Source organism: Triturus cristatus, chromosome 2_1, assembly GCF_964204655.1.
Source record: "Triturus cristatus chromosome 2_1, aTriCri1.1, whole genome shotgun sequence".
Classification (NCBI taxonomy): Eukaryota; Metazoa; Chordata; class Amphibia; order Caudata; family Salamandridae; genus Triturus; species Triturus cristatus.
The window spans coordinates 666,967,433-667,255,790 of NC_140581.1; the positions used below are offsets into that span (position 1 = coordinate 666,967,433).

The 288,358-nt window shown below is 44.9% G+C and overlaps 1 long non-coding RNA gene across 3 annotated transcripts; it reads left to right on the forward strand.

Moving 5' to 3' along the window:
- Positions 1 to 46,286: 46,286 nt before the first annotated feature.
- On the forward strand, positions 46,287 to 154,851 carry LOC146865730 (uncharacterized). 3 transcript variants are annotated; one of them, XR_014976688.1, is made up of 5 exons: positions 46,287 to 46,350; positions 153,334 to 153,398; positions 153,940 to 154,004; positions 154,350 to 154,479; positions 154,803 to 154,851. It is a non-coding gene; the product is annotated as an uncharacterized LOC146865730 (long non-coding RNA). The 3 variants fall into 3 exon arrangements; XR_014976686.1 differs by lacking the exon at positions 46,287 to 46,350 and adding an exon at positions 101,144 to 101,264; XR_014976687.1 differs by lacking the exons at positions 46,287 to 46,350; positions 153,334 to 153,398 and having other exon boundaries at positions 153,879 to 154,004.
- Positions 154,852 to 288,358: the final 133,507 nt, after the last annotated feature.

Below are 288,358 nucleotides of genomic sequence, written 5' to 3' on the forward strand. Positions count from 1 at the left end.
ATTTAACAATTGGCGTCCCAAACGTGGGGCCCATCAGCGACACGTGGATCCAGTGGGAGAGGTCCCGACGACAGAGTGAACGACTGCAACGATCGGGAGAGCTCCTGCCCAATAGACCCTCGTCTGGCAGCCGATCATCCGAACTTCACTGGTTCCGAGCAGACCTCTCTCGAGTGATCTACGGTCCTGACTGGGAACCATCAGGAGTGCCGCGGCAAATACGGAGAATAGAGGACGATCGGGCGCTGGAGGCGGAAGACGAGAAACTGTCCATGCGGTCCGGGTAAGGTCGTGAAACACGACAAAAGTGCGAAATAATTGATTGATTGTTTGAATACTAGTATTGCTCATTGATTGTTCTTTTTGAGATATTCGCTGTCTACAAACGGGGAGGAGTAGAAATACTCTCTCTCTCTCTCCCTTTGCAGATAGTGAAGGGTAGGTAACGCAGACTTTTGTCCCCATTGAAACCCGTCGTGCCTATCTTTATCTCCCCATTGATTGATTGTCCGAACATTGATTGTTTTGAAGAATAGTGCTTTTTGAGATATTCTCTGTTTGCAAATAACGTAGAATAGGAATATTCTGTCTAGTCTTTGCAAATAGTGAAGGGTAGGTAACGCAGACTTTTGTCCCCATTGAAACCCGTCGTGCCTATCTTTATCTCCCCATTGATTGATTGATTGATTGTCCGAACACTAGTTGTTCGATATTGGTTCTTTGGAGGTATTCTCTGCTTACAAATAACGAGGAATAGAGATATTCTGTCTAGTCTTTGCAAGCAGTGAAAAGATAGGTAGTGCTGACTTTTGTCCCCGTTGAAACCCGTCATGCCTATCTTCTCCCCACTGATTGGTAGTTGGTTCTGCCCGGACCGCTTATTAGAGGTGAACCACCCGGCTCCACTGGAAGGCACCCCTAATAAGGACATGTTCACTAAATATGGACTAGTCGCCGTGGCTTATAGCAAGCTGTGGCATAAATATACCAAGAAGGAGCCCGAAAGTCAGTGGCCACTGATGGGATCCTTCGACGACCATAAGATAGAAGCGCTAGAAATAGCTCTGCGTAGCAATAAGACGACGCCTACTATGCTTGACAGTATCGGGATGTGGCGCAAAGAAGCAACGCAACGGAAAAAGAGGGAAGAAGTAAAAGCAGAAAAGGAATTACGAAAGGCAGCTCACCTTGCCGCTAAAAAGTTAGAAGAAGACATAAAAGAGAGAAGGGAAACTAAACTAAGACAGGAGCCCGAAACCTCAGGCCAGTACGCTGTTAGGACCCCTTCTTTGCTCTACCCTGTGTTGTCCTCCAAGCAGCAAACGAATGACGAATTACTGTTAGGTCCCCCGACCATTTACATGCCCCCTCCGTATGCACCCTCCCAATCAATAGTACAACACCCCCGAACACGAGCAAAAGCAGTACAAGGGCCTCGGCCCTCACGGCCTCCGCGCCGGCTGAGCCTCTTGTGCCGAACCCAACGTCGACTACAACGCTAGACGACCATGAGATAGGAAAGAAAGAGTCCACCAGAATGAATCGATTAGCTAAGGATGAACGAACAGGAATCGACAAGATAGTAAAGGCACTGGTAGGATCCTTTTTGACCTTACAAAAACTAAAATAACGCTAGGAGTTAGCCCTTTGTGGGACATATGAAACCAAGGGAAGGAGTCAAGCTCACGGTCGAGCCGACCACGAGGTAGCCCGACCCCATTACTCTCGCCACCTAAACATGTCTGCCCTACTGCCCACCCCGCCCAATAAGCATGACAAAATCCCGCACAAACGGAAGCCTGCTGACACCCACCATCGACGTCACCGAACTAGGGCTAGCTCGCGCACAATTGGGCTATGTTATTTTTCCGATTGCACAGTCACCTCCTGGTGCTCGTCATCTGACTACAAATATGTACAAACACTCCAACGAAGTAATGTAGTTATAACATTTTAATAACTTATAGGATATAACAAACACACCAACAGGGTAAACAGGTTAAAACACGTTTTAAAACCACTATTTACATGACGGTCTGCTGCAACCTCCATCCCAAAGCCTTAACGTCCACGTGACACTGTCCTCGCCTCTCCTTCCTCGAAATTGCAACATTGGCCTGTTTTGGGCGGTCCCTCTTAGTTGACTTTGGGCTATAAAAACCATGCAAAAATCCATTGACATCAGTGGCGAGCGATTGTGCGAATAGGCCGGAGGCTATACGGAGCGCCGAAGTTCTGGCAACACCAAGGCGGAGCCCGCCACGCTGTGCGGACCTTCCCGTTTTCTTTCTTCTTTCTTCAATTATGGCTGCTGCCCTGGCGGGGGGAGGCGACGCGGACGGACCTCCCCCACCTCCCCAGGTGGAGGCTTGCCAGGCACCCCAACCGTCTTTCACTCACCGGCCAGCTAAGCTGCACCTAGCCATCTTTTTCATCGGCCTGCTGAATTTCACCCTGGCACGCTGTACGGGTCTTCCCAGTCACTTCTTCCTTCAATAACGGAGGGTGCCCTGGCGGGGGGAGGCGACGCGGACGGACCTCCCCCACCTCCCCAGGTGGAGGCTCGCCAGCAGATGAGGGCACCCCAAACCACACCTTTCACACGTCGGCCAGCTGGGTTGCGCCCTGCCACTTCATTCGCCGTTCGGCTGAGCCGGCACCCCTGCACGCGGCCGCCAGGCAACCACCCAAGGACAGGGTTCACCAGGACTGCCGCTAGCACCCGACGCGGGGAGTGGGCCCCCGCAGCCAAGTAAGTAGGGGCCCACTCCGATGATGATGTCCTCCGGACTGCTGTTGTCGCTGCAACTGATGCCACTCCGGTGGCAGCACCACCCGAACTGCTGCTGTTACTGCTGCTGGCTCCTCTCCGGTGACTGTACCGAAGAGCTGCTGCTACTGCTGCCCTTGAACTCCGGCGGTCGACCCCTCCGGTTCCAGGCCTGGCCCACCGTGAGACAATTCTGGACTCGAAAGCTTGTTTGCTAGGGCATGGGCCCCACCCTTGACAGAACGCTCCCCTCAGCCTTGCAGAATTGGTTGGAGTCATTTGACGTTCGACTCCTGCGGACTTCCGGTAAGGACAAAACCACCACCATTGCCCTTTTTGCCCCCGGGCGGCAGCCACCTTGCCTCCGCTTGATACAGTGAGACAGTAAAGCGTCGGCGGAAGAACCCGCCTGCTGCCCCGCCCTAAGAACAAACCGTGGCATTGCTACAAGGTTGCAGTGACGCAAAGTTGACGCTAACGAAAGTTCTCGAACTACCGAAAGGGATTCTGGTTCAACTGCTAATTCATGGAAAGACTTAGACTGTGCACTAGCCCGACCCCGCCCTAAGATGGCGCTGATGTAGGAGTGGCCTACAACTCCTTGTGGCGTTCCAGTCACGTGACCTTCGTGTTAAAAAGAGATATATATACATGTATGCGATGCTTCCACACATGGCGGTGGGGGAGAGGGGGGGGGGAACCGATTTTTATGTTAATCCAGTGTTGCTCATGTTGCTCGACGCCTCTCACACTGTGGCCGGTCTATGGCGGCTGTAGGCCCGCATTTCCATACTGACATTGTTTTAAATAAAGGGCTTCTTAAAAAGGAATTACGAACTCAGTGTCATGACTAATCATCTAGGTTGTTGAAGGTTTTTCTTTTGAATAAATGATCGTTACTCCTAAGCGAAAGCATACGGATAATACAGACACAATTTGCCTAAAAATCTTTTTGTTTAACGGAATTTGTACCCATCACGCCTGCCCTTTTTCCAAGAATTGTCAAATCAATAATGAACTATAACTTAAGGTATATGTCGCATGCAAGGTATGGTATCCTGCACCATAATACACGACCAATTGAGAAATACATGCACGACCAGGGAACGCGAATTTAGGAGATGAATGAACTAGAGCATCTTTGCCTCAAACTAAAGAATAATGGGTCCGTGGTATTACCCAACCCTGCGGCTAGCCTGGTACATGGTAGGTAGAACCTTTCGTGTCTGCGCGCGCTGGGGTATTTTGAATACTGCACCTCCCCTCCCCTCTTATTTCCCCTCTATAGGTCACGACGAAGTTCCGACTGAAGAGTGGAGTGGACATGGACCGCACCAAGTTCAACATCAGGGAAAACATAGACAAACGTTGTGAGATAGTGTGTAAAATTACAGACCACCATTGAGAACATGAAAAACTGTATGATATGATTGTGCGTGTGTACTACGATTATACGATATGAATGTGTATGCATTTCATGTTCGGATCACTTGAAGAGAGCGTCATTGTATGATTGAAGTGTGCGTCCACCGATCAAAGGGAAGGAGAGGTCCCCGTGCTCGACGCAGCCCTGAGTCTCCGTCTTGACGCATGTACTGTCACACCCTATCCGGCATTTGTGTGTACGTGATCATCGAATTTATGTCTTTTCCCCGCTTGTGTTTTCTTACATGGAACAGACCCATGCTACTCCATGTTGTGTGTGCACCAAGTGACCTATTATCTCTCTCTCTCTCTCTCTCTCTCTCTCTCTCTCTCTCTCTCTCTCTCTCTCTCTCCCCCTCCCTCGCAAAAGGCTCTTTCTTGCCCTCTTTCTTCTTGAATAAATTAACGACATACACCTCTTTGGTAAGTGTATAATTGGCCTGAACACAGTGGTGTTCGAACAAATTGATAGAAACAAAAACGACCATACTTTACCACGTTACTACCTCTCCTTTTTACAAACATTAAGCCTAATCGGCTGAGAAGGAAAGGACAGGTAAGACGACTGATGTCTCCCAATCTGACCCACAACACGGGGACTATATGTCAGTGGTTTTTGTTCTTAACGGACACCATCTCCACCACCCAGAATTACCCCTGACCAATTGGCCCGGAATAAAATGTCTAAAGCACCCTGTTCTCCCAAAGATAACTCCAGCCCTATACTAGCCGTCTCAGAAGTATCCCGAATAAAACAGCTGATGGCCCCTGTTTTAAACTGATAAAGGGTCACCTACTGTATGAAAAGGATGCTCGTGAACGCATGACCATAGCACCTCGCACTTACAGGTATTACCAAACCTTGCATTATAGGGCGCAGAAACTGACACCTAGAAGGCCAGACGATGGACAGGGACACCCACAGAACCCTGCACCACAGCAGTAATTAATAGATTAGTAACACGCACCTTAACATCAGAGTTAATAGACACCAATCATATAGTAACAGATAAGAGCATTTCCGCAACTACTCGGTGGTTGGGAGAGAGAATGAAGTATGTAAATGTCTTCCCTGCCAAGATCTCTAAGACTTTCGTTTCTTATAACCTATTCAAGGATAACCTGCAGCCATCGGAAGAGAGGGGTCGGATGTGACGCACAGTCTGGCTGCGGATCATAAAACATCTATGACATCGACCAAGGGGGAAGCGACGAAGCAACAAGAGCGTGAGACGAGGCACCATTATCAGAACGATGAGCGCGAAGGGCTACATCGAGGCCCCTGCTCACTGACCAGCGTGCCTGAAGTCTTAACCCGTCGGGCCCGATTGATGGGCCCAGTGCTGAAAAGATTCTGCTCTCCTTGGTCCGCATTTTTGATCTGATCCCATGCCACCCCATTCTCTCTTCCTCTTTCATTTGGACTATGACTTTGACCTACTACCGAGGAACAAAAGGCCGGCACCCTGTCTCAAAAGTACCTGTGGTGAACTGTGTTAAGGAACAGGACTGTGATCAAAGAACAGTGAGTGGTCACACCCTGCCACGTGAAGAAATCGGATTTGAGCTGGACCTTAGTTCCACCGCCGGTGCTCAACAGTGCCAACGAAAGAAGAACAACAATGAGAGCTTACCAGTGATAGCTCTTTATAAACAAGGACACTGGAAAGAAGAACCCATGTCAAAGTTGAAAATCCTCTCCCAACCACCTTATTATATTAACTATCTTCTTATCAAGTTTTCATGATGTTGCATCAATCACTTCCGACTGTACACTGAGAAGTTAAGAAAATGTAACTTTGTATAGTAACATTCATACAACACCAGCCATGTACACAACTATACTGTAACTTTGAATGTACTTCCTCCTCGCCTGCTTCATCAAACTGTATGAGACAATGTACAAATGTGTCAGATTACTCCTGCCTACCCTAAAGACTCTGTATCTTTAAATGTGTGACGAACATTGACGATACTGTAACTGAAAGGCTAACAAAGGCGAATATTGGCCGGACAAGCTGGCGAGATATGTTAAAAGGGAGGACTGTGGAAATTTAGCTCGCAAACTGAACATTATCTGCGCCATCTTGCCCCTCCCCAGCACCACGCGCAACGAATGCACGGCCGCCATTTTAGGCACCCCGCTCTCTCCGCTCACTCTCGACCGCCAGCGTTTTCCCTTGGCGCTGCAAGCATCCCCCGCGCGCCGGCCACCCCCGCTCTCTCATACAGGCCATAAACCCTCTCCTTCTGCGCGACCCTGCTACGGAACCACTTCCAACCGACAACCCATACATGGTCATGCCTCTCCTTTGATAACCCCCTTCCTCTGCGCCCCATTGTCTGAACTGGTCCCAGGCCATCACCTAGCCCTGCGGATGCAGTTTACTGCCCCTACTGTAAGGGAAACACCCCACATCAAAGGGATTACAGTAGATCAAAGCCCCTACCCCCTGAGACCCGGCCAGTTGCACACACCCCGGGAATTAGCGGAATTCCCTGCTGCGCGATAGCCATCTCCCACTGCGGGTAGGGTGGGAACTTCTACTGTATCTATGTGTGGGATCGGATCTGAACCGGGGCTCCAGGGGATATTCCCCCGTACTTCAAAAGAATCTCAAGAATGTACTATGTGTAATAAAGCAATAAACCAGTGTATAAGAGACCAGGTCTCAGAGATGCGGTTAGAGCACCTCGTGACGATACCTTGCTGTCTGATCTGATGTGTTCTGCTCCGACGGAATAAAACCTTGTTTCCTGCCTTCCAGTCTCCGGCGCCTGCCTCTTTTATTGGTAAATTATCGAGTGGTATGAGAGGCGATTATCGCCGGGCAAATACTTGGAAGGTTATCGACTGAAACTGCCGCTACCATTTAACAATGTGACCATACAGCACCCTTCCGTGAGGCGAAGGGTGCCACAATTAAAGGCCTGTTGTGTTCCAAAGCTCTAAAAACATTGATTGCTGCATTGTTAGTTCCACTGTCCAGGTTGAGAGTGCAAGAAGCCTGGTGAGCCGTTAACTGTTGCCTATACCCTAGGAATTTTTCTCCTTAGTGTCTAGGTCCCCACCTGCTAGAATGGAATTCCGGTTAGCTGACCTCGAGGGGTACACTGTGAAGCAACTAAGGGAGTTCGGGCAGGGGATGGGGGTGCCTGGGATGCGGAAGGCCAAAGGACCGGAACTCCGCACCGCCATTAGGGCATGGGTAGAAGCCCACCCAGAAGGGAGAGGGGATGAGGGGCAGGAGGCGCCAGATGCACCTCAAGAGGAGAGCGCCCAGGAGGTGGTTGACCTCTTGAACGTGGATATGTCTGAAAATGTGCCCCCAGGGAGACGTTCTGGGGCCAGTAGTAGGACAGGGTCTAGTAGGAGCGCGTCTCCCAAGGAGTATGAGGACAGGAGGGAGGAGAGGCAGTTAAAGTGGGAGCTAGCCAAACTGGAACAGGAAAGAGAGAATAAGAAATGGGCAAGGGAGGAAATGAAGATGGCGCACGAGCTTCGGATGAAGGCGTTGGAGCTGCGTGCCCTCCAGATGAATGTGTCCAGTGAGGACACTGGTGGCAGCATACCGGAAGCTCCACAGGAGCTAGAAGTTTATTTACCCCAGGATGACATCACCAGGGTGTCTGAGGAGGCATTGGGGTGTGAACCTGAAGGGGGTGGTGCAGGGAGCTCCCAACCCAGCGAGGTGGGAGAAGTGGCAGATAGCCCAGCTAGGTCCCAGGGAGAGAGGGTTGTAGGGCCTCACGACCTATCTGTAGGAAGGCGTGAGACGGGGAGGTGTCCCGAGGTGCCCCAACCGAAGTCTCAGGGCCTGGAGAGTTCCGCAAGGGAGCCCCAGGTTGGGAGCCTAGGCTGTCCCGATGTGCCATCCAGTGCAGGGGAGCCCCTAGTGTCAGGAGGACCCAGGGCGACTGTTACCAGCGCGCCTGAGGTTCTGGGGTTGGCCCAGTTGCAGGGTTTAGATCCTGGGCTGGGATGCCTGGTTCAGGGGTTGCCTGACCTGGCGGGTGGGACATCTGTTAACAGTGTCCCCCCAGAATTGACTTCCAGAGGTACTTCTCCAGGTGGGAGGGTGCGGAACTCTGGAAGGGGGTGCAGAGGGAGGAAGGTCTCACCTCGGGCACCGGCTCAGCCACAGGGCTTAGATCCTGGGTTGGGAGGCCAGGGATGGGTACTGCCTGACCTGGCGGGTGGGACATCTGTTAGCAGTGTCCCCCCAGAATTGTCTTCCAGGGGTGCTACTCCCGTTGGGAGGATGCGGAACTCTGGGAGGGGGTGCAGAGGGAGGAAGGTCTCGCCTCGGGCACCGACTCAGCCTAAGGGTTTAGACCCTAGGTTGAGGGATCAGTTGAGGAGTCAAGGCCCTAGACTGAGGTGGAAGTGGTGGTCTGAGGGTGCCTCGCAGGGTAGGGTGAGGAACCCCAGAAGGAGAGTTAGGGGGAGGAGAGCCTCGCCCCTGAAGGCTGGTCAGCCTAAGGGTGTGGACTCCAGGTGGAAGGACCAGAGGCAGTTTAGGACTGCAAGGAGGAGGACCGGAGTGGTCAACGGGCACTACAGGCCTGGGGCTACTGCCCCCCACTCCGCGAGATCACCCTGGCCAGAGACATCTGGACGGCCCAGGGGCCGGTCCTGGCCGCAACTAGCTAGGGAGCCCCAGTGGGGTGGTTTCGTTGGTCCAGGGAGGTTTGTTAGGGAACCATTGGGTTCCAGAGCGGCGGAGAACCTGCGGGTGCTCCTGCCGTTGCGGGCCTGCGTCCACCTTTTCTCGCCCCAAGCAGGGAAGACCATCAAGGCATTGATCGGTCTACCCTGGCTTTCGGCTGGAAGGGGGTTATGTTGGACTTGGCCCTTTTTCCCTCATTTTTTTCGTTTTTGTAAGGTTAAGGTGCAGGTGCTTACTTCGCCCAAGATGGCTGCCACAGACCCCTGCTACTGCAGGGTGGTCGTTTTTCATAGTAGCACCCTAGCTGCCAGGAGCTGGCTGGGACCCACAACAATGTTGCGATACCAGCCCGCCTTTTTGTCCCATAGTTAGAGTGGGGAAGCTCCTGGAAGAAGCTGGAACCTTCTAGAAGGGAGGTGGGGTTTTACTTTTGCCGCCTTGGCTAGAGGTCACCTGACCTAGGGCTACTTAAGAGTGGGAGGGAAACTTTTGGAGTGAGTTGGCCATTGGGGTGAAGCAGAGCTGGAAGAATCCACCAGGAGTGTAGGCGGTAGGGCCTAGCCAGAGACTTATGCCTCTGAGAGTGACAGGATTTAGGTACTGCCTCTTAAGTGAGTGAGGTGCCCTGTGAATCCCACTGATCTTGCCCAGTAGTAGGAGGACCCAGAGACTCTCTGCCAGCCTGACTAGGAAGGACCTAGTCGCCCTCTCCATCCCTACCCCTGTAACAGAACCCCTTAAGGGCGCCAGATACATCTGCGCCAAAAGACTTCATCGGTGATCTGAGAACTGAAACCTAACTTTAAGAACTGAGACTGCATGACAAGAGCGAGCTGTAAGCCTTGAATGCCAGAGCTGAGACTGCGTGTCCAAGCTACCCTAGTGAACAAAATACTAAGCCGATTGCCAAGCCACCGGGGATCGACCAGGTACTAGCGCTGTGACCCCCGCGCTCCCTGCCCTGGTCTGGGACCCCCGGCAGCGTGCTCCGCTGAGCACTTTACCCCCATCCTTAATTTGAGCCCCCCCCCCTGCGACGACGAAGCCAGCGCGCTCACCGCCGCGGCCTGGAGGCCTGGAGGAGTGCCCTGCTGTGTCGCGAGGCCCAGGCGAAGTCCGGGGCCCCGTCGCTGCCGTCGCAGCCGTGTGAGGAGAAGCGCAAGGTCGGGGCCGAGTTCCCCCAACGTCGTGAGGACGGACGCCTGCTGACGCCGAGACGGAGGTAAGCCCGGAGGCCGAGATCCCCCCTGGTGCGCCCCCTGCTGGTCTGGAAACCACACCGCACTTGGCCCGGGTTGTCCCCTCCGTGGGAATCCCCTCCCCTGCCTGCGCGACAGAGAGACCCCGCCGAGGGATCCTGTCCGTGTCCCCCCTCCTGTGTTACTGAGCGCGGTGCTCTATGAACTGCACCGGAGCATAGGGACTCGCTCCTCAAGTCCAGTAATCTTCCCCGCTGGAAGCCGTTCAAAGTACTGACAGACATTACTCTCGTGTGGCGCTTCACGCCACCGACTCTGCTTCCTCAGCCGGAGGGACCGGGACGGCGAGTAACCCCATGTGGTATATGCACTGCTCGAAAGTAACTATATGCCAAGGAATGCGAGTAGCGCATTGTGTTATATGCTCTGCTCGAAAGTAATTACATGCCAAGGAATGCGAGTAGCGCATTGTGTTATATGCTCTGCTCGAAAGTAATTACATGCCAAGGAATGCGAGTAGCGCATTGTGTTATATGCTCTGCTCGAAAGTAATTACATGCCAAGGAATGCGAGTAGCGCACTGTGTTACATGTTCTGCTCGAAAGTAATTACATGCCAAGGAATGGGAGTAGCGCATTTTGTTATATGCTCTGCTCGAAAGTAGTTACCTGCCCAGGAATGCGAGTAGCGCACTGTGTTATATGCTCTGCTCAAAGGTAATGACATGCGACTGATTACGAGTCACGCGATGTATTAAATGTTCTACGCAAACGTATCCACATGCAACTGATTGCGCGTAGCGCTATGTTTATATGCCTTGCTTCACAGTACTAGGGGCCCTTGATCACGAGGAGCGCTCAGTTCTACAGGCGCCATGTTAGTGAACCCAATGTGTCCCCTTTCAGGTATTACGCTTAGTTAGACGGCCGGTTCAGGGAAAGACTTTACGTAAGCGCGCACGGCGCTAGAACAAGGTTAGGCACTGCATAGATATCACCCAGAGTGTCGAATGTAATGTCACAATGGTATTATGATTCATGTATTACCTTGTTATTTCCTGAACTGCATCTGACCGGCTATACTTGGATAAACTTGAAGTATTTGCATAATTTAAACGGTGTGGCGTCCCTTATTGTGTGTGACTCTAGTCCATGAGAAGCGTGTGGTGTATGGTTGCTTAACACATAGCCCTCTGGTTGCCCGACCGGCTCGCGCCACGCTACCGCCTATAGGGCCTGGTGACCCCAGGTTCCTACAGGGTTGGAGCCATGAACACGCTAAACACAGCCATGCTACAGCAGTGGCAACAAAAAGCGGGTACAGAAATTTATACATAGGTTTCCCTAGCTCAAGATCCTCACCAACCCCTAGCAACATCATAGAAGCCGATATCTTAACAACCACCCCCGAAATCACCGTAAGAAACTTCTCTATATGTTCTATATATGGGGCCACTTTAAAGCAAACATAGAAAATATGGAGAGTGTCAGCGTTATCTGTACCACACTGGAAACATTTGCCATCGTTCCCCCTCCCCCATTTCATCATCTTGGCTGGAGTGTGATATAGATTGAATATGATTTTATAAAACTGGGCTTTAAGATTCGCTGACAAGCAGATTTCTTTAGCAATAGCAATCGCCTTTTCCAAGCAAACACTAGGCTCTCCCACTTTGAGTGCTCATTTAAGATTATGTTTGTCCAGATCATCCCTCCTTGAAGCTATCAGGATATTATATAAAAGCCCTATTCTTCCCTGACTTCTAATAGCTTCAAATAATTTAAGAGGTCCCATGGTTATAGAGTGTTTGCTCAGAAAATCACGAATTTGTAAAAATTTAATAAACTGATTTTTATGAAGGAGAAATGTATTTGCTAAATCTGTAAAAGATACATAAAGTCCCCCAGCTTCATAGAAATCCCCAATTTAGGTAATGCCATTAAGTCTGCAGCTACTGGCCACGGGGTCTTGGAAAACTGAAGATAATATACCTACGGCCGTAGTAGGGGTATAAAAAGTTAATCCCTGAATTTGAAGATTCTTTCGTACCATGCTCCAGATCTTAAAGGCTGCCCCCAATACTTTGAATCGCGCTCTTTTATAGTAACTCAAATCCAGCCTCTTGAAGAGGCAGTTTTTGACCTCTTCACCTAACACCATCTGATAGATTAAGGGAGCCTCTGCAGCATTGCTTACACTTTCTCCAGTTAGCATTATCCACATATTTGATAGAAGACACGAATAGTAATAAAGTGTAAAATCAGGGACCGACTACCCCCCTCTCCCTGGGAAGCGTCATGAAATGCATAGCCCTTCGAGGTTTCCCTGGAGCCCATAAGAATTTAGAGCAAAGTGCGTGCAGATGTTGTAGCTGGCTGCGAGCTACCTCTAAGGGTACAGATCTAAAAAAGTATAAAATCTTAGGGAGTATGTTCATTTTAAGGATATTGGCTCTGCCTACCAAAGATAAATGTAGACACTCCCATCTGTCTAACGAATGCTTTACCTTGGTGATGATATCCCCCCAGGTAACATCCACCAGATCTTTCAAGTTTTCTCGGATCTTAATTCCGAGATACGTGACCTCCTTAACCACCCTAGGATCGCTAGCCATAATTTCCTTCGGACAGAGGATCTGGGTTTTAGAGATATTTATCTTATAGCCCGAGATTGCGCCGTACTCAGCTGCAAGCCGTTCTACCTCGGATATAGCCGTGAGAGGATCCGATGTTGTTATGGCGATATTGTCGGCATATGCAAAAACAAGAAAATTATATTCAAAAACGCGAAAGGGTTTAATCTGGGAGCTACTTTCAAGCATTCGTAAAAAGGGATTAATATATAGGGCAAACAGCAGGGGGGAGCACGGACACCCCTGCTGTGTGCCTCTTGAGATTTTGATAGGGTCTGAGACAAGTCCCATGGAGCAGATCCTAGCAGTAGGTGACCGGTAAAGTACTCTTATAGCCTGAATAAAACCCTGACCAAGCCCCATCTGATGCATAACCTTCCAGAGGAAATCCCAATCTACGCGATCGAATGCATTCTCGGCATCCAATAAGACCAATCCTAGGTCCCTGGATTCAGCCTGAGCGATATCGAAAAGGGTCACGATTTTGTTAATATGGTTCACGGTACCCCGCTTGGGGATAAAACCATGTTGTTTTGGGGATACTAGAGGAGAAATAATTTTTGCCAATCGATTCGCCAAAATTTTGACGTAGATCTTCCCATCGCAGCTGACAAGAGAAATTGGGCGATATGACCCTGGCTGATCCGGTGGCTCATATTTTTTCTTGAATATGACAATATTGGCCTCGTCCCACGATTGTGGTGGTCCCCCCCGCTGGGCTGCTTGGCAGACGGCCAACAAGTCTATTTTGATATCTTGAAAAAAGGCCATATAGACCTCAGAGGGAAGCTTGTCGGGGCCCGCTGCCTTACCAATCGCCATACTATTTATGGCTAGCTCTAGCTCTTTCATAGTGATAGGACTCCCCAATATCTCTGCCTCCTCCTGACCGACCTGTTCCACTAATTGTTGTATCCCAGGATCGGCCATATGCAACTCTGGCTCTTTTCCCAGATACAGATCTTCGTAATATTTATAGAAAATCCCAAGAATTTCTTGAGGATCATACACCATATCAGCAAATAGATTTGTCATACCAGCTATTCTATGTGCCGCTTCATTAGATCGTAGCCTGTTAGCCAGGCAGCGTCCTACCGCTTTGCCGTACTCGTAGCATTCCTTTTTGTGTACCAGATATTTAGCTGCGATCTCCTTACTTCAGGATAAGTTGATATTAGCTTTGCACCTAGCGAAATTAGTTTGGAGTTCGGCGATATTATTCTTGACTAATATCCCTTGAGCTATCTTTTCTTCCACAGATTTGAGTTTAGTATACAATTCCTGCATTAGAGATTTGGCTTTCTTATGCTGGTACAAACCATAACTCAGAATCTCCCCTCTGAGACAGGCCTTAAAAGCATCCCATAGAACCCCAACAGATGTGGAATGTCGAATATCTTGGAAGAACTCCTTGATCCAGCTCTTAATATGATCTAAAAAATTGTCATCAAGAAGGAGATTCCTTTCAAAAGTTAAAGTTCGTGGGTTAATACAGGAGCTTAATGCGGGAATGTCTAGGACCACTGGAGCATGATCTGATGTAATTCTTGGGAAGGCTCGCATTTTGACATCTGTAAATAGCAGAGGTGAAGCGAAAAAGTAATCAAGACAAACCAATTTTTGATGGGCGTGAGAATAAAATGAAAAGACAGGGTCATCCATGCAGAGGTGATCCCACACATCAACCAACCCGTGGTCCATCAATAAATGAAAAAGTGCCTTAAAAACCCTTGGTTTCCTACCCTTATAATGTTGTGGGCCCAGTTGAAGTTCCTTATTAATCAAGTTAATATTAAAATCACCACATAGCACTAGAGGGGTAGGCCAAAGTGCGAGTTCCACATTCAGATGCTCCAAAACCATAGCCTCATCGAGATTGAAGCCATAGACAGTACAGAGTGTAAATCTTTTCTCCCCATCACACATTCCACGATAACCCAACACCCCAGTTTATCAGCTAATACCCGTCCTGAGGTTTGTATAGCAGGTTTGGCAAGCAGAGCCAACCCCCGGATCATTGAGGATTGTAAAGTGGCCGCTAAGAGCACAAAGCCCATTTCAGATAAGATTTTCCGCTTCCCTCCGGGTACATGGGTCTCTTGTAAACAGATCAAGTCTGGTTGAATCATGCGAAGTTCAGCAGCTACCCTTTATCTCTTGTTATAGCTATTTAAGCCACAGACATTTAGGGAACATATTCGCAGTCCTGATCTAGCCATTAGGGAAATAGGAGGACAAGCCAATTCTCATTACGCTTAAAGAAAACATTAGATCCGTTAGACTGAAAATTTTACCGATACTGTGGATTATTTTCCTTATTTTATCCCCCCACAACTACCCTCGCCCTCCCAACCCCCCCAACCCCTACACCCCCAATCCCCCAAACCCCTCCCCCCACCACTACCCTTCGACAAGGCTTCAGTACCCATGGTCCCTGTGATGACAAGCTCCCACCACCCAGGTGCTCACCACCACAACAGACCCCTCACCCTATACAACAGTCATGACAATATAAGAAAAAGGTTAGAATTCACAGAATTTAAAAAAAACATATACATATTGGCAATATTGATTAACCTATCTGGATTACCCAATCAAGTATAGGGCGAGGTGATACGAGAATTAAAGAGAGAAAGGAACAAAGAAAGCGAACAGAGAGAGAAAAAAAAGGAAGGGGCATAGAATCAATAAGATAAAAGACAGATAGAAATAGTAACACGGCTATAACTTAAATCAAACCCTAGCATTGATTTTAACACCCGTAACAAAGCTAGACAGCTTTTATAAAGATTGCACAAATTCTTTCGCAAGTATCTCAGAGGAGAAAAATCTAGTTTGATCTTTAACCATGATTTTAAGTTTAGCTGGATTTAGTAGAAAAACCTGAGCCCCCTTGGCCTGAAATGGTGCGATGAGCTTGCGTAAACGCCAGCACCTTTCCCCAGTTAGATAGCAAAAGTCAGGCCTGACAAAAAACTCCAGCCCTTTCCCTGCCTGCTTTTTATCAGGACGTGCCAGGGAGTACACATCTTCCCGAGCCAAAAAGCTGTTGAGAGATATCAAAATCGCTCTAGGTCTATCTAAAGCTTGACCAGATCTGGGGTGGAGGTTAAATGGAAAGAGGTGTGCTCTTTCTACTTCTCTTGCCCAATCCCAATAATTCAGCTCAGGGAAGGCTTCCATGACCAAATCAACAATTAATTTGCGAGAATCCTGTCCTTCGACCCCCTATGGAATTTGCAAAACCCTAAGATTGTTCCTGCGAGAGCGATTTTCCATGTCGGCAAGTTTCCACTGTGTATCGTCTTTTAAAGAGTGTAGAGAATCAGTCAGAGCCTTCTGTGCAACTAGTTCATCTTCAAGACATGAGATTCTTGCTTCTGCTTCATTAAATCTAGTTGTGAACTCTGTACAAGCATTAGCAATCCGGTGCACAGAATTCTGCAATTTGCGGCAAGACCCCTGAACTCTCTGATTCTCAACTCGTGCCTCCTCTCTATGGGTGACCTTGGTCTGATAAATCAGGGCCAGTGATATATCCTCAGATGGATTGGTTGGAATATCAGTAGCAATCCCCGGGCTATGACCATTCTCAATGCTTAAGTCAGTTGAGCAGGAATAGTCCCATTGTTAAGCATTGCTCCCTACACCATCGTCTGTCAGTTTGACACTGCCTTTCACCTCTTGAGGACTGTGGGGATGTAGCCAACACCCTAAGAACACTTTTGTGTATTTCCTTAGCCCTGTAGAAGTCGCAGGGTGCTCCCATGTAACAGCGATTAAACATGTGTTGGCTAAGAAACAGACTACGTGAAGTACAGAACGGACTTCACTTTCAGAAGAACTCGAATAAATTACTTTGAGAAACATAAGACAAACCTACTGTGATTTATAAATGCAATTTTATGTGTTAATGATCTAAATGTGTGCAGAGGATTGCAACTTACAGTGAAGTGGCCTTGTGACCACAGATTTGGGGATGTGGTGGTTTTTCTCTACCTAATGCACCGTACCAGATTTTTATGCGATAAACTGATTATATATGTGATAAGCCCTGAGAGCGCAATTGACCTATTATCTACCACCAGCTCTGTATATTTAACGTAGAACAAGAATACACCCCAGAAGGCCTTGAAAACCACTCTCCCATCACCATGAGATGGATGTATGTTAGAATAACAAGGAAAAAACCATCTTTCTGCCAAAATATTGAGGCCAAAACATTAATTATCATAGTATTTTACTGATAAGTAGACAATGATAAATATAAATGTACTATTCTTAACACATGTATGTACCTGAAAGATTTTCATGTATATATATGCAGTTAATAATAGTAAATTCATACTTTTGACTATACATACCGAAATTATGTTGGTTAATATGTTGGCGTCAATACTTCGGCAATATGATATTCTGGTACCATACCCCGCAAGATGGAGGTGTGCTGCTGAAAAATGTATATCAACAGCAGCAGATGTTTGCGTACATCAGCTGAATTCCTCAAAGTCATACCTAGAGCCTGAGGTTCTAGGCCTGACATATTGATTGCTTCATCTGCAGTCGACACTGCCTGGTGAGCACACGGTTTCAACTGTTTTTATACTATCCTTTGTTCTGTTGACCAAAAGTTGAAAACCACAGGCACTTCACCAACTTAGCAGGCGAGTCTGTGAGGCCTGGAAATAGAAGCATTGGTCAGCTAGAGAAAAGTAAACTGACCAACAACTAACCACAAAATCGCTAGAAATAAGGACACAATCAGTGTGTCCAAAAAGAATATGTGGAGGCTGTGCAGCTCTGATGGAGATTGTGGTTTCATTTTGAAAAAAACTTAGGGTCCAATTATGAGTCTGGCCATCTAGGACATCCAGACTCGTTGTGGTCCAACCACTGCCACACGGGGGTCCGACTGCCAATTTACGAGTTGGGTGGTTGGACCGCCATGGGACTGCAGCCAGGGAACCACATTCCCTGGAGGTGTCCAAGTAGTCCTGAGGCTTCAATATGCTTAGCAGGACTTCTGTTGTCTCGGAAAGAATATTACGAGTTTCCTCTCGTGTCATAGAGCAACTAAAGGTGCCCCTACAGGGCCCCCAGGTGCCCACGCCATTTATATGCACACAGTGGGGCAAAACACGTGCCCTCCTGTGTGCATGCACACCAGTTCCTGCGCGGCATGGATGTTACAGTCCATGCCGTGCAAGAACCTTATGTGGCGTTCCTTTTGTGAAAAGGCACCGCCGCCTTTGGAAGAGGCACCACCGCGTGAACCACCAAGCCGGCCGCCTGCAAGACAGCTTTTTAGTTGTAATCTGGTGGGCAGACACCAGCAAATTTTGGTGGTGCAGGGGCGTTGTGGTGGCATGCCACCAACCCCCACACCACCAAAAGTTATAATCAGGCCCATAGTGTTTATTCTTATCCAGCTATGAGCATAAGTTACAAGAGTGTGCATTTGTGAATCAAGATAGGTTGGCATTGATGCAAGGCTATGAATGCTTTTCCCACTTCATGGTGTTATGCAGTAAACTTCAAAATGTGTGTCAGTTTCAGCAAGCAATGCTATCCATCAGTGCCAGCCATAGCAAATCATCAGATTGACTCGGGAGGAGGTGCAGTGGGAATCCTGAGTACCTGAATAGTCAGGCTAATACAGGACCAGAGAGAAAAAGGATCTCCAACAAAGAGCCTTAGTTTCTGGGAACACGCTGGGTACTGCAGAGCCCACCCAACGAGGACCTAGCCCGATGATGAAGAATGCTACCTAGGTGGGTGAGGGCTATTACATTCTTAAACTAAGGATTCCACTAGATCTGTGGATATTAGTATTCCAGAAGTCAAGTTGACCTTTCTGGTGGAACAGTAGAATGGCACAACATTTTTTCGTCTAGTCTGTCAGTCCAGGGAGTTTGTGTGCTGGACCGAGGTACACATTTCCTCTCCATCCCCCTCTATTGTGGTCAATTTGTTAGACTGCTCAACAAGTTCAAGACTTACCTACTTAACCTTCAAACCTGAACCAAACTATCTTTAAAAAAAGGCATAAAAAAAGTGTTTTATCATGTTCATTTTTTACTATACATACCAAGGGAGTATCAAGGAAGAGGCATGTGTTCTAATGAGTGCCTTTGTATAAATGTATAAATGTATTTAATTAAGCATGTGCTGCCTGATGACTGAAAAAAGACAAGCTCTGAAAATTGAGGTACATTGTTTTATAGTTCATGGTGAGGGATGGTGAGTGGTGAGGAAGACTGACTCAAACATACCCTACACGAACTATGTTACATATAATATGGAGAAGATGTGGAAGGACTTATGATTAGCTTAGCACCAGAGAGATGGTTGTGGCATGAGTTTGATAAAGCAGACTGCCAGTTGCAACAGTGCCTAATTTGTGCAGATGGTTGCAGGTGATGGACACAGGCAATCATCTTTGGGTTCCAGGACCTAATTATTCATCATGAGACTGATGAAGAACAAGAGAGCGAAAGGCAATTAACGGAGAAAGAAAGAGGAAGAATAAGACAGGAAACAGTGTCAAAAGGAGAAAAGAAACAAACAAGTATGAGATGAAGAGATAGGAAGTAGAGGGTGGAAGGAAAAGAGGCATGAAGCGGAAGCAGGCAAGGCAGCCTTTGCATCTCGCAGCCTTAGCATTAGTTATAGCTGGTGATGGACTCATGAGAATATGTTTGGGCCCCTGCATTTATTTATTTGTTTTTTTATTTTCACTAAAAACACCTTCTCCTTCTCAGTAGGGAGGAGATTAGCTTATAGACAGTTTGTGAATGTGGGGCAGGAGTGAACAACTACATTTTCAGTGTGGTAAATGATGAAGGTTAATGCTTTAAATTGGAAAGGGGTGCAGGTTGGTGTGAGAGGCTATGAGAATATCAACAATGGATGTGCAGTGATGGCATATAGGGCTACAGGTGGGAGTGCAGTGGGTGAAGGTTTAGGAGAGGTAGAGTGGGAAAGTGCCATAAATGGCCTTAGATGCCAGAGCGAGGATTATATCGATGGCCTCATATTACCGATGGCTACACATCTTGAAGTAACGTTCATTCCTTTCAGTGCAAAGAAAATAAAACTAAAGTTTTGACTATTATTGAAAAAGCTGACTACTCCCAAAACGGCCTTCATGGGTTAATGATGAGTCAATAGCAGGGGTGGCTCCTAAGGCGGAGGAGTGTCGCCCCACTGCTCTGAGAGCAGGAGAAAGGAAAAATAAAATGATAATGATAATAAGCCTGTTATTTAATTTTTTTTCACCACGGGGCTAGGTTAGGGCGGGGCTGGGGTCACAGGGGGCGGACTCCTTAAGTGTGCATGACTGTTTGGCCGAACTTCATGGGCTGACCAAACAGTCTTGCGCAATTTGCATGCTCCCCACCATGCTGCATTACACAGCCTGGTGAGGAACATGACCAGGCTCCAATTTCCCATCTAAGCACCAAACTACGGCGCTCAGACCCATCACAACCCTGCGTTGTGATTGGCCTAAGGGAGGGAGCATGTGTGCTTCCTGCTCTCGCCAAAGCTGAGGAGAAGGCAGCGTGAGAAGGGACCGAAGCGGAGGAGAGACGGCGACCGTCAAAAGGTAAGTGTTTGTTTTTGTCCGTCGTTTCCCACCCTGGCGCACCACCCCCGTTCCCTGTCAGCCACCACTGGTCTATAGGAGTAGGTGAGAATATATATATGGGGAGATTAAAGAGGGTTCCTGAGGCAAGCAAACTGCAAGGCGAGGTATAATACAGTTAATGGGATAAAAACTGAAACAAAAAACGTTTTAGAATATGATCCACAAGACTTTGAATATGTTAATATTTACAGCTTGAGAGTCAGATAGGAGTTCTCCCTTTGCATGATTTTTAGAATTCTCTTTCCGTTTATATTTTCTACGTAAATCTCACAGACATATTCTTCCATTTTTCTCACCTTGTTTTAGTAAGTTAGGTTGCTCAATATCTTCCTTCAATATTGCATTCCTTTTGTTTTGTTTCAGTTCTTTGTTCACAATGGAGCATACTACCTTTCAAATGAAGGGGTTATGGGCTTAGCTTCCAAAGGCTCAGTCACTGAGGGCCTGATTCACTAAGGTACATTTACGGTAAACGTACACAGTTGTGTAAATTTACACTTTTTTCAGTACTCACAAAACTGCATTTTAATAGTAAGTTTACCAGTGCTGAGACTGTGGTCAGAAACCTGCACACAAAATGATAGCACAGCCTATCTTTATCTCCGCCCCAACTGTGGAGTCTCCGCGCTTTTAAACATACTATTAAAATGCATTTTGTGAATCCTGAAAAAAGCGTGAACTTACACAAACGGGTGATTTATTTCCTTGGTGAATCAAGCCCCAAATGCATTTGGAAACTGCGGGGAAGAAAGTGATAACAAGCATTGTCGCTGCCACTATCTCTGGGCTATTGAATGTGAATGTGTTTTTCTTTGTAATGATGTACGTTGTATGACGTGTCAGTGAAAGCTAGATTCATGGTTTTTTGTCTACACAACATGAGGTATCAGGCGAGGAGACATATACAAAGAGGTATCAGGCGAGGAGATATATACAAAGAGGTATCAGGCGAGGAGACACTGCAAAGAGGTATCAGGCAAGGAGACATATACAAAGAGTTATCAGGCGACTAGACATATACAAAGAGTTATCAGGCGAGGAGATATATACAAAGAGGTATTAGGCGAGGAGATATATACGAAGAGGTATCAGGCGAGGAGACATATACGAAGAGGTATCAGGCGAGGAGACATATTCAACTCCACATCACCTCCTTAAGAGGATTGGGTGCATATTCAGTTTTTACGATTGCAAGTAGTACACCATGAAGGTCAGCATCAAGCAACATTACTGACCACAATATGCGTGATTCCTCACACTGCAACAGCAGGCAGGCTCGGAATATTTTTCGGCTGCTTGTTTTCTCTCTAAAAACAAAAAGGAATAATACGCCCAGCACATTATGCATAACACCATGAAATACTTAGGGAAACAGGCGAGATACATGCGGTCCACACATGGTACCAGTATTAAAAAATAATTTAATATACAGTGACGAAGAAAACTCTATACATTATGATTGACAGCTGCAACAAAACTTCATAGTAGAAGCCAAAAGATATGGTAGCAATTCCAACTCCCGTCCCTATGGATTTTATTTGTAAATTCAAATAAGGAATGCATCATACTGTTCACGTGGTATTAATTATTTGATACGTTATTCATCTATTAGGATACATTCTAAATAACTGAACAAATAACATGTATTTTGCTTCTGAACTTTTTCAAGAATCATAATTGACACTCGCTGGAGAGAGGGCACGAGGGAGCGTTTCACGTCTCTAGCAACAACTCATACCACAGCACGTGGAAGCTGTAAGACGTAATATCATAATATGGAACAAACATGATGACGCTTTGCAGAACGCTGAGCCCAATTGCCACAGACACCTCCCTGCCGTGAGGGGAACGGTACGCAGAGGGGTCGCTGGGCTGCATTTGCCAGAATTTTCCATCGCCGTGAGGGGAACGGCCCGTGTGGACTTCAATCCCCAGCATTCCCGACGAACAGCGCTCGCTGATGACGACGCCACCCAGCGCCGGAACTCCTTAAATCCAATCAAGCGCTCAAGCAGCGCTGGACGCTTTGCAGAACGCTGAGCCCAATTGCCACAGCGTTCACCTACCTGCCGTGAGGGGAACGGTACGCAGAGGGGTCGCTGGGCTGCATTTGCCAGAACTTTCCATCGCCGTGAGGGGAACGGCCCGTGTGGACTTCACTCCCCAGCATTCCCGGCGAACAGCGCTCGCTGATGACGACGCCACCCAGCGCCGGAACTCCTTAAATCCAATCAAGCGCTCACGCAGCGCGGGACGCTTTGCAGAACGCTGAGCCCAATTGCCACAGACACCTACCTGCTGTGAGGGGAACGGTACGCAGAGGGGTCGCTGGGCTGCATTTGCCAGAACTTTCCATCGCCGTGAGGGGAACGGCCCGTGTGGACTTTACTCCCCAGCATTCCCGGCGAACAGCGCTCGCTGATGACGACGCCACTCAGCGCCGGAACTCCGTAAATCCAATCAAGCGCTCACGCAGCCGGGCCGGGCCACATCTCTTGGTCAGTACTCTCTGTACCTGAGTGTCTCTTGTTGGACTATATGATTTACTGCATAGTGTGTGAGTTAGTCACATATTTTAATTAGTACATTGTATTGGCACCCACGATTAGCACTGAGTCTATCTATTTCCCTTGGTGACATTATTTAGCTTACTCTTTGTTAGTGCTAGATCTGCCATCAGCTTGTTCTGTATTAATAGCGCACAGTACTTAAGGAAATGATGAAACGGGGTAAGAAAGCTAACACTAAATCTCCTGTCACACGGTCACACACCAGATTACTGACCGTCGAACCCCAGCCTCTACCAACTTTGACTGCCATAGATAAAATGTTACAGCAGACCATTGGGGTTGTGGCTACCGCTATTGAGAACACAGAGAGAAGGCTCTCTATTACCCCATCCTTATGTATCCCAGTACAGGAAATAGATACTTCTATCACTATGAATGAAGCGTTGGAAGCTAGTTCATGCATGACATCTTCATACATAGACTTGCCTTGTAGTCAGTTGCCTGCAGAAAATGTCAAAGAGCTTCACAGTGGACCTACTTCTACAACCCTTTCCACTGTTGTAGAGAAAAAGTTAGATACACGCAAACCTTGTCCCAGAAACAAGAAAAAATACACCACAAGCAAGTTGAGTAAACTCAACCATGCAAACCATGATTTGGTGACCCCATTTAATAATTCCTCCGATTCTATGCCAGGGATACCTTGCTGGGTTGCTAACATGGTCACGGATTTACAAACGTCCCTAGAGAGGATCATAATTACACAACTAAAGCCCCTGGTGTCAAAACTCGACAAACTCATTTCGGTGATGAATACCAGAGGGGGAGGTAAAGCTGAGGTAGCTAACCTCCAAAAAAGTACGGGACCACTCACTGTGGAAGTCGAATTATGTAAAACCTCCTGTAACTCTAATGCTGGAAGTAATAATTGCCCAAGTACAGACACTCAAAGACTAACTCTTGTCTCATCCCAAGCTTTACCAATTTTTGGTTCCCAGAGTAAGAGCACCCACCCCACAACAAATTTGTCAAATATAGCTGATAAAGCTGCGACTAAGATGAAGGAAGTTAGCCAGGGGCCCAAAACTATTGTACCCACGGAAAATGACACGATGCCAAGAACTAGCTCATACCAGCTGCCAACAATAAATTTACCCCCAGAAGCCCAGCCATTTGTTGTAGTACTTGTGGGAGTACCACCCTTAAGCGAGGGAAAAAGAGAAAGGGAGGACGAGCTGAAAAATAAGTGTATCCAATGGCTCACGGTTAACAGGCCCCTACCAGCTAATATCTCAGGCGAAATCCTTCTCGCCAGAAGAGTGGGCTGGATCGGGAGGAATCCAAAGACTATAGCTGGGGATGCGATAATCCTAAATTTCAGGGATGCTAGAGCTGTGCAACATATATGCAGCACTGATACTTACAGACAAAATACCCAAATATCTGCACTACACCTTTCACACTTTTATCCTACTCCTAGTCTGGAACCACACTGGCAAAGATTTAGGCCTGCAAATAGGGGGTATTACCGTCTACCCTACACCCCGGAAAATGGAGGGTCACATAGGGAAAGTAGGCCCACCCGCCCTTTTCTTTTCCCGATACAACCACACTGGAATAGATTCAGTGTATTGGAGGAGGTGGATTGACTTAGCCCAGATGTAAACCCAAACTCCCACACTAATACCGAGACTCCTAGTGGGGGAGAAGCTCTAGTAGGGAAAATCTTGCCAGGAGACCCTGTAGCCAATTTACCATCTGAACAGAGATCTAAGGAGAGGGCAAATAATGCTACTATTGGGGCTACCAAGGGTTCTGATGGTTCGAAACAATGCTGCATAAAATTGGTCTCATGGAACATAGCCGGCATTAAAAACAAATTGCCCACCCCAGAGTGGGCTGCATTTATGGCTAAATTTGACATCTGCCTAATGCAGGAGACCTGGGCATTAGAAAATAGTGTTAGTACGACCTTTGCCACTTACGATATCTTGGCGTTATCCACAGGCAAAGGCCGGCCCTATGGTGGATTATCAATTTGGATAGCCACGCATTTGGGAATTCAGGCCACTCAAATACCAACAAAATCCCTGGATCTCCAGTGCGTTTTACTAAAACCCCCAGGTAATCCCCCAGTAGCAATAATAAATGTATACTCGAGACCCACTAAAAGCGGAAAAGAATCAACCGTATTTGGTGACCTTGTGGAAATATGGATTTTTCTGGTCAGTTATGTCCCCTATCTTGGACCCCAACGGTTCTATGTGCATGTCACAAGTACATGTATGTTCCCTCCAGTTCCAGTTATGAAGACGCAAATACATGTGCGTCCACCGTCAACATGTCCTCTGTCAGATCCGCCATGAATAGGCCGGATATTCCATTCCTAAGTACAAAAGGCCACCGGCTTTATATGGCTCACTTATGCCATTTTACAGTCCAGGCAAGTAGGCCCTGATTCTGTCATCAAAACTCTCCTTGCCTTCTGCCTCTGAAAGTTCCAGTCTGAGCCTGCATCTGTGACCATGAACTCTGTCTCATTCTCTGCGCGGCTCACGAAGCCTGACATCAGCTTATTCTCTGCCAAGAACTGTATTTCACCTTCGAGTTATCTGCTTCCCCCTCAGCCGATGCATTCCTGCCTAGTAATTTAAGTAAACATTCTTCCAGTTACCAAGCAAAGGGCCCGGCTTCTCTGTCTTAAGACAAGTAATTCATAGTCCTGTTACTATGGAAGATTCCTGCCCTCGCATTTAGTGTAGACACTTAGACGCTTGTACACGCACGCACAGTCAGTATAGAATAGATTCTGTTCGAGAGTCCTTCTTTATGGATAACATAGTTCTTTAAACATAGGATGTTAGATATGATTTGGGATTAGGTTGACTTGACCCCTCAGACTTCTTGTCTCCACATGTAGAGCTAAATGTCAAGTCCCCTTCACCCCCTAGTTACACGTCAATTACACGTCATGCTGCTGCGCGCGCATCTATGCCAAGTATTATCTTATAGATCCACCTATAGGTGACATCACAACCAATTATGTTCCTTTTTACTCCTTGTTCCACCCATTTTCGGTTACGCAGACAACTCGTCATTTTTCTTATCAATTGTTACGCCTATTGCATTCGCTTCATTGTAATGTATGTATTATAAAAGTCATTTCATATCAATAATGTGTGTGCTTCACTTCCTGAACCTTCGTGGTGACGGAACATTGGAGCAACCGATTATAATCGAGTATTGGAATAAAGCCCATTCCGAACCTCTAATACCACGGATTCTGCCTCTCATTTTACTGAGCTATTTTATTATGTTTCTGTATCAAATTCAGTCCCGGTAAAGGAAAATTATTTACCACATGAATGGCGCCCGAACAGGGACACTTTCTCATCTCACGCGCCGGCGGTGAGTTGCAGGCCCGGTCTCCTGCCACAGCTGGACGGACAATAACGCGTACCAGCAGGATTTCCTGTATCTCCCTCCGGTCAAGCGGGGGCGACTGAGACTGCGATCAACACCCAGACGAGGCGGTGAGAAGTGCGAAGTATCCCGACCAGAGCCTAGCTGAGAGAGCAAGATCCGAGGTATACAGAGACCCACCAGTCCGAAGTCAAGCCCAGTGTCCGACGAGTCGAGTCGAGTCCAGTCCGGTTCAAGTTCAAGTTACTGAGGCCTTCCGTTTCCGAAGCTACCCGGTGAGTACCATTGCTGGGGAGGCTTTTTCTGACGTGCACATAGGTTGTGCCGGTCAAGACGGGTTTGGGTACACAAATCCGGTCTGCACTGTTTTAGCAGTGTATCTGTACTGTTTAGCAGTATATCAAGTATTCCGAAGTGTCTAGTTATTGTCGAGAATTAAGCTTGGTGATTAGTTATGCAGATGATCATCATTGTTGTTTCAGTTAAAGGTTTAATGTTTAATGTTTAATGTGTTTAAATACGTTCTGTATATTGTGGTATGAATGACTGTTCATTATCGTGTTTATTGTATTAAGTCTGTTCAAAATCAAGTATCAGGTCAGTTGGTCAAAATCAAGTATAAAGTCAGTTCTCAATATGCCGCTCTTTTCGAAATTAAGACAGATCACTACCAGAAAAGGGGTTCTCGAAGAAGCCGTTCCTATTCCTCCTAGGGACACTCCAGGGCACTTTATGTATCACAAACATGGCTTAGACGCTATATTATTTCTTGATTTATGGGTAGACTACACCAAGGGATTACCAGAAAGTCAGAGGTGGCCCACAGCGGGAACCTGGGATGCAGAGTGCATCATGAAAGTAGAAGAAGAGTTATGGAAAAGGAAAGTCAGACAGTCACAGAAAGATGCCATTGAATTATGGCGTAAAGAATCACATAGACGAACAGAAAAAGCACGTAGACAGGAAGAGAAGAGTAAAGAGAATTCCAATAAAGTTCGAGAAAATCTATTAATTGAGGAAGGTATCCGAGTGAAATCAGAACAAGTGGACAGACAATGAAATGCCCTTATGAATGGTATGTATCCCCTTCTGGCCGAAGGATTACCTAAGGCTACCCCAGAAATACCGAAAGACTTGCCACCCCCATTGTTCCCAATAAAGGTACATCCTAAGGGGCATCCTAGAACAGCAGAAGACGTTTTTCTTTCCTCATATTTAGATGACGCAGCTCCCGAGTATGCTAATTCCGCCCCACATAGACCGCATACCAGGGAGGTCCAACGCCCAGATCCAGCACCCGTATCCCTACAGCAACAAATCGAGTCACAAGTTCTGGCAAGCACATCTGTTTCTGCATCCGCTCCTACAGCTACTTCTATAGCTGTGTCCACACCTGTAGTTGCTGTGTCACGTTCGACGAATCCTTTCACACCCGACACCCCAGATGGGGCTACGGGAGGTGCTACCAATATTTTTTCTACGCCACCCAGAATAAATAAACTTACTTTTCAAGAATCAGCACATTCACGTACACCCAAACTCATAAGTGCCCGTACGCTGAAGGAACTTCTTATAGATTGCAGATATGATCCGGTGCCCGGTAAAGAGGACGAAATGACCCTAGCATCATTACGTATCAGACGAGCCGCAGTGTATTTAGGGAAGTTACCAGGAATGACTGCGCATCTAGATAATATATACCATTTTGTCCAAACAGGGCGAGATCCAGAATGTATTAACAGAGCTATGGAATACCAGAAAGTAGAGATACAGGGGGAACTGTTACGTTTCCTCATAAACTGTGTGATCAGAAATCAAGACCGACCGGGGGTAGACCCGGAAGCAATGCAAATTCTTACAAGATGGAGCCAGAATATATCAGAAGGGAGACATGATAAACAAAATTGTATAATAGCCATGTGCCGAAAGATCCGTAAAGAAATAGAACGCCTACACGAAGAGAGATTAGAGGTAGACCAGTTCGAACAAAGCGAGGAAGAAGGGTCAGGACCGCCCACAGGACAGTCAGAAACTATAGCCTATGTAGGTAAAAGAAGATCTTATAATAGTACGAGATGTCTTATTGACCCGATACGCCCGATATGTTCAGACAATAACAGGGGTTTCCCAACACCCATAGTCCATATAAGGTCTAACGAGCATTCGTTCCAAACAGCTGACAAGTTACTCCGAGAACGAAGGGGTTATCATTTCCTCGATTCTATGGATGAACAAGATTTAGCCAGGGCAGCTGTCCATTGGGTGGACAGTCCCGGAAAATATAGTGATGATACAGTAGTACGCACATTTTTGAATCTCACCCCAGATGAACAGAGGTTAGCTGGGATTTATATGATTCAACAACTCATTATACTATATCGAAGTCAACATTCAGATCCTGGTCCCTTACCTGACATACTGACTGAATTACTTATGAATAAATGGAGGGGTGCAGGTACTAAATTAATTAAAGAAATTCTAGAATCAAGAAAGCAATATATTCTTTTTGTATGTTCAGAACATGTTCCATTGCCCGTCAAGGAAAGAACTACGTATCACATGGATAGACAGAATCCCTTACGAGAAGTGCACCCAATAAAGGGCGAGGACAACGAGTTCAAACGCGTATTTGTATATACGCCCATATCGAAAATAGAATTGTTACAAATGAAGAAAGTGGTACCCAGTCATGACAAAGACCCAGCGGGTTTTCACCGAGAAATTAAAGACATGTTACTCATGGGAGAGTACACCTATCCCGACATTATGACAATATTAAAGGTATTGATGCCTGCTGGCATTTATGAGAAACTCAAGGAAAAAGAGTGGGAGGTAGGAGACCAAAAGATAGAATGGTCAGTATTAGAAGCAGAAGAAAAGGCCCGAACTGCAGGAGCAGGACTTGGGGATAAAACTAGGGCATTACCAGGATTACTAGTACAGGTACTGCCGCGTTTATTAACTACGAAAAAGGAAGATTGGGGTACAATTTCTGCCTGTAAACAGAAGAAGATGAAGACACTAGTGATTACTATGCCCGATTTGAAAAATGTTTTGGTATAAATAGTGGCATAAAAGCAAGTAGCGAATCATACCCACATCTGTTTGTAACAAAATTAGTAGAAAATGCTCTGCCCCCAGTAAAGAATAGAGTATTAAAATTCGAGAGTACCTGGCAAGGTAACACTCCATCACAAATGTTACAAATGTTACAGTACCATCACAATAGAATTAGAGAGGAACAAGAACATGAACACAGACGCATGAAAGACACGAAAATGAAAATGTTAGTTTCCCAGACAGTTCCAGCTGAAGGACATAAAAGGGGTATGACACATTCCGATTCAGCAGGACCTGTAAAAGGGACATGCAATTACTGTAAAAAGCCAGGTCATTACGTACACGATTGTCCAGTTTTAAAACATAATATCGCCATAGGTAAAACACAAGAAAGATCACGGCCACTCAGACAAGATCAGAATGAACAAGGAGCTCTGCAGCATGCCCAGGCCATGCCAGCCGCACAACAGCCAATACAGTTTGTGCCAGCTGCACCACCATTGCCTGTTGCTGCCACACAGACAACAACACGACAAATGTATCAGACCGCACAGTATGAATACCCTGAGTATCAGCGTTACGCATGAACTAGCCTAGAGAGGGAAATTGACTTACCCCTTATCGAGATACATGTAGATCAAGAAGGACCTTATGTACACAGTGAATTATTAGGTCAAGATAGAAAATTTTTACTCGATACAGGGGCAAGTCGAACAACAATAAAACGTAGTGAAGTTCCACGGGCACCCCTCTCAGGCTCACAGAATATTTCCCTGGGTTTTTCAGGAAAGCCTATTGTTAATGAAGTGTCACAGCCTCTTCCACTTACGATAGGACCTCTGACCCGAACTACAGATTTATTGCTTACTAAATCATGTCCAGAAAACCTGTTAGGAATAAAAACATTAAAAGCTCTAGGAGCTATAATATGTTGTTCTCCGGAAGGAGTAAGATTGTTTTTACGTGATTTTAAAGGTCACTATGTATCTAGAGACATGGATCCCCGATTACAGACTTTACCCACACGTCTATGGGCACAAGGCCCTACTGATGTTGGTTGCATGAATATTACACCATATCGAGTCACATTAAAGGCAGGAGTGGTGCTACCACGAATGCGACAATACAAGTTACCCCCAGATGCTGTAGTGGCTTTACTACAAATCATTGACGAGCTCATTACCCAAGGAGTAGTTGTAGAAACAGACTCCAATGTATGTAATTCCCCAATAATTCCGATTCTTAAACGAACAGATCCAAAGGCCCCGCCAGTGTATCGATTGGTTATTGATCTGCGCGAATTAAACAAATGCATTGTGCCACAATTCCCTGTGGTCCCAGATATCTCGTCATTACTGACAGCTATTGATTCCGAAGCGACATTCTTTACTGTAATCGATCTCAAGAATGCCTTTTTCAGCGTCCCAATAGATCCGGAAAGCCAATATTTATTCGGATTTAGTTTAAATGGGCGTAGCTTTAAATTCTCACGCGCACCTCAAGGATTTACAGAAAGCCCCAGCATCTATAGCCAAGCACTGAAACGAGAACTTGACAGTATCCACATGCCAGTTAACACTGCTCTGCTTCAATACGTCGATGATCTGCTGATCACCGCCCGAAGCGAACATGAATGTGAAAAAGCATCACTGGCAGTTTTACAATTTCTAGCCGAAAAGGGGCACAAGGTGTCCCCTTCTAAGCTGCAATTCTGTGTCCAGCGAGTTATTTATCTTGGACACTCGCTGTCCAAGGAGGGAAGGCAGCTTACACCAGACCGCATTCAGTTAATAGCTAACATGCCAATACCCAAGACACAAAAGGAGGTGCGGGCTTTCATAGGCCTCACTTCATACTGTAGACAGTGGATACCGCAATATGCATTTCTAGCAAAACCACTCATTCAGTTGACAACCCAGGAGGCAGCCACATCGACTATTCTCCCTTGGACTCAGGAACATACTCAAGCTTTTGAAAGCCTAAAGAAAGCTTTATGTCAAGCACCTGTTTTAGCAACGCCATGTTACAGAAAACAGTTTACACTCTTTGTTACAGAACGCGAAGGTACTGCTTTGTCAGTACTCACACAGGAACAAGCAGGAGCACACAAACCATGTGCTTATTTTTCTAGTACATTAGATCCCGTAGCTCAGGCTTTGCCTGCATGCCTGAAATCAGTAGCAGCGACAGCTTTAGCAATCAGACAAAGCGATGCCATAGTGTTAGGACATCCATTGACAGTTCAAGTACCACACACAGTAGAAGTCCTTGTGAATAGAACGCAAACACAACACTTGACTATAGCACGACTTACAGGGTATGAACTTACATTGTTTCAGCCACATATAGAAATCAGACGCTGTAACACATTGAATCCTGCCACACTTTTGCCAGTAACCGGAACAGACCCACTAGCTCATGACTGTATTGAAGTTATTACTATAACGACAAAACCCAGACAAGACTTGACAGATGTCCCATTGTCAGATCCAGACCTGACGTTGTATGTAGATGGTTCATGTATGAGAACAAGTACAGGAGAGTTAGTGGCTGCTTATGCAGTCACAACAGATACTGAAGTCATTGAAACTAATCGTATCAATACTTTGTCAGCTCAAGCCGCAGAGCTCATCGCTCTGACACAAGCCTGTATTCAAGCCACAAGTAAAAAAGTCAACATATACACTGATTCACGTTATGCATTCGGAGTCGTACATGACTTCGGCGTGCTGTGGCGAGAGAGAGGTTATTTAACTTCCCATGGTGCCCACATTCAGCACGGACCCCTCATTCATGCCTTATTAGATGCAATACATCTACCTACTGCAATATCAATTATGAAATGTAAAGCTCATACGAAAGTTACTGATATCATTTCTCAAGGCAATGATTTAGCCGACAGAACAGCTAAACAGACTGCTCAAACTCAAACATCCGACATGACAAAGACAATAGTCCCGATGCCGACACATTGTATGACAGTTAAAGATCCTACTCTTGACGTAATTGACATACAGACACATGCTACACCAGACGAAATAAAGAAATGGACTGAATTAGGAGGGATCCAAACGGACCAAGGATGGATGATGAAAGAAAAGTCTGTATGGTTCCTTCCTGATTCAATGGTCCAAGTCATAGTTAACACTATACATAGTCCAGCACATCTAGGAGAAAAAGCTATGCTAGACAGCATTCAACACATTTGGTTCAATAAACATTTACGAGCAGCAGCCAAACAAAAAGTCCGTACCTGTATGATCTGTTGCCAGTTCAACCCAGGAAAAAGTGTTCCCGTAGAACAGGGTGGATTTCATCCTCCTGATCACCCTTTTGAAGTGCTCCAGATGGATTATATCCAGATGGAACGATGTCGAGGATTCAAATATGTTCTCGTAGTTGTCTGCGCTCTGTCCCGTTGGACGGAGGCATACCCGGTTTCAGATTACACTGCCCCGACTACTGCCAAACAGTTAGTTCGAGAATTCTTCCCACGATACGGTTTACCACGTGTTGTCTACTCAGATAACGGCCAGCCGTTCTCATCCGAATTAATGAAACATGTTTCACTTCTGCTAGGATATCAGTGGAAATTCCACTGTGTTCGACACCCCGAGGCAGCAGGTCTCGTAGAAAGACATAATCAGATACTGAAAATAAGACTGTCCAAAATATGCAGAGAGAAAGGGGTCGACTGGATAGTAGCATTACCAGTTGCACTTTTTTACATGAGAATGGTAGCGCACTCTAGAACAGGGCTATCCCCGTATGAGGTGATCTTCGGCAGACCACCAAATATGTGGGGGACGCCTGTACCACGCAAAATAACTGATATTGACTGTAATATGCTGACAGATTACTTGGCTTCCTTGATGTCTGCACTACAATCTTGTCGTTCACAGGTAGCTGCAACATTTCCCGACAACACTGAGGTGAAACCCCATGACGTAGTTCCGGGTGATATCGTGTTTGTAAAAAATTTCGACCGAAAGACTCAGCTGGAGCCCAGGTGGAAGACACCCAAGTTGGTTCTGCTGACCACAAGAACAGCCGTGAAGATCGAGGGCCGCAAGGGCTGGATTCATTCAAGTCATATCAAGAAATTTCATGGACTATCCACGGATATAGACATTGTGCCCTGCACTCCCTCACAGACTGATTCAAAACTTCCTTTGGTGGAAAAAACTGAAAGCGAACTCTACAAAGTTAAGTTGAGGCCTAGAACGTCAGACGGTTTGATTGTTTAAGTCCTCTCCTAGGTGAAGCGGTTGAATCTGTCTCTGACATGTATCCTCTAGACCTGAATCATGGACAGTCGCGAAAAATGATGAAACGACAGGCGTATTGTAAATCACTGCGTAGCCATTGTATAGTGACATTATTAATTTTGTTTTCCTTAAGTCTTTTAATAATTACTACAAGTATGTTGTTGCACATATATTACCCTATTGCCAGAAATGTTCACAATGTTATTGCAGAACATTCTTTTAGTGACTTACCCCCGCATGAATTGTCCTATAGACTTGCGCTGCGCAATAATACTTTCATTAGTATGTTACATCATTCCCATCAGACTAGTAATGCAACTAATTGTTGGGTGTGTGGCCGACTCCCTCCCTATCAGAATTATGAAGGAGTCTTGCCTTTCTTTCCACACCCATTTACACATAATGGCTCCTGTGGAGCATGGTTTAGTTTAATCAATTCCATAGACTCAGACACAGCAGTTTACCAAGATCAGTGGGTATGGGGAAACCTGAACCTAGTTTTACTCAAGGTCTGCTATCCTGACAAGGAGGGTCGTCCCAAAAGAACAGGAACTGATCTAGAAAATGAAGTATATGGATTAGGTAATTTTACACCTAATCTCATGATTCTAAATGTCGTATCCGAAGTTGAACTAGTCTTACCCACCATGTCAGTATTCCCAGCAAAAGGTGAATTGTGTGTAAGAAAGGTTGGTTCCATACATATGGGCCATAGTAAATGCACTACTACAGTAGAATTCAGTGATCAAGGCAAATCCTCATTCAGAGCTTATCGCCACTCCTACTTTATATGTGGTCAGACTGCATATATGCGTCTACCTCTAGATTGGGATGGTACCTGCTACATTGCATTCCTTTTGCCACCTGTTTTCCTAGCTCCTCCTGATTATTATAGAAATATTCATTTAGTACACAATAGAGAGCGGAGAGATCTCCCAATTGTCGATTATACTGAGACGGCATGGGACAAGTATGTAGATTTCAATAAAGGCATCTTTCCCTATATAGGTACAGTTACCAATAGTAAGCTGATACACAGATTAACTAGAACCCTTGAAGCAGTAGTGAATGAAACTATTTCCGCCTTAGGCAATTTAACAGAAGAGCAGTCTGCTATGCGGATTGTTGTGCTTCAAAATCGTCTTGTCCTTGACGTCATCCTGGCTGATAGGGGCGGAGCTTGTAGGGTCATCGGATCAAGCTGCTGCGTATTCATACCAGAGAATTCGCCATCTGTATATAAAGCTATAACTCGCCTTCACAAGATAGTAAGCCAGATACACCAGAATCCAGGCACCTGGACTTGGTCCAGTTGGTTTTGGAGTGTGATATCAGCCTGGGGATGGAGAGTTCTATCCTTCCTAGGTATTGGCCTTCTCATACTATTCAGTTGCTGTCTATGTCTACAATGTGGACCAGCGATTTGTGGTCTGTGTGCCACATCGTGTATTCCACCACCAAGATTTCATTCAAGATCCCGGAAGAAGAAAGAAGAACAAATGATGCTATATGAACAGATCAATGGATTAATGAAGATTGATATCTCTTAACGGGCAAGTAGGGGACAAGGAGGGAATGTGGAAATATGGATTTTTCTGGTCAGTTATGTCCCCTATCTTGGACCCCAACGGTTCTATGTGCATGTCACAAGTACATGTATGTTCCCTCCAGTTCCAGTTATGAAGACGCAAATACATGTGCGTCCACCGTCAACATGTCCTCTGTCAGATCCGCCATGAATAGGCCGGATATTCCATTCCTAAGTACAAAAGGCCACCGGCTTTATATGGCTCACTTATGCCATTTTACAGTCCAGGCAAGTAGGCCCTGATTCTGTCATCAAAACTCTCCTTGCCTTCTGCCTCTGAAAGTTCCAGTCTGAGCCTGCATCTGTGACCATGAACTCTGTCTCATTCTCTGCGCGGCTCACGAAGCCTGACATCAGCTTATTCTCTGCCAAGAACTGTATTTCACCTTCGAGTTATCTGCTTCCCCCTCAGCCGATGCATTCCTGCCTAGTAATTTAAGTAAACATTCTTCCAGTTACCAAGCAAAGGGCCCGGCTTCTCTGTCTTAAGACAAGTAATTCATAGTCCTGTTACTATGGAAGATTCCTGCCCTCGCATTTAGTGTAGACACTTAGACGCTTGTACACGCACGCACAGTCAGTATAGAATAGATTCTGTTCGAGAGTCCTTCTTTATGGATAACATAGTTCTTTAAACATAGGATGTTAGATATGATTTGGGATTAGGTTGACTTGACCCCTCAGACTTCTTGTCTCCACATGTAGAGCTAAATGTCAAGTCCCCTTCACCCCCTAGTTACACGTCAATTACACGTCATGCTGCTGCGCGCGCATCTATGCCAAGTATTATCTTATAGATCCACCTATAGGTGACATCACAACCAATTATGTTCCTTTTTACTCCTTGTTCCACCCATTTTCGGTTACGCAGACAACTCGTCATTTTTCTTATCAATTGTTACGCCTATTGCATTCGCTTCATTGTAATGTATGTATTATAAAAGTCATTTCATATCAATAATGTGTGTGCTTCACTTCCTGAACCTTCGTGGTGACGGAACATTGGAGCAACCGATTATAATCGAGTATTGGAATAAAGCCCATTCCGAACCTCTAATACCACGGATTCTGCCTCTCATTTTACTGAGCTATTTTATTATGTTTCTGTATCAAATTCAGTCCCGGTAAAGGAAAATTATTTACCACAACCTGGCCTCATTTATTTCAGGGCTTGACTCCTCTATTGCCATAGTCATTGGAGGGGATTTCAATTGCCAGTTTGAACCGCTGGGTGAAGCTGAGTTGGGTGACCAGGATGAAGTAGATGAGCTGTGGCATATCCCAGCTCCTGACACTGTTCCTGTAAGAGCCTGGACACCTCTGGCACTACAAATAAAATCCTTCTCCCTTGCAATGTCTCTGCGGGCATGTAATGGAAGACTGGATTCCGATCGCCCAGCAACTGGAACATTTAATCGATCTAATAGGGTCTCTATCATTGACTATGTAATGATTGAGGCTAAAAATTGGGACAAGCTGCTGGACTTCAGAATAGAGAAAAGACAGGACAGTGATCACAATGCACTGATCCTAACCCTGAAGCCAGAGTCTTTTGGCCTGAAAAATAGTGAGACCAAACTAACTTTAGTAACTCCCCCCCTCGTCCTAACTAATAATAGAAGGCGGGTGAAATGGCCACACCTGGCAAAGTCACCCCTACAACTTGCAAAAATTTACCAAATAGCGACACCTTTTATAGCCCAGATGGCTGAAGGAAATGAGCACGCACAAATACTGGATATACATAAACAGTTAGTTATGGTACTGGCTGATGTTTTCCACCCCGTAATTCGTGCCAAGAGGCGTGTACCGAAAAGTCACCCCTGGTATAATACCGTCTGTAGGAAATTACGAAAGGAACTTCTAACAGCAATCAAGCTAAAAAATAAGCTGAATATTAGAGTCCTTAGGAAGGAATATAAGGAGGAACTATATAGGAGTCGGATGGAATGGGAAGAGGACACATGGGAAAAACTGAGGGATGCCCTGATGCTAAAGGACGCCAAACTTTTTTGGGCTCTAGTGAACAGCACCACGAGAGATAGCGAGGAACCTTTTTTGCCAAACATTGCTCCCTCAGTGTGGGAAGCACATTTTGCGACCCTGTATAGTTCTCCCTTGGGGGTAACTTTGGTATACCCAGATGGTGAGAAGGTACCCCAAATGGATGGTTCTTTTTGTACGACACCGGATTTGGATTACCCACGTGAGTCCACAATACGAGGGCCCACGAGACCCGGCGATCACATAGACCACTTAGGTATCAGGGCTTGGCCGGCTTTTGAAAGCACTGTTAGGATATCAATCAAGGAAGTAGAGCACGCCATCGCCAGGCAGCCCCATAATAAAGCACCTGGTTTGGATAAAGTACCCGGTGATCTTTTCCACTCCCAACCTAGAATCTGGGCACCCTATTTAGCTGCACTGTTTAATGCAGTGTTATTGGGAACTAATATCCCAGACACATGGGCCGGGGCCGAAATTGTCCCTATTTTTAAAAAAGGTTCCCCCTTAGCTCCTTCAAACTACAGACCGATAAGCCTTCTGGATACCTCACAGAAACTTATGGGTCGGATTATCCTGGATAGAATACTAGGATGGGCAGAAGAAAACAAAATATTAACCACCTTTCAAGCTGGGTTCAGAGCTGGGATCTCGACCCTAGACCAGCTTTTTAGATTACAGGTTTTGTTCTGGAAGACGGTAACATTGGAGGGTGGTAGCTTATACCTGGTATTCGTAGATCTACGGGCCGCCTTTGATCTTGTGCCCAGAGAAAATCTATGGAGGGTATTGGAAGATCTAAAGCTCCCACCATACCTACTTGAAGTTTTAAAGCGTTTCCATAAAGGGAACTATGCCCAGGTACGCTGCGGGAAGAACGGCGATTTATCGGACCCCTTCCCCGTTACCAGCGGAGTACGCCAGGGTTGCGCCCTTGCGCCCACGCTCTTCAGCCTTTATATAAATGGCTTGGTGGGTGACCTGGATGCGGTCAGAAATAACGATGTCCCTCGGCTGTCATCTGGGCGGGTGCCTGCTCTGATGTTCGCGGATGACACTTTGTTGTTATCGCGAACATCAACAGGCATCCAGAGGATCCTGGATGGTTTTGTAACATTCTGCGCTTTGAGGGGACTCGAGATCAACTTAGATAAGACAAAGTACATGATCTTCGGCCCACCAAAACGCACCCGTCCCTGCCCATCTTTGAATGGCATCCCACTGGAAAGGGTTAGAACTTTTGTTTACCTGGGTGTTACCCTGACCGAAGATTTCGGCTGGGGCCCCCAGGTGGTCAAATCTGCCCTAAGGCTTACCCAGATAGCGGGTGGCATTAATAAGTTCCACAGGAAAACACAATTTAAACCAGTCTCTCCAGCACTTGAAATGTATAGGGTCCAAGCTAGACCTGCCGCTACATACGGCGCAGAACTTTGGGGCCATACTCGTGTATTATCCCTTTCAAAGGCCGAACACACATTCACTAGAAACCTGCTAGGGCTTCCCCAGAGTACACCTCTCATACCTATGAGACTAGACCTAGACCTGGAACCTATCTCCGAACTTTTATCAAACCGACCCCTTCTGTATTGGAGAAGGCTGTGGACAGTGCCCGAGCTCAATGACTATGGAGCTGAATTTTCAGCAATTTGGGACCAATTGAAGGCTAAAAACATACCCTGGCTATCTCATATCAAAGCCCTAACATATCAGATAGGCCTGCCACAACTCTGGGAGACTCCAGGGGTAAGCTGTGTAGCGGTACAGAAAAAGGAGTTGCTAGCCTTATTTAGACAGCATAAACTAGCTTTGTTATATCGCTCACAGTCTGTGGGCAGGTTGACCACAGACTTTTTGCAAGTCAAGCTGGTACCCAGCAGGGAGAAGTTTTTAGACCTGATTCAGCCCCCTATTGCAAAAAAGTTATATATTCAGTTAAGGTATGGTTGCCTTCCAATTGGGGAACTGACCTGCAAATGGGCAGGGAGAGGTGAGGGAGTTTGCCCTGGTTGCAATTAATCTAAAGAAGATCTAGCCCACATTTTATTTTTTTGTCCCGCTTACAAGGAAATACGTAGATCTCGGCTTGTGCCACTATGCAGAAATTTGGGTTTAAAACATTGTGCGCAAGCATGCAGGATATTACGTTATGATACCTCACCTCCTATTGTGTTCACTGTGTCCCGCTTTTTACATAGTATGTGGCGAAGGAGGTCCGCCCTCATCAATTAATTAGATATAAAATTGCTAGTTTTTAACAATGATGTGTAAATTTCACCTTTGATAACTGTTGTTTAATAACTTTTTACCTAGTATGTATAATTATTTATGTTTTATCTTGTATGTACATATTTTATCGGTGCTTTTATGGTCATCGACTGAAATAAAGCTATCGAAAGGTAAAGATAATTGACTAAAATATTGGTGTTCTTAATATTGCATAGCTTCACCGTTCCTGTATCAGTGAGTAACAGACGAGTTTTAAAGTTTCCAGACATGAAACTAAGAACCGGGTGGTTGCTTGTAGGTCGGAGTGAAAGGTAAATTACATCAGTGTATTTTGCTTAATTTAGGGAATTTCATGTTACGTTTGTTATGCAAATTACCCAAACTACACCATTATGCTATGTTGTATAATTATACTGCCATTTGAAGCAAAATGAATGCAAACAACCAGAATGCAAGCTGATGTTTTTCGCTGTCCTAGTTTTTTCATGCTTGCAGTGCGAAATACATCCTTGCATCAAACATTGATGCAAGGATGCATTTTACACTAAAACATAGCGCTCAATGACGGTTTGCATTTTGCTTAATTATGAAAAAGCAACTTATGCAAATTGCACACATTCCTATTTGCAAGGAACTTGTCTATCATCAATATTCCTAAACACTGGGAGGCTCTACTTCTTGCTTACTTACTTATGCCTACTACACCTTCTGAGGTATGGGATATCAACCATGACCCTCTAGGCAACTCTGTCCTGGGCTTTTCTTTCAATCTGACTCAAGGTGTAACCTTGCAGTCAGCCTCGTGGCCTCGGCAATAGGTGCTTCTTGGCCTTCCTCTTTTCCCTTGTAGGTTCCAAGTCAGGGCTTGCCTGATGGTGTTTGATGCAGGCTTGCGGAGGGTATAACCTATCCAGCCACAGACTATTTTCTGGAATTCTTTATGAGCATGGCGTTGGGAAGTCTGCTGCCATGGGTTGTTGTTACTGATGGTGTTTGGCCAACTGATTTGTTGGATTTTCCTTAGACAGCTGTTGATGAAGGTCTGGACTTTGTTGGTGAGGTCACTGTTGTCTTCCAAGTTTCTGCACCATACAGAAGGATTGATTTTGCATTGGTGTTGAAAAGCCTAGTGTTGGTTGCAGCTTTAGGTCCTTAGAGCTCCATATTTTCTTTAGCTGAGTGAAGACAGTCCTTGCTTTGCCGATTCTTGCCGTGACATCAGCATCTGTGCTGCCCCGCTTGTCTATGACACTTCCCAGGCAGGTGAAGGCCTCAACCTCTTCCAGTTCATCGCCTGCCAGAGTGACTGCAGTTGTGCTGGCTGTATAAGCCTTCAGAATCTTGTTTTTTCTCCTGTAGATGTTGAAGCCAAGTTGTGCTGATGTGGCTGCCACATTGTCCATTTTCTCTTGCATCTGCAGATTGGTATGGGAGAGTAGGGCCAAGACGTCTCAAAGTCCAGGTCATTGAACTGTGTCCAGTGTCTATTGGATCCCATTTCTTCTTCTTGCTCCAGCAAGGAGACTTTACACTAGCTTTTAATTTCTGCTTCTGATAGCTAGCTCAGGATTATTAGACTGATTCTCAATACTAAAGCAATGGTAGTAGGAGACACGCATGACAATGCATTGGGCCATTATAGACTACAAAACTGCATTTTGTATTATATAAAGTAGCACTCCACTACTGCTACTTCTTACTGCAAAGTGCAAGTGCTCCACCTCTCCTAAAAATATCTTGTCAGTGAGAATATCTCCGTCCCGATCGAGGCAAATATAGGATACCAGGGGTAGTTGTGGGAAAATAGAGAATAACTACTAAATAATGGGTAGCGGTTACGGGAAATTGAGGGAGGAGTGTGGAAGGGACATCCTAATATAAAACTCACATCCAAAAAAGAGTGAGACATTTGTAATACACATATTACACTTCTAAAGTTACTACAGCCCTAATGGTATCAAAACAGGCTTAAATGTACTCCAGCTCAGCACTAAAGTAAGACAAGGATCACACATGGACAACAAATGGTAATGAGACACAACAGAGGGAGGGAATTTAAACACCCTAAAGGAATGAATATTAGATTAGTTCTTGATTTGAATTAAATATATATGAAAAATAAGCATAAGTTTTGATTAATTGTATTTTTAGTTGTTTTAATTTAGTATCAATTATAAGAAATAAACTTCTAACTTATTTTAAAAAGTGTAAAAAGTATTTACATTAATTAAATAAATAACCTTTAACTAAGTTTACTACAAATGACATTTTAAAAAAAATGTTAGTGAGAGTGTGTGATTTTATTATTTGAATTATTTAAAATTATATTTATAAATGAAATTAATGTATTTAAATTATGTCAGAATTGATGACACATTTAATTTGAGGTGTTACTGTAACTTTCTATTTTGTTTGTTTCAACTTGATATTCTCTATTTGAAATTATTTTCTATTGACATTTTACAACAAAATATACCTGAATATATTTTTAAAGGAAAACAATGTATTCCATTTTCCTGTAGTTTTTCATAATGATATCTCCACCCCAGTGGCGGAGATCTGCACCAACGGGTGAAAATTACTTATTAGTTTACAATTGTCAATTAATTCATAGTAGATTCCGCCTCCTCGTTAGAAGTGGTTGGAAGTGGTTGGGACATGTATTCTACACTTAGGTGTAGATTTCCACCAGCAAAAGGTGAATGACACAAAAAAGTGGAGAATTACAACTACATTTAGGAGTAGATCTACACATGCCACCTCAGTCTGGACCTAGCCATATGCAAATCAGTCTTGACCCTGCTCAATGGGAACAGTCCAGCCCGAACTCCCAGACCAGGTCCTCCCTGGATTGGAACACAAGCACCGTTGGACCAGTTTCACTTTAGATCGGGCTCATGAGCCATGCCTGAGCTTACCCGTCCCACACTAGAGTATACAAAAAGTGATGGACGGAATGCTTGAATTATTCTCATTCACTGGTAATTACTCAGGCCTCATCCCCGTCCATCATTAGTATGCATACCATGCCACCTAAATTTTGACCAAATTTTTTAGGGGGTGGAAGGAGTTTGGGGTAGATTTCAAGGGGTAGGGGGATTTGTGTTCATTTTTATGGGGTGTGGGGTTTGCATTAGTGTTTAGGGGTTTGGGGAGGTTGTTATCGTTTTTAGGGGATGGGAGGGGTTTGTGTTAGTTTTTAGGGGGTGTGGAAGTTTCAGTTACTTTTAAGGGGGTGGGGAGGTCGTATTTGTTTTTAGGGGTTGGGGGTTTGTGTATGTTTTTAGGGGTGAGACGGGTTGGAGTTAGTTTTAAGGAAGTGTGGAGTTTTGTATTCATTTTTAGGAGTTGGGGGATTCTTGATTTTTTCTAGTTTCTAGGGGGTGGGAGGGGTTTGAGTTAGATTTTAGGGGTGGGAGGAGTTAGTGTTAGTTTTTAGGGGGTAGGAGGGGTTAGTGTTAGTTATTAGGAGGTTGGGGGCTCGTGTATGATTTTAGGGGGTGGGAGGTGGGGGAGAAGGGGTAGATTTTAGGGAGTGGGAGGGGTTTCGAATAGATTTTAGGGGGTGGTTTACCATGCATTCCTTTATCACGAAAATGCGTGGTAAAAGATGCATGCTAAAAACAAATCGTTATTGAGACGTGGTCATAGTACAGACCACATGGTATAGGGAGTCTTTGTTGAGGAACTCGTTGTCCCAACATACAACCCATCTCTGCCTAGCTCATAATGCCATACGGATTAACGCCAATTTTCTGATTACCCTCCCTTTTTAAAGGGACATGCACACCTCACCCACTGCCTCCCTTGGTAGGCTGGTGCAGTGTAGCTACCTCTATGTTTTAGTTCCACACTTCCCTTCACTGTACTAACTATAGCATAAACCCTCCAGGTAGATTCCTGCTCCTTTCTACTACCTCTAGTGTAACAGAAACCAGGAACCACAATACGAGTCCCGCAGAGCAAATTATAATCCATCAGGTTTTCACAATTTCAGTCCCTATCTCCCACATCTTCTCATGCTGCTAGGTGCTGCAACTCTACCTCTCACACCTCCTCTTCCTGGTAGGCCTGTGTATTCTCACTCCTTCCGGTCTCATTACTAGGCCCTAAACTTTTTAAGCATGACTCTACTCACCCTCGGTTTATATGACAAATGGACATCAAAGGGTACTACTGCTGTAGTGCATTGAAAGGCCCTCCCATTTTAACGCAGTCATGCACCTATTCCAAGTATTAGTCAATTTCACAACTGGATTCTCCGCTAGCTTTATCACTTCCTCCAGAAGTAAGAACATTTTTAATTACCACCTGACCTAAAGTCAGGAGGCTTGCAATTTAGAAAGCAGTATTTTAGAAAAAAAGGAGGAAGCTAATGTTGAATCGAAATTGCAAATTGTATGTTTTTAGCATATAAGTACCCAGGTCTCGGGTCCAGTACCCATGTTGGATGCTTTTGTTTGCTTCATAATCAAACCCTCAGTTAGTATTTTTCAGTCAGGAGATTTGAACTGCACTTGTAATATCCTCTATAGGTTGCTTTGTGCACTGGAAAATTAGAGAACCATTGCGTGTCTCATTCCCACGCACTTTCGAAAAAGGTCATAAAACCCACACTAATAATAAATACATTTAATCAGCTAAATAAAAAAGTGAAACGGGCCTCATCAATCACTGTATCTGGGTATTTTACATTTTTAACTCTGAGTCGGCAATGGCAATGGATCGATTAATGTGCTAGTAAAGCAGAAGGCACTACTGTTGGAGGCGGTGCTCTAAACGGAACAAGTAGGCGCAGGTACTCACCACAAGCAGCTGTGGGCTGGGGTGGAGTTTAGGGTGAGCGCAAGGGCGGCGCTAAAGGCATAACTAAGGGCAGAGATAGGTCTTTGACCTTGCCAAGGTTTTATGCAAGAAATCTGCATGCATTGTTAGAATGTTCGATGTAGCTGTCCATTAGTTATTCCACTTAGAACCATTTGCATAACACTTACTAATACGTATTTATTACTACCCAAAGTAATCCTTTGTTGGCAACCTTAAAACAAGAAAAGATTGAGAAAAAAACAGCCAGGATCTAAATTTAAGCCTTGTTGTTTATATGCAGGTCGTTGCTGCGAGGTCATAACTCACTAAGCTATATAACATGGATGTTTTTAACCTGAAGAAAACATAAGGCTCTATGCAAAAAAAAAAGTAGTCAACTGAGCTACCTACATAAAAAATACAAATCTGTGATTTACATTTTGCTTGCTGTGCTTTCCAGCGGACACAATGATCCTCTATGCCGATGTATGGTGAGTTGAACCTTTGATTAGAATGTACGCAGATCTTTCTAGCAAGTGCATTAACCACAAAAGTATCCACTTTATTGCTACTTATGATGCCCAAGGCCTACCTACTTAAGAGAAAAGTCTCAGCTTCCTGTTTCTCACGATTACTGAATACGCAGTTGCAAAAAGCCAGCAATTCATCAGGCACCCTTTTAAGGTCGAGCCTGGTATCAGAGCTCAAGCACTGCTCTGGTGAAGATCTGCTGTAGTTTAGTATGTGAATGAAGCCCCGCCCACTCCCCCACCCATATTTTTCATTGGCTTGTGTCTTTGTCCTTCCTAAATGCTGCCTTCGGATTTGTTTATAGGCTTGTTATCCCCTCCTTATTTCGGCCATGTCGTCATTTGTATCTTCCCATGGCTGCTGGCCCCTTTACTTTGAGTGTTACACTGTACGTGTTATTTAGACTGTGAGTACTATTTTCTTTAATGAGGTTCTCCTACTGTCTTCTCTACTCCCCCTTCCCTCCCGTTGTCCTTGCCTTCTCACCCTGTCCCCCTGCACTCCTGTTGTCCGTGCCATCTGATCCCCTTCTCCCCCCGCTCGCACTCCCATTGTCCGTGCCTTCGCCCCTTCTCCCCCCGCCTGCACTCCCATTGTCTGTGTCTTCCCCCATCCCTCCCGTTGTCCGTGACGACTCCCGTTTGCAATGCAATAGGTCTTGTGTAAATGCAAGTCCTGTTGCAGTGGCAAATGCTTGTTCTCCTTTATTTTACATTTAGTGACTATCTTGAGGCTGTCTGTTCAAATAGTCAGAGGTTGCGGCAGAATAAACAAATGAAACAGTTAAGTTATTTATTGACACCCTTTTTGGATGTCCCAGTAAGTGCTAAGCGGAGACATGTGTGCATTACTGACCGCTGCTCTGCTCGGTGCGCTCCTGCTTCTGCCTGCTAAAGCCCAGGCTCACCTCTCTGGAGGTGGGCAGGGCTGCTGTGGGCCCGTCCAAGCTGTCCAATAAGCAAGACCTGCAGAGTCTGCCGAAGCCAGAGGGTACACAATCCTCAGGGGATACCAAATATTACACAACACAGGCCCTGACTGTAACTGGAGCTCGCTGTAACCCATGTATCCAGCAACTGTTGTAAAGCGCTAATGCCTTCGGGCCATGTCCGCGCTATATAAAACTGCAAAAATAAGACCAAGGACTGTTTTAATGTAAACCAGTTAGAGTGGACATTTCATTTAGGTGAAAAAAGCTTGTAAGAGAGCAATTTGGTAGTGTAGAGATTGAGATGAACTTTCCAAAACTGCTGAGAATAGGGATTTCTAAAATGTTTGATTGTACGGGCAATAAGTATGCATTAACAGATGTGAACAGTGTGAAAACATATGCCCGAACTAAACTTCCAAACCAAACCTTTGGCCGCACAGGTGTTTTTCGCTGTTATATCAACATGGTCGCTAGGTTGGCACTACTGATGTACGAGTTCAAGCATCGACGTCCGTTTTCTCTTTTGTTGGCAAAACACAGTTGTCAGCGTCATAGGAGATGAGGAAGGTGGAAGTGCTTGTGTTGCTTGATGGTTCATTATTGATGGGACGATGCCTTGAGGCTGATTGGCCAACTCTTTGAGCGACAATATGGAGGTGAGAGAGAAGTTGTACCAACTTGATAAATGAAACATTCTATAGATAAAGCCCGGAGAATGCAGGAGGTAGTCTAACGGCACTTCTCTTGGAAGCAGAGTATAGTACCATCGAGCAGGCGTAAGCCACCACCTGATGCAAGGTGGCTGCACCAACCAGCAGTCAAATGATTTCCAACACGGAGATACACCCACATGCAGGACTTCAGGCCACAAGCAGCTAGCACCCTGTAGGCAAGCATACAGCATGCTTTTGGAAGGCAGTGAACATCGTTATATGCACCGGTACCCCTAATGAACCAAAACCAAAAGCACGAACCTTTAGGAAGGCAACGCACGCACATTGAGGCAGGGGACAACACGGATGTCCAGTGGAGTGCTAGAAAGTAGGAAGCGGCACCCCATGTAGCTACTGAAAACAATCACTCACTCACGGGCAACCAACATGCAAGCAAACTTCTCCCTGCAGAGGCAGTATGCATAATGTTAGCTTTTTTTCCTGGGTCCGTGTACATTTGTGGTGACTGGACAGTTTCCAGTGTGTTTGCTGTTGTTTACGAATGCTGCTCCAAGGCCGCAGTATTATTACGCTCTGATTGGGTACCCAGATACTCCCTCAGTACTCTTGACTCTCCAAAGGCAGGCAGCTAAGTGTGCGGTCACAACTCAAGCCAGAAGGTGGGAGGGTTGGAACTAACCTTCTATTTTACACCAGTATTCAATAAAACTCAAGGCCCAGTCTGGGCTGTATTTGCAAATAGTAATATTGTATTTATTCATTTGCATTGTGCTACTTTTGTTTAGCCGCTAACACAGCAAGGCAAGTACTTCCATGAGGTTGTAAAATGAACGGGGGACAATGTGGGTTCGGGAAGGGGTCGAAGAAGGGGGGCGTACAGAAGTCTTAATCTAGAACAAGAGCAAATGCTTGGCAAAAGAGGCGTATTTTCAAATGTTTTTGGAATACTTTAAAGCCTATCTTGAGCCAGAGAGATGTATTCTTTTGTTTACAGGGAAAGCAATTAAAGTAAGAAACAGCATGCGACACAGAATGCCCTGGCACCATAGGCTGTGATATTATCTCTATGTCTATCCGTCCTCGACATCAGAAGAAACAGAAAATAAACAAAGTTGCACCCACCCTGCAAAAGTAGTGACTGTGACAAATACTTTAAGACTACCGATAAAGAAGAGTACCAGTAAGTAAATGGACAGGAAATCAAACAGTTTTTATAACAGTTACATATTATAGCATTAACATTAAATTAGTGTGATGCACTTTTCCAATGTTGTCCTTTGTTGAGTGGTTCTGGTGCACTCACCTATCTTTCCAAAACTATAGGTATTGCATCTTTTACTTCAGCACTGGTTACATGATCTAGTAAATGGCTCAAAGTTTCTCAGCAGAATGCTCTAATCCATACATTAGGCTGTGCTACATCTGGCCTGTGACTTGGTTTCTTAATGCTTCCCTGTGTGTGCCCAGAGAGACAACTCTGGGTTCAAGCCTTGATGGCTGATAATTTTAGAACATGCTCTAAAAAACAACGCGAAAAATCCAACCACCAAAAATGAACTTTACATCCACCCAAGACATTTATTTATTTATTTAAGAAGTTTTTTATAGCGCTGGCCTGACCCTAGGGTATCGGAGCGCTTTACAGCAGGAAACATTGCATAGATTCAACAACACAAAACAGTAGAGTGACACAATAACAGTGCAAGACAGACTAAGTTTTTGTAGTCCTTCGGAGCCTTGGCGTTGGAGCAGAGCGCAGTGTCTGCTGGCTGCTCCGATTGATCCTATCCACTCCCTAGGGAGCGGTTGAGGAACAAGATTTTGAGTTGGCTTTTGAATTTTGCAAAGGAGGGAATCGTTCTGATGTGGGGGGGAATAGAGTTCCAGATTTTTGGAGCGCTACCGGCGAAGGACCGATCTGCAGTTTTTTGTTTTCGAGTTTTTGGTGGGATGAGTAGAAGGGAGTTTGAGCTTCTGAGATTCCTAGCCTGACTGGCTTTTTTGAGTTTTTTTGCCAGATAATCGGGTTTGCCGGTCTGTAGTGCTTTATGAGTGAGGCAGGCTGTTCTGAAGCTAATCCGCATTTCGACCGGAGGCCACTTAAGTTCCCTGAGTGCAGGAGAAATGTGGTCAAATTTCTTGATACCGGTGATCATTCTGGCTGCCGCCATTGATGAAGCTTCTTTTTTAGTTCCTTTCAGTGATGATCTACCAGTGTCTGGTATGAGCATTTCTTATCAGTCACATCTAAGGCTGTAAGAACAAGACAGGTATCCTTATGTCTGCATCTCCCTTAAAATGTCTCCACTGATAGATTTCTGCGACTCATCCACATGTGGCACATAATATTAAACTTCAGATTCCGTGTAAAGGCAGCATTCACTGTGACATAAAACCCAATGCACTAAAAACACAAGGCAAAGTATTGTGGTAAATATTTCATTACCGGTACTATTTTTTATGCGGTAAAGTCTAGTAAGAATAACTCAGTAAAAATAAGAGGCAGAATCCGTGGTATTAGAGGTTCTGAAAGGCTTTATTCCTCTACAAAGGAATTACGGTTCGAACCGTAGGCTTCAAATTCCATCACCACGAAGGTTCAGGAAGGGAAGGCAATACATTATTGACAAGTAATGATATTTATATGAAAAGTATTACATTAAGACAGATGCAGGAGGCGTAACAGCTGATAATACAGATAATGATACACATACGTAATGGAAAAAGGCGTACATATAGGCGTAACTAGATACGTCATTAAACATGATGTCACAAGTGGGTGGATCCATAAGAGAATCCTGCAATGTCAGCAGAAAATATTTGGCAGAGATGCGCGCGCAGCCATATGACGTGTGATTGACGTGCAACTAGAGGGTGAAGGGGACTTGACATTTAGCTCTACATGTGGAGACAGAAGTCTGAGGGGTCATGTCAACCTAATCCCAAATCATATCTAATATCTTATGTTTAAAGAACTGTATTATCCAAAAGGAAAAGTCTCTCGGGCGGAATCTATTCTATACTGACTGTTAGTGCGTGTACAAGCGTCTAAGTGTCTACATGAGATGCGAGGGGGCAGGAATCTTCCATGGTAACAGGGGCTATGAATTACTCGCATGAGGACAGTGAGGCCTGGCCCTTTGCTCGGTAGCTGGAAGAATGTTTACCTAAACTACTAGACAGGAATGCATCGGATGAGGAGCGGAGCAGATAATCTTGAAGGTGAAATACAGTTTTTGGCAGGCAACAGGCTGGATCAGGCACCGTTAGCCGCGCAGGGAGTAGGACAAAGTTCATGGGTACAGATGCGGGCTCGGACTGGAGCTTTCAGAGGCAGAAGGCAGGAAAAGGCTTGATGGCAGAATTCAGGGCCTACTCGCCTGAATCTGTAAAATGTGGAAAGTGAACCACATAAAGTCGGTGGCCTTTCATACTTAGGAATGGAATATCTGACCCATTCATGGCGGATCTGAAAGAGGACATGTTGACGGTGGACGCACATGTATTTGCGTCTTCATAACTGGAACTGGAGGGAACATACATGTACTTGTAGCATGCACATGGAGCCGTTGGGGTCTACGATAGGGGACATAACTGATCACAAAATTCATATTTCCTCATTCCCTCCTTGTCCCCTACGGACCCTCAGGAGATATCGATCTTCATCAATCCATCGATCTGTTCATATAGCATCATTTGTTCTTCTTTCTTCTTCCGGGATCTTGAACGAAAACTTGGATGCGGGATACACGATGTGGCACACAGACCACAAATCGCTGGCCCACATTGTAGACATAAGCAGCAACTGAATAGTATGAGAAAGCCAATACCTAGGAAGGATAGGATCCTCCATCCCCAGGCTGACAACACGCTCCAGAACCAACCGGACCAAGTCCAGGTGCCTGGACTCTGGTGTATCTGGCTTATAATCTTATGAAGGCGAGTTATGGCTTTATATACTGACGGCGAATTTTCTGGTATGAAAACACAGCAACTTGATCCGATGACCCTACAAGCTCCGCCCCTATCGGCCAGAATGACGTCAAGGACAAGACGATTTTGAAGCACAACAATCCGCATAGCAGACTGCTCTTCTGTTAAATTGCCTAAGGCGGAAGTAGTCTCGTTCACTACTGCTTCAAGGGTTCTAGTTAATCTACGTATCAGCTTACTATTAGTGACTGTACCTATATAGGGAAAGAAACCTTTATTGAAATCTGTGTATTGCTCCCATGCCGTTTCAGTGTAATCGACAATCGGGAGATCTCTCTGCTGTCTATTGTGTACTAAATGGGTATTTCTGTGATAGTCAGGAGGGGCTAGGAAAACAGGTGGCAGAAGGAATGCTATGTAACAGGTACCATCCCAATCTAGAGGCAAACGTATATATGCGGTCTGGCCACATATGAAGTAGGAATGATGGGAAGCTCTAAATGTAGACTTGCCTTGATCACTGAATTTTATTACAGTGGTGCATTTACTATGGCCCATGTGTATGGAACCATTCTTTCTTACACATAATTCACCTTTAACTGGAAATACTGACATAGCGGGCAAGATTGGTGTAGCTTCAGATTCAACATTCAGAATCATGAGGTTAAGTGTAAAGTTACCTAATCCATATACTTCATTTTCTAGATCAGTTCCTGTTCTTTTGGGAAGTCCCTCCTTGTTAGGATAGCAGACTTTAAGCAAAACTAGGTTCAGGTTTCCCCATACCCAGTTGTCTTGATAAACTACTGAATTTGAATCTAGGGAATTGATCAAACTAAACCATGCTCCACAGGAGCCATTGTGTGTGAACGGATACGGAAAGAGGGGCAAAACTCCCTTATAGTTCTGATAGGGAGGGAGTCGGCCACATATCCAACAATTGGTAGCATTGCTGGTCTGATGGGAATGATGTAACATACTAATAAAAGTGTTGTTGCGCAGCGCAAATCTATAGGACAACTCATGCGGAGGTAATTCGCTAAAAGAATGTTCAGCAGTAACATTGTAAGCACGCTTAGAAATAGGGTAATACATATGTAGCAATACACTAGAAATGATGATCAGAAGACTTAGAAAAAACAAAATTAATAATGTCACTATGCAATGACTACGAAGTGATTTACAGTACGCATGTTTTCTAAGCTGTATCTGTCTATTTGTCTCTCTATTACGGTCTAGAGGATACATGTCAGAGACAAATTCAACCGATTCACCTTGGAGAGGACTTAAACAATCAAATTGTCTGACTTGCTAGACCTTAGTTTCAGTTTATAGAGTTCGTTTTTTGTTTGTTCAACCAAGGGGAGCTTTGAGTCTGTCTGTGAGGGAATGCTGGGCTGAGTGTTCACATCGGACGGTAGTCCATAAAATTTCTTGATATGACTCGAGTGCAACCACCCTTTACGTCCCTCAACCTTCACGGCTGTCCTTGTTGTCAGCAAGACGAGTTTGGGCGACTTCCACCTGGGCTCCAGCTGGGTCTTCCGGTCGAAATTCCTCACAAGAACCAGATCCCCTGGAACCACGTCATGGGGCTTCACCTCAGTGTTATCGGGAAAAGCTGCAGCTACCTGTGAACGACAAGATTGTAGTGCAGACATCAAGGAAGCCAGGTAATCTGTCAGCATATTACAGTCAACATCAGTGATTTTGCGAGGTATAGGCGTCCCCCACATATTTGGTGGTCTACCGAAGATCACCTCATACGGGGATAGCCCTGTTCGAGAATGTGCTACCATTCTCATGTAAAAGAGCGCAACTGGTAAGGCTACTATCCAATCGACACCTTTTTCCCTACATATTTTGGACAATCTGATTTTCAGAGTTTGATTATGACGTTCCACAAGACCTGCTGCCTCGGGATGTCGAACACAGTGGAATTTCCATTGGTAACCTAACAGAAGTGAAACGTGTTTCATTAGTTCGGATGAGAATGGCTGGCCGTTATCTGAGTATACAACACGTGGCAAACCGTACCGTGGGAAGAATTCTCGAACTAACTGTTTGGCAGTAGTCGGGGCAGTGTAATCTGAAACCGGGTAGGCTTCTGTCCAACGGGAAAGAGCACAAACAACTACGAGAACATATTTGAATCCTCGACATCGTTCCATCTGGATATAATCCATCTGGAGGACTTCAAAAGCGTGATCGGGAGGTTGGAATCCACCCTGCTCTACGGGAATGCTTTTACCTGGATTAAACTGACAACATATCATACAGGTACGTACTTTCTGTTTGGCTGCTGCTCGCAAGTGTTTGTTGAACCAAATGTGTTGAATACTGTCTAGCATAGCTTTTTCTCCTAGGTGCGCTGGACTATGTATTGTGTTAATGATGACTTGAACCAGGGAGTCGGGAAGAAACCATATAGATTTTTCCTTCGTCATCCATCCTTGATCCGTTTGGATCCCTCCTAATTCAGTCCATTTCTTTATTTCTTCTGGTGTAGCATGTGTCTGTATGTCAATTACATCAAGGGCGGGATCCTTAACTGTCATGCAATGTGTTGGTGTCAGAACTATTGTCTTTGTCGTGTCAGTTGTATGAGTCTGGTTCTGAGCAGTCTGTTTAGCTGTTCTGTCAGCTAGGTCGTTACCCTGAGAAATGATGTCGGAAACTTTTGTATGAGCTTTGCATTTCATAATCGATATTGCAGTAGGTAGATGAATCGCGTCTAATAGAGCTTGAATGAGGGGTCCGTGTTGGATGTGGGCACCGTGGGAAGTTAAATAACCTCTCTCTCGCCACAGTACGCCGAAGTCATGGACGACTCCGAATGCATAACGTGAATCTGTGTATATGTTGACTTTCTTATTTTTGGCTTGAATACAGGCTTGTGTCAGAGCGATGAGCTCTGCTGCTTGAGCTGACAAAGTGTTAATACAATTTGTTTCAACGATTTCAGTGTCTGTTGTGACTGCGTAAGCGGCCACTAACTCTCCTGTACTTGTTCTCATACATGAACCATCTACATACAATGTCAGGTCCGGATCTGATAAAGGGATATCTGTCAAGTCTTGTCTGGGTTTCGTCGTGATAGTAATGACTTCAATACAATCATGTGCTAATGGATCTGTTCCGTTTACTGGCAAAAGTGTGGCAGGATTTAATGTATTACAACGTCTGATTTCTATGTGTGGCTGAAACAATGTTAATTCATAACCGGTGAGTCTTGCTATAGTCAAGTGTTGTGTTTGTGTGCGGTTCAAGAGAACCTCTACTGCGTGTGGTACTTGTACTGTCAATTGATGTCCTAACACTATGGCATCGCTTTGTCTGATTGCTAAAGCTGTTGCTGCCACTGATTTCAGGCACGCAGGAAGAGCCTGAGCTACTGGATCTAATGTACTAGAGAAATAAGCACATGGTTTGTGTGATCCGGCTTGTTCCTGAGTGAGTACTGACAAGGCAGTACCTTCGCGTTCTGTAACAAAGAGTGTAAACTGTTTACTGTAACATGGTGTTGCTAAAACAGGTGCTTGGCATAAAGCTTTCTTTAAGCTTTCAAAGGCATGTGTATGTTCTTGAGTCCAAGGGAGGACAGTCGATGTAGCTGCCTCCTGTGTTGTCAACTGAATGAGTGGTTTTGCTAGAAATGCATATTGAGGGATCCACTGCCTACAGTATGAAGTGAGACCTATAAAAGCCCGCACCTCCTTTTGTGTCTTGGGTGGTGACATGTTAGCAATTAACTGGATGCGGTCGGGTGTAAGCTGTCTTCCCTCCTTGGACAGCGAGTGCCCAAGGTAAACAACTTGCTGGACACAGAATTGCAGCTTAGAAGGGGACACCTTGTGCCCCTTGTCGGCCAGAAATTGTAAAACCGTCAGTGACGCTTTTTCACATTCAGGTTCGCTTCGGGCGGTGATCAGCAGATCATCGACATATTGAAGCAAGGCAGTGTTAACTGGCATGTGGATACTGTCAAGTTCTCGTTTCAGTGCTTGGCTATAGATGCTGGGGCTTTCTGTGAATCCTTGAGGAGCGCGTGTGAATTTAAAACTTCGTCCATTTAAACTGAATCCGAACAAATATTGACTTTCCGGATCTATTGGGACGCTAAAGAAAGCATTCTTGAGATCAATTACAGTGAAGAACGTTGCTTCTGAGTCAATAGCTGTTAGTAATGAAGAGATATCTGGGACCACAGGGTATTGTGGTACAATACATTTATTTAATTCGCGCAGATCAATAACTAATCGATATACTGGTGGTGCTTTTGGATCCGTTCTTTTAAGAATCGGAATTATCGGGGAATTACATACATTGGAGTCGGTTTCCACAACCACTCCTTGTGAAATGAGCTCGTCAATGATTTGCAGTAAAGCCACAACAGCATCTGGTGGTAACTTGTATTGTCGCATTCGTGGTAGTACTACTCCTGTTTTTAGTGTGACTCGATATGGTGTAATGTCCATGCAACCAACATCAGTCGGGCCTTGTGCCCATAAATGTGTAGGTAAATTCTGCAGCCGGTGATCCATGTCTCTGGACACGTAGTGACCTTTGAAGTCACGTAGAAATAGTCGTACTCCTTCCGGAGAACAACATATTATGGCTCCTAGAGCTTTCAATGTTTTTATACCTAACAAGTTTTCTGGACATGATTTAGTAAGCAATAAATCTGTAGTTCGTGTCAATGGACCAACCGTAAGTGGAAGGGGTTGCGTTACTTCATTAATGATAGGCTTTCCTGAGAATCCAAGGGAAATATTCTGTGAGCCTGAGAGGGGTGCCCCTGGAACTTCACTGCGTCGTATAGTTGTTCTGCTTGCCCCTGTATCAAGTAAAAACTTTCTGTCTTCCCCTAATAATTCACTATGTACATAAGGTCCCTCTTGATCTACAGGAACCTCGATAAGGGGTAAGCCAACTTCCCTCTCTAGGCTATTTCATGTGTATCGCTGATAATCGGGATAATCAGTTTGTGCATACTGGTACATCTGTTGTGTCGTTGCTTGTGTTGCAGCAATAGGCTGCGCTTGTGGTGGTGCTACGGTCTGTTGTGGAGCTGCCTGTTGCGGAGCTGGCCTAGATTGTGCGTGCTGAGGGATTTGTTGTTGGTTCTGATCCTGTCTAGGTGGACGTGGTCTTTCCTGGGTTCTACCCGTGGCGATATTATGTTTCAGAACTGGACAATCGTGTATATAATGACCTTGTTGTTTACAATAGTTGCATGTCCCTTTCACCGGACCTGCGGAATCACCCTTTTTATGACCATCAGCTGGAACTGACTGAGCCACAAGCATTTTCATTTTCGTGTCTTTCATACGTCTTTGTTCATGTTCTTGTTCTTCTCTAATTCTATTGTGGTGATATTGTAACATCTGTAACATCTGTGACGGGGTGTTACCTTGCCAGGTACTCTCAAATTTCAATACTCTATTCTTAACTTGTGGTAGGGAATTTTCAACTAATTTTGTCACAAACAGATGTGGATATGACTCACTACTTGCTTTTATGCCACTATTTATACCAAAACATTTTTCAAATCGGGAATAAAAATCACTAGTGTCTTCATCTTGCTTTTGTTTACAGGCTGAGATTGCACCCCAGTCCTCCTTTTTCGTAGTTAATAAACGTGGCAGTACCTGCACTAATAATCCTGGTAATGCTGTAGTCTTTTCCCCAAGCCCTGATCCTGCAGCTCGAGCCTTTTCTTCGTTTTCTAATGCTGTCCAATCTATCTTTTGGTCTCCCACCTCCCATTCCTTTTCTTTGAGTTTCTCGTAAACACCGGCAGGCATTAATCCTTTTAATATTTTCATAATGTCGGGGTAGGTATACTCTCCCATGAGTAACATGTCCTTTATCTCACGGTGGAAACCTGCTGGATCCTTGTCATGGCTGGGTACTACTTTCTTCATTTCTAATAATTCAATTTTAGTTATAGGCGTGTACACAAACACGCGAGTAAAGTTATTGTCTTCACCTCTTATTGGGTGTACTTCGCGTAAGGGATTCTGTCTATCTATGTGAAACATTTTTCTTCCCATAGTGGGAACTGGAACATGTTCTGGGCATACGAAAACTATATACTGGTTTCGAAATTCTAGAATTTCTTTAATTAAATCAGTACCTGACCCTCTCCATTTATTCGTGAGTAATTCGGTCAATATGTCAGGTAAGGGTCCAGGATCGGAGTGTTGGCTTTTATATAATATAAGGAGGTGTTGAATCATGTATATACCAGCTAAATGCTGTTCGTCTGGGGCAAGATTCAGAAACGTGTGTGCTAGTGCATCTTCACTGTATTTGTCGGGACAGTCAGCCCATTGTACTGCTGACCTGGCCAATTCTTGTTCATCCATGGAATCGAGCATATGGTACCCCCTTCGGTCTCGGAGTAATTTATCAGCGGCTTGGAATAGGTGCTCAGGAGACCTTGTATTTAACATAGGGGCTTGGAAATGTCTGTTACATTCTGGACGTATCGGACGTATCGGATCATTAAAGCATCTGGTTTTATTAAAAGATCTTCCTTTACCTACATAAGCCATCGTTTCTAATTGTCCTGTAGGCATTTCGTCCTCCTCTCCCTCTGGTTCATGTAGATCTGACTCTAATCTTTCTGTATGTATTCGTTCTACTTCTTTGCGAATCTTACGGCACATAACTACTATACATGTCTGTTTATCATGTTTCCCTTCTGATATATTCTGACCCCATTTGGTAAGTACTTGCATTTCCTCCTGATCTACCCCAGGCCTATCTCTGTTTCTGATCACACAGTTTATGAAGAAGCGTAACAGTTGTCTCTGTACATCCACTTTCTGGTATTCCATAGCTTCGTCAATACTTTCAGGGCCTCGCCCTGATTGGACAAAGTGATATATATTGTCTAAATGTGCCACCATTCCTGGTAGCGTCGCTAAATATCTTGAAGCTCGTCGTATACGTAGTGATGACAGCAGCATACCGTCCCGTCTACCGGGCACAGGATCATATCTACAATCCACTAGATGCTCTTTAAACAAGTCGGAAGTTGCTAGTTGGGGTGTACGTTCGTATGCTAAATCTCTAAGGGATAATTTATTTCCTCGAGGTGGCGTGGCAAAAATTTCTGTCGTACCTCCTGTCGCACCGTCTGAGGTGCTAGGCACGAAAGGATTTGTCGGATGTAAGATAGAAACTGTAGATGTAGGAAAAGCGGTAGAAGCAGATGGACCTGTGGGAATGTGCGTAGGAGTTTGTTGTTGCGGTGATACAGACGGATGATCTTGGCGTTGAGCACCAACGATGGGCGGTGTGTGTGGCAGAGCATTAGCATATTCAGGAGCTACATCATCTAAATAGGAAGAAAGGAAAATATCTTTTGCTGTTTTGGGATGTGCTTTTATCGGGAGCAATGGGGGTGTCAAGTTTTTCGGTATTTCCGGGGTGGCCTGAGGTAACCCTTCGGCCAGAAGAGGATACATACCATTCATAAGAGTGTTTCGTTGTCTGTCTACTTGTTCTGCTTTTACTCGGGTACCTTCCTCAATTAATAAATTTTCTCGGGTTTTATTCGAATTCTCCCTACCTTTCTCTTCCTGTCTGAGTGCTTTTTCTGTACGTCTATATGATTCTTTACGCCATAATTCAATGGCATCTTTCTGTGACTGTCTGGCTTTCTTTTTCCATAATTCTTCTTCTACTCTCATGATGCAATCTGCATCCCAGGTCCCCGCTGCGGGCCATCTCTGACTCTCTGGTAAATCCTTGGTGTAGTCCACCCATAGATCAAGAAATAATACGGCATCTAGGCCATGCTTATGATACATAAAGTACCCTGGAGTGTCCCTAGGTGGAATGGGAACAGCTTCTTCGAGTACCCCTTTTCTGGTTTTGATCTGTCTTAATTTTGAAAAGAGCGGCATTTTTAGACCTTATTATTTGAACACACTTAATACAATAAACACAATAATGAACAATCATTCACACCACAATATGTAGAACGTATTAAAACATTTAACATTTAACAGTTAACGAACGATGATAACTAATAGAAAACTAGTTACTGACATAATACTGACACTAGATAATACTGAATTATATGCAAGACATACTAGATATACTGCTAAACAGTACAGATACACTGCTGAAACAGTGCAGACCGGATTTGTTACCCAAACCCGTCTTGACCGGCACAACCTATGTGCACGTCTAAATGCCTCCCCGGCAATGGTACTCACCGGGTAGCGCGGAACGGAAGGCCTCGGAACTGAACTGGACTGGACCGGACTGGACTCGACTCGACTGGACTCGGAACTTCGGAACCTGGTGGGCCTCTGTATACCTCGGATCTTGCTCTCTCAGCTAGGCTCTGGTCGGGATACTTCGCACTTCTCACCGCCTCGTCTGGGTGTTGATCGCAGCCTCAGTCACCCCCGCTTGGCCGGAGGGAGATACAGGAAATCCTGCAGGTACGCGTTTTTGTCCGTTCAGCTGTGGCAGGAGACCGGGCCTGCAACGCACCTCCGGCGCGTGAGATGAGAAAGTGTCCCTGTTCGGGCGCCAATTTATGTGGTAAATATTTCATTACCGGTACTATTTTTTATGCGGTAAAGTCTAGTAAGAATAACTCAGTAAAAATAAGAGGCAGAATCCGTGGTATTAGAGGTTCTGAAAGGCTTTATTCCTCTACAAAGGAATTACGGTTCGAACCGTAGGCTTCAAATTCCATCACCACGAAGGTTCAGGAAGGGAAGGCAATACATTATTGACAAGTAATGATATTTATATGAAAAGTATTACATTAAGACAGATGCAGGAGGCGTAACAGCTGATAATACAGATAATGATACACATACGTAATGGAAAAAGGCGTACATATAGGCGTAACTAGATACGTCATTAAACATGATGTCACAAGTGGGTGGATCCATAAGAGAATCCTGCAATGTCAGCAGAAAATATTTGGCAGAGATGCGCGCGCAGCCATATGACGTGTGATTGACGTGCAACTAGAGGGTGAAGGGGACTTGACATTTAGCTCTACATGTGGAGACAGAAGTCTGAGGGGTCATGTCAACCTAATCCCAAATCATATCTAATATCTTATGTTTAAAGAACTGTATTATCCAAAAGGAAAAGTCTCTCGGGCGGAATCTATTCTATACTGACTGTTAGTGCGTGTACAAGCGTCTAAGTGTCTACATGAGATGCGAGGGGGCAGGAATCTTCCATGGTAACAGGGGCTATGAATTACTCGAATGAGGACAGTGAGGCCTGGCCCTTTGCTCGGTAGCTGGAAGAATGTTTACCTAAACTACTAGACAGGAATGCATCGGATGAGGAGCGGAGCAGATAATCTTGAAGGTGAAATACAGTTTTTGGCAGGCAACAGGCTGGATCAGGCACCGTTAGCCGCGCAGGGAGTAGGACAAAGTTCATGGGTACAGATGCGGGCTCGGACTGGAGCTTTCAGAGGCAGAAGGCAGGAAAAGGCTTGATGGCAGAATTCAGGGCCTACTCGCCTGAATCTGTAAAATGTGGAAAGTGAACCACATAAAGTCGGTGGCCTTTCATACTTAGGAATGGAATATCTGACCCATTCATGGCGGATCTGAAAGAGGACATGTTGACGGTGGACGCACATGTATTTGCGTCTTCATAACTGGAACTGGAGGGAACATACATGTACTTGTAGCATGCACATGGAGCCGTTGGGGTCTACGATAGGGGACATAACTGATCACAAAATTCATATTTCCTCAGTATAACACATCCCTAAGACAAGGCCCTCTTTTGAAGTTTGACAGATGCAGGACATTCATTTAAAAAAGGCAGATACATCCTCCGTTCTGTTAAAGTGTATACACACCAATACACTTTAAATAGAGTGGACAGAACACCTGTCGCGTTTTGGCAGGTGTTCTGCTCCTACCAGAATCAAAGGCCAGCAGTAAGTGTCAGTGGCGTAACAATAATTGAGGGGGCCCCCCTGCAAGGTACGTGGAGGGGCCCCCTCCGGTGGCCTGTGTTACGCCCCTGGTAAGTGTCTAAAAGTCTCCAGCGGTGCAAGGGGCTTGTAAATAAGCCCCTTAATGTATAATTGCCTGAGGTCGCTGTGGCTCAGTGGTCAGTGTCTAGGGCACCGGCTTCAATTGCGAGAAGAGACCAGTTATTCTTCCAACTGATATCAGACATTAATGTTCATTTGGGGAACTTCTGGTGCTATAGTTGGGCAAGCACCCGAAAAAGTGTGCCCCTGAAGGTATAAACTTTGTGGATTTGTATCTTTAAATCCACCACTCTCAGAACTATCTTCAAAACCGTATATGCTAACAATTGTTGTAGAAACAGAGTGCCTGGCATCTGTCATCGAGACACCACCCAGCAAGGGCAGTCAGTGGTTTATAGGAGGTATCCTGAGTGAGTGTAGTCCTTTGTCAGGAATGGGCCTGGAATTTAATACCTTTTTTAGGAACCCAGAGAAAATTGTTTAAAATGATAATACACCAGAGGCACTAGTTTGGACTTGTGCCAAATAAGTGCCATGATTAGCCCCGACCCTACCAGATACAGGCACTGAGCTGAAGATGCTGAGGGGAGGAGTAGACTATTGCCAAGGAGGAGTGGTCAACACATTGACAGCAGTCCCTTGAGCGCATTATGAATGAAGGTGAGGATGAATACCTTCAGGAAGGCACTGTGAAGCGAGGCGAGGGAAGCAAGGGAAGAATGGACAAGCTTGTCTGCTGAAACAGGGAACCGAGAAGGAAAAAAATTAAGTGCGGTGATGCAAGGCAGGTTAACGAATTAGTGATAAGTAGAGTGGGCCCAAACAACGCAAAACATTGCCAGACACCTTCCCAGTGCCTATGTGAAATTGATATAGCAGCAGTACCCCTATCGCCCCGGACGTCTCACCCCTCATCCGTAAGTGAGAATCACATGGATTTTGTCCTAGTTTCCATCTCCCCATCCTTAATGCCTGACCTCTTCTTCTGTTCTTAAACGATGGTCGGGACTGCGATTATTGAACTATACTTACTATAGCCTCCCAATGTTTCCAGCCTGTTCCTGACAAAATCTATCACTGGTTTCCCAGGGCCCAAATACTAAGCACTCCGATTAGCTAGCCAAAGTACTCCTTTTTGGCACTTGACTCACTCATAGCATAGGCAAGGAGCCTATGCTTACTCAAGGAGGGATGATGCTTTGAAACTCAGATTTAATAAAGCACAAGAAATAACACCCAATAACATCAACTTGTAGTCAATGATTGATCTGTGAAAAAGAAATATGCTTTATTAAAAAGGAGAGGCATGAAACAGGCCAGGACAAGAAATACACAGAAAACCAAAATGTGATTGGGCCTGCTGGACTAAATTGCCGCTCTAGCTCCTTACTGACAGGCTGTCTATGGGGCATGGTTCATGCTGAATCTGAGTATTTCTGTGGCACTCTGGATCTCTAGCCTTTTGCAATAGTTTTTCTCGTACAAAAGGACTTAGCATGTGAGCAAGGAAGGGCTTCAATTGCCACTAGGCCAAGCGGTCAAGTGAAATTAAGTTACTAGACCCACAAGGTCTCTGCATAACTATGTTTTCATAAAGTAGAATTACAACAAATTATTTTAGGTTATCAAGTACTCCGATAGTTTTGGGGGGAGGGTGTCAGTCAGATGCATGTTGATGAGAGGGATGACTACTGTTCTTTGCAAGACTGAAAAGTGACTGATTCTCACTTGTCTGACATGTACCTGAATCCGAACAAGCCTTCAGAGGCAAATCTGTCATGTAGCTAATTCATGCTAAGACCTTTTGGCATCCGAGAAGCAATCCCTGCCTGTGCCCGATAATTCGGTAGTCTTGCCATCCTGCCACTTCTGATCTGACAGATTTTACTCTGCTCCAAATGTGCTCGTTTTTCAGAATTTATCTTGACAGATAACAGCAATGCTGCCCGGTTGGTCTATGTCATGTGATACCATTATCCCACCCTGGTCATTTAGCCAGCAGCAGTATGCTCTTTGGCACCTGAAGTTTTGCTTTTTTCTAATAGAAGTGTGGGCTCCAGTGTGTCTAGATGTGAAGTGCTGTTGGCCGATAAGACTGTCCTGTCAACGATGAGCTCACTTGACATGGGAACACTGATCAGATATGCGACTAGCTATGTCATAGCCCTGCCAGACTTTCAGAAGCAGATTAGGGTGAGTCAGTTATACATGCAATAAAATACAGATAGAAAATATGATTATTTTATTAGCAATAAAAGCCAGACATATATTATCTAAGTAAGAGCAGTGATTGTTAAAAAAGAAACACCAATGATCACCTTTAACCATTTACTGTTTATCCATGAACTGATTTAATTCCTTAGCAGTGCATAGAATATTAGCACACACCAAAGGTTAGAATAATGCCACTGACAACAGTGCTGTCACAGTTTCAGGACTTCCGAGTGTCTAGACGTTCAGTGCATACTGTCACTGGCAGTTACTTACTTGCTGTTCATAATGAGGTTAATCAACTCAACTTTGATATCATTCTTGCCAACAAAGTAAGAGGGTGAGGATAAGATTTGAGGCCTGCAATGCTATCAGATGTATGGGCCTAAACCTGGAAAACTCAGTGATCTAAAGCCTCAGCAGCTGAGATTCTAGCACCAAAGGTAAAAAATTAAGTAATTGTTCCCACCCAGTGACGTAATTGTTGCTGTATCAAGATCTCGTAAGAGTTAATGTTGACTTTCGCTTTCAGGTCAAGCAAATAGTCTAAAAGATATTGGAGTTTAGGGACCACTTAATGACCCAACTTATCCATTATTTTTTCGGTACAACTAATGGAAAGCATTTACCAGTTCCCAATACTGAGTTCCAGTGGGCCTTTTTAGGTCGAGCCTAGCAGCAGCGCACATGCGCTGCTTGCTCCACGAGACTGCTGTAGTAGCGTATGGGAGAGAGGCCGTCCCCACTCTTTTCCCATATTTTTCATTGGCTTATGTCATTGTCTTCCGTAAATGCTGCCTTCGGATTCATTAATAGGCTTGTTAGTCCCTCCTTAGGACAGCCTTGTCTTCATTTGTACCCTCCCATGGCGACTAGCCCCTTCCCTTTGGTTGTTACACGGGACCTGTTATTTAGTCTGTACGCATTATTTTCTTTATTGATTTTCTCTAACTGCAGGCCGGACATGCACTGCTTCACCTGAAACCACTTGTGTTTTATATACAGCACGGCCGCCCCCATAACACGGGTGACTGCTTTCAATCAACCACAGCACTCATCCTGCTGGACCTCTCTGCCACATTCGATACGGTATGCCAACACACCCTCCGCACACGACTCCACAACGCCGAAATCCGCGACAAGGCTCTCAACTGGATCTCATCATTTCTCACCGGCAGAACCCAGAGAGTCCGCCTTCCGCCATTCCTGTCTGAGGCCTCCAAGATCATCTGTGGCGTCCCTCAAGGATCCTCCCTCAGCCCAACGCTCTTCAATGTCTACATGGCTCCTCTCGCCAACATCGCTCGGACACACCACATCAACATAGTATCATACGCAGATGACACCCAGCTGATCCTAACTGAATGGAATCAAGCCTCTTCAAGCTAAACACCGATAAAACAGAGATCGTCATCTTCGGCTCCAACCCCTCAGCATGGAACGACTCCTGGTGGTCCAACTCCCTAGGCACCGCACCCTCACCCACCACCCACGTTGGATACCTGGGCTTCATCTTGGACTCCACTCTCAGCATGACTCAGCAGGTCAACACAATCTCCTCCTCCTGCTACAACATTCTCAGCATGCTCCACAAGATCTTCAAGTGGATCCCCGTCGAGACCAGGAAAACCGTCACCCACGCCCTGGTCAGCAGCAGATTGGATTACAGCAACGCCCTATATGCAGGAACAACAGCCAAGCTACAAACCAAGCTACAACGTATCCAGAATGCATCCGCCCGCCTCATCCTTGACGTCCCACGCCGCAACCACATCTCCCCCCACCTCAGAGACCTACACTGGCTACCCGTACCGAAAAGGATCACCTTCAAGCTCCTGACCCACGCACACAAAGCTCTCTACAACACCGGTCCAGCCTACCTCAACGACAGACTTTCCTTCCACGCTCACACACGCCATCTCCGCTCCGCCAACCATGCTCTCGCCACCATCCCCCGCATCCGCCGCACCACCGCCGGAGGAAGATCCTTCTAACACCTCGCCGCCAAAACCTGGAACTCTCTACCACTCCAGCTACGCCAGACCCAGGACCTCCTAACTTTCAGGAAACGCCTCAAAACATGGCTTTTCGACCAGTAGCATCCCCTCTCCCCAGCGCCTCGAGACCCTAACGGGTGAGTAGTGCGCTTTATAAGTATATTGATTGATTGATTGATTGATTGAACCCAGCATTATCTTGTGTCTGTTTCAACCTCCCAAGTAAAATGCATTTACCACGTAAAATGGATTCAGAAATGATTAGCTAATTAAGCAGCGTGAATTCCCGGCAGCATATAATCGTGTGCTAATGAGCTGAAGCTGACAACAACACACCTGGGTTACAAGTCCTCTGTACTAAAGCCACCTGACGGGTTGTTTTTAAAAGCCTGTTTTATTAACAATACCACCACCAATACCACCGTCACCACCAATACCACCATCTCCACCACTACCACCACCTTCACCACCACCACCACCACCAATATCACCACCAATACCACCACCACCAGCACCAATACCACCACCAATACCAATACCAATACCACTGCCAATACCAATACCACCGCCAATACCAATACCACCACCACCAATACCACCACCAATACCACCACCAATACTACCACCACCAATACCACCACCAATACCACCACTAATGCCACCACCACCACCAATACCACCACTGATACCACCAATACCACCACCAATACCACCACCACCACAATACCACCACCAATACCACCACCCCAATACCAGTACCACCACCAATACCACCACTACCAATACCAGTACCACCACCACCACCACCACCAATACCACCACCACCAATACCAATACCAATACCACCACCACCAATACCAACACCACCATCAATACCACAGCCACAAATACCACCAGCACCACCAATACCAGCACCACCAATACCACTAATACCAATACCACCACCACCAATACCACCACCTCAGCACCTCTCACTCACTAGTAATAGCAGGGGCACTGTACAAGAGCAGAGCTGCAGGCGAGACCATCCCTCCCTCCCTCCATGCCTGCCATAAAGCACATCCCGCCCTGCACCAGGAGGTGAAGCTAGGGCCCTACTACAGCTGGAGTGTTTTTTATTAGGCCAAAGATAGCAATGACATTATGCAATGCCACACTGCACACTGAAATCACGGAGAGGGTAGGAAATAGCCCCCCGCACTTCTCTCTGAGCTGTGACAGTGTAATCACAGAACAAAAAGTATTAGGATGCTTTGTTAGTGTTTATAGCTCGGATCATAGGTAACTCTCACTTCACACTTTGTGTCTGTGTAATTTACAACACTTACGTATCTTCTTCACTACACTATCACTGCTTTGAATACGTCGCAGGCCGGTCTCTTCCTCTAATATTTACAGTCTAACAAGCGGTCGAAAAGGCCCTTTATTGCAATGCATTAGGTCTCGCTTTTGCGAGAGTTTAAACTATTAGAATTTTAAATAACAATGCCTTTTATTTATGTTTTAAAACCCAAAACATAAATAAAAGCCATTGTCACTTGCAATGCCAATAGCTCAAACTTGCGTAAATGCGAGACCTATTGCATTGCAAATGCTTGTTATTCTAGGGCACTGGTGGGTGTTTCTGTCAAACCTGAAAACCAGAGTTGCTTTCCCAAAGACATACTTTGTATAACTTTAGAGAGCAGTATATTACCTCTCTCTTTCACGCTGCCACTGGATGAGAAGTGTTGACACAGAGACACTGGCAATATTGCTGTTGGTGGCTCAGCCTTTCAACATTCCATTATATGTGGTTGAAAAGGAGGAGTGGATGTGATTTAAGAAAGAATACATTATTTACTGTGCGGACCTGACTGCACTCTATGTAATAAAAATACACACCATGATCCCACGTGTGTTAAGTCAGCTAATATAATAATTCATATTATATGGCTCATATACTTACTATACTAAACATCAAATGTATTCTTGCATTTGCAATTGTCGATGAAATAAATATTAAGAAGAAAAGAAACACACTTTCAAGTCACGTCACAAATGGTAAGATGGTCTTTTTGAATCAAAATATGGCCAATTACATGAAGTCCCAGTCAAGAGTTGGGCGTATTACAAATTGAATATGATTTCTGTTCTTATACCAAAATAACTTGTGCAGACGACCACCTGGGAGTGCAAAATAAATAAAAAATGTTTGTTTTCCTGCCTTTGGCATTCGATCACAGTGTGCAAGAAAATGCAACAATGAGTGTGAATAACAGGCAAATACCTAACCATGCAACACATTTATTGGCTTTTAATAAAAATATAACTGCGTACATTAATCCATGTGGTACGTAAGCCTTAGTGGTTTGGCGCTTGCTTCACACATCTCTGTTCAGAGAGCATATCGCATTTAGTCACTGGACTTACTGTCTCTTCTGTCCAAGGTTGATAAAATACGGATCAGCAAGTTTGGTAACAAGATCCCTTATCATTTAAACATGCAAGTAGGCAATTAAGTTGCGTAGCGATGGTTAGAGATGGTGAAAGCAATAGCAAAGGTTATTTTGTTCAGTCCACGGCATATTCTATCCTGAACAGTGAGTCCCACAGCTGGGCCCATTAGATTTTACAGCCCCCTCTCAGCCCCACTGTGAAAGATCAAAGGATACGCTAAATCACCCTGCAGCCACACCCATGCTCTGATGACTTCAAGAGCAGCTCACGCTTTGTCCTGGTGACAAGAACTGCTGTGGTTAATCTGTGCAGTGCCTGTTAAAGGTGCTGCCGAGGTATCAGGTGATTGATGAAGGGGGTGCAGCCAGGGTTGAAGTCAGGCCTCCATTAGTACTGGTACTCTCTTTGTTCTAAGATAAGTGCCGGTACTCAAGGGGAGAAAATGAAAAAGGGCCGGTACTCAGTACCGACCCATTTAAAGCACTGGTTAGAGTTAACATATAATCTTAATTAATCCATCAACTGGAGCCATTTGCGCTAGCCAAACAATTTGATTGGAGGAATAGCACAGACATTTCTATAGGGCAGCTCTAGAACTGATTTCCGGGTATGTGGGGTATGTATTATGTACAGCATGATCTTCAGCTCAGTGCAGGTGTTGATGTTTTTGTAGTCCTGATAGTGATTTCTACTCTTGAATTTCATGCATACTGAGTATTTTTTCCATTTGTTCCACTTTCAAATAGTATCACTGTCTGTCACATCCCTGCTTCAATTTACAGCGTAATATCTGTTTATTTATGTATTTATTTATTGATTGTGAAATAGAAGCCCAGGAGAGGGAAAAACACAAAACTCAAACAGCAATTATCAAAACAGATGGGCCTTGCGATCTTTGCAGAACTGAATATGATGAAAGAAACAATGGAAGTCCTGTGAAGTTGAAGCCCTAAGACCCAGAATCTTGATCCCTCACCAGATGTGCTTAAAGTATTGTCAGAATTGTCAGAACTTGCATAACACCACGTCTTATGTGCTGCACTTGGATATGAGGGACCACTCGACTTTAGAGTGGTTGCCTTGCGAAAGGCTTAACGAACAAGGCACAAGCATTGAGTTGAATGTGTTGTTAGGTCTCGCCTAGCTACGCAGCGCATGCGCTGGTCACCTTGGCGAGATCTATTGTTGTGGGTTTTGCGTCCGAAGGGGGACAGGAGATGTGACGCGTATGGACAGGAGATGTGTATGCGTACAGGTCATGTGTACGCGTGCACATCTCCTGTCCCGTACGGGTCATGTGTACGCGTGCACATCTTCTGTCTCTCCCTGTCTCCTGGTCGCTGTGCCTGCGCGGACAGGAGATGTACATGCACATCTCCTGTTCCTCCCTGTCTCCTGCTCGCTGTGCCTGCGCGGACAGGAGATGTGCACGCACATCTCCTGTCCCTCCCTGTCTCCTGCTCGCTGTGCCTGGCCGGACAGGAGATGTGCACGCGGAGACAGCTTGTTTTTCCAGGCTCGTTGTCAATTTTGGAGACTGTTGAGAAGTAAACAGGCCAGTCTCTGTATGTTTACTGATGGCGTCTTCCAACCCATGGGACCCGGGGCAGCCGTCGGCCGCTGCATTAATGCTGACCCAGTGTATCAGCTCAGGAGTCCTGAGTCAGGTGAGCAACTGCCGTGATAACCGACCTTCGTCCAATCAGTGTAATGTAACATACAGAATGAAATTGGGGAATCCTCATCAACCCAGAGGATGAGCTACGCTAACGTCCGACACTGCTTTCTTTGGATGTGGAGAACAAGGTTCTATTCCTGGCGTCCTTCAACATCCTGTGATTCTGGGCAAATCACTAATCTTTCAGTGCGGAGAGCAACATGAGTCAGATCTTGTGGAAAGTGGTCACGTAAATCGCCACAATGCTTTTGGGTTGAGTTTGTGCCATCTAAAACTTCAAAAAGTGAAGAAAAAAAAATATATTGTTTTTTGACGGCTCCCTTACAATTCCATTCTGTGCACTACTGTTTACAAATCAATTGTTAACATTTATTTTCCTGATGTAGATCACTAACTGGCAGCCTGCATTGCCCCCTCATCTAACATGCCGCATCCTGTCAACCAAATTTTTACATTTTTGTGTTTTAGTTTACTCATTCTATGGATAGCACAAACATTGGAAGTTGTATGTCGTCAAAGTCAAGATGCTTAATGCATGTATCGTTAATGGTAACGTAGAAAAAGGAAACATTTCTTCTTGAGGTATGGCTTTCCCCTGCACAGAAAGGATGAGGAATTTTATTAAAGATCTACATGTCCCAGTGACGACATGCTCAAGGAAGCATTGTTAAAGCCAATAGGCCTCGTCTATGGGTACTATTGGTTCTGCAAAGGGTTCAAGCCATGCTGAACAGCATAACTAATACTGTGCCGCATGGCTTGTAAAAAAGAAGACAGATGGTATATTTTATTGTGAAGCAGGCAGTAATGTCATTATTCTGGAAAGCAGTTCATATTACAGGCAATATTAAATAATGCATCTGTAAGTAACAGAATTATGGGCAGGAACTGAAGGAAGGGGGTTAACCTGATGTCATGTAAATAACGGTGAGAGAATGTTTTGCTCACTTCTATAGTGATTGTTTATACAGTGCACATCACAAAAGGATTTGTACATTGGTGCTTAAAAAGTGTAATTATTAGCAAATGAGGCAGTATTCATTGTGGTCTACTCTGAAAAGATGAAAGGCTAAGTCAGCCGTGCTGTGAGGCGAGCCTGTAACATGCAGGTTACTTACAGATATCTTTCAGCGCACAAATCACTGCTTAATGTGGCTAGTTTTAGAAGGCAGCTGAAGGAAATAACGTTCTCAAGTCACCCAGAGCATTAAACAAGCATTTACAATGCAATAGGTCTCGCATTGACGCGAGTTTGAGCTATTGGCATTGCAAATAACAATGCCCTTTATTTTTGTTTTCTTTTTAAAAACATAAATAAAGGCATTGTAATTTACAATGCCAATAGCTTAAACTCGTGTAACTGCGAGACCTATTGCATTGCAAATGCTTGTTTTTCAGTAAGCCAGTAGAGAAAGCTTCGGGAGGCACAAACATGATCTACTTGCAGAGTCCGTGCAGAAGCCTAACAACCATGTTCTGCAGCACTAAGTAGCAGACTGCCCAAATGTATAGGAGATTGCAATAGTCCAGGCTGCTTCAAGGCAGGGAGAGGAGGAATATTCTTATGCAACATAGGTAATTGCAAGAAAGAAGAACACATCTTATGCAAATGGGCCATTCTTTGTCAAAGAAGACATCCAGATCCTTAGCTTTAGAAACCGCAGTGGCTACAGCACCTAGTGGGTCTTGCCAGTATCTGTTTGTCCAGCAGGAAAGATCCCCTCCTATCACCAGAATGACTGTCCAACCATCATCCATTTATCGACTGCATGTAGTCATCCAATCATGAATAGCCCCAAAGCAATTCCAGAGCCTACAAATTGAATCGATGACTGATGTTCAAAACTTAAAAAGAGCTGAATGTGGTTTCCATTCTGGTCAGATGATGGTTCTGTTCTGACAATTCGGAGACCTATTTTGGGACCTAATCTACGAAGAGTCTTTTTGTGAGCTGTCGTTGATTTTGCGATTAGAGAGCGGCTCCCTTTAACTCCCCCTAAATAAATCGGTTGCTACCTCCTTTGTAACTGACCAATGGTTTGTGAGAGCAGTTGCAGTCACAAATGATTAACACATGCCTTTCACGACCCCTCCTAACTACAATTGGGACTGGATCTCAAAACCTTCTTTTCAAGTCATAAAGTCTTTTCTGACTCACCTAATGGGTTTAGTATATTGAACATTACACGTTTGAGTTTGTAAGCCCTATAATTTTGCAAATCCGAAGGTTCCCAAATGCAAAAGTGTTTTGTACACTGGGCCCTAAGTCTCAGTCAACCTTTACACAGAGCACATCCATCTCCAAAATGGCATAGTCCAGCTATCATTTTGTCTTATGGTTTGTGCACAGAGCAATATGCTGGAATCACTCAAAGGTCTTAGGCATTTTATGATGTCCCGTACATAATTCACAGTGATCAAACCTTATTGCACGGGAAACATGCACATTAAATGTCACCGCACAGCCAGCTCCTGTGTTCTGTAGTGTTTGTGCCCTGTAGTATCCTCATGTGAGCATCCTGGGATGGATCTCCCCCACTATCATGCACCGCAATAGCTCCTGACTCACCTTTCTGCCTCCACTCCATGAAATACCTACCCTGCGCTGAAAGCCAGGCGTCCACAATATACATTGCCAACCGCAGCAATTATTAAAAGAAAGGTTCGGGATTATTTCATCCTAACCAAATGGACTTGCCACAGCAAAATCAGATATTCATGCCCGGAGAGGGTCTCAAGCCACCCAAATAGGAAATGTCACCAAACCCCTGTCAAGACGGAGTATAGAAAGTAGGAGTCTGTTGCAAAACTGGCAACATTTCCAGCAAGAAAATCTAGGCAGAGTATATTTTCGTACATTTAATTTTGAAATCAGATCTTCTGTATGGCCTGACTACAGGTAAGAAAGGGTTCTGACCCAGAAGGATGATGCTTCAATTTTTTTTAACAGTAATATCAATAGATGTACTTAGGTCATTACTTTATGCCCATTAAAAACCTTCCACTCTCTATCCCTTTGTTAGACTAAACAGCAATGTATTTCTGTGAATCGACCAGGTCATAGAGCCTCAGCATGATGAGGGGCCTGGTTCTTCTCTGTGTAGCCTATGTACAGAGGAATCCTGGAGAAGAGAAAGCAGAGCCCATCAGTTTGAATGCTGCAGCTGCTTCGACGTCATCTCCCTTCCCTATTCGCCAACCACCCTTTTTATAGCATGAGATCTCTAGCGCCGCCCTGACTGATTTCCCTGGAGAACGGCCAATAGAGCCCATCAGTACCCTTGCTGCTGCTTCGCTGTTTCCTGCTGACAATCAATCAGCATAAGTTTATGTAGGATTCACAAGGGAAGTCCACGCCCATGGCATTACAGCCACCATCTATTTAGTGGTTATCCTATTTGGAAGGATCTGAGTTGAGTGTCCAGGAAGCTGGTAATGAGATTTGACCTGTCACTCTTACCTTGACAGTGGGCCATGCTGCCTTTAAGTAACACATCAGCCAACAAATGTAAAAAAAGGCTATTTACATGTATCAAACCCTATTTTGCAATTCGGTAATTTGTTAGTGAATCGTAAAATGGGCTAGCTATTTGGAAGGGGTGTTTTTAGGGTGTTCCTTCCAAATAGCGAATCGCAGCAGTATGTATGAATGTTTTCTGACCATAAATGCAGTCGCAAAACATTCGCAATTTGCCACCAACTTCAAGTTGGTGGTAACCCATTCACAATTCGGAAGGGATCCCCAAGGGACCCCTTCCCCTTTGGGAATGGTGGAAAAAACATTTTTTAAGAGCAGGCAGTGGTCCCATGGACTACTGCCTGCAGTTAAAAAATTAAAACAAATATTTTCATTTTTATTTTTTAAACACAACCCGTTTCCCTTTAAGATAAACAGGCTGCCTTTAAAAAAAAAAATGATTTCTTTATTCACAAGCAATCACGGATACGGTGGTCTGCTGACCCCAGCAGGTCACCATCCCCATAATTTTAGCGATTCCTAGGGGGTCGCAAATTGGCAGCTACCTCATTTATATTAATGAAGTAGGTCGATTTGCGAGTCCCTATTTATCGCTACATGAAACTCTTGGAATTTCACACATTTGGAATAGCGATTACCAAATTGCGATTTGCTTAAAATCGCAATTAGGTAATCGCTATTCCAAATCTTGATACATGTGACCCTAAGCGCTTCCTTTGATGGAACAAGTTTTTAGAGGACCATGGTCATGGTGCCTGTAAAGCTTGCTGTCTCCGTTCCCTGGGGTCCTTCAGGTGATGGGGCTTCTCCGGTCAGTGACGTCCCCATTGCCTCCTGTTCATGGGTTGCTTTATAAATTTCTCTGTGAAAGCGTGACCAGATCCCTGAGCCGCCTTTGTGCACAGCTGCTACAAATGCAGTAGACGATGGTACTGATATCAAGGGACTGGCCACAGGAGAGCCCTTCTTGCAGTCACGCCGGCATAAATCACGAGTCGGGGGGCAGGGGGTCACGCGGGGAGTGGTAAATGTAATAATACATTTTTTAAACGTACCTGTCCGTCAGCTGGCCGGTCCCGCCTTTTCTCGGCTCCTGCTCCTGCTCTCCTGCCTTTGGCAGGAACAGGAAGCAGACAGCCTCCCTCCCCTCCGCTAAGCCAATCACAATGCTGCCATGGCAGCGTTGTTATTGGTCGGGATTGCGCCCAGTCAGGCGCTTATAGGGAGGCCATTTTCTCCATGTAGCCTGCATAGAAAAAGGGTAGAGTGCCATGACTGGTTTTGGCAGCCCCAGAGGGCCGACCAAACCAGTCATGCTCACTCAGGAGTGGGCACACCACTCCTCCCCTGCCCTGCTTGTAGAGCAGACCCACCTACCCGCCTGCCAGCAACCAAACACATCGGCTTTCTCGCAGTGCGAGAAGCAGAAACATAAAATGATAGTTTTTTACCATGTTATGTTTCTGCTTCTCGCACTGTGAGAAAGCAGTGGGGCGACGCTCCTCCCCCCTAGTGGAGGGGCCGCCCCTGCTTTCTTGGTGTTGCCTTTTTGTGATATAAAAATTATGATCATGAAATAAAGTATTTCAATGGTTGGTTTCCAGGAGGATGTTCTGTTGGTGCTATTTCATTTTCAGGGCTTATTTGTCACTTTTGTTAGATTTTCAGCTGTTTGGAATGAAACCCACTAAATTTCCCCATCTTCCTTCCAGGGCAACAGAGGAGTTAGGACAAAGGGTCGGCCAATCATAGCATCGCAATAGCCTCTCTGACACCCTTTTGCTCCCTTGACTGTCAACAGTTAACAAAACCGACAGAAAGGGAACTGAAATCCAAAGGTTATAGCGATGACAGTCAGTAACTCACAAACCTGCCGCAGGATATTTTTATTTATAGCGACCCATGCTAGCTGAATGTTCTTGAATTGAAGGCTCATGTTCTTTACACTATAAACCTACAGGAGGTCATAAATCAGTCCTTGAAGACCACAGAATCTCCTGGGTGTTGTGCCTCACTCTAACCTTCCCTGCATTTTTTATTTAGAAAGAAATACCTAATCTTGTAGGTCTAACAACTATTACTTTGAAGAGGCATTATGTTTATTTTCTGTAAATGCTGTTCATATAATTCGTGAGTTCCAAATCTATTGCCACATTCTAGAGGATGCCTCGGATGCTCGGCCAACCGTTCATTGTAGAGTTAATTGTAGAGTGCGACTAACTTGGTGTTTCAGCTGGTGTGCACTAGCTCCCCAGGGCTTGTACAATAAATAGTGCAGCTGTCAATGCTCTCCTGAGACACTGCCCTCTAATTAAAGACAGCTCCTGCACTCAGAGAAGAGACCTCACCGAGGTCTTTAATGCGAGAAATTATGTCACACTGGGTTTTCATGTGATTGCTCTGTGACTGCCCATAATATCTGAGTGAGTACCGCTTTCTAGTGAGGGGCTACTGATGGAATGTGAAACCTTCCAAGGAACTTTATGTGAATATTGTTTATGGCCCAAATTGTCCTCATGCTGTTTTTTTACTATTGTAATGCCCTTGATGATGGTGATTGAGATGTACTGTCGAATATTGCTTAGCATGATATTGTCAAGGATTAGATGTAAAGGCCAACCTCACACTCTCATAAATGCACCATCACAAAAGAATCATGGTGCACAGATGGTTTTCCCTTGTAAAATAATGATAAACGACCTGAAGTAAAAAGCTGAAGCATAAAGCACTATAGGTAGCTAGCACTGGCAAAGCCAATAGGTCTGGCTTAAATTTGATTCCTAGCTAAAATAATAAAATCACTGCTGCAGTAAAAAACGAGAAAATGCTTTATGTGATCAGTGCATCTATGAGATATTGAATTTTATTTGTGATGATTCTGGGTACATTTGAAATCTAAAATAGTCCCTTATTACTTTGCAGTGCAAACAATCAATAGCGGAATTAACCGCCAAGCAGCCAATAGCATGAGATGAGAGGGTAAAACCTTTCTGGATGTCTTCATAGCTGCTGTGTCAAGTCGGATCTAAAAAGTCACAAATACATAAACATAATTTTGAGTGATACTCTCTTTCAATGAACCAGTCTTCTTCATAGTAACTTTACACTTGTACTTGTATATATTAGAATGGATTGGCAGGGAGAGCACTGATCTTCATGCTTATTCAAGTTGAACCATAGTAGCAATCATGCCCTAGGAGTGGTGGATTGGAGGAGCACAATGGATGAGAGCAAGATTTAATCACCAGGATCCAAACAAATAAGTTAGGGGTGATTAAGAAAAACCCTGGGTATAATATGCAGATCTCTCAGAGGAGCAAACTGAAAGGTTTTCACTGAAGTAAATAAAGGTAATCACTTTTTTCTAAACACTTTGAAAGTCAATCCAAAGTATTAAAAAGTCTCAATAAGAATCGTTCTATGACCATAAAAAAATATCATTACATTTCTACTAAAATCATTATAAAATACTGGCATCACGCATATAAAGCCTAACTAAGAACAACTGCATAAAACAATAACTAACCAAAAAAATAGAACAAGAGGCCTTAGGGCATTTACTCAAAGTCCATTACAGCCAAAAACAAACAAAGGAGTTTACCTAATAAGAGCCGCATCAATGTTTGTGTCAACATTTCGGTCCCCTATAGGCCATTCATGAGGACCATCACCAGGGCGTTGTTTGGGTACCAGATTATGAAGGATTCTTAAAACCTCATATGGGCTAAGAAAAGCATAAGAACAGTAAAATAGGAATTCTACTTTAATTTATAAACTACATCATTTTCAAAGTAAGATGAAAAAACAAGTCGCAAGGGAGAACACCAAAAGTGTGCCTTATGTAGCTATTCTTGGTAGAATAGATCACAATCTCTTAAGTCATAGTAGTCCCAAGTCAAATAGGATATGTAAGCACCAAAAGCACTCAGTCACAATGATACCAGTTTCCCAAGTTCAAACTTGAGAAACCAGCATCATTGTTGGCTTTGTATGCCGTGACTTTCTCTTGATCTTTTTTATTCTTTGGGGAATTTGGATGAAAACTTCTGCTGATTATTTGAACCTGAAAGCTAATTTTGATTTTGTCACACTAGGTGACTTGCCTCTCTCCACTCCTCCTTCTTACCTTTCATTGCCTCCGTGTTACCCCCCAATCTCCATGCCTCTACTCATGCTTTTCCTTTCACCAAACATTCCCTTCTCCCTACTCTCCCTTACTTTCTCTCCCTTGCTCATCTTTAGTTCAAGACCTGTGTCGTGGTTAATGAACTTTGTGAAGTGTGTCTATAACTTTTCGGTGTCAATGCACTAAATAAAAACAGTATCATAAATAAATAAAATAATCAATATTGGCAACACCAGCCAATGGAAATAGAAAAGCATGCTTTAAAAAGACCAACACAAATGCAACTATCTTACTCTGATATTCAATAGACGTACATTGTCCTAATACATATTCATCTTGAAAACCTCGATGGATTTCATTATTTGATGATTTAGTGGGCTCAGCCTTAATTTGTGGTTCTATGAGATTGTTAATTGAATAATAGTCCCTAATTTCCTTGGGGACTCCACTCTCCCAGACACTGTATGGCTTATTAACATGATTTAGAGGTTGATGGATTGCTTTGATGTTTGGTTGACCGTTGAGATTCCCATTGACTTTCAGTGAATGTGCCAATGTATGTGTAGCTTAGTCCACCTACCTTGCTCTGCACATGGGGATTTACTGTGTGGATCACTGTGTGCCTGTTATCTCACAGGGTAGGTTTATTTACAGGTTGGTCTGTATATAGTAGTGAATATATACTGCTAACAGCAGTGCTAATCATAGTGGTGAGCGGTATTCAACCTGAAACATGTGTTTACATCTGTACACAATGGTACTGGGAGTGTGAGTAGCTTTTAGTTGGTTGATTGCAAACACGAGAATGCCACCCTTTTTTGCTGACCTGCCCTTGAATTTATCAGTCATATCCTGACTAAAGTCATAAGCATATGTACATTTTTTTTAAAAGATTTTATTTTTTCCCATTGTGAACAAGAGCAGGTTACAGCAATACAAGAGATTGTCATAGCCATAATTACAAAAATTAAAAATTTGCAAGCTTCACATAAAAATACAGCCATAGTAATTCATCATCCTATAAAAGGCAACAGCTAGAGGTAAAACACAAGGTCATAGATACAGTGCAAAAGTATAGGCAATTTCATTTAGTAAAAACAGTCACAGAAAACAGATCATAAAACATAGCCGCTTCAATTCTGGTAGGACTGATTAAAAAGTTCCCAGCAAGCTAATCTTTTTTAAAATTAATGAACTACTTGCTCATTCTGCAGGGAGATCTAGGCTGAGAGTGCCCCCCGGATCCTATTCCCCTTAATCTTTCCCTTCCTGCCTCTTTGTTCATACAATGCTGTCTCCAATTTATAAATATGTAGGAACCGCCCTTTCCATTGCTGGAAGGTCGGTGGTGACTGATCCAGCCAAGCTGAGGAAACACATAACCTGAAGACTGATATAGCTACAAAAATTAGCTCCTTCCCAATTCTCCTATCATGCTCGGCTATTCCTAATAACATAATCTGAGGTGATAGAGGGATATCCGCCTTCAGTATATCACATAGAAAACCAGTCATTTCCCTGGCTGTTAGTTCTATACTAGGGCAGGTGGAAAATATGTGAACCAAGTCCGCTCCTTCAGCCCTGCATCTAAAACACCAAGTCCCCTCTGCTTCACCCCATTTTGCGATTTTTGCAGGTGTTATACATAAATCAAACAGGGTTTTAAAATTCTGCGACTGTAGATTAGCAGAGCATAATGTAGAGCCCCCCATTGCTAGGGATTCCGCAAAGAAGGGATCTGGAAGCCCTAGCCTGTTCTGCTTTAGGCTATGTTTATCCAGATCATACAGGGCCTCCTCCCACAGACATCTATATATCTGTGAAATTGAGGGGCTTTCGTCCTTTATAAATAATGCCTTTAGGGGGACCTGTGCAAAACCTGCTGCTCCTCCAGCTTTCTTGAATAAAAAGACCCTTAATTGCAGAAATTTCGGGGACCAATGTTGAATCTTTCCCTGATCACCTCGAAGGACTCAATATAATCTCCAGCCAATCCTGCCCAGGCCAGCCGTTTCCCACCTTGTCACCTTGCAGGGCCCTAGGTACCTAGTCGTTCTTGAGAAGGGGAGTGTATCTACTAAATCTGCCTACCCCAAGACGTTTCTGAATCCCTGCCCAGTTCCGGAAAGCTGTGATTAAGATATTAAACTTAGTTTTTTTGTAATAGCTTGCTTCATAGAATTTTGCTAAGCAGCCGTTGGCCCTTGCCCCTATCAAAATCTCGAATATCGATGGAACATAGCTAGTGTCAGGCCCTGCCATTACCTTGTTACTGAATAGAGGGCTATAGTACTGCAGCACTGCTGCCACATAATATAACTGAGGGAGCCCCCACCCCCCTCTATGCATGGGTAGACATAGGAATGCATTGCCTCTCCTTGTTTTCCCGTAGGACCAGATGAACCTAGCGGCCTCCCTCTCTATTAACATCAACCAAACATGTATAGCAAGAGCTATTGTTCGGAAAATGTAAAGTAGTTTTGGCAGGAACATAATTTTTACTAGGTTGCACCTTCCCATTATTGAGAGTCTCAGGTTATTCCAGCAGCAGAAATCCTTCTTAATTTTCCCCATTATGGGGGAGAGATTTAAATCCACTATTGCCTCGACATTTGCTATGATAGTTATTCCGAGATAACCCGCTTCGTTGACAATTCTGCTATCAGAGGTGGGGTGAATCTATTTATAAGGACCTGCGTTTTAATCCTATTCAATAAAAAACCAGATTGGATCCTAAAATTATCAGCTATATTTTCAACCGCCTGTAACGCTCTGTTAGGGTTAGTGGTAATTATACCCACATCATCAGCATATGCCAATATCTTAGTATCCCAGTCCTGCAGGCTGACAGGAATAATATATTTGGAAGCTTCCAGTAGTCGAAAGAGCGGATCTAGGTATAGTGCAAACAGCAGAGGAGAGGAGGGGCACCCCTGCCTTGTTCCTCTTTCAATTAGGAATGGTTTAATCTCTTCTCCCATTATTCGGGCAGTAGGTTTATTATACATAGCCCGCATTGCCTTGATAAAAGATGTTCTGAGGCCATTAGCTTCCATGACCTTCCAAAGATAGCACCATGACATCCTGTCAAAGGCCTTCTCGGCATCTAAAAATAATACCCCCATTGGTTTTGCAAGAACCTCCGCAGCATCCAATAATGTAAATACCCGCCAAATGTGATCCACCATTCCCCTCCCCTGAATAAAGCAATGTTACCAAGCTGAGACAAGGAGTGGCATTACTTTATTCAGTCGCTTGGCGAAGATTTTAGAATACATCTTGATGTTGCTGTTTAAGAGTGTGATAGGTCTATAGGATCCCAGCGAGATAGGGTCCTTCCCTTTCTTTAAAAGAATAACAATTTTGGCTGAACAGCCCCATCCCTGACCCCTTTGAATAGCTTGAGCATATCCTTACAGACCTCTTCTCTAAAGATTTTATAAAACTCGAGAAGTATGTTGTCTGTTCCTGTAGCTTTGCTTGTGGAGAGAGCCTGGAAAGCTGCCTGAAATTCTTCCAAAGATATATCCGCTGCCAGGAGAAAGCGCTCATCCTGGGGGAGCCTCATCGATGGTGCAAAATCCCTCTGTTTGCCTATGCTCCAAGAGTCCCCTGCCCGTGGAGCTTTGTACAGATCTTCATACAATTCCCTAATGGCTTCCCTGATCTCGTCTGGGTCTAAGACTACTACACCCTGCATATTCCTGACCTACCTTAAGTGTCCTATAGCTTCCTGTTGTCTGGCCCTTACAGCTAGGTATCTGCCCATGCTCTCACTATACTCATAACACTCCCGTCTCCTTGCCAGATACTTCCCCGTGGACTTCTCTGTATGAAAATCGTCGAGGGATTATTTTGTGATGGTGATTAGATTCAGGGTTGGATAAATGGCACCTCCCGAGGCTGCCCTACTGATTAACTCAGTGTCTAGACACCCAAGCCTTTAATATAACTCTTTTATCCATCCTGCCTCCTTCATTTGTTGCCTAGACTATACTGCAGGGTCTCCCCCTCACTTACATGCGTCCCAGATCATCCCTAAGGGGGCACTACCCCTATTGATATTAAGAAATTCTGCAATCCAGCCCTTCATGTACTTCACATATTCCAGATCAGATAAAAGTGCCCTCTCAAATGTCCATCTCCTAGATCCCCTTGTTAACCCCACAAATGGGACTTCCAGCACAACAGGGTTATGATCTTACATGACCCTACAGAAACCTTCCACCTAAGCTTCCTTAAGTAGACGTGGTGACACCAGATAATAATCTAGTCTTTCAAACTTGCAGTTTGGAGCGGAATAATAAGAATAACCAGGATCATGGGCTTTCAGACTTGGCCAAACGTCCACCAGACCTATATATTTTAGTAGATTATTCAGGGAGAGCATAGTTTGTGATTTATGACCCGTGCTAAATACTCTGATCCCCTCAGTAACTGTTCTAGATCCATCTATCTTTAGATCCCTACAAACTACATACGTTTCTGGCAAGGAGGTAGTTCGATAGCCATCCCCCACTCTACATTCCAATATTGCCCACCTGCCGTTCTTATCTACTAATTTTCTCCCTGGTATGACGGTGTCTCCTTTCACCAATATCACTACTCCTAGTCTTAACTTCCTGTGTTGTATAGCAGGCAACCTTTAAGCCAAGTGCATTCAGCAGATTGCTATCGTTCCGGGCTATGTGAGTTTCCTGTAAGCATTACACGTCTGCTCGCAAGATATTTAAGTTTTCTTGTACTTTTCTCCTCTTAGCATTATCGCTCAGCCCACAAATATTAATAGTGGCAATATGAAGTTTAGCCATTATCTTGCATCAGATGTTGCCATCCAGAATTCCCAGCCATGATAGAAGGTATCCCCCAGCTATTTTCATATGCATACTGGATTCTATAACCCAATGTTGCCAAACTTTCCAAACAGAAATCAAAATTTTGATTACCAATACCAAGAAAGTGGAGGTTATTTCTACTTAAGAGATTTTCCATATCCTCCAATTTCCACATAACATTGGTTAGTTGGGATTCGTGAGCGCTTGTCTGCACTGTCACAGCAGACAGATCGGTCTCCACAGCAGTTTTTCTTTCCTCCATATTGATAAGTTGCTCACTGATCTTGGTACAAGCTTTCCCAACCTTCCGCACCCCACCTTCCAGTTTTTTGGTGCCCTGTCTAGCTCTTTTCCCGTCCACCCGAGTCTCTGCGCGATGTTCCGTGATTGACTCTTATGTCATGCCCAGTGCAGGCTCCATGTTATCTGCCCCCTCATCCTGCTGGCTACGTTGGGGATTTCCTGGCTGAGCAGTTCCCCTCTCCAGTGATCCCAGTATCCTGGTGTGGTAATAGTCACATTTCAGACCGGTACCTGTATTACTCCTCCCTCTATTTGGAGGATCAGTATGTCCTTTTGATCCCTTCAAACTCCTCCAATGTAAGTGAAGTTTAAGAGTGGTCTCGGGTGCTTCCAGTGTGCTTGAGCCAGACGTCGTCGCGTAATCTTCTATTCCACTGTTGCCGGAGCTGGTGTCACCTGAGTAGGAATCCTCTATGAGGGATAAAAATGTATCTGTCCCATCTGATGTGGCATCCGTGGCAGGCAGCACCTCACTCCCTGCTATAAAGCCACTAGCTAAAGCAGGTTGATAATTCAGCTGAGAGTAGGGTAAGTTATTATGTCCCTCCTGAGAGGACTCTCTAGGAATCTCATCCCTTCCTTCATGAGCGTGGGTTGAGAAAGATCCAGCATCTGTCACCATGATCCCTGGCTGTTGTTTATCCATAGATGCTACGGTGGGCTCCTGAGCTTGGATGACACTTGTTTAGTTTTTTCTGGGTCAGGTTCTGGTTCGCACAGTGATTTGATTTGAAGATTTATGAAGTGCAGCAGTCACCCGAGGGTATCAAGGCACTAGAGATCAGCCGTCCATACCCAGGAACCAAGAATGATCCAGAGGCTCTCGCTAAATGCTAGGCCCTGAAAAGCCAGGTTTTAAGAGCCTTTCTAAAGGGGAGCAGAAGGGGGATGGATCTAAGAGCAAGGGACAGGCAGTTCCAGAGCTTACTAGCTGCCACTTAGAAGCCTCTGTCCCCCCACTTCTTCTTCTTAGTTCTTGGTACAACCAGTTGCATTTGAAGCAAAGAGCGCAATGGTCTAATAGAAGAATGCCACTTGAACATAGTCTCCAACCTATACGGATAGGAAGCATGCAACAATTTATGGACCATACAGAGTGATCTGAAGCTAATGCGTTGTTCAATGGGGAGCCAGTGCAGGACCTCCAGTCCCTTCCTGGCAGATTGTTTTCTGGCAATGTCCAAAATGAGCCTTGCCAATGCATTCTGCATTACCTGGAGTTTGTGCTGCAAGTTCTTCTTAGCGGCCAGGTATAATGCATTACAATTATCAAGTCTGGACATTACCAAGGCCAGTTCAACCTGGATTCGAGCTGGTCGTTGGATAAAATTAAATATTTTTTTTAACACCATTATAAGCCAGGAGCATGTCGAGACAGTGTGATTCATTTGGATATTAAAGTTAAGTTTAATATCCAACAGGACTCCAAGGTTTTTAGCCCTTCTGCTCTGGGTAGGACAGCACCTCAGGGACTGAGGCCAGCAGCTGCTATTCCACTTGGATGACCTTGATCCAAATATCATCACTTCGGTTTTATCCCCATTAAGCATCAAAAAGTTACTCGACATCCATTCTGCCACTCTGGTCATGCATCCAAGAATATTTTCTGACAACGCGCTTGCCCCTTTAGGGATAGTACCCATAATCTGTGTGTCATCTGCATATGACACCACCTCCAATCCAAATGAGTGGATCACAGAGGCTAGGGGTGCCACATACCGATTAAAAAGAGTGGGACTCAGAGAAGATCCTTGCAGGACTCCACTCGGCAGAACATAGGAGTCTGAATGGAAAGATTTTAAATTCACCCTTTGGGATCTCCCTATCAGAAATGAGGACAGGAGGCGGAGTGCTTGATGTGAGATCCCAAGACTAGTCTTTCCAGCAGCAGAGTAGGTGAAATGGTGTCAAATGCTGCTGACAGATCCAAAAGGATCAGCACCATCTCCCGTCCTTCATCCACTGTGCGCCTGATGTAATCAGTGGCTGATATTAATGCCATTTCTGTTCCATGATGCCTCCTAAATCCAAACTGAGAATCATCGAGCCATGCTTGATGTTCTGCAGTTTCTATGAGCTGTTTATTAAGATGCAGCTCCAGGATTTTTACTGGGACAGGAAGTAGGGAAATGGGACGGTAGTTTTTGCAGTCCCCAGTGTCTAGGTTAGGTTTTTTCAGAAGAGGTCTTATAATGGCCTGTTTCCAGGTTTGGGGATAGATTCCAGAATGAATGATATTATTCATTAATTTGCAGAGGGGTTCTGCTATGGTATCAGCAGCCATATGGAAGATTGCAGGTGGACATGCTTCCATAGGAGAGCCTGCATGCGTTCTCAAAAGATAGTGTACGAGAAGGAGTGGCATGAGGTCAGGAAATATAGCAAGACCTCTATTTTCACTACCAGATACCAGAGGAGCATTTTCGACATGACTGTTGCCGGTGTTAAGATAGGTATTTCAGGTAGTGAGTCAAGGCCGGTGTATATGTCTGTGATTTTAGTTTGAAAGAAGGCAGCAAATTGATTGCAGAATGTTTGTGATGTTTCTGGTTCTGCTATGGGTTGGGAAGATAAGAGCTGTTGTACCAGGTTGAATAACACTTTTGTGGACGTAGAGTGTTCAATTGTGTGAGTGCAGTATATGGATTTTTCTTCCACTACTGCGCATTTATATTCCTTAACACTAGCTTTGTATAGTGTACTGTTCCGCTCCTCTAGGGTTAGTCTCCAAGCTCGCTCAGTACGACGACAAGCTTGTTTTAATCGTCTAAGTCTGTCGTTGTACCAGGGGGCCGAGGGGCGGCATCTTTTCTGGATATGTGCTCTTGGGATGTATGGTTCCCCCCTCCTTCCTTGATTTTGAAAAAATCAGTGATGGGTGCCTGAGAAGGGACGGTGGAGTTGACTAGATTAGGTGGTGTGGGTAGTGGGGCTATGCTGTCGCCCTCAGGGGGCAGAGTCACTTCCTCTCCTGACTTGGTCACCACAGTTTTCCTCGACCCACCTTGCAGCCTCTCAATCAAATGTCTCCTCTTCCCTATGCCTGTGCTTTCAAGCTGATTTTTGCAGTGCGAGAGTCGCTAGGCACCTGCACTCTCATTATTAGTGCCTGGGGAGGCTTCTGTCTCACCCCCTGTAAGTGCGCTGCCGTCCTTGCAGCCAGCTCCCTAGCTTGCTTAAATGCTTTGGGAGGCATCTCAGCAATGTCTTTTCTCAGCAGAGGACTAGATCCTGCTTTCCTCTCCTTCCTTTTTTATTTTTTTTATTGAAAATACATTAGTCAGTTGATTCCAAATAGTCAATATACAACATAATATACAGATAAACCATAAATATAAAATCATTAATAAACAAATAGCGTATATAATGACTGCATAATATGTGCTTAACGTGAATGCCAGCACTTCCTAAACAAGAAAACAAAAAAAATACCTCAACGTGATTATAGACACTAAACGGAATTTATATTCAGAGATCCGAAGACAAATATTGCTTAACTGAACCCCAAATTTGACATCCCAACTTCTTTTTACGATGGCCTTTAATAGCATATAGACTATACTCCATATTATAAACCTGATAAAACTGTGCACGCCATGCCTCGAATGTGGGCGGTTCTTTCTCGAGCCAATACGAGGCTATACTTAACCTGAAAACTGCAGTAGCAAGAAATATTAGAAAAATCTGCTTCTTTGGTATCCCTTCTGCCACAATTCCCATTTCCACCCCCAACAAAATCTGAACAGCTGTTAATTGTATAGAAACACCCACCATTTTTGTTAAAAGCTGCTGCACCTGATGCAAAAGTCTAGCCAAAGTAGAACAAGAGAAAAAAATATGTATATCATCTGCGGGAGAATGCCCACATCGGAAGCATTCCCCTGTATGAACCCCACTCCATTTTGAGGTTTTATCTGGAGTATAGTATAAATTGAAAAGTGACTTAAAATGTTGAGCCGACAGTTTGGCAGATAGAAATAGTTGGATTGCCAATTTAATAGAAACTACTAAATTTATATCGGATCTTCCCAATCTGATCCCCCATTTACGATTCTGCTCTACTAAATCATCCGACTTAGTGCTAAGCATTAAGCTATATAAAGTGCCTATTCTTGCAGATTTCCGATTTGCTTCCACCAAAGGGTTAGGCAAAATATTACCACGCAGCTGCATTAAATACTGTCTGATTTGTAGGTACTTGTAGAAGTCTTCCCTAGGTAACTGATAATTCTCACAAAGTTGATCGAATGATTTCAGACCCTCTATAGAATATAGGTCCCCCACCACCCGTATGCCTTTTATTCTCCAATTATAAACCACCCGGTCCCAAAACACCGTTGGGAAAAAAGTTGTAACAGTTAATGGTGTATACCAAGAAATTTTCCCAAACTGATACATTTTCCTAACGGCTTTCCACACTTTATAAGCTGCCCCTAGAACCTTAAATCTAGTACGCTTGTAATAGCTCCAATCCAAATTCAAAAACAGGCAGTTTTTTGCTTTAACACCCATTAGCATCTCATAGATAGATGGACACTCCGCCATATCTAAAGATCCCACACCTGTAAGTAGTATATTCATTCTTTGTATCATACATGCATAATAGTACAAGGTAAAATCCGGTACCGACCAGCCTCCTACCAACCGAGGTAAGACCATATATCTCATAGCACGGCGGGCCTTTCCCCTAGACCATAAAAAACGCATACAGATGGATTGTAATTGCATTAAACTTGTATGAGAAATTTCTAAAGGAAAGCATCTAAAAAGATACAGAATTTTAGGCAGAATCATCATTTTAAGTAAATTACATCTCCCTACAAGGGAGAGGTGTAAACATTCGGCTCAATCTAATTGTTTCTGTACACCAGCCATAATACCATCCCAGTTTGTCTTAACGAGATCTGTTACTGAAGCTCTAATCTTGACACCCAAGTAGGTAACCTCTTCATAAACCCTCGGGTCAGAGTAGTTCGGTAAATTAGTACACAAGATCTGAGTCTTGGCTGCATTCAACTTGTATCCGGATGCTGCACCAAATTCAGAAGCTAAGTATTCTATTTCCTGCATTGCGGCCAACGGTCTTGGCGAAACAATAGCTACATCGTCCGCATACGCAAGAACCTTAAACTGATACTTCTGAATGTTTACTGGCTGTATCTTAAGACTTGACTCAAGCATCTTTAAAAATGGGTTGATGTATAAAGAAAAAAGTAAAGGGGAGCATGGGCACCCCTGCCTAGTACCGCGTTGAATCTGTACTACCTCCGACTCGAGTCCCATGGTGTTGATTCGGGCCACAGGTTGACGATATAAAGTCTGCAGCGAGGCTATGAACTCCTGGCCAAAGCCCCGTAACTTCAATACTTCCCATAAAAAACTCCATGAGACTCGGTCGAAGGCCTTCTCAGCATCTAATAAAATTAAAGATAGCGCTTCCCCTGATACATTAGCATAGTCAAAGAGTGTAATTACCCGATTAACATGATTAGTCGTGCCCCGATGCAGAATAAATCCATGTTGAATATTAGACACTAATGGAGTAATGACTGATGACAGCCGAGCGGCCAATATCTTCGAGTAAATTTTCCCATCTGCATTTAAAAGTGATATGGGGCGATAAGAGCCAGGCAGATTTTTCGGCTTATCCTTTTTATGGAACACAACAATTGCGGCTTCGTCCCAAGACTTAGGGGCACCCTGCTTCTGGGCCGCTGTGATTGTAGCTAGGAAATCGGATTTCAATACACTAAAAAAACTTTTATACACTTCCAGTGGTATTTTATCTGGGCCTGCCGCCTTGCCATTAGCCAACCCATTCACTGCTGTTTCTAATTCCTCAAGTGTAACTGGGGCATCTAATCTTGCTGCCTCCTCATGAGAAAGCTCTGATATACAATATTGCCGGAGGAGATTGCAAGCTTTGTCATCATCATGAGCCTCGCCTTGGTAAAGGCTACTATAAAATTGTCTAAACACTTCTAAAATACCACTTGCACCCTCAACCAAGGTTCCATTCTGATCTATAATATTCTCAATTTTTTGAGCGGCTGTTCTTGCTCTAAGTTTTAGGGCAAGGCACCTGCCACTTGCCTCCCCATACTCATATTGCAATTGTCGTTTAATCAAGAACTTTTTCGCAGCTTCCTGAGACCAATGGAAATTAATTTTTGCTTTATGACGAGCTACCTCCGCTGTAAATTCACTTGTATCGATCCCAGTATGTACCCCCTGCATTAACAATTCCTCAGCCACAATCAGGGCCTTATAAAGCACTTGAAATTTCGCCGCCTGCTGCTTTTGATTGTATAACCCGTAGCTCAAGACTTCTCCCCTAAAGGCGGCCTTAAAAGCATCCCAAACAAACCCAGGTTGAGTGCTTTCTCGATTCCATCTAAAGAAATTGGTAATCCATTCCTTCATTTGTTCTACAAATTGCTGATCAAATAATAACTTCCGATCAAAAGAAAACAGCCTATGCTTCCTGACAGATAAAGAGCAATTTATGGATATAACAACTGGACCATGATCTGATGTGATTCGTGGATATACATGAATGTATGCTTGGTACAAAATAGATTGGGGAACAGTCTAACTAACTTCTGATGAGGAGATGAGTAAAAAGTATATCCAGGCTCTGCCCCCCTGCAGAAAGGATCAAGCATCTACTAAACCATGTGCCTGCACTACTGATTGTATAGCTTTAAAAACACGAGGTTTTCTACCCCTATACTGAATAGTCTCTTTGAAATCATTTGATGTCAAATTTATATTAAAATCCCCACAAAGAATCAAGGGCATAGACCAAGTCGATAGCTCAACATTCAAGAAGTCCAAAACAGAATCCTCATCAATATTAGACCCATATACTCCACAAATCGTACAAGTCATACCACCTACGACACATTCTGCAATAGCCCACCGACCCAATGCATCAGTTAAAATCCTACCAGTAGTACTTATATGATTTTTAGCCAGTATTGCAACCCCTCTGACTGTACAAGTGTATTTAGTATAAGCAATTAAAGCAAATCCCAACTCTTCCAACAATCGCCGCTTAGCCCATACTATATGGGTCTCCTGGAGACATATTATATCACAACATAGCAGCCTCAACTCCTGTGCCACCCGACGTCTTTTATCTAAAGAATTTAGGCCCCTAACATTCAACGTACCAATCCTAAGACCCCTATCTGCCATTAAATAGGACATACGCTTCTATTACTTGCCATAGACACTGAGTTAAACTTAAAAAAGAATCAAACAAAAAGCCTGTGTCTATACTGCACTCATGTATTATTTTCAATTTTCTCCCCCAAAACCCCCCTCTAAACAACCCACCCAGCACCCAAAGAGCCCCCCCCCTTCCCACCCAACCCCCACCACCAACCACGGGAACTGAGGATCCTGTCCTCTGTGATGGAAGAAATGGTTGCAGGGAACCCACCCCCGACACCCCCCCTAAACAGCACTCATTACAAGACACTTTTTTGTGATTACACCAGCTCTTTTTTTTTTTCCTTTTTCCTTCCTTCTCCCTTCCTTTTCTTCCTTTTTTTTTCCTCCCCTTTTCTCTCATTTTTTTTTTCCTTCTCCTTCCCCCTTCCCATTATTATTTCCTCCCATTTTTCCCCTTTTAGCTGTCTCAGAATAAAAAATAAAAAAATAAAGCATAGGTCAGAGGTACTTTTCCATCCAATAATAATTATGAAGGCAGCTAAGCCAGTGCTAAGTACCTTCAGCCCATAAACAAATATCCCTTAGCATCCATTACCCTTTGATCTTAATTTATAGCATAACTATGCCATATTAGACAATACCCCCTTACACTGGAAAGCCTATCATTACACTTTCATATCCTGCACTCAAATCAATAGTGTTCCTACATAAAAGATCACAGGTTCTATTACCTTACTACACATACAAAATGAGGAGTAGGACCACACAAACAAAAAAAAGAGAAAAGAAAAAAAAAGGGGAGAGGATTACTTCAGCCAATCCTAAAAGAAGGAGAAACTGTCTGATACTACATTGATACTACATTGACTCTTATTAATTCTGCTCTTCTTCTTTTCTTCCATCATATTTCAAATGACCATTTGAATAGTGTAGTATAATGTAGTATAGAAAATTAATTATGCTTTATCAAACGATTTCAAAAACTCTTGTGCCATAGTCTCGGAAGTGAAATACCGGGTATGTTCATTATGTACTACTTTTAACTTGGCAGGATTGAGGAGAAAAGCCATCGCCCCCTTAGACTGAAATAATGGAATCGTTTGGCGTAATCGCCATCTTAACTGAACAGTATCTGGACTGAAATCGGGGCGTACGAAAAACTCACATCCGATACCTTTTTGTCTCCTATCCGGGCGAGCTAGGTCGTATACTACTTCACGAAGTAGATAGTTATTGATGCAAATAAGAATGGCCCTAGGGAATTTGTTAGCATCTGATCGTGAATCGCCTTTCCTTTTACGTAATCCAAAAGGATATCTATGTGCTCGCACTATCTCTTTGTCCCAATTCCAATCCTGAAGCTCCGGGAAAGCCTCCTTGAATATAGCCACAATGAATTTTCGTGGATCCTGCCCTTCTTTTGATTCTTCCACACCCAACACTCAGAGATTATTACGTCTGGATCGGTTTTCTAAATCCGACAATTTCCAATCCTGTTAGACTTGGGGGTCTCTGGTTGGCGCAAGGTTGCCCTTGTGTCAAGCAGGAACCCTCTCCTCTACGTCAGGGCGCAGGATAAGCCCTTGTGAATGACCCTTGCTCACCCTCTAGGTGCGTGGCGTGAGCAGCCAAGGCGATTCCTCAGGCGTTGTTGGTTAAGCACTTACAATCACACACACAGTAAATACATCAATCCCCCCAGAAACGGACACCAGACTTGGATATGTAGAAAAATACGCTTCTTTATGTAAAAATAGGTATATATATCTCAGCAGACTTATCACAAGACCAATAACGTTTTCGCTATGCCACCAGGTTGTAAAGCAGGCAAATGTTCTTTGTTCGTAGTTTCAAATGGATACTTTGTAGTCTCTTGCAAATGTTACTTGTGGTTCCAGTACTTACAGAGATCGGCTCCTGCGAACGGGGAAATAAGGCGTTGCGGGCCCCGAGCCCGATACTGGAACTTCTTTCGTGACGTGGAGAGTCGACACAGGTCGGTGCGACTCTCAGCTTGGGAAGTGGTCTTGGGTCCTCGATCAGCGGGTGTGGGCAGGTAGGCAGGCGCGGCCAGCGACCCTCAGCACGGCGGTGCAGGGGGGTCTCCACAACGGGGGCGGCGCGGCCTGAGATGTCCGGGGATAGCGAAGCGGGGTCACAGGGCACAGTCAGTGCAGCTGGATGACCCGGCGTAGATCACAGTCGTCGGACGGTTTCCGGCCGGAGGGGGGATAGCGCGTTCAGCGCGCTCCAGTGGCAGGCGGTGACAGGGGTGCAGGCACCCTAGCCCGGGGACAGAGAGCGGCTCCGGACGGAGCGAGGCTCTCACAGGGTTGAGGCAGGCAAGCTCCTGAGTGTCACGGCCCTAGGAGGGGCGATGAGGGGCGCAGTCTCTTTCCAGTGGGATGCACACACGGCTCAAATTGGAGGACGAGCAAAAGCACAGAGAACCCACTGGTCCTGGGGTTCAGTTCAGGGGGCAAGCTCAGATCAAGCCCTTGGAGAATGTTCAAGCACAAAGTAGCAAAGTCTTTTCAGTAAGTCTCTTCCTCTCCTTTCTCAGCAAGGCAAGCAGCAGGCCAGCTCCTCCAGCGTCTTCTTCTCCTTCTAGTCGGGCAGAGGTTCTTTGTGGTAAACAGGATTCTGATTTCTTAGGAGCCAGGCTCCTACTTTTATACCATGATTCTTTTGTTCTTTAGCGCCAGGGGGCCTAGGCCTGGCTCAGTCCAGTTCTGGAGCACTTTGTTATGGTAACTCTGCTCTTTCCTTTCAGCAGCAGGGCAGAGACATCAGCCGCCCCACAGGGGGTGGCGCCGGCTTTGTGGTGGCAGAGCACAGGTCTATTCAAGAGTCAAGGTGTACTCCTCCCACCCATCCAGGTGTCACCTCTCTACCCACCACCTGGCAGCCAACCTGTCTCTGGGGATTCCCCAACCCTGCTCCTTACTGTTGCCAGGCAGAACACATACACACAGCAGAGGCGGACTGAGATGGTCAGGTCAGTAAATACTAACTTTCTAAAAGTAGTATTTACAAACCCAGGATATTAAAATAAATTTGACTACAAGAAGTATTTTATTATTCTGAGTTCAGGCATACTAAACTTGACATCCTACCATGCTCTCTGAGTCCACTGGGGTCACAGCGTTGGCGTGATCCCGGCAGCCCATTCTGGCCTATGGAGAGCAGGTGGCCTTCAATAGTGAAGAACGAAAATGGCTGTAATTCACTACTAAGACATGCCACACACATCAGGGCATGTCCTACCTTATGCCTACAATGCACCCTGCCCGTGGGCCTACCAGAGGGGTGGCTAATATGTAGGTAAGGGAAGGTTTAGGGACTGGCAAGTGGGGGCACTTGCGCAGTCAGCGCGACGTCCCAGACCGCGCACAGGGTCTGCGGTGGCAGACCCTAGACACATTTTACAAGGCCGCTTTCTGTGGGTGGCGCAACCAGCGCTGCAAGCCCACCAGCAGCATTGGCATTCACAAGCCCTGGCACCCCTGGTGCACTTTACTGGGGACTGACAATGAATCCAATAAACCAATCATGAACATCAATTACAGGTACACTTTACCTAGGGAGCACTTGCACTGCGGCACGGATTAGCCGTGGCGCAGTGCCCTGAGCGGACAACACCAGCAAAACAATCGAGGCACACCATCAAAAAGTGGGAGGGAAACTCACGCCAAGGTGCCAGGTCTAACACGTGTCCCCTCCAGCTGAAATGTGGGGAGAACTACCCTTGCCCAGGGGGTTCCTCGTCACTAAGGCGGAAATACCTGGACAGACCGTCAGCGTTGGCGTGATCTGTACCAGGACGGTGTTCCAAAGTAAAGTCCATACCCTGTAGGGAGATGGACCACCTCAACAGCTTCGGGTTCTCACCCCTCATTTGCATCAACCATCTGAGGGGCCTGTGGTCCGTCTGAACCCGGAAGTGAGACCCAAACAAGTAGGGTCTTAGCTTCTTCAGCGCCCAGACCACAGCAAATGCTTCTCGCTCAATTGCACTCCACCTACTTTCCCGTGGAAGTAACCTCCTACTGATGAAGGCTACGGGTTGGTCCCAGCCCTCCTCAGTCATCTGTGAGAGAACAGCCCCTACACCATGCTCTGAAGCGTCTGTCTGTACTAGGAATTCCTTGGAGAAGTCAGGGGCCAAGAGCACGGGCGCCGTGCACATGGCAGTCTTCAGGGTGTCGAAAGCTTTCTGACAGGTGTCAGTCCAAATCACGTTCCTGGGCTGCTTCTTGGAAGTCAGCTCTGTCAAGGGGGCAACAATCGTTCCATAGCCCTTGACAAACCTCCTGTAGTACCCAGTGAGCCCCAGGAAGGCCCTCACTGCGGTCTGCGTCTTGGGGGGTTCCCAAGCCAGGATGGTCTCAATTTTGGGTTGCAAGGGTGCCACCTTGCCACTCCCCACTTGGTGTCCCAAGTACACCACGGAACCCTGCCCGATCTGGCACTTGCTTGCCTTGATCGTGAGGCCTGCTCGGCGCAGAGCCATCAACACTTCCCAGAGGTGGCGCAGGTGTTCGGGCCAGGTGGCACTGAACACTGCGATGTCATCCAGGTAGGCGGCACTGAACGCATCCAGCCCAACCAGTACCTGGTTGACCAACCTCTGAAAGGTGGCAGGGGCATTCTTCATTCCAAATGGCATGACTCGGAACTGGAAGTGCCCATCTGGAGTAGAGAATGCTGACCTCTCTTTGGCCCCATCGGTCAAGGCGATCTGCCAGTACCCAGACGTTAAATCAAACGTGCTGAGGAACCGGGCAGCCCCCAGCCGATCAATGAGCTCATCAGCTCTGGGGATGGGGTGCGCGTCAGTCTTCGTTACTGAATTGAGTCCTCTGTAGTCCACACAGAACCGGAGTTCAGGTGTGGCTCCCGGCGCAGCAGCTTTGGGGACCAAGACCACGGGGCTGGACCAAGGACTGCTGGAGGACTCAACCACCCCTAGCGCAAGCATTTTGGAGACCTCCTCCTTGATGCAAGCTCTGACCCTGTCAGTTACCCTGTAAGCCTTGTGCTTCACAGGTAAGCTGTCTCCTGTGTCCACATCATGGACGCACCAATCTGTGACACCAGGAACCAGGGAGAATCTATCGGAGAACTGCCCCAGCAAGTGGCGGCAATCTTCCTGTTGTTCGGGCGTCAGGGTGGGTGAGAGGTTAACTCCATCCACTGACCCATCTTTCTCAGAGGCTACTAAGAGGTCAGGAAGAGGCTCGGTCTCCTCTTCCATTCCATCATCAGTGGCCAGCAGCATGCCCACTTCGGTCCTCTCTAAGTGGGGCTTAAGGCGGTTAACATGTAGGACCCTCAAAGGGTTCCTGGGAGACCGCATGTCCACCAAGTAGGTGATAGGACTTTTGCGCTCCACAACCTCAAATGGACCTGTCCACTTATCCTGAAGTGCACAAGGCTCCACTGGGGCCAAGACCCACACCTTTTGTCCAGGTTGAAGCTCTACCAGAGTGGCATTCCAGTCGTACCACCGCTTCATCTCCTCCTGGCTGGCTTCCAGATTTGCCTCAGCAAGTTGCCTGAAACGCCTAGTCTGGTTTCGGAAGGCCAGCATGTAACTGTATACATTCTGGGGAGGTTTCCTGGGAGATTGCTCCCAGCCTTCCTTTACCAAACTCAGAGGTCCTCTTACCGGGTGACCATACAGAAGCTCAAAGGGGCTGAACCCTAGAGACTTCTGTGGCACCTCTCGGTAAGCGAAGAGCAGGCATGGCAAGAGGACGTCCCACTTACGCCTCATTGGACCGTCCAGGCCCATGATCATGCCTTTGAGGGTTCGGTTGAATCTCTCAACCAACCCATTTCCTTGGGGGTGGTAAGGAGTGGTGAACTTGTAAGTTACCCCACACTCCTTCCACAGGGATTTCATATATGTGGATATGAAATTGGTCCCCCTGTCGCTCACCACCTCTAGAGGGAATCCCACTCGGGAGAAAATTCCCATCAGTGCTCGTCCCACCACGGGGGCCGCCACTGTCCTCAGAGGGATGGCTTCAGGGTACCGGGTGGCATGGTCCACCAAGACCAGGATGAACGTGTTGCCCAGGGCTGTCTTGGGGTCCAGAGGCCCCACAATATCAATACTCACTCGTTGGAATGGCGTACCGACCACAGGAAAAGGTTGCAGAGGAGCCTTGTGCTTCCCTCCGCTCTTACCACTTGCCTGGCAAGTCTGACAGGTTCTGCAGTAGGAATCTGAATTCTTATGCATTTGGGGCCAGTAAAAGTGGGTGACAAGCCTGTCATAGGTCTTGTCCATCCCCAAATGTCCTGCTAACGGCACATCGTGAGCCAGCCCCAGTAGGAAGGTTCTGAACTTCTGGGGTACCACCAGCACACGGGCTGACCCAGGTTCAGCAGCCTTAGGCTCGGAATACAGGAGGTCACTCTCCCAGTACACGTAGTGTGTTTTGGCCTGAACACCATTGGCCTGGTCTGCAGCCTGCTGCCGCATACCCACGAGAGAAGGGCATTCTTTCTGCTCCCTGCAGAATTCCTCCCTGGAGGGACCTCCTTCTTGCTGCTAATGGGTCAGCTCAGGCAAGTCTCCCAGTTCGGCGATCTGTTCCCCGGTAGGCTCCAGAGCATCCCCCTCCGGGTCTGCTTCCTCCTGGGCCGGGGGAACTTCGGGGGCCGGCTTCCCGCGCCTCCTGCGCCTTCTCCCTAAGGCCGGTTCCTGGACCTCTCCCTCAGGCTCCAGGACCCTCTCAACACCCCTACTGGCTGCCATGGACCGGGTGGTCACGCACGCCCAGTCGGGTAGACCCACCATCCTCAGATGCGTGGTCTTCTCCACCTTTTCCCAAGGGGAGCTCTCCAGGTCGTTCCCTAGCAGACAGTCTACAGGCATGTCAGTTCTCACAGCGACTTGTAGAGTACCCGAGACCTCCCCCCACTCAAAGGGAACTTGAGCCATTGGACAGCGACTCTCTATGTTGTCAGCATTGACAACCCTACAGTAGGCATTGGGTACAATCTGCTCTTGAGACACCAGGTGTTGCCTCACCGAGGTCACGCTGGCTCCTGTATCTCTAAGAGCCTCAACCTTCTTTCCATTGATGGTCACTACTTGCCCATATTTCTTAGTGTTAGAGGGCAAGTAAGTTTCGGGGACCATCTCACTGTCTCCTAGCGAGACTAGGGTCATCTGCCCGGGACCCCCACCCTCCTGGACTGCTACCTCCTCCCCAAAGTTAACACTAGCTACTTGCCGGGGTGGAGCACCAGTGGGTGCGGTCTTACCAAACAGGCGACACTTAGGATCAGAGGCAATGTGACCCGGGTCACCACACCTGTAACAATTGAAGGGCCCCTTTGGAACAGGCCTACCTGTCGGGGCCCCGTTCTGCTGCGGGGGTGGGGGAGGCTGAGAACCCTTCTGCTGGTTCCCTTGGGGATTACTTTGGGGGCCTTTTTGGAACCATTTCTGTTTACCCTTGTCCCCCCCACTCTTCTGCTGGGGACCCTGCCCACCTTTGGCGGAGTCTCCCACTTGACCCTTGTGGACCCTGGTGCTGAGCCAGCGGTCCGCCTCCTCAGCAAGCTTCCTCGGGTTGGACAGCTTGCTATCAATCAGGTGCTGGCGTAGCTCAGGAAAACATTGACTGGACAAGTGCTCCCATGCAATTAAATCAACCAGCCCTTGATAATCATTCACTTTGCTACCCTTCACCCAACCATCCAGTGCTCTGCAGAAAAAAGTTACATACTCCACATACGTACTCTCAGGGATCTTGTTAGTCTCCCTGAACCTCTGTCTATATAGCTCCGGAGTTAACCCATACCTTGTCATTAAAGCTTCCTTCATATGGGGGTATGAGGTCTGGACTTCTAGGGGCAAATCTAACAGTGTGTCACGCCCTTCAGCAAGGAACCTTCCCCACAACCCCGCTCCCCAGTCTTTCTGAGGGACCCGGTGTGAAGACATGGCCACCTCATAGGCTCTAAACCACTGCCCTATGTCATCCTTTCTAAAATACTCCTTTACTACATCTTTGGGGATGTACACCTTGGACTCTACCTGCACCGGTGGAGTGCTGCCACCAGAAGGAGCGGTGTCCAAACTTTTCGCCTTCAGCTCCAACTCCTTCAATCTTATATCATGATCCATTTGGTGTAGTTGTGCCTCCAGGGCCAACTTCTGCTTTTCCATTTCCATTTGTCCTGCCAACTTTGCCATCTCCATTGCATGCGCCCTGTCGGCTGCCCTGTCTGCCAGCTCCTCTGGCGACCGGACTCTGCTGGGCTCCTCAAGGTTGTCGGGTGGAACGATGTCCCCCGCATTCCGTGGGTCTCGTGACTCCTTCCAGGCTCTCAACGCTTTGGTGTACTGGTTCTTCTTCCTGAATCCAGCACGGGGAACTCGGAATTTTACACTGTAGCCTTTCAATTGCTCCGCTGTGTAACCTTCCAGTCTCTCCCAATCCACCTCATCCATTCCAGAAATCACAGAGAGTGCTCTTCCAGTAGAGAGTGAGCCAGGCATGGTTGCAGTAATGGCAGATGTCTCAACAAAGTTCAACAAATAAAAACCTGTGGCTGCGTTACTTGGTCTGCTCTCACTATCTGGTGATTAATAATTCACTGTATGCAAATTACAAATGCAAATCCGAAATCCCAGCCGCTGCCAACAATGTTAGACTTGGGGGTCTCTGGTTGGCGCAAGGTTGCCCTTGTGTCAAGCAGGAACCCTCTCCTCTACGTCAGGGCGCAGGATAAGCCCTTGTGAATGACCCTTGCTCACCCTCTAGGTGCGTGGCGTGAGCAGCCAAGGCGATTCCTCAGGCGTTGTTGGTTAAGCACTTACAATCACACACACAGTAAATACATCAATCCCCCCAGAAACGGACACCAGACTTGGATATGTAGAAAAATACGCTTCTTTATGTAAAAATAGGTATATATATCTCAGCAGACTTATCACAAGACCAATAACGTTTTCGCTATGCCACCAGGTTGTAAAGCAGGCAAATGTTCTTTGTTCGTAGTTTCTCTTGCAAATGTTACTTGTGGTTCCAGTACTTACAGAGATCGGCTCCTGCGAACGGGGAAATAAGGCGTTGCGGGCCCCGAGCCCGATACTGGAACTTCTTTCGTGACGTGGAGAGTCGACACAGGTCGGTGCGACTCTCAGCTTGGGAAGTGGTCTTGGGTCCTCGATCAGCGGGTGTGGGCAGGTAGGCAGGCGCGGCCAGCGACCCTCAGCACGGCGGTGCAGGGGGGTCTCCACAACGGGGGTGGCGCGGCCTGAGATGTCCGGGGATAGCGAAGCGGGGTCACAGGGCACAGTCAGTGCAGCTGGATGACCCGGCGTAGATCACAGTCGTCGGACGGTTTCCGGCCGGAGGGGGGATAGCGCGTTCAGCGCGCTCCAGTGGCAGGCGGTGACAGGGGTGCAGGCACCCTAGCCCGGGGACAGAGAGCGGCTCCGGGCGGAGCGAGGCTCTCACAGGGTTGAGGCAGGCAAGCTCCTGAGTGTCACGGCCCTAGGAGGGGCGATGAGGGGCGCAGTCTCTTTCCAGCGGGATGCACACACGGCTCGAATTGGAGGACGAGCAAAAGCACAGAGAACCCACTGGTCCTGGGGTTCAGTTCAGGGGGCAAGCTCAGATCAAGCCCTTGGAGAATGTTCAAGCACAAAGTAGCAAAGTCTTTTCAGTAAGTCTCTTCCTCTCCTTTCTCAGCAAGGCAAGCAGCAGGCCAGCTCCTCCAGCGTCTTCTTCTCCTTCTAGTCGGGCAGAGGTTCTTTGTGGTAAACAGGATTCTGATTTCTTAGGAGCCAGGCTCCTACTTTTATACCATGATTCTTTTGTTCTTTAGCGCCAGGGGGCCTAGGCCTGGCTCAGTCCAGTTCTGGAGCACTTTGTTATGGTAACTCTGCTCTTTCCTTTCAGCAGCAGGGCAGAGACATCAGCCGCCCCACAGGGGGTGGCGCCGGCTTTGTGGTGGCAGAGCACAGGTCTATTCAAGAGTCAAGGTGTACTCCTCCCACCCATCCAGGTGTCACCTCTCTACCCACCACCTGGCAGCCAACCTGTCTCTGGGGATTCCCCAACCCTGCTCCTTACTGTTGCCAGGCAGAACACATACACACAGCAGAGGCGGACTGAGATGGTCAGGTCAGTAAATACTAACTTTCTAAAAGTAGTATTTACAAACCCAGGATATTAAAATAAATTTGACTACAAGAAGTATTTTATTATTCTGAGTTCAGGCATACTAAACTTGACATCCTACCATGCTCTCTGAGTCCACTGGGGTCACAGCGTTGGCGTGATCCCGGCAGCCCATTCTGGCCTATGGAGAGCAGGTAGCCTTCAATAGTGAAGAACGAAAATGGCTGTAATTCACTACTAAGACATGCCACACACATCAGGGCATGTCCTACCTTATGCCTACAATGCACCCTGCCCGTGGGCCTACCAGAGGGGTGGCTAATATGTAGGTAAGGGAAGGTTTAGGGACTGGCAAGTGGGGGCACTTGCGCAGTCAGCGCGACGTCCCAGACCGCGCACAGGGTCTGTGGTGGCAGACCCTAGACACATTTTACAAGGCCGCTTTCTGTGGGTGGCGCAACCAGCGCTGCAAGCCCACCAGCAGCATTGGCATTCACAAGCCCTGGCACCCCTGGTGCACTTTACTGGGGACTGACAATGAATCCAATAAACCAATCATGAACATCAATTACAGGTACACTTTACCTAGGGAGCACTTGCACTGCGGCACGGATTAGCCGTGGCGCAGTGCCCTGAGCGGACAACACCAGCAAAACAATCGAGGCACACCATCAAAAAGTGGGAGGGAAACTCACGCCAAGGTGCCAGGTCTAACAAATCCACATCTAGTTTTGTTTTTACCAACAACCCAATGTCTGATTGTTGTCTAATCAAGGTATCTTCAGTTCCAGAGATCTGCTCCTCTACCAATGCAACTCTTGTATTGATTTCTGTTGATGTTTTCACCAGTCTTCTTACTGAATTTTGCAATTTGCGAACTGCCCCCTGCATGCGAAGGTTCTCAGACTTTGTCTCAGCACGGTGATCCATTATGCTCTTATAGATTAATTCCAAAGTTACAGGAGAGCGTTGAACACCTGTATTCATGCCATCGGCTACATCCATATTAACTGATAATAACAATTCTTCAGATACAGATACAGAAGCAGAATCCTTACTGGCAGAAATCTCCCATCTGGGTTGAGTGATCCCACCAGACAATACATTGGAAGGGTGTTCAACAGGATCTTGTAGCTTTTTCACCGTTTCATGATTAAATGACTGCTCTATCCCAAATTCCTCCTCATTGGCCCAGTCACCTGTAGTGCTGAGCCCCTCTATTTCATCATCAGTTTCCGTTTCCTTATCACTTTCATCATTGTCCAGTTCCGATACTGCAGACAGGTCCGACATGGAGTAAAACTTGCCATCTGATCCAACATCAACCTCAGCGCATTTATCTGCCGATATTACCGAATTCGGAGCTGGACCTAAAGCTGAATCATCGGCCTCATGAGTTTGAGTTTGGGTATCAGGCAGCTTATGCTGCACAGGACTTACATTCTGCACCAAGCATTGAGTCTGTAGTGTTGTCCGATCGATATTTGTATTGCCTTTATTTGTTAAACGCTTACTGAAAATAGCTGGGACCACTCGATCTTTCACACTCTGATTGCTTTTGATTCTTCTTCGGCGTCTGAGAAGTAGGATCAGCGCTTGTTGGAGCTCCACCTCTACACACTGCCGCCTGTATAGAATTAGACCCCTCAATAGCGCTATCTAAATCAGCAACATTAACAGAATCACTGGCGAGTCTCACAGTAGTGGTATCCGCTGTAGTCGCCGTGGTCGCCACCACAGCTCCCCCACGAGTTTTTGTACCTCTACCTCTTGCCATACTGATATAAATCACAGTTAGATAACTCTGCAGCGGAAGGTGGACTCTTCAACGCCAAACCACACTACCTCTTGTTGCAGATTTGATGATATCTTTGCACGCTTCCTTTTTTTCTTTTTTGCAATTGCCGTTTTTTTTTTAATTATCCAGCTTTATCGCTCCAGCCGCAACAAACAGTGATCGTGCCTCGTAGATATCTAAATATATCTCCCCGTATGGAACAAGTTGTGTCTCAGCTGTGTCTCAGCAGCGTTACCCGCTAATCAAGAAATGCACCAAGCAGCCAGAAAAAGCCGATATCAGCTAATCTCCGTATCTTTGTTTTCTCAGCAAGTCAATATGCTGCTACGGTGTTTATCGTTGATCCATATGTTGTTGCAGCATCACTCAGAATCACCTGTGCAAGCGCCCTCTCTGCAGCTTTACAGGTAGGTGCCAACAGGGGAGAGTCACCGGGAGTGAGGAAGCAACCACTCACACAGCCACGCTAGCGGCCGCCATCTTGCCCTCTAGCACTCTCTTTCTCTTACTGCCTCTCCTCGCTCTCTCTGCCTCTTTCCTCTCCTTCCTGCTGTTTCTGAATCTCGTAGCAGCGTGGCCCACTCACTCTTGCAGGACGTCACTAACTGACCAGGCAAGCCTCGAGATCAGCCCATAGAGTTCTGCAGAGCTGCTCCTCCTCCGTGCTCCCTTCGTTCTCAAGCAAGCGCCGCCGCCAGGGGCCTCCTCCTCACCCAGCGGGGTCCTCGTCCGTACCACAAGCTGTAGAAGCATCCGTCGGTAAGCAGATACCCAGCTATCATCAGCCCCTAGCGTAGATGTCGGGAGAGATAACCACTGATTTTGGCACAGGTAAGCCAAATCGGGGGCTTAGGGCAGGAGCCCTGGTACGGTGGTCCTAAGTGATCGCCATCTTGCTTTCCCAGTCAATGTAAATCTTAATGACGCCGCACAGGTTAAAAAATACGTTTTCCAGCTTTGCTAATTGGCAACCTGATGAAGTATAGAAAAAGGCAAAAAAGCGGCTCTGCACTGCACAAGAACTTCTCTGCTGCTGCACATGGGGGAAACAACACTTTGGTAAAGTAGTGCAGTCAGGGGCGTAACTAGACCCAAATTTGGGGAGATGGAGGTGAGACTAACACTTCCAACGATGGGGCAGAGTTATCTATAGTGCCAATAGAAGAAAAAAGTGATAAATTGTGCAGTTTAAGAATATTGGTCAAACCATTATGATTACAACAAACATATTTTAGTGAATTTAACGGTGTTTATAGGCTCCTGAAAGAGTTTTAAAATGGGGAGTAAGTTATTTGACAACTAAAAAGCATCTTCTTTAGATATCAGTACAAGTCACTTGAGAACCAGTTTTAGTGAAGTTATTTCAAAACGATGAACCAATATTCCAGTTTTCCAAATATTTCTTTTCTTCTGTGAAATGCCAATGAGCTCATTGAATATGTTTAAGTGCATCTTTAGAAAGACGCTTGTATACTACTGTTGACCTAAAGTCCGTTTTCAGTCTGCGCATCAGGAAACATATGCTTGTTTGAGGCAGCACACATGTATAGGTCTCAGAATTATGAGCATAGTAGGCTACCACACCTGTTTTCGAGGTTTGTAACTGTCATGTCATGGGTTTGGTCTCTAATGCATCTTCCTATCCTGCTGTGATTGAATACGTGAGGGCCAATCAAGTGGCAGTATTACCCCTTGCTTATTACTCTGCCAGGAGTCTGGGCTATCCCAAATAAAAAAAAACGTTTGAGCAGTTATGATATGGGATGACTGAGTTGTATCCGCGAAAGAAGGCACAAGGCCAAAGACCTGGCTAAAAAGGTAATCGCCTTGCAACAAATGGTGTTCCAGCATGTAGAAAATAGAAGTATTCCTTCGGGAACCTGAACACATAGGGGCAGATTTATGACGTCTGGCGCATCTCTGCTAATCAGCAGAGATGCGCCAGAAGAGTTGCGACGCATCCACCCATCCGTTTGCCACCATTGATGCGCTGCATTTACAATGCGGCGCACCGTGGCACTCGGATGGACAGATGCGTGACGCATCTCCTGTCGGAAAGGCGGCGCATTGCTGGAGTTTGACGCAGCTTGGCCTTAAAAGTGACTGAGTGAAATCTTGTAGATTTCACTGCGTCACTTTTCCGAGGCTTTTTCCGATGGAACGCCCACCCTGCATACATTAAACCTGACGCAGGTTTAATGTGGCGCAGGGCTTTACACCGTGACGCATCTCCATAGATGCGTCACGAGGTAAATAGGGCGCAACGTGGCGCAGGGTTCACGCCGCCGCTGCGTCACAAAAGTGACGCAACAACAGCGTAAAAGTGTCGCAAGTCTAACCTAAATCTGCCACAGAGAGTGTGGTTGATGGGCAATGTCCTGCAAAGAGGTCATTCTACCAGGAAGAGAAATTATGCCTCTTAATAGCATATGTTGTAATAACAAACACCATGCTGGCACTTCTGTTCTGAAGCCCCCTGGAACATGAAGTGACGTAAAGTGCCAAATCAATGTCGTTTTTAAATCCTGCAGGGGTAATGTGTATTATAAAATGCAACATCTGTTACAAATTTCCCCAAAATTCCTTAGAGAAGAATGACCATATTCTCCATTAGTGTCTAATAAGCTTGTACACTAATTATAGCTGTGAGCTTGGCCTCGACAGAGAAAGGGAGACTCTTAAATGGGACACAAAATGGAGACCAAATACACAATATGGTTACCAGTTTGTCAGTGTAACACTAGCACAAAGAGTGGGCAAATTAGTATATTCATTGTGCAGTGATTTTTCATTGGCAATATATTAAGTATAATATTAGAGCTAGGCTGCCTACGACACCCCCAGGTTTATTTTGACAACAGAATACGGTGTCTTGAGTTGCTGCCAAACTGCACTAGTTTGAAGGGGCAGGTCACAGTGATGCAATGCCTTCAGAAGGAGAGTGCTGGTATGCTGCCTCTGCATAGACACCATCCCAGAGAAAAAACATAAAAGCGCTATATTGAAGCTAATTCTACATCTGTCTTACAATGTACTCTAAGAAAATGATAAAAGCAGTATTAGCTTCAGGTGAAATATGTGTGCCTTTAGTTAGACATACATTATATGTTCAGGCTTCACATGCTGAACTGTGTCTCAGTCTACCCATAGGTCAGGCGGAAGACACCAGAGCTATCCCTCTAATGGCAATGCTCCATCGCCAAAGGATTGAGGCACAGTCCATTGTTTCAGCTCAATTTCTTCTAAAATTGCCACAGACCCCACATTCATAGCTTGGGGGTAGTCACTAGGTACACTTAAAACCTGCAAGATATGTGTTGAGTTGCTACTTATAAAGTTCATCAAACGTCATAAGGCATCTTTTTTCTGAGCTAACAACATCAGACAAGATATGAAGATAATCAATGAACTAATTGAATTTTAAAAGTCATCTTAAAAATAAAATTGTCCTCTGTGTTATGAACAGGTCAAGACAGAGTGCATTCCAAATTGAGGAAGCAACAATATAGAAGGAACAACTTCCCCTGCACCACCTATGCCAAGCACTTCTAATTTGGGGGCGTGAGAGCAGGAGTGAAGTGCCAAAATGAAGGGATAGTGATGTAAGTAAACACAGGAATGAACGCAGGAACCTCTTCTGTATAAAGTAGGATCTTTATTTGCAGAGCACAAACAAAGCGTACACCACAACCGCAGACCGGACACCAACTGCCAACAGCTGGAATCCCCACAACAGTAACATGCTAGTACTAAGAACACTACAAGCGTTCTAGGATCTAAACTGGGAAAGGACATAAAGGAAGGCTTTACACACACACCAGAAACAGAGTAAGTACAAGCAAGGCTAATACGTAAATAAGTATTTACAACACATCTTCTTCCCTAAACCAAAACAAAGAAATGATGTACCCCAAGAAGCGATCACATTACTTGTGACACACATAATCAACCAAATAAGCTGGAGGTCTGCGAGACCTCACAACTCTGGTCTCCTCGCAGTGAACAGAATCATTGTTAACACGGGCTTGACTCTGTACATCAGAAGAACTACAAGCATCACCACCACCATCCTCCCTACAGCGGCTTGAACTCATACCCAAAGTAACATCTTCCGGAGTGGAAAACAAATAACCGCTACTGGTTGCACCTGAAACAACAGGTGTAAGAAAATCCTTAACCACAGCAGACTTGCTATACAAAGCCACCCTTCGAAGGTTCCACTTTTCCCCATTGTCAAGCACCACATAATGCTGAAAAACCTTCTTCACCACATGTGGACCCCTAAACTTCGAAAGACCCTTGGCCACTCTCCCCGATTTGACTTTGACCAAGTCACCCACAGAAATTGTACTCCCCATTTTAACAATTGACTCTTGCTGAGTGCAACCAAGAGCTGAATTTTTAATCCAAGAGGGAGCAAGTTTAGTGCCAGGACGTCTCCCTCGCATGAGTTCAAAAGGCGATTTAAAGTCTGCCTTATGAACAGTGGTCCTATAGGCCCACACCATGTCCCTGACCATCTCATGTGCAAACCCCCCAGAAACACACGACATTTGAATAATCCCCTTGACCACTCTATTAGCCCTCTCACACACACCATTCGCTTGCGGGTTATAAAGCGAGGTACGGTGATGCGTCACACCACACCCACTCAGAAACACACGCATCTTCTGAGAAGTTAGTTGGGTACCATTATCTGTGATTAAAATTGAAGGATACCCCTCATCCAGAAAAATCCCTTTTAAAAACTGAATGGTGCAAACCGTGGTTATGTCCTTAACAAACTCCACCACAAGCCACTTCGAGTACACATCCACTATCACAATGGCAAACCGTTGAGCAAAAGGCAATTCGTCCATAGGACCTATAAAATCCAAGCACACAGTATGCCATGGTATACCCGGACAAACAATGTGGCTGGGTGTAGAACTAGACCCAATCTTGAGTCTCTTTTCACTGTTCTTACACACTGAACAATTCTCCACCCACGAGGTCACCTGTGAGTCCATGGCAGGCCACCAAAAGTCTATTTTCAACCTACGCTGTGTAAGAGTTTGCCCTAAATGACCCTCATGAGCCAACTTAACAATTTTCAATCTCAAACCATACGGTGGAATAAATCTATCGCCTCTCATTAAGACCCCAGCACCATACACTGACAACTCATCCAACACCTTAATGAAAGGCCGCACCGGTGGTTGAACACAGCTTTCACGCCGGGAGCCTAGTTTCACCAAATCAATCACCTTCTGCAAAACTGTGTCTTTTTCCATGGCATCCAACCATTCCTCCTTAGTGAAAGTACCCTCACTCAAGGCGACCACATCTAGAATGACGGCAACAGCCTCATCACCATGCGTATCAGACAATTCCTTCACCGTAGCATCCTCTCTAAGAGGAAGCCTTGATAAACAATCCGCCTGTACATTACGCCACCCTTGAACATATGAGATATCATACTGATACTCCTGAAGTCTTGAAGCTAATCTTGCCAACCTTGGTGAACCCTTCCCCGCTCCCCCTGGGGACAAAACCTTTAACAATGGCTTGTGATCTGTTTTGAGCTGGAACTTTGTTCCCCACAAATATGTCCTGAAGTACTGGACACCCCAGGCAGCAGCCAATGCCTCTTTTTCTATAACTGAATAATTCTGTTCAGATGAGGAAAGGGTGCGAGAAGCAAAAGCAATGGTCTTTTCACCTTCCTGCCATCTTTGCAACAAAATCGCACCTATTCCTATGGCACTGGCATCCACCATCAAAATGGAAATACGCCTAATGTCAAAGGGGGTTAACACTTTTGCCTGACACAACTCTTCCTTAATCAGGTTAAAACACTCCTCATGACAAGCACTCCAACAAAATTTCACACCCTTCTTGAGTAAGGATCTCAGAGTCATGGTTTTGCTAGAAAAATTCTCCACAAACTTCGAGTAAAATTCGATGAGGCCCATGAAAGACCTGAGTTGCTCCTTATCCATGGGACGCGGAGCTAACTTTATAGCCTCAAGTAAGTCCTTCTTCGGCTTGACCCCCTGAGCAGAAATCTCATAACCCAAATACTCTATGTTTTGGACAAGAAACCGACACTTCTCTTTACGTAGAGTCAACCCAGCATCTTGGATTCTCCCCAAAACACTTTTAAGAACTACATTATGTTCTGTAATGGTGTCTCCAAAGACTAAAATGTCGTCCTGAAAGAACACCGCTTTCTCAATACCTTTAAAAATCTCAGATACCATGCGTTGAAACACACTAGCCGCAGAACTTAAACCAAATGGGAGTCTAGTAAACTGAAACGTGCCCTCGGTGGTAATAAAAGCTGTGAGTCCCTTAGACTCATCATGAAGGCGGATTTGGTGATAAGCACTCTTTAAGTCTAACTTCGTGAAGAATTTTGCCCCTTGTAAGGTTGAGACAAGTTCGCCTATGTTTGGAAGAGGAAAAGTATCAGCCACAACATACCTATTCAATGACCTCAAGTCCACACAGAACCTAATTTTGCCATCAGCCTTCTGCGTGATAACGACCGGAGATACCCACGAAGATGCCTCCACCGGTTCAATAACACCCCCCTGTAACATTTCCTCAATCACCTTCTTGACTTCATCCTTCACTGAAAGAGGGACCCTCCTCACCTTATGCTGCACAGGAACAGAGTCATGTTTCATGATTATCTTGTGGACATAACCCTTCAACTCTCCCAACTCATCTCTAAAAACACTCCCTGCTTCACTGAGAATGTCACTAAGGGTGTGTTCATCCACTACCATGACCTGATTAGGTGCTCTAGGGTTCACTATTATGTGCAAATCATATTGATGGATCCAACCCAAAATTGGTGGACCATCAACTGCAACATAAACTTTCCCTGTGATTGATCTTCCTTCAAAGTGAATATCCGCGTCGAAATAGCCCAAAAGATCTATCCTCTCTCCTTGGTAACCTGTTGGTGAGATGTCACTCTCCTTTAAAGGTTGATTACCCCACTCACCCCTGAATAAAGGCTCGGGAATAATTGTGTGTCTTGAACCCGTATCAACCATCAGAGTTATATTATGTTCATTAATCACAAACTGTGCCTTAGGTCTCACTTCTCTCTTCTCATTACAATCACTCACACACACATCCTCAACACACAAAATTTTGTCTTTATCACGCTTTAACCCTTTGGATTCATCTTCGACGAAAGCTACACTAGAATTTCCTTTCGTCCTACACATCCTAGAGAAATGCCCCAATCTCCCACACTTGAGACACTCTTTATTGTTAGCAAAACAGAACTTCGCGTCTGATTTGTGGTTAAAGCTACCACATCTAGAACAACACCCTCTATCGTTCGAATTTTTCCCAAAATTGCTTTTCTTTAAGGGATTCTTCTTGTAACCCAACACAGCTACGTTCTCATCATGACCTGACTCACACTCACTGTGAGATTTGTCGGCAACTACAGAAATCGAACCCTGTAGTGAATTACAACCTTCTAGCTCTTTTATACATTTTTCTGACTCTTCTACTACTTTGGCTAAATCTATCGCTACTTTCAGTGACGGATTCTTAGCCGCCCACAATCTCTCCTTAATCTTCTTATTGTTGCACTGCACTATGAGTTGATCACGTATCAACTCGTCATTCATTACCCCAAAGTTGCACTTAACCGACAGTTCCCTGAGGCGTGCTACAAAGTCATCTATCGACTCCTCCATGCGCTGTTTGTGAGTGTAGAATTTGTATCTGTTCATCACGAGGTTCTCCTCTTTACCAAACCTCACTTCCAGTCTCGTAACAGCTTCTTTATATTCGTTAGGAATAGGCTGACCACTAGCTTGTAAAGCTTGAGGAAGGTATTGAAATTCTCGTTGCCCCTCTTTGCCCAGGGCAGTCAGAAGTAATGCTTTCTTCCGTTTAGCAGGAAATTCTTGACCATCTAATGCATCCAAATAGTTCTCGAACATACGTATCCAATCTTCCCAAGAGATTGATGGGGCACCTGGTTCGCTGAGAAATTGAGGTGGAAGCGTCACATTGACTTGTTGGTTATTTTGCTGTGCCATGCTGGCCTCCGTTAGCACTGAAGTTGAAATATGACAATATTCTGAAGGTAACTCTTAGCGAACACAGGTTGTGGTTGTAAACAGGATTAAAAAACAAAAAAAAAAAAAAAATGGATACTATTCCCTGCGCTTGTGAGAAGAAACACTTGTTCCTTTACGACCCTTAATCCGCACTTGCGGTGGATTTCGCACTAGAACTGTACTTAAATTCACGAACCAGCACTACGACGGCAGCTCAATAGCGCGAGCTCGCGGAAACGAGTTGTTGTATACAGACAGTCCTGCTGCTAGGCAACACTCGCGCTCTACTGCCCCATACGCGCATTAGATTTGTTGCTTAGTAACGCGCTGTGTGATTGCGCACACACGCTGTTACGCTCACGCCTGGCTGCGCTTCCCTTCGTAGCCGCTCGTAAGGTTCGAAAGACTCACAGTTCACGGCGTGACGTCACTTTCTCTCCGAGACGTCGCTAAAGTGCCTTTTCTTTTCAACCGCGTCGTGGAAGACCTGGATTGAGGAAACAAACACTACCGGCAGCACGTCGTGGCTTCTCCCTGGTTGTTGTCGCTCGTTGTCTGTCTGCTCGCTGTCTGCTCGGCTACTCCCAATTCCTGTGATCCCACGTCCGGTCTGTTTCTCCAATCGTCGCCAAAATGATGTAAGTAAACACAGGAATGAACGCAGGAACCTCTTCTGTATAAAGTAGGATCTTTATTTGCAGAGCACAAACAAAGCGTACACCACAACCGCAGACCGGACACCAACTGCCAACAGCTGGAATCCCCACAACAGTAACATGCTAGTACTAAGAACACTACAAGCGTTCTAGGATCTAAACTGGGAAAGGACATAAAGGAAGGCTTTACACACACACCAGAAACAGAGTAAGTACAAGCAAGGCTAATACGTAAATAAGTATTTACAACAGATAGCTTAGACTTTAAAACAAGTAAAAAATGATGGACTGGAATGGGGCTCCAAACATTTACCAGTGGCTGAGAATAATTCAAACACCCATCCATCACTTTTCTGTATTATTCATTGTAATGCCTAAAGTACGAATGGAGGGGCAGATTTACAAGCCCCTTGCACCTCTTTTATGCCGCCGTTGCGTCACTTTTGTGACGCAGCGGCGGTGCAAAGCCAGCGCCATGGTGCGGGGTACTTACAACGTGACGCATCTGGGACGTTGTAAAGCCCTGCGCCACATGTAGGCATTCCGGCGCAGGGGGGGGGGGGGCGTTCCGGCGCAGGAACGCCTCCTAAAAGTGGCTGTGTGAAATCTACAAGATTTTACTCAGCCACTTTTAAAGGCCATGCTGCGTCAAAACCCTGCGCCTGCTTGGAGCTGGCATAAGGATTGACGCAGCCTTTTAAAGATAGGGCACCCCCGAGCCTTGCTGGAGCTGCGTCGCGCATGCGACGCAACTCCAGCAATGTGCCACCTTTACGGCAGCAGATGCGTCACGCATCTGTCCATTTTTGCCTCATGGTGCGCCGCATTGTAAATGCGGCGCATCCATGGTGGCGGAGCCGTGACGCACAATAACTGGCGCATCCCTGCTGATATGCAGGGATGCGCCTGTTATTTTAAATCTGCCCCGGTATGTCCAGACGTGGGTCCATTGCTTACTGTGCCACTGGAGACAGGCAGGACACGACTGAAGAGGCCCAAATATGCTGAAACTGACCTTGTGTTGCATGTGTTCCTAATCAGAGAAGACCTGGCTTGGCAGTTCAAGCTGGACAGTTGCTACCATCAGGATTAAGGCTGATAAACGTCTGGTTGAGTCTCATCTGAGGTAGCATAGTGAACATAACAATGGTGGACTGGGATGCAGACCAAATAATTACCAGTGGCTGAAATTAATTCCATCCATCACTTTAAAAAAAAATTCACTTAGACTTGGAAGCAAACGAATACGCAGCATGGGGCCTATTTCATAATAGGCTCTGTGGGCAAAGCAGAGCGCATTACAATGAATCCTTCCAAAAATGGGCAATCAGTGCAGCTTACGTTTAGCCTTCTAGAACCTAATCAAATGTCCTATAGAAAGGCTGCTATATTTTGAAAGCCTAGGAGCTTGTAAATAGCTGTCTTAAGAAGGACAATGTAGAAAATATTGGCACAGTTCAATGTAGAAATAATGGTAACATTAAAAAAAAGGATTTGTTTTTCAAGTTCCTATTTTGAAAGTAAAAGGAAGGCACAGTAGAATGAGACAGACGGAAGCGTCCTCATTGTAATCTTTCCTGACATCATACTTCAAAGACACAAGTGCAATATCAGTGCCTAAACTAGGCCTTAAACTCATCTGGTTAGCATCCGGTAACTAGCACTGTTCCAAATATTTAGAAATCCGGTGAGCCAGAAAATCTCGCCAATTTTAGTGACTGTTGGCGTAAGAAAGATGAGCCTGCAGTTAGCTTCTGCCCTGGGGTCCAAGTTTGACGTTTTTGAAAGGGTTTGACTGCCCCTGTCTTCCATTCACTAGGGACAGTGACAGATAAAAACAGGTGTTAAGGCTGAAGGTAAAAGCAGTTTTAATGGTTTTATAGCCCTGACTACAAATATGTCATCATGGGAGCCCAACTTTGGAGGTTAGAAAGGAGGAAACCTCTCTGCTTCCTTGATCATTTGGAGAACTGTGAGGAGATTGATAAAAATAGGAAAAGCTTGTAATTATGCCGCAGGGCAATACAATTATCAATGTCCTTGATCTTTGTTTTAAATGACCACCTTTTACATGGTATTCAACCCAGAAGTTTGCCTGATCTGTCTTCGTTTGCTTTAGAAGCCTGCACACTTCACTCCTGCTAGTCAGTAGTAAAGAGCTGTGTTCTTCTTTAAAATGCACTGAAATTGGCATTCACCTGATGGGCACATTTAAGTTACTTAAAAGTCACTAATATATGTTCCTACGGGTATCCAGGGCCTGTCAATGAACTGCTACTAGTGGACTGCAGAACTAATTGAGCCACTCACTACAGTAGCATTGCAAAGCATGTCTCCAGGCCTGCCACTTCAGCCTGGCTGTGCAGTTTTTAAACTGCCAATCTGACCTCTCAAGATCATACTTTTAACAGCATATACCTTCCTTTTAAAATATTTTCAAGACACCACTGTGGAAGGCCTTATTGCCAAATAAATCAGAGTGCATGGTATTTAAAAGTAGGGCATGTAGAAGTTAATGTTACACATGTACTGACAGTGAAAAGGCGCCAAAGGCCCTTTTCACAGTGGAAAGGTAAGTTTCCTCATAGGAAAACACTGGATTACATTATAACACCTCATGATAATAATTTTCGGTGGGAATCAGCTAAAAACAGAATTCAAGGACTCATTAATAGTTAATAGTAATTAAAATTCCAATTTATTGGTAAAATCTAATTTTTACTATGTTGGAAAAGGTACTTTTAGAAAAGTTACCCTTTCCTTCCTAAACCTTTAGGGGTCTTTCTGCAGTTATTCAACTGTCACCTGACTGAGGATGGTTTCCCTGTGGTGGGATGTGGACTGCTCTCAGATAGAGAACAAAGGGTGTGGGAGATGTTGGCCTTCCTGTTGACAGGCTGTGCCGAAGGACTGGTTTCACTTCACATAAACCTACCCTGTCACAAGCAGATTAACCTGACACCAGGCCTGCCCCTTCATTTGTACCACTAGTTCACTTGGCTCCTAGAGCAGTCGGATGGGGAGCTGCCCCAGAACTGGTTTGGAACGACCACATGGGAGGGTTTGCCCATTAGCAATAACCCTGCCTCTGGGTGTGTCCAGGGAGTTCTGACTAAGGGAAGCAAGGTCCTGGATCCTTGGTTTTATGTAGGGAGAGCACTGTGGAATAGTATATAGTTAAACTCACTGGAAGCGCTGTAAAATTGGGCAGGGTCACCTCTGGGAACTCTTACCTCATTGGTTATGGTGTGGCCAGCGCTTGCCCCTAAACACAGGCTGGCATTGGGCTAAATGTGGCATCCCCAGTACCTTTTTTAGACAACTTTGGACCTGATAAAAATCTGAAGAGGGCCTGCCCTTTGTCTGAAGAACCTGACGGAAGACTGGTCCTAAATGCCTTGAATCTAGGATCCTGGAAGTAACTCCAACGGTCAGTTGGCAGACCGCCTGTTTGAGCTACGGTGCTTGAACAAGCTTCTAGAGGCCTCTTTCCGTTTTCTATCTGACTAGTCCCAACTGAATCTGACCTGATCCCTTCTGCTGGTCTCTGGAAGTGAGTCCTGGCCCCAGGTACTGTTCCCAAGATCTTGGGCCCTTGTATGCGCTCAGACTATACTTCTCTGTGCATAACTGTAAGCTTCACCAGACTTGATGTCGAGCATCGGTTTGCTAAACTTCATTGATGGTTTCACCGTATTCAATACCGAGCAGCAACCGATCAATGGCTTCCCCGAACTCGGTGATGAGCAGTACTAGATTGACAGTGTTAATTCCTATTCTTCCAAGATAAATGTGCACAAACTTCTAGTTTAATAGTAGGCTTTATTACCTCTACCAAAACGGCGGGCTTGAAGGCGCTTCCATTCTAAAGGTGAACTAAGGACTTCTCACTGTTGCCCAGGATACCATGACATATCCAACATTCCTTCCCAGACATTCCACTCCACCCCTGATGACATAGGTGTAATAAACATCACAGGAAGAAACCATAACACATTTCCACCCTTATGAAGAATAATGAAGAACAATATATACAGGGAAAAAAAATGGCATCAGACATACACAAAAAAGGAAAAAAAACTCACACTATAATTATTCTGTTTTTTTTCTCTCCGTCTTAACCTGAGCATACAATTTCACTAATCTATTCATTCATTCCACAAGTCCAGTGGTTTGGGGTGCATAAAGTGCTGTGTGTTGATGCTCATTAGACTAATCACCCAGAAAAAATCTTCTTCTCATCAGACACAAATTGAACTCCATTGTCTAAATTTACAGGCTAGTGAACGCATTAACATTCAAAAACATCCTTGAGAAATTCCAAAACACTTATAGTCATTATTGAACTTACACAACAAGCGGTCACCCATTTAGATATGTAGTCAAACCACACTAATACAAACCTTTCTCCTACAGACAACAATTCAAAAGGTCCTACCATGTCGAAGCCCAACTTGCACCAAGGCACTGCAGGTATTTAAACAAGTGAAAGTGGAGTTTCTCCAACTAACTCAGATTTATCACTCCTAGCATACTGTAAGTAATCCCTTACTGCAACTTCAGTCTGCATTTCAAGACCAGGCCAATAATACTTTACACATATTCTGCTTTTGGTTTGATTCCTACCCAAATGCCTTTACAGCCCAAATGCACAACCTTACTCCTAAGGCCTGCCGGAGGTACTAGCCGGTCTCCTGAATGCAAATTTCCATCCATAATGTTCAACTCATATTTGAACAATTCCCTTCAGTCATCAATGCAGAATAGTTTGGCTAACCTGTCACGTTATAATCTAATACACATTGTCTCTCAGTATCTTTCTCAGCTTCCCTAGTCCATTCCTCTTCTGAAAACTTTCCAATGGCAGCCTGAAAAGTCAATCTGCAACAGAGTTCCTGATACCAGGAACATCATCACTTTGAAATTGAATTTCCTGACTCTTTCTATCCATTTTTTATTCTAGGAATTGCTCGTTCTGACCCTTTACATGTAAACAGCTGTGTCAATGGTTTGCAGCCAGTCCTTGAAATGAAAGATAAACCGCAAAGGATAAACTCAAAAAGATGTATTGCCCAACTACATGCAAGTGCCTCCCTTTCTGTAACAGAATATCTCTCCTCTGCACCTTTGAGAGATCGTGATGCAAAGGCTATTACCTTCTCTTTGCCATCCTCTTCCTGAGTCAGCAATGCACCCTGCCCTTTTAAACTGGCATCAGTAGTCAGAAATGTTCTCTCGTGGTGTAAAAATGTCCCACCATGGGCATTTTGCCAATTTCAGATTTCATCTCAGTGAAAGCAGTCTAACAATACTCAGTCCAGACAAATTTAACTCCCTTATACAGTAATGATCACAAAGTAAACACTTTATTTTGCAAAATTTGGCACAAACATAAAGTAATACTCCGCTAAGCCTAGGAATGATCCAACTTGATTCTTGTCTACAGGGGGTGGTGCCTTACAATAGACTCAGCTAAGTCTAATTTTAGACTACCTCCCTCACCAGATATTGTGTGATCAAAGTATGGCACTGTCCCAATCCTAAAGTGACAATTTCCTCTCCTCAAAGTAAGTCCCTTATTTCTTAACCTAGTTAACACTTCCTTCAGTGTGAAATCATGAGTTGCCTTATCCATGCCATAAACAAGCATGTCATCCTGAAGGAATAAAACATTGTTGATACCTTTCAGGACTTCTATCATCAGTCTTTGAAAACATGCAGCCACCGAAAATAAGCCAAACAGAGTCCTACCAAACCAGTAAGCTCCAAGTGGAGTATCAAAGATAAGCGAGGTCTTGAATCTTCATGGAGTACCTGATGATTCCCTGCAAAGAGATCCTAGACACTGAAAATATTGCCCCCCCCCCATGCATCAATAGTGATTCGGCAATGTTCTGTAATAGTTGGCGGTCCATATGTATGGAAAAAACAGAAATGCACCAGGCTAAGTGCGTAAATATAATAACACAAAGCGCAGTAACTCCAGAGACACAACAATAGTCAATACAAGTGTATTACAAGAATTGTTGAGAATTAATATTTTTATTTGATATTCTATTTTTTGTTTTTATTATTTTCTTAGTATGCACAATAAATTACTTTTGTGTACATAACTATTGATAATCAGTCAAGTAATACATTTTGTTGTGGAAAACACATACATGAAATAATCATTAATCAATAGTTAGAAACATCACATAAATGAATGACTAAAACAATTAGTAAGAAATCTATTCAATAGCAAGAAAACACTGAACAAGTACACGTAAATATGAAAATATGACGTGTTTCGGCAAAGCCTTCTTCAGAATATTCTTGTCAGTGGTTACTATAGCATAGTGAGTTATCCATTCAGTAGACAGTGAATTACTTGATCATGAGACCAACGAATTGTTAGTATTCATAACTGAGATGAATTACAACAATGCTCGAAGGGTAGTATAAATCGGAGTACGCTAGCATATACTTCTCGTTCAGTTGGCATAAAGTTCCATTATCCAAGCAATTGTTACTTGATTATGGGTGGATCCTCTGCTACAATCAATTAAAAGTCCACCACGATCTCAAGTATAGATGGCACAGCCAATCTCGCCTCCTGAAGCTATTAATGCGCGTAGGGTCATAACTCCCACTAGGGAACACTAGAAATGCGCCTTATGCCTCTATCGATATCATGGAGTTCAGATGGCAATCACGGTCACCTAAAAAATCAGGCGAGGATACGCAGATCTACTTCTCTTGTACCACTATACGGTCCACCCATATGCACCGGCTTAGATCCCTAAGATCCACTCACATCCTGATCTTCGTACCTTTGTCTTTGAGTGCCAACATAACAGGTGACAACCACTCTGAGGCCTCAATTTTCTCTACTATACCCAACTTCAACAGCCTGTCTAACTCTTCTCTCAAGGGTTCACGCATGAGATTGGGTACTTTCATCACTTTATGGACAACTGGTTTTGCGTTATTCTTTAAAATGATTTTTTGCTAGAAATTCTCCGATAAAGCCTACATTTTCCCTGAATACTTCAGGTAATTCTCTTTAAAACCTTCATCTTCACTAAGATTTGCCACTCATAAAACTTGATCTGGGGAACTGGGATTAAGTGTGATGCCTAGATCCCTCTGTTGATGCCATCCTATTAGGGTGCCCCACCCTTTTGCCATATACACTTTGCCTACTCTCTCAATGCCCTTAAAATTGATACTCCTTGTATTGTAAGCAATTAAGTTAATTTTAATACCCCCATACCAACCAGGTTTTATATCAGGAAGTAACTTTCAATTTTCCTTGCCAAAGATGGCCTCCCAGATTTTATCATCAAGAAGTGTGTAAGGGGAGCCAGAATCAGCCAAAACTGGTACCTTCTTACCTCCAACTGTTTTCTCACACTCATGCATGATTATAGGACCATCATGCACAGGTTTGTTGACAGCACCAGCTGGTAGAAAGTGCAAAAATTACCTGCTGGCTGTTTTTCACAGCACCAGCTGGTGAATGTGCAAAATGCGCAAAAACAGGAAGAGGGAGAGAGAAGCAAAGATTCATTCAGCTTCCCGAACCAGTACTTAAATAATTAAGATGAATGAATCACTTAGGCCGTTTTCCAGAGGCTCTTGGAATTTTTTGATGAAGACCCTCAACTACAATGTCACGGCAGTTGTATATCTTGGTTTTCCGCTTATTTGATTAAGTGGGATTAATCATCATGAGGTCTTAGCATCTGAGTGTCCCATTCTCCAGGTGTTATTCAGCCTCCAACAGGTGCTTGTTTGGTGCGGGACAGTTGTGAATGGGAAGACTGTTCGAATAAAAAATTATTAAAATTATCTTCTCTCCTGTGTAGTTTATTTTTATTTTCATAGGGGAGGGATATGATTAAAAAAGGGGGTCAGGCTTTATTGGAGGATTATAGGTCCAATGCCCCTGGTGACTGGTCAGTCGACATGTTTTAGCCTTAGTTGCCCATATGGGTCAGATGGCTTTCTTCAGGACAGAGTATTCAGCCGTATCAAATATTGAGATACTATGTATGTGCTATGTAGGGTAAGAGTATTTGCTCACCCTATTAGGTCCACAGGTTATATTTAATGCCTGTTGTGGACATATGGTAATAGGCCTTCATTTGGTCTTTTGCTGGAATCTATGCGGGCGTCTTAGTTCCATGAAGCCAGCACTATGGCTTGTAATCCTGTCATGTGGGATTCCCAAAAAGATGTGCAAAATGACCTGTTGGATGTTTTCAAAGTCATCAACAACATTATATATTTGGTATTTTTACAGACTCTTGCCAAATGGCCCCTTTGCCCACAATTTCTGCACATCAAGTTGTGAGCATAGCAAATTGGACAATTAGAAAGATGCCCAGGACTAGTTGTGTTATTTTTACTAGTACCACCACCACACTTCTGCTTATCATTACCCACAGGATATTTGCTAGTGATTACTCTTTCAACAGTATCCAATGTTTTAATACATATTTATTTACCCAACCTGAGGTACCCTCTGTTCTTTCCATAATGTCTCTATCATCTTCTAATGTTAGTTTTTTTATTGAGAATTTCTCCTGCACTCTAGGGTTGTTGGTACAATGCACTGTTTCAATTCAAACATATCTCTAGGTTCACCTTCACCATTGCAAATAACAACAGCATCCAAACTTTTGTAAATATTGCGGCTTTCAGTGCCCAAGTTATGTAATGGTACCCCTTGCTTCCTTGCCGGAGAAAACTTCTTACCTTTGATTTACCATCAGTTATTAATCAAACAGCTTCTTCCATGTTTTCCAAAGCAATATTGATTTGCTAGGGTCAGAGAGAAATTGAGGAGGTTGTGACATATTAGTTGCTGCCATGCTCCTTTAAGTAATTCCAACAAAATAAATATTTAAAATAACCAACTTATCCAGCTAATGAAGATAAAAGGTTGAAAAAAACAAGCTAGTAATCTGATTGGTATGTAGTTCCTCAGGGAAATGGGGGGATAGTGTGTAAAGGAGTTCTAACAGGTCAGGGTGCTCGTGGATCCATTCTAGATGAGTGTCATGCTTCATCATAGAGCTTTTGCTCCTCGTCAAGCTGGCATTGGAATGCTTGACGGTCACCCTTTAGGGGGCTCTTTGGTGGAGATCCTTTTTCCAAAGCGGTATGTGAAATGCCTGTGTAGGGCCCTAAGTGTAGATATGTATAAAAAGTTTGGGGCATATCTATGTTGGAGTTGCGCCACTTTTACGCCGCCGTTGCGTCACTTTTGTGACGCAGCGGCAGCGAAAACCCTGCGCCACTTTGCACCCTATGTACATCGTGATGCATCTCCATAGATGCGTCACGGTGTAAAGCCCTGCGCCACATGAAAGCTGCGTCAGGTTTCATGTGGGCGTTTCCACGCAGGGGGGGCGTTCCGTCGCAGGAACGCCCCTGAAAAGTGACTCAGTGAAATCTATAAGATTTATGTGAAAATCTATAAGATTTCACTGAATCACTTTCCCAACGCTGTTGCGTCAAAACCCTGTGCCTGCTTGAAGCAGGCGTAAGGCTTGATGCACCATGTTAGGTATGGGGTAGGTTGGAACAGTGCTGAAGTTGCGTCGCACTTGCGACACAACTTCAGCACTGCGCCAACCTTACGCCTGCAGATACGTCACGCATCTGCTTGTCCTTGCGCCACGATGCACCGCATTGTAAATGCGGCGCATCTGCGGTGGCGCAAGGGCAAACTTGTGTGACGCATCTTCCCTGGCGCATCCAAGCTGATTTGCAGGGATGCGACAGGGAACTTAAATCTGCCCCTTTATGTTTAAAATGGTGAGGGTAAGTGACTAAAAAAGATCAGGTAGAACTCAAGACTTAAGACTTTTCATTCTGTGAGCTTTCCTGTAAAAGTGTGGGCGCCACCGGCGGAGGTAATGATCTCTGGTAGCCTATTAATATCATAAGGTCGACATGTTTCTTGCCTTATCTTGTCAATAAATGATCTATGACAATTATTCAGGACCAAAAGGGAAAACTAATTATTAAATGCATCTAACACAGTGCTTGGACCCAGAATTGTCGTCAGCGTGGTTCAAGTGCTAAGGAAATAAAAAAAACATTTTGTTACTTTGAAACCCTGCTAATGCTTTCCAATTTAGTGTATAACGAGGTTGACCTGTTGGAACAACAGAACACAAATAGACAAATGGCCTATAAACGATAATGACTGAGTAGCCTTGGTAAAAGTTATGCAATCTGTAATCCATTGAGTGTGCACATTTGGCATGCTTACCACTGTGGAAATCACTTGAAGTGGTAAGTTGGCTAACAGTAGTGAGATGGCACACCAACCATATTACACAGTGTACAAGTACACTGTGAGAATTTAAAATATGGTTTGCTAAAATTCAGAGGAAAACATTGGAAAAACCACTTATTTAATTCGGGTTATGTGTATTTATCCTTGATGGCATCTGGAGTGGTACACTGAACTGCAGTATACTAAGGCAAAAGAGAATAGAACAAAGGGAGCCCTCTGTTGCAAGAGGACGTGGTGGAAGGTGTCCTTGTCCCTTTTGGGGTTAGTTGCAAAGGTAAATTCCTACTTACATCATTGAAGCAATATTCACACGGCGACCTACCCCATCTCTGACACCTTGATAGTGAGGACTGCAGGCGGTCAGCCGCATTTGTTCTAAAAGTCTGGGTAATCGCACTCTGCTGCATTGTCTGAAGTCGCAGTTACCTCGAAACGGGCATCACCGTTGGGTGTGCAATTTAGTACTATCTTAGAATGGAGTGGTAGAGTTTTAGTTAGATTGGGTTGGAGTGACATTCTGACAGTTGTGGGTTATTTAACACACTGATATTGAGAACAAAGCTCAAGCTTGCAGAGTCTAGACGGGTGGCTAATCGTACTTTGGTGCTTCGCACAAGATTGCGGTTGCCTAGATACGGATATCACCGGCGGGTGCAAAATTGCTCGCCATCTTGGAAATAAAGTGCTAGATTAGTTATCAGACTGGGTGCAAGTGAAAAAGGGGCTATTTTTCACAGTAATAGTGGAGACAGAGCACTGACGTGCAGAATCTATGTGGGAGATGGTAGGGGGTATTCTCTTTTTTAAGAAGGAAACATTCAGTGGTCCATACATTTGAATGGATACGATGTGGATTAATTAGAGATAATTACCACTGCTGAAAAAATATGCTAGACCAAGCTAATTGGTCAAGTAATACAGATTCAAGGTTCACTGTATGTAAGTAAGAATGACATGGTGTATGACCCAGGTTGGAATCGATACCCTAATCATTGGCTCTGGATGGGTGTGGAACTAGATATGAATCAATATAGTGTGGCCCTAGTCTACAAGGAACAAGGGCTCAAGGGGGGCAGATCCCAGTGATGTACATCATCGGCATGGAAACCTTTAACTGTATTGATCACATGTCAATTTCCCCTCCAGGAGATGTAATCGCTCAAACCATGTATAGATAAGTGGAAAACCCAGTTCTGTTCTCTTTTAAAGAGGACCCCCTTCATCAAGTTCAGAAGTGATTCAATGATAGTCCAACGTAGATCACCTACAGAGTGTCTGAGGTTAAAAAATGGGCACACATCTTGGTGCTGGTTCTCTGACATTTCACGTTACTGTGATGCAGGTTTTTACTGGGCAAGTTGTCATCCCTATACATAATTTTTTATATGGTCATGCCACTGTGTAGATGCAATTCTTTGTGTTACAATGTTATGTGACTGTTGTCTCTAAGTGAAGGTTCATGAGAGTATAATTTCATTCGTGGCTGTGGTAAGATGGCATACTGAACATGATCCATAAGGGAAATGACCTTTCATAAGAGGTAAAGACCATAAGGTACTCTGGTTGATGGCAACAGCTCTCTGGGGTCTTGTGTGTACATATCCTGAACTCAAAATGTTCCAGTGTTTGCGTATTATTTTACACATTCTGTTTTACTCAGGAGAGTATGTGGTGATGCACGTCAGTATGTCAGTGGGCGCTTTCTCAGTATGCTCTAGGAGGGCCTCTCTGTTGTTGCTCCTAGCTAATTTTTTGCTCTTTCAACAGTATGTGGGGGAAACTCTCAGGCCTCAAGGTTTGTTGTTAGTTCTTGTTCCTGGGTGTCATAATCAGTGATGGAACTGCAGTTGCGGCTCAATCAGAGGAATTGGCCGTAAGGGAGATTTTCTCACAGTGTTCTCAGGTGGTTGCTCCAAAAGAGTAAGAGACTACTACAGTTTGTGTGTTTTTTTAAGGCGGCGGTGGTTAGTTTACCATCTGCCCCCAAGTGTATCATCAAATCCAATGTCCCTCTCTGAAATATTACGGGTGAAATAGAGAAATGGGTTGAGTGAATTGACCCATTCTAATAAAGCTTCAAAAGTAGTTCTGCCCCCATTCCAAAGGATGAGGATATAATCAATGTACCTGGACCAGAGTGAAATTTCACTTGAATATGGGTTGGTGTTGGAGTATGTGTTTTCATCCTTAAAGTCTGCCATGTATAGACAGGCAAAGCTTGGCGCAAATGTGCTACCCATGGACCCCTGGGTCTGATGCCATATTTACTCTCCATATTGAAAGAAATTCTCAGTCAATGCAAGTGTGATGCGCTCCATAATGAAACTTACTGGTGTTTTGGCCATTAACGTTTCTGCATGTAGGGCCTTTTCTACCATTTCCAAGATGGCAGACTAGAGGATATTGGTATAGAGAGCCTCCACGTCCAATGAGACCAGCAGGTCTGTATGGTATGTGTGTGTGGAGCCTTCTATATGTCTGAGCACATCCAGGGTAATTTGCAAAAAAGATGGATTTTTTTCCACCAGGGGTTGTAGGTAATGATCACAGAACATAGAAAGGGATTCCAGTAGGTACGTGTCTGGATTTTGGGGAGGTCATAAAAATAAGGAGTCCTCAGTTCAGTATTGATTAGAAATTCTGCCTTGTATTTGTTGATCCAGTCATTGGTCTCTGCTGTTGAGACGTTTTGTGGGTTCTTTAGCCACTGGTGTAGTATTGACTGTTGGCTAGCTGACAGACACATTCCACATCATAATCAGTGGTCGACAAGATCACGCTAGCACCACCCTTGTCTGCCTGTTTAAGGTGATCTGCCTGTTGTCAGGCATTTAATTGCTGATAGTTCATCTTTTGAGAGATTTTGAAAAAATCAACCTTTGCTATTCTTGGAAACCTCTTTCAGGACTGATTTCTCAAAGTTCAAGACCTTGTTCGGTGTCATGTTACTTGTCGGGGGGAACCTTGAGGGGTTCCTTAAGCCTGAGTCTGACTGATGAAGGGTAGGTTTGTCCTGGAAGAAGGCCTTAAGTCTGATTGTACGGAAAAAATAGTGAAGTTCACAGTTCTCCTGAAATTTGTCGTTTTCTGGTGTAGGGACAACCCCTAAGCATTTCTGCAGAACCATGCGCTTTGTCATGGTTAGGGGTCTTTCAGATAGGTTGACATTGACAACTAGTTTGTCTTTCCCGTCCGACTTCTTGTTTGTTCCTGTGGTTGAAGAGGTTCCTGCCACTGGACCTGTTTCTGTCCTCTTCTTCGTCCTCCTCCTCTGCCCCATTTTCTGCCTGAAAAAGGTTGGTTGTATGGTTGAGGGAAGAGTGGTTGCCCTTCTGGGAACATGGAGACCTGCCAAAATGGAGGTGCCTGGAGTGTCAGTACCCCAAAATTGTGGAAGAAGCCAGGGTTTCCCCTTCTGCGACCCTCCCCTAAGTTTGTTGCCCCAGCTTTCGGTGCTAGAGTTGCTATTGGACGAGGACACATTTCTTCTACGCGAGGTCTTACTCTTCTCTGACATTCAATTGGAGTTCAATAAAGTAAAATGTAGGTGCTTCCACTGGTTTCTAATTTCTAATTTGCCCAGCCTACATTACAAGTACATCGTTCATGAAATTGGCTAATTTACTTTCTCTTACTCCTTGCACCCAAAATTCAGTCAAACCAGCACCAATAATTTCCTTTAATCCATGTAAAAACAGGTTTGCGTACTATGCATCGCATCACAAGTTGCGTTGCTCGCAATGTTGCATGAATGCGTCGGGTGCCACATGGCCACGTGGTCTTGTGAAGTGCTTTGATTGCAATGGAGACATTTCTGCTGGTGCTCATGCAGTAATCAGAGAATGCTGTTACCACGCGTGTCATCTATTGAGCCACTGGTGAGCATGCGCGAAACCAATGAAGTTTCCAATGTGCTTTATAATATATAATAATAAGAAAAAACAAGTAACAATTCTCAAATATCACCTTACCTAAGTGGGCATCGTTTCATAACTTCTTCTGTTCTCACTTTAACCATCACAAGCACTTTTTATGTCTTCGTACAAGTCACCTGTGAATTTGTTAGACTTTGGTTGGCAGGGTGATCCTGCTCCTGCAAGGACTACTCCTCGTCACCATTGTTAAGTCCCCTACTGGTAAGAAAAACATACAGAGACTTCCAGTTTAACAGTAAGCTTTATTACCTCCACTAGACAGGCACTAGCCAGGCAGGATGTGTAGCACTTTCGATCTAAGGGTGCACTCAGGACTCCTCACTGTTGTCCAGGATACCATGACATATTCAATATTCCTTCCTAGATATTCCATCCCTCAGATATTATAGCTGTAATGAACATCACAGGAACAAACCATAACAGACAGCTTCAACAGACTCGACGCCAAGCAGCACCCGAGCACTGCCGACAGCCTTTGTCGACAGCTCTACCAGGTCTGATGCCGAGCAGTCTCCAAACCACTCTGAGGCCTTGTGCAGCACCTAACTGTCCTCATTCAGCCTTTTCTAGGGTCCATTCAACTACCTGGCCCCACTGAAGACTTTCTACCTTATAAAAGTTTCTAACTGAGAAGATAACTTTGTGACCTGGACAAATCAGATCCTTGTATCCGAAATGTGCTATTGTGGTCAGCCTTAAATTTTACTCTTGTTCCAGTACAGGATAACCAGCTGCCCACAGTTGGCGCTTATTGCTTTTTGGAACTATTTTTAAATGCAAACTTTAAAAATTTATAACACCGGTTCTACTAATTGGATTTCTTTCATTTTGTTTTTAAATTATTAGTGTTTGAGTACTGCATAAATGCTTTGTACACTGCCTCTTTGCTTTGTGTCGTAGCTACCTGGGGGTTATGCTCAGGTATATTTAGCGACTTTTGGGATTCACCCCGAAAAGAATTGTGATTATTTTTTGAGGTGGCTTCTCACCCCCAACTAATACTCCAATTTCTTTCAATCTTCTCATAAAAAAGAGGCCACATTGTCACAGACAATTTAGTAAGGGTGATAGCCATTTTGACACATAGTAGGCTGGTGAGGTTGGAAACTGCATGATGAATAGTTTTTGAGGAGTTGGATGCCTGTGATGCAGTATTTCACATCTTAGTAGAAGTAAGAAACTATTTCTACTGCCTATGTTGTTTATGCCATGTTTTCAAAGTCTGATGTATATGGGTGTATACATACAAGTTTGTGTTTTGCTACTTGCCAAACTGTATGTTTTTAGTTACAACAGTGGGGGATTGCAGCCATATTTCTCTTCCTCTGACCTAAGCAGAACATGCCTAAACTACATCCAGCCGCAGCCTGTCCTACTCTCTCAAGAACAATGCTTGACACTTTATCAGATAATCTTTGGTGTTTTCTTTAGCACTATGTACCACATGCTGTCAGTTACAACACACCAGGAGCAAAGACAAAAGTCAAAAGTAAGGGCGTCATTCAGAGTTTAGCAGAGCGGAGCATCATCTTAACTCTGTGGTGCTTCTGCCCTGCTAATCTCACCATTCCTCAGCACTCTTTAGAGTTGGTAGAATGACCATGCTTACACTGTTGGAGCCTCCACTGCTGTAAACCTCTGACATCGCTGCCCTTCTGCCTAGGCGATGTCAAGTCACAATGATAGTAAATTTCACTCCCTTAAGGGCGGAGCTACCATTACCAATTTTCCCTGCCCAAGCCATGGTGGTTACAGACAGAGAAGTTGTAAAATGACCCCCATACATAGGAAGTAAAAATCTAATGCCTCAGGCCATCTGAATTTTCTATTTAGAAAACAAAATCCCACTTATTGAGTTTATTTTCTCAATACAAATAAGTTTGCAGTGGATGCTTTAAAACGCTGCCCTCTCGGTGAACCCCTCAGTGTGTCAAGGGGGTGTGGCTGCTGCCCTCACAGCACATAAATCCCAGACGTATGGGAATCGCTAAGTAGCATGGATAGTCCTCTAGTTGAGTGGGTGAGGCAATAAGCTTATCACCTCCTGGCAGATCTACCAACTGTATAGCAGTCTCTAAATGTCAACCCTAAGCATGGTCTTGAAGATCATAATAGGCAGGGCATTTGACATATTAGGCGTGTTAGGCAGACTTTGTGTATCATAGATATCTATGCATGATCTTGACTATTTACCTATCTACTGTGATCTTATCATAGTGCAGGAGCATAGGCAGAGCTGGTGTGTGCAGAACAATGGAGAGAATAGATGGGTCCCATCACTCACCCCACATTCACATGTACATCCACACACAAACAAAACCACAGCTCACATCTCTGTTTGTTATATGTATTTTGTCATTAGGTTACAGGATGGAAAATTGGGCAAACTAGGTGGGCTTGGTGTCCCCAAATTGAGACGAATATATTGTAAGCTATTTACCTATATGGATATCGTCATAACAGAAGTACAAAGACAGATTTGGGGCCAGATGTACAACCATAGCATTTTGTGACTCGCAAATTGCTACAAATTATGAGTCGCAATTTGCGAGTCGCAAAATTCTATCTACAACACTGATTGCCATTCCCAATGGGGTTGCAAATTGCATGCCTCATGAATAATAATGAGGCTGTCGTAATTTACGACTCCATTGGGAATGGCTAGCACTCCCAGGGATGGTGGCAGCTGGCCAGCATGTCTGGGACTGCTTTTAAATAAAGCAGGTTTTTTTTTAAAATGCAGCCCATTTTCCTTAAAGGAAAACGGGATGCATTTAAAAATTAACATTTTCAAGGGCAGGCTGGGACCACTGCCTGCCCTTATAAAATAATTGTGCATGCATTCCCAAAGGGTGAGGTTCTGTAGCAATCCGAACCCGTGTATTCGGTATCGTAGTACTGACACGATTTTGGTACCAATGAACCGTAAATGATCCATTATATGCATGACAGTGTTTTCGCTGCGCAACTAGCATGAATTCACTGAGAAATAGGGCATTGTGTTGTTAAGTCATGGCATCCATTTTAGTTACGGCATCCATTTTGTTTCTTGCCCTCACATAGTCAATGAACGGGCGATGACCCCGGCAGAATCACCTTGTTAAGGATACGTAAGCTCGAGCCCCGAGAAAGGCTGACGCTGCATGACTAGGCAGAATCAAGCTGCCTCCCTTGCCTAAGGCCAGTCCTGCTATACTGGTTCTCGTGTCCATTGTCCTGACTGAAAGGCCGAAGACGGTAGCCATGCCCGTTTATGATCCATAAACACCTCTTATCCTACTTTTCAATCCTTTGCACCTGGCTCTGCTCCTCTCCTTCTGGGCTTTTACAATGGGGAGGTTACGATTTTTATGATGGGGAGGATCGGGGAAAGAATGGAAAACTGACAAGGGGACCTGATCGAAGACCGAAAACCTACGACTAGTTATTGTTTGATGTCTATTTACTGTTTGTTTGGGATACCGGGTTGGGCATGAGAAATATTCGTGTAATGTTGCCTAAAGACATTTTTCGTGTATTTAAGGAACAACCCACTTAATGCAATTTGAACAGTCTCGTAGATTCTGCCTCTGTGTGGTTCCTATGACTTCTGTGTCCCTGCAGTGAATAAATCTTGGTCTCTGACGCCACCATCGAGAAACCCGCGTCTCTGTTTATTTGTGCACCGAGACAGGAAGGAACTCAGGGGTCTTCGGGTGTTGTTTCCCTGACACCTCTGGACTCTTAAAAGTCCAGAACCTCAAATTGGCGCCCAATGTGGGGCGACGTCATCCGGTACCGGTCCAAAGCCTGAAAAGTTCGAGGAGTTTCGTGTGAAGATTCCGGAGGGAGGTACCCCGCTTCATCGATCCCTGCATGTCGTAAAAGTGGCCCGACGATCTCTTCCACGAGGGTTCCCGTTCCCAGACGGCTACAGAGGACCGCTGCCCTGACTGTCGCCCTGTCTTGGACCCGAGGTGCAGAACGGCGAGACGTAGACGGGTTCTCCTTGGTGACGTCTTCCACATTTCAGTTAAGTATTAAGTGGGTTACGCTCAGTTTGGTTGTTCTTTGTTGCTCTGGTTTAATTCGTAGATTATCATTGGTTGCTCTTGTTTAGATAATCTTTGTTTTGGTATTGGTTCATTTTGGTAGGCCTAAGTTCCCTGCGCATTTTGGTTGAAATTTGTCTTTGTTTGTCATGACTAACAGTAGTAATTGTTTCCTGTCCTGGTTACGTTGCAACGGGGATTCCCGGATGGAGGATTCGTGTTCGGTTCCTCCGATTGGAACTCCTACATATGAGCTCTATTGTAAACACGGTGTAGGTCCTATTGCGTATAATGAAGTATGGGTCCGTTATACCAGAAAAGATGGTGTCCTTAGTTGGCCACCGCATGGTTGCTTTGAAGTTGAAATTCTAGACAATCTAGAAATGAAGTTGTTTAAAAAGAAAGCCCGGCCGGCAATGTTTGATTCTTTTCGCATATGGCGTAAAGAAGCCAAACAGAGAGAAATTAGGAAGACGAAGAAAGAATAGAAAGAGAAAGGGTTGACTTTAATGGAGTCTGCTAGGCAGCTGCATGTCAACGAGACTGAGAAAGCAATGGAGATGGCGAATAGAAAATATAATTTGGCCATTGATAAATGTTACCCTGTATTGCCATCTTGTCCTACTAAGCCGATAGAGGACCATGAAAAGGATCCTCTGTTGTCTTACCTGTTGAATTCACCTCCACCGTATGCACAGGGTATTAGAACACCACAGTTACTACCTGTTGTACAGCCAGCTGCTGGTCAGCCTGGACTAGTTGCTCCACTTCCTTTGATTCCAGCTCCTGTCCTTCCCGTGGTTAATGTTCCTTCGGCACCCCCTCTTCCTGGGTCGCCTGTTCCGCCTTTGCCTGTCGTTTCGCAAACTGCTTTACCTGCTACTCCCACCCTTACTATTTCATCTGCTCCAGCTGCCCTGTCCCCGAACCCTGTGGACATTCTGACTCCGCTTTCCGTTCGTCGGAAAATAACCGACTCTGTAACTAATATCTTAACTCCTCTCTACAGGTCTTTAATTGGGACCCCCGTTTCTGACTCTATACAGAGACGTAGCCAGCTTCCTGGTCCCCAGGAACGAGAAATGTTAGATTCGACAGCTCTTAGGTGGATGTCGAAAGCTGCGAAGTATGATGCACGAAGAGTGTTAGATACCTTTATGCAATGGAATGAACCAACTCAACGTTATGTTTTTGACGTGATGTGTTCTCTTGTGCGGGAGGAATGGGAAGATGATGACTTAGATTCCGTCCCCTCTGATCTGATAAATGTTCAGCAGAAATTTGCCGCAGGAATGGTGATAGGTTCAGAAGTAAGGGAAGCGATAGAACTGATTTTAGCTTATAGGGATGATTTCCCTCTTCGAGCGCCAAGGGACCCTGATGTTTCACCGATTACTAGGAAAAGACGAGGTCAATATCCGATGAGGGAAGTTCCACCGATATGGCGTGATGCAGTTCAAGCTGATGGGGCTCATGGTATTGCAGCTGCTCCGGCACATTTCCAGAGAGTATGGATACACATCCCTTGGAAGCGGGCCGAAGTATTAGCAGTAAAACAAGCGCTGCCGGACCCGCGTAAAAACCCTGCTGGTTATTATAAAGAGTTAACACAGACAGTTCAAGCGTGTGTCATGAATTTGGCAGACATTGAAATGCTATTTGGCAATGTAGTGCCACAGCCTATATGGGCCAAGATTCGGCAAGAGAACCATCCAGTCGCCCTAGGAGGTGATTGGCCAGCTATTGTAGCAGCAGATGCGCAACAAGTTGGCGGTGCTAAACCTGAACCTCTGATTGCTGCCTTACCTGGCAGAATAATTAATCTGATGAAAACGCTGATGCCAGCGTTACGAGTTAATTGGGATAAACTATCGGCATGCAAGCAGAAGAAGGATGAGAGCGTCTCTGACTTCTTCACTAGATTTGAAGAGACCTTTGTAGACCACAGTGGGCAAGATATGAGTACTGAGGGAGGTCAGAGGCTGTTTGTCGACAAGTTCGTGTTTAACTTACTACCTGAGCTTAGTAACAAGTTAAAGGATTCTGAAAGTGCATGGGCAGTGTCGACGACAGCACAGATACTTGCAACTGCTCAGTATTACGAGAATAGAGAGAAAGAAGAGAAGGAAAAGTCAGAAAAGAAGACAAAAGATTTGAAGACTAAAGTACTATTGCAACAAGCGTATCCGCCTCGCCCGAATCAGTCAGATTCACAGCAGCGACCCCAGTTTCAGCAACAGCCACAATTCCAGCAAGGGACGTCCCAAAGATTTAATTATGGTTTTTCCCGACAACAGTTAGCATGGAATCAGTGTGCCTATTGTAAAAAGGAGGGTCATTATAAGAATGAGTGTCCGGTACTGCACGCACAGACTAGTGGTGTCCCAGCTCAGAGAGGTAATGTTGGGTTTATGCAAGCTCCTAGAGGTAGAGGACGTGGTACAATGACACCACAGGCCGATCGCCCATCAAATTATTTCGATCAGCGAAATGTACAACCTGCGCAACTAGGTAGATCTCCACAGTATCATGTTGAAGATTACTATGATCATAATGAAGAGATTCAGAGAAGCGAGTACTAGGACAGCCACAGGCAAAGAGAGGGAGTAGTATCAGTTCCAGTTGATCAGAGTGGACCTTATGTCGCAGTAGTTACATCAGGCATGGTCGAACCGTTTCTGTTGGATACTGGTGCGGCAAAAAGTTCAATTATGCATGCAAAACTCCCTGGCGCACCTTTGTCTGGCTTAACGAACACTTCAGTAGGTTTCTCAGGCGCCCCTGTTCACAATCCTGTTTCTAGTCCTTTATCAATTTCTGTTGGGCCATGCGAACTAGAAGCACCCCTTATCCTAACAACCGGTTGTAATGAGAATCTGCTTGGTTTAGATCTGTTGAAACGCCTGCATGCGACACTGTACTGTTTTCCTTCAGGAGTACAGCTCACATTAGGCAAAAGAGTCATCTCTCCAATGTATATGTCGATGGATAAGCTCCCACCGGAGCTGCGTTCTCTCCCTGATACTCTTTGGGCGACTGGTCCTAACGATGTAGGCCTCTTGGAAATCCCCCCTTATGTGGTAAGTCTGAAAGCGAATGTTAGATTCCCACGAATCCCACAGTATCGGATTTCGAATGAAGGTGAACGTGCACTCTTGCTGATTGTGAAAGACTTAATACAGAAAGATGTGATAGAGGAAACTAGAGGAAATGTCTGCAATAGTCCTGTTCTGCCGATTTTAAAACGCACTGACCCGTCTAAACCTCCAATCTACAGATTTGTGATTGACCTCAGAGAGGTTAACAAAATAGTGATTCCGCAGTTTCCTGTGGTACCAGATATCACTGCATTATTGACGTTGATTCCTGCCTCAGCCTCATGGTTTACAGTGATCGACTTGAAGAATGCCTTCTTCAGCATTCCGATAGCCGAGGAAAGTAGAGACATTTTTGGTTTCTCCTTAGGAGGTCGCAGTTTCAGATTCAAACGCGCTCCACAAGGTTATTGTGAGAGCCCTTCAATTTACAGCCAAGCATTGAAGAGTCAATTAGATGCTTTTGTACTTCCTCCTGGTGTTGCTCTGATCCAATATGTAGATGATCTTTTACTGGCTGCTGATGACAAGGGAACTTGCAAAATAGCTACAATTTCTTTATTACGTCATTTGTCAGACTTACATCACAAGGTATCACCTTCTAAACTGCAATATTGTTGCCAAGAAGTGACCTAATTAGGTCATCTTTTGTCAAAGGAGGGAAGAAGGTTGACCCCGGAGAGAATCAAAGCAATTTCGCAGATGACTGTACCAAGCACACAGAGAGAAGTACGTGCGTTTTTGGGTATTACGTCATACTGCAGGCAATGGATCCCAAATTTTTCTCTCATGGCAAAACCATTGGTAGCCCTGACTGGAAAAGGTGTTCCGAGCCCTTTGCCATGGTCTGATGAATGTCAACAGAGCTTCTCCGACTTACGTGATGCACTGTGTTCAGCTCCTGTGTTGGGTACTCCTGACTACAGTAAGCCGTTTACTTTATATGTCCATGAAAGAGAAGGTTGTGCGTTGAGTGTATTAACACAACAATTTGGTGACAAACAGCGGCCTTGTGCATATTTCTCATCCACATTAGACCCGGTAGCCAGAGCATTGCCAAGTTGTTTGAGAGCTACAGCAGCAGCTGCAGTGTCTATTCGACAGTCTGCTGGACTAGTCATGAACAACATGTTAGTAGTCATGGTTCCACATGCTGTGGATACACTCATGAATCGAACAAAAACTCAGCACCTCACCAGTGCTAGACTATCAGGCTAAGAGCTGACGCTTTTGGCAAGTCACATTCAGATCAAGCGATGCAACATATTGAATCCAGCAACGCTGTTGCCGACTACCCAAGAGTCGAGTGATTCAGAGCCTCATGATTGTTGTTTTAGAACTGAGGAAGAGACAAAAGGTAGGATTGACTTAAAAGATACTCCGTTACTAGATCCAGATGGCACTTTGTACGTCGATGGGTCATGCTTTAAACTACAGAATGGTGATGTGACGGCCGCGAATGCAGTTACGACTTTGAGTACGATTGTGGAGACCGCAAGAGTGAGTCAGAATTCTGCTCAGGCTGCAGAATTAATTGCATTAACAAGAGCGTGTGTTTTAGCTGAGGGAAAGAGAGTGAATGTGTTTACTGATAGCCAATACGCCTTCGGCGTAGCACATAGTTTTGGACGTCTGTGGAAAGAAAGAGGTTTTCTCACGTCCCATGGGACTAAGATCCAACATGGACAGTTAGTCAGCGATCTATTGGAATCTCTGACCCTACCGAATGAAGTTGCGATTGTGAAGTGCAGTGCACATCGAAAGATTACGGATGATGTTGGCCGTGGGAATGCGTTCGCTGATGAGGTCGCCAAAGAGACGGCCAGGAACATGACGAGCCGAATGTACGTTGCAACGTCTGCAAGATGGATTGCTGAATCAGGAATGCGTGAGAATACGATTGAAAGTGTGAAGGCAATCCAGAATGAAGCAACTGAAAATTAGAAGAATGAATGGAAGGAGAAAACGGGTAAAATGGATTCAAGTGGATGTTGGGTTGATTTGTCTGAACAGCAGCGTTGGATGTTACCTGATGCATATGTGCTCGCAGTAGTCACGATGGCGCATGGAGCGGCGCACATCAGTTCGAAAGGGATCTGTAAAATGTTAGCTCCAGTATGGAAGAATGATGGAATTACTAAGTGTGCGGAAAGAGTGGTGAAAAACTGCATGATATGCCTGATGCATAATCCTGACAAGGGAACCCCAACTGGTCATTTTGCTTCCCCTTCTTGTCCCTTTGAAGTGATTCAGTTGGATTTTATCCACATGGACAGGTGTAACAATCTTAAATATGTCCTAGTGGTAGTCTGTGCCTTTTCAAGATGGATTGAGGCATATCCATTAAAGGATAACACTGCTATGTCCACTGCCAAAATCCTCCTCAAAGAGTACTTCCCCAGATATGGTATGCCACGGATTGTTTGGTCGGACAATGGAAGTGAGTTCGTAGGGAAAGTTATGAAGAGTGTGTGTGCAGGTCTGGGAATCGTCCAGAAATTCCACAGTGCGAATCACCGTCAATCAGCAGGTTTGGTTGAAGGGTACAATGGTACCCTGAAGCTGAAACTTGCTAAAATTCAAGCTTCCACTGGTCTATCTTGGCCAGATGCACTGCCTTTAGCTCTACTGTCCACCAGAGCGACTGTACACTCTCGAGTAGGGCTTAGCCCATATGAGATTGTGTTCGGTCGTCCTGCTAATGTTTGGGGAGTCCCTAGGCCAAAGGAATTCAAACAGATCGAATATCCAATGTTGATTGATTATCTTTATGACCTGACTGCTAAACTAAGCCTTATTCATCAACAGGTATTCGAATCCTTGCCTAAACTGCCAGAGAGTCCAGGCCACACGTTGAAACCAGGTGACCAAGTGGTGGTGCGGAATTTTGAGCGAACCCGGAACCTCCAGCCAAGATTTGTGGGCCCGTTCCAAGTGCTCCTAACAACGAGAACTGCTGTACGCCTAGCTGGAAGGAAGAATTGGGTGCACGCTAGCCATACGAAGCGTGTCCCTCTCCCACTCCCCTATGACAACTGGGTTAGACAGGGATTTGGTGTATCCGAAACAGAACCTGTTCCTAGGCTCATCCCTTTCAGTGATGCAGAGTACATAACGGACCCACGAACTGAAACGCAGAACTCTGACACCTCAGCAGGAACCGCTCCTTTGAACTTTGGACAGAGTGTTGTACAAAGTGAACATTTGTCACCTGTGGAGTCGAACATTTCTGCACCTGTAGACCAGCTATTCCAAGATCAGACAAGACCCGGGAAGTACAGATATAATCTACGTTCTCATGCTATGAACTAATGACATTGCATAATTACCTTTCTGTTTGAAAACTGTTTTGATCTTATCGCATTCCATTCAGTCAAGAAGTTTGCTCTAAATTTTTATCTTTTTGTTCTTGTTGTTCTCTCACCTTGCCATCTGGGTTACCGTAGAGTCGTAACGTGTGCCTTGTTTTAATTTGCAGGGAACCAGACACAAGGTCGGTTTCTTCTGTTTACTTTGGGAACTCCCAGGGTGGACAGAGGCAATTTTTTAACATATACAAACCATCCGTTGCGAACGGTTGTAGAAGATGGAGCTTCCTGAACTGCGACGGGTTAACGTCATAAATGTGCACAAGACAAAACTATATGACATATTGTATAGCAAATGTTTTCTAATGCAATGTGCTCTGACACTTCTGATTGTTTTAATAAATTTGGTAGGCGGAATTATTTTTGGTATTCAGTTGATCTTTACACCTGTTACATCTACAGTATCTCCCCGTGTTCCTGTTTCTCCGACTGTTGTTTCTCTTCATTCTTTCCATCCTTTTCCTGCCCACGAGCAAGCTCGACGCTCTGAGTTTATAAATAACACTTTCATTCAGCTCTTGCACCAACATCAACTAGTGGTTAACACAACGAACTGCTGGGTGTGTGGCTTGATACCACATACCATGGACAAGGGCATCCCTTATCTGGTTCTGCCCTTTAGTTATAATGGATCATTCTGGGCATTTCAGACCATGTTCGCTTATGCCCTAGAGACCTATCCTCCACGACCTCCGCGTTCCACTAGGTATAACTCCGCTAATAGAGCCTTGGTAAAAGGAATCACTGACATGGTTAGAGACGTCAATAACACTCTGTTCATTCCCAAGGATGAATTGCGAGTTTACATGGGTTGGAATGTTACGGAATATGGCATTACTTTGGGTGAGAACAAACGTAAAAGCTCGACTCCGATCTGGGTCGTACCCCACCAGGGTCAGGTCTGTTTGAAAGGAAATGGGAGGAATCCGAAAGCTCGACTAGGGAAGAGTGACTGTATCGAAACATACGTTTTCCCGTCACAGTCTTCCCCTGCATTTTTACCTGCTAAAGGCACCTATTTTGTTTGCAAAGACAGAGCATACACATGGCTGCCTGCTGACTTCTCAGGCTCATGTTATATCGCTCAACTGTTACCTCCGACATACACTGCTGCACCGGACTATCACAAAACTAGAGTTGTGAGAGGTGTTTTCAGTAAAGAAGATACTGCTGGCCAAGAAGCAGGAGACTTCTTCAAAGGTTTCCTTCCATTCTGGGGGCCTATGGCCAACAGTAGAAACTTACGTCAACTAACACGGGTAGTTGAATCCACTATCACCGAAACTGCGGGTGCCCTTAGTAACCTGACAGCTGAGCTTCAAGCGGATCGCCTCATGACGTTACAGAACCGTATGGTCCTTGATGTGTTACTTGCAGATCGAGGTGGGGTATGTAAGATGATCCAGTCGAGTTGCTGTGTTTTTATCCCAGATAATGCGCCAACGGTATATAAGGCCATTTCTAAGTTACACAAAATCTCTGACTCTATTCATGTAGAGGAAGGTGACTGGTCATTAATGGGATGGTTCTGGAGTCTGTTATCTGCGTGGGGATGAAAGGTTCTGATAGTCACTGGTGTTGCGTTGGTATTTTTATTTTTGTGCTGTCTCATTGTTCAGTGTGGTCCTGCCTTATGTAGCCTTTGTGTTTCGACATGCGTAAGAAGACCACCTGTTTTTAGAGATACGCCACGGGATAGAGTAATGCTTCAGCAACATATCAGTGACCTGATGAACATAGAAATGGACTCTGACATAGAGTAAGTTATTGCCTATGTAAGGGCAAAAGGACGGTCTGAGGTTCTGTAGCGATCTGAACCCGTGTATTCGGTATCGTAGTACTGACACGATTTTGGTACCAATGAACCGTAAATGATCCATTATATGCATGACAGTGTTTTCGCTGCGCAACTAGCATGAATTCACTGAGAAATAGGGCATTCTGTTGTTAAGTCATGGCATCCATTTTAGTTACGGCATCCATTTTGTTTCTTGCCCTCACATAGTCAATGAACGGGCGATGACCCCGGCAGAATCACCTTGTTAAGGATACGTAAGCTCGAGCCCCGAGAAAGGCTGACGCTGCATGACTAGGCAGAATCAAGCTGCCTCCCTTGCCTAAGGCCAGTCCTGCTATACTGGTTCTCGTGTCCATTGTCCTGACTGAAAGGCCGAAGACGGTAGCCATGCCCGTTTATGATCCATAAACACCTCTTATCCTACTTTTCAATCCTTTGCACCTGGCTCTGCTCCTCTCCTTCTGGGCTTTTACAATGGGGAGGTTACGATTTTTATGATGGGGAGGATCGGGCAAAGAATGGAAAACTGACAAGGGGACCTGATCGAAGACCGAAAACCTACGACTAGTTATTGTTTGATGTCTATTTACTGTTTGTTTGGGATACCGGGTTGGGCATGAGAAATATTCGTGTAATGTTGCCTAAAGATATTTTTCGTGTATTTAAGGAACAACCCACTTAATGCAATTTGAACAGTCTCGTAGATTCTGCCTCTGTGTGGTTCCTATGACTTCTGTGTCCCTGCAGTGAATAAACCTTGGTCTCTGACGCCACCATCGAGAAACCCGCGTCTCTGTTTATTTGTGCACCGAGACAGGAAGGAACTCAGGGGTCTTCGGGTGTTGTTTCCCTGACACCTCTGGACTCTTAAAAGTCCAGAACCTCAAGGGGAAGGGGTCCCCTTCCCATTTCCAAGTGCCTTACCACCCTTTTGAATAGGGTGGTTAACTGCGAGTGTTTTGCGACCTCAATTGCGGTCGCAAAACATTCATACATAGGTATTGGAGTCGCTATTAGGGAGGGACTCCCTTTCCTAATAGCGAGTCGCTAACCCTATTTTGCGAGTTGCTAATTGATTAGCAACTCGCAAAATAGGGTTGGTACATGGGCCACATGTTTTTTGCGGTCTCAAACGGGTCTAAACCACCTTTTCGACCGCAAAAAAAGTTTGTAAGGACATAGTTCCAAGTTATGTAGAACTGTTGTGATAATTAGTTCATACAGTCATTAGAGCTACCCTGTATGGGTATTTCATGGGTATCATGATTAACTTATTCTGAGCTCCTCACCTTTGAATGAAGTCTAAAATGTGAAGTTGGGGTTTAATACACCAATTACTGCACATTTTGCAGTTGGGTCTGAAACTATTATCCTGATTTCCTCAGAGTGTTTTAATTGATGCACAACATAGAATTCCAACTCTTGTGTAAACATCAATTTACACATAGATTAAAATTTAAAACACAACTTTGAATCTGGTTCTGGGTACATTCTGTATCTTTACATATGGCAGGGATAGGTTTTGTCGATAAAGGCTTACCTAGCTGTCTATTTCTATTATTATGGCTTCACATTGCCATAGATTTTACTAATTGTATATTGCACTGTTGTTGTATTTATAGAGTCGTTCATACTGCTAACGAATCACCAAAGTACATTTGTGGAGGGGTAGCCCACTTCTCCGTGGAATAACATAGATGGAACAGTGCATGTTTGCTGCTTGTCCTAAATGAGAGTTTTTTTATGTCATGGATCAGGGCTGTAGTTTTGTTTTTAATACATTTTGTTGCTATGCCCCTGTGTGGAATTGAAGAGAAAATGAGTGAACGATATTTTGCTTAAGCATTTAATTCTAATTGATGAACAGAAGTGTTTGAGTGCTGTCTGGCCTAAGTCTGAAGTGTTTTGGTGTGTGGATATGGCTGAAACCGCTGAAATTGTTCAACTGTGTCAGAAACAAATTTGCAGCTGTGCTCACTCATGGGTGTAGAAGAGACGAGTGAGAATAGATGCAGCTGCGCTAGTCAATACACAGCATCTGTCTGGTAATACAGTGTTCCAACCACAGAGAATACAGAGCTAGGAAAATGCATAGGCATGAAGGGAAGTACCCTTGAGAGGTGAAAACACAGGGATTCCAGCAGTTACAAGGTGCTAGAGAGCATCCACTCAGCCCTAGAGGACCCTCGATGGAAGTAAAAAGCATATACATTTCACAGTACAACAGGGCCTACGGGACCCACAATTCACTTTGTTTAAAGCAACAATTACCTGGGATCAGGAAATCAGACAGGGTTTGTAGGCTGTGGCATTAATTAGAATCATTGCTAAATGTGGGAGCATAAGGAAAGCAAAGGAAGAAGTGTAGGGAATTGGTTTCTCTAAGGTTTTGGGGAGGGGTTATTGAAGTGGTCCGAGCTACAATGCAACCTTTTCACCTCAGTGATTTTCTCTGTTGCATTTCCCAGCTGGTGAAATTGAGTTAATTGTTCCCATACCAAGTAAATCAGAGTGCAGAAACACCAGACCTCTTAAAATGTTGTGAAATGGAACTCCACACTGGAATTACACTCTGCATAGATTCCAGTTGGAGCCCATGTCTTTAATGGGCATCTTGCCAATGGGCCAATCGGGCAGAGGGAGGGTTATACCATGAGTCATGAGAAGCAATGAAAAAACAAACAAAAAGCCCACTCTAACTGTTATTGGATTTTGGATTACCTCAGTGGTAAAATTAGTCAGGATCTATTGAGAATTATGCTCTAAATCTTTTTTCATTTTACAATAATGCTCTCATACTTTTTGTTAAAAGGCAGCCAGAATGGATAATGTGGAACTTCCATTGCCTAAGGCTGCGCTAAGGGTGGTTCCTGAGGTGCAGCCTCAGGGCTGTAACAATTGGGGAAATTTCTGTGTCGCTCGTTGTGCCAATAGGCCCCGCCCACTGGTGCGGCTGCTTCAAGTGCTTCCCTGTTACCAACCACCTGTGGAGTACCCCAGGGGTCATCCCTCAGCCCTACGCTCTTCAACGTCTACATGGCTCCGCTCACCCCCATCATCAGAACCTACGGACTCAACATTTTGTCATATGCAGAGACACCCAACTCATCCTCTCCCTATCCAACGAACCCAACACTGCCAGACACAGTTTTTGAGAAGGCATGGAAGCCATCGCCAAATGGATGAAGAACAGCTGCCTTCAACTAAACACCAACAAAACAGAAGTACTCATCATGGGCCCGCACCCCGACACCTAGAACGACACCTGGTGGCCCCCCACCCTCGGAAGTCTGCCCACCCTCACGGACCACGCACGCAACCTGGGAATCATCCTGGACCCCGAACTCAAAATGGACGGCCAGACCGCATCCTCCTGCTTCCACACCCTCCACCTCCTGCACAAGACCTTCAAATGAATCCCCCTCGAACACAGAAAGACTGTCACTCATGCCCTGGTCACCAGCAGACTCAACTACGGCAACTCATTCTATGCCGGAATAAACAAAAACCTCACATGCAAGCTGCAGAACATCCAGAACACCGCCGCAAGATTGGTCCTCAACCTGCCTAGACACTGCCACATCTTCCAGCATCTGAGCACACTCCACTGGCTCCCCATCAAAGCTAGAGTCACTTTCAGGATGCTCATCCACACTCACAAGGCCCTCCACGACACCGGACCAGCATACTTGAACAGCTGACTCAAATTCCACACACCCCAAAGGACCCTACTAGCAGCCCAGCTCTCCTACGCCATGGTCCCTCGCACCAGAAAGACCAGATTAGGCGGCTGCTCCTTCTCCTTCCTCGCAGCCAGAGCCTGGAACGCCCTTCCTCTCCACCTCAGACAGACAACATCTCTCCCCATCTTCACAAGAAACCTCAAAACTTGGCTCTTTGACAGACCCCCTCCTTGATGGACTGGATCCTGCGAAACCCCCCTCCACCAGCTCCTTGAGACCATCATTGGTGAGTAGTAGCGCTTAACAAACTCGTGATTGATTGATTGATTAGTGCGTGCAGCAGCTGGCACGGTTGTCCCTGATGCCCCTCAGCTAAACACCACGCTCCTGAAAAGAGGAGTACCTTCTCTGCAGAATGGGGCAGGGAATGCACCTCAAGCATCATGGGAAATCAGGTGCGGCCACCCTCAGCAAGATTGAGGAAGAATAAGAGCACTTGTCCACGTGCTGGAAAGTGACCTCTTCAACACTATACCTCTGATTCGATTTTGGGGCAGAAACATAGCACCTCACTCGTGCTGACTGAAAAGAGAAGCACTCACTACGTGCAGTCCCCTGGAATACAGTGATCACCATAAGCAGTTTTTCAAAGTTGGAAAGAACAGTCCAGTCCTTTCTTTGCACCAGTCAGAACCAGCAGCTGTAGGCCATTCCACCCCATACACATCAAGGGGCAGCGCTCCTCACACAGCTCTTTAGTTCTTCTTCCAGGCAGGTTCCGTTTGATCCTGCAAGTCTCCTTTGAAGTTTTTGATTTCCCTGTGACTTCCAACAGGAGGCAAGCACACACAAGCCCTTGGAGATCTTCTCAAATAGTGTGCCCCCAGATAGAAGCAGCAACTGAGGCCAGCCCTCCCCTCACATAACAGAATGGGTAGCACTCCTCACACAGCTTTTCTTGGCTGGGTCCTCTTGTTTCCAGAAGTAATCTAAAGTTCTTGTGTTTTAGTTCCAATACTTATACCCTATTTTTTCACTGTAGTCTTTGTTTCAGAGTCCCTGAGCTCAGTACAAACCATTTCTATCCTTCCCTGTTCCAGCCAGACCACATGCCGTGGAGACAGCAGTGTGCAGAGGAGACATAGCCTATTCAGGTGCAAGTGAAAACTCTTACAACCACTCTAAATACAGAAAGGTCTATTTAGCCTATGAGTCCCCCAGGACATATGTCAACCTCCCTTGTGACTGTCTAAAGTGAATGAACATCCCCAGCTCCTGTCTCTACAAAACCAGACATTGAATACACAAACAGGCAGAGGCACGCAGAATGGTGAAGCAAGAAAATACCCATTTTCTAAAAGTAGGTAGCAAGGGGAGTTAGGCTCAACGGGCAAGGTTCTGGCTGGGCCGTATATATATCTGTAACAGGGAAAAATTGGCCAGGACCTGTATAATTCTTAGCGTTTTTAAATAACCGCTAGACCAAACTATATTATTTACATTTGATCTATTTACATACTACTTGATGTTACACAATTCATCATTTCAATTAAGAAATAACTAGTTCTTTCTTAATTGAAATTATGTATTATATAACATCAAGTAGTATGTGAATATGAAATAATTTGGTTGTGATACTAAAAGGCCACACAAGAAAATTATGATAGTAGGATGTTTTGTTTATTATTTTATCACTAATGTTTGTTCATATTGTGTATTATATACTCAATATTGTTGTCAAATGTCTTGTGAATCACTGCACAAAAGCATTTCCTGTATATAGCCTCTAATGTCTGTTCCGCTTTGAATATACTAAAAAGAGTAAAAAAGTTGAAGAATATTTACTAATAAAGTACCGATCAAATGAAAATACTATAGTTTGTTCTAGTGGTTATTTAAAAACGCTAAGAATTATACAGGTCCTGGCCAATTTTTCCCTGTTACAGACATTTTCTAAAAGTGGCATTTTCAAACACACAATTTAAAAACCACCTTCACTAAAAGGTGTGTTTTTAAATTCTGAGTTCAGCGGGCCTAAACTCAATTTCTCCATCTTGTCCCAATGGAAAGTTAATATGTTACAAAGCAGCTCCAATGTTATCCTATGGGACAGACAACCTTTCAACAGTGAAAAACGAAATGCACAGTATTTCACTATCAGGACATGTTCAACACACCAGTACATGTTCAACCTTTCACATACACTGCACCCTGCCCATTGAGGTAGCTTAGGTCTACCTGAGGTGTGCCTTACATGCAGGAAAAGGGAAGGTTACGGCCTGGCAATTGGGAGCACTTGCAAGGTCGACAGGGCAGTTTAAAACTGTGCATGCAGACACTGCAGTGACAGGTCAGAGACACATATACAGGGCTACTCGTGTGAGTGGCACAAGCAGTACTGCAAGCGCACTAGTAGCATTTGATTTACAGACCCTGGCACTTTACTAGGGAGTTACCAATAAATCAAATATACCAATCCAGGATAACCAACCATAATCACAATTTACACAGAAAGCATATACACTTTAGCGCTGATCAGCATTGGTAAAGTGCCCCGAGTCCTATGGCCAACAAAAACAGGGTCAGAAAAATAGGAGGTAAAATATTTGGGGAGAAACCTGCCAAAGGGGTCAGGTCTAACAGTATAACTTTATTTATTGGGGTATTTTGAGGTTTCATGATATTGAAGATGTATTCTTATGGAAAGGTAAGGTAAAGGTGTTATCTGCTAAGTTCTAGAGTGTGTCCTTCTAATGTAAAAGTTTGCATTAGGTACAGTCTGATTGAGAATTACTGAAAATTTATATTGTAGTAATACCCATTGCTAAACAATATATCGCTGCACATTTTGCAGATGCCTATTTTATATTGTGTGCAATACACTTCTTAAATAATGACTTGCATATTCACAGCGCTTTCAGTCACAGGCTGGGACTTTGTAGCATTATAAATACATGTCTCTGTTCCCCAGCGCACCAACCAGGATTCAGGATTTAGTTCAATGGGGGTTGAGTGTCTGAGTGCAACCCTCCTTCTGTGCTCCCAGATCCCAAAAGTCCCAGGGCATAACTTTCTGGATTGGGTAACATTGATAACGCAGTTGAACTGTGACCAATGTTTTTCTGTTGTGACAGTGAGGTAGCAAAACGATAATGGCTCGTACCCTTCGTCTTATTCCCGCAGTTTTCTGACTTTTGGGATCAGTGAATACAGGAGGAACATGGTAACCCATAAACAAAAACTTGCATCCTTATTGCCTATCTCTGTGGACAATTAAGCTACTGGGATTGGGTGAATATTTACCGCCATCGAGGGTAAATTCAGACAATTTAGGGGCATATCAGTAAGTCGGGGCAATAGAATTATTATCGCCGCTTTTGCGGCCGTTTTCGTCCGAAAAGCGGCGATAATTTTATCGCCTAATTAGCAAGCTCAGGCATTACGTGAAAATTTGTGTTAGGTTAGGAATTCCTAACGCCCAGCTTTGCATCTCTAATGAGAGGCAAAGTGGGCGTTCCTGACCTGACATGACAGGAGAAATGTCGCTAAGCGACATTTCTCCTATCATGAAGCCCCACGCTATGAAGCATAGCGGCAGGAAAAGTAGCGATAACCTCTGTTATCGCTACTTTCCTTACACCTGCTTCAGGACTGACTTAGCCATGATATCCTTTGGAAGGTGAATATCATGGCTAAGTTTGTGAGTCCCTATAATCAAGCTAACGCCACATTGCGTGAGATTATCGCTGGGTTTCCAGCGATAATCTCACGTTAGGCAGTTAGCGTGAGGATTTTTATCGCTTTTGAGATAAGTGTTGCTAATAGCACGCTATCTCAACGATAAAAATCCACGCTAGCCGGCGATAATTATCCTAGCGCTAAGTGCGCTTAGCGATAATTATCGCCGGTTGTTGCTGATATGCCCCTCTGGACTTGTTCCTGAAGTGAGAAAGAATACAAATGTAACCAACTACACGGGCGAAATTAAACATTTACCCATCTCTCCAGACTTTAATATAAACATTTTACCCTTAAGTTTCCGTGTTCATATCAATATTGCTTTCAAAGAACTATTGTACGGCTTCCCCAGTGTTTAACATGCCAATAAGTTACTAGTCTGTAAATGTTTTATTTTGTGACAGACTTCTACAACGTTACCCAGTTTCAGCATTATTGTACCTAAATCCAGAGCTGTGCTCAGCTCAGTGAAGAGGCGACATGTACCCTTCGTCGGTACACCTCATGTCAAAATGTTTTGTGAAACAAGAAAAGCAGACAGTGGAAAGGGAACATTTTCTTTCGGGAAAGTTCATACAATACTGTTAATATGTAAATAAATGCAGAAAAAAATGCATCGCTCCAAATATTATTTTTTTGTCGCACCACAACATTTATTTGAGTGTAAAAAATGAATTATTTAATGCTCACTACGGCTTTTTCAGTGTTACCAGAGCAGTTTCATACAGGGCTTTTAAAATCGAGCCTTATTATTTCCAGTAAATTGGTCCACTACAGCACCTTGTTGAACCTGCAGTTCAGAGGGAGAAGGATGCCTCCAAGTATGGCAATTAATTGTCTGGGAACTGAGACCGGGGACAGCCTTTATTCGTCCTCCCACTTAGCTGAAATGGAGATAAAGCAGGACTGTGTCAGAGTGAACAGAGTTTACAAATACACGGCAAGAATCTTTTAATCACATCTGTCCCTGCCTCCCACACACAGCTCAATTATTCCGAGATGCTTTGCCACTCCTGCTTCTGAGGGCTGCTGGAGAATGAAAGGATGTTTCTTTACTCTGGCGGTCTTAAGCCCTCAGGAGCCACGCGGAAAGTCGCACAGCCCGGAATGCGCTTTAAAAGAGAGGTCGTATCAGTAGGGAAAACTGCAATGTGGCTATAATTAAGCTGCGGTGCTTATCGGAGGTCAAGTTCAGCTACCGGGGGAAGTGCTGGCTCTTTAGAAATATTGCTGGAGTTGAAGGTTGGAGTTACTTTTGCCAGAAAGAAAACACTTTTTTATTTTAGCTCGTTAGTCTGATAATTCCACTGATTGCAGAACCATTATAAAATACCCAAATGACCCACTCAGCCTTCTACCCTTCTGAAGTTGGTAAATCAACACTGTTCAATTGCCTAATACTAACACCTGCTATAATTTGGAGTGCTTAGAAACCAGCAAAAGTTTGAAGAGCTAGACAAAAATATGAATTTATTGTATCCTAGAATCAAGAAGTCAGTCAGGTGTCCTCAGCCTTCAAGAACCCTTTTCCCAGTCAAACCCAGAAAAGCAGTACTTTCTAGCACTTCCCCACTTTTAATGACAAGTAGCTATCACTGGACTTTTTTTACCCACATAAGAAGGTTTTAATATCTATCTGCCAAAATATTATTATACATATTATTTCTATTATATATTTATTACAGAATTGTGTGCTTTTATTGTACAAACGTAGTGGTATAATAACGCTATTTTACTGGGTACCACAAAATATAGGCAATAGTTCATGTTTGCCTGTGCAAAATGGATTTCCTTATCATAATAGCATCTTCTGAAAAGCTGTGAGGATGCAGAAAGCTAATCTAAATAATGCAGCTAAAAATGCAATTTTTGCAGCTTCATTTATCCATTTGCGATAGAAATAACATTGCTGGTGAAATCTGCTTATTTTACATATTATCAATCCATAACTATTTGGTAAACGCTGCAACTACAGAATTACCTTAAAACACTGACTCTCACCATTGTCCACTGTGTTTTATTAACAGTTTATTCAAAAAGGCATACTAATTCCATTCAGTGCCCATTGTTAGCTGCACTTTAAATAAAACAGCTTTTTCAATTAAACTGCTCAGAAATAAACATCCAATATAAAAATAAACATAATGGATACCATGTATACTATGATCATATATTGCCATTTCAAGATTCTGGTAACATGTACAAACACTTGGCCTTCGGCCTTGTGGTTTATGATGTCACCAGAAAAATCCCTAAGTGGTAACACTATACCATATTACACAGTTACCGGTAATATATTCTCTCCCTGTATACAATATATATGTATGTCGATATATATTCACTAAAAAACCAAAGGTTACAGGGACGTTATAGTTAGGAAATAGAATTTAAAAACCTTAGAAATTCACAGAACAAACCAAAGGTTTCAGGGACGTTATAGTTAGGCTCGTATGAAACCAGTAAAATTCAGCAATGACATGAGCTAAGTATAACTTATGGCTCTGCAACGCACTGCTTAGATTACATGACTCATGACATTACCAGTGACATCACTAATGACATCACTGATGACATCTCAAATGACATCACTAATGACATCCACAGAACAACTCACATATCCAGTCACTCACCCACACAACCACTCACACACCTATATGACCAGACACACTCACCCAGACAACCACTCACACACCCATAGCTGTACTCACAAACCCAGTCACTCACCCATATACCCTTTTAACAGAACCACTCACACACACAACCCATTCACACATCCATACAAGCACTGACACGTCTACTCACTTACCCATACAGCCACTCACTCATCCACTCTCTCAACAGTACAGCTATTCACAAAGCCACTTATTCACACATACAACACCCACTTATTCGCCCAAACGGCTGCTTACTCACCCACTTATTCACCCATACAGCCACTCACACACTCACCCACCATACAGCCAATCAAACAGCCACTCATTAACCCATACAACTACATACACTCACTTACAGACCTAAACGGCTACTCATAAACCCCCTTATTAACCCATGCAGCTTCTAACAGACCAATGTATTCACCCAGACAGTCACTCACACAACCACTCACCCACCCAACCAGTCATTCATTCATCCACTCACACATGGATAGACATAACCACACAGCCACTCACATAATATATGTTAAAAAACGGAATCACTCATTAGTAGTACACAAAGTAATCAACTGTAACTTTAGTGGTACCTAAGCATATATGTTTAACACTCAGAAACATTTAGAAAACACTCACATTAACTAAATGATGTAATCAGGGATGTCATTTGAGATGTCATGAGTGATATCACTGACCATGTCATAAGTCATGTAATATGTGGGGTCATAAGCAGTGCATTGCGGGGAGTGCCAGTTTTGGTTAGTTCAGGAACTATAACTGCAGAATGTTACTGGCTTTGAACGAGTGAAATATGAGCCTTACTATAACACCCATGTAACCTTTGTTTTTTTCAGTGACTTTCTATAGTTTATTTAAAATTCCATTTCCTAACTATAACATCCCTGTTACATTTGATTTTTAAGTGAATTCCTATGGTTCTTTAATGGTATTTCCTAAGTACAATTTCCCTATAAATTATGTATTTTTTATGAATTTCAAAGTTTTTTTCATTTTGTTTTCCAATTGTAACCTGTAACCTTCGAAAGTGGGCCTGTGAGTGGCTTTGAAGGTGTGTGATTGGGTGTGTGAGTTGCTTAATAGGTCACTGAGTGGATGTGTGTGGGCTGTATGGGATTGTGAGTGGGTGTGTGAGTGTTTCTATGGGTCTGTGAGTGGGTGTGTGAGTAGCTGCATGGGTCTCTGCCTGGGTGTGTGAGTGGATGTATGGGTCTGTGAGTGGGTGTATGAGTAGCTATATGGGTCAGTGACTGGGTGTGTGAGTGGCTGTGTGGGTCTGTGAGTTGGTATGTGATTGGCTGTATGAGTCTGTGAGTGAGTGTGTGAGTGGGTGTATGGGTCTGTGGGTTAGTGTGTGAGTAGGTGTATATGTCTGTGAGCGGCTGTATGGGTATGTGATTGATTGTTTGATTGGCTATGTGAGTTATGAGTGGGTGTGTGAGTAGCTGAATGGGTCTGTCAGTGGGTGCATGTATGGCTGTGTGGGTCTGTGAGTGGGTGTGAGAATGTCTGTATGGGTATGTGAGTGAGTGTGTGAGTGTCTGTAGGAGTGTCAGAGTGTGTTTGAGAGTGTCTATATGGTTGTGTTCATGGGTGTAAGAGTGTCTGTGTGGCTGTGCGAGTGGGTGTGAAAGTGTATGGGTATGTGAGTGGGTGTTAGAGTATCTGTCTGGGTATATGAGTGGGTGTCAGACTGTTTGCATGAATGTGTGAGTGGGTGTGAGAGTGTCTGTTTGGGTGTGCGAATGGGTGTGAGAGTGTCTTTATAGGTATGTAAGTGGGTGTGAGAGTGTATGGGTATGCGAGTGAGTGTGAGAGAATATAAATACATATTTTTATTTCCACAAGATCTGCAGATCCATTGTGAATTTACACAGGGGGCTGCACTGGGCCTCGCAACAGGTTCTGGGATTTTGCACATGGTAAAACAACATAATCAGTTTCTGGCATTTAACTGCCCATTAATCATACTTTTCTCTCATTTATACCATACACAAGGGGTCAGGAAAGCTCTCGCTTGACTCCTTCACTTAGTATACAACCAACCTTTGAAACCCAGAGAACATTTCCTGAGATGTAAAATGGCAGTTGCAACATTTCTGTGAAGGTGCGTCCAGCCAATATAAAACTCTGCTTTGGCGCGTGAATCCGTGGATTCACCGCCGATAAATCCGCAGAGGATACATGTTGCTAAATATACAAATTTGTTTTTCAATTATTATGTCTAAAACTATTGAACAGATTTACATCACAAAAAGTACGCTTTCTAGACCAAGAGCTAACTTTCTGCCAAATTTGGTGTAACAGTGGTTCGGGCTGTAGTTGTGTCTAAAATCCCTATGAAAAATTGCATGGGAAAATGCATTTTGGGACGCCCCGTTTTTACTCAGGCCCGCTTGATTAATGACCCAGAAACCTTCAAGACAGCAGCTGAAGTGACTTACAAACTAATTTAGAACATTTTGTGAAATTTGCCAAGCGGCATCAAAGTTTTTGGCAAAACAAAATACACTTTTCCTATGGAAACTACACCCTAACTATGACTACCTGCTGATGACTAACAGTACTATCTATCTATCTATCTATCTATCTATCTATCTATCTATCTATCTATCTATCTATCTATCTATCTATCTATCTATCTATCTATCTATCTATCTATCTATCTATCTATCTATCTATCTATCTATCTATCTATCTATCTATCTATCTATCTATCTATCTATCTATCTATCTGTCCGTCTGTCTGTCTATACACATAAAGAGAGATATAGATATATCTATATGTGTGTACATATATATATTCACTGAAAAAAACATAGGTTTCAGGGACGTTATAGTTAGTTGGTCATTTCACTCATACAAAAACAGAGAAATTCGAACGTTATAGTTAGTAGAGCTAACTATAAATCGCGCCCCCGCAATGCACTGCTGATAACGTCCCATATTATATCCCTCATGACATGGTCAGTGACATCACTCATGACATCACTGATGAAATCTCAGATGACATCACTGATGACATCATCCAGTGAATGTGTGTTTTTGTAAAGTTTAAATGTATTTTATATATGTTAATCCCAAGGTGTATTGAAGAATGAGTTGTTGTATAAGTGTCTGGGTTGATGATTTAATAGGTGTGTGACTGACTGTATAAGTTAGTGATTAAATGTCTTTTACTGAATGCATGGGTTAGTGACTAAACTGTATGGATGTCTGTATCAGTCTCTCAGTTGTTGTATAAGCTGCTGCATGGGTTGATGACTAGGTACATGACTGTCTATATGGGTTACTTATTGGTAGCATAAGTATTACTATGGGCGGCTCAGTGTTTGTGTGTGTAGGTGGGTGGGCGGTATATGACTTTCTGCCAACATGTGTGAGTGGCTAATGTACTGGTTGTATGGGTTCAATAGTGCATGTGGAAATAGCTGTTATGGTGAGTGAGTGTGTGTATCAGTGTGTTGGTGAGTGAATGTATATCTCACTGGTATATGTGTGAGTAACTACATATGTCAAAGGCAGTATATGTGAGTGTTGGAGTATATAAATGAGTGTGTGCTTGTGTCAGTGATTGTATAAGAGAGTAAGTATATGTTAGTATCTGTATGAATAGGTTAGATAGTGAATGTATAACTGTATAGGTGTGTAAACGGCAGAGTTATAGATTCTTTACATGACTAGCTAGGTGTGTCAATAACTCTATGGATGAGTGACGGTGTATGAGTGTTTGTATAGGTGTATGAGTACATATAATAGTGCTGTATTGATGAGTGACTGCAAGTATGAGTTACTGTATGGGTGAATGAATTAATGTGTGTGTATAACTCGGAAGTAGTCAGTGGGTATATAGTAACTTCTATTGATTTGTCTATGGTTTAGAAAATGGTAGTCAATATTTTAGAGTGGGTGTATCAAAGATTATATTAGGGTGTGAAGAGGTGCATTAGATTATCACGTGGATGATGTCATCAGTGATTTCATCAGTGATGTCATTTGAGATGTCATCAGTGATGTCCCTGACCATGTCATGAGTGATGTAATATGTGATGTTATCAGCAGTGCATTGTGGGGGCGCGAGTTATAGTTAGCTCTACTAACTATAACGTTCGAATTTCTCTGTTTTTGTATGCTTGAACTGACCAACTAACTGTAACGTCCCTGAAACCTATGGTTTTTTCAGAGAATTTCAAAGGTTTTGTAAATGCTCATTTCTAACTATAACTTCTGTAAAACCTATGTTTTTTTAGGGGAATTTCAAAGGTTTTTTAAAGGTTAATTTCTAATTATAATGTTCATTAAACCTAAAGTTTTTTCAGTGATTTTAAATTATCATTCCATTCTCAACCTGGTTAAAACAGCCGATATTGCCAGTTTTCCAGCAATAGTTCCCACCCCAAAAAATTGTCTCAAATGATAGCAACAACTTATGCAAATAATATGCAGAGTAGGCTTATCACTTCCTGATATTTTCAACAAATCTGCGGTGCGTTCCAAAAACAGGCGCTGAGCTGCGTTAACAGTAGAAATGTAACATCTGCCTTTTACTGGTGTAAAGTAGGATGACTACCTACAGTGTGAAAGGGAGCCCAGCCCAGAATCACATCTGAAGACCAACACGTGTCATAGAGCTACTGATCATGCCCCTCCGACACCCTAGAAGGCCATAAAACCCACTGCCACCACCCTCAGGACGTCCCCCAGACCACCCCCCCACTACCACCGAGGCAGCGCACAACAGGACAGCGGACCTTCCAAAAACGGCATGGCCCCTCAGCCACACAATAGCTGAATGTAGCGAGATGTGGCAACCAAACATGTATGAAGAACACAAGTAATCTACCAATAATAATACACACAATACCAAGAGTACAGGGTGACACATTGGTGCTTGCGGCCCGGGTGGCGGCAGCACTACAACAGGGACACCCGCATCAATTGATTGCCCATGACGGAACCACCACCAGAGCTCCGGAGTCATTGTTCACAGCCTCACGCAGAACTGGCATATGCCAGGCTAGCCCAATCTGTTTACACATACAGGGAGGGACAACAACGCTACATGGCCCAGCTTTTCATTGTAGTGATCTGCTGCTCACAGGTCTAGTTGTCAGTACGCAACAGCCACTCCCTGACAGCTGGTTTACTCCACACCACACCCATCAAGCACAGGCGTCACAGGACACGTGACCCTGCCAATAAAAACGACCGGACGCACGTGCTCCATGCCATTTCCATTTCAGACTTGGTGCACCGGATGCACTTTGGCCGGCACAGCCACACCGCCACGGGACGTTGAATTTTGGTCCACTGAGGTAGGGGCATTGTAAGTGCTGAGCAGGTGTGCAGCCTGTGATAATGCCCCATCCCGGTGGTCCGGACAGCTTATGTTTTGTGTGCTCTGCTAGACTGCAGTGTAGGCCTGAACCATCGAACAGAGGGGGCCTACCGCCATGTGCGTGGCCTCAATGGTCACTGAGATAGTGGCGCCGCAAGTGCTGAGTGGGTGTGCAACCTGCGATGATGATGTGTGCACTGGCTTTTCCTCTGCCACGTTATGTTGTTATGTTACAATTTTTTATAAAGCGCACGTACACCCAACGGTTTCATGGCGCTATATGAAGAGGAGCAACAGTGTACTGGACCAGATGTTATGGGTAGGCCTGAGTGAAAAGGAGGGTTTTGAGAAGAGTTCTGAAGCAAGGAAGAGAAGTTTCAAGTCTGAGCTCCAGAGGGAGGGAATTCCATATCTGGGGAGCAAGAAATGAGAAGCTTAGACCACCGTGTTTTTTCCGCTTGTAAGGAGGAACGACAAGAAAGTTAGAGTGGGAAGAGCGAAGAACACGGGAAGGAGCGTAACGAAGAACCAAAGAAGAGATAAAAGCCAGTCCGAGACCGGCTAGGGCTTTGAAAATAGTGCAGCCCAATTTGAAAATACAGCGCTTGGCCACTGGGAGCCAATAGAGGCTTTTCAACAGGGGACAAACATGTTGATTGCGTGGTTGCTGAAAAATGAGACGGGCGGCCTGATTCTGAACCATTTGGAGACGGTGGAGTTGGTACGCTGGCCATGGCAAAATCAAGACGCAGCACCAAATGTGAGACCTGATGGCCTGCGGAGCGGGACTGCATGATGGAGAGGGTGCCCTGTCCGCAAAAAGGTGAGCAGCGAGACCTGGGTGCGCAGGAGCGGGCAGACACCTCTGGGCAGCGGGAGTAGATGGGGTGCAGCAGCCTGGGTGTGCAGCGTGGAGCAGACACCTCTGGGCAGCAGGAGTAGATGATTTGCAGCAGCCTGGATGCACAAAGGCGGGACAGCGATTTAGGCGTGCGCAGTTGTATATACTCTGCCATTCCTGATTCTGTACTATGTTTCAGATGTGGGAGCTTGAGGGCTCCACTAGGTCCTGGCACGTGGTTGGAGACACAGCAGTGGCGTAAAGGTGAGCTGTGAGGGTTTTGTCCACAGTGTGGGCACTTACTGTCCCTCCTCAGCTGTTCCTTTCTCTCCCTCACACTCTTTTTCTCTCTCTTCCTCTCTCTCACACTGTTTCTCTCTTTCTCTCTCTCTTTCTCTCTGTCTCACTCTTTCTCTCTCTTTCTCTCTCTCTCTCACTCTTCCTCTGTTTCTCTCTTCCTCTTCCTCACACTCTTTCTCTCTTTCTCTCTCTTCCTCTCGCTCACTGTTTCTCTCTCTTCGTCTCTCTCACTCTTTCTCTCTTTCTCTCTGTCTTCCTCTCACTCTTTCTTTCTCTCTCTCTCTTCCTCTCTCACACTCTTTCTGTCTCTCTCCCTCTCTTCTTTGATGGACATATGATGCACAATCTTATCTTGCTTTTTGTCTAACGGGCGGTGATTCACGAATTGACGTCGCCCCACCCCCAACACGGAACTCCTGCCACTCAGTGCCACCAGAGCTGAACGCGTCTGCAGCCTGCAATGATGCGTGGCCATCATGACAATCAACACCCAGTATTAATTGTGAGCTCCGCTTTACTGCGTGTATGCCTGAGAAGGCTGCTTCGGCACATGGTGCATCCACGCCAGTGGCAAAAGTTGAGCAGAGAGGCTTGTTTCCACAGCAGAGGGCAGTCACCTCTGGGCGGTGGGAGTGGATAGTGTGCAGCAGCCTGGGTGCACAAGAGCGGACAGACACCTCCGAGCACTGGGAGTGGATGGGGTGCAGCAGCCTGGATGCGCAGGAACGAGCAGTCACCTCCGGGCACTGAGAGTTGATAGGATGCAGCAGCCTGGGTGCACAGCAGTGGGCAGACACCTCTTGGCAGTGGGAGTGGAAGGGGTACAGACGGGGGCAGACACGTCTGTGTGGCAGGAGTCGATGGTGTGCAACAGCCTGAGTGCACAGGCCGGACAGACACCTCTGGGCGACGGGAGTCAATGGGGTGTAGCAGCCTGAGTGCGCTGGGGGCGAAACAGAGAATTACGCGTGTGCAGTTGTATGTACTCTTTCTATACTATGTTTCAGATGAGTAAACTTGATGGCTGCATTATGTCCCGGCACGTGGTTGGAGACACACGGGTGGCAGAAAGGTGAGCTCTGAAGAATTTCTCCACAGTGTCAACACTCACTCTGCCTCTCCATCTCTTCCTTTCTGTCACTCACACTCTTTCTCTCTCTTATTCTCTATCTCTTCCTTTCTCTCTTTTACACTTTCTCTCTTTCTCTGTCTTTTCCTCTCTCATTCTTTATTTCTCTCTCTTTCCCTCTCTCACTCTTTCTCTCTCTCTCTTCCTCTCTCTCACACTGTTTCTCTGTTTCTCTCTTCCTTGTATCTCACTCTTTCTCGCTTTCTCTCTCTCACTCTTTCTCTGTCTTCCTCTCTCTCTCTCTCTTTCTTTCTTTCTCTCTCTCGTCCTCTCTCTCACTCTCTTCCTTGTATCTCACACTTTCTCTCTTTCTCTCTCTCACTCTTTTTCTGTCTCTTCCTCTCTCTCACTCTTTCTCTCTCTCTCTCTCCTTTGCTGGACGCATGAGGCACCATCTTATCTTTCTTTTTGTCTTTTAGGCTGTGATTCACAAATTGTGCAGTTGTATGTACTCTGCCATTACTCTTTCTATACTATGTTTCAGATGACTAAACTTGAGGGCTGCATTATGTCCCGGCACGTGGTTGGAGACACACCGGTGGCAGAAAGGTGAGCTGTGAAGAATTTCTCCACAGTGTCAACACTCACTCTCCCTCTCCATCTCTTCCTTTCTGTCACTCACACTCTATCTCTCTCTTATTCTCTATCTCTTCGTTTCTCTCTCTCACACTTTCTCTGTCTCTTCCTCTCTCTCTCATTCTTTCTTTCTCTCTCTTCCTCTCTTTCACTTTCTCTCTCTCTCTTCCTCTCTCTCACACTGTTTCTCTCTTTCTCTCTTCCTTGTATCTCACTCTTTCTCTCTTTCTTTCTCTCTCTCTCACTCTGTCTTCTTCTCTCTCTCACTCCTTTGCTGGACGCATGACGCACCATCTTATCTTTCTTTTTGTCTTGCAGGCTGTGATTCACAACTTGTGCAGTTGTATGTACTCTGCCATTACACTTTCTATACTATGTTTCAGATGACTAAACTTGAGGGCTGCATTATGTCCCAGCACATGGTTGGAGACACACCGGTGGCAGAAAGGTGAGCTGTGAAGATTTTCTCCAGTGTCAACACTCTCTCTCTCTCTCTCCATCTCTTCCTTTCTGTAACTCACACTCTATCTCTCTCTTATTCTCTATCTCTTCCTTTCTCTCTCACACTCTCTCTCTTCCTCTCTCACTGTTTCTCTTTCTCTCTTCCTTGTATCTCACTCATTCTCGCTTTCTCTCTCTTTCTCTCTTTCTCTGTCTTCCTCTCTCTCTCTCTCTTTCTTTCTCTCTCTCGTCCTCTCTCTCACTCTTTCTCTCTCTCTCTCCTTTGCTGGACGCATCACGCACCATCTTGTCTTTCTATTTGTCTTGCAGGCTGTGATTCACAAATTGTCGAGGGATGACATGCCATACCTGTACCTACTTTTATGTTGTTCTTTTGTTTAAATAAAATGTTTTATATGTAAATCCATACATGACTAAGATTCTTATTTGTCCAACCTCACAAGCATCTTCCTATTAATAATTGTACCACATTAGCCATTTTTATACGTTCAAGATTTCCTCACGTGACTGTCACATTTGTTTGTGGGGGTGGGGGTGAGGGGGAGGTGGTGGACAAGGAGCTGCTGCTGGGGGTGTCGGAGCAGTGTTGGGTGTCCGACCTGCATGCTCGTTGGCTCCATTGCATCGGCTCCCAGAGACTTGCGAGCCGGCGGACTGGCTCGTAGATGAAGAGCTGCGAGCCGACTGGCTGGAACGGCTGCGGGCCGACAGGTATAGGAAAAGGTGCGGGCCGTCCACTTCCAGAAGGGATAGCTGTGGAACAATGATGTGGGGAGAGGGAGCATGAAGGGGGTATCTGGCACAGACAGAGCTCCGGTATGTTTTCAGAGTTACCTCGGACAGATCCGAGCTGACGGACTGAATCACAAAATGGCTTTTCAATGCTCATATAGTGTGACTTATCAACAGTTCGCACCCAGGCTCACAGAGGGACAGCTGCAGCCCGTGGGCTGGACTTGCAGAGGGAGAACTACGGGCCGTCTGCTCTCAAAGGAACAGCAGCGTACTAGCTCGCAGAGGTAGAGGCACAGCAGTGTACTAGCTAGCAAAGGTAGAGAGCTGCGAGCCGATGGACTGGCTTCTAAAGGCATAGCTGCGAAGTGGTGATGTGGGGAGAGGGAGCGTGAAACGTGAATCTCGCACACACAGAGCTCCGGTATATTTTCAGTATTACCTCGCAGAGGTAGAACTACGGAGAGATACGAGCTGACGGACTGAATCACAAAATGGCTACCAACACTTCCTAGTCTCAACAGTTCACAGCCAATGAGCCGCAAGCTCGTGCTCGTCACGCCTCAACCAATCAGATGTCAGAATTCTCAAATATCGATATCTGTACAATATGATATTTCTCAAATACTACTGAACGGATTTACCCCATTGAAACAAAGGCGTGCTTTCTGGACCACGGTCTTTCTCCCTGCCAAATGTGGCGCATCCACTCACAAAGAGACACAGCAGCGTACTAGCTCGCATAGGCAGAGAGCTGCGAGCCAACGGACTGCCTTCTAAAGGCATAGCTGCGAGCTGGTGATGTGGGCAGAGGGAGCGTGAAAGGGGTATCTCGCACAGACAGAGCTTCGCTATATTAAATTGCCCCCGGGACCTTTGTTTTATATTTTCACTCGATGCGAGGCACAAGATGGCTGATAACACTTCCTCGCTTTAAGTGTTAGCAGCCAATCGGAGGACACTTCCTGGTTTGAAGTGTTAGCAGCCAATCAGAGGCAAGCTTGTGCTCAGGAGTTAGGCTCCGCCCAGATATATATATACTTTTTCCTTTAATATCTCAAAAACTACTTACACCATTTCAACAAAAGCGTGCTTTCTGGATCAAGACCTTTCTCCCTGCCAATTTGGCGTAATTCCGTTCAGTAGTTTGACCTGTAGCCTTGTCTAAAGTTTCTTATGTAAAATGCATTGAGAAAACACGTTTTGAGACCCCCCTCTTTTCTCAGCCCCCCCTTAACCCATCACCCCCAAACTTTCAAGGTAGGAGCGGATCAAAACAGAGAAACTTTTTGGAATATTTCATAAAGATTCGTCAAACGATGCCAAAGTTATAAGCACATGAAAAAATGCTTTTCCTATGGAAACGTGGTCCTATCTATAACTATCTACTGGCGACCTCCAGTAGATAATATATTTATATATATATATATCTACAAAACATCAATAGGGACAAACCCTGCAGGGGAATCCAAACTCACTGCATCAAAGGACCAGGGAATCAGGAAAAACCATTGGGTTTTTAAAAAGAACCCTCACCCACCAACCTAGTTGGTGGCATGTTTCATCATTTGGTTCCCACGTGGGGAGCTGAATGCATCCCAGGTGTCCTTCGATGCCTGATTACAGCGGAGCAGGTGTTTTTTTGTGATAGGTGTGAATTCAAATGCAAAAGTTTTTTTAATTGCCTCGAGGATCCTTCTTCAAACTTGAAGTGCTTTATTGTTGAGATCCTAGGACAAGATTAAAAAGAAAAGAGGGCGAATATTATTAGCACTAAATTGGTCTAGAATATCCTAATAGTGGTCTACATGTTTCAGCCTGTATACTGAAATTATAATTGGCTTTCTTCAGGACCAGGGAGTGATATGAGGTCAGGTCAAAGGCCTTGTGAGATATCAGTACACGTGCCAAGGTGTACTGTGAATGTGGGGGTAGTACCATACTTACGGTTTCCACTGACACGCTATATCTGTAAGACAAAGTAGAACATAAAAACATCAATGTGCAATGTTAATGTGACTTAGGTAGGTGCTGAGTGGCTCTTATGTTGTATCCGTTCTACAGGCAGTCAGCAAAAGCAACCCACATCAGCATCAATGTGCCTTCTGGCATACATTGGTGCAGAATGTGGTCAAAGAACCATACAAGTGGATTCCCTGTGCCATACTCAAAAGAAAATTACCTGAAAGGCATGCGATCATTAAATTAGCCACTAAAACCTTAGTGTGATGTAGTTGCAGTGCAAACTTGCTAAAACCATGGTTAGTAGCAAAGGCGGGTAAAGCAACGTTGTTGACCTCTGAGTCAAGGAAAACAGCAGACAACCACGCCTAGGAGGTGTGGGACATCCTCATTCAGGGTCGTTACCCTTCGATTAATTCTATATTAAGTGAAATAAAACTCAATATTGGCAGAGAAACGGATCAATAATCACTTTGTGAGAAGACAAAATTTAAAAGATCTTACATTAGCACAACTGCTCGTCAGCAGCATGGATCCCGGCAGGGTGCAGGACCTGTAGTCACACACTAGGAAATGATATAGAGAAGGGTGGATTATGTCTGTAGCAAAATCAAACTCCGTTATTGCATAAACCACCCCTGTATTAGCCGAAAACCCAGCTTACTTCACCAAGGTTAACTGCCCACAAGGGTACCTAATATGGTCCTGCGGTGCAGGATCCCAGGGATGCTCACAGATCGACTTGTGCCTGTTAAATGCAAAAACACAGCAGAAGCTGGCTCGTATGCTAAGGGCATAGCATCTGCACGTGAACGTCTGTGAGGACGTCATTGTTTTTTGCCACATGATCGGCTTAGTTGGAGTATATTTCTACAAAGATGGAAACAGAGCAAAAAGAGACTAAACCGTAGGATGCATCAAACGGAGATAATGGGACAAGATTCACATTGCACCTTAGTTTCAACACGTTATCCTGTCTACTTTTAGAATTGTGTGATTGGTCACAAAAGCATACTAATAATGTTTAGCCAGGGTAAATGTATTTAAACTACTAAGTGCCATGGTCCCTAATTTAGGGCATGTCACTATAGGTGTATGTGCACAAAACATATGTGAACATAGTGTTTGTAAAAGATTATGCTGATGCTGACAGAGGGGACATGTGACGTATCGGGAAGAATGTCTAAACTAGGGGTGGGTGGAATTTGCGAAAGTGACTTTCGCAAATTATCTCAAAAATGTTTAAAATCTCCGCAAACAAGCGGAAATATCGCGAAGATGCGGAAGTTTTTTTCCTGCCTGTTCGGGGTATTTTCAGCATGGTCGCGGCTCACCAACTTACCCATGCGGTTGCTCGCGGGCGCGGCCATCTTGTTTTCACTCTTCTCGCGGTGCATGATCGCGAGAAGAAAGACGTGATCGCGCGACCAATGACATTACTGCGGGCGCGAACTGTCGCGAGACAGCGCAAATGGCTACCAGCAATCCAACATCTCGTGGAGAACGCGACCAGATCGGGAAAACTTGTCGGCGAACGCGGGGATTCAGGTAAGGCGATCGCGCGCGCGAGAATGTATCATTTTACAGCGCGAGCAAGAAACAAATTATCGCTAAGCTGCGGAATGCGGAAATTTTGACATTTTCGCGCTCTCCGCAGAACGCGAAAATGTCAAATTATCGCAATTTCCGCGAGCGGAACGGAAATTTAGCCCAGGCCTAGTCTAAACGCTGTTAATGGCGTTCCAAGGGATATTGTCATTCAAGTCCTCTTTATGAGTTGACAAGCGGTAGACCCATCTCTGTTCTTTCTCGAGTAAGCGGCTCTGCATATTGGAGTGACACTTTTCAATTTGTTCTATGCCAACCCATTAGAGGTCGTTGGTTGTGTGTCCACTGGCCAGAAAGTGGTCAGTCATTCTCGTAGTGTTGCGCCTACATCTAATATTACTGCACTGTTTGCAGATTCTTATTTTTATTTTCCGGCTTGTCATTCCGATGTAGCGCAAGCCACATGCGCAGGTGATCATATAGATTACATTGCTAGAGTTGCAGTTCGTATGTTTCCTTAGATGACAGACACTACAATTACCACATGGGAAGTGTCCTGTCACGTTCCCTAATCCCCAGGCATTGAGAACTGTGTGGATCTGTAGTTCCACATTTTTTTGGAGAGTTGTTACTAAACTGTCTTTTAAGACTTCTTTCCTTTCTGTAGGAGAACAGTGTTTTTTCCCAACTTAATTTTCCTGTTTGGAAACTCTTCCAATGTTTGTTACTAATTTTTAATACCTGATTAGAAACAGTGCTGTATGTGGTTACACAGGTGAGCGGTATTGTGGTGTCAGCTCTGGGTGTCTCTTCTAAAAGGGCATCCCTATTCTGATTCCGAACACGTTTCTGGGAGTTCTTTAAAATCCTCGCTGGATAGCCATGTTCTCTCAGTTTAGTGGAGAGGACTTGAAGTCTTTTACGTCACTGCAGTTCCTCTGTAAACGGAGGTATTGGCCAAAGGGGAGATTTTCTCTCAGGGTCCTGGGATGGAAACTGTCAAATTGTAGTAAAGAATTTCTTGATGTTGGTTTGTAATAAGTTTTAGTTCTGAGTTTTCCATTCTCAGTAATGATCTTGAAATTCAGAAAATAAATCTTGTATATATCCATGCTGTGGGTGAACGCCAAATTATTGTCGCAGCAGTTTATGCAGGTCAAAAAAGGGTACGTTTCTCATCCTGCCCTTCCTAGATCATCAATCTATCATCTATATGATGTTTATAGAATATGATGTTATCTTTGAAAGGATTGTTGGAGTTGAGAATATATGTTTTCTCAAATTCAAACACATACAGGCCTTCTACACTCGGAAGTGCCGTACGTCTGTAGGATCAGGTCTCAAAGAAATGTTCTTTTAATGCGAGTTCAGCGCATTCTAGAATCAAGGACCTTGGAGTATTATATTCCCATGTTGTACTTTCTAGGGCTGTTTTTAACACCCTGATCATATCTTCCTGGGGGATAATCATATAGAGACTCTCGATGTCTAGGCTAACCAACAGGGAAGTGTCAGGGTTAAAGACGATTCAATTCAAGTGACTGAACTAACCCTTTGTATCTTTTAAGTAGGTACAGGTGGGGATCTACCTTTACAACGCAACTTTTACAACGCTATGCTATTACAACGCATTTTTTACAACGCAAAAACTTTTACAACGCATGCTTTTACAACGCGTGCCATTATATGGTAAGTACTTTTACAACGCATATACCTTTACAACGCATTATTTGAAAATGCCTTTACAACGCATGCATTTACAATGCATGCATTTACAACGCAAGATGTTATATGGTAAGTACTTTTACAACGCATATACTATTACAACGCATTTTTTTTTCTTGGTTTTTCCTTTAAAATAAATATTTATCTTTTTTAATTATTTTTAATAAAGCAATTGAAATTTGAAAAAAGTGAGTAGTTTATCAAAATATTAATACTTGAGTATTTTGTCTAGTAGAAATGTTTGGTAGGATAGCAGTTAAATTAATACTTGAGTATTTTAATATTTATACTTGGCTATTTTGTCTAGTAGGAATGTTTTTGTTGGATAGTTAAATTACTATTAGAGTTTTTAAATATTAAAACTTGATACTTAATAATTACTAAATTTAATACTTGAGTATTTCTCTAAATTGAATGAGTTTCTTTAACTTTAATTTTAAATATATTACAGTGATTAGTGAGTATTTTTTTAAATAAATAAATCATTTAGAAGTATTCTAAATTTAAAGAGTATTTAATATTTTATTTTAAAAAAATATGAGTGAGTAACTAAATTTTAATACTAGAGAATTTTATAAAATATTACAAGAGTGTTTATCTAAAATTTAAGTCATCACATATGAAAATACTAGAGTATTTATAAGTTCAAAAAAAAGTGAACTTTATTTTAAAAGAAATGGAAGAGTATTTTTGGTTTAATTATTATAAAAATAAAATAAAATAAATTTTTTTTAAATCAAAAAAAAAACTTTAAAGATTAAAAGAGTAATAAATTAATCAATTTAAAAATAATAATAGTTTAAAAATTGAAAAAACAATAATTACTTACTTTTTTTAAAAAAATCCCACGCTTTTCCATTGAAGTCTATGAGCGTCTTTGTCCTTTATTTATTTTGGCAGCCTCAGAATATACAACCCGCGGAACAAGAAAAGAAGGTTCAGAAAGTGAAGAAAGAGAAAGTTTTGAAGGGAAAAGACAATAGAGTCGAGGTAAGGAACATATTTAGTAAATTTACATTTATTTAATTACAATTTTGGAGTTTAAATAACTATTTTAAAAATAATGACAGCAAACAATTATTGTTTTCACATTTTTAATTTATTGAAAAATCATGAAAAAAATAAGCATATTTTTCTTAAAATTTTGCAATGTAAGTAACATTTTTATAACAAAATAAAAATATTTTATTTACATATATAAACATTTATTTACAGATTATTTAAAGAAAGTAGTCCGCTATAAATTGAGATGCACGCGATGACGTAAGGACGTGAGCGTCGACGTAATACGCCATTTTGCAGAGCATCGGAGGAGGAAGCAGCAGGAAGCTGATCTGCGTCCAGGTAGGAAATATTTTCAGTTGAAATTATAGATTAAACCTTTAAAAGGGATACATATATAGTCAGGAAAGAATAAGGTGAGGTTGCGGGAAAACTAATTGATGTCTTAAATGTTGTTAAACATGTCCACATTAATGTCATTAATGCATGCCTATGTCGGGTCGCTAAAAGTTATTTATTTAGTTATAAAAAGTATGTAACTCTTTAAAAATTAAAAGTTACTGTTCAGACAGTTGATTTGTTTATTTACGAAGTAAAAAACGTACTGTCGATCTTCATTTCAAAGTACAAAAAATGTGCGTACTTTCAAATTTTGAAAATTCAAGATTGTCATACAAATGAGGATTCAGCTGCAAAGTGCATTTCGGAATATGGTTTGATTTGTATATTCTACATCTGTTTGAGATTTGGTGATTGGTTTTGACGGTAATTAAATTGAAATTTTTCGGAAATTTTATTAATGGAGTTCCGATAAAGAAAAATTGTTCAAATACTATGGGATAGTAAATTTGTAAACATTGGTATTTTTTGGTGGAAATGAAGATTTGTTTTAAAAAAAAAAATAACCCGACTTGTTTGTTTGAAAAAATTTTTGGAAAATATCTTGGTATGCCAAATGAATTTTTAAAATTAGTAAAATTTAAAGCAAAGCAGGAAAGTAAGTAAATTCATTGTTTTAAAAAGAAAGAATGTTAGAAAGATTTTCCAGGTAGTCTATAGCCACACACAACGAAAATTGTTGTAGAATTGCCAATAGTCTCTCAGACATTTCCCTTGTTTTGACTGTTACTCGTGGGTTTAGACTACCTGCGAGTGTTTGTGCTATTCTCATTTCTTGGAAACTTTGCTCCTTCTTCAAAGTTTCCAAAAATGAGTAGAAGTTAGGATGTGGTTTACCAATTGTATGATTGAAGGAGTTATGCCATCCCTCAATGGCATTGTTTGTTTTGGCTTCTCCCTCTAAACAACTCGTGTAGCAGTTCCACCACTCCACATGGAATCGTGGCTTCCTCCTGCGACCCGATCTGCTTAGGTGTCCAATCCATGTGTCCTCAAAATAATTTAGAATGGGTGCCAATTTTTCTTCGTTACTCGTATAATAAACAGATTCTATAATTGCAGTGTAGTACTCGTCCACACTATCGGGAGGAACAAAACAAAGTGCAGTTAATTTTTTTAGTTCAAATTGTAGTTTGCTATCCCGAGAATATTCTGCAACTAGGGATGTTTTCTGTAATTTACGCCAAAATGCCTGTGAAAAATGGAAAAAACATCCCTGAATTTGGGTATCCGTGTACGTTTTAGTGATCACATTGATCATGCTCAATTCGAAATCAATAATTATTTTTCGAGGACTTGCAGATGTTTTACTTTTAATCACTGTTAAAAGTTCAGTGTATGTTGCAGAAGTCTTATCAGGTAGCAAACTATACACTAAGGGAATTACACTATTGTTAATTTTAGCATGTATAGTGTAAATTTGAGTGAAAGGATGGGGTGTACTTTTAAACGTCCCATCCATCATCCAAATTTCACTACTTTCTAACTTAGCAAGGTTACGTGGGGTACTAAAAATTAGAATACGTTTCTGAGGGTTTTCGTTGTCATGCAGAAGGAAAGGTTCATCAGAAAAAGAAATAGAAAGATCATGAGGAATTCTAATGTCAGAGAAAGTATGTGGTGTAGACAATTGAATGTTACTTGCCTGCTTTTGTCTCTGAATAATTCTTCTCAAATTGGGTATTATAGGCATGTTACTAGCAACATGACTGGGGACATGCTGTGCAACCTCTCTTAAAATTGATCCTGTAGAATCATTGGAGGTGCTTGCAATAGCTTTCATCTCATTTATTGTCTCTCTGATTTCTACATCCATTGCAGAGGCAGAGTGGTTATGTTCTGTGGTTTTCACAACCAAATTATCAACAGTAACCGCTCTGCCACTGCAATGGGTAGTGTAGTATTGCACGCACCTCCAATGATTTCTAGTTAAACTTATTCTTTCCTTACTATATATGTATCCACCATGGTTTAACAAATGTTTGCCCTTCCTGGATTTAATAAAGTTGGCAGCTCCCAGGCTAGACATTATCTGAAAAAAGGAGAAAAGACAAAAAAATTAGCCTTAAAAAATTTAAAATTTTCTTAAAACATAACATTTACACCATCCATTAATTTCCCTACTGCTGCACCTTCCTGGAGTTAGAATAGTAAATTGTTACCCCAACACTATCCAACAATTTCCATACTGCTGCACCTTCCAGGAGTTAGAATAGTAAATTGTTACCCCTACACTATCCAACACATTCCCTACTGCTGCACCTTCCTGGAGTTAGAATAGTAAATTCATACCCCTACACTATCCAACTCTTTCACTACTGATGCATCTTCCTGGAGTTACAATAGTAAATTGCACCCCTTCACCATCCAACACTTTCCCTACTGCTGCACCTTCCTGGAGTTAGAATAGTAAATTGCATCCCTTCACCATCCAACACTTTCCCTACTGCTGCACCTTCCTGGAGTTAGAATAGTAAATTGTTACCCCTACATTATCCAACACTTTCCCTACTGATGCACCTTCCTGGAGTTAGAATAGTAAATTGTTACCCCTACATTATCCAACACTTTCCCTACTGATGCACCTTCCTGGAGTTAGAATAGTAAATTGTTACCCCTACACTATCCAACACATTCCCTACTGCTGCACCTTCCTGGAGTTAGAATAGTAAATTGTTACCCCAACACTATCCAACACTTTCCCTATTGATGCACCTTCCTGGAGTTAGAATAGTAAATTGCACCCCTTCACCATCCAACACTTTCCCTACTGCTGCACCTTCCAGGAGTTAGAATAGTAAATTGTTACCCCAACACTATCCAACACTTTCCCTACTGATGCACCTTCCTGGAGTTAGAATAGTAAATTTTTACCCCTACACTATCCAACACCTTCCCTACTGCTGCACCTTCCTGGAGTTAGAATAGTAAATTGTTACCCCAACACTATCCAACACTTTCCCTACTGATGCACCTTCCTGGAGTTAGAATAGTAAATTGTTACCCCTACACTATCCAACACATTCCCTACTGCTGCACCTTCCTGGAGTTAGAATAGTAAATTGTTACCCCAACACTATCCAACACTTTCCCTATTGATGCACCTTCCTGGAGTTAGAATAGTAAATTGCACCCCTTCACCATCCAACACTTTCCCTACTGCTGCACCTTCCAGGAGTTAGAATAGTAAATTGTTACCCCAACACTATCCAACACTTTCCCTACTGATGCACCTTCCTGGAGTTAGAATAGTAAATTTTTACCCCTACACTATCCAACACCTTCCCTACTGCTGCACCTTCCTGGAGTTAGAATAGTAAATTGTTACCCCAACACTATCCAACACTTTCCCTACTGATGCACCTTCCTGGAGTTAGAATAGTAAATTGTTACCCCAACACTATCCAACACTTTCCCTACTTATGCACCTTCCTGGAGTTAGAATAGAAAATTTTTACCCCTACACTATCCAACACATTCCCTACTGATGCACCTTCCTGGAGTTAGAATAGTAAATTGATACCCCTACACTATCCAACACATTCCCTACTGCTGCACCTTCCTGGAGTTAGAATAGTAAATTGATACCCCTACACTATCCTACACTTTCCCTACTGATGCACCTTCCTGGAGTTAGAATAGTAAATTGCACCCCTTCACCATCCAACACTTTCCCTACTGCTGCACCTTCCAGGAGTTAGAATAGTAAATTGTTACCCCAACACTATCCAACACTTTCCCTACTGATGCACCTTCCTGGAGTTAGAATAGTAAATTTTTACCCCTACACTATCCAACACCTTCCCTACTGCTGCACCTTCCTGGAGTTAGAATAGTAAATTGTTACCCCAACACTATCCAACACTTTCCCTACTGATGCTCCTTCCTGGAGTTAGAATAGTAAATTGTTACCCCAACACTATCCAACACTTTCCCTACTTATGCACCTTCCTGGAGTTAGAATAGAAAATATTTACCCCTACACTATCCAACACATTCCCTACTGATGCACCTTCCTGGAGTTACAATAGTAAATTGTTACCCCTACAGCATGGTACATTTTTAAAACTGCTGCACCTTAGAATGTTGGTTAAAAATACCTTTTTCTTTCAAATTTGCTTTTCTTGCTGACTCTTGTTCAGTGGGATTGGTGTGTAGGCTGGAGTAGACACTTAAGAGGTGATTTGTTGTCGAATGGAAAAATAAGTGTCTGGAAAAGTGATAAAAGAAAAAAATGAGAAAACAGAACGATGTTGAGAAATGCGTTTTTAGAAATTTTTCTACAAAAATTGCACATTTGATATAAGTTGCAGCACATAACACTTTCCGTAATGCTACACCATCCTTTAGTCATGAAAAAAAATTCTGTAATGTGGAAATGTAACCATAATTGTATTGGTTTTTTTGGGAAAACTTTAGCAATGTGATAGTTAGTCTAATATATTGAAGGTTAAGAAACCATGCTGTAAATAAATACCTTGTTTTGTAGAACTTGCTTTTATGGATGAGGTGGCTGAAGATGATTTGCTTTGTTGGCTCAAGATTTTAGTTGCGATTCAAAATTGTTATCTTTTGAAAAAAAAAGAGGATAAAAAAAAAATTAACGGTGGTTTGAAATGTTAAATCTGAGTATCTTTAAAATAATAGTGACATACAATATAACTATTACTACATGAGACTGTCCTAATCAATGTACCTTACTGCAGTTGAAATAGAGATATGTTCCCCTACACTACACAACAATATCCCTAATGTTGCACCTTCCTAGAGTAGAAATAGTATATTGTTTCTCTAAACTATCCATTACTTTTCTAATTAGGTATGTTAGAGGAAGAATAATTGCAAAAGGAAGGATTAATAATGTATAGTAATAAAAATACGGAAAAGGTAACATACCTTTTCCAGTTGTTTTTTGTTTTCGTGCCTTTAAGCTAATGCTTGCAGGTGGTTAAAGTTTTTTTGGGGAACAGATGTTCACTGGAGAAAAAAAAAAAAAAAAATTATTGTTCCTTTGCCAACGTTGGTTAGGAAAAAAATTTAATATATAATCTATTTGAGATATGAAAAAGGAGTATGAGTAACAATTGGTGAAAGTAAACATACTACACATTTGAAGCATTTTTCGAAAACAACATAAAAGGTAATTTCGATACTATTACTAAAATACTAAAATGCTGAACATTCATGGACTTAGAATAAAAATAGTTGCCCTAGTAATATGAAACGCTTTTTCAGATGTGGTACCTAACTGAAGTCTTATTAGTAATTGTTACTCCAGCATCATGGTAATTTTTCGTTTATTATGTGGTGAGATTGAGTTTTAAAAAAAAAACACCTCTGCCATACATGATTGTAGGTAATTTTTACAAATAAATTTTACAAGTAAAATCATTACACATAAATAACATTTACCTTATCAATTGTGTTTGTCAGTTGTTAAAGTGGTGGGGATGCCCAAATAGGTTCAGCTATTGTGGAATCTCAAAATCTTCCGAGTTTCTGCTTTTGGAAAATAAAATACTTGTTTTAAGTTTGTGTTTAATTTTAGTGATAATACATTGGAAACAGTACATTTGTAAAGTTATTATTATTTATTTTAATTTAATTTTTTTTTGGGTTATGAAAATATATTTTCCTCAAAACCAACGTTTAAAAATATAATAATGACTTACTAGTAGTTGTTCTGTTGTTATGCTTTCACGAGTGAATTCCGTGCTCTCTCTGAGGAGGTCGCAGTGCAGGTGACAGAGGGTCAGCTTATCACGTCTGCTCTCTCTGCTAGTTGATAATCAACTGAGTGCAAAATGGTGTCTTCCATGTATTTATAAGTTTTATTCTGTGTCACTATTAATTTTTTTAAAAACTGCGTTCGTTGTGTTTTTTTTAATGCTTTGTTTTACTGTGGAAAATGATAATTTAAAAATGCTTTTTAACAAATATTGTTTTCATTCATTTGCTCCGTTTTGGCATCCATTTTGGAACATGTCTTTTGGTATTGTTTACATAGAAACTGTGGTAGGACAAGTTTTACAAGTGAGACGGGTAAAATGGCGCCTATGTGTATGTGTGTTATGTTTTAGTTGGTTTACTTACTTTGCGATCTAATCATGTTAAAAATGTGTATCTACTGTTATTTATATTTTCGTTATTTTTTATAAACTTAGAAATGTGTGAAAACGGAATTTTATGGGGAATTTTGAGTATTAATTTTAATACTCGAGTATTAATTTTAATACTCGAGTATTAATTTGGTAATGCATTTCAGTTGATTTACGTACAGTTTTTCTCCACGTTTTAATACACTTCCCCACCCTAAAACCCCTAATTTCCCTGCATCCCGTGCCAGATTTTATTGTACTTTTAATAAAAAAAAAAAAAAAATCGCGTTGTAATGGTATGCGTTGTAATATATTTCGTTGTAACAGAACTTTTCAGTATTTTAATAGGTTTTGCGTTGTAAGAGAATTTGTTGTAAAGTAATGCGTTGTAGTAGTACTAGCGTTGTAAAAAATGCGTTGTAAAGGTATGCGTTGTAATAGCATGCGTTGTAACGTCATACATCCGTACAGGTAGTTTGTACTAGGCATATTTATATATATATATACATATATATATTCACTGAAAAAAACATAAGTTTCACACACGTTATAGTTAGCTGGACATTTCACTCGAAAAAAACCATTGAAATTCCCCCGTTATAGTTAGTTCAGCTAACTATAACTCGCGCGCTCGCAATCCACTGCTGATGATGTCACATATTACATCACTCATGACATGGTCAGTGACATCACTGATGACATCACTGATGACATCTCAAATGACATCACTGATGACATCACTGATGACATCATTTATATATTTATAGTGAAAGGCCTGTGGAAGAATGAGTGGCTGTACAAGTGTGTGAATGGATGATTTTCTAGGTGCGTTACTGACTCCATAAGTGAGTTATTAAATGTATCTTACTGCAGACTAGTGACTAAACTGTGTGAATGTATGTATGTGTCTGTGTGTTGGTGTATAAGTGGCTGCATGGTTTTGTGAATAGCTATATGAGTGTCTATATGGGTTATTGATTGTTTGTCTCAGTATCTGTATGGGTTCCTGAGTGTTTGTGTGGGTAGGGTGTGTGTGACTCTGTGCATAGATGTGTGAGTGGGTGATTCTATGGGTGCATGGTTTTAAGAGTGCATCTGTGATGGACTGTATGGTTGGGTGAGTGTATGTATGGGTGTGTTAGTGATTGAATGTATATCTCAGTGGTACATTTGTGACTAACTACATATGTGAAAGGCAGTATATATGCGTGTAAGAGTATATAAGTAGGTATATGTGAGAGTGTGATTGTGAGAGTGACTGTATGGATGAGTGTGTGCTTGTATCAATGATTGTACAAGAGCGTAAGAATGTGGTACTATTTTTATGATTAAGTGAACTTGTTTGTGTATAACTGTATAGGTGAGTAAATGGGAGTGTGATGAATTATTTGCATGACTGACTAGGTATGACAGTACCTCTATGGATGATTGGTGGTATGTGAGTGTCTATGTAGGTGCATAAATGCATATGATAGTCTTGTACGGAGTGACTGTAAAAATGAGTGACTGTACATATGAATGAGTGGAGGTGTATGTAAACCTAAGAGTTAATAAGTGGGTATGCAGTTATTGGTATTGGAGTATCTATGGTTTTGAGAATGGACGTCTGAAATTTTGAGTTTGTGTATCATCGGTTAAATTAGGGTGTGAGAAGATGCAGTAATTTATCACATTGTTGATGTCATCAGTGATGTCATCAGTGATGTCATTTGAGATGTCATCAGTGATGTCATCAGTGATGTCACTGACCATGTCATGAGTGATGTAATATGTGACGTCATCAGCAGTGGATTGCGGGCGTGCGAGTTATAGTTAGCTGAACTAACTATAACGGGGGAATTTCTATGTTTTTTTTCGAGTGAAATGTCCAGCTAACTATAACGTGTGTGAAACCTATGGTTTTTTTCAGTGAATTTGCAAGGTTTTTTAAATGCAATTTCTAACTATAACGTGTGTGAAACCTATGGTTTTTTTAGTGAATTTGCAAGGTTTTTTAAATGCTAATTTATGAATGTTTTATTATATTTTTTATTAATTTATTTTACAATATGCTACCTGTGTATATAATTATAGATTTACTGTATCCTGCAATATGGGATTGCTCAGCTTTTTTTTTTTATTATTATTATTATTATTATTCTGAGTTTTGTATAGCGCCTGGTTACCAGATAGGCATCCCAGCGCTTGACGGCACAAACCACTACTGCAAAAAACAGGGCCTACACGGGAAACAGAAAAGTTTTTAAAAGTTTACGAAAACGGAGAATACTAGCTTCCGCGCGCAGTTGGAGGGGCAATGAATTCCACAGGGAGGCCACATTTATAGAGAACCTTCTGCCACCAGTTCTTGCCTTTTTCACCCTGCCAACCTGAAGGAGATGTTGATGGTCAGAGCGGAGAGAGCGGGAGGCCTTGTAAGGCTGGACCATTTCCTCCAAAATGGGTGGGCCCACCCCATGCAGAACTTTGTGGGCAATGCAAAGTGATTTGAATTTCACCCGGTCCCTCACCGGGAGCCAGTGCAATGCTCTCAACGCCGGGCGAGCAGATTGGCACCTAGGGAGACCCGTCAGAAGCCTAGCAGCCGCATTCTGCACTTGCTGCAGTTTATTCAGGGTAGCTTCAGGGGCACCCAGGAAAAGCGCATTGCTGAAATCCAGCCGCGAGATGATAAGTCCCTGGATGAGAAGCCTGCGGGTGGCTACTGGGAGTAAAGGCAGAATCTTCTGGGCTGAGCGGAGCAGGCCAAAACACACGCCAGCAGTCTTTTTGGCGTGGGTTTTAAAAGAAAGGTCCTGCTCCAGCCAGACCCCCAGGCTCTTAATCTCCCGCTTGGGGGAAGGTACCGGTCCCAGACAGTCTGGCCAGCTGCTGGGGGACAGAGATGGAGAAGAGTTCCCCAGCAGCATCAATTCCGTCTTGGAGCCATTTAACTTTAGGGCAGAGCTGCACATCCAAGTGTAGATCTTTTCAAGACACGTGTGCAGCCGGTCGGGATGGTGTGCCGACTGGGAAAGGCCAACCACCAGCTGAGTATCATCAGCATAACTGATGATTTTAATACCCAGCGGCAGTACCACACTCTCCAGGGGGGCCATATAAATGTTAAATAAGGTAGGGCTCAATGAGGAGCCCTGTGGCACACCACACTGGAGAGGGGATGAAGATGATTTTTCCTGGCCTTCCCATACCTCAAATGAGCGACCTTCCAAAAAGGAGGCGAACCATTTGAGGGCCAAACCCGTAATCCCCACCCCAGAGAGCCGTTGGAGAAGCACCTGATGGTCCACGGTGTCGAAAGCAGCGCTGAGATCCAGGAGGATCACTGCCACTGATCCTCCCGAGTCCAGCATGCTTCTTGCATTCTCCACGACCGCCAGCAAGGCGGTGTCAGTCCCCTGACCGGGGCGAAAACCCGTTTGGGAATCGCCGAGAAGGGAATTGATTTCCAGAAAGTCCGAAAGGCGGCTGTTCACCAGCTTCTCAGCCACCTTACTGATACCCGGCAGCAAGGAGATAGGCCGAAAGTTAGCGAGGTCCGCGGGATCAAGGTTAGGTTTTTTCAAAAGGGCCTTGACCACCGCGCCTTTCCAACTAGGGGGGACTACCCCCTGGACGAGAGACAGGTTTATCAGGTCCGTCACAGGGCCACCAATTATAGATGACACCTGTTTGAGATATTTAATCGGTACTGGGTCTTTCGGGGAGCCGCTCTTCATAGACCCCAGAACCGCCAAAACTTCCTCCTTAGTGACCGGACCAAGGGAGGCCAGTTCCACCGATTGCGACTTACGTTGGAAGGTGGAACTGTCCTCCAAGGACAAAACCTCACCTGGCCGAGGAAGGGAGGCCAGTATGTTGTCAATTTTACTTTTGAAAAACGAGGCCAGTTCTGTACATTTTTTACGAGGATCCTCGTGGCGAACCGGAGGGTCGGGGGCATTCAGTAGCTCCTTAATAACCCTGAATGACTCTTTAGAAGAGTTAGCCGCCGAGCCTATGCGCTCTTCAAAGAATCCTGATTTTGCCACCCGGATAGCAGATTTATACCTGCTTAGTGCCGCACGATATTCTTTGCGACTCAGCTCACTCCAGTCTCTCCTCCAGGACCGCTCTAGTCTCTTGCATCCCTTCCTCAGGGTTCTTAGTTCAGGTGAGTACCAGGGCGCAGAGCCCGTTCTCTTCCCCCTCGTGAGTTGTATCTTTTTAGGTAGGAGAGTATCCAGGGAATCCACGAGCCAGGTATGAAGGTTTGCGTCAGCAACTATAGGGTTAGATCCCAGGGAGGGCTGCGTGGCCTCCAAATGTAGCATCCAGGTGTCAACTGGGAGCCTCGACCAGGCTCTCTCCAGGGTGTGTACCCGTGAAACCACTGCAGTTGGACTATCCAATTGCCATATAGCGGACACCAAAAAATGGTCTGTCCAAGGCAGGGCAAGAGCCGAAGATGAAGTAAGATGGTCCAAGTTGGAAAATATAGGATCGAGCAGATGGCCCTTCTCATGAGTCATGCCCGAGTTGGCCAGATTAATTCCGAACGATTTAAGGTCGTCAAGCAAATCGACTCCCGCGGCATTAGTGGGGTCCTCGAAATGGATATTGAAATCCCCGAGGACAACAAAGTTGGCAGTCGAAGAGGCAAGGAGTGCAGTAGTTTCAAGAAGGGAGTTATGGAAGCTACCCAAAGGTCCAGGGGGGCGGTAGATCAACAAACCAACCAAAGACACAGTGGGAGACACCCGAAGGGAGAACTGTAAGCTCTCACAATCAGTCACCCCTCCATTCTGAATCTTACAGGCAAGCGTGTCTCTATAGAGGACAGCAATTCCTCCTCCCCTCCCTTTAGGTCTATCAAGATGGGCTATGTGGAAGCCCGGGGGGAGTGCTCTGACCATATCAGGACCAGAGCTGGGGGCGAGCCACGTCTCAGTAAGATACAGTACATCCAACTCGTGGTCTAAGATAAGAGAGTTAATTTCAATGGCATGGCTTGGCAAAGAACGGCAATTTAGTAAACCCATGGAAATAACAGATTTCACCGCCACAGAGTTGTGGCCGGTGAGACAGGCCCTACACGGTAAAAATTGAATAATTCCCATCTGAGCAAAGCTACAACTAATAGGGTGGGGCGACCGCAAAGCCAATAGGGCGTCCCTTCCATATCGAAGACAGGTGGTAAATGGAGCAACAGAGTCGGGTATAATGACAGACCCTGGGCCCGGACGGGCACAGACGGGCTTGACTCTGGATATAGTTGAACAGCATAGTTAATATCTTCTATAAACCTCTAAAAATCTTTTTTTTTTAAGGGTTTTTGACCGCACGGTACGGTACGCGTACAGTGCTTGCATGCGTACGTGCTCCGTGTGCGCATGCGTACGTGATCCATGTGCACATGTGTACTTCGTGCCTGATGCGTACGCGTGTGCTCCGTACACGCATGCGCGCATGCTCCTTTTGCGCATGCGCGCATGCTCTGTACGCGCGTGCTCCGTACACGCATGCGCGCATGCTTCGTACGCGCTCTGTGCGCGCGTGCTCCGTACGCGCATGCGTGCTTGTACCGTGCGTGCTCCGTGCGCGCACCGTACGCGCTCGGTGCGCACACGGTAAGTCATGTGATCAAGAAACAACACTTTTCATTGGTTTATAGTAGTTTCAGGTCATGTGATTAAGAAACAACACTTTTCATTGGTTTATAGTAGTTTCAGTTCCAGAAACTTCCAACACCACACCCACTCCCCTCATTATTACTTCTGATTCCCTGGGAGAAGGTGCTGAGCAGCTTTTCTAGTACTTCAGTAGTTCAGAATGGCAGAGCAGCAGTCATCTTCTAGGAGTGAGCAGGAGAAAGATTCTTTTATCTGGCAATTTTTTACATTTCCACTGCGGCAGAAGAAAGTGAATGCTCCCAAAGTCACCTGCACTCTTTGTGATCGTGTCTTATCAAGAGGAGATCCTAAAAAGAAATACTCTTTTAGTATCTTCACTATGATCAGGCACGTTAGAGATGTACATCCTGTGGCTTATGCTCGAGCTGCTAGAGAAAACCCTCCAGCAGCTCAGCCGAGCACATCCGCAGCAGCTCAGCCGAGCACATCATCGGCAGCTCTGCAGAGCACTTCATCTGCGGCGGCAGCTTCTCCTTCTTCGGTTCCTCTGGATATACACCCTCTGTTTGAGAGGGTGCATATACAGTGCAACTCGTGTAATGCTCTTATCTCTTATGCGGACACCAGCATTCCGCTAATAGAGAGGAAGATACAGCAGCACACATGCGACACCCTATAATGTTTGCCATGTCTTTTTTTTCTCTATCCCTCAATTAACACAACGGCTCTTTTTAAAGCCACCTAACATCTAAACACTTTAATTTTTTTTTTAATTCTATTTTTTTGGGGTTTTTTCCCGCCGTGCGCGCAATGTTTTATTCACCCTTCATGGTCCTTCAGGGACCTCCTGACAAAAGCTAAGGGGTCAGGAACTCTGTACCCTGCCCCCTTTTCACGTTCTCCACCTTTCTTTTAATTGGAAACACACATTTCTTTTTTTTGCATATTTTAACCCTTTCCAAATTATTTCTACCCCCAACATGACTTCTGCCTGCTAGCATAGCATTAGATCATGGAACACTGGTGTGTGCAGAGACGTCAGAAGTTCAGCACATAATGTTTCTAATCCAAAGAGCAAGATTGCTTAACTTTTCAAACCTAACAGCAAATCCAAAGTAATGTTCTGTGGGAACACATTTTTCTGGACCAATACAAAACATGCTTTTAAAAATTTAAACATACAGCCTAGTTTTTATTGTAAAATGGTCTGAAACAGCCAATGAGTTCTTAAAAAAAAAAAAAAAGTATATAAGCCTCCATTTTACAACTACCTTTTTTCATTTTGTCATTCTACTGAAAGACACCTTCAGAGTGCATCCAGGTCTCCTCTTCACTCCCTGAAATACACTGCTGTTCTACCATTTTCAAGTAAAATTCATTGCTGCTCAGCTCCTTGTCCCAGGTAATAAGAAGAAATAGTGAGGGGAGTGGCTATGGTGTATGAAGATTCTGGAAGAGAAACTACTATGAACCAATGCTTCTGAGTGCATCCAGATGTCCTCCTCACTCCCTGAAGTAGATTGCTCTTCTGCCATTTACAACTAAAATTGATACCTGTTCTGCTCCTTGTCCCACGAAATAAGAAGAAATAGTGAGGGGATTGGCAAGGCATTTATAGAGTAGACGGTGTACATTTCACAGATGAAGGGAACAGAGTCTTCCTCTTGATCTTTAGACTCTGCATCGATACTTACTTATAGGTACCAAAAAACACTCAATTAACACAATGGCTCTTTTTAGAGCCAACCAACATCCAAACACTTAAACTTTATTTTTAATTCTATTTTTTATACGATTTTTTTGTCGCATCTCTATACTTCCCCTGCGCAGGCGTACAAACTGCAGCCATGCGCCGGCGCAGGCTCGCTTGCACCATGGTTCAAGGATGCCTGCGTGGTGTGGAGATTGTTCTTGTGCCGGAAGGGACACCTTCCTGCACAAAAACAATCAAAAGATGCTTTTTCCTCTTTCAATGTGTGCTGTAGACTGGAGGACGCACTAGAAAAAACGAGGAGAAATAAAAACATTTCTCCTCGTTGTGCCTCGCAACACCACCTCTAGGGTGGCGTAGCATTCACACGCATCTCCAGAGTTACGATTTCTCGTAAACCTGGAGATGTGTCTAGTTCTTTGTGTGTTGCGTGGGAACACCCACAACAACACCCATGGAACGCCCCTTCAATGCACAGTGCTGCGTGTGAAGAGGCTGTATTTATGTGGAGAGGAAAAGTCACACATGGTGGCTTTTCCTCTCCTTGTAATTATGGAGGAGCTCCCTTCGCCACCAGTACGTTATAAAAAGTGACGTAGTGGTGGCGCAGGGGTCTTGTTAATCTTCCCCTGGGATGTTAAGCAAATTAAGGGTAAGACAGACAAAGGGAGAGAGACAGAAACAGAGACAGAGAGCAAGGAACTGAGAAGGAGTAAGGCAGTTAGAATGACTGAGACACATGGAGACAGGGAGAGATACATGGTTGAAAAAGTAGTGATGGAGGCAGTAAACCTAGGGGAGTAGTATAGAGGGAGTGAGGGAGTTACGAAAGAGCAGTAAAGGAAGGAGAGAGAGAGAAGGGGAATGATAAAAGCAGAGTGAGGAGAAGTGATGAAAAGGGAGCATGAAAGTGAAGGGGTGAGAAATACAGATATTTCAAACTTCCCTGACCAACAAAATAACTTAATTATAATTAAATGTTTTTTTTTAATTGCTAGAAAAAAGGATTACATTTCCTAAATTTTCTTTCTCGATCTGAAAAAAAAGAAAAAAAGTAGTAATATTTAACAATACATTTTAGAATACAATACACATATTTTCATATTTAACAAAGTAATTTTTTGCCCTTTTTTTGCTGTTTTCAGAATATATTGAATTTCACTGCAAATTGGGAAATCAATTGCATTCATCACTTAACAGCGAGCAAAAAAATTAACAATCTGAAAGATTGTTTAAAAAAAGCCCTGAATCTCTCCTCAGTAAAACATACCTTGATAGAAATGTAACATATATATTAAAAATATCATCTAAGAACAATAACTATTTGCAATAAATAACGTCTGTAAATCTTGTTGCTTAAGCTCATACACCAAAATAATATCTGTCAAAGAAGTTCACAATAGAAACAGTTACCTTTCCATGAGCCCAAATGGTAATTTTTTAATTCTTTTTTGGTGAAATATCCAATGGTAATCCTATAAAATTGGAATAATGGTTTCTTCAGATGCTGCAATTTGTATCTAAAATTTTGGTTTTAGAAAAATTAAGTATGAATTTGGTAATTCTGCAGGCAAATGTTTCTTGAAAATCAATTGTGAATCAATTCAATAAATCTTTATTTCGGCAATGTTTCAGCCATAAAAGAACAGATAAAAGATATAAACAATAAAAACATACAGTAATGGAGCAATAACTACAGTTCAGGGTCTAATATAGACCAAAACTACTAACCACTGTTTGAAATTAAGAAACTCCTTTTGATCCAAATAGTGTGCAAATACTTAGAGAGTGCAAACACAATGTGACCTGCAGTGTCAGTTTTAAAAATCCTTAGTGCATCTGAGCATTTCCGGAAGCCTAAATTTCTACAAATTGGTACTATCCAGTACTTCCGGGCTCTACTATAGAGAGGGCAGAAAAATAAAATATGGCATTCATTTTCATTATCCATACCGCAACCTGGGCATTGGGAGGCCCTTGACGATGACCATTTGCTGGTAGGCAGGCTATAGGAAGGGAGCCGAACCTCCATTGTATATAAAGCTTCCTAGCCAGAATAGGGTAAATCACATTCAAATAATCTTCAAATGAATATACGGATTTAACCTCTAAGAATGCTTTTACCATCGAACCATTCTGCGAGTCATGCAACCAAACACTGGAGCAGCGAGATCTATGGTACTCTGTAAATGAATTCCCTGAAATCTCACTACAGGCTATTGCCGGGTTGAACCACATATCCGCAAGGCCCATTGTCGAGAGTTCTTGTTTGATATAAGAGAGCCAGGGAATATGCACTGCTTTACTTAGACACAATATTTCTTGAAGTTCAGTTCTGTACTGCAGGAGTTCGGGCATCAGCCATAGCCTCCTCCAAAACCTAAGAGGTTTAATGGCTAATTCCTCCTGGATGGGAGGTAGACCCAAGTCAAGCCTTAGCGGTAGGAGAGGTGTACTTTGGGGAAGCAGGAGCAGCTGCCGCAGAAATCTGTTCTCTACTTTTGTAATTTCAGGTCTAACTGCATGCCCCCATAATTCCCCTCCATACAATGCCGCCGCTCTTGCCCTCGATTTATAAATTTCAAGCCCAGGGCTTATAGGCTTATATGTGGTGGCATTTGTCATTTTTAGTATTCCCCCAGCTATTTGGGTCAATTTGAGTTGGGATTTGGCCAGCTGGGTACCCCAGGAGAGATTTTCACTTAATGTGACGCCCAGGTATTGAAATGTATGGACTCTCTCCAATGGAACCGAATCCAAGGTGGGTGGTGGTCTGGTGTGTGCTGAGGGGTTAAAGATCATAAATTTTGTCTTGTCTACATTTTTCTGTAAACCATGTTCACAGCAAAAGTTGTTAAAACCGTTCAGTATGCGTTGTATCCCCATGGGTGACTTAGATAGTAGCAAGGTGTCGTCGGCAAACATTATAGCCGCAACTTTCTTGCCTGCCAATCTGGGTGCATCATTGTTTGGCACCGCATCCAAGTAAGATATCATCGCATTTACATATAGACAGAACGAAGTGGGTGCCAGGACACACCCTTGCCTGACCCCCTTGTTCACCGGAAACCTAGTAGACAGTACACCCCCTCTCCCACACCTGACCTGTGCAAAATTTTGAGTGTGCAACCTCACCAATAGCCCCAATAATGAATTCGGAACTCCCAAATCCCGTAAGACAGCCCAAAGTTTACCCCTGTGAATCATTACACAGTGTCCAGCCTTTTTCACATTTTAGATAAACTGCGTAATGACCAGAAGTTATAGAAGGTCCATCATGGAAAATTATTGGTACTGCAATAAAAGTCTTTCCTGATATTGATAATTGATTTCGTGTAAACTTCTTTATTAAAGTGCCCAATTTTGTTCCATCAGCTCTACAACGTTGCATCATTAAAATTATATACTGTCCATATTTCTTTAAAAATAACGTTGATAACATTTCTGATTTACATTGAGAACATTCCATGTTGTGATTTGCATCTTTAACTAATTTACTAAAAGTCCCTGCTTTACTCTCTGGTAATGTTAAATGTATGAACCTTTCAGAATCAACATTAGTGCTGCATGTGTTCAAACAGTTTTCACAACTATGTTCCCATTTATAAGACAGACCAAACATATTTTCTATTTCTACCCCTTCATCTTCCAGTACCATAAGCATATACATTAAGAATTCTTGTGCATCTTGCTGGACATTTTGAGTAAACTGTGTACATCCAGAACATACATCTAAAAGATTTCTAACATCAGAAGCACTTTCTATTTTAGTTTTATCATTACTCAGCTTCTCATAAAGGAAACTCAGCAGAGAACAGAATCTTTTTTCATGATTTAGTATTATCTGCTCTTTCAAACTTTCAAGATAAAATACAACATTCAGCACTACATTAGCGTAGCAGTTGACACCAGAGCTATTTTCAAAATGACAACCAACAACCTCTTCAGAATTCTCCTTTTTCTTTTTGCTTGCAATCACATCAGTCTCTATTTGTTTACTCTTCTGTACATCCTCATTACAGATATTCTCAATTCTCCTTTTCCGACAAACAACACGTTTTTCAAACACAGGATACTGACCTAAATGAGGAGCATAGCTTCTTCTTAATCTATTATATTCCTTTACACAGTTTGCATCAGCACTAACTTTTGACTCATCAAAGTCTATCATGAATAAACCAGATATTTTTTCACGCGTGACAAAGCAACATATGCCATACCTTCTTTAAACACACTAGATCCAATGTTTACAAAAGCACTATCTACAGTTAATCCTTGAGATTTGTGAATAGTTACAGCATATGCTAGAGAAAACGGAAACTGCTTCCTACGTACATATAAGTCTTTCACAAGCAAGAAATGAACTGAACAACGACTAATGTCTTTAACCTCTTCAATCTGATCAAATTTTATTTTTAAAAATTCAATTCCATCTTTTTTCTGGAATTTAACAAAACCCACAACTTTACCCATAGCTCCATTCACTAAACCTTTTTCTACATCCAAATTACGTCTTAAAAGTACTCGACAGTTCATACATACATAAAGATTATTTTCTAAACCAGCTGTTTTTGATATGTTTTTCTCTGGAGAATCCAATTTAGATGTCAATTTGCTTGTCAATATTATAGTTATTCCTTCATGCTGTATTTTATCCACAGCTTCCAGTTTTACAATCTCTTCATTTTCCAATTTCAAAAGTTCTTGATTGAATATAGAGCATTCATGTAGTGTTGGCATTAAGCAGATTACAGTATTTTTTTCAGCAATTTTCTTGTATATTTTCTCTGGAACTATTTGTTCTGTTGGAAACAAATTACATAGCAATCGACTCTGTAAAGCTTTTCTGCCATGTTCTGTGAGTAGTCCAATTCTGATATCTTTGAGAATACTTGCATAATCATCATCATTTGCTTGCCGTATATTGGTAATGAGTTCTTTGTACTCTAAGTATGTCCAAATATTCACATTACCTATACTTCCTAACGACTTTTTCGTGTCTTCATGTGTAAGAGTATGAAATACTGGTTGTACTTTAACTGGAGTGAGCTGCAGTAGATCCCCAAAACTATAACATGTTTTCCTCCAAATAGCACGTCATAGTTTGTCTTTAGAATTTGCTGCATTCTTAAATGCACAAAGGCAAGCATTAAGTTTGATACCATGCTTACCTCATCAATAATGAGAACTTTCATTTTTTTCAATACTCTTGAAACTTCAAAACATGCTTCTCCTGTTAGCTTGTGGTATTGTATTTTGTTCTCATGCTCTACTGGTAACATTAGCAAATGATGGAGGGTAATTCCTTTTATGTTATATGCTGCTAACCCAGTTGGAGCAGTAACAACACAAGACAAAGTTGAATCAGTTTTTTTCTGTAGGTAGCTTCTAATTACTTTAATTAAGAAACGTTTTCCAGTTCCAGCTTGTCCACTCACATACATTCTGATTGGTTCAAGTGGTGTGCATGAGCACTCTTTATTTTCATGTAGTAATCCATGATCAATTTGTTTTGTGACTTCCTCATAAATTTGCTGTTGTTCATCATTCAGTTGCTGTTCCAAATTTGGTAAGTTTATTAAATCTTCCTGAGCTTGATTCATAGCTGTTTCCACTTCAGTCATGGCTATGGCAGCTTCATTTTCTACGATTGGTTGTCCTAGGGGATCCTGACTGAGCGTCCCAGAACTTTGACTGTCTTGAGAACTGTCTCTAGCTACTTCAGCTGCAATTGTTGCTTCTTGTTCAATTTCTTCATTTAACATTTGTACATAAGTTGTGAAAGTACTGCATTCTATGCTATCTTTGCATGCATTAAAGGAATCTTCATAGCTTTGAAAATTTCCAAGTAATTCATCCTCTGAACGCCATGGTTTAAACAACTGTAAAAGTGCTAAGTGGTAAAATTCCTTCTTGTCAGTAGTGTCGCAACTCAGCTTTCTGTGATTAATCAAACTTCCTTTTGTTTGTTTTACCAAACATCCTTCCTCACCAATGACTTTATATTTACCATTGTTGATGTCTTCTGTGGTATTCCGTTTAAAAATGTAGTTCTGCAGCACTTCATAGAGACACATGTTCTCAAGATGATGACTTCTCTTTGGGTAATATGTGTCCAACATGTTTGTTCTTAAAATGTCTGTACTTTCTGGTTCGTACTCTGCTAAATATTCAATTTCTCGAATAGATTTCAATACCCGATTTCGCATTCCTGCAAGGCCTAAACTTACCCAAATTATTCTTCTGGATTTGGAGAACAGACTTGCAGATGATAACCTATCTGAGCATTCGTAAGAGCCAATTTCTTGATGCGATAACATCTTTAAACTGAAACTGTATAGCTTTTTACTGACAGTCTTCTCGTGAGAAATCTCTTCCCACATTTCTTTCAATTCCGTTTTCTCAGATTTAGTGATGTAAGATGTGACATACCGAGCAACAGCAATAGAATTGTCAGCTACATACTGAATATCCATCTTAGCATTCCACATGGATAAAATGACTGGGTTGTAGTCATTTATATATTTTGACTCTTCTTTTCTTCTTAGGTTGTAGGTATTTTTAGGCGATTTTCTTGTAATAGTATGTCGCACAGCTGACATAAAACTGTTTACTCTTCCTTTTGAAAGAACAGGTCGTGGAAATCCAAATCGACATTTTGTGTAGAATTTATCTTTACTCTTGTACTTTCGTCGACAGTATTTTCCACACCAATGACTTTGGAAACGTAAAACTTGCTCTTTTAAGTTTTTTTCTTCTGTGCTTTTAAGTATTGCACATGTTGCATATCCTTCAATGAAAGATAAAACTGCATCATCAGAATCTGTTCCAAATTTTGGGGCATCCTTGATCCACAACAGCATATGAGCACCTCTTGCTTGGTACTCTTTTCTCCAAAAGAAATCCACAACTTCTCCAAGAGGTGGATTTTTTTTAATGCAGATGAAGGACATCATAGCCTCAAATCTATGATTGAAATATCTGCAAACATTAACCGGATCCAATGAGCACAATTCTCCTGCTGTCTTGTATTGGATGTTTTCAATATTTGAATTTGCCTCTCGAAGAAAATCCAGTAAATCATCCCAAGCGTACTCAGCACAGCTTAGGGTAAGGAACCATGTAGAAGTTCCTAAATTCCGTAACATACATTTCAATTCTCCATGGCGTCGGTACCAATATTCATTAGTCCCACACTGACAAGCCATCAGATTAATCAATTGTGATTCCAAATGATCATCTCGCTGTTGCACTTTGTTCAGAAAATCCTTTGCAGACACATTATGTAGATGTGCTCCAGTTTTCAAAATGTGATTTACTGCATAAGATAGTGTAGATAAGTCACTTTCAAATAAAAGATGGAACAAATAAGGAATACTTTGATGAAATCTTGGATCTTCTGCATATAATCTTGTAGTCCGATACTCAGAAGCAGGAATCTGTACTGGACGTTCATCATATCGTCCACCTTTTCCTGTAGGAAACAGCTGAGGAAAACAACGAGCTTCCAAGCTCTCCTCCCATACACTCACGGGAGTTCCTTTTGCTTTTTTCATCTGAAACAGATCAATAGTGTTTCCCATAACTTCTTTAGAATGAAGAGGATGTATGCTGAAATGTTCATAAATTTCTTCTTCTTTTGACTTATCCACTTTTTCAATTTGCCCAGTTGGTATTCCTGTGTCTGCTAGTAAAACTTCTTCATCTTCATCCATATAAATTGATTCATACCATTTATTATTTCTTTTCAAATATAAATTTGCTCTTTGTACTTTTCGTACATCCACCAGCTCCTGCCAAATTTTCTTATTCTTTGTAGGTACACCATTAACCAGAATAACTAATGGTTCCGTTTCCAAACTATCTGCATCAATTGTTTCAATATTTTTTTTCAAATCTAATGGCAAATAGACAACTCTTCCTTTTAAACCTCTTTGTAAATCTGAAGGAGGTAATTTGCCTGTTTTGGGCTCCATACGAACTATAGTCTGAAACGGATGGACACATTGAATGAGTATAGACTCATACGTATTTAAATCACTAAGTTCTGCAGGAATATCAACCAATTCTAAATTATTATGTACAGCTCTAGCTGGCATTTTATTTTCTTCTAACTTGTTATAACAGTATTTACAAATACGCTGATCTTCACCCAATTCAAAACAATTTTCCAGAAACAAATATGTAGCAAAATCCTTCCACTTAGAATTATTTTCTTTTTCACTTTTTTTATAGAGATCAACATTCCTTGTTTGAGTTTTATAATGGCTTCTCCGGCAACAAATACAAGTAATATTTGGTCTTTCATTAGAGATGATAGTAAATTTTGTCATTTGATCTTCAAATGTTTTACAAACAGTGGGTTCTACTTTCTCTTCCACATTTTCTTCAATAACTGTGTCATTTCCTGCACTTTCTTGCTCTGGACCAAAGTAACAAAACTCAATATCCTCACAAACCTTCTTCACATCTGATACAGATCCACGGAACAGAGCACTATTCAACTCATGTAACTTTAGTGCTGGACTTTTAGCAAAATACAATCTTCTCACAAACATTCTCATTTCAGTATGATGAACTGCCAGCATCCTAAAATGGTGAAGAACACTTTGACAAACTTTCCTAGAAAGACAAGCCAGAGAATGTCCTTGCAAACCAGTATTCTCTCTCACTCTGCATGGATCTAGTCTTTGAAGCACCTTAATCTTCTGTTTAACACTTTTTTTTACTTTATTCTCTTAGAAAGTCATGAAATTTATCAATAGATTCCTGTCGTACAGTACAAATACTACTACAATTCCAAGTGTACACTGGGGCTTTAGGACGTCTCCCCATAACCTCATCAGCTAACACTTCTTACTCATTTCTTGGAACCATTTTCTCCTTTTCCATTACACAACCATCCTTAACTTCATATGCTCGACCACTGGTGTCAACTGCATGCAGCAAACTATTACTTTGAAGATAACTCTCTTCATTAAAAAATGGTTCAGTACTTGAACTATGCTTCCATTCTACTAAGAACACTTTACAAAAGTTTTTTTTTCACTTCTCTTTTTCTTTTGCTTTTTGACTTCATTACATTCACTAATTTATCTAATGTACGGATCCTGTTCAAAATTAAAATGAATAGTTTTCTTTTTAATTCCAAAGCCTTTGCAACAATTGATTCAATATGTTTCTTTTTCTTATAAAATTTGGCTTTCTACCTATATTTTTTCCCATCCTTTAGCAAAGTGAACATCACTCTTCTCTGAAACATTTTTCTACGAATGTTTTTTAAAATCTATTTTTCTTTTTAAGTCATTCTTTCTTACTTCTGATTGTACATTAGCATTTAGTATATTCTGTCGATTATCTTGTTGTTTTCTACTTGAAACACTATTTCCAGTGGATATATTTTTTACATTTTTTCTTTGCTTGAGGATATTTTTTATAAAATCCTTAGTCTGCTTACCAGAAGGCTTTTTCTTTTTTCCAACATGAGGTTCTTCAACTAATTTTTGTTGTCCAGTTGTCTTCAAATATAGATGTTGTTGCTGTTCTTTTCTCTTTCTTGATTTTATAGGCATCTTTAATTTATTTCAGTCTTGTTCAGCAATACCTGAAAGAAACTAAAAAAAAAAATACCTTTATGTAATTTAAATATATTACTATATTTTTTGTGAGCTTTTCAAAACCAATCATATGAGCTGTCCCTTTCCTACGACTGAAAGTCTTACACAATAAAAGCTACACAAATTAAATCTCTGACAACAATTCCTGTGTGCACACAGACTCATGGTGTGATTCTAGGCAGAAAACGATATTTGATTGGCAATTTCAAAGCACATTTACTACTGTGGTTTTGCAAGTGATAATAACTGTAACAGCCTGACACATTTTCCTTATAGTTTAGAGAGGCAGAAAAGAGCACATGTCCTAACAGCTACTTGAGAGCATGAGCATGTGGAACCTGGGTGAGTGATTAGACTAGAGCAAAGGGAATGAGCCTTAGTGATGTTGAATGTGTTAGCGTTACACACTGCTATCTGATATACGACACAGTGCTGAATAGTAAGCATGGGAGTGCAGGAGAAGCACCTGCCTGTGTGCTAAGAGCGTGCTTCTGGAGACTGTGTATTGTCAGGTGCAAGAGAGATCTGCATGGATGCTTGCACAACTGCATGAAGACTACAGAGATGTATGTAAGAGTACATGTGTGATAAGTTTTAATTGGAGTTTGTAACACGTAGGAACTACCTCACCCATTGCAGGAGTGGAAGGAAAATCTACCCTGTTGTTTTCAAATGTGTTAGCATTTGCCTCTCATTTGTGAAATATTGATTTTTGCTGATTTCTAACCATCACACTTCAAGAAAACAAGCTGCCCCTTTCCTACGAATGCAAGTCTTACAGAACCAGACCACCACAAATTAAATCTCTGACAACAATTCCTTTGTGCACACAGACTCATGGTGTGATTCTAGGCAGAAAACAGTATTCCTGGGTGATACCAGTACACCTTAACTTATGGTGAAGACATACTCCATAATATCTTACAAGTTCAAGGCAGTTAAATATCTTCCAAAACATAAAATGTAAAACACAACTTTAAAACAAGAATCACATTTATATTTTTTATATCAAAATGCACCACATACATCCCGTCTCAAATTCATAACTCACCTTTAAAAGTAGTTAGTTGAGAAAGAAATGTAGCACTCACACAGCAGATTATCAGAGCCAGAATCTCTGAACTGTATACCTCTCAGCAGAACCAGTAAATGGCAATGTTTCCCTCTCTTTTTTCACACATATACATGTTAACTTCAAATCACAGTGCTTCCCACATTTTTTCAAATGGAAACACATTTCTATTGGTTGCAAATTTCAACCCTTTCCAAATGATCCCTACCCCCAACATGACTTCTGCCTGCTACCATAGCAACAGGTCATGGAACACTGGTGTGAGCAGAGAGGTCAGAAGTTCAGCACACAATGCTTCTAATCCAAAGAGCAAGAGTGCTTGACTTTTCAAACCTAACAGCAAATCCATAGTAATGTTCTGTGGGAACACATTTTTCTGAACCAATACAAAACATGCTTTTAAAAATTTAAACATACAGCCTAGTTTTTAGTGTAGAATGGTCTGAAACAGCCAATGAGCTCTTTTTATTAAAAAACAAAGTATGTAAGCCTCCATTTTACAACTATCTTTCTTTTCATATTGCCATTCTACTGAAAGACACCTTCTGAGTGCATCCAGATCTCCTTGAAAGATGTTCACAGTGTCGATTGTAGGTCATAGCTATGTCTTCTGGAGTGAAAAGTATGCAGAAAAAAGTGGTATTTTGAAAGACCTTGCTTTGCCAAATGTAGACATTAAATGGATTGGTCAGACAGGGTTAAAGTGGCACCAATTAATGCCTTTGGTGAAATCCTTTCTACATCTCCCACAGCCTGACCTTATAATTGTGCACTGTGGTGGAAATGACCTAGGCACTTTAACTGGGGTAGGTCTGGAAATGCTTGTTAAGGACACCTTTGTGCAATTGATGTCACTTTTTCCACAAACTACCTTCGTATGTTCTAATATATGCCAAAGGCAAAAGTGGAACTGGTCCAACCAATATTGTCCGCAGATTGACAAAGCAAGAAAGCACGTCAATAAGTCTGTTTCTGCTTTCCTCAGAGACTATGGTATGGGTTCTATATACCACAACAACTTGCGTTACAACATGCAAGGCATTTATAGAGGAGACGGTGTTCATTTCACAGATGAAGGCAACAGAGTCTTCCTCTTGAACTTTAGACTCTGCATCGGTACTTACTTGTAGGTACAAAAATAAACTCCATGAACACAACGGCTCTTTTTAGAGCCAACCAACATCTAAACACTTAAACTTGATTTTTAATTCTATTTTTTTATGATTTTTTTTCCGCCGTGCACGCACCGTTTGTGCACCGTGCGCGCACCCCGCGATATATATATATATATTTTTTTTTGTGTGACCTAAGGGGTCTTTCATGGTCCCCCTGAGAAGGCCTAGGGGGTCAGGGACTCTCTACCCAGCCCCCTTTTCACGTTCTCCATTTGTTTTTTTTGCTCTCTTCTGCCTCTAAAACTCAAAATGGCGGCTGGGGGGTGCGCGCACCCCGCGATTTTTTGAAAAAAAAGAAAAATGTTTTTTTCACCCTTCGGGGTCCTTCAGTGACCCCCTGACAAAGGCTAGGGGGTCAGGAACTCTCTACCCTGCCACCTTTTCACGTTCTCCACCCTTCTTTTTCCCTGTCACACACACAACACACAAAATGGCGGCCAACACTTCCTGATTTTGACCGATTCGAATGTTGACTGTCATGAATCCACCAATCAGAATTACGCTCACGCACGGCACGGTGCGCGTACCATGCGCGGCTATAGATATTTATGTACTTTAACTGCAATTTTCTCAGGAACTAATGAACAGATTGACTCCATATATGCAAAAGGCACATCCCTGACCTGAGGACTACCTCTTTGCCAAATTTCAAGTAATTCGGTTCAGCCGTTCGGGCTGTACCTTCGACTAAAGGTCCTATGGGAAAATGCATGGGGAAAACGCGTTTTGGGACCCCCCTTTTTTCTCGGCCCCCGCTTGACGAATCACCCCAAGACTTTCAGGGTAGGAGCTGAGCGGAGCGCCCCATTAGTTTTGAAACTTTCGCGAGGATTCGTCAACCAGCACCAAAGTTATTCAAAATAGAATTTTCAGATTTCCTATGGAAACACGGTCCTAACTATAACTATCTACTGGCGACCGCCAGTAGATAATATATATATACACACATATATATATTCACTGAAAAAACCATAGGTTTCACACATGTTATAGTTAGCGGAAAATTTACTGATAAAAAAACAATGAAATTGCCCCGTTATAGTTAGTGCTGGCAACTATAACTCACGCGACCGCAATCCTCTGCTGATGCTAATACTGTATTTAGACACTTATTTGCCCATGTCTTCTTCCATACATTTTTAGCTATACATATATTACAAATATTTTTTTTTATAAAGACACATATGTCATCAGCAGAAGATTGCGGTCGCGTGAGTTATAGTTGCCAGCACTAACTATAACGGGGCAATTTCATTGGTTTTTTATCAGTAAATTTTCCGCTAACTATAACATGTGTGAAACCTATGGTTTTTTCAGTGAATTTGCAAGGTTTTTTAAATGCTAATTCCTAACTATAACGTGTGTGAAACCTATGGTTTTTTCAGTGAATTTGTACGGTTTTCTAAATGCTAAGTTACTTTACGCCATTCGAGGCGTGCGCGCCCACTTAACGCAGTGCGTTCCGTGCACGGTTTTTATCAACTTTAATAAGCCCTGTACATTTGGTGGCCTTCGGCCACCAAAAGCACAGGGGGTGGGGTCAATGTGGATAGTGTTTTTTTTATTTCGATTTTATAATTTCATGTTGCCAAAATATAGTTTTTTTACTGATGTGATAAGCCCTGTACATTTGGTGGCCTACGGCCACCAAAAGCACAGGGGGTGGGGTAAGTGTGGATAGTGTTTTTTTTATTTCTATTTTTTACCGTACGCTTACGGTAAGCGTACGGTAAGCGTACTCGGCGAAATTGCCGAAAAAAAAATATAACCGTTTTTGCTCTTGGGGGATGTTTGGGGACTCCCTCAACATGACTATGTGGGAGGGAGTTGTCAAAACAGCCCCGTAACATGTTTTTGGGCATCATGTTTGATAAATAACACTCAGTGCGAGAGACAAAATGGCGGACGCCGCTTCCTGGTTTCGGCCGATTCGAATGTTTACTAAGATCTAAGAGCCAATCAGAATCGCGCTCGCGCACGCCACCGTACGCGTACGGTAAGCGTACCGTAAGCGTACCGTAAGCGGGCTCAGATATATATATTGATTTAAAGGCTATTTTCTCAGAATCTACTGAACAGATTTACACCAAACCTACAAAAGGCACTTCCTTGACATAGGGACTACCTCTCTGCCAAATTTCTAGTAATTCTGTTCAGCCGTTCGGGCTGTAGCTCTGTCTAAAGGTCCTATGGAAAAATGCATGGGAAAAACGCGTTTTGGGACCCCCCTTTTATCTCAGCCCCCGCTTGACGAATCCCCCGAGACTTTCAGGGTAGGAGCGGAGCGTAGCGCCCCACCTATTTTGAGAAATTCGCGAGGATTCATCGACCGGCGCCAAAGTTATTCAAAATAGAATGTTGCGGATTTCCTATGGAAAAGGGGTCCTAACTATAACTACCTACTGGCGACCGCCAGTAGGTAATATATATATATATATATATATCGGTTGCTAGTAGGCAGTTATAGTTAGCACAATGTTTCTATAGAAATATAGTTTTTTGACTTGCCTATATCTTTGGTGATGTTAGGCAAATGTTTACGAAATTTCCCCAAATAAGTGCCCAGGTGAACCTTATTCTGCATGAAACGTTTCAGGGTGATCTGTTAAGTGGAGGCCAAAATACGGGGGCAAAATAGTGTGTTTCCTATGTTAAATCCCATAGGACCTTTAGTCAACCCTGCAGCCAGAAGCACTGGACAGAATTACACTGAAAGGTAGATTTGGTTAAGCAGATCACGCTTTTAGTTCTTTGGTGTAAATTTGTTCAGTAGTAGTTGAGAAATTCAAGAAAATCCAATTAGTGATATCTGTGGCCACTGTGACTTCGCGAAATATAACGTGCTTGTGCAGGGAAATGCAGAGCTCTGATTGGCTGACAACTCTTCAACCAGGAAGTGTTGGCAGCCATCTTGGTATTCGGCTTCAGCCGAGTCCCACCAAAAAAAGAAAAAAAAGAAAAGGGGGCAGGGTATAATTACCCTCACCCCAAGCCCCCCCTCAAAAGCATTTAAAAATAAATGCTGCAAAATTCTAATATTCCTGAATACGCGGCAAAAAATAATTTAAAAAACAATCACAGGCTCCTGCGCTTGCTTTTAAATGACCCCCAGCTAAGCCTCGGGGACTACCACCTCCCTGAGGCATTGCTTATTATGAATGTGGGGTGCCTATGCAGCGCTTCGCACCCTGGGGACCGCCACCTGCCCGGTGCAAATGTTTAGAAAAGAATGTGAGGGCCAGCAAGGCCCCCCTGCAGCATCAGGGACTACCACCTTCTGGGGTGCTTATAAAATATGTATGTGGGTTGGCCTGGTGGACATGCCTGCGCCTCAGGGGTCCGTCACCTTCCCAGGCACAAAATACGAAATTAATGCATTGGCCCCATGGGCACCCCTGCAGCCCCAGGGACCGCCATCTCCGCGGGCAATTTCTTCACATTAAGGGAGGGCATTGCAGACCATGTGTTGCAATGGAGGGGGGTCCCGCGGCCACCCTCCTGAAGCCATAGATGGCCCTGGGGACCGCCGCCACCAAGGTCTGGCTCCTGCTATGGCCCGGGGTGCCCACAGCAAACTCTCCTCTTTAAGCAAGCGAGAGCAGTGAAAATTATCTTGCTTGCTAAAAGGAGAGCATTCGTCTGTTTTCCTGCCCACTGTCAAGCAAGCAGGGAAACAGATGAACTGCTTTTGCAATCAGGGAGCTGCAAGTTCAGCAGCTGCCTGTGTGTGAAAGCAATGCCAGCTCCTGCAGGAGACAGGGACCCGGCAGGGACCGCAGGGGCCTGAGGCTCCCCCCGCGGTCCTGTGCAGACTGGGTGCCGAGAAGCATGGCTGGGCCCGGGGGATGGGGTCCTAAGTTCCAAAATCATCTCAGGAAGGGGGACAGCTGGGCCCCCTCCCCATTGCAAAAAGGCCAGGCCCGAGGAATTGGTTCCCCGGGGTTGAAATCAGCAGAGAGAGGGAGCCACGTAGCCCTGTTCCCCTATTGAAAAAAATTATGTAAAGACTGGGCCCCAGGGAATGAGGTCTCCAGGGCCAAAATCGTCCAAGGTGTGGAAATATGGATTTTTATGGTCGGTCATGTCCCCTATCTTGGACCCCAACGGTTTCGTGTATAAATCACAAGTACATGTATGTTCCCTCCAGTTCCAGTTATGAAGACGCAAACACATGTGCGTCCACCGTCAACATGTCCTCTTTCAGATCTCCCATGAATGGGCCGGATATTCTATTCCTAAGTATGAAAGGCCACCGGTTTTATATGGTTCATTTATCCCATTTTACAGTCCAGGCGAGTAGGCCCTGATTCTGCCATTAAGCCTTTTTCTGCCTTTCTGCCTCTGAAAGCTCCAGTCTGAGCCTGCATCTGTGACCATGAACTTTGTCTTACTCCCTGCGCGGCTAACGGTGCCTGACTCGGCCTGTCTGCCTGCCAAAAACTGTATTTCACCTTCAAGATTATCTGCTCTGCTCCGCTCCTCATCCGATGCATTCCTGTCTAGTAGTTTAGGTAAACATTCCTCCAGCTACCGTGCAAAGGACCAGGCCTCGCTGCCCTCATGCAAGTAATTCATAGCCCTGTTACCATGGAATATTCCTACCCCCTCGCATCTAGTGTAGACACTTAGACGCTTGTACACGCACTAACAGTCAGTATAGTCAGTATAGAATAAGATTCTATCCTAAGAGACCTCTCTTTTTGGATAACACAGTTCTTTAAACATAGGATATTAGATATGATTTGGGATTAGGTTGACATAACCCCAGACTTTTGTCTCCACATGTAGAGCTAAATGTCAAGTCCCTTTCACCCTCTAGTTACACGTCAATCACACGTCATGCTGCTACACGCGCATCTCTGCCAAGTATTTTTGCTGACATTGCGAAATTCTTTCATGGAACCACCCATTTATGACATCATATCTAATGACGTTCTTTAGTTACGCCTAGTTACACCCATTTTAGTTACGTATGTATGCTTTTATCTCTGATATCAACTGTTACGCCTCCTGCATCTGTTTTACTATAATGCCTTTTCTATAAAAATGATTACCTGTCAATAATGTATTGCTCCTTCCTTCCTGAACTCTCGTGGTGATGGAATAGAAGGCCCATAATTCGAATTATGTTCCTTTGTATAGGAATAAAGCCCGTTCCGAACCTCTAATACCACGGATTCTGCCTCTTATTTTACTGAGCTATTGTTATAGATTTTCCGCATCAAATTAAGTACCGGTAATTAAATTATTTACCACATGTATGGCGCCCGAACAGGGACACTTTCTCATCTCACGCGCCGGAGGTGCGTTGCAGGCCCGGTCTCCTGCCACAGCTGGACGGACAACAACGCGTACCCACAGGATTTCCTGTATCTCCCTCCTGCCGAGCGGGGGTAACTGAGGCTGCGATCAACACCCAGACGAGGCGGTGAGAAGTGCGAAGTATCCCGACCAGAGCCTAGCTGAGAGAGCAAGATCCGAGGTATACAGAGGCCCACCAGGTTCCGAAGTTCCGCAGTTTCGAGTCGAGTCCAGTCTGGTCCGAGTCCAGTTCAGTTCAGTTCCGAGGCCTTCCGTTCCGAGCTACCCGGTGAGTACCATTGTCGGGGAGGCGTTCTGACGTGCACATAGGTTGTGCCGGTCAAGACGGGTTTGGGTACACAAATCCGGTCTGCACTGTTTCAGCAGTGTATCTGTACTGTTTAGCAGTATATCTAGTATGTCTAGTATATAATTCAGAATGACCTAGTTAGTGTCGAGTATCATGCTTAGTGACTAGTTCCCTAAATGGCCATCATTGTTGTTCATTAAATGTTAAATGTTTTAAATACGTTCTGCATATTGTGGTGTGAATGACTGTTCATTATTGTGTTTTGTTGTATTAAACGTGTTCAGAATTAGGTATCAGATCAGTTTTCAATATGCCGCTCTTTTCGAAATTAAGACAGATCAAAACTAGAAAAGGGGTACTCGAAGAAGCTGTTCCCATTCCTCCTAGGGACACTCCAGGGTACTTCATGTATCATAAACATGGCCTAGACTCCATATTATTTCTTGATTTATGGGTAGACTACACCAAGGAATTCCCAGAAAGTCAGAGGTGGCCCGCAGCTGGGACCTGGGATGCAGATTGCATCATGAAAGTAGAGGAAGAATTATGGAAAAAGAAAGCTAGACAATCACAGAAAGATGCCATTGAATTATGGCGTAAAGAATCGTATAGACGTACAGAAAAAGCACGTAGACAGGAAGAGAAGAGTAAGGAGAATTCAGATAAAGTCCGAGAGAATCTATTAATTGAAGAAGGTACCCGAGCAAAAGCAGAACAAGTAGACAGACAAAGAAATGCCCTTATGAATGGTATGTATCCTCTTCTGGCCGAAGGGTTACCTAAGGCTACTCTGGAGATACCCAAAGACTTGCCACCCCCATTGTTTCCGATAAAAGCACATCCCAAAGGGCATCCCAGAACCGCAGAAGATGTTTTCCTTTCCTCTTATTTAGACGACGCAGCTCCCGAGTATGCTAATACTGCACCACATAGACCGCCTGCCGAGGGGGTTCAACGCCAAGACCCTCCGTCTGTACCTCCGCAACAACAAATTCCGACACAAGTTCCGGCAAGCACATCTGTTTCTACAGCTGTACCCACACCTATGGTTGCTATATCACGTTCAACGAATCCTTTCACACCCAGCACCCCAGGCGGTGCTACAGGAGGTACAACAAACATTTTTTCCACGCCACCCAGAGTAAATAAACTTTCCTTTCAAGAATTAGCTCACCAACGTACGCCCAAACTAGTAACTCCAGACACGCTTAAGGAACTTCTAATAGATTGTAGATATGACCCTGTGCCCGGCAAAAAGGATGAAATGCTGCTGGCCTCATTACGTATCCGACGAGCTGCAATATATTTAGGGAGGCTACCAGGAATGACTACACATTTAGAAAATATATATTATTTTGTCCAGTCAGGGCGAGATTCTGAAAGTATTAATAGAGCCATGGAGTACCAGAAAGTGGAGATACAGGGAGAACTGTTACGTTTCCTCATAAATTGTGTGGTCAGAAATCAAGACCGACCAGGGGTAAATCCGGAAGAAATGCAAATTCTTACCACATGGAGTCGGAATATATCAGAAGGGAGACATGATAAACGATTAAGTATAATAGCTATGTGCCGAAAAATCCGCAAAGAAGTAGAACGAATACACGAAGAAAGATTAGCAGTAGACCAGCCTGAACAAACCGAAGAGGAGGAAGAATTAGAACTGCCCACAGGACAGTTAGAAACAATGGCCTATGTAGGTAGAGGAAGATCTTGCAATAATACTAGATGCTTTACTGATCCGATACGTCCGATACGTCCAGATAATAACAGAAATTTCCAAACACCTATAATAAATATAAGGTCCCCCGAACATTCGTTCCAAGCCGCTGACAAATTACTCCGAGAACGAAGGGGTTATCATATACTCGATTCTATGGACGAACAAGAATTAGCCAGGTCAGCCGTTCACTGGGTTGACAGTCCCGGAAAATATAGTGATGATACACTAGCACACACGTTTTTGAACCTCAACCCAGATGAACAGCGTTTAGCTGGTATCTACATGATTCAACAACTCCTTACATTATACAAAAGCCAACACTCCGATCCTGGTCCCTTACCTGATATATTGACTGAATTACTCACGAATAAATGGAGAGGTTCAGGTACTGAGTTAATTAGAGAAATACTAGAATCCAGAAAGCAGTATATTCTTTTTGTATGCCCCGAACATGTCTCACTGCCCATCAAGGAAAGAACGACGTATTATATGGATAGACAGAATCCCTTACGCGAAGTCCACCCGATAAAAGGTGATGACAATCAGTTTAAACGTGTGTTTGTATACACACCCATATCTAAAATGGAACTATTAGAAATGAAGAAAGTGGTACCCAGTCATGACAAAGACCCAGCGGGTTTCCACCGTGAAATTAAAGACATGTTGCTCATGGGAGAGTATACCTATCCCGACATTATGAAAATATTAAAGGTATTAATGCCTGCGGGCATTTATGAAAAACTGAAAGAAAAGGATTGGGAGGTGGGAGACCAAAAGATAGATTGGACAGCATTAGAAAACGAAGAAACAGCTCGAGGTCCAGGTTTAGGGCTTGGGGACAAGACCAAAATATTACCAGGTTTACTAGTACAGGTACTGCCACGTTTATTAACTACGAAAAAGGAAGACTGGGGTGCAATCTCAGCCTGTAAACAAAAGCAAGATGAAGACCCTAGTGATTTTTATGCCCGATTCGAAAAATGTTTTGGTATAAATAGTGGAATAAAAGCAAGTAGCGAATCGTATCCACATCTGTTTGTGACAAAATTAGTTGAAAATGCCCTGCCCCAAGTTAAGAATAGAGTATTGAAATTCGAGAGTACCTGGCAAGGTAACACTCCGTCACAAATGTTACAAATGCTACAGTACCATCACAATAGAATTAGAGAGGAACAAGAACATGAACAAAGACGCATGAAAGACACGAAAATGAAAATGCTAGTTTCCCAGACAGTTCCAGCTGACGGTCATAAAAAGGGTATGACACAGTCCAGTGTTTCAGCAGGTTCTGTAAAGGGGACATGCAACTATTGTAAACAGCCAGGTCATTATGTACACGATTGTCCAGTTTTAAAACATAATATCGCCATAGGTAATACAAAAGAAAGACCACGACCACTTAGACAGGATCAGAACCAACAAGGAGCTCCGCAGCATGCACAGGCCATGCCAGCTCCGCAACAGTCTATGCCAGCTCCACCACCGCAGCCTATTGCTGCCACACCAACAACGACACGACAGATGTACCAGACTGCACAGTATGACTATCCTGATTATCAACGATACTCATGAAACAGCCTAGAGAGGGAAGTTGGCTTACCCCTTATCGAGGTCCCTATAGATCAAGAAGGACCTTATGTACACAGTGAACTATTAGGCCAAGATAGAAAATTTTTACTTGATACAGGGGCAAGCCGAACAACCATAAAACGTAGTGAAGTTCCAGGGGCACCCCTCTCAGGCTCACAGAATATTTCCCTTGGTTTTTCAGGAAAACCTATCATTAACGAAGTGTCACAGCCTCTTCCACTTACGATTGGTCCCTTGACACGAACTACAGATTTATTGCTTACTAAATCATGTCCAGAAAACCTGTTAGGTATAAAAACATTGAAAGCTCTAGGAGCTATAATATGTTGTTCTCCGGAAGGAGTAAGATTGTTTTTACGTGATTTCAAAGGGCACTACGTGTCCCGAGATATGGATCACCGACTGCAGACTTTACCCACACATTTATGGGCACAAGGCCCTACAGATGTTGGTTGCATGAACATTACACCATATCGAGTCACACTAAAGACAGGAGTGGTACTACCACGAATGCGACAATACAAGTTACCACCAGATGCTGTAGTGGCTTTACTGCAAATCATTGACGAGCTTATTACCCAAGGAGTGGTTGTGGAAACCGGCTCCAATGTATGTAATTCCCCGATAATTCCGATTCTTAAACGAACTGATCCAAAAGCCCCGCCAGTATATCGATTGGTTATTGATCTGCGCGAATTAAATAAATGTATTGTACCACAATACCCCGTAGTTCCAGACATTTCTTCATTACTGACAGCCATCGATTCCGAAGCAACATTCTTTACTGTAATTGATCTCAAGAATGCCTTCTTCAGCGTCCCAATAGATCCGGAAAGCCAATACTTGTTCGGATTTAGTTTAAATGGACGAAGCTTTAAATTCACACGCGCACCTCAAGGATTCACAGAAAGCCCCAGCATCTATAGCCAAGCACTGAAACGAGAACTTGACAGTATCCACATGCCAGTCAACACTGCCCTGCTTCAATATGTCGATGATCTGCTGATCACCGCTAGAAGCGAACCTGAATGTGAAAAAGCTTCACTGACGGTTTTACAATTTTTGGCCGAAAAGGGGCACAAGGTGTCCCCTACTAAGCTGCAATTCTGTGTCCAGCGAGTTGTTTACCTTGGGCACTCGCTGTCCAAGGAGGGAAGGCAGCTTACACCCGACCGCATACAGTTAATTGATAACATGTCAGTACCCAAGACACAAAAGGAGGTGCGGGCTTTTATAGGCCTCACTTCATATTGTAGGCAGTGGATCCCTCAGTATGCATTTCTAGCAAAACCACTCATTCAGTTGACAACACAGGAGGCAGCCACATCGACCGTCCTCCCTTGGACTCAAGAACATACACACGCCTTTGAAAGTTTAAAGAAAGCTTTATGTCAAGCACCTGTCCTAGCAACACCATGTTACAGTAAACAGTTTACACTCTTTGTTACAGAACGCGAAGGTACTGCCTTGTCAGTACTCACACAGGAACAAGCAGGATCACACAAACCATGTGCTTATTTTTCTAGTACATTAGATCCCGTAGCTCAGGCTCTGCCTGCGTGCCTGAAATCAGTGGCAGCGACAGCTTTAGCAATCAGACAAAGCGATGCCATAGTGTTAGGACATCAATTGACAGTACAAGTACCACACGCAGTAGAGGTTCTCTTGAACCGCACGCAAACACAACACTTGACTATAGCGAGACTCACCGGTTACGAACTGACATTGTTTCAGCCACACATAGAAATCAGACGTTGTAGTACATTGAATCCTGCCACACTTTTGCCAGTAAACGGAACAGACCCACTAGCACATGATTGTATTGAAGTTATTACTATCACGACGAAACCCAGACAAGACTTGACAGACGTCCCATTGACAGATCCAGACCTGACGTTGTATGTAGATGGTTCATGTATGAGAACAAGTACAGGAGAGCTAGTGGCCGCGTATGCAGTCACAACAGACACTGAAATTATTGAAACAAATTGTATCGATACCTTGTCAGCTCAAGCAGCAGAGCTCATCGCTCTGACACAAGCCTGTATTCAAGCCACAAATAAGAAAGTCAACATATACACTGATTCACGTTATGCATTCGGAGTTGTACATGACTTCGGCGTGCTGTGGCGAGAGAGAGGTTATTTAACTTCTCACGGTGCCCACATTCAGCACGGACCCCTCATTCATGCCTTATTAGATGCAATACATCTACCCACTGCAATATCAATTATGAAATGTAAAGCTCATACGAAAGTTACTGATATCATTTCCCAAGGCAATGATCTAGCTGACAGAACAGCTAAACAGACTGCTCAAACTCACACATCTGACATGACAAAGACAATAGTTCCTACACCAACACACTGCATGATGGTTAAGGATCCCGCTCTTGACGTAATTGACATACAGACACATGCTACAACAGAAGAAATAAAGAAATGGACTGAATTAGGAGGGATCCAAACCGATCAGGGATGGATGACGAAGGAAAAATCTATATGGTTTCTTCCCGACTCAATGGTCCAAGTTATCATTAATACAATACATAGTCCAGCCCACCTAGGAGAAAAAGCTATGCTAGACAGCATTCAACACATTTGGTTCAACAAACATTTACGAGCAGCAGCTAAACAAAAAGTTCGTACCTGTATGATCTGTTGTCAGTTTAACCCAGGTAAAAGCATTCCTGTAGAACAGGGTGGATTTCAGCCTCCTGATCACCCTTTTGAAGTCCTCCAGATGGATTATTTCCAGATGGAACGATGTCGAGGATTCAAATATGTTCTTGTAGTTGTTTGTGCTCTTTCCCGTTGGACAGAGGCATACCCGGTTTCAGATTACACTGCCCCGACTACTGCCAAACAGTTGGTTCGAGAATTCTTCCCACGGTACGGTTTACCACGTGCTGTCTACTCAGATAACGGCCAGCCGTTCTCATCCGAACTAATGAAACACGTTTTACTTTTGTTAGGTTATCAATGGAGATTTCACTGTGTCCGACACCCCGAGGCAGCAGGTCTCGTGGAACGACATAATCAAACTCTGAAAATTAGATTGTCCAAAATATGTAGAGAGAAAGGTGTCGACTGGGTAGTAGCCTTACCAGTTGCACTCTTTTACATGAGAATGGTAGCACATTCTCGAACAGGGCTATCCCCTTATGAGGTGATCTTCGGTAGACCACCAAATATGTGGGGGACGCCTATACCTCGTAAAATCACTGACGTTGACTGTAATATGCTGACAGATTACCTGGCTTCCTTGATGTCTGCACTACAATCTTGTCGTTCACAGGTAGCTGTAGCCTTTCCCGACAACACCGAGGTGAAACCCCACGACGTAGTTCCCGGGGACTTGGTGTTAGTGCGGAATTTTGACCGGAAGACTCAGCTGGATCCGAGGTGGAAATTGCCTCAACTTGTACTGCTCACCACGAGGACAGCCGTGAAGATCGAAGGTCGCAAAGGTTGGATACATTCAAGTCATATCAAGAAATTTCATGGACTACCATCCGATATAGAGACTAAACCCTGTATTTCCTCAAAGACAGATTCAAAGCTCCCTTTGGTTGAGCAAACGAACTCAGAACTATATAGACTAAAATTGAGGTCCAATAAGTCAGACAATTTGATTGTTTAAGTCCTCTCCAAGGTGAATCGGTTGAATTTGTCTCTGACATGTATCCTCTGGACCGGAATAGAGAAAGAAATAATCAAATGCAGTTGAAAAAACATGCGTACTGTAAATCACTGCGTAGTCATTGCACAGTGACGTTATTAATTTTGTTTTTCTTATGTCTTTTAATAATCGCTGCAAGTATATTGTTGCACACGTATTATCCTATTTTTAAACATGTTTACAATGCTACTGCTGAACATTCTTTTAGTGAATTACCCCCGCATGAGTTGTCATATAGATTTGCGCTGCGCAACAACACTTTTATTAGTATGTTACATCATTCCCATCAGACTAGCAATGCTACAAATTGTTGGATATGTGGCCGACTCCCTCCCTATCAGAACTATAAGGGAATTCTGCCTCTCTTTCCATATACATTCACACACAATGGCTCCTGTGGAGCATGGTTTAGTTTAATTAATTCCTTAGATACAAACTCAGCAGTTTATCAAGACAACTGGGTATGGGGAAACCTGAACTTAGTTTTGCTTAAAGTCTGCTACCCTAACAAGGAGGGACTTCCCAAAAGAACAGGAACTGATCTAGAAAATGAGGTATATGGATTAGGTAATTTTACACTTAACCTCATGATCCTGAACGTTGAATCTGAAGCTACACCAATCTTGTCCGCCATGTCCGTATTCCCAGTTAAAGGGGAACTATGCATAAGAAAGAATGGCTCCATACACATGGGCCATAGTAAATGCACCACTGTGATAAAATTCAGTGATCAAGGCAAGTCTACATTTAGAGCTTCTCGTCATTCCTACTTTATATGTGGACAGACCGCATATATACGCCTACCTTTAGATTGGGATGGTACCTGTTACATAGCATTCCTTCTACCACCTGTTTTCCTAGCTCCTCCTGATTATCATAGAAATACTCATTTAGTACACAATAGACAGCAGAGAGATCTCCCAATAGTCGATTACACTGAAACAGCATGGGAAAAATACACAGATTTCAATAAAGGTTTCTTTCCCTATATAGGTACAGTCACTAATAGTAAGTTGATACGTAGATTAACCAGAACCCTTGAAGCAGTAGTGAACGAAACTATTTCCGCCTTAGGCAATTTAACAGAAGAGCAGTCTGCTATGCGGATTGTTGTGCTTCAAAATCGTCTTGTCCTTGACGTCATCCTGGCCGATAGGGGCGGAGCTTGTAGGGTCATCGGATCAAGTTGTTGCATTTTCATACCAGAAAATTCACCGTCAGTATATAAAGCCATAACCCGCCTTCATAAGATTGTAAGCCAGATACACCAGAGTCCAGGCACCTGGACTTGGTCCAGTTGGTTCTGGGGCGTGTTGTCAGCCTGGGGATGGAGAATGCTCTCCTTCCTAGGTATTGGCTTTCTCATACTATTCAGTTGCTGCTTATGTCTACAATGTGGGCCAGCGATTTGTGGTCTATGTGCCACCTCGTGTATCCCACATCCAAGTTTTCGTTCAAGATCCCGGAAGAAGAAAGAAGAACAAATGATGTTATATGAACAGATCGATGGATTGATGAAGATTGATATCTCCTAAGGGCAAGTAGGGGACAAGGAGGGAATGTGGAAATATGGATTTTTATGGTCGGTCATGTCCCCTATCTTGGACCCCAACGGTTTCGTGTATAAATCACAAGTACATGTATGTTCCCTCCAGTTCCAGTTATGAAGACGCAAACACATGTGCGTCCACCGTCAACATGTCCTCTTTCAGATCCGCCATGAATGGGCCGGATATTCTATTCCTAAGTATGAAAGGCCACCGGTTTTATATGGTTCATTTATCCCATTTTACAGTCCAGGCGAGTAGGCCCTGATTCTGCCATTAAGCCTTTTTCTGCCTTTCTGCCTCTGAAAGCTCCAGTCTGAGCCTGCATCTGTGACCATGAACTTTGTCTTACTCCCTGCGCGGCTAACGGTGCCTGACTCGGCCTGTCTGCCTGCCAAAAACTGTATTTCACCTTCAAGATTATCTGCTCTGCTCCGCTCCTCATCCGATGCATTCCTGTCTAGTAGTTTAGGTAAACATTCCTCCAGCTACCGTGCAAAGGACCAGGCCTCGCTGCCCTCATGCAAGTAATTCATAGCCCTGTTACCATGGAATATTCCTACCCCCTCGCATCTAGTGTAGACACTTAGACGCTTGTACACGCACTAACAGTCAGTATAGTCAGTATAGAATAAGATTCTATCCTAAGAGACCTCTCTTTTTGGATAACACAGTTCTTTAAACATAGGATATTAGATATGATTTGGGATTAGGTTGACATAACCCCAGACTTTTGTCTCCACATGTAGAGCTAAATGTCAAGTCCCTTTCACCCTCTAGTTACACGTCAATCACACGTCATGCTGCTACGCGCGCATCTCTGCCAAGTATTTTTGCTGACATTGCGAAATTCTTTCATGGAACCACCCATTTATGACATCATATCTAATGACGTTCTTTAGTTACGCCTAGTTACACCCATTTTAGTTACGTATGTATGCTTTTATCTCTGATATCAACTGTTACGCCTCCTGCATCTGTTTCACTATAATGCCTTTTCTATAAAAATGATTACCTGTCAATAATGTATTGCTCCTTCCTTCCTGAACTCTCGTGGTGATGGAATAGAAGGCCCATAATTCGAATTATGTTCCTTTGTATAGGAATAAAGCCCGTTCCGAACCTCTAATACCACGGATTCTGCCTCTTATTTTACTGAGCTATTGTTATAGATTTTCCGCATCAAATTAAGTACCGGTAATTAAATTATTTACCACAAAGGAAGGGGGTCGCAGGACCCCCTCCCCATAAAAAAATAAAAGACCGGGCCCCAGGGAGGGTGGCCACACTTTCCTCCTCCTTACAGTATAACAGAGCAGGTGCTTGAGTTGAAGCTCTACTTCTGTAACATACTAATCTTTGTGGGTATAGCCAAGGCAAAGCAAGTGTGTTTTACCTGCATTTCCATTGTGAGAAGCTATCTGTAATCCTTGATGGACCTGATTTCATCATTGCTTCTCTTGAAGGCAAAATCTCATCTAGTGTCCGTGATGAGAGGGTTCTTTCTTGTCTAGAAATACGATTGGATCTCTCCCAAACAAAGAAGCACTTACTTTTGCAAAGTAAAAATCATCCAGATGTATTATTTTCTCTGTAGTTCCACCATGTGAAATTATCTGATGAAGACACTTGAGGACCAATCACATTGGCAAAGTTACATGCACACAAGGTCACTGGAGACATTCTCCCAGCATCCTTTGCGCAGTTGTAATGTAGGACATATACTATACATTTATTCAACGAGGTAGCACTTACTAATTAGCCAGTAGAAAGTACTCCAGTTGTGTAGAGGTGTTACATAAAACTCTGGCCTCTTCTTGGATAAATACATATGGCAGGAATCATTCTTGCATGAGGCTCATTTAACAGAAATGAAACCTCAACAGGAAGCACTTACAGATATAAACAAAGTAGGTGTCCGAGTCGAAGCCCCACTTCTGTAAAGTACTAATCATCCTAACTTTGTGGGCATGAGCAATGAAAGCAAGTGTTTTTTCTATGCATTTCCATTGTGAAAAGTTATTTGAAATCCTCGATATAGGTGTTTGCATCCCTGCTTTTCTGGAGCGCAAAATCTTATATAGCATCTGTGATGAGGGGGTTCTTTCTTGACATCTACTGCTGAGGCCAGAAATCATGTTCTAAACTTTTGCAAACTAGAAGTATTTAAATGTGCCTATAAGCCCGCCCTTTTGGCCCTGAACCATATACATTAGAAATATGCAATGCCTTCTCGCCTTTTTCTTAGGAAGATGGACAGCTTACCATTAAGCTTACTATTAAGTCTGGGTGTTGACCCCCGCTCCGCTTGCGGAGTTTGCAGAGGTTTCTGCACTCCGCGTTACGGACAAGCACCTGGCCCTGAAAATCACAGCTAACGGCATTTATCTAACGAACTCCACTGCTCGCGGATCTCTGCCTTGCGCGGCAGATGTTTTTTTGCACTTCGCGGAGTTCAACTCCGCCCAGGCTTACTTACTATAAGGACCCCTAAAAGAACGGTGTGGCTGAGCAGAAAGATTATGGATTTATTCCTAGAATGGACTGGGTGAATGCCTGAAACTATTTCAGCATTCCGTCCATCTATTGTTTTGCAATGTTCACCTTGAGTGAGATGGGCATGCCCAGACATCCCTTGCTCGCTGTACCACCGGATTCAAGCTTGCCTGGCTAAGGAGCTGTGATTTCCTGGAAACCTGTCTCAAGATGCTTGTTTTCCGTTCCAGGCAGAACCTGGCCTGGCAGTTCGCACTGGACTGTTCCCATGATGAGCAGGGTCAAGACTGATTTGCATTTAGCTTAGTCCAAATTGGAAGGGTGCAGCTGAGCAGAAAAATGATGGATTTAGTCCCAGACTGGACTGGGGATGAATGCTTGAAACTATGTCAGTATCCCATCCATCTGTTGTTTTGCAATGTTCATCTCAAATGGGAAGGGTATGCCCACACATGAGTTCCTTGCTCGCTACACCCCTGGATTCAAACTAGCCTAGCTGAAAAGGAGTGATACCCCAAAACCGGCCCCTGGATGCATGTTTTCCGGTCCAGGGAGGACCTGGCCTGGCAGTTTGGGCAGGATTGTTCTCATGAGGAGCAGGGTCAAGACTGATTTGCATATGGCTGGGTCCAAACTGGAAAGGTGTGGCTGAGCATAACAATTACGTCTTTAGTCACAGACTGGACTGGGGGTGAATGCCTGAAACTATTTCAGCATTCCACCCATCTATTATTTTATAAACTGACTACTGACCAATTAGAAGTGTTATAACACAAAAGAAAGATGAAAGGAAGCCTATGATTTGTTAACTAGAGCAGCATAAGTAAGAGCACATGGTATAGGGTAGCCATGTTAGCTTCTTTTCTACAGAGAGAGGAGTTTGCAGGAGTTGCGATAATGAAAACTGCTGTTACCAGACATAGAAATAAAATTGAGAGAACAGTAAGCAGCTTTTACAGGTATGTTAATTAGGTTGTAGTATATAAAATAATATTAAGGAAAAATAGTGAGTGTATGTAAGGTGAAAGAAAATGTGTAGCTTCTAGAATGTATACTAGTAGGAAAAATTGAAGGGTGCTTATATTAGAATATTAACTAAAAATATAGTGAGCAGGAAAGGAGAAAGAGGAATTGCTATACTAAATGTATATTAATGTTATTATGCTAGTATGAATGAATGTGTTTGAAATTAGAGGTGGATGTTTGCTTATAGTATTTAATTTAATAGTATGTAATTTGCACCTGCTCACACAGTCAGGGGGCACTTACAGACCCAGTTACACTCTCACAGAAGCGTACCCATCACGCATAGTCAGACAGTGACTGCTATACTCACTCACGCACCCTTAAGACCATTTACACACCCATTTACTCCTGTGTACGTCAACTTTTGAGTTCTAGTTGCCCTTAGAGCCTGGGAACATCCGCAGAATGCAACCTGCACCAAAAGAAGAGCTGAAGAGGACTATTTCAGCACTCTTGAAAAAGGAGAACCCTGATTGTAGTTGCCCTCAGAATCAGGGCCCCAAAGAGTAGTGTGTTTCAGAACGAGGGAGAGGAGAAGAAATGAGTGGGCAAAGTATCTAGAGGAGAGAAGAGATCCCTCAAAGAGACACTTTTCTATTGGATATGGTGCATAAAGTAATGTCTCCTCCCAAACCGGGTCACTTGAGGATCTCAAGGACAGACAGACTGCGTGGGACCTGAGGCTGCAACGGATCTAGCTGGCTGCAGAGGAGAGAAAATCTGAGGATAAAAGAGTGTTGGAGGAGTAAAGGGTCTTGCTGCATAGAGTGCCAAGGAGGTATAGTTGAAGGCCAAACAGCTTTTAGAGTCTAGCAAAAATAGTGGGAGCACCACTGCTGTGTCCAGTGCAGAAGATAGAATTCATATATTCAGAGACTTGATACTTGACTTTAAGGAGGATGTTGATATAGACAGGGCATTTCAGGCATAAGAAGTAACTTTAGCGGCACAGAGTATATCTGAGGAGGATTGTAAAGGTGCCTTTGGATTCATATTCTTAGTGATGGAAGGGACAACGTACTGCTTCTAGCAAAGTGGAAGAGGTGGAAGTATCCTACTATAAAGGAGGCCCTTGTCAGTAAGTATGAATTAACCCCAGAGGAGTGCAGGTTTAAATTCAGGGTTAAACAGAAACTGTCTATCTACTGCTGGGAAGTTTTGTGGGTACTTTTGAAATGTTTGTTAAAAGTACTGTTGTTTTTAAGAAGGTGCTTCTAACAGTTTTATACTGTTTCTTTTTTTCCAAAGAAAAAAATAGAAGAAACTTGTTTCAGACATTTGATGGAATACATATGGAATATGAAATCGAGGGTCCTCAGAATATAATCTTGTTGACCTGTACTCTGCTGCAGGTATTTGCGCAGGGTGGTCATCATACCAAAACCATAGAACATTAAACCTCTAAGCTTTTCTGCAGATGCTCATTGGAGTTCTTTTAGCTTGTTTCATATGATACAGTTCAATGACATCTCCCATAAACTCTTTTGAATGTAGTGGATGGATACTGTAATGCTCATATAATTCTTCAGATCTACTTTTATCTACTTTTTCAAACTCTCCTCTTGAATGCAACATTTTTTCTTCCATGCAACTTCTATGTTAGATATCTAAATCTTTATAGTACACATTATTTTTTAGGATATAATGTAGCTTTCTTCACCTTATTTCCATCCACTAGTTCTTGCCAGATTGTTTTGTTTTTCGTGGGCACACCATTCACTAGAATAACATGCGGTTCTTCCAAATCTTTCTCTACACCCACAGTTTCAATATCGCGTTTGACATCTAAAGGTAAATACACAACTATACCTTTAACCCCTTCAGCGCAGCGCCGATTACCGCGCTGTGGTGAAGGGTTCTTGCGCGGGCGGGGCGCGTGACGGAACCACTCCGTTACGCGTATCGAAGGGGTTAAGACCTTTCTTAGGCTCAGTGGATGATACCTTTAATGCTAGAGTTTGCTTTCCCCAGAAAGTAATGTCCGGTGGGCATTTTGCACAACACTGGGTTAGAAAGCAACTTGGGTGCCGATTCCGATCCGTTAAAAATATTCCCCGTACGAATCGTATCCGGATTTTTTTACGTACGAATCGTACAAGTCCCGTACAAACTGGCAAGTACGATTCGTATGTAAAAAAATCCATACGAATCGCATTGGGAAAATTCCCCGACACGTCCTCGGGTCGGAAAAAGTGTCCGACACGTCCCCGGACAGTTTTACGTACGAATCGGGAAACTGAAGTCCGAGCGCGCAAGTACGATCCGTCCAGTCCGTCCGAATGCACAACCGTATGGAAAAAACACCGTACGGTGCAAACTCCCATAGCAACCATGGAGACGTCCAAACATGTGCCCGCAGATGCGCCGTACCCCCAGCCCACCCCCGTAGGTACGCGCCGTACCCCCAGCCCACCCCCCCATGTACGCGCCGTACCCCCAGCCCACCCCCGTAGGTACGTGCTGTACCCCCAGCCCACCCCCGTAGGTACGCGCCGTACCCCCAGCCCACCCCTGTAGGTAGGCGCCGAACTCCCAGCCCACCTCCCCATGTATGTGCCGTACCCCCAGCCCACCCCTGTAGGTACGCGCCGTACCCCCAGCCCACCCCCGTAGGTACGGAGCGTACTCCCAACCCCGTAGGTATGGAGCGAACCCCCGCCTCGTAGGTACGGAGCGTACTCCCACCCCCGTAGGTACGGAGCGTACGGGGTGGGGGTCCGCACCGTACCTACAGGGGTGGGGGTACGCTCCGTACCTACGGGGGTGGGGATACGCTCCGTACCTATGGGGGTGGGGGTCTGCACCGTACCTACGGGGGTGGGGGTACGCTCCGTACCTATGGGGGTGGGGGTACAGCGCGTACCTACGGGGGTGGGGGTCCGCACCGTACCTATGGCGGTGGGGGTACGCTCCGTACCTACGGGGGTGGGGGTCCGCACCGTACCTATGGGGGTGGGGGTCCGCACCGTACCTACGGGGGTGGGGGTACGCTCCGTACCTACGGGGGTGGGGGTACGGCACGTACCTACGGGGGTGGGGGTCCGCACAGTACCTACGGGGTGGGGGTCCGCACCGTACCTATGGGGGTGGGGGTCCGCACCGTACCTACGGGGGTGGGGGTACGCTCCGTACCTACGGGGGTGGGGTTCCGCACCATACCTACGGGGGTGGGGGTACGCTCCGTGCCTACGCGGGTGGGGGTACGGCGCGTACCTATGGGGGTGGGTGTCCGCACCGTACCTACGGGGGTGGGGGTTCGCACCATACCTACGGGGTTGGGGGTCCGCACCGTACCTATGGGGGTGGGGGTACGCTCCGTACCTACGGGGTGGGGGTACGGCACGTACCTATGGGGGTGGGGGTCCGCACCGTACCTACGGGGGTGGGGGTATGCACTGTACCTACGGGGGTGGGGGTCCGCACCGTACCTACGGGGGTGGGGGTACACACCGTACCTACGGGGGTGGGCTGGGGGTACGCTCCGGACGTACGGGGGGCTGGGGGTACGGTGCAGACGTGTAGGGATGGGGGTACGGTGCATACCGGGCCCACTTTTCGGCATGCATCGCGGCGTACTTAGCTTTTCCGGCACTTTTTGGGTCCCGTAAAAATGTTGCCGTGCGAAGTGCTGTGGGTACGAATCGTACTTGCTGATCCGTAAAACGCTGCCTGACTCCGTGCGAATGTCGCGTACGCGGTGTCCCGGATCCGATTTGTATGTATTTTTTTGCCGGTCGGTGTTTTTTACGATTTGTACGGAAATGGTGTTTCCGTACGAATCGTACTTGCATGTTTGTAAGGTATTTTTCCCGGGTACGAGTCGGACGGAGAAAACGCTCCGTCCGATGATTCGTACCCGGTTTTTCCAGGATCGGAATCGGCCCCTTGGTGTTCCTAAATTCCGCAACATGCACCTAAACTCAACATGACGACGATGCCAGTGCTCATTCGTACTCAGATTTGCAAAGGTAAAGTAAATAGACAGCAGCCCTGCAAGTACATGGGTGGGGTCCTACTGCATCAATGTATTCCTGGCAAATACTACAAATACTTCTGCACTCCTATTTATACACAGGAGCATGTCTACGCTTCTTGTACCTCTTCACCTATCTTTCATTTCTAGGAACTCCTCTTTTGCAATTGGACTACTGTCTATTACTTCATAAAATCGGCCAGTTGTTTCAACTACATATACTAATTGATTCTCTTTTAAGTAGCTTTCTTCATTACAGAAATGCTCAGTAATAGATGTAAGCTTCCATTTTCCAATTTTGCACAAGGTACGTTTATTAATAAGCCTTTTTTTGGCTTTTTTTTCATAGACAAGATTTAGCAGCGTTTTCATTCTGTTTAGTATCAAAATAAATAGTTTGCACTTCAGAGCAAACACTTTATCAACCACACTCTCAATATAATATTTTTTGAGTGTCCCTCATTTTTCATAACAGATTTTGTATTACTCTGCTTCTAAGCATACTTATTCATCTTATTTGCTGAGGAAGGTTCTCCTAAGGGTGCTGTAGAGGTGGAATATTCTATTGCACCTAGTTTCTCCTGCATCATTCAGCTGTACACCCTGTCATGAATTGCTTTTGATGCCTGATCGACTACAAAATTGCTCCAAAAAACTATAGACAGGTGTACCAAAAAGATAAACAATTTCACCTTGATCAATTTTGGTGCAAACTTCTTTGGGAAAGTAAAAACCGCAACTCAAGAAAATTTTGGGCACTACTGAATAGACAAATTAATGGAACAACTACACAGGGGAGTGCAAACATTGCTGAGGCAGAATGGGTCACATTCTTGACTGATCATTTTAAGGCCAATGGGGTGCAGACTCTCTAGCAACACATTGATTAAAGACGGGTCTTTGGAGCGCCAGGATAGCTCCCAAGAATGCGAGACAATCTCTATTACTCAAGCAAGGCTGGCCAAAATACCATCAAAAGCGAGACCAGAGGGAGCGCCAGGTCCAAATGGTTTGCCACAGGCCTTGTTTAAAGCAAATGTTCCCTATTGGACACAACAATTAGCAACCCTCTTTAGATCTGTGCTGAGTTGTTCAACCATACCGGACTCATGGCGAGGTGCAGTAATTCACCCAGTATACAAGTCCGGCGCCCACTCGTCCCCAAACAACTATAGGTTGATAGCCTTACTGGACAATGAGGCAAAGCACTTTGCGAGTATCCTACTTGAAGAACTGAGCTCCTGGGCTGACCAGAAAGGTCTGATTCCCAAAAACCAAACAGGCTTTACTGCAAACTCGGGCACAACGTCCAACTTACTGCCATTATCAATACTTATTGATAAATCGTGAATTTCATCTAAGGTGGTCTTTTGTTGTTTCCTTGATTTTAAAGCTGCCTTTGATCAGGTCCCTAGGGTAGCACTCTGGGCAAAGTTAACAAAATGGGGAATCCCGGTCAAACTACTGGAGGCCATTGTTCAATTACATACTAACACCTGGATACAAGTTAAGCTTGGTACTGGCATACATCTGTCTCGAAAAATGTCAACAACACGAGGAGTGCAACAGGGGTGTGTGCTAGCTCCATTGGTTTTTAACTTGTTTATTGCCGACCTCTCAGCCTAAATGAACGAGATAAATAGCCACTCCCCTATGATTGGTGGTGTGCAGTTAAGTAACCTTCTGTATGCCGATGACCTTGTTCTTTTCAGTCTTACCCGAGTAGGGCTGCAACGATTGTTACATAAACTATATAGTTTCACCGTTATGAACAGCTTAGAGGTTAACTTAAAGAAAACTCAAGTAGTTATATTCGGCAGAAAACATTACAGAGGTGGTGGCTGGACGTACAACAATTCTGGTCTTGTTGTAGGAAAATCCTATTAATACCTGGGGGTTAACTTTGACTCCAGGGGCACCCTCGCCAAACACCGTAGTGACATTTCAATGAAAGCCACAGCCCTCTGAATGAATTTCTCAAAACTTTCAAAAAAACTGATGGGTCCGAGTCTAACCCAAATGATGGAAGTCATGAAAGCCAAAGTTGGCCCCACACTGTCATACGGTATTGACATTTTCAGGGGCAAAATTAGCACAACATTAAATCAACATGTGACCAAGATCTATAAAAGTGTTTTTCACATGCCGAAATCTGCCTCCACCGCACAGATTAGATTAGAACTGGGCCTTTTAAACTATGAAATCTCCAGTTTAGGTGCCTATTTAAATCTGTACCATAAGCTAAGGCAGGCTGAAGCTGGGTCCCTTGAGTCAATGTTGTGGTTGGACATTAGCTTTAATAATCCAAGTGGGACCTACAGGAAGTTCTTCAATGAATGTGTACAACAATTTTCAGCAAGCGACCTTTGGAACCTAAATCCCAGTCAAACAGCCATTAAAACTAGCATCAAGAAGTGCATTTGCATGCTGTCCCATACCACCGACAAAGCTTTTCTTGCCAAACGCAAGCATGCATGGGCAGTAATTAATTCTTATCAGTTGGCTTCACCGTCATCATATCTGCCCTGCACATATCCTTTGTATCTAAAATTGCGATTTATGGCGCTTAGACTGAGGGAATGGCACCTGCTGAAACATTTACCTATTTGGCGTCACACGTCAGACAACCAACAGTGCAGGGGCTGCGGGCCCTGGTGGAATCTATGGAGCATGTTGTATGCCTCTGCCCTGCACTTTTGAGCGCAGATAAGAATTGAGGCCAGAATGGAATAGACTGGGAGTTCGGTCCTGTAGGCAGGCAATCATTGCGGCTTTGAACCCAGAGAACACAGCCTTAAACATAAGTTTTACAATTTTTATTCACTATGTATATCGTAAGTTTAACCAGCAAATTGTAGGCCCGGTAGCAATGTTAAAGAGGGCTACAGGTTACTAAAACAAAACTGTAGACCCACGAAGCCTTACCCTGGTCTACCCTGTGTTCTTTGTGCCTGCAATACTAGGGTATGCGAACCCGATGACTCTTCATCGATATCGACATTTGACAGCTGTTTTAAATAAATGTTCACACTCTCTTTGTAATTCTGGGTCTCCTTCACAGACTCTGACAGTAACACCTACTTTTTTGTTACATTATCAATCTTTTTATAAATATTTTGCTGCTACTTAGTTTTAAAACTCGCATTTTTATATCACTTTGGTCATTTTAAGTACTTATTCTGTATACGTATGGTATGTATGTCCTGCTTTTATGATTATATTTTTAATCAAATAAAGTTACCACACAGCCTCCAATTGGAACTTGTCCCATGTGAATACTTCTTGGCAGGGCTGCTGGGAAACACTATGCCGCAAATATAACTCTGCACATATTTAGCTGTAATCTTTCCCACTGAAGATATTCTAAACCGCTTGAAGGCATCACTTTCTTTTGTGCTTGTGGTGTAAAGATATACCTGCATGTGTTTAGAGTGGCTGTGCACAATAATATATTTGGAAATAGTTAAATAATTTGTGTTATGTTTATTTGTAGTGGGTGTAGCGCACGGTGTTCCTTAACTGCAATGAGACAGTGTGCAAAAAAATTATTTTCCTACAATCTTCATGATTATTTTTTTCCCCACTGTTCAGTGATGACTGCTCAAAAAGTTAATCATTTACGGTGTATGAGTAAAGAAGCTGAGAACTCTACAAAAGGGAACATGAAATGCTAATTCATATCAATACATACCTTTACATTATGAGAAATGCCTGTTATTTCATTGAATTATGTCGTCATGCATTGTTGAAATTGTTGAAAAAGTTACTTTTGTAATCCTATTAATGGTAATAATAATTATTTTAGTATTTTTCTTTTTATACAGATCAGTGACACCATCTATTGGAGTAATGTACTTTACTAATTAGTTCTTGCAGTGTTGTTCCATAAGTTTAGATTTTGAGAATGCACAGCCAATCCCAGATTGCTACAGTTACTGACACACTGTTCTGCTTGGGTTTTCGGATCAGATAGAACTCGCTCATCAGAGCCTCACTAACCCAGCCAGAACGTTACCCCCTCCCTAGAACCTATTTACAATCCTACAACCACATATATCTATCACCTAAGGACAGGGGATTCCTACTATGCATACCAAGATCTCACAATCGGCGGCCTCGCGATCCCATACGGATCCAGACCTTTCTGCCCATATGACAGTATCACAAGTGGCGGCCTCGCGGTCCCATACGAACCCAGACCTCTCTGCCCATACGACAGTATCACAAGTGGCGGCCTCGCGGTCCCATACGAACCCAGACCTCTCTGCCCATACGACAGTATCAGCACAATCGGCGGCCTCGCGATCCCCTACGAATCCAGACCTCTCTGCCCATACGACAGTATCACAAGTGGCGGCCTCGCGGTCCCATACGAACCCAGGCCTCTCTGCCCATACGACAGTATCACAAGTGGCGGCCTCACGGTCCCATACGAACCCAGACCTCTCTGCCCATACGACAGTATCAGCACAATCGGCGGCCTCGCGATCCCCTACGAATCCAGACCTCTCTGCCCGTACGACAGTATCACAAGTGGCGGCCTCGCGGTCCCATACGAACCCAGACCTCTCTGCCCATACGACAGTATCAGCACAATCGGCGGCCTCGCGATCCCCTACGAATCCAGACCTCTCTGCCCGTACGACAGTATCACAAGTGGCGGCCTCGCGGTCCCATACGAACCCAGACCTCTCTGCCCATACGACAGTATCAGCACAATCAGCGGCCTCGCGATCCCCTACGAATCCAGACCTCTCTACCTAGACGGCAGTCTCAATCGACAGTTCATCCTATGATCACCATAACATACAAAAAGGGAATCAGTCTCACTATTCATCAGATCACACAAGGATTGCCAGTTCGGGCATAGCCTGTTCTCAGGTTCGAGGGGCTCCTCTTTCCTCTATTCAGTTACCACTTACCTGATCAGGGTTAACATCTGTTCATGTAGCCGCAGCTGACTAGAAGAATAGGCTACCCTCTTATACAAGAACACGCAGCACATGTTGGTTCACTACAAACTGGATACTTTATTACTCATTAGATACATAATCACATAACATTACGATATAACACATAACCTGCAAAGAAAAGTGAAAGATTAAGTTGTACACTCTAATAAGAAAGGGTCGACATCACCTTAGTGGTATGTAGCCTGCACTCAGTGGTCATCTAGGCTCCCCTCTCGTCTGTGCCTCGGCTCGCCTGGAATCACCCTTCTCCGAGTCACTGGGACCTCTTCCTTATCGGCTACTCTCTCCTCTCTGGCTATTCTGTTAGGAAAGCATCTGTCTCTCGGTTCTTCTCCGCCTTCAAGATGGCGTCTGTCTTCCCTGGAATAAGTAGTAGCTTTACTGCTAACGGCTAGATGCCGCCTACGGACTGAACATGTAACTGCCTCAAACTTTCACTAATATAGAGGTGCATTTCCTCATGGAAAATTCCGGCCCGTAACCTGCCGCCCACCAAATTCTTGTACCTCCCCGTACCAAGGACACGTGCCCAGCCGGCCGGCCTGATGTAGTGTCTTCGGCATGAAGAAAAATACAATCCTTCGATAAGGGCCGGCCTGAACCGGTTCTCTCCAAGCGAATAACACCTCATAACTAAAACATCACATTTGACCTAGAAGTATCCCAAGCTGCCGGAGCAGAAAGAAAGATGGAGTCTCTCCCGTTTGAGGCCTACCAGGCCTGAATTCAGCACAGCTCCATGAAATACCCTCACTACAGGACAGGTTATCCCTAATACTAACGAATCTATCCCCTAGGCTATGTGTGCAAGCCCTAATCTATGGGGAAGAGCACAGAATCATGTCGAAGTGCCTAGTAAATAGGCTCCATTCACTACTCTAACCCTTAGGCTTGAATGGTAAGAGACTGAAGTCACATTCAATCACTTGTTAACACAAGAAGGCCAGGAAAATCGAGCAGAACACACACCTAGGCACACATCAGTACAGCAGGTCACACATGCAGCTACACACAAATAGAGGAACTCACATACACAGGCTCACACTGATATATCCACTGACACACCTAGACCAACATTGATACAGTCTCCAACACACCCAACTACACACTGATACAGGCACTGACACATTTAGCCAAACATTAATGCATTCCATAGCACATCTAGGCACACACTGGCACATCAAGGGACTTACCAATACAGACACTGACACACCCAGGCGTATAGCAATGCAGATTCTGACACACCCAGTAAACACTACTTCATCCAATATTACACCCAGGCACACACTGACACATACACTGATACATCTAACCAAACACTTATACATCCAATAACACACTTATGCATACAATGACACACCTAGGCACTTACGAAAGCATATTTTGATATACCCAGGCATACAGCAATGCAGACACTAACAGAGCCAGCCAAACACTAATGCATCAAATTACACACCCGGGCACCCACTGATGCACCCACTGAGACACCCAGAGACTTACCTTCTGCTGGGATTTAATCAATCATTGTTGAGAGAAAACAGTTTTTTCATGATGTTCTCATAAATGTTATAGAAGGTGCTCCAGAAGCTTAAATGAGAGAATAATATCTGTAAATTCATGCTACCTTTTTCAGCCATATGAGAATGAAATCAGACTTTCTCAGTAAATCATGTACTTTCAACCGGAGGAGCTTGTCAGTTGATTCCTTTGTATTCTACAGCCATCTCCCAGAGTGTTCTAAAGAACAACTAGAGTGCTGACAGTCTTACTTATGACAAAAGTATGGCACACCTGGAGCCATCTTGAATGAATTAAACTGGTAAAACTTAAAACATTTAATTTAGAAAGGAAAAAAGTGGGGGGAAATTGGAACATATTTTAAGTGAGTTCTCTAATATCTTCCCCTTCTATTTCATTGAAACATTCTGACATGTAGATTGAAACATGCACTTGCAACACCAGCAGCAGACTGCCAGTTAACTCCCTGGTAATCAGCAGCTTTACTACAATGTTCAATTGAGCAACTAGATTGCCAACATTCTGAATTAATGCCAAAAGTGTGGCACATCTGAACACATGTCATTTGAGATGCCATCAGTGACTTCTTGAGTGATGTCACTGACAATGACATGAGTGATGTAATATATGAAGTCAGAAGCAATGCATTGCGGGGGCATAAGTTATAGTCAGCTCAGGTAAATATAATTTTTGTGAAAAAAACATATATAGATATATACTTAATATATTCTTTATATGGTTGTTTCAGTGAATTTCTAAGGTTCTTCAGTGCCAGGGGGGGCGCTAGAGGGCGCAAAGCATTGTAGCGCATCTCTGCTGGCCGGAGCTACTATCCTTGCACAATCCTACAATTCCTGCCCAATAACTCTGCTCCTGTTCACGGGATATGAAGTTGCATATCTCTCGCTATTGATTGTGTCGAAAAATCGGTGGACGAAGGCTGTGGAGAGGCTGTGGGACGAGCGATACGTGCGCGCCTCCTTTTCTCAAAATGGTGGCCTGAGTCCCCCGTCGGCGGCCGCTGCTTCTGCTGCTGTGCTCAAGAGGAAGCTGCTGACAACCGCGGCTGGGGTCGGTGCGACTGCCTGGTAACCTGTGGTGTCCGTGAGGGGCTGCCCTTTGTGTGCCGAGTGAGCGGACGCGGTTGGGCTGGCTACATCGCCTGACAGCTGCTTGGTGTGGGCTCACAGCTGGTCTTGACTGCCGGGTGACGCGCGGTCTACTCTGGCATGTCCGTGGCATCGGCCCTGCAGCAACGGAGGGGTCACTTCGGCCGCATCAGAGATCGTGACCTGGGGATCGTGGAGGGCACCGGCCGTGGGAGAGAGGATCTCCAGTTGGGTCGCGCTGAGGCCTGCGCCCGCTCATCAACCTGCGTCTCAGGTGATTGGGGCGGCTGGGACCCTGGTGTGCCACTGCGGCTTTCACTCCTGTTCAGCACTGCCGATTTCTGAACCCACCAACTTGCAGTGAGTGAGGGGGACTGCTGAGGCGTCTGGGGCCTACACTGTCCCTTTTGCCTGGGATCTGCAACCTGGTACCTGCCTCCAGAACGATACCCATAAGCCCCGTTGATTATCTCCTTGGGGGTGGGAGAAATGTGCACTCAGACTGGCTACAGGGGGCTGACAGATGTTTTGGTGGCTGCTGGTGCCTCCGGTTCCGCCCCTTCCATATGTGTTAGGTCTGGGCCGCTCACAGTGCACCAGCTCAACATTCTCCCTGTCAGCTGCGATGCCGCAGCGGCTACATTGGCCATCACTCTAGGTACGCACTTCTGTGAGCTGTGGGGAACTGCTGGACCAGCCGCATTGATTTATTTTTTGCTCCCAATCTTCAACGCCTTCTGTCGCGCCTGGTGTGGGCCGCCTCGCGGTGCAGAACTCACTACAAACGGAACAAACGTGCATACAGATCAATTGCTGTGGGGGTACCCTTGTTGCGGCTCATTTGACTGTGAGGTGAACTGTGGGTTTGGTGCGGCTCCTGATCGTGTGTCCTGTGCTGGTGTTGTCCTTGCCTCTCCCCGCTGAGGTCTTGAAGGGCAGCAGCATCATTTCCAGCTGACCGCATGGGCTTGCCTGGGTAGTGTTGCTGCCTGTGCCCCAGGGGACCCCATCTGATGTTCATTGGGTCACGTCCGGCAGGTGAAGCTCCTCTATCCGGCTGCCTGATTTCATAGCGGCGACACAGCTATGATGAATGATCACTAAAGCAGCGTGTTCTCTGCTCCTGACGTCTACATTGAGCTTGATGCTGTGGTGGTGGTCATCACGGTACATACTTCCCCGTTGCTCCCTGTGGTGACAAAATCTTTACATCGCTCCTGTGTGCGGAACGTGCGCAGTCTTGCACAATGGGTAAAACCGAGCGCAGTCAATCTCGCCTTACATTTGAACCTCACAGATCGACCAAATAACATCAGAGGGTGACCTCAGACTCCGAGACGGACGATCCCACAGACAGCTTATCTGCTATTGAGAAAACGTTGGCAGCTGTCCAATCCAGCCTGCAGTCCATAGATGGTAAAATTGATAATCTTAACCTTCGCATAGACCACATGTCCAACAAGCTAGACAAGCACGTGACGCGTCTTGGAGAGGCGGAGACGCGCTTGTCAGAAGCCGAAGATGGATTACAACATGTGACATCAAAAACTTTTGACATGGAGAAAATACTTGCAGTGATACAGGCCAAAAATGAGGATTTTGAGGTGAGGTCATGCCGGAACAACCTACGCATAACAGAATTACCCGAATCGACCAACACGGGCCGCCTAGAAACGTACATTGAGACACTCCTGAAAATGATTTTTGGGGCCGGCAATTTGCCATCTGTTTTGATCGTGGAAAGAGCGCATCGGTCATTAGCAGCTAGACCTCTGTCGGGCGCTCCTCCATGCCCTATCATTGCACAACTGCTTAACTACTGGGATCATGACACTATCCTCCGCTTGGCTAGGGAGAAAGGAAACATTGTGCATGAAGGTGGCACGGAAGGAATATTTACCAGCGAAAAAACTTCCGATGGCCGAAAAAGTTCCCTATGCGATGCTGTACCCAGCGAGACTGCGTATTGAATTGAATGGAAAACCGAAGATTTTTACCATGCCTAAATCTGCTCTGGATTAAGCAAAGTCACTCAAGCGGAGGAGTCGTGACTCCTCTAGCCAGGACTGCGCTGATCGGGACAATTCCTTGCAGGAAAGTGAGGAGTGATGGGATGCCTGCCTATGCACGCATGTGGGTCTCACGCAATGCTGTCTGTTTTACAACTGAACACTAGTTGCCCAGGCATTGTTGCTTTTCTTTTCTTTCCTGTTTCATACTGCAGGTGGAGGTCTGCTGGTTTACAGCTTTGGACTCTGACTGAGCAGATTAGGTTTTCTTCTTTCTGTTTGTAAAAATTGCCAGTGTGACTGTTTTGGAGGATATGTTTTATTTCATATCGCACAACAGGCGGGAATTGTTTATGTAGCTTTCTGGCCACCTCCCTTTTCGAACTGGGATGGTTCTTGCGCTCCAGCACCCCCCTATGGGTGTTCCCACTGCTGTTCTGGCAGCTTTTTTTTTCAACTGGATATCGGTTGGGTTAGTTCGGGATGGCTTCAGCAGGTTGGGGTTGCTGAAGTGGGTTGGGAGCGTGGGAGATGGGGGGCTGTTTTTTTTTTAACGTTGCTAAAGTTTTTTGTGACATCTCCTAGTGTTGGACGCAGTGATGCAGGATTGAAATATTGTTGTGCATACAGGTTGATTTATGTAGGTATCATATGGGTCATGAAAAAATTGTCTGTCTAACTTGGAATGTACGGGGGCTCAATTCACCCCAAAAAATACATCAAGTGGCCTATCTCGACAGACAAGGGATACACAGCGCCCTCATACAAGAAACGCATTTAACGAAACACACTGAAGCTCAAATAGGCTAAAAATGAGCGGGTTATAGACGGGCCTCGTCATACTCATCATACGCACGGGGGTGATCACACTTATTAAAAAAAGTTTGCCCTTCACCGTTATTCAGGATTGCACAGATGATGTGGGGTGGTATGTCATGGTACACAGCAAACTGGCGGGAGACCTGGTTACCCTGGTAAATGTGTACGACCCCATTGTGAATGACCCTGACTTTTATGGTTGGATCCTTGAAACCTTGCGGGAATGGCTGGCGGCTATGATAATATGGGGAGGAGATTTGAATACTCACCTAGACCCGGCCAAGGATAGATCCAGTGGGACGGTGGAACACTCACCCAGGGCTACTAGAATTATAAATGATGGGATAGAGGAGCTTGCTCTTGCAGACATATGGCGCTTCCATTAGCAGAACACGCTGGAAGGCACGCTTGTCTCTACTGTGCACGTCAGTTGGCCACGTCTTGATTATTGGTTAATGAGTGAGGGTGGCTCAGCATGAGTGGCAGATGTGTTCGGGCTTCCACATACCTTATCAGACCACAACCCAGTGAAGCTTGAATTGCATATCCCGCATCTGAGACGTTGCTTGACCCAGTATATACACACACAATCAGAGAGGCCATCACACAATATTTCACACACAATAAGGGGTCGGTAGACAGCGCAGCAGTCCTCTGGGAAGCTTTTAAAGCCACAATCTGTGGAACTTGCATCAATGACCAGGAGGGATACTCAGAGACCTTCAGGGTCAGTTGCTCAAGCTAGAGAACACTCTACCACGCTTAGAGCAGGAATACGAGGGGGCTCCTAGTGACTCACTTCTTGCCCAAATAAAAGAGTCACTGCTAGAATTCAATCAGTTAGCTGATGCCGAACTAAGATACAAATCCAAACGCCATGTTGCCCGATCTTATGGTGAGGGGGGTAGACTGGGACACACCCTAGCGACTAAAATAAGGGACAGAGAAAGTCCCCACACTATTACTAAAATTACCGACAACAATGGGGTGGATCGCTACACTACTATAGACATTGTCGAGCAATTTCGCATGGCATACTGAGACATGTACGCATCTCGGATGAGCACAACCACGGCAGAATTGGATGACTACCTATCTGATATCGCTCTGGCGTGGCTATCTGACACTCACAGAGACTACCTTGCCCAACCGATCACAGAGGAAGACATTAGGGCGGTAATTAAGATCACTGACAATCAGGCTGACATGGGGGGCAAAGAAGCACGGGTGAGTCTGGAAACTCTCACACTTGATTACAGCAGGGGGGTTTTGGGGTACCCGATGTCTATCTATGCGCTCAAGCGCAATTTGCCTACCACTGGTACAATGCTTACGCCTTCATACCACATGTGGCTGTGGAAGAAGGAGATGCACATCCTATCCCTTTATGCTCCATACTGACCCACACTAGCAGAGGCACACCCAGTTCTGCAATTAATTCTATAGACACTACAATTGCAGCCTGGTAGGCGTTGGGTCGATGTGTGCAGAAGTTGTTGTTATACACCCCATTGATGCCGCTGGCGCATCATGCGGACATATCGGTTACACATGACCCGGGAGTTATCCGTACTTTGAGGTCTGTTGGCATTGATAAAATGTAAGACCTCTTCCCCAATGGTAGCTTTTTAACACAAGACGATCTAGCTATGTCCACCTTCAACATCTACAGACTGAAGAAAGCACTTCAAGCCCACTTCCCAACGTTCCGGTTGGAGCCCCCTATACTGCTGCAAACCCTACTCGCCAGCCTCACGTGGCATAAACTGGTTACTAAACTCTACCGGGCTGCTAGGGAGGATGCCCCACTACTGCATAACAGGAGTCTAGAGAAGTGGAATACAAAGCTTGATCCACAACTCACGCAGAAAGACTGGGAATACTGCTGTAAGTTAACCAGTGTGCTTACATCTAACGGCAATTTACGCATTATTCACATTAAATACCTTCATCAAATGTATTACACAGATCACTGACGAAATATCGAGGAAAAAATATAGAATGCCAAATTATCGAATCCCTATCTACAAACAGGTAAGTAAAAAAATATAGAATCCAAAATATAGTTGTAAAAAATATAGTTGGTCAAAATATCGAATTTTTTAAATGTCTTAAAAGTAATGTAAAATGAATGAAATAATACATATAACTAAAATATACTTAAAAATACTTAAATAACTTTAAAATTAATAAATAATTAATGTAAGTAAAACATTTTTTTTATTACATATATTAACGTAATATTAATTAAAAATATTCAATATTTGTTGCGTAGGATAGCGGGCGGGTAAAATTTACTATTACCACTCCAGTAAGTCCAATAGTAGGGAAAGCGTTGGATAGCGGGAGGGTAAAAATTACTATTCCCACTCCAGAGAGTGCAACAGTAGGGAAAGCGTTGGATAGCGGGAGGGTAAAAATTATTATTCCCACTCCAGAGAGTGTAATAATAGGGAAAGCATTGGATAGCGTAGGGGTAAAAATTACTATTCCCACTCCAGAGAGTGCAACAGTAGGGAAAGCGTTGGATAGGCGGAGGGTAAAATTTGCTATTCCCACTCCAGTGAGTGCAACAGTAGGGAAAGCGTTGGATAGCATAGGGGTAAAAATTACTATTCCCACTCCAAAGAGTGCAACAGTAGGGAAAGCGTTGGATAGCGTTGGGGTAAAAATTACTATTCCCACTCCAGAGAGTGCAACAGTAGGGAAAACGTCAGATGGCGTAGGGGTAAAAATTACTATTCCCACTCCAAAGAGTGCAACAGTGGGGAAAGCGTTGGATAGCGTAGGGGTAAAAATTACTATTCCCACTCCAGAGAGTGCAACAGTAGGGAAAGCGTTGGATAGCGGGAGGGTAACATTTACTATTCCCACTCCAGTGAGTGCAACAGTAGGGAAAGCGTTGGATAGCATAGGGGTAAAAATTACTATTCCCACTCCAAAGAGTGCAACAGTAGGGAAAGCGTTGGATAGCGTAGGGCTAAAACTTATTATTCCCACTCCAGTGAGAGCAATAGTAGGGAAAGCGTTGGATAGCGTAGGGGTAAAAATTACTATTCCCACTCCAGTGAGTGCAATAGTAGGGAACATAATAATTTAATATTTTATTAAAAATAAATTAATTATTAACACCCAAAAACGTATTAAAATTAATTACCAATCACACAATATTTAATAATTAATTAATTATAAATACCCACAAAAAAATTCAATCAATTACCTATTAATAATTAATTAACAACCAATTAATTTCCAATACCAAAAATTAATAAATACAAATAATACCTATTAATAATTAATTAATAATAAATTAATTATCAATATACAGACATTATTTCAATAATTAATTATGTAAAATTAAATTACTTCCCACCATATTCCCATATAAACCCACAACCCGCTACAAATAATAAATTAATACAATTAACATAATTATCAATTAACCATTAATACAAATGAATTACCAATTAATACAAATTATTTACCAAATAATAATTAATCAACAACCAATTAATTTTCAATACCAATTAATAATTACTTAATAACAATTAAATTACTTCCCACCCTATTCCCCTATAAACCCACAACCCGCTACAGAAGTAAAACGCAAAATTAAATTAAAAATAATTAATAATTCCTAAAAATTATTATTTAATGTACTATAATTAAATTACTTCCCACCCTAATCCCCTATAAACCCACAACCCGTTACGGAATTAAATTACACAAAAATTAAATAACATAATATTAATTACTTTAAAAATATTCAAACATACATTCCAAAATTAATACATACTTTTAACACATATACTAACACTTACAACATTATAAAAAAATCGATATTTTTAACAACTATATTATGACTGTCGATATTACTTACTTCTATTTTATGTAAATCGATATTTCTTACCTGATTTTCGATATTCTTCACCACTATATTTTGGCAATTCGATATTCTGTCCATTCTATATTTAAAGCTCGATATTCTGTCCAGTCGAGATTTTTTTTTCGAAATTATGACTGTTTACGTATTACACACCACACAGGCTCCATCAATATGACCTTAGGGACACGGACGTTTGTAAGAGATGCGGTGCCACTGGTGTGGATTTCTGGCACTTGCATGGGAGTGCGTAAGTGTTTGAGCTTTCTGGGTCTCTATCCCTACCACATTGCAAACGATGACTGGTCTAGCCCTGGACTGAACCCCACATTTATGCTTGCTAGGAGTGACATCAACCTTGAAAGGGGATGGGAGAAGATTTGTAACTATTGCTCTATGATTAGCTAAACGCAAGGTGGCCATGTCTTGGGAAAGCCGGGTGAGTCCCTCTACCAAACAGTGGTTGAAAGATATGGTCTACTGCCGGGACACTCTGGCCCTGTATGCGGAAGAACTCCCGGCTACCTCCAGGCCCAGGGACATTTGGGATCCTCTGGTGCACTATTTACAAGCGCGTGCTGATGAGATACCGTCCACCTCTGGTGTATAGCCCTCATGTGTGTTGTCGTTCCCATGACTAACTGTACTGCACTGTATGTAATGATCTCTGCACTGTCTACACTACTGTACCTTTTTAGCCATGAGTTGTATTGCTGTTGCAAGGTTTAAAATGTATGATATGTACCAACAGCTGTCACATATGTACGTTTCAATAAAACTTTATAAATAAAAAGTAAAAAATAAATAAAAGGTTCTTTGGTGCATTGTGGGGGCATACGTTATAGTTAGCTCAGGCAAATGTAACTGCTGATTATATATATATATATATTACCTACTGGCAGTCGCCAGTAGGTAGTTATAGTTAGGACCTATTATCCATAGGAAATCAGCATCATTCTATTTGGAATAACTTTGGCGCCGCTTAATGAATCTTCGCAAAATTTTCAAAACCGGTGGGGCGCTCCAGTCCGCTCCTATCCTGAAAGTCTCAGGGTGATTTGTCAAGCACAGGCCGAGAAAAAAGGGGGGTCCCAAATCGTCTTTTCCCCATGCAATATTCCATAGGAACCATTAATCGCAGCTGCAGCCCGAACTGCTGAACGGAATTACTCGAAATTTGGCAAAGAGGTAGCCCTTGGTTCACACTCGTACCTTTTAGTTAAATGGTGTAAATCCGTTCAGTAGTTGCTGAGAAAATAAAAAGTAAAATCATAGATATATCTGGGCGGAGCCTAACCAAACATCTCATCGTGAGATCTGATTGGCTGTCAGCACTTCATTCATCAAGTGTTGGCAGCCATCTTGGGATCAATATACATGATAGCACCTCATTAAAAACCATTGCAGTTAAAAGAAGGTTTTAAGACTTTAGTTACATTATAACTCATTTGTTGATGGTACCATACTCATTTTAGGAATTGTGGAGTGTTCTAAGGTGATTTTACCATGTGAAAAAGCCTTCTGCTGGGATATCATGAATCATGTTTGAGAGAAAACTATTTTCTCTTGCTTTTCCCACAGAGGTTTGGAAGGTTATCAATAAACTAAACTGAGAGCATATTTTCTGTAACTTCACATTATCTTTCTCAGTCATGTGAGAATGAAGTCTGACATTCTCAGTAAAACATGTAAATCCAACAAGGGCTGAGACTGTCAGTTGATTCCTTTGTGTTCTACCGCTGCTTCCCAGAGTGTTCTAAAGAACAACTAGAGCGCTAACAGTCCTACTTATGACAAACGTATGGCACACCTGAAGCCACCTTGATTGAAATAAAGTGGTAACTCTTAAAACATTTAATTTAAAAAGGAACAAAATGAGGGGGTTCATTTTGCCATAGAAAGTATGATTAGTGCTGCAGAAAGAAAAATAAGGGCACATTTTGAGTGACTTCTCAAATCCTCTTCTATTTCGTTAAAAAATTCTGACATGCAAACTAAAACATGCACTTTCAATACCAGCAGCAGACTTCCCTGGTGAGCAGTAGCTTTACTACAGTGATCTAATGAGCAACTAGAGTGCTAACATTCAGAATTTATGGCAAATGTGTGACACGTCTGAATGCCTTCTTGATGGAATCAAAGTAAAAAACTGAAAGTATTTCCTACTGAGGAGCCTGTAGTAAATGAGGAAATTAGGAAACTTCATAACAAATAAGTCTCCCAAGATGGCCACCAGAGACAAAAGAACCCAAATGTAGCACAAATATGACCCAGATGTAGCCCAAGTATAGCCCAATGACAGAATGTCCCAGAGTGTTCTAACGAACAACTAGAGCGCTAACAGTCTTACTTATGACAAAAGTATGGCACACCCGAAGCCATCTTGAGTGGAATAAACTGGTAACACTTAAAACATTTAATTTGCAAAGGAACAAAATGAGGGGGTTCCTTTTGCCATAGTAATTATGATTAGTGCTGCAGAAAGAAAAATTAGGGCAAATTTTGACTTCTCAAATCCTCTTCTATTTCATTAAAAATTCTGACATGCAGACTGAAACATGCACTTTGAATACCAGCAGCAGACTTCCCTGGTGAGCAGTAGCTTTTCAACAGTGATCTAATGAGCAACCAGACTGCTAGCATTCAGAACGTATGGCAAATGTGTGTCACAGCTGAATGCCTTCTTGATGGAACCAAAGTTAACAAGCATTGAAAATGCAATAGGTCATGCCCTCGTTTAAGTTAAAGCAATTCTGTTTGTAATTAGGTGGTTTTTTAGCTTTGCTTTTTTTAGTGTATTTCAAACTTTCATGTACATAACATGCATATGTACGCATATATGTATATGTATATGTATGCATGCATTTATATTTGTATTTTTATAGATATGCAGATTATATATGTTTATATATGTATGTATATGTATATATACACATACAGATATATAAATGCATATGCATATATATGCATATATATATGTGCATATGTGTGCGTGTAGTGAGAGGTAGAGAGAGGTAGAGGTGTAGAGGTAGAGAGGTAGAGGTAGAGAGGTAGAGAGTAGTAGAGAGAGAGGTAGAGAGAGGTAGAGAGTAGAAGATGATTAATAGAGAGTAGAGAGTGAGTAGTAGACAGTAGTAGAGAGTGGTAGAGAGAGTAGCAGAGTGAGTAGTAGAGAGTAGTAGAGTGAGTAGTAGAGAGAGAGTAGTAGAGAATGAGTAGTAGTGAGTAGTAGAGAGTAGTAGAGAGTGGGTAGTAGAGAGTGAGTAGTAGAGAGAAGTAGAGAGTAGAGAGTGAGTCGTAGAGAGTAGTAGAGAGTAGTAGAGAGTGAGTAGTAGAGAGTAGTAGAGAGAGCGTAGTAGAGAGTAGTAGAGAGTGAGTAGTAGAGAGTGAGTAGCAGAGAGAGAGTAGTAGAGAGTAATAGAGAGTGAGTAGTAGAGAGTAGTAGAGAGTGAGTAGTAGAGAGTGAGTAGTAGAGTGAGTAGAAGAGTGAGTAGTAGAGAGTAGTAGAGAGAGAGTAGTAGAGAGTGAAAAGTTGAGAGTAGTAGAGAGTGAGTAGTAGATAGTTGCAGAGAGTGAGCAGTAGAGAGTGAGTAGTAGAGAGAGAGTAGTAGAGAGTGAGAAGTAGAGAGTAGTAGAGAGTTAGTATTAGATAGTTGTAGAGAGTGAGTAGTAGAGAGAGAGTAGTAGAGAGTAGTAGAGAGTGAGTAGTAGAGAGTGAGTAGTAGAGAGTGAGTAGTAGGGAGTAGTAGAGTAGTAGAGAGTAGTAGAGAGCGAGTAGTAGAGTGAGTAGTAGGGAGTAGTAGAGAGTGAGTAGTAGAGTGAGTAGTAGAAAGTAGTAGAGAGCGAGTAGAAGAGAGCAAGTAGTAGAGAGTGTGTAGTAGAGAGTGAGTAGGAGAGAATAGTAGAGAGTGAGTAGTAGAGAGGGTAGTAGAGAGAGTAGTAGAGAGTGAGTAGTAGAGAGTAGTAGATAGTGAGTAGTAGAGAGTGAGTAGTAGAGTGAGTAGTAGAGAGAGTAGTAGAGAGTAGTAGAGTAGTAGAGAGTGAGTAGTAGGGTGAGTAGTAGAGAGTAGTAGAGAGCGAGTAGTAGAGAGTGAGTAGTGGAGAGTGAGTAGTAGAGAGTAGTAGAGAGCGAGTAGTAGAGAGGGAGCAGTAGAGAGTGAGTAGTAGAGAGAGAGTAGTAGAGAGTGAGTAGTAGAGAGTAATAGAGTGAGTAGTAGAGAGTGAGTAGTAGAGAGTAGTAGAGATTAGTAGAGAGTGAGTAGTAGAGTCGTAGAGAGTGAGTGGTAGAGAGTAGTAGAGAGTAGTAGAGTGAGTAGTAGAGAGTAGTAGAGAGTGAGTAGTAGAGCGAGTAGTAGAGAGTAGTAGAGTAGTAGAGAGTGAGTAGTAGAATGTGAGTAGTAGAGAGAGTAGTAGAGAGCAGTAGAGTAGCAGAGAGTGAGTAGTAGAGAGTGAGTAGTAGAGAGTAGTAGAGAGCGAGTAGTAGATAGGCAGGAGTAGAGAGAGAGTAGTAGAGAGAGAGAGAGTAGTAGAGAGTGAGTAGTAGAGTAGTAGAGAGTGATTGGTAGAAAGTAGTAGAGAGTAGTAGTAGAGAGTAGTAGAGAGTAGAATAGAGTGAGTAGTAGAGAGTGAGTAGTAGAGAGTAGTAGCGAGTGAGTAGTAGAGAGTGAGTAGTTTAATTTAAAAGGAACACAATGAGGGGGTTCATTTTGCCATATAAATTAGAGAGAGCGTAGTGGAGAGTAGTAGAGAGTGAGTAGTAGAGAGTAGTAGAGCGTGAGTAGTAGAGAGTGAGTAGCAGAGAGAGAGCAGTAGAGAGTAGTAGTGAGTGAGTAGTAGAGAGTAGTAGATAGAGAGTAGTAGAGAGTGAGTAGTAGAGAGTGAGTAGTAGAGAGTAGTAGAGAGTGAGCAGTAGAGTGAGTAGGAGAGTGAGTATTAGAGAGTAGTAGAGAGAGAGTAGTAGAGAGTGAGAATTAGAGAGTAGTAGAGAGTGAGTAGTAGATAGTTGTAGAGAGTGAGCAGTAGAGAGAGAGTAGTAGAGAGTAGTAGAGAGTGAGTAGTAGAGAGTGAGTAGTAGAGAGTGAGTAGTAGGGAGTAGTAGAGTAGTAGAGAGTGAGTAGTAGAGAGTAGTAGAGAGTGAGTAGTAGAGTGAGTAGTAGGGAGTAGTAGAGATTGAGTAGTAGAGTGAGTAGTAGAAAGTAGTAGAGAGCGAGTAGAAGAGAGCAAGTAGTAGAGAGTGTGTAGTAGGAGAGAATAGTAGAGTGAGTAGTAGAGAGAGTAGTAGAGAGAGTAGTAGAGAGTGAGTAGTAGAGAGTAGTAGAGAGTGAGTAGTAGAGCGTGAGTAGTAGAGTGAGTAGTAGAGAGAGTAGTAGAGAGTAGTAGAGTAGTAGAGAGTGAGTAGTAGGGTGAGTTGTAGAGAGTAGTAGAGAGCGAGTAGTAGAGAGTGAGTAGTGGAGAGTGAGTAGTAGAGAGTAGTAGAGAGGGAGTAGTAGAGAGGGAGCAGTAGAGAGTGAGTAGTAGAGAGTAGTAGAGAGTGAGTAGTAGAGAATGAGTAGTAGAGAGAGAGTAGTAGAGAGTGCGTAGTAGAGAGTAGTAGAGTGAGTAGTAGAGAGTGAGTAGTAGAGAGAGAGTAGTAGAGATTAGTAGAGAGTGAGTAGTAGAGTCGTAGAGAGTGAGTGGTAGAGAGTAGTAGAGAGTAGTAGAGTGAGTAGTAGAGAGTAGTAGAGAGTGAGTAGTAGAGAGAGTAGTAGAGAGTAGTAGAGTAGTAGAGAGTGAGTAGTAGAATGTGAGTAGTAGAGAGAGTAGTAGAGAGTAGCAGAGAGTGAGTAGTAGAGAGTGAGTAGTAGAGAGTAGTAGAGAGCGAGTAGTAGAGAGTAAGTACTGGAGAGTGAGTAGTAGAGAGAAGTAGAGAGCGAGTAGTAGAGAGTGAGTAGTAGAGAGTGAGTAGTAGAGAGTGAATAGTAGAGAGTGAGTAGTAGCGAGAGAGTAGTAGAGAGTGAGTAGTAGAGAGTAGTAGAGTGAGTAGTAGATAGGGAGGAGTAGAGAGAGAAGAGTAGAGAGAGAGTAGTAGAGAGTGAGTAGTAGAGTAGTAGAGAGTGAGTGCTAGAAAGTAGTAGAGAGTAGTAGAATGAGTAGTAGAGAGTGAGTAGTAGAGAGTGCGTAGTAGAGAGTAGTAGTAGAGAGTAGTAGAGAGTAGAATAGAGTGAGTAGTAGAGAGTGAGTAGTAGAGAGTAGTAGTGAGTGAGTCGTAGAGAGTGAGTAGTTTAATTTAAAAGGAACACAATGAGGGGTCTCATTTTGCCATAGAAATTATGATTAGTGCTGATAAAAGAAACATTCTATGGCTCTAAAGCAACTCTGCTGACCTGGTTCTCTGGCTCTAAAGCAGCTCTGCTGACCTGGTTCTCTCCCTCTAAAGCAGCTCTGCTGACCTGTTTTCTCTGGCTCTACAGCAGCTCTGCTGACCTGGTTCTCTGGCTCTAAAGCAGCTCTGCTGACCTGGTTCTCCCCCTCTAAAGTAGCTCTGCTGACCTGGTTTCTCTGGCTCTACAGCAGCTCTGCTGACCTGGTTCTCTGACTCTGGAGCAGCTCTGTTGACCTAGTTTTTAGGCTCTAGAGCAGCTCTGCTGACCTGGTTCTCTGGCTCTACAACAGCTCTGCTGACCTGGTTCTCTGGCTCTAAAGCAGCTCTGCTGACCTGGTTCTATGGCTCTAAAGCAGTTCTGCCGACCTGGTTCTCTGGCTCTAGAGCAGTTCTGCTGACCTGGTCCTTTGGCTCTAAAGCAGCTCTGCTGACCTGGTTCTCTCCCTCTAAAGCAGCTCTGCTGACCTGTTTCTTTGGCTCTAAAGCAGCTCTGCTGACCTGGTTCTCTGGCTCTAGAGCAGCGATGCTGAGCTGGTTCTCTGGCTCTAAAGCAGCTCTGCTGACCTGGTGGTTCTCTCCCTCTAAATCAGCTCTGCTGGCCTGTTTCTCTGCCTCTAGAGCAGCTCTGCTGACCTGGTTCTATGGCTCTAGAGCAGCTCTGCTGACCTGGTTCTCTGGCTCTGAAGCAGCTCTGCTGACCTGGTTCACTGGCTCTAAAGCAGCTCTGCTGGCCCAATTCTCTCCCTCTAAAGCAGCTCTGCTGACCTGGTTTCTCTAGCTCCACTGCAGCTCTGCTAACCTTGTTCCCTGGCTCTAAAGCAGCTCTGCTGACCTGGTTCTCTCCCTCTAAAGCAGCTCTGCTGACCTGGTTCTCTGGCTCTAGAGCAGCTCTGCTGAGCTGGTTCTCTGGCTCTCAAGCAGCTCTGCTGACCTGGTTCTCTCCCTCTAAATCAGCTCTGCTGACCTGGTTCTCTGCCTCTAGAGCAGCTCTGCTGACCTGGTTCTATAGCTCTAGAGAAGCTCTGCTGACCTGGTTCTCTGGCTCTAAAGCAGCTCTGCTGACCTGGTTCACTGGCTCTAAAGCAGCTCTGCTGACCCGATTCTCTCCCTCTAAAGCAGCTCTGCTGACCTGGTTTCTCTAGCTCTACAGCAGCTCTGCTAACCTTGTTCTCTGGCTCTAAAGCAGCTCTGCTGACCTGGTTCTCTCCCTCTAAAGCAGCTCTGCTGACCAGGTTCTCTGCCTATAGAGCAGCACTGCTGACCTGGTTCTCTGGCTCTAAAGCAGCTCTGCTTACCTGGTTCTATGACTCTAAAGCAGCTCTGCTGACCTGGTTCTCTGGCTCTAGAGCAGCTCTGCTGATCTGGTTCTCTGGCTCTAAAGCAGCTCTGCTGACCTGGTTCTCTCCCTCTAAAAAACTCTGCTGACCTGGTCCTCTGGCTGTAAAGCAGTTCTGCTGACTTGGGTCTCTGGTTCTAGAGCAGCTCTGCTGACCTGCTTCTTAGGCTCTAGAGCAGCTCTGCTGACCTGGTTCTCTGGCTTTACAACGGCTCTGCTGACCTGGTTTCTCTGGCTCTACAGCAGCTGCGCTGACCTGGTTCTCTGCGCTCACGATGCACGCACCCGACTTCGCGAAAATATATTTAAAAATAATATAAGTTTATTATAAGTACAAATACATAATTTTTTTTCAATATCTTAGATAATCTCTTTTTTATACACCTTTTCCCTTTGTTCTTGGTTCAGGGTGAGGGGGAAACCAGTCGCAGCTGGTTGGGGAGCACCCTTGATGTGCTCAGCCCCTCACTGTATTCACTGGCAGGGCTAGGGTCATCAGTCGCACCACAGGGGGCGGAGCCAGCATTGTGTGGGGAAATCCCAGTCCTATTCACAGGACCCAGGTGCACCACTCCCTCACATCACACATGCTGATCTCAACACTCACCACCGGGGCAGACCCATCCAGACTCCTGGAGCCAGGCTCACCAGCCAGCTCCAGCCAATCACGTGTCAGCACCTCTACAGCACACGCACAGCCATGTCTAGAAGTGGCACTTCCACACTAGACACATACATGCTACATACATCATTGCGCAGCATTCAATCACACGAGTCCGCACATACCAGACTCGACCCTGCACACCCCACACATCAGGAACTACCAGGGGCACATACATTCCCCATGCATTCCTATGGGAGGGCAGGCCTATCTCACCACATGCACTCAGAGTGTGCACGCACTTTACTCTGGGACACAGGGAAAGTGCGCAGAAACCAAAAATCACTACCACCAGGTCACCAGTAAAAGCAAAAAGTTTAGGGGTGAACCTGCCAGAAGGGCCAAGTCCAACACAACCCCCTTCCAGCCAAAAACGCAGGGCAGACCAATCATCACCGTGATGGACTTCCCTGCTTTGGGCGATAGAACACGGACGCGGGCCCGCAACTGCAGGGACACCCTCCTGTTCTACGCCATGGTGAACCCATGGGATTCCTTCTGAAACCACTGTCTGGACCAACTGGGCTACCCCACTGGTACTCCCAAGCTTTCCGCGGCCAAGACCAGGCCCGAGGCCACCCAGGTGCCACTGGTCCTTGCCTAATCACAGAGTGGGGGGTAGTAACCCCTGGCACATAGCGGCCATTCTCCACTCTTCCTGTCTGCAAGACAGGACTAGACTACCACTGGTTCTCCAGCCTAGGGTCTACAACCTCAGGCGGACCAGGAGTCACAGGGAAGGCTCTCCTCCCTACCTCTTCTCCTAGGGTTCCTCCTCCTCTGGCGAGGGGTACGCCTAGAGCGCCAATCCAACCCAGGGTTTAACCCCTCAGGTTGCACCGGGGTCAGAGGTGGGCTCTCCCACCCTCTGCACCCCCTTCCAGAGCCCTGCTCCCTACCAGCTGGGGCGGTACCTCTGGAAGAAGAACCGGTCGGGACGCTGGTTCCAGACGTCCGACCCTTCAGGTCAGGCTGATCCTGAACCTTGCCTTCCAACCTCCGGTCTAGAACCTTTGGTGGAATAATCGCCTGGCACTCCAGGACTTCTGGGGATTTACACTCCATCCCCCTGAGGCTAACAAACGACACATATGTCGTGTGACTGTCTGTCTGGCGCGGATCTCCCATCCCCTGTCCACCTGACAGTGCGCAGAGATCCCCCAGAACAGAAGTGGTGTCACCATGGTCACTACACGGGATCCTAGCCCAACTGGGTAGTCCCTGACCCACTGGCTCTTCCCCTGGGGAACTCATCCCCCAATCACTCCTCATGCTGGACTCCTGTACCCTCCCTACCGGAGCGGCACTGCCAGACTCTAGAACCACAGGAGCCCTGTTTACAGGTGCTCCAGGTCCTCTACTCACTAAGAGATCTTCCTCAAGTGGAGTAACAGGACAGCCTAGGTCCCCAACTTGGTGTTCCCTCATGAAGCCACCCAAGTCCTGAGGCAGGGTTTCGTACGTCTGGGGACCCTCGGTCACCCACTTACTCCCGCTCCACTGAGCCAGGCAGTAAGCCCCTACACCCTCCTCGCTATCCTGGGACCTAGCTGGGCTACACTGAGCCTCTTCCACCACGCTGGGCTGGAAGATACCTGAACCACTACTTTTGGAGTCACTCCCTAATGACTCTAGAGAACCTCTAGCACTTTCCCAGCGCTCTGCTTCATCCGCAAGCTCAAATGGCTCAGACAATCCACACCCCAACAGGTGTTGACGCAACCCCGGCACACAACAACTGAGCAGGTGTTCTTTGAGAACCAGATCAAACAGTTTATCAAAATCAGATTCTGCGGGATCTCTTACCCAATCAAACAGTGCATCCTCACATTTATCCACAAACTCCACCCAAGACTGGTGAGACAGTTTCCTACTGCCCCTGAATTTCAACCTTAACTCCTCCTCCAGGGAAACAGGTACCAGACTGGGGGAACTGGGACTGGGATTTCCTACACTGAAATCTATATAGCTGCCACCACTGGACTCAACCCTCCCTGGGGAGCCCAGAAAATTAAAACTGCGCGCAGGGGATAGCCTACCCTCCAGAGCTACTTTGCCTCTGGTGGAGGCCCTCTCAGCCCCCTCTATCCTCTCCTGCGCCAAGACCCTCTCAGTCTCTAGCTGTTGCTTCTTGACCTCCAGCTGCGCCATAGCCTGGGCATGCTCTAACCTGAGCTTTTCTAACGCCAGCTGGTGTTCCCTTTCTTTCCTCCTATCTTCCCACTCCTCTGGGGACAGGGAAAGGGATGAGGTGCTGCCTCCTACGCTGGACCCAGCAAGGGACTCCCTACCTATGGGGTCTTCACTCTCTACTGGCGTCCAGGTACTGTCCTCTTCTTCCTCCTCTTCTGAATCTTCAGGGCTCCCCACAGACCCACCACCCTCCAGGTGTGAGGCCCGGGCCCTTTCCCTACTGCGCTCAAGATCCCTTTGATTCTTAACCCCCTGGATCAGGTGGCCCCTAAGTTAACACAGAGGTGCCGATTACGATCCGGTAGAAAAAATCCCCGTGCGACTCGTATCCGGTCTTTTTACCGTACGAATCGTACAAGTTCCGTACGAACTGGCAATCACGATTCGCACGGCAAAAAGTCCATACGAACCGCATTTGGAATCATTCCCCACACGTCCTCGGGTCGGAAAATGTGTCCGACACGTCCTCGGACGATTTACCGTACAAACGTGAAAAGTCAAGTCTGACCGAGGAATCACGATCCCACCCGTGCGTCCGAACTCACAACCGTATGGTAAAAACACCGTCCGCACCGAACTCCCATTGCAACCATGGAGATATGTGCCCGCATACGCGCCAAACACTCCCCCCAGCACCCATACGTTCGAGTCGTACTCCCCGTTCAATGTACACCCCCCCCTGGATGTACACCCGTGTACGTGTCGAACCCCCACCCGTGTATGTACACCCCAGTACGTTCGAGTCGCACCCCCACCCCTGTACGTGTCGTACCACCGTGTACCCACACCCCAGTACGTTCGAGTTGTACCCCCACCCCTGTACGTGTCGTACCACCGTGTACCCACACCCCAGTACGTTCGAGTCGTACCCCCACCCCTGTACGTGTCGTACCACCGTGTACCCACACCCCAGTACGTTCGAGTCGTACCCCCACCCCTGTACGTGTCGTACCACCGTGTACCCACACCCCAGTACGTTCGAGTCGTACCCCCACCCCTGTACGTGTCGTACCACCGTGTACCTACACCCCAGTACGTTCGAGTCGTACCCCCACCCCTGTACGTGTTGTACCACCGTGTACCCCCACCCCAGTATGTTTGAGTCGTACCCCCACCCCTGTACGTGTCATACCCCCGTGTACCCACACCCCAGTATGTGTCGTACCACCATGTACCTACACCCCAGTACGTTCGAGTCTTACCCCCACCCCTGTACGTGTCGTACCACCGTGTACCCACACCCCAGTACGTTCGAGTCTTACCCCCACCCCTGTACGTGTCGTACCACCGTGTACCCCCACCCCAGTACGTTCGAGTCGTACCCCCACCCCTGTACGTGTCATACCCCCGTGTACCCACACCCCAGTACGTGTCGTACCACCGTGTACCCACACCCCAGTACGTTCGAGTCTTACCCCCACCCCTGTACGTGTCGTACCACCGTGTACCCACACCCCAGTACGTTCGAGTCGTACCCCCACCCCTGTACGTGTCGTACCACCGTGTACCCACACCCCAGTACGTTCGAGTCGTACCCCCACCCCTGTACGTGTCGTACCACCGTGTACCCCCACCCCAGTACGTTCGAGTCGTACCCCCACCCCTGTACGTGTCGTACCACCGTGTACCCCCACCCCAGTACGTTCGAGTCATACCCCCACCCCTGTACGTGTCATACCCCCGTGTACCCACACCCCAGTACGTGTCGTACCACCGTGTACCCACACCCCAGTACGTTCGAGTCTTACCCCCACCCCTGTACGTGTCGTACCACCGTGTACCCACACCCCAGTACGTTCGAGTCTTACCCCCACCCCTGTACGTGTCGTACCACCGTGTACCCACACCCCAGTACGTTCGAGTCATACCCCCACCCCTGTACGTGTCGTACCACCGTGTACCCACACCCCAGTACGTTCGAGTCGTACCCCCACCCCTGTACGTGTCATACCACCGTGTACCCAGACCCCAGTACGTTCGAGTCTTACCCCCACCCCTGTACGTGTCGTACCACCGTGTACCCACACCCCAGTACGTTCGAGTCGTACCCCCACCCCTGTACGTGTCGTACCACCATGTACCTACACCCCAGTACGTTCGAGTCGTACCCCCACCCCTGTACGTGTCATACCCCCGTGTACCCACACCCCAGTACGTTCGAGTCGTACCCCCACCCCTGTACGTGTCGTACCACCGTGTACCTACACCCCAGTACATTCGAGTCGTACCCCCACCCCTGTACGTGTCGTACCACCGTCAATGTACACCCCAGTACGTTCCGGTCCTACCCCCAACACAACCTCCTAAGTACGGAGCGCACCCCAGGCCCCAACATCACAACCGCATGTACGAGTCGTACCAACCCACACACAAGGACAGCACCGTACAACCAAATGGCCCATGTACACACCGTACACACGCTCAAAATGCACGTACACAACCAGGCCAAAACAAAACAACACAAGAATACACTATACGAATGGCACAAAGCCACTAAACATGGCCAACAAACACTACAAAAACACCTTCACTGGCCTGCAACTGCCAAAGACAAACAGAGGCCCAAAACACCACCACTACTTATAACACACCCACCCAAACTTCAAACACAGCCACACCCACCCATGGACCAATAAAAAGGGCCCACACACACAAACCATGAGCCTTTGCAACAGACTCACTGCTGCCAGACACCACAGAACCATACTACAAGCTTCACCACACCTTACACTTGCACACCTTCACACAACCACCTTCACAAACACACCCTCATCACATTCACACACACACACCCACAACCATCCACACCCCCCCCAACATCCACACACCCCCCCACCATCCACCCCCACACCCCTCACCATGCCCACTACCAAGAATCCAAAGTTCAGTAACCGAGAGTTGGAGGTCCTTGTTAATGAAATCCTCAGAGTCGAGCCACAGCTCTTTGGAACATTGGTCAGAAACACCAGCATGGCAGCAAAAACAGCCATGTGGCAGACCATCGTCGATGCTGTGAATGATTTTGCGGACACCAGAAGGACTGGGCAGGAATGCCAGAACAGGTGGTACGATCTGCGGAGGAGGGTCCGAGCCAAGAGGCAGGAGGAACACGACCAGGCCAACGCCACAGGAGGAGGGCCCTCACGCAGACCCGTACACTACCAGCCCTGGGAGGAGAGGGTGATGGCCATACTGCCGGTGGAGGCAGTCGAAGGATTAGAGGGACTCCGAGACCCGGGTGAGTACACAAACAACGCACCTCACATGGGGGGAACGGCATCCACAACCAAAATCACTAACAGGCACGCAACCACCACAAGCCATCGCATGACTCAACCACACTCCATGATCACGCACATGCCACTGCTGCCACCATGCCCTATGCACCCAGCTGGACAATGTCAAGTCACAGGCCACAGAAGACACCAACACATGACACGGTAACCCGGATGGCGGGAGGCTGGGCCACAAAAATCACTAAGTGCAACTCAGAAGCAGACAACAATGCCCTCTGCCCATATGGCCTAGGTCACCGCCAGACAAACAGTGTGTCCCAACACAGGAATGACTTGCCAGCAAATGGCGGACGCCTTGCATCAACACATGGGGGTGAAGGCACTGTTTTGCACATGACAGCAGCTAATGAACAGCCAACATTGTGAAAGAGTGGCAGCACACACCACCACAGCAGCAGCGCACAGACACACATCACACCCAATGGGTGCCTGGAGATCAGAAACAAACTCACATCAACAAGCCAAGGGCCACTCAAAGATCTGCTAGCAGTGTGTGCCCAGGAAGCTGGGCTGAGGTGACAGAGGGTGACACACAGAGGGAGGGAGAGGGGGACAGATAGGGAGGGAGACGGACAGAGGGAGGAGGCTGACACACAGAGGGAGGGAGAGGGGGACAGAGAGGGAGGGAGAGGGGGACAGAGAGGGAGGGAGAGGGGGACAGAGAGGGAGGGAGACGGACAGAGGGAGGAGGCTGACACATGGAGGGAGGGAGAGGGGGACACAGAGGGAGGGAGAGGGGGACAGAGAGGGAGGGAGACGGACAGAGGGAGGAGGCTGACACACAGAGGGAGGGAGAGGGGGACAGAGAGGGAGGGAGAGGGGGACAGAGAGGGAGGGAGACGGACAGAGGGAGGAGGCTGACACACGGAGGGAGGGAGAGGGGGACACAAAGGGAGGGAGAGGGGGACAGAGAGGGAGGGAGACGGACAGAGGGAGGAGGCTGACACACAGAGGGAGGGAGAGGGGGACAGAGAGGGAGGGAGAGGGGACAGAGAGGGAGGGAGAGGGGGACAGAGAGGGAGGGAGACGGACAGAGGGAGGAGGCTGACACACGGAGGGAGGGAGAGGGGGACACAGAGGGAGGGAGAGGGGGACAGAGAGGGAGGGAGAGGGGGACAGAGAGGGAGGGAGACGGACAGAGGGAGGAGGCTGACACACAGAGGGAGGGAGAGGGGGACACAGAGGGAGGGAGAGGGGGACAGAGAGGGAGGGAGAGGGGGACAGAGAGGGAGGGAGACGGACAGAGGGAGGAGGCTGACACACGGAGGGAGGGAGAGGGGGACAGAGAGGGAGCGAGACACAGGGAGAGCAAATCAGCCGTGTGGCGTGTGCGAATGTCTGCTCGTCAGCAGGTAGACTGCGTGCATGTAGACAAGGGTGGCCAGTCCCAGAACCCCCCCTCTTCACCATGGCAAAACACAGGGCCATGTCACAACCTGTTCACGAGCACAACAACAGCTACCTGGATCATATAAGTGTGTGGATCCACTCCATGTGCACATGTACAGTGCTACACGGAAGGCTCCAATGCATGGCTCGCCACACCTGCCCACTCCACTGCTGACTGCAGTCACACTTGACGCAGCAAGTAAGACCGTGCCACACATAGTGAAAAGGGCCAAAGTGGTGCACAAGGGACACACCCATGCACAAGTGCACTGTGAGTGGAATGCAAGACAGATCCCAATTCCAAGAGGAAAAGTGCCAACTTTGACACTGATGAAACATGGATGTTGCATGGACCAAAATTAACATTGTCTCTCACACACAGGTCAACGTCGTGGTTCACCCCCCAACACTGGGGGGGAAGACTCACAGGACCCGGATCTGCAGGAGCCCGATCCCACCGGCAGCGACCACTCTCACCACTCTGTGGACGACCCCGACCGACCTGGCCCCTCTGGTGTCCAACCACCTGCAGCACCTGCGTCAGGTACAACTGTGCCAACCACCACCCCCACTCCTGCCACATCCCAGGAGATACCCAGGATCCCTGCCCCAACACCACAATGCAGCCAGGCTCGCCAGGAGGGACACGGTTTCCCGGGCACCCAGGAGGAGGCAGGCGACAATGCCAATGCCACCCCTCAGGGGTCCCGGAGACCCGATGTGCCCACAAGGGCAGGCCAGGTGCAAGTGGGCAGGGGTGGTGGGAGTGGAGGACGGCGGAGGCGCGAGCCTGACCAGTTGGCTGGGGATCCGGTATTTTCCCATGCCCGTAACATCTTGGACTCATACCGGCAGGACACCAGGGGCATGGCCCAGGTTGTGTCAGTCCTCGAGGGGATCAAGGCCCAGCAGGCCCAGCAACATGCGGAGCTACATGCCTGTCTACTGCAACACCAACGGAGGATGGAGGACAGACTGGCTGAGCAAGTGACGGCGTTCCAGGGGATTCACGCTACACTCCGTCGGATGGCCGACAACATGGCCGACCCTCCCTGTGCCAGAAGGCGGAGAACATCACCACCCACAGGGAGGGATCAGGAGGAGGAGGAGGAAACATCCAATGGAGCATCCCAGACGTCGTCACGGCCTGCTGCTGAGGGTCCCCGCAGGAGGCCGGGTCGCCCACGGAAAGGACCGTGAGGGTCGGCGCTACATCACCATCTCCCAGGACACCTGGCCTGGCACCTGGCCCACTGGAGCAACAGCATCAAGAGACATTCTCTGCCACATGGCCCTGCTGGTCACTGGCTGACCAATGTTGACAAAGACTGTGGCATGGACTCTGAGGATTTCCAATGGCAAGGACACCAACTCCCCTACTGAACTTTGGATTCCAAAATCCCGGAAAGCCCCTCACTTTGTCCCCCACCCCCAATAATAAATCACACTATGAAGAGTAGATGCCTGCTGGTAGCATTATTACCTAACATGTGTCTTGTAAAGTCTAAACATGCCTGAGTCATCTTTTGTCTTCAACCATCCACACCCTGGGGCCTGAGTCTGGCACAGGACACATGGGTCACAGTGTATTAGGCAAGACAGACATGGAGCACCATACACACCCGTGATGGGCCCAACCAGCTGAGGGGGTTGCCGAACAACCGTGCTGACACACACATTGAGTACAGCAACAGTCATGCGCAGAGGTCAGGGATCCAGTCCAGTGTCCTGGGGGGCACCCAGGTATGTGTAGACAGGTGGCAGAACCATGTCCTGCAAGCTTGAGTCCGGTGGATGCAGAGAATGGGGGCCTGGCCAACGTTGGATGCATGGGGATGGCACATGTCACAATACCCACACAGTCATGGACATCCTGCCCAATACACAGTCATAGCCCACACACACAGCTTGCATCTTGCTACTCGACACATTGACACATAGCCACAATCAGGGAATACCATGCCAGACATGCTGGATGCACCGTGGCAACACACCAGCATTGACTGAGAAGAGGCACCTTGGAGGCATAGGGACACCTTTATTAGTCATGTATTCGGGATTGCAGAGGCAACTCGAAGTACACATGAACACGTCATGTGGAGTAACATGTGGGTCCAACACTGGCACCCCCCTTCTGCAGCACAAATGCGTGTTCGCCATGGAACTGGCACACAAGCGTCGGCTAACAGCTAAACACCCACAGCTGCACACGGAGAGCCTGCCATACACCATAGATCCGCTGATGTGGAAGTCCCACACCATGTCAAGCCAATGCTAACCGTATGTGGCCGAGGGCAGTGTCACACACATTGATGCCATCATCACAATCCCCTATCCCATCACTGATGACAGTCAACCAGGCAGACCATCTATTCAGGTGTACACAGCTGCATGTCGTGTCCCATGGGGATGCGACATGGCTGCAGAGGAACCAAACATCGACAGGGGCAGTGTGCATACATCGTGAACAACTGCCACACCCAATACACCCCAGATGCATCCCTTACCCCATGGAGACTTCCAAACGTGTCCGTGCCTGTAACGCTGAGTCAGCCCACGATGTCATGTCCATGAGGAATAGCAGTGCCACAACAATGCAAGCAGCAGACGGCATGCGCAAGTACCTGGGGAAGAGAGACACACAAGAAGTCAGCCACAAAAAGCACAGCCACTTGCATGTGCATTTACTCGACACATGTATGGATGACAACATGCTAGGTCACAATTATGACTGGGGAAATACAACCATCACTGCCACCATCACTCCAGTGACACACCCACACACACCTCTGACTCACGTGCCATACATGCAGGTGGAGACACACATCACAACACATGCCACACGGGGACCAATGCGTGCACACTCAGACTCTGGTACTCACCACTAAGCAAAGAAGTCGCGTATGAGCCGAGTCCGGATGTCCTCTTGCGGCTCCACATCCTCCACATCACTAGCCCCATTGCCAAGCCCTTCATCCTCCACGGGTGGATGGTCCTCGTCATGTTGATCCAGGATGAGTGGCACAGCTCTTTCAACTGCCATGTTGTGCAGCATGCAGCAGACCATGAAGATCTTGCAGACCTTCGCCGGGGCATATGGGAGTGCGCCGCCGGTTTTGTGTAGGCACCTGAATCGGCTCTTCAGCATGCCAAACGTCCTCTCTATCACTCGCCTTGTCCGGCCATGGGCGGTGTTGTAGCGGGGCTGGGCCGGCGTGATGGGGTTACGGAGAGGTGTCAGCAGCCAAGGCATGTTGGGATAGCCAGCGTCCCCTACATGGGAAGCACATGGACATCGTTAGAAGTGGTGAAGCGGTCGTGCTGGTAGGCTATACAGAATACAGGACAGACAGACTGTACCCACCAACAACACATGCCCGTTCGTTGCGCAGCTGCATCATCATTTCAGGCATCCCGCTACGCCTCATGATGTAGGCATCGTGTGCTGATCCTGGAAAACGAGCACAGACATGTGAAATCACCATGTTGGACTGACACACCACAAGGGCATTGATGGAGTGGTAGTGCTTTCGATTGCGGTACGCCACCTCCCGTGCGTGTGGTGGTATCAAAGCTACATGTGTCCCATCTATGGACCCAATGACATGGGGCATCCCTCCCAGGGCATAGAATCCACGCTTGACCGCAGTCATCTGTTCAGGGGTTGGGAACTTGATGAAGTCATCCAGGTGAATCAACATGGCCTCTAAGAAATCATGCAGCACACGGCAGAACATGCTCTGGGACATGCCACCAACATTAGCTATGGTATATTGAAAGGTACCCGTGGCAAGAAAATGTAGGGCAGCCATTACCTTCAGCTGGGGTGTCAGTGCCGTAGGATACCTGTGCTGCGGTTGCAGGTGTGGTGCCAGTCTCGCCGTCAACTCCAGAATCAACGGTTGGGTGAAGCGGTAGAGCCGGATGCTGTCATTCTCCTGCATGGCAGCCAAGTCCGGAATTGGTCGGGCAAGAGGCGGCGCTCTGCAATAATTTGGAAGTGACAAGGAAGAGTGAGTGCAGTACGACAACAAATCATGTGTACTGAGCACATGTTAATCTGTCAATACACACATGCTACATAGGGAGTCAGGTATGTGCTACATGGCCAGGACACGTATGGATGCAAGGTGACACTCCTACCAAGACCCAGCTACACACGGAGATTGAGAACCTCCCCATGCCACGCCATGGGAATAGCTGTGTCCCAGTGCAAGTGAACAGCCAGACGCAAGACAGGAGTGACATACGCCCACACATCAGCAGCAGTAGGATGCCGATTGCAGAGACTGGTAGCGGAACACTGGAGCCACAGGTCACATGACAGTACACTAGGACAGCCCACACACCTTGCCATGAAGGTGCACATGTCATGACTCACCACACATTCCTTGTGAGGATGCTGACATGTCCTTGTCACGCTACTCCGTGTCCCATGCATACATGTGCACCTCACATCCGATACCACATGTGGCATGGTGTGCGGAACAGTGTGCAATGACAATCTACACACAGACACATGTTGGTTGCTGCAACGGCTGCAGCTTTTGAGGGTGCTCCAACATCAACCTGATGGGAAGCCCCCACACATACATGACATAGTCACATTGTGCACCGTGGGTAGTGACAAGTCAGGTGTCATAACCCCTGTACCGGGCATCAGGGGACACTTCCGAGTGTTGGTGTCCGTGCCATGCCAGTGACGCTCACCCCAAGTGTGCAGTACGACATGCACACATGTCAAAGGAGTCAAGGGCATGCCTGGCACACATAGCACCATCACACAGTACATCTGTACACATCTCATCATACATCTGGTGCCTTCTCGACTCAGGAGTAATGTTCCACATCACAGGCCGTCACACCTGTGCCCCACACATGTAGTAATGCACAGACGATGCCTTGATGTCAATTAATGGACAAGTATGTCCATTCATGGACAAGTATGTCCATCCATGGACAAGTATGTCCGCCCTATCCCTACCTGTGTGCCGCCTGTCACCACTGTGATGTGTGAAAACCGCTGTACTGCTGCGAAGAGGGCCTGTGTACGTTCCCATATCACTATGGGAGTGCTGCCGTATGTGTACCCATCGTGATGGCGAGCGTACAGGCATGTGTATGGGCCGTACCACTACGAGTACGCATACGCGAGGACACCCATAGTGGTACGGGCCGTACACACGCCTGTACGCTCCCTATCACTATGGGTGTCCTCGCGTATGCGTACTCGTAGTGGTACGGGCCGTGCACATGCCTGTACGCTCCCTATCACTACGAGTACGCATACGCGAGGACACCCATAGTGATAGGGAGCGTACAGGCGTGTGTACGGCCCGTACCACTATGGGTGTCCTCGCGTATGCGTACTCGTAGTGGTACGGGCCGTACACACGCCTGTACGCTCCCTATCACTATGGGTGTCCTCGCGTATGCGTACTCGTAGTGATAGGGAGCGTACAGGCGTGTGTACGGCCCGTACCACTACGAGTACGCATACGCGAGGACACCCATAGTGATAGTGAACGTAGGCACGCGTGTACGGGCCGTTGCAATGCATTTGGGTGCCCTAGGGCCCCGGAACGCACCGTACCTGTGTGTGAAGCTCCAAATTACATAGGGGACACATGAGGGACAAGTATTAAGGCCTACATGCATGCTGGTTGTCAAGGAGACCAAGTTTAAAATTCGAATTTCTTCTGGAAGGTGCACAGCAGAAGTCAGTTGGAATTAATCTACTTTGTTGCAATGTGTTTGTGGAGCTGACATCATGCAGGAGAATGAAACCGATAGAGTACACACAGACTGCTAGGTTTGAAGGGTTTGGTGGAAACATAGGATGCAAATGTGAGTGACCAATCACTCTGTACTCCTGTGCATGAGACAGGGCAGAAAGGCACATATAAGGCAGCCAGGTCCCATGAGGGAGTACTTGCCTGCACATCTTTGAATTCGTCGACCCAGCTGCTGCTACTGATTCCCTGGAACCATGTCAAGGGCTGTGGAGAGGACACAGCCATTCACCCTGGAGGAGAACATGGCATTGCTGGATGTGATCCTCCCACAGTACCCCATGCTGTATGGGCGACCAGGGTATCAGGTGAGTGCATAGGCCACTGGCACAGACTGTCCCTATGTTGTGACTGTGACTTCTGGCATTGTGTCCTGGTGTGACACACATGCCATGTACTGTAGGGGGGGTCCCAGGGGGGGATGCCTGATGTCTCCCAGCCAGAGCATGCTGTGGTGCATGTCTGCTCTCCTCACTTGCATTGTGTTTACTGTGACATTCACTGCATGTGGCATTACACATTGTGCCTGTCTAATCCTCCAGGGTATGGGGCTACTACAGTCCTCCTGTGATTCTGTGGTTACCCCAGTGTGACAGGTGACTGTGCCTACAGATGTGTGTTTGTCCACTGTACCTATGCTGAGAGTGTCCACATGATGTGTTCGTCCCCTGGACATCTGTGTGTGTAAGTCCAATGTCATTTGTGTGGGTGCATATGTGTAGTGGACCACCCCAGATGCATGAGGCCTGAATATGCCCTGCACATCTCATGTGAGCAGGGAGCAGTGCTGTGTGTCTGACGTGCAGAGACAGCCCCACACCTGTGAGCCCCCCCGATCTAGTGGCACATGTGCAGTGAGGTTTGTATCTGCATTCGGCAATGGCAGGTGAATGTCCTGTGCCTGTGTGTGTCTGTGTACTCTGCTGAGGTGGCGTCAGTGGCCTGTGGCATGTGACTGCTTTGAGGTGCTGGCCAGACACAGGAGGTGTGTGTGCAGAGTCCTCCCAGCAGTGCCCTGAGACAGGAGGGGTGGGTGCAGAGTCCTCCCAGCAGTGCCCTGAGACAGGAGGGGTGGGTGCAGAGTCCTCCCAGCAGTGCCCTGAGACAGGAGGGGTGGGTGCAGAGTCCTCCCAGCAGTGCCCTGAGACAGGAGGGGTAGATGCAGAGTCCTCACAGCAGTGCCCTGAGACAGGAGGGGTGTGTGCCTATCACTACCAGCAGTGCCCTGAGACAGGAGGGGTGTGTGTGGAGTCCTCCCAGCAGTGCCCTGAGACAGGAGGGGTGTGTGTGGAGTCCTCCCAGCAGTGCCCTGAGACAGGAGGGGTGTGTGCCTATCACTACCAGCAGTGCCCTGAGACAGGAGGGGTGTGTGTGGAGTTCTCCCAGCAGTGCCCTGAGACAGGAGGGGTGTGTGTGGAGTCCTCCCAGCAGTGCCCTGAGACAGGAGGGGTGTGTGCCTATCACTACCAGCAGTGCCCTGAGACAGGAGGGGTGTGTGTGGAGTCCTCCCAGCAGTGCCCTGAGACAGGAGGGGTGGGTGCAGAGTCCTCCCAGCAGTGCCCTGAGACAGGAGGGGTGGGTGTGATGCACAGTGTGAGCCTTGATCATTGATTGTGACATTGCCATCATTCCACCTGTGTACCCACAATGGCACGTACTGCTTTTTCCCTCACCAGAGGATCATGTCCCTATGACAAAGGTGCAATGCGTTGGCTGCATGACATGCCTTGTTGTAACCAGCTAATTTGTTCTCATATGTCTCTCTGTGACATGTGGCTGGTGTATTGTTGTGGTGTCACTTGTTCTTCCTCACAGGTAGGCGCCACTGCCAAGGAGCAGATCTGGCTGACCGCCGTCAGTGCCGTGAGGGGTGTGGATGGTCGGAGGCGGAGCCTGTCCCAGGTGAGGAAACGCTGGCAGGATATCCGGTGCTGGACGCGGAAGATTGCACGGGTCCTGCTGGGGGACTCACCTGAGAGCCGCAAGAACCGCGGGCGCCGCCGTCTGAGCCACCTCCACAGGTGTGTGCTGCCGGTGGTCTTTCCAGACTTGGAGAGGCGCTTACAGGAGATGCAGCAGCCGGAAGGGGGTAGGTACATGTGTGTTTGTTGTGTGTCACCGGCATTTGTAAGGGCACAGTAGCATGAATTCACTGCCAGGGTTTAAAGGTGCTGTGCAGATCCAGTTTGCCCCAGTATAGCGCTGCGCTCCTGCCACCCTTCCCCTCCTTGCAATGTGTTCCCTGGTCTGTGTGTAGTCACTCCTTCACAAGGTAATGTAGGCTGGCGCTTTGTCCACGAGAACTATGCCTGTAGCATCATGTGTGGGGGTGGTGTGTAACAGGTTTTGGGACCTTGCCTGTGCCCTGTCCAGTTCACTGCATGTGGGTTCCATGTCAGTTGGCACTGATGCTGAGTCCAGACATGGGAGTTAGTCTCTCAAGTGTCATGCCTTACAGCGCGCATGTCCTATGTAGTGGCCTGTGACATGATGTGCATGAGTGTGCGATACGCATAGTGCAGGGATGGTGGCGTGTGTTGCAGTCATTACCATTCAGGAGCATGGAGTTGCGTGGCCACTACTGTCCCCTGGGGCACCTTTTCCTCAGTGTTGTATGTGTCATCACAAAACGTGGACACTCTCAGTGTCTACAGCGTAGGTTGTGCTTTGTGCCATTGTCCCCTGGCACCATGTATATAGACGTGAAATTTAGTACAGGTGTCCACTGTGCAGCCTGACCTGAATGTCCTTCTTCATACTCCCAGTTGCCAGTGCCTGTGTGTCTTGTTATACTCATCTGAGGATGGGCACTGGTACCTCATTATTTGTACAGGCGCACCTTGGGTGTTTGGCGTCCAATCTTGCATTTTGCCTGCCCCTGTGTTTATCACCCAGACTATGAGATGTTGGTGCCACCTGTGTCTCAACAATTTGCCTCGTGTAGGGGGTGGTTGGGGCGGGCAAAGCCTATATGTCAAATCCTGATTTCTACTTGCTGGGTCTGGGCAGTGTGTGATGTTTGTCTGGACACACACGCAAGGTGCAGTGACCCAGTCATGTTGGGCATGTTTTCAGCATTACCTATGCAGCATGTGTCTCAAGTTCATGGATATGGTCCCTGGTCATCCCTATTTTCGCCAACGCTGTGTGGTGCAGATGCAGTGCTGGATTGTCCCCAGGGCCTGGGTGCTATGTCAGACTCCGTTTCCTGTCTTTTGCTATTGTCTCATGCTCTCCATGGTATTTCAGTGGCATGGTGGCTCAACCAACTGTGTGTTTCATGCCCTACATCGGTACCTTGTTTAGTAGATGTTAGGGATCTTCCTTTTCAGGCTATGCAATGTAACCTATGTAGATTGGACTCATGTGACAGATGTGTACAGGTGTCTGATTAATTTCTGTCTCTCCACCCTGCCCACAGCATCGTCGGGGGACACAGAGGGAGACATGGACACAGACCAGGCGGAGGGACCGAGCACCAGTGCCAGCCGTGACATCGGGGCTGGCACATCGAGTGGGACAGAGGCGGAGGAGAGTGCGGCCGAGGACCTGTCGACTGGCACGTCAGAATACGAAGCTGACAGGTCCGAGGAGGATGTCTCCGAGTGGGCGGAGGCTGCACCAGCAGCTGACAGCGGAACAACACCTCGCACCGCCCCCTCAGTTCCCATCAGCCGCCTCCCACTTGCTCGTGTCCCTTCCCAGCGTGCCCGGTCACCGCATGTCTCCTTCATGCCAGGCACCGCACCCCCTGCCCCTGTCTCCACTGCTGCCGCCAATGCCGAGTCTGTGGACATCCAGCGGCAGCTGCAGGTTGGTCAGGCTGCGATCCTTAATGTCCTCCATGCCCACGGCCAAACCCTCAACAACATCGAGGCATACTTGGAGGGCATTCATTCATCGCAGGCTGACCAACGCAACTTGCTGAGGTCCATAGACTCCACACTGACTGCAGCAGTGGGTCTCCTGCAGCGCGACCTCCCACCACCTACCCCTGCCCCATCCACACTTCCCACTCCCATGCCTGTCCCACGTACACCCAGACTTCGGCATGCACCCACATCAACAGACACAGGCACCACACCAGCAGGGAAGGTCCACCGCACTCCTCCTGACACGCACACACAGGGTGAGGTAGGCACACCCACTGGGTCGGGGGGCAAACGTGTGACACGCAGCCAGAGTGGGAGTCCGCATTCCACCCAGTCCACTCCCTCCAAATCCCCTCCCCTCAGTTCTCCTGGCCACATCTCCCCCAAGGACTCCTTCATGGCCGCTCTGTCCTGAGCCCCACAGTGACACCACCACGCAAGCGGTCAAGGAAGTCCTCGGTCAGGGTGGTTGATTCTCCCCCCTGTCTACACCCTCCCCCGGTGGCGCTGCGACCCATCCCTCTGACCCCCCCCCCTCCTTGGGGCCTGTGGTTCCTTCGGGTGCAGGGGACTCCCTGGAGGACCTTGCAAAGGTGTGTAGTGCCATCCTGGCCTCCGCCTTTGGCCCTGCCCCACCCCCTGTGGTGGAGTCCTCCATCCCTGCACCCACAACGCCTCCCCTTTGCCCTGATGTCCCTGCGGTGCCTGGTGCTCCCCCCCCCCATGATGCCCTCACCCCTGTGGAAGACGAAGGCACGTAACTGTGCAGGCAAGGTAGGGGACACGCATCCCACTGTGTCCCCCATCCAGCTGAGACTCATTGACTGCCCTATGGGCTTTGTGAATATTGAACTGCCTGCGATCCACGGACATTGTGCTCATGCTGAATAAAGCTTCATTTTTTTTCATTATAACACTACTGCTATGCTGGTATTGGTGTTGGTGGGGCTGCTACATGGTTTTGGGTGGTGTTTATGTGTTGGGTGTGTGGGATATGTGGTAGTGTGCTGCTCATTGGGGGGACCCTGGGATCTGTGTGCCATCACAAGGTGTTAGCTAACTTTCTTTGTTCATGTAAGCAGTTACTGCATGGTGCAATTGTCCCAGGGTGTATTCCTTCCTCTGTGTACCCTGATATCTTCCCTGCAGGGTGTTCCCAATATGTAGCGCAGAGCTGTGTCTACATGAGCTGTGTGTGTGACGGAGCCCTTCTACTTTGGCCATGCATGCAGGGCCATGTCTCCACCTGCAACATTCGTGGCATCCTTGGTGATCACTATACTTGTGTATGGAGTCTGTTGACATGAGTTCATGGGGACATGTTCCCTTGTAGGCAGTATGCATGTGTGTACTTCCAGCCTCACACACATGTGTTACACCCCTCCTGTCTCAGGGCACTGCTGGGGGGACTCCACACCCACCCCTCCTGTCTCAGGGCACTGCTGTGAGGACTCCACACCCACCCCTCCTGTCTCAGGGCACTGCTGTGAGGACTCCACACCCACCCCTCCTGTCTCAGGGCACTGCTGTGAGGACTCCACACCCACCCCTCCTGTCTCAGGGCACTGCTGGGAGGACTCCACACCCACCCCTCCTGTCTCAGGGCACTGCTGGGAGGACTCCACACCCACCCCTCCTGTCTCAGGGCACTGCTGGTAGTGATAGGCACACACCCCTCCTGTCTCAGGGCACTGCTGGGAGGACTCCACACCCACCCCTCCTGTCTCAGGGCACTGCTGGGAGGACTCCACACCCACCCCTCCTGTCTCAGGGCACTGCTGGTAGTGATAGGCACACACCCCTCCTGTCTCAGGGCACTGCTGGGAGGAATCCACACCCACCCCTCCTGTCTCAGGGCACTGCTGGTAGTGATAGGCACACACCCCTCCTGTCTCAGGGCACTGCTGGGAGGACTCCACACCCACCCCTCCTGTCTCAGGGCACTGCTGGTAGTGATAGGCACACACCCCTCCTGTCTCAGGGCACTGCTGGGAGTGATAGGCCCCCACCCCTCCTGTCTCAGGGCACTGCTGGGAGGACTCTGCACCCACCCCTCCTGTCTCAGGGCACTGCTGGTAGTGATAGGCACACACCCCTCCTGTCTCAGGGCACTGCTGGGAGGACTCTGCACACACACCTCCTATTTCTGGATATGTACGCTTGGAACATACACGGTGGGGGTACGCTCCATGCATTCGAGGTGAGGGTACGAGTCGTACTTACACTGTTGGGGTGGGGGTACGCTCCATGCATACGCAGGTGAGGGTACGAGTCGTACTTACACTGGTGGGGTGGGGGTACGGTCCGTACGTCCGCGGGTGAGGGTACGAGTCGTACTTACACTGGTGGGGTGGGGGTAGGCTCCATGCATACGGGGGTGGGGGTACGTGTCGTGCTTACACTGGTGGGGGTGGGGGTACGGTCCGTACGTCCGCGGGTGTGGGTACGAGTCGTACTTACACTGTTGGGGTGGGGGTACGCTCCATGCATATGGGGTGAGGGTACGAGTCGTACTTACACTGTTGGGGTGGGGGTACGCTCCATGCATACGCGGGTGAGGGTACGAGTCGTACTTACACTGGTGGGGTGGGGGTACGGTCCGTACGTCCGCGGGTGAGGGTACGAGTCGTACTTACACTGGTGGGGTGGGGGTAGGCTCCATGCATACGGGGGTGGGGGGACGTGTCGTACTTACACTGGTGGGGGTGGGGGTACGGTCCGTACGTCCGCGGGTGTGGGTACGAGTCGTACTTACACTGGTGGGGTGGGGGTAGGCTCCATGCATACGGGGGTGGGGGTACATGTCGTACTTACACTGGTGGGGGTGGGGGTACGGTCCGTACGTCCGCGGGTGTGTGTACGAGTCGTACTTACACTGTTGGGGTACGCTCCATGCATACAGGGTGAGGGTACGAGTCGTACTTACACTGTTGGGGTGGGGGTACGCTCCATGCATATGCGGGTGAGGGTACGAGTCGTACTTACACTGGTGGGGTGGGGGTACGGTCCGTCCGTCCGCGGGTGAGGGTACGAGTCGTACTTACACTGGTGGGGTGGGGGTAGGCTCCATGCATACGGGGGTGGGGGTACGTGTCGTACTTACACTGGTGGGGTGGGGGTACGGTCCGTACGTCCGCGGGTGTGGGTACGAGTCGTACTTACACTGTTGGGGTGGGGGTACGCTCCATGCATACAGGGTGAGGGTACGAGTCGTACTTACACTGTTGGGGTGGGGGTACGCTCCATGCATATGCGGGTGAGGGTACGAGTCGTACTTACACTGGTAGGGTGGGGGTACGCTCCATGCATACGCGGGTGAGGGTACGAGTCGTACTTACACTGGTGGGGTGGGGGTACGGTCCGTACGTCCGCGGGTGAGGGTACGAGTCGTACTTACACTGTTGGGGTGGGGGTACGCTCCATGCATACGGGGTGAGGGTACGAGTCGTACTTACACTGTTGGGGTGGGGGTACGCTCCATACGTACGCGGGTGGGGGTAGGGTCCGTACATATCCGTCCCCACGCTATGTGATGCTTGTGCGGGCCGTACCCAGGCCTTTGCCATGTGGGTACGATCCGTCCCGCCATTGTTGGGGTGACGTGGGCGTGGTACGTCTCGTACCCACGCTCTTCAGGCGTGGGTACGGGACGTACCGGTCTGGTTGTGTTGCCGGTTCGCGTGGTGACGGACTTCCGTTGTGGCGGTCGCTGGCTTAGCTGGACACGCCCCCACCCCCTCGTAGTGACCAGGGCATGGGTGTCAGGTATGTCCTGGGCATGTGTGGTGTGTGACTTTGGTGGGGGTTTTGTGGCCTGCCCTGGTCCTGCCACCCCCACCCCACCCCACTTTCCCCCCTCCCTTAGTTATTCTAACCTGCTGCGGCGTCTGCGTCGGAACCTGTAGAGGAGGTCGACTGCTATGAGGGCCGGGATGACACGTAGGTTCGGGTCCATGTCTGTCCGTCGCGTACGGGTCCTCCTTGTTCGCGTCGTCCTGTGTGTCCGTCGCGTACTGGTCCTCCTTGATCGCGTCGTCCTGTCGCGTACTGGTCCTCCTTGTTCGCGTCGTCCTGTCTGTCCGTCGCAAAACTGGTGGTCCTTGTTCGCGTCGTCCTGATTTCCCGGCAGTTTTTGGCAGCCGGAAAATATTCACCGTGCGGGATGACGTCGGTGCGAATCGTAATTCCTGGTTCGTGAATGGCTGGCTGCGAGCGTCCCGACGTCAGGTCGGCGCTTTCCCGGATCGCATTTGTAGGTTTATTTTGTTCGGTCGGGCTTTTTTACGATTCGTACGGAAATGGTGTTCCCGTGCGAATCGTAATTCCTTGTTTGTAAATTTTGACGACCGGGTACGCGTCGGACGGAGAATATGCTCCGTCTGACGGTTCGTACCCGGTTTTTACCGGATCCTGATCGGCACCAGAGTGTCTGACTCTCTCACCCCTATGTCTCTCTCTCTACAGAACCTTTCCAACTTCTGCATACTGTACCAAACTAGATCACTGAGATCAAAAGCAGGCTCCATTCTGGCGGACGTTCTGGTGAAAGATTACACAGGGAACCTAGGGGTCTGAGCTTAACAGGAGCACACAATTCACAAAAAGGATTCAGCAAGCTCTCTATCCCAGAGAACTCACACTCACTGTCTAGTGCCACACACCATTCATCCACACACAACCCTCCCCTCGGACTGGTAAGGCAGTTTCTACCACCCCTGATTCCTCAACCTGACCACAAGTGACACAGGTACCAACTCTGGGCGCAGGGCGGGGCACAAATGTACTGGACACTATTATGCTGCCACCACTGGATCCCACCCTTACTGGTGAATCCAGAAACACATTTCCACAGAAATGACACTTAAAAACCAACTTAGCACAATAATCCCTATACCATGTGATTATCTAAATGCAGAGTTTTGTGGTGCAGCCAATTGCTGCTGCGGTACAGCGCAAACGCAAGTCCTAATCCCACCGCTGATCACCAATGTTAGAAATGGGATTTCTGGTTGGCTAGGGCTTGCGCCAAAGCCAGGCAGAAACCACCACTCTAGTCAGGGCTGGGGAGTTACACGCCAAAGATAACCCCTGCTCACCCCCTTGGTAGCTTGGCACGAGCAGTCAGGCTTATCCCGGAGGCAATGTGTAAAGCGTTTGCGAGCGCACCCAGCAACAACACCCTAGGCCCACCACAATGGAAACTCCACACAAGGTATTATATAAAAATAGCCTTTGTATTATACCAAAACACATTAGATACTATTCACACAATTTACACTGTGCCAACTGGCACTGGGCAGAATTTTACAAGGGATTATATGTACAGGGGACAGGGCCACATGGACCACTGTCAAGAATTAGCACTTTTAGAACTTAGCACTTAGAACATAGGATATAAAATTACTGTAGCATGAAATAACACCTGTAGCACACAACCAGTAACTACTGGTAACAGGTAAGTACCACCTACGCAACCCTAATCACCTTAGGAAAATGTCACGCAGGGAACTAGGACCTCACTAGCACCACCTGTACTAGGAAAAAAACAACCACCTAAGTATCACAATACCTGTAGGGGTATAAGCTCATTACACATGATGCATCACAACACATTCAGAGGTGTAAACACAAGGCACCTGACGCATAAAACACATTCAGAGGTGCAGGTTAGGAACAATCGCGCAAAACTCACATTAGCCACCACCTGTGGCAGTCCCTAGGCCAACTGGCCTTGTCGGGGCTAGGATGCCCTGTGTCCCAATGTCAGGGGCCTAAACGGAGCAGCCGCCCACGAAGTGCTGGGCAGCTGTAGAACAATGATGGGGCCAACGCTGGATCCTTGCAGACTCTGGCCAACTGACTGTCCCCTGAGCCCCTCTGGGCTCTAAACCATGGACTGGCCCCTTGGAGCCTCGCTGGGCTCAGACAACAAGAAATGCACCCTAGAGCCTCCGGGGCTCTGCACAACTCTGTGGGGCAAGGTGGGAGTGGCCCGCTGCCATCTGGGGCCGCTCAATCACTGAAGAAATGCCCCCGTATGTTGGAGTCTTCTCGGGGCTCTTTAACACCCACTGCGCCGCGTGGGAGCCTCGTGGGCTCACCACACCAAAGAAATGCCCCTGGACGTTAGAGCGCTGCGTGCTCTTAGCAGACAATGTCCCCCTATGTTGGAGCACCACTCGCGCTCGGGGACCAACACTGCGGTCCCGTTGGAGCGGCCTCTGTGAAGCGGGGCTGCTCTGCTTAAGCCTCTCCCCACCCGGACTAACTTTTACACTCATCGGCTGGGGGAGAGGTGGCGAAAGCAGGACTCGGCCTGCGGGGCTCGCTCCTCGCGGACTTCACCCGGGCACTTCTTCTGGCTGCACCGGAGCGCGGGGTGGCCTCCCGTTTGCTTCCGGCTGTATCTCCTGGCACAGGAGCGCGGGGTAGGCTCCCGTCCGCTTCCTGGTTCCGGGATGAGGCTTCCGTCCCGCGGCCCGCCCCCAGGGGATGCCTGACTTTCTTTTCACTCGGCCGCGGCGGTGATTTCGATACGGCGGCAATGAGGGGTGGGCTCCCTCAATTAAAACACGGCAATAAGCGGGGTGGGCACCCGCTATCAAAATAATTAAATAAGCGGGGTGGGCACCCGCCAACGAGCACACAATGCGGGTAGGCTCCCGCCTCAAAACGCGGCAGAAAGCGGAGGAATCCCTACATCGGGGTTCCCTCATGAGAGATAGCAGCTCAGCGCTGCTGGCCAGGCAAGGCGCTTCTCCCCCAAGGAAAGAAGGGCAAGTAAAGCGCTTCTTCTAGGCGCTAAGTTCAGGGAAGGTCTTCAGAAGCAGGGGGCAAAGACTGGGCCCAGGGGCCAGCTCACAGGGCCCTCCAGCAGGGAGGCAGTCCCCAGTGGCGGTCTCTTCTGGCGCCCAGCAGCAGCAGGCCCCCCTCAAATTAGGATCAGCAAGAGAACAACTTCTGTGGGGACACAGCCCCATTTTTATACACCTTTTCCCTTTGTTCTTGGTTCAGGGTGAGGGGGAAAACCAGTCGCAGATGGTTGGGGAGCACCCTTGATGTGCTCAGCCCCTCACTCTATTCACTGGCAGGGCTAGGGTCATCAGTCGCACCACAGGGGGCGGAGCCAGCATTGTGTGGGGAAATCCCAGCCCTATTCACAGGACCCAGGTGCACCACTCCCTCACATCACACATGCTGATCTCAACACTCACCACCGGGGCAGACCCATCCAGACTCCTGGAACCAGGCTCACCAGCCAGCTCCAGCCAATCACGTGTCAGCACCTCTACAGCACACGCACAGCCATGTCTAGAAGTGGCACTTCCACACTAGACACATACATGCTGCATACATCATTGCGCAGCATTTAATCACACGAGTCCGCACATACCAGACTCGACCCTGCACTCCCCATGCATCAGGAACTACCAGGGGCACATACATTCCCCATGCATTCCTATGGGAGGGCAGGCCTATCTCACCACATGCACTCAGAGTGCGCACGCACTTTACTCTGGGACACAGGAAAAGTGCGCAGAAACCAAAAATCACTACCACCAGGTCACCAGTAAAAGCAAAAAGTTTAGGGGTGAACCTGCCAGAAGGGCCAAGTCCAACAATATGTATATTAAAGACACATACATATCATTTTGGAACATAATTTTTTGTGCGGGAGTTGCGCACCCAGGGCGCCCCAGCATGTATATGACGTCACGCGGGACCCGCCACCGCGCAATCATCTCGTACCTTAATGCGCATGTGTCGCGAATGCACGGGAACAGGAGTCGCAGACTGGTCGCATACCAATCGCGCACATCACGTAATATTAAATGTATATGATGTAACTGAAAAACATGCAGCCGTCGCACACCGTACGCGGATCCTTCACAACTTTTCTAAAATGGTGGCTAGAATCCGCGCACCCGTGATGTGTACGATTTGAGTGCGCGACTCTCTTTTTTAAAAGAAAATAATATAAATGTATTAAAATAAAAAATTAAAAACAAAAAAACATAATCAATATTTCAGTTTGAATGTTTTAAATCTTTTTTTTGCCATTTTCAGAAAAATATATAATGTTATTTAATGAATAAAATATTTATAAATTAACAGATAAAATACAGCAGAAAATCAGTACAAAAAAATAGGTATAACTACTATCACACTTAAAATTTAGAATTTAAAAAACCATAGGTTTCTGAGACGTTATAGTTAGAAATTAGGATTTAAAAAAGCTTTGAAATTCACAGAAAAAACCATGGGTTTCAGGGGTGTTATAGTTAGCTAGCCATTTCACTCGTACAAAGCCTTAGAAATTCCTCTGTTATAGTTAGTTCTGTTAACTATAACTCGCGCGCCCGCAATGCACTGCTGATGATGTCACATATTGCATCATTCATGACATGGTCAGTGACATCACTGATGACATCACTGATGACATCTCACATGACATCACTGATGACATTGCTGGAGTGGTTAGTACAACATTTTGTATACCCCCCATTTCTGCATGTTTATATTAATTCGAATAATCTATTAATTGTAATATTATTAATCTGTTTGAAGTGATATCTAACCAACTATATTAATGAAAGAATTACACGTGGGATTTGCATTTGCATGGCTGAATTAATTGAATACTAATATGTGTACGCATACTAATGGTAGAAAATTAGAATATTGCATGATATATGTTGCTTCGTGACGTAATTGTAAGTTGCACCAGATGACATCGTTGGGTGAATATAAATGCTTTAAATGTTGCTATCATGCTAGATAATTACATATACATAGGGGAATTAGTGAGGGTTTAACATTTTATTAGCCATTTCAATGTTTTAATTATGTTTTGTGTTTGTTTTACTTAAGTTGACCAATTTGGGCCTTCGTAAAGATGGTAGACTTCGACATGACGGCCTAGTCACTGTTCCACGAGGTTTCGGGTGAAGTGCGCCTGTGCCACAGCCAGCAACAACTGGCCTCGTCTTGACCTCAAGGACGCACTGGGAGAGTTGCCAAGGTTGTCAAACAAAAAGACTGTCTTTTAAACCGGAACCAGCAAGTGTGATGACCTAACCTAATAGACTATGTGAGAATTTCACAAATGACCCCAAATCATCCAATCAGGACTGTCTAAAACAGATTTTTGTTACATCTTGACATAAAATTCATTATAAAAGATGGTAGACTAGTGAGTTAGTGAGAACCTTTTTCCTTTTCCTGACGTTATGCTGACGGAGAGGACGGTGACACTGCTGGACAGCTGATTATCCTGAATCTTTGACAGACTGAATTGCTGCCTGACTTTGATGAATTAAAGACTTTTCCGCAACTTGATTGACTTAGAGGACGACTATTAGCCAGATTAGGTAAATATGATGTTCGTGGTTTGGTTTATGACCTATTAAAATTGCAATTGATTAGATAAACAAAATTAGTATTCTAACAAACAAATGTGTCGGGTGATTTATTTGGAGAAATTAGAATAAGATTAAATGTAGATTAAAGAATTGAGTCACCAAATATCCAATTTCAACTAACTGATCCATCGACTAAATGGAGGGAATATCTCGAGTTTCTGAGTTTAATAAAGGTACTTAATGTATGTTCAAGTAAATTAAGTTCTTTAGTTGAAAAGGTATTCCTTTCATGTCAGCGTTTAGACAATTTATCTCTCCCGTGAGAACGGATCAATGAAGTGTGAGTGTTGGTGTTATGGGCCCCACCAATGAATGTATTGAGTGAATGTGCTAGTGTGATATTTGATCTGTGACGAAGGGAGGATTTAAAATTCCACGCTGCATCAGTTTTTCTGGTAGCAGAGGATGGTTGTTATTGTTTTGGTTTGGTGATTATTGCTTGTAAATTGCTTATTGGTTATTGATTAGTATTGATTTATGTATTAACACTCTAAGTTGAGTCGCGTCGAGTTTTATGTTGTTTGGCACGGCTTCTGGGATGTAGGAAGTCGGAAGTTTGTAACAGTTCCGTAGTAGAGCAGAGGTAAGCGCTGTTTTTGGGAAAGACGGAATTGTTGTTGCCCTATAGGTACACGGGGAAAAACGTGTAACGACTGAAGTTGCACAACGCATTATCTGGGTTTGATCCGGTGACATCGTCTCGTGTTGCCATTAGAAATATCTCCTGTAAGAAAGAAGTGTATGGTAGCGAAGGTCACCTGTGAAGTTTTGGTCTTAGGTACCAGGAGTCCAAATGGCACTCCGATAACTCTTATCACTAGAAAGGTAATAGGTGCACCCTAAGCTTGTTAGAAGGATAAAGTAGAGGGAAGTGCTACTTTATCAACGTATGTCATAATTCTGCAGTAGGACAGACTGTTCGCTGTTCTCGGGAAAGACAGAATTCTGTGTGAATGTATTCCAAAAGTGCATGAATGTAAAGGCATTCGGGTTAATTGTGAAACTCTAGTTTTAATTTCTAAGGAGCATTGGGTCTCCAACTAAGTGTCTTAATTCTGGAGAAACAGTTAGCTAATGCTTGTTAGAAGGGTAAGGTAGAGAGATGTGCTACTTTATGAACGGAAGTAACGATTCCGTAGTAAGGCCGAGGTAAGCGCTGCTCTCGGGAAAGACGGATTTCTCGTGAGAAAGGTCTATTGCTATTCCTTGGTTAGCGAAGCGGACAATGCTGGTGTTTTTGTGTTGTTACTAACAGATTTGTAAATTTGAAATAAAACTTACCAAGTGAATTTTGTAAAGGAGGGGTAGACAGGAGCAGGAGCTGCGGCAGTGGCTGCTGACATCAGAACGACCGCGCTGGGATTGGCCAGTCAGTTGGATACGTAGAACGCTTCTGATTGGTGTGTTAGTGTATGCCGCGCTAGGAGTGGAAAATCACAGGGTAACGTAGACGCTCCAGATTGGTGCGTTAGTGTGAGTCGCGCTGGGATTGGAGAATTGCAGAGTGACGCAGACGCTCCGGATTGGTGCGTTAGTGTGAGTCGCGCTACAATTGGTCAGAAAAGCGGTACGGTCAAAAGGAGAGAGCAGTGATACACGAAAAGACAGAAAAGATGTATTACGATCCACCAGGAAAGGAGAAGAAGTTCTGGTTCGGTAATATTAAAAAGTGGTTTAAGAAGGACAAACCGATTGTAACTAGGGAAGGAAAAATATTTCCTCCACCGAAAACCTCCACATCCTTTATGGTTGCGAAATATGGATATCACACCTGTATTTGGTTAGACAATTGGGTCAAGTATAATAAGGATGACGGAGTTTTGGCTTTTCCAGAACATGGTTCATTTAATTTGGCAGTTTGGAGAAATTTAAGAGAGAAAATGATGAATTTAGAACCGAGACCTAGACCAACACAATTTGAAGCATTGACAGAATGGGAAGATGAGATGCATGACCGAGAAAGACAGAGAAGTGGCGGAAGGTATAGGTACATGTTTGGTAGGTCATACGGACATGAGAATCATGATGATCGAATGAGAAGGTGGCGGAATGCGAGTATGACTGAGGGTTTGTTTCCCGTAAGAACTGCAGGAGAAAATGAAGGAAGAAAATGCGCAGAAAAAAGACATAGGGCCTCATGTAGGTAAATAAATTTTACCGGTTCTTAAATACCGAGCCGTACCGAATCGGTAAATTAGAATCGGTAAGTTATATGTAGGTAAAAATTCGGTAACAGTTACCGATTCGGTAACATTCGGTAAATACGAATCGGAATTCACCGATTCGGTAAATACCGAGGTGATAATTACCGATTCGGAAAATACCGAGGTGGTATCTACCGAATCGGAAAATACCGAGGTGGTATCTACCGAATCGGAAAATACCGAATCGGTACGTACGGATTCGGTAAATAACATCACATGACTTGACGAAACAGCCAATCCTGTGCAACGACAGCCCACCCAACCAGGAACTGCCCACACCCAGGCAGGTGTACACAATTAGCCGAAGTGGCCACACCCAGGCAGGTGTACATAATTAGCCGACCCTGGAGAGGCCTGGAGTGCAGAGGAGAGGCAGGGAGCAGTTGCATGTGCGAGCGGGAAACGAACAGCATGTCCAGCCAGAGAACACAGAAAGACGGAGGGGAAAGGAGGAGGAAGCTCAAATTCAGCCCCAAGGAACTCCAGGTGCTGGTGGAGGAGGTGGTGAAGCAGCACCAGAAGCTGTTTGGGAGGCAATCCCTGCAAGTGCCTGAGGCCGAAAAGCGCAACATATGGCTGGCCATCCAGGCGCAGGTCAATGCTGTGGGAGTGACCCACAGGGACATTGAGGTCCTCAAAAAGCGCTGGTATGACCTGAGGATTGTGACCAAGAGGAAGATGGGCGACATCCAGAAGGAGGCCAGCCAGACCGGAGGTGGAACCAACAGGGCACCTGCCCTCACCGAACTGGAGGAGCTGGTGGCGGCCACACTCGAGCAAGAGAGCGTCGTGGGTCTTGGGGACGCCGACAGCTCTGCCAGAGCCGCAACACACCAAGGTAAGACGAAAGCACAGCAATGTAGCCTCCCCTACCCCTATCCCACATCCCCCATTGTGAAACGAGAATCACACTGCAGTCCACACGTGTCAGTGCAGACAGGCAATGCATTCCGGGAGATGTAGTCAGGGCAACACTAACCATGACGTAAATGTCACAGGGCAACAAGGCATGTCACGCACTCGAGGCACAAGGAGACAGAGGACAGATTGGAATGTGAAATGATTTATTGTGACGCTTGCAATGCAGCCCTTCGGGGACACTGAGCCAATGTTGTTTTTCTGTCCACAGATGTGACATCATGCAGTACAGGGCATGCTGCAGGGGAGACGGCACACCGGCCACAAAAATCACCTCTAGCCAGCACGAGTTCAGACCAGGGAGCAGGCCCACTTGCAGCCGCACCACCTACGCAGCCAGCCTCGCCGCACACAGAGCCAGCATCACCTCACCGAGAGCCAGCATCACCACCACCAGAGCCAGCATCGCCACTCATGTTCGATTCACCGGCCACATCTCCGCTTGCAGGTGTGAGAATGAGGAGGCATCCAGCAGCCAGGCTACGAGCCTTAGACACCTCGTCAGACGACAGCATGGGCCCAGAAGACCGCACCGGGCCCCAGGAAGGGAGCCATCCCACTGTGCCCCACACCTCACAGGCAGCACAGACGGGAGCAAGAGGGCGCCGCAGGTCGCGTGTCCAGAGTCCACCAGCACCCACTGACGGCCATGGTGTCTTCTTGGGGCTCGAGGGCCAAATGTTGAAGCAACAGCGCCTGCAATCAAAGGCAGTTATGTCAGTCCAGAGGCACATGCGGGTGATGAAGACAAGCTTAGTCAACATGGACACAAACATTGGCGGCATGGCTGCGGGCATTCGGGACATGTCCCAGTCAATCCAGCAGTTGTGCAGCAAATTAGATGCTGACATCGAAGCACGGCGCCGGGAACGCCAGCGAAGGGACACTACCAGCAGGGCACTCAACCGTCTGGCAACTGCGACTTCCCTACTTTGCCGGCGCTCTGTGACGATGCAGGAGGGCCTAACACAGTGCTGCAGCGACCTGTCTCGGGGGATGGTGCAGGTGACAAGTGCACTAGGGGTGCTATTGAGTAGTCAGGCGTTGACAACTGCTGCAGGGGATGCTGCGGAGAGCATCGACACCAGCAGCAGCATCACACCCCCCGTCCCCGAAGCACGCAGGAGCAGCAGGCGGCTTGGGGTTGGCTCTAGTGAGGATGCACAGGCCGTGCAATCCACCACTGCAGCGCGTATGCGCAAACATTGATGTGGCCCTGCTTATCCACTTGCCATTGGGTGACGTAACCCTGGACATACTCATTGTATAGATGGCATATTGCCAGATTGGCCTGTTCATGTGTTCATGGCGTGGTGCCACATTAAACTACGTCATGACTTCTCACAACTCGCTGTGTCCCCTCACTTACTCAGAAATAGTTGCATGTGATCTCTGCCCGTCTCTCTCTCCCATCGACTGCAGTTGGCACTCTAGCTGCGCTGCCCTCTGGCTGGCCTGACTCATCCTCGTTGTCCTCAAAATATGTTAGTTCCACATCTGTACCTTTTTTCGTGGCAAGGTTGTGCAGCATTGCACAAGTGGCAATTATCTTGCAGCAGGTGATGGGTTTGTACTGGCGTGCGCCTCCGCTCTTGTGGAGGCAGCGGAACCTGCTCTTCAGTAGTCCAAACGTGCGCTCCACCACATTGCGTGTAGATTTGTGGGCCACGTTGTATCGTCTCTCACTCTGGGTTGCTGGGTGTAGGTAGGGAGTGAGGATGAATGACCGGCATGCATATGCACTGTCGCCTGGATGAGTAAAAGGGAACCATCAGTTACATGCCTCTATACACTCTGATTTGCAGGTTTCAAGGGGCGTCACTGTTACTTACCCAGCAGGTATCCCTCTCCGAATTCGCCGGCACTCAGTCGTGTGTAGATCCCACTATTCTGGAAGATGTAAGAGTCGTGGGTGCTCCCAGGAAACTTTGCAACAATATCTGTGATGATGTTCCCTGCATCACAGATCACCTGCACATTGATGGAGTGGGTGGACTTCCTGTTCCTGTAGATGTGCTCTGTATCAGCTGGTGGACAGATTGGGATGTGTGTACCATCAATACAGCCGATGACATGGGGGAACTGTGCCATGTGATAAAAGTCTGTTTTTGTTTTCTGCAGTGCAGCCTGTGTGTTTGGGAAGCTTATGTAGTGGTGCATTCTCTGCATCATGGCATCCAGGAACTTCCTGAAGAAACGGGACAGGCAACTCTGGGATACACCACCCACCGCAGCTATCACCACCTGATAACTGCCGGATGCCAGTAGATGTAGGCTGCAGAGCACCTGCACATGTGGTGGTATGGCATGCGCCCTTCTTGTTGGCTGGTCCAGGAGTGGGTGCAGGTCCCTTATCAGGTCCATGATGGTTTCGGGGTGTAGCCTGTACCTCTCATGTATCTCTGCATCAGTCAGCTGGAATAGTGTGATGCGCTGTCTGTAGATTTGTTCCTCCCGTCGCCACACCCTCAGTCCTGCTGCCTGTAGACGTAGGCGCCTTGCGATGACGTACATGGCGGCCATGTTGTCCACGCTGTTGCATTTTGGGATTGCTTATGTGCATTGTTGATGGTTACCACCTGCTTTCCATCCGTGTTAATTACCGACTCTTATTTACCGATTTTCCTGGATTTCTTAATTACCGACTGCTCCTACATGTCATTTTAAATTTTTACCACTTCATATTTACCACTTCATATTTACCGATTCGTTAATTATGTATTCGGTAAACATGAATCGGTATTTTAGAATTCGGTAACTATGAATCGGTATTTACCGCCTCATATTTACCGAAAAGTGGTTTTTGGACTCCTACATCTCACTTGTCTGAATACCGGTCGGTAACGGCATATTTACCGAAAATCGGCCGTTACCGACCGGTATTTCGCTACCTACATGAGGCCCATAATGTGGAATCGAGAGGGTATGGAGTGAATGAATCAGAGGATGATGTTCTTGATGACATGTTCTATAAAAATCCACCCCCATATCGGCCAGAACCAGAAATATTAACACCAAGTGCCCTAATGAAAGAAACTTTACGAATCATAAAAACTGACCCAGAGTTCCAGGATTTGGAAAAAACAATTCCATTAGAGAGGTAGAAAGGAAGCCAGAAAGTAGAATAAATGGTGAAAATTCAACAGAACTAGCAAAAACAACCTTAGAATTAACAGAGAAAATAAGAGAATTAACCAAAAATCTGGAAGCTGTAACAGTTCCAGTAACGATAGGTCCAGTAATGCCAATTTTCGATAAACAAAAAGATAGCGAACATTGTTTAACGGTCCCTTATAAAAGCAATAAACAGGTAGAACAGCCAAAAGCGAGTCAAAATGAAAATCCATGGAGACAGACAATAAGTATGATTGAACCAAATGTTTCAAATAATTCGTTTGTAGGCCAGAATTGTGCAGAAAGACGTATAACAACAGTGGAGTCAATATTAGAAACACAAAAGGATTCAGAACAAGGCAATGTAGAGAAGTCAGTAGGACCATCTACAGAGGAATTAAGTGAATGGTTGAGAAGCTTGCAAAGAAAAGACAAAGAATCTCAGTCAATAGATGTGGCCAAACTACGAATGGTACTGGAAGAGTTAATAGTAGGAACTATCCCTACGGAAAGGTTAAAAACTTACCAGGATGAGGAGTTGATATTTCTGTGTAAAAGCATAACTTGGAGAGCAAAAAGTCTCCATGAAAGATTAGAAGAAATGAAATGGGTATAGATATTGAAAAGGTAAAAGCCCTACAGAAACCATATCGAATAGATTTCACTGAAAAGGACATTGAAAATATGAATATCACAGGACGAATGAGTCAGATTAAGGAAATAATTATCTTGTTGAGAAAATGGGGAGATGTGGACAAATGGAAAAGTAGATATTATCGAAAACGAGATGATGCTTCAGATAAAACCTTTTCAGCTTTCCCTGTTAGAGAAAAGGAGAAGGTAGTAACAGAATATCCTATGAGAGAGATTCCAGGAGGAGGATATGTACTTGTCCCATGGACTAGGCAAGATATTTTGTCATTCACAAATGATTTCCCTCGAATACGTGAAAAACCCGTCGAGTGGTATAGACAGGTAGACAGATTTGTGAAATTGTCCAAAGTATTATGGATTGATCTAACAGCCTGTTTGACATAATAGTACCAGCAGACCTATGGACAGAGTGTAAAATAATGATAGATTGGCCAACACAAGAATACCCAAGGGATCCAAGAACAGGGGCTCCAGACCCCGAGGTAATGAAGAAATACAAACAGGTTATTGCCTTTCTGAAGAATAAGGTTCCATCTAAAGAGACAGATTGGGTAAAAATTGACAGAACGCATCAGGAAAGCAAAGAGTCAGTACATGCATACTATGAGAGGCTGATCTTGGCCTTTAAACAGTTTAGTGGAGATGAAAATCTGAGTGAAAAGGATCTAAGTCATTTTGTATACAGGTTTGTATATGGTTTTCATCCAGAAATTAGTGAGATGATAAAACAACATACTGTATATTGGCAAAATAAGAAAATAAACGAAGTATTGAGACACGCTAAATATTTCAGTGATGAGATTGAAGCTAAACAGCGAAAACTTGAAAGAAAAGGCTATGTGGGCACAAGTGAAGGTAGCAGAGAGACAGGAAGCTCAATTAGCAGAACAAGCGAATACTACAGGATCAAGACAAAATTTCAGCCCTGGGAAAGGTAAAGGAAATACAGAGGAAGCTAAGAAGAAATTCCCGTGTCATAATTGCGGAAGAATAGGGCATTGGAAATCCGAGTGTAAATTTCCCCCAAGTACTAACAATGAAAATGCATCATTGAATCCACAGGTGCAGAATGAGGTGAGTGGTCAACCGCAGCGACAGCAGCAGGTTGTTACCCAACAGAATCAGGTGCCAAAACCGCCTTTTCCACAGAGCAAAAACTCCCAGAGGTATAGTAGTGAAACGGGATTCTACAACGGAGAACAGGTAAATAAACCGCCACGCGCTAGCGCTGTTATGCAGTATTGGCTGCAACGCGATGAGAGTGATTCAGAAGATAATTATTGACGGTGCCGAAGGGAGGAAGAAGAGTGCGTACTTGGCGCAACTATAGAAGTAGACCAGTCAGGCCCATTTGTAGATGGAAAGATTAATGATGAAAGCATTACTTTCCTAGTTGATACTGGTGCTACTCGATCAAATGTCAGATCAGCTGATGTTAAGAATCTTCCTCTCTCGGATGAAACGATCCAAGTAGTTGGTGTATCCAACAGGCAGATTAAAACTTATCTTACAGACCCAGTGAAAGTTAGCATAGGGAAATTTTCTGAAATGCACCACTTTGTCGTGTGCGATATCAGTCCTGTGAATCTGTTAGGTAGAGATTTGTTGTGCAAAATGAACTGTACTATATTTTGTACCCCGGATGGGATAGCATTTGAAACCCTTGATGAAGATGTGCTGTTTAAAATGAAAATGACAAACAGGGAAAATAAGGTTATTGAAACCTTTGCTGTATTTAACCCTGATGAATAACCTAAAAAATTAAAACAATCTGTTAAGGCAGAAGTTTGGGATTTCACAGGAGAAGACGTGGGATTAATGAGAAATGTAGATCCAGTAAAAATAACAATAAAAGAAGGAGTAAGTTATCCAAATGTCCCCCAATATAAATTGACACCTGAAATAATTGAAGGAGTAACTCCTGTGATTCAGAAAATGATAAAACAAGGTATTTTGAGAGAAATAATGAGTAGTCCATGTAATTAACCAATAATGGGACTGAAAATGCCTAGTGGGAAGTTCAGGATAGTACAAGATCTGAGAAAGATAAAAAAAATTGTTGTGTTATGTTGTCCCATTGTACCAAATCCATCTGTGATTTTATATCAGATTCCCCATGATGCAGAATGGTATATAGTAATTGATCTATGTCATGCTTTCTTTTCCATCCTATTGCACCATGACAGTGAGCACATTTTTGCATTTCATTTCGACGAGCGTATTTTGGCTTGGTGCCGAATTCCACAGGGGTATACAGAAAGCCCCTCGATATTTAATCAGCTATTGAAGAAGTCTTTGGAAAGTCTAGAAATTCCCGAAAATCCAGTATTAGTCCAGTACATCGACGACCTTCTTGTGGCGTCAAAAACCCGTGAGGCTTGTGAACTTGACACGATAGCCTTGCTGAATCATTTGGCAGATGGAGGACTTAAAGTGTCACCATCAAAGTTACAATTTTGCAAGAAAGAAGTACAATATTTAGGACATCACATTGAAAAAGGACTGAGAAAAATGGCGATAGGTAGAATCAGGATCATAAAAAGAATGAGTGCACCCATGACCCAAAGAGAGGTGAGAATGTTTTTGGGAATGGTTGGATATTGTCGTCAGTGGATTAGCAACTTTTCGTTGATTGCAAAACCTTTGGTGCGACTGACAAGAAGTGATGTGAAAGATCCCATTGATTTGAATAAAGAAGAATTGACAGCATTCAAAAGATTGAGAGATGGGTTGTGTGAAGCACCTGCATTAGGTATGCCTGACTATGAAAAGGAGTTTGAGTTGTATTGCAGTGAGAGAAATGGATGTGCGCTCTCTGTGCTAATACAGAAGCATGGAAAACTGAGGAGACCAATTGCATATTTTTCATCAATGTTTGACCCAGTAGCTGTGGCCTTACCTGGGTGTTTGAAAGCAGTAGCTGCTACATGCCGAAGTTTGGAACATAGTGAGGGAACTGTGATGGGATATCCTGTGAAAGTGTTTGTACCTCATGATGTGGCAATCCTTTTAACAAGGAGTCGCACTCAGTATATGACACATAGTCGGCTGACTAAGTATGAGAAAGTTATACTAGGTGCCACGAATGTAAGTCTTGTGAGATGTTTGAATGTGAATCCTTCAACATTATTGCCTGGTGCTGAGAATGTGGAAGTCAGAGATGAAGCAGATCATGACTGTCTGGATGTACTTGATTTCTGTACAAAACCTCGACCTGACATAAAAGATGTACCCTTACCAGAAAGTGATTTTGTTCTGTTTGTGGATGGGTCTTGTTTGAGAACAGATGATGGAGTGTTAAATGCAGCCTATGCGGTATGTACGGTTGCAGCAGTAATGGAAGCATCATATCTGAAAGGAGTAAAATCGGCACAAGTAGCTGAACTTGTTGCTTTGACTAGAGCATGCAAGATTGGAAAAAGTGTGAGAGTGACTGTGATAACTGACAGCCAGTATGGATTCAGGGTCGTACACGACTTCGGTCAAATATGGCTGCAGAGAGGCTTTTTGACATCAAGTGGAACTCCCATTAAGAATGCTGAAGTGGTTGGAAAATTGCTTGAGGCGATACAGCTGCCTAGGCAATTGGCTGTTGTGAAGTGTGCCGCCCATAGTCAAAGTGGTGATTATATCGCCACTGGCAACAAATATGCTAATGACATGGCACAATACTGTGCACGAAATCAGAATTCCATTAATCGGGCTAAGGAAAGAGAAGTGATTTCTTGCTCCTTGATGTTTACTAACATTGTGGGAACATGGGAAGAAGTGAGACAATTACAGGAAGAAGCAGGAAATGAGGAAATGAAGCAGTGGGTAAAACCAGGATTTGCTCCAAGAGAGAAGGATCATGTGTGGGTCTATCGAGATGGAAGACCAGTCATGCCTGATAGCATGATGTCTGCCATGGCACGGATGTATCATGGTCAGGGACACATAGGGAGAGATGCTATGGTCAGGTCATTTAAACAAACCTGGTACAATGCAAAATTAAGACTTGTAGCAGAAAGTCTTTGTCAGAGATGCCTAATATGTCAGCAATACAATCCTGGAAGAAAGACAGTATTAAGTCTAGGAACAATAGGTCGAGAAGGAGGGCCTTTTACCAGAATGCAAGTGGATTTCATTGAGATGCCTCCCTGTAACAGACTGAGGTATGTTTTGGTTATGGTCTGTCTGTTTTCTAGAAGCATGAGAGTGGCAAAATTACTTTTTAGGGAATTCATCCCTAGATTTGGGTTCCCAGTGACAATTGAATCAGACCGAGGAGGACATTTTCATAATGAGATCATAAAACTGATTTGTGAAGCATTGAATGAACAACAAAAACTACATTGTGCATGCCGACCAGAGGCTTCTGGTGTGGTGGAACAGATGAATGGTACTATCAAAAATAGGATAGGGAAAATGTGTTTAGCCACAGGTATGAAATGGCCTGATGTCTTGCCTCTGGTACTCATGACTATAAGATCAATTCCAGATAGAACTACAGGGTTAAGCCCCCATGAAATTATCATGGGACGAGCTATGCGGCTCGTGTTTATACCAGTCAACAAGCTGATGACTATAACTGATGACATGGTGTTGGAATACTGTAAAAGCCTGGCTGACGTAGTTCATTCTGTGTTTCATCAGGTTGGAGCGGATGCCACCACCCTTGAAAAGAAGCCAGCCCATGATCTAAGCCCAGGGGACTGGGTGAGAGTAAACGTACACAGAAGAAGAAACTGTTTGGTTCCAAGGTGGGGAAAACCAAGACAAGTCATCTTGACCACAACAACAGCTGTAAAGTGCGCTGGATTGAAAAGCTGGATCCATGCAAGCCATACATTGAGAATCCAAATCCAGTAGACAGCAAGGAGAAGGAGTATTTTGATGAATCAGAATCCAGTACTGAGTCAGATGACGAAGAGCCAAAAACAAAAGAAAACCCTGAAAGGGGGAAGCAGAACAAAGTCTAACATATGTTCCAAGAAGTATTTCCCTGAGAAGAAGGTTACAGATTTCTGATACCAGTTCAGACTGAGAGACCGAACAAGGAGCGAAGTGTTCAAGGGAAAAACAAGGGAAAACCAAAGAAAAAGACAGTGAAGAGACAATAAAAGAGATTCATGAAAAGGAAGTGCCAGATGAAAGATTGAGAGAAATTCCACCTGAAACAACACATTTAGATGGACAGGTGCCAGATACAGAGAGAGAGGGAAAGAATATTGCAGAAGACCCCCGAGGAGGTGTAGGGAATTCCAACATCCAGTTAGAAGCAGGGACAAGTTGTCAGCAGGAAGATTGCGTGTCGGAGATTCGAGGAGGGACAGAAGTAGGGAAAACTAAAGAAGTGGTGGAAAAAGAAACTGTTGAGAGTAAAAAGCAAGTTGAAACAGAGTCAGAAGAAAGCGAAGATGAAATACCTGAAGGTCGAGTTCTAAGAAAGAGAGCTTGGAGAACTGAAAAGAATGATAAAGGAAGTAGATTGAAAAGAGCAGCAAAAGATGATGTTTGGCAGAATAAAATAAAAATTTTGAGATACCGACTGACACGAGTAAATTCACCAAGAGCTGAACAGGTGAATGAAGTGACAAGTCAGGTGCAATCAAAAGACAAAGAAACCACTGAAATTAAAGAGAGCAAAAGAACGAGAATACCTAACCAGAAGAATACATCACCAGAATGGACGTATGTGGCCCTGCCTCAAGTAAAAGAAGAGGCGGATAGCCAAGGAAATCCAGAGGTGGTTGTACCAGAAGTGGTTGAGGAAGACGAAGAATCGGCAATCCTGAGAGTTATCTTGTCCGATATTGCCGAAGAGGCGGATGTTCAGGACATTCTGAAGGAAAAGTGAAAAATGATGAAATGCCAAACTGAATGAGATAAGAAAACAACTGATGGAAAGACAATAAAAATACAGAAAAAGACAAAAACTGGTAGAACCAAGTAGGTGCTTAGAGCCTTGGGTTAGAAAACTAGTTGTGAAGTGGAGAGGCTAAGTCAAAAGACACAGTCCATTTTAACAAAGATGGCAGACATAGGTAGTAGAATAGGTAGATGTACATTTTTGAAAAGATGGTGTAAGATGTGTTGCTGTTGTTGTACAGGATTGTTAATGCATCTATGGAGTGTACTTGCTCTCTTGATCTCATTTAAAGTTACGATAGATACACTAGAAGGACATAGTGAAAACATAACTAATATAGGGAAGATTCAAAAAGTAGTTCCGACTAGAATAGATAAAAACTATTTACACTAATTTTTCTAATAATGTCTTTTCGAAATTGTTGTATGAATATGTAAAAACAATGGATGTAAGGGACTGCTATGTCTGTATGCAGTTACCTGCCTCTGTATCGGAGGGAGTGACTTATCACCACCTTCCAGTAACTTATGGAATAACCTGTAGTGTAATAGCTAGTCTTTTTTATCAAACAGGGAAATTAGAATATTATTTTTCAGATGTAGATACTATATTTTCACAAGTACCGTCAATTAACAAGCCAAATAAGGTAAAACCTGCAAAGGTATTACGTGAATTTTTCTTAGAGACTAAAGAACTAACATTAGACTACATATTTAAAAACAATTTGACTTGCAGTTTAAAGAAAGAGGAAAATACATTTTTAGATATGGTTGAAGAAAGGAGACTGAAAATGCAAAGAAAGGCATCAGAAGGAAAGGTGGAGAAAACAGCATGGGATGTAGAAATGGAAAAACACTTGAAAGGGGAAACAAGTCCAACTAAAACTTTAGAATGGCCTCAGAAAGGGAAATTGAAGGAATCAAACTGCATATGATAATTATTTTATAGGGAATAGCGAGTGCCATGATACATACCGAATCATGGGTGGATGGGGATTTAAAGGTGGAAAAGATCCAGTTTTACCCGGATTATATTTTATTTGTGGGAACAGGGCATATTATCGTTTGCCAGACCATTGGTATGGCACATGTTATGTAGGCCTGGTTTTTCCGAAGATTTTTCACATGGATAGAGGAGAAGATGGTGTACATAACTTAGGTAGTAATTTAGTACGTAGTAAGAGAGAATTTTGGGCAGAAATTGTAGGTGATATCTTTGGAACATTGATACCGGCAGTGGGAATATCTCTGAATGCAAACAAAATCAGAAGACTTTCAACAGTAGTGGATCGCTTGTTAACAAGCACCGCTGGAGGATTTTTATTGGTAAACACTGAAATGGTTGCCATGCGTGCTATGGTAATTCAAAATCGACTTGCCCTTGATATATTATTGGCAAAAGAGGGTGGAGTCTGTGGAATGCTAAAAGTTCAACATTGTTGTACTTACATTCCTGCCAAAAGTGAAGATTTGAAAATCTATATTAAAAATATTACAGAATTGCATGACGAAATTGCACCACTGGAGGTTGAAGGTGTATGGGAAAAGATTGGAAGGAAAATATCAGCTATTAAAGATTTCTTAGTAAATTTAGGTAGTACCTTTTTAGGTAAGATAATATTTCCATTAACATGCGTGATTTTTATAGTATTAATAATAAGATTAGGGTGAATTAAAAAGCAGAAAAAGTTATAAAGGAGAAAATTTAAGGTGAAAAAACGTAAAACAAGAGAGAGAATTTGATGAGATAGAATTAGAAGAAGTTAAGGAGAGTATGTACAAATCAGCAAAAAGTGAAGAGACAGGGGACACTGAATTATGAATAAAAACAAGAAATCACTTTGAAATTCCGTAAAAGAGATACAACATTTTGATGGTGTGGTGATATAATCACAAAAGGGGGGATTGCTGGAGCTGTTAGAACAACATTTTGTATACCCCCCACCCATTTCTGCATGTTTATATTAATCCAAATAATCTATTAATTCTAATATTATTAATCTGTTTGAAGTGATATCTAACCAACTATATTAATGAAAGAATTACACATGGGATTTGCATTTGCATGGCTGAATTAATTGTGTACTAATATATGTACGCATACTAATGGTAGAAAATTAGACTATTGCATGATATATGTCGCTTTGTGACTTAATTGTAAGTTGCACCAGATGACATCGTTGGGTGAATATAAATGCTTTAAATGTTGCTATCATGCCAGATAATTACATATACATAGGGGAATTAGTGAGGGTTTAACATTTGATTAGCCATTTCAATGTTTTAATTACGTTTTGTGTTTGTTTTACTTAAGTTGACCAATTTGGGCCTTCATAAAGATGGCAGACTCCGACATGACGGCCTAGTCACTGTTCCACGAGGTTTCGGGTGAAGTGCGCCTGCGCCACAGCCAGCAACAAGTGGCCTCGTCTTGACCTCAAGGACGCACTGGGAGAGTTGCCAAGTTTGTCAAACAAAAACACTGTCTTTAAAACCGGAACCAGCAAGTGTGATGACCTAACCTAATAGACTATGTGAGAATTTCACCAATTGACCCCAAATCATCCAATCAGGACTGTCTAAAACTGATTTTTGTTACATCTTGACATAAAATTAATTATAAAAGATGGTAGACTAGTGAGTTAGTGAGAACCTTTTTCCTTTTCCTGACGTTATGCTGACGGAGAGGATGGTGACACTGCTGGACAGCTGATTATCCTGAATCTTTGACAGACTGAATTGCTGCTTGACTTTGATGAATTAAAGACTTTTCCGTAACTTGATTGACTTAGAGTACGACTATTAGCCAGATTAGGTAAATATGATGTTAGTGGTTTGGTGTATGACCTATTAAAATTTCAATTGATTAGATAAACAAAATTATTATTCTAACAAACAAATGTGTCGGGTGATTTATGTGGAGAAATTAGAATAAGATTAAATGTAGATTAAAGAATTGAGTCACCAAATATCCAATTTCAACTAACTGATCCATCGACTAAATGGAGGGAATATCTCGAGGTTCTGAGTTTAATAAAGGTACTTAATGTATGTTCAAGTAAATTAAGTTCTTTAGTTGAAAAGGTATTCCTTTCATGTCAGCATTTGGACAATTGATTTCTCCCGTCAGAACGCATCAATGAAGTGTGAGTGTTGGTGTTATGGGCCCCACCAATGAATGTATTGAGTGAATGTGCTAGTGTGATATTTGATCTGTGACGAAGGGAGGATTTAAAATTCCACGCTGCATCAACATCATCCAGTGAATGTGGTTTAGTTTGAAATTTAAATATGTATTATATAAATACAAATCTGTATTGAAGATTGAGTGGATATATAACTGTCTGGCTGGAGGATTTAGTATCTGTCTGACTGTCTGTTTAAGTGAGTAGTTAAAACTTAATACATGGATTAGTAACTAAACTATGTGAATGTGTGCATCACTGTCTCTGTTGTTGTATAACATGCTGCATCAGTTGGTCACTAACCACATGAGTGTGTATATTAGCTATTGATTAATGGGTGAGTATTTGTATGGGACACTGAGTTTGTGTGTAGTTGCATGGGGTGTGTGTAACTCTATGCATGGATGTGTGAATGGTTGATTGACTAGGTGTATAGGTTTAAGAGTTCATGTGGAAACAGTTGTTTGGGTGACTGAGTGTATTTATTTGTGTGTTGGTGAGCGCATATATGTTTCAGTTGTACATCTTCAACAAAGTAAAAAATAAAAAGCATTGTATGTGAAAGTTGGTGTATATAAATAAGTATGTGTAATAGTCAGTGATTGTGAGAGTAACTATATGAATGAGTGTATAAATTTAAAGCTTTGAAATTCACAGAAAAAACCATAGGTTTCAGGAGTGTTATAGTTAGCTGGCCATTTCACTCGTACAAAGCCATAGAAATTCCTCCCTGCTAACTATAACTCGCGCGCCCGCAATGCACTGCTGATGATGTCACATATTGCATCATTCATGACATGGTCAGTGACATCACTGATGACATCACTGATGACGTCTCAAATGACGTAGCTAACTATAACACCTAGAAACCTATGTTTTTTTCTGTGAATCTCTAAGGTTTTTTAAATGCTAATTTCTAACTATAACGTCTCTGAAACCTATGGTTTTTTCAGTGAATTTCAAAGCTTTTTTAAAATGCTAATTTCTAACTATAACGTCGCTGAAACCTATGGTTTTTTCAGTGAATATATATATCTATATAAAACGCGCTGCATCGCATTTGGCGATGCAACCCGCGCAACGAAATTTGTTTTATTTATTTGTTTGTGTACTTATCTCTGTTCAGCCACATTCCAGAGTTTACTACCCCCATCCTACTCCTCCCACACCCCACGTCAGCACCCGGCAGCACTCCCACCACGGGCCGCTACTGGCGGCGATCAAACCTTTGATGTGCTGGGTGAACATATAAACAAGCCAGGAGACGGGCTTTAACAGACTAGTGATTGAGGATTGTCTCTCTCATGAGCATGGTTTAAAAATTCCATTGCTAAGATATGTCAAGGATACCCTACCGGCCCTAGGTAGAGCAACTGTTTTCACGCATAGTGATACAGTGAAATTACATGATAAGCACATAGTGTAAGAATTATTCTTTAAGCATGCCATGGCCTCAATGGAGGAAAAGGAGCTTAGACCCATGGTAAGAGGGCATGTCCTAGTAAAATCAGTGTTGGGAAAGAAGAATTATCTATTGATTTTAACAAATGCATACGATCGATTTTTAATTACCCGTTTTAGATTGAACCTGGTGCACCATTTATTGGCTTCCCCAACTGGTTTTGTTGCGCTTGCAGAAGAGAGAGGTCCTTGTGGCTGCGAAAATAGGTCTCCACAAGACTTCATATTTTTATGTAAATATTTTACGTATCCAAGGAGGATGTTTCTTAAACCTCTTTTAAAAGAAATACATTTTAGGCATGCTTGTGTCGCCTTACTGTATCTCCAGCTGCTGCCTACTGCCCACATGCTTTTGTTTGTTGTCAACTTTTTAAGAGCTGCCCTAAAGTCTAGACATTCTAGAGGTGACTAAATATGTAGGGAGATTGTTTCTGTAACACTCTACGCTAGAAGCTGACACTGAAGGATTTGTTCAGGATTTGAACAGGGTTTTTCTGTCAGGAATCAGCCAATCAGTGCAGCGACCATCTCCCTGAGTAGAAATAGAGGAATAAAATACCATAGGTTTAGTTGCTATCCGCGGTGGAGAAGGCTTAATCTTCTGCTCCTGAGGAAGTCGACTTGAAGAATCTGACAGATTGAAGTGCCACTCCCATACTGGGAAAGGAGACTTCCACCCGAGCAGAAATGACTGAAGGATTGGATTTGAAAATCTTAACAACCGTACTAGAGAACATGCAAAAGCAATTGCATGACACAGCAGAAGAGAATAAAGTCCTGAGAGAAGAATTACATAGATCTAGTCAGGAGTCCTTACAGATTAAACAAAGGATGGAGGAGTTAGTAGCTTCAGCAGGGTCTCCCTCTAGAGGGGCAGCAGGTATTCCAAGTGTCTCTCAACCTGTAGGGTTATCAACTCAGGTCATACATGCAATCTCCCCAATCATTCCTTTGGCACAACCAGAACATTTTGGAGGTGACCCACATAAAGCCCACATTTTCCTCACTCAATGTTCACTACATTTTCTGTGTCGCCCAGTAATATTTTCTGAAGACCAATCTAGGGTGGCATTCATATTGTCGTATCTGACTGGTGATGCAGCAGCGTGGTCTATGCCTATAGTCAACAGAAATGACCCATTGTTATATAACTTTCAGGATTTAAAAGCAGAATTTTTAAGAATATTTGATCGCCGAACAGCAGCACAGGCAACAGATAAAGAACTGTTGGATCTACGACAAGGAAATCGTGACCTTGTGGCTTATATTGCCCACTTCAATAAATTAATAGTAGAGACAAATTGGCCAAATGAAAAAAAGCAGCTATTTTTTATTGTGGATTCAAGGAAAAATTAAAGGATGCTTTGGCACAAGTTCCTAGTAGACCAAATCGATCACCGCCAAAATGAACGAAGGTCAGAGAAGAGGAGAGATTTTTGCCCACTTCCTCCCAGGTTTGACAGGGTAAAAAGTGATATCCATAAAACTTCTGACAATGCTCAAAATGAAGAACCAATGCAAATTGGAGCAATTTGTGGTCCACTTTCAAAAGAGAAGGATGAATCAATTGTGCCTATATTGCGGTGTGTCAGGGCATTTTGTTAGGGAGTGTCCAAAAAAGCCTAAGACAGGACCACAGGTAAAAGGCAGGTTCCATCAGTAGAAGGGGTTGCTCTGATGGAAGCAGATGTTAAGTCGACCCCAACCATACAACAAGTGGCAAATACCTTGCAATCCTCAGCTCCACACTTCATTTTGCCATTCATAATCCAGTTTCAATACACAAGAACTGCAGAGGTTTCGGTGATGATTGACTCAGGTGCCACGGGTAACTTTGTGACATAAATAGTGGCAAAAGAATGGAAATTCGATTTGTTAGAAAGAAGATCTTAGAAGCTGTCAGAGCTGTTGATGGGACAAATTTGTCTTCAGGCCCCATTACTCATGAAACAGAATCATTGCTCCTCATGGGATTGAATGGTCACAAGGAACAAATAACCTTTAGTTTAATTGATGCGCCCCAGTTCCAATTTATCCTGGGAATACCTTGGCTTACTGAGCACAACCCCCAAATAAATTGGAGTCAACGGACCGTAGTAATGAATTCACCATACAGAACTGCAAATTGTTTTTGTGAAAATCCAAGGAGTGTTGAGAAATCTCAAGCAGCTTGTTTGGTGTCCGTCCCCATCACCATTTGTACGACTGAGTCAGAAGAAATTCCTAGCGAATATCGAGATTTGGCAAAGGTATTTGATAAAAAAGAAGCTGAAAAACTACCCCCACATAGGCCATACGATTGTCGAATAGAATTGGAGCCTGGAGCAAACCTTCCTTGTAGTCGAGTGTATGCTCCAACGGAGGCAGAGAATGCTCATCTAAAAGAATACCTAGACCAGTATTTAGCCAATGGATTTGTGCGTCCTTCACAGTCCCCAGTCTCTTCACCTCTGTTCTTTATCTCAAAGAAGAACGGTGAACTTTGCTCTTGCAGAGATTATAGAGCAATCAACCAAGTTACTGTAAAAAATTGCTACCCATTAACCTTGGTATCCGAGATGTTGGATCAGGTGAAGAAGGCCAAAATCTATACGAAATTGGACCTTAGAGGTGCTTATCACCTAGTTCGAGTGGTACCTGGAGACAAGTGGAGAACGGCATTTCGAACTCTCTATGGATTGTTCGAATACCAGGTGATGCCTTATGGGTTATACAATGCTCCGGCTGCATTTCAACATTTTGAAAACGACATACTACGTGAATTCTTGGATAGATTTGCCGTAGTGTACATTGATGATATTTTGATTTTTTCAAACAACCAGGAAGAACATGTGTCCCATGTGAGAACCATTTTACAAAGGCTGTTAGAAAACAACCTTTATGTCAAACTTGAGAAGTGCGCTTTTCATGTGAACCAGGTGGAGTTTTTGGGATTCATATTGTCTCCGGAAGGGGTTAGCATGGATCCAGTCAAGGTGAGAGCAGTGCAAGAATGGCCAGCGCCAAGAAGTGTAAAAGAAATCCAATGTTTTTGGGCTTCGCAACTTTTATCGAAGGTTCATTTCAAATTTTTCAGCTACAGTCAGCCCAATAACTCGTCTGTTGAAAAAGGGGGTAAAATTCGAGTGGACACCAGAAGCAGATTCAGCCTTCCAATTCTTGAAGCATTCTTTTGTCACTGCACCTATTTTGTTACAGGCTAACCCAGAGGAGCCCTATTATGTCGAAGCAGACACCTCAGATTCTGCCATAGGTGGAATTCTATCCCAGCGGCATAAAAATACCGGCCAACTACACCCAGTGGCCGTTTAATCGAAGAAATTAACTCCTGCTGAAATCAACTGCTCGATCGCAGATAAAGAACTTTTGGCAGTCAAGGAAGCCTTTCGAGAATGGAGGCATTACCTGATGGGGGCACGTCACAAGGTTACAGTGTTTCTATCATAGAAATCTACCATTTTTTAAATCAGCACGAACATTAAAAGCTCGACAGTTAAGATGGTAATTTTATTTTGCGGACTATAATTCCGTGATCGCCTATTGTCCTGGAATGGCAAATGGAAAAGCGGATGCTATTTCAAGAATAGAAACAGAATCAATGGAAAAGGCTATTAGCAAAGTACCCATTATTCCAAAAGTAAAATTCATTTTAACGATTCATTACAATGAATTAAAAAGTGAGATTAATAGAAACATCTCAGCTGCAGAACTGTCAACCTAGTTAAAAGAAGCCTCAGAGAGAACTGTCAAGGAAGGATTGCTGTACCATCAAGACTTCTTTTCATCCCAACAAAAGAGATTCAAGAAAAAACCTTGCATGCTTGTCATGATGACTCATTGGCTGGTCATAAAGGGAGACATAAGACTAAGGAACTAATCAAGAGAACCTTTTGGTGGCCAAACATGGAAGCTCAACTACGACAATATGTCTCCACCTGTGAGAGGTGTGTTAAAGGGAAAATTAGTAGGTCAGCCCCACAAGGGTTATTGAAGCCATTGCCCACCACACCCCATCCATGGCATACAGTCACAATGGATCTTATAGTGGATCTTCCCCCCAGTCAAGGCAATAACACCATATTGGTTTTTGTAGACACATTTTCAAAAATGGCCCATTCCATACCACTGAAAAGTACTCCCAGTGCTCCCCAGGTGGCACGATTATTCACTCAACATATTATGAGAGCCCATGGGATTCCAAAGGTACTAATATCTGATAGGGAGTACCAGTTCGTCTCTCATTTTTGGAGAGCATTTACCAAACGTTTGGGAATAGACTCCCAATATTCTACAAGTTACCACCCAGAATCCGATGGGCAGACCGAGAGGGTCAACCAAGAGTTAGAACAGTATTTAAGGTTGTATCTTTTGGATCAGGAACAAGAGTGGTCAGAATTGGTTTGGACCGCAGAATTTGCATACAACAATTCCATTCATAGTTCAACGGGGTTCACACCTTTTTACTTAAATCATGGGAGGCACCCAAGTGTATTTCAAGGAAAAGAAAATGTGTCAGTTCCAGCAGCAGAACAGTTAGCACAGGAATTACAAAACTCATTTTTAACAGCCAGAAGAAATTTATAGAAAGCAAAAAAAAGATACAAGATTCAGGCAGAAAAGAAAAGAAAGATTGGCTCATTTTTAAAAAAAGGAGATAAGGTTTAGCTATCCACTCGCCATTTAAAATTGAAAGGAAATAGAAAGTTTCAACCCAGATTTATAGGACCCTTCAAGGTGAATAAGATGGTGAACCCAGTAGTAGTTAAGATCCAATTACCTTCTCGTTTTAAAATCCATCCTGTGTTTCACGTTTCATTATTAAAAAGAAATCCTCCAGATGTTAGGTTGAGCCCAACTCCGTCCCCAATTCAAATGAATTCAGAGGAACAATTTGAGATAAATTAGATCCTAGACTCAAAAGTTAGAAAAAAGAAATTGTTTTATTTAATTGATTGGAAGGGGTTTGGTCCAGAAGAAAGATCATGGGAGCCCAATTTACAATGTTCATGCACCTAAATTAATAAAAAGATTCCATGAGAAATACCCGAACAAACCCAAGGGAGAGAGCTTTCTGTTAGGGGGTAGTACTGTCAGGAATCAGCCAATCAGTGCAGCAACCATCTCCCTGAGTAGAAATAGAGGAATAAAATACCGTAGGTTTAGTTGCTATCCTCGGTGGAGGAGGCTATATCCACTGCGGAGGTTACTGGACCGAGTAATTTTCAAGTCTCTCCAAACTCGCCATCGCGGGATTTTCAAGATAGCCGCCGACTCATGGGATCTGAAAGGTGAGCAGTCCAGTGTTCCCAAAAAGCAGGAAGTCAAGTGCGCGCGAATGACTAGCGCTCCTCGCACTTCAACTGAATCGCCTGAGGTGGTAGCAGCGTCTCCTCGCCGCGCCTGTCAGTTTTGAGGTATTTTAATTCGAGACACTTTCAGGAAGTTGAAGTAAGTGTCTCAGAGGAGATTTGAAGAATCCTGTGAGTAGTGCTTTCGTGTATTTTCTAAAGGAAATCCAAGAACTCTGAGAGAGAAAATCTTTGCTGATAAAAGTCCAGGCTTTGAGTTTGACATCAATGTATACCCAGCATTCTGTCGTTTTCATGAAAAAGATGAACTTATGAAGACTGCATCAAATTAAATGTTTGAGTGAGGAATTACTGTGAAGAAAGGAAAACTGTGCAGAAATTATATCAGTACTATTTCACCAAAGGAAAGTCTAGAGAAAAGACTGTTATATTATTAATTTCTGCCTCAAGGAATTTCCCTCACGAACATTTCGCTTGTGATCCATAGTTGACTATAAAAAAAAAGAATCTTTCAAAAGGAAAACAAAATATATATGTATATATATATATATATATATATTCACTTAAAAAACCATAGGTTTCACACATGTTACAGTTAGCTGGACATTTCACTTGTAAAAAAACAATGAAATTCCCCCGTTATAGTTAGTTCAGATAACTATAACTCGCGCGCCCGCAATCCACTGCTCATGACGTCACATATTACATCACTCATGACATGGTCAGTGGCATCACTCATGACATCACTGATGACATCATCCTTGTGATAGAGTGGCGGTCGCGCGAGTTATAGTTATCTGAACTAACTATAACGGGGGAATTTCATTGGTTTTTTACGAGTGAAATGTCCAGCTAACTATAACATGTGTGAAACCTATGGTTTTTTAAGTGAATTTGCAAGGTTTTTTTAAATGCTAATTCCTAACTATAACGTGTGTGAAACCTATGGTTTTTTAAGTGAATTTGTAAGGTTTTTTAAATGGTAAGTTATGTATGTATTTTTTTATTTTTTATATATTTATTTTACAATAAACTACCTATGTATATAGTTATAGATTGACTGTATCCTGTAATATGGAATGGCTCGTTTAAAATGTTTTTTTTATTTTTAAGGTTTTTCACCGTGTGCGCACGGTGCGCGCACCCCGCGAATTTTTGAAAAAAATAAAATGTTTTTTTCACCCTTCGGGGTCCTTCAGGGACCCCTGACAAAGGCTAGGGGGTCAGGAACTCTCTACCCTGCCCCCTTTTCACGTTCTCCACCTTTCTTTTTCACTGTCACACACCAAACACACAAAATGGCGGCTGACACTTCCTGATTTCCACCGATTCGAATGTTGACTGACATGTAACCACCAATCAGAATTGCACTCGTGCACGTTAGGGTGCGCGCACGGTGCGCTTATAGATATTTATGTACTTTTAAATGCAATTTTCTCAGGAACTACTGAACAGATTGACACCATATATGCAAAAGGCACATGCCTGACCTCAGGACTACCTCTTTGCCAAATTTCAAGTAATTCTGTTCAGCCGTTCGGGCTGTACCTTCGACTAAAGGTCCTATGGGACAATGCATGGGGAAAACGCGTTTTGGGACCCCCCTTTTTTCTCAGCTCCCGCTTGACTAATCACCCAGAGACTTTCAGGGTAGGAGCTGAGCGGAGCGCCCCATTAGTTTTGAAAATTTCGCGAGGATTCGTCAACCGGCGCCAAATTTATTCAAAATAGAATTTTCAGATTTCCTATGGAGACACGGTCCTAACTTTAACTATCTACTGGCGACCAGTAGATAATATATATATATAGTACGAGCATTCTATGATTGTTTAATTGAACAATGGGGTTTCAAAATAATTTTTAACCTATGACAAAGGATTGATTTTAACGTGTTTTTTAATTGACAATGTTTTAAATCCTTGCAACTTTGCACATAATTTATAGTTATTTGCTTGTATGCAATGTATATTCAGGATAGTAACATACAAATGTCTTGGCTTCTGAAGTTTTGGTTTTTAACGTGTTTATGAAGTCAATAGACAGGTATTTTAACCAAATGCGAATTTGCACAAATAGGAGCAGCATTTTGCACAAGTTCTAAACAGTATTTGCACTAGTCAACTTTTATTGTAGATGTCCACAGGCCACTAATTTCGATTCCTGAGGCATTTTTTGTCATTATTTGCAACTTTGCACGAAGAAAAAAAGCGCAATTTGCACATTTGTTAAACTTCAAAGTATTTTGTCGATGTCTATGTACCCATAATCACATGATTGTTGCACTGGCACTTTAAATTTCATGGTCACTCCTCTGGGCGTCATGTGATCAAGGCTTCTTTGAAGCAAAAACGCGTCATGGCGACAGTGCTGGTTTGAAATGAAATAAAATAATTAGCACGAAAATCTGGGTCCGTACCGTCTCTTGTGCAGCGCCTGTGAAGTGGAGTTCTGCGACGGATTGCTTGAGCATATATATATATATATATATATATATATATTCCAAATGAACTTGCTCCGCAATTGAAGATACCCACACAACGCTATGTTTCAACCTTCTTTATTCGGGAGGCAGCAGCGGACTCAGGGAGGACCTCACAGCGCAATGTTACACCACTTGCCTACGCGTTTCGAGAGTCAATCTCTTCCTCATGGCATGGTGTTAGTCGGGAGAGTGGAAGCATGGCCATTGATTTTGCACAGGTGATAAGCAGGTCTTGATCCCGCCCCAGTGGGCGTGTTTGTTGCAAAGCACCCTGGTAAACGTAGTCCAGAGTAGTAATGAAGGTCCATAGTGGGTGCCATTGCCATCTATCCCTCAGTGATTTTTGCCCATCGGGTCGCCGGCTGTCCCCTTCCGAGTTCGTTGCTGTAGTGATGCCCCTGCGAACAGGTACGTTGTTCCGTGTCTCGTGCCCCAGTTGTGGCACACGGATCTGCGGCGAGCAGCGGGGTTATCTTCGTGACCCGAGCTGGCCACACATATTCCAAATGAACTTGCTCCGCAATTGAAGATACCCACACAACGCTATGTTTCAACCTTCTTTATTCGGGAGGCAGCAGCGGACTCAGGGAGGACCTCACAGCGCAATGTTACACCACTTGCCTACGCGTTTCGAGAGTCAATCTCTTCCTCATGGCATGGTGTTAGTCGGGAGAGTGGAAGCATGGCCATTGATTTTGCACAGGTGATAAGCAGGTCTTGATCCCGCCCCAGTGGGCGTGTTTGTTGCAAAGCACCCTGGTAAACGTAGTCCAGAGTAGTAATGAAGGTCCATAGTGGGTGCCATTGCCATCTATCCCTCAGTGATTTTTGCCCATCGGGTCGCCGGCTGTCCCCTTCCGAGTTCGTTGCTGTAGTGATGCCCCTGCGAACAGGTACGTTGTTCCGTGTCTCGTGCCCCAGTTGTGGCACACGGATCTGCGGCGAGCAGCGGGGTTATCTTCGTGACCCGAGCTGGCCACACATATTCCAAATGAACTTGCTCCGCAATTGAAGATACCCACACAACGCTATGTTTCAACCTTCTTTATTCGGGAGGCAGCAGCGGACTCAGGGAGGACCTCACAGCGCAATGTTACACCACTTGCCTACGCGTTTCGAGAGTCAATCTCTTCCTCATGGCATGGTGTTAGTCGGGAGAGTGGAAGCATGGCCATTGATTTTGCACAGGTGATAAGCAGGTCTTGATCCCGCCCCAGTGGGCGTGTTTGTTGCAAAGCACCCTGGTAAACGTAGTCCAGAGTAGTAATGAAGGTCCATAGTGGGTGCCATTGCCATCTATCCCTCAGTGATTTTTGCCCATCGGGTCGCCGGCTGTCCCCTTCCGAGTTCGTTGCTGTAGTGATGCCCCTGCGAACAGGTACGTTGTTCCGTGTCTCGTGCCCCAGTTGTGGCACACGGATCTGCGGCGAGCAGCGGGGTTATCTTCGTGACCCGAGCTGGCCACACATATTCCAAATGAACTTGCTCCGCAATTGAAGATACCCACACAACGCTATGTTTCAACCTTCTTTATTCGGGAGGCAGCAGCGGACTCAGGGAGGACCTCACAGCGCAATGTTACACCACTTGCCTACGCGTTTCGAGAGTCAATCTCTTCCTCATGGCATGGTGTTAGTCGGGAGAGTGGAAGCATGGCCATTGATTTTGCACAGGTGATAAGCAGGTCTTGATCCCGCCCCAGTGGGCGTGTTTGTTGCAAAGCACCCTGGTAAACGTAGTCCAGAGTAGTAATGAAGGTCCATAGTGGGTGCCATTGCCATCTATCCCTCAGTGATTTTTGCCCATCGGGTCGCCGGCTGTCCCCTTCCGAGTTCGTTGCTGTAGTGATGCCCCTGCGAACAGGTACGTTGTTCCGTGTCTCGTGCCCCAGTTGTGGCACACGGATCTGCGGCGAGCAGCGGGGTTATCTTCGTGACCCGAGCTGGCCACACATATTCCAAATGAACTTGCTCCGCAATTGAAGATACCCACACAACGCTATGTTTCAACCTTCTTTATTCGGGAGGCAGCAGCGGACTCAGGGAGGACCTCACAGCGCAATGTTACACCACTTGCCTACGCGTTTCGAGAGTCAATCTCTTCCTCATGGCATGGTGTTAGTCGGGAGAGTGGAAGCATGGCCATTGATTTTGCACAGGTGATAAGCAGGTCTTGATCCCGCCCCAGTGGGCGTGTTTGTTGCAAAGCACCCTGGTAAACGTAGTCCAGAGTAGTAATGAAGGTCCATAGTGGGTGCCATTGCCATCTATCCCTCAGTGATTTTTGCCCATCGGGTCGCCGGCTGTCCCCTTCCGAGTTCGTTGCTGTAGTGATGCCCCTGCGAACAGGTACGTTGTTCCGTGTCTCGTGCCCCAGTTGTGGCACACGGATCTGCGGCGAGCAGCGGGGTTATCTTCGTGACCCGAGCTGGCCACACATATTCCAAATGAACTTGCTCCGCAATTGAAGATACCCACACAACGCTATGTTTCAACCTTCTTTATTCGGGAGGCAGCAGCGGACTCAGGGAGGACCTCACAGCGCAATGTTACACCACTTGCCTACGCGTTTCGAGAGTCAATCTCTTCCTCATGGCATGGTGTTAGTCGGGAGAGTGGAAGCATGGCCATTGATTTTGCACAGGTGATAAGCAGGTCTTGATCCCGCCCCAGTGGGCGTGTTTGTTGCAAAGCACCCTGGTAAACGTAGTCCAGAGTAGTAATGAAGGTCCATAGTGGGTGCCATTGCCATCTATCCCTCAGTGATTTTTGCCCATCGGGTCGCCGGCTGTCCCCTTCCGAGTTCGTTGCTGTAGTGATGCCCCTGCGAACAGGTACGTTGTTCCGTGTCTCGTGCCCCAGTTGTGGCACACGGATCTGCGGCGAGCAGCGGGGTTATCTTCGTGACCCGAGCTGGCCACACATATTCCAAATGAACTTGCTCCGCAATTGAAGATACCCACACAACGCTATGTTTCAACCTTCTTTATTCGGGAGGCAGCAGCGGACTCAGGGAGGACCTCACAGCGCAATGTTACACCACTTGCCTACGCGTTTCGAGAGTCAATCTCTTCCTCATGGCATGGTGTTAGTCGGGAGAGTGGAAGCATGGCCATTGATTTTGCACAGGTGATAAGCAGGTCTTGATCCCGCCCCAGTGGGCGTGTTTGTTGCAAAGCACCCTGGTAAACGTAGTCCAGAGTAGTAATGAAGGTCCATGGTGGGTGCCATTGCCATCTATCCCTCAGTGATTTTTGCCCATCGGGTCGCCGGCTGTCCCCTTCCGAGTTCGTTGCTGTAGTGATGCCCCTGCGAACAGGTACGTTGTTCCGTGTCTCGTGCCCCAGTTGTGGCACACGGATCTGCGGCGAGCAGCGGGGTTATCTTCGTGACCCGAGCTGGCCACACATATTCCAAATGAACTTGCTCCGCAATTGAAGATACCCACACAACGCTATGTTTCAACCTTCTTTATTCGGGAGGCAGCAGCGGACTCAGGGAGGACCTCACAGCGCAATGTTACACCACTTGCCTACGCGTTTCGAGAGTCAATCTCTTCCTCATGGCATGGTGTTAGTCGGGAGAGTGGAAGCATGGCCATTGATTTTGCACAGGTGATAAGCAGGTCTTGATCCCGCCCCAGTGGGCGTGTTTGTTGCAAAGCACCCTGGTAAACGTAGTCCAGAGTAGTAATGGCCATGCTTCCACTCTCCCGACTAACACCATGCCATGAGGAAGAGATTGACTCTCGAAACGCGTAGGCAAGTGGTGTAACATTGCGCTGTGAGGTCCTCCCTGAGTCCGCTGCTGCCTCCCGAATAAAGAAGGTTGAAACATAGCGTTGTGTGGGTATCTTCAATTGCGGAGCAAGTTCATTTGGAATATGTGTGGCCAGCTCGGGTCACGAAGATAACCCCGCTGCTCGCCGCAGATCCGTGTGCCACAACTGGGGCACGAGACACGGAACAACGTACCTGTTCGCAGGGGCATCACTACAGCAACGAACTCGGAAGGGGACAGCCGGCGACCCGATGGGCAAAAATCACTAAGGGATTGATGGCAATGGCACCCACTATGGACCTTCATTACTACTCTGGACTACGTTTACCAGGGTGCTTTGCAACAAACACGCCCACTGGGGCGGGATCAAGACCTGCTTATCACCTGTGCAAAATCAATGGCCATGCTTCCACTCTCCCGACTAACACCATGCCATGAGGAAGAGATTGACTCTCGAAACGCGTAGGCAAGTGGTGTAACATTGCGCTGTGAGGTCCTCCCTGAGTCCGCTGCTGCCTCCCGAATAAAGAAGGTTGAAACATAGCGTTGTGTGGGTATCTTCAATTGCGGAGCAAGTTCATTTGGAATATGTGTGGCCAGCTCGGGTCACGAAGATAACCCCGCTGCTCGCCGCAGATCCGTGTGCCACAACTGGGGCACGAGACACGGAACAACGTACCTGTTCGCAGGGGCATCACTACAGCAACGAACTCGGAAGGGGACAGCCGGCGACCCGATGGGCAAAAATCACTAAGGGATTGATGGCAATGGCACCCACTATGGACCTTCATTACTACTCTGGACTACGTTTACCAGGGTGCTTTGCAACAAACACGCCCACTGGGGCGGGATCAAGACCTGCTTATCACCTGTGCAAAATCAATGGCCATGCTTCCACTCTCCCGACTAACACCATGCCATGAGGAAGAGATTGACTCTCGAAACGCGTAGGCAAGTGGTGTAACATTGCGCTGTGAGGTCCTCCCTGAGTCCGCTGCTGCCTCCCGAATAAAGAAGGTTGAAACATAGCGTTGTGTGGGTATCTTCAATTGCGGAGCAAGTTCATTTGGAATATGTGTGGCCAGCTCGGGTCACGAAGATAACCCCGCTGCTCGCCGCAGATCCGTGTGCCACAACTGGGGCACGAGACACGGAACAACGTACCTGTTCGCAGGGGCATCACTACAGCAACGAACTCGGAAGGGGACAGCCGGCGACCCGATGGGCAAAAATCACTAAGGGATTGATGGCAATGGCACCCACTATGGACCTTCATTACTACTCTGGACTACGTTTACCAGGGTGCTTTGCAACAAACACGCCCACTGGGGCGGGATCAAGACCTGCTTATCACCTGTGCAAAATCAATGGCCATGCTTCCACTCTCCCGACTAACACCATGCCATGAGGAAGAGATTGACTCTCGAAACGCGTAGGCAAGTGGTGTAACATTGCGCTGTGAGGTCCTCCCTGAGTCCGCTGCTGCCTCCCGAATAAAGAAGGTTGAAACATAGCGTTGTGTGGGTATCTTCAATTGCGGAGCAAGTTCATTTGGAATATGTGTGGCCAGCTCGGGTCACGAAGATAACCCCGCTGCTCGCCGCAGATCCGTGTGCCACAACTGGGGCACGAGACACGGAACAACGTACCTGTTCGCAGGGGCATCACTACAGCAACGAACTCGGAAGGGGACAGCCGGCGACCCGATGGGAAAAAATCACTAAGGGATTGATGGCAATGGCACCCACTATGGACCTTCATTACTACTCTGGACTACGTTTACCAGGGTGCTTTGCAACAAACACGCCCACTGGGGCGGGATCAAGACCTGCTTATCACCTGTGCAAAATCAATGGCCATGCTTCCACTCTCCCGACTAACACCATGCCATGAGGAAGAGATTGACTCTCGAAACGCGTAGGCAAGTGGTGTAACATTGCGCTGTGAGGTCCTCCCTGAGTCCGCTGCTGCCTCCC